Raw genomic sequence first — 233163 nt, 5'->3', positions numbered from 1 at the left:
CCCAAGCAGGGCTGTGTATTTTCATTTTGTGCTGGGCCCCACAAATCATGAGGCCAGCCCTGGTGACAGTAATAGATTGTAATTCACTGAATAAAACAAAAATCTGTGAATCATACTGACATATCATTTCTGCAGTATTCCTGCCAAAAATGTATAACCTGAATCTATCTGATCATATGGGAGCATTAAACAAACCCTAATTAAGGGACATTTTACAAGATGGATTAGTATTTTTTAAAAATGTCAAGGTCATGAATGGCAGTAACTAAGGAACCAGAATAAATGAAATCAAAGAAATGAAAGTGTGATCCTGAGTTAGTACCCAGATAAGGAAAAAATTTTTGTCTTTCTCTAAAGGACATTAGTGGGACTTGGTAGAATTTGGATGAAATCTGAGATAAGATAATAATATATCAATCTTAACTTCCTGATCTTGATTATACTGTAATTATAAATGAGAATATCCTTTTTAGGAATTGCACACTGAAGTATTTTGGGGGTAAAAGGTGATCATGTGGGCAACTTATTCTCAAAGGGTTTAGAAAAACAATAATGTATGTGTGTGTGTGTATATATATATATATATATATATATAAATACATACACATGGAGAAAGAAATTAAAGTCATTTTGGTTTAATGTTAACATTTGTGGAATCTGGATAATAGGTACGTGAAAATTCTTTGCACTCTTTTTGCACCTTTTAAGTTTGAAATTATTTAAAAGTAATAGATTATAGAAACTTTTAAAATGGCTTTGTGATGAAACTGCAGAACCACCACCTGATTATGTTACCTTGGAAGGCCCCGATGATAATCCTTCACTGAGGCACTGATGTGGAGGCTACTGACATCTCTGAAAAGCTCAGTGGTGGTTATCCTTCATGCTGAGACTGATAGAAGATGCTGCTAGAACAGGGTTCCCAAGTATTAATCATAAATAAAAGAATCCCAGGAGTTTCCTGGTGGCTCAGTGGGTTGAAGGTCCAGCGTTGTCACTGCTATGCCTCTGGTTACTGTTGTGTCTCAGGTTTGACCCCTGGCCTGGGAACTTCTACATGTTGCAGTGGAGCCAAAAAAGAAAGGGTTAGGGTTAAAAATTCCCAAATGGTGAAGGACAGATGGCAGGCCGTAACTAGTATGTATAGTGGGAAGACAGGCTGGAGAGCAACGAGGGTGTCTTGACCACAGAGATCTGTGGTGATGGCTAATAGGTCATGGTCCTCTGAAGGAAAAGACACATGGGGTGTTTTTTGTTTGAGGGAAAGAAGGGGTGTTTCTTGACTCACATATCTATTTTTTATTTATTTATTTATTCTGTCTTTTTGCCATTTCTTGGGCCACTCCCGTGGCATATGGAGGTTCCCAGGCTAGGGGTCTAATCGGACCTGTAGCCGCCGGCCTACGCCAGAGCCACAGCAACGTGGGATCCGAGCTGCATCTGCAACCTACACCACAGCTCACGGCAATGCCAGATCCTTAACCCACTGAGCAAGGCCAGGGATCGAACCTGCAACCTCATGGTTCCTAGTCGGATTTGTTAACCACTGCGCCACGACGGGAACTCCACATATCTATTTTTAAAAGGATTCAAGAACCAGTGAACAAAAGGCTATCAGTCTCCACAATGGAAATAATGGTCTCTCATCAGTTTCCTGAAATTTAAGTAATTTCATAGTCTTTGAGCCAATGACTGAAGAAGCTGTATTCACCTGAGGAAGGACTCCTCATCGCCACAGCAACGTATTATAAACTTTCCTCTGCTCTTACCAAGAGACTTAAGGCCTTTAACTGCAATACTTGTGCACTAGGGAAAGAGGAATTCAGACTTTGATGACTGCTGGATGCCTGATCTGAGCTGAGACTGCTACGAGGTTCGAAATACCATCAGTCTTTTAGCTGAGATTGGGGGCTCATGGGGATAAAAAAAATAAATGCAGGTTTGGACCAAATTTACTTTATAGGACCCACTCTGTTCTTCCTCCCCAAGCCCAGATTCGTGGTTAAGATACATATATACTCAGTAGCTGGCAGAGACTTCACAATGACCTTATAGGAAGAGCCCTGCCTTCATCTGCTCAGATTGCTATTAAAAAAATACCAATGGAGCTCCCTTGTGGCTCTGTGGGTTAAGGATCTGGCCTTACTGTTGCAGGGCTCAATCCCTGGCCTGGGAATTTCCACATGCTGGGGGTGCAGCCAAACGAACAAAAAAAAAAAAAAAAATACCATCAAATGAGTGGTTTAAACATCAAATACTTATTTCTCACAGTTCTGAAGGCTGAGGTGTCCAAGATCAAGGTGCTGGTAGGTTCAGTGTGTGACGAGAAGGTCCCCTTCCAGATTTGCAGACAGCCACCTTCTTGCTGAATCCTCACAGGGGCAAAAATGAAATCATCTCTCTTGTACCTTTTCTTATAAGGGCACTAATTCCACTGATAAGGACTTCATCCTCCTGACCTAATGACCTCCCAAAGGATCTACCTCCAAACACCTTCACATTGGGGATTAGGGCTCTAATATATAAACGGGGGGAGGGAGGGGGTATTCAGTCCATACTAAATCCTCATCATAGAAAGGACCAACTGAAAGCCCCTGATTCTGCTTTCCCTGGCTAAAACAGTAAATTAGATGCACTTCATGGGAAGAATTGCAGATATTAATGCCACCTTCAAAGATTTGAAGGGCCTAGGGGTAGTGCATCTCTATACCTCCATTCAATTCAGTTCTTCGGGCCTTGCAAAAATTACTCCTCCAATCCCAGTCCCAAGAAAGGGCTGGGACTAAAAGACTACGGATTAGTAAAGCAGGCTAACTGTAGGCCAGTTGGGCCATTCTAACTGAGACAGTAAATTTGGTTCACTTCATCTATAAACACTACTGTAAACACCATTCTCAGCCATTTTATAAACATAGTCTAGACTGCCAATGTATACGCCACATTCCCAAAAAAATAAGCCTTGACTTGGAAATAAAATATTCCCTAAGACATCCATTTTGGCTTAAAATGAAATTACTAATCTCTCCCGGTGAAAAGACATAAAATGTCAAATAAAAGTACAGTAAACATTAAAACTGACAATGTGAGTTTAAAAAATCATTTTAAAATCATTATGTATGATTTATTTACATTTAAAATTATTTAAGAAACTTTTACTCGATTATAGTCGATATATAATTTCAATGGAACTTTAAACAAGTACACTTCAACTCCACGCAGTATTAATTTTTCTTCTCTTCTGAGTCTTGTGCCAATTTCAACTTTTCTTTTAATTCCTTCTGATCTCTGGAATACTGTTCAAATATTGGTTGATAAATATATATTCCTCCAGCAATTCCAAGGATGCTAGCAAAAAGTAGTTGTGGAAAAGTCAACCTCCCAAACATTTCTTCAACAAACACCACACGGTGCAAAGGAGGTTTGGGGGAAAAAAAAATCACGCCAAATCCAGGAAATCTCTCCGCATCTGTATACAAAGAAAATAGGAAGCAAAACAACAACTTAGCACAGTATCCTTTTAAAAGACTTCATGTCACTTTGCTCCTGCATGAATAGAATTTTTGTCATAATATGTAAATACTGCTTACTGATACAACTAAAATAGGAACATAAATACATAAGGAATGTGAGAAGAGACAGGACGGTGTAAGACAAGCCTAAGTCCTGTTACAAACTTTTTTTTTTCCTGTCTTTTTGTCTTTATAGGCCGGCACCAGAGGCAAATGGAGGTTCCCACACTAGGGGTCTAATCGGAGCTGTAGCCACCAGCCTAGGCCATAGCCACAGCAATGCGAGATCCTCAACCCACTGAGCAAGGCCAGGGATTGAACCCGCAACCTCGTGGTTCCTAGTTGGATTCATTAACCACTAAGCTACAATGGGAACTCCAAGCCTCAATCTTATTATAAAATATTTTCAGAAGTTTTAAATGGATACCTTTTTAAATAGCAAAAATGCGAGGGAGGGGAGAAGCACACTTCTTATCCCTTCAAAGAAATATCCCAACTACTAAAAGAAACAACCCCCCCCCCACCGCCAAAAGTTAAAAGTGATTGCCAATCCGATCTGGAAGTTGGAGAAAGAACTGTTACTTTTCATTATCAGCCCTTCTTTACTATTTCATGGGTTTTGGCAATGTGTATGATTAAAAACACAACTTCAAAAAAAACAAGCCAAAAAACTCTTTATTTCCCTTTGATGCTTTAGTATGTAATGTTGACATCACTTGTAAATCATTTGCCATCCTTTTTTGACAAAAATATAATGAAGAGGAGTTCCCTTTGTGGCTCAGCAGTTAAGGAACCCACTAGGATCCATGAGGATGAGGGTTCAATTCCTGGCCTTGCTCAGTGGACTGGGGATCCGGTCTTGCCATGAGCTGTGGTGTGGGTCGCAGACATGACCCAGATCATGCGGTCCCCAGCGGACCTCAGAGCAGATGCACGATGGAGCGAGAAGACTTGCCTGGTTTTATTTTTAATAACTGAGGAGTTAAGACTCTATACTTCTTGGAAAATTATACTCCTATAATCAACTGATAGTTTCTGAGAAGTTCTATAGTTTCAGGAGACACTAGGTAGATTTTATGAATAAGGAAAGCAAAGAATTTACATTTTTTTCTTTACTATATTTCACAGCCTCACAGCCTTCTAAACCAGCATACACCCCCACCCCCATGAAAATCAAGAGCTGCAGAATTGGTACTAAAAACTAGCCTGCCCTCAATATATCGCTAAAATTGTAATGGGGGGTAGTCTTTTTAGGATCGCACCCCCCATATGGAAGTTCCCAGGCTGGGGTGGAAATGGAGCTGCAACTGCTTGTCTGCAGCTACGGCAACGCCAGATCAGAGCTGCGTTTGCGACCTACGCCACAGCTTGTGGCAACACAGGATCCTTAACCCACTGAGCCAGGCCAGGGATACAACCCTCGTCCTCAAGGATACTAGTCAGGATACTCACCGCTGAGCCACGACGAGAACTCCCTAAAATTATAATTTAACCTGAGAAAGAAATGCCTGCTTTCTCTCCTGGACTCTACATTAACAAGCAGCAACTTGAGTTCCTGCCATGGCACAGTGGATTGAAAATCCAACTGCAAGAGCCAGGGTAGCTGCGTAGATTTGGGTTCGATCCCTGCCCAGTGCAGTCGGTTAAAGAATTCAGCGTAGGTCACAGGCTCCCTGGTCAGGAACTTTCATAAGCCCTAAGCCAAGGTGCCACCATTAAAAAAAACAAAAAACAAAAAACAAACAAAAAAAAAATCCAAAAAACTAATGACACCTTCACCAACATGCTTTCCCCCAAAGGCTGCTAAGTATAAGAAAAGGAGACATTACCAAGTCAGCTCCTAGGAAATAGAGCTGGAAGCGGGAAGGTTTCCTTTCTGTCACTAGTTCGCGAAGTGACCCTGACCAAGCCCTTTAAGCTTTTAGGGCTTCATTTTCCACATCTTTACAAGATGCTTAATTACCCCCACCCTGCCTACATTATTGTGAGATCACCCAAATGGTGCAGTGTTACCCCAACATTTAGGTTTGTGACTTTTACTACTATTATCATTACCAGACACCTCCAATCGTTCCGGTCTGGCTCCGCGCCGCCTCTCGCCTGTCCCTGAAGAGGTGAGATCCGGCTCGTTCCAGCAGTTTCCGGACCTCTGGCGCAGAGATCACGAAGCCAAAGGAGAGCAACAATCCCTCGAGAAGGAAATGCGGAAAGGAAAGCGCAGGGGAGGCCCCGGACAAACCGAACCGTGTAGGTGCACACCAAACCTGCAGCACCAGGCGACGGAGACCCTTCGGGGGTGGGCGTGACGAAGTTGCTTTTTCCCGACTACCTCCGCGGCTGTGAGCGAAGGCTGCTCGCAGAGGCCAAACTTAGTGGGCGGAAGAGCAACGCACACCACTTAAGCCACCCACTGCCGGAGATCGCGACTGCGGGCGGTCCCCAGCGGACCTCTGAGCAGATGCAGGATGGAGCGAGAAGGCGGCCTCTTTTTCCGCGGTTTCCAGAACCGCTCCCACGGGAAGATAAAGCTTCGGAAAAGAAAGTCGACCTTGTACCTCAGCCCCCAGGAACGCACCGGGAGCTGCCGAGGTGAGTGAGGGGGTGTGGACGCCGAGAGGAGTAGCGGTGGCGGGAAATCGCAGACTCTGAGCAAGAAATCTCATTGCTCTCGAGGCAGGAGTCTCGAACCCAGACGCTTGCATGGCATTGCGTTCTGCATTATTTTATGCCATCCTCTCCGCAGCCGCGTGAAGTGAATATGCATGATGCGGCCATCGCCATTTCAAAGAAAAGGGGGGCACCAGGCCCAGAATTACCCAACGTTTTCGTAGTTAGGTGAGGCGGATTCCTGGAGTGGGATCAGGTCTGACCCCTGCCGCACTTCTTCCCACCCCCTACGCCTTCTCTTTGGCCCTGATGTAATGTTGACAGAAGAAAAATTACCCCAGCAAGTCCGATTTTGATCTGTCGGAGAGGGTGTTTAATGTAAAGAAGGACTCCTAATTCATTCAGAATTTATTGAGAGCCTGTTATGTGCCAAGCTCGGTAGAAGCGGTATGAAAAGAGAGCCTGGTTCAACCTCTGAAAACCTGAGACCCTGAAAGTGGAGAATCGCTTCGCTCAATGAAAAAGTGAGGAAGGGAGAGAGAATTGTGATGGGGGGCGGGGGGAGGAGAGGCAACTGGGCCGAAGCTCGCTCCTTTCGTTTCCCTAACACACCCTTTGTTAGAAAGCAACCGTGTCCTGTCAGGGTAGAGGGTAGTAACGACGGTAAGGAACCACCGGTACAGTTGAACTTGTAGGTATCCAAGGTCAGATATTCAAGGGTCAGTTCTGAGTATAGTTTCTTCTGCTTGAGTCTGCAGAGTAAGAGGAAGGAAGGAAAGAACAACAAGCTTTTTTGACAACAGACACAGTCCAATTGGGAAATTTGTTTCTGGAAGATGAAAGTTCAGAAGGGGCGTGTATGTGGTGTTGAGTGTACCAGTTGTCTGGGAAACATTTTAAAGGTGTTCCTGGGGAATAAGGAAGGAGAGTGGCGGGAACCCAGATTGAAAGCAGAGACTCCCAGTGGATCAGAGGCAGGTTGCAAACTCAAGTCTTCAGGAGGCCCAACAGGCAAGTAACTCAAAGCACTCTACATTTCAGGACCAGCCCATTGTTCCCAGTTGAGCTCTGTGTTGCCAGATCTTAAAGACAGGCTGCAATACTGATGTTAATTAAAAATCTGATCTTCAAAGTTTGGCAACTAAATTCACATTTTAGAAAAACTCTGTATTCAGTCCACAGGCTAAGAGCAGGGCTTTGGAGTCGGAACACAGATCTGATTTTGAATCGTGTTTAGTCATTTAAACCTTTTTGACCTGAGAAGGCAGTTTAATTTCTAAGCCTCAATTTTCTCATGTGTAAAAGAGGGCTAATGAAACCTACCCCATAGCATTATTCTGAGGATTAAATAATATAGTGCAAGTAAAGGAATGAACTCAGTGTTTAGCATTTTAAGTATCAGTAAGGCTATTTTTTAAATGTAGAGAGGACCTTTTCACATGCCAGTATATGCACGTATGCAAAGTGTTGCTTCTTTAATAAGTTGTTAACTTTTTTTCATGGGACACACATAGGATAACCTATAAAACAGCCTAAGATCTTAGTTAACCCAATCTCTTTATCTTAATATTCTCTATATTGTAAGTTGCAAGAAAGATCTGTTAAATGAAGGACTGGTAATCACCCAGGGGTGAGACTCTGGCCTTTGTCTGACTTTCCGCCCAGGTCTGCTCTAAGAGTAATGTGGAGGGGCTAGAGTTCATACCTGTGCCTTAACAGAGCTTGAGCAAGGAGCCAACCAGAGCAGCAGATTTTAGTTCCCCAGTGGAACTTGCCTTTGTGTGCTACAATTACCTGGCTTGTTTTTTTCAGATCTTCTTGGCGAAAACATTTATCTGGTCTTGTTTACCATAGCATTACGAATATGTAACTGCTTTTTAGTCCAGACAAGTTTTGTTCCAGATGAATACTGGCAATCTCTTGAAGTTGCACATCACATGGTTTTCAAATATCCTTTATAGTTTCTTTTTTGGACTAGAATGTATTTTCATCTTAGGATTTGTCAGTTCTCTTACATATTTTCAATCAACTTTCCATACTTTCTTCAAATAATTTTAACTTATAATTCTATATAAGTTAATATTTCTTCTGTACCTTTTGACATTAATGTACTTGACTCCACCTGTAAGCATGTATTTCCACAGTGCTCAGTGATGTGGAGGATATGGATGAAGTAAAGAACACATTCCTGCTTTGAAGAAAAAATGCTTTGGCCGACCGCATTTTTTAATTTCAAATATTCAGTGTGAAATGCTATGTTTTTAAGCTTCTTTGTCAAAAAATGAACTGTTTCGTATATGGAAATGAAAAGAGGTTTTTTTGTTTCAATGCTACTTAATATTAGTCCTTAACATTACTAATTATGGCTATTTGACCTGGGAATGGACAGAAAGATTGAGGGGTTACACTTACCCATTAATCTTTGCAAGCATTTACAAGATTCTGCATCTTTTGGGGAAAGATAGTGTTCAGTTGCTGGTAAGTTTAAATGAAAATAATAAAAATAGTTGCTAACAGATTTATTCCAATCCTTTTTTTTTTTAAAGGTGAATGTAAATTATTTAAATGATAATACTGGTATCATGAAGTTTGTTTTTAAGACTGCTGTTGCCAAACTCTGACCATATCTGGGAAGCCCAGGGTTCAGAGACATACGGTGATGTGTAACTGTTCAATATGTGCCTAAAACATAAGACTGGGCATGAAAGTGTTCTGTTGACCAATCCTGTTAAAATATACAGATTTTCAAAATGACTACATTATATATTATTTGTACTTTAGAAGTATATTTCCTTCATAAAAGAGTTATTTAAGAGCAGTGTTATATCTTGTTTTTAACTTGTGAGCATAAGACCATGTTATGTGAGCTTTTGAAGACTAGATACATACAAAACCCACTCAGGACTTAGTGTTGAAATGAAAACTTAGAGAAATTTGACAAAAATTTAATGATATGTACAGTCATTGTGCTATGTAGTAATTAGCCATCAATCTTAGGCAGGGTTGTAATACCTAGATCATGAATTCCTGCAGTCAACTGCCAGGAGAGGATACAAAAAAACTAATAGTGCCAAAGTTTTTCTAACCTCACTTTCAGGATTCTTAAAGCGGTCTTCAAGCTGGACTCAGAAGTTTGGCTTTCCCCATTTTCTGTTAGGGAAGTGGCCCAGAATTCCAAAGGCAGTCCAAATCCTTAGGGGTTTTTTTGAAACATGGAAAGACACTGAGGTTCTAAAAGGTTTTTGGTTTTTTTGTTTGTTTTGTGTTGTACTGTACGTTCCCCTTTGCAGTGATATTTGATTAACCTTTATTGAGAAACAAGGACCATGTCAGTGGAATTGATGCTTCATTTGGGACTATCTTAGGGAGATATTTAGAGCAGTAGCAGGGCTTCTCCCATTTAAACATGCATAAGTTAGCTGTGCATCCTCTTCTCTCAGTGCTACCCACTAGCTTCTAGGTCATGCAGGATTCATAAAGATTGGAAGCATAGGCAAATATATATAATCTCCCAGAAAGTAGCTTGTATTATGAATGAAGAAGTCTTTTAAGATTGAAAAACTTCTTATTCCTCTAAGAACGATCCACTCCACTGCCCTCAACCTGTAGCTGACCCACCTGGCTATTTTGTGATTTAAAGGAAACTTCTTATTCCCATCCTACCCACCCTACTAACCTCCCAAAAAACTATCCTAGCTAGAGCTAGAGCAAAGAGAGAACTATTAGGATGCTGTCAGTCATTCATTCATACTCTTATACTGATTATTTTAAATATAGATTTTATAGTTTTAGAACTAGAAGGGGTCAGAGAAGTGAAGAAAACAGACCAAAGTCACAGCATGTTAAAGGCTAAAACTAGATGCTAGTTCTACCTATTCACAGCCTAGTGCTCTTTCCAGATAACTTCTAGCTAAACTGCATAAAGTGTGTGCACAGATTTAGGGCTGGCTTAGAGGTCTGCTGTCCAATATGGTAGCCACTAGCCACCTGTGACTGGTCCAAATTGAGAAGTGCTATTAGTGTAAAACACATACCAGGTATCAAGAAACTAGTACAAAATAAGAATGTGAAATATTTCTATAACTTTTTATATTAATTAAATATTGAAATGATATTATTTTAGATATAATGAGCACTAAGATTCATTTTACCTGTTTGGGTTTTTTTTTTTAACTTTTTGACTACTATAAAATTTAAAATTAAATATGTGGCTCACATTGTATTTCTGCTGGACAGCGCTGGCTTAGAACATGTGAGAAGAAAGAGGGATAAGAAGGGAGACCTGTGGGGGTACCACAGTGGGGGCTTTGAACAGTCAGAAGACGGCACAAGGGCATTTGGTTCCTGGAGCTTAAGGGAGGAGTCGGGATCTTAAAGAACAGGAGTATAGACTGGTAAGCTGCCAACACAGGCCTCATCTCTAAGGTTTACCCCTGGCATGTTCCTCTCCTCTTTACCCTACTGGACTAAAATAGTTTTTATTTTCCAGAAGCCACATGCAACTGTTTAATTCTTGTCAGATCCTTCCTATAACTTGGAAAGTTATGGTATCTTAAAAGTCTGAGAGACTGCTAATTACTGGGAATTTACAATTCCACTTACTTTTTGCATTGAGCTAATAAAATCTACCTTCTTTTAAATTCAGGACTTCTACGTGACCCTTCAGAAAGTTTTATTTATTCAGGATAAACATCTCCAGTTCTAAACCTTATAATCAGATAATATCCACTAAACATATTGTAACTTATTAATGTCCATCTTAAAATGTAGGTTTTGAAATGGAACACAATATTGAAAGCTAGGGTAACTAACTCAGAATATAGTGGGACCATTAACTTCATAAATACTATATACTTCTTTCTGTACACAAGGATTCCTTTAGAAAGTGGCTACCTTGGAGTTCCCATCGTGGTGCAGTGGTTAATGAATCCGACTAGGAACCATGAGGTTGCAGGTTCGATCCTTGCCCTGGCTCAGTGGGTTAAGGATCCGGCATTGCCGTGAGCTGTGGTGTGGGTCGCAGACGCAGCTTGGATCCCATGTTGCTGTGGCTCTGGCGTAGGCTGGCAGTTCAGCTCCGATTAGACCCCTAGCCTGGGAACCTCCACATGCCTCAGGAGCGGCCCAAGAAATGGCAAAAAGCCAAAAAAAAAAAAAAAAAAAAGAAAAAAGAAAAAGAAAGAAAGTGGCTACCTTGCTCATACTAAGTTTGTAACCAAATTAACTTTTCACATAAAACTTTTCCCATGCCTGGGAAGTGAGGAGGAAGCTTACAGATTTTTAATGCAGGGTGAACAAGAGGTGTGTACATTGGTGCCTTTTACTGTATTTTACAGGGCACAGTTTAAGTGGAATTACGAAGTACAATGTATCTTTAACTAAAGTTTAAACATTTATTTATAGATTACTGATGAAGAGAAAGGACATAAAGCTAAAGTGTTAGAAGCCACTGACAACTGAAAGTAAAGCATCTCTAATTACAGGGTAAAATTAGTGAGTCTGATCCAACAAAAATACAGATTTACGTATAAAGTTTTAGAAACACATCTTTTGAAGAAGCTAAAATTAAGCTGCACTCTACCAGCAAGTGTTAATTTGTTAATGATAGTAATGACATGTTTTAAAAACTCAAAGAGGATTTCCCATCATGGCTCAGTGGAAACAAATCCAACTAGTATCCATGAGGATTCGGTTTGATCGCTGGCCTCACTCAGTGGGTCCATTGCTGTGAGCTGTGGTGTAGGTCACAGACATGGCTCGAGTCCCATGTTGCTGTGGCTGTGGTGTAAGCCCGCAGCTGCAGCTCTGATTCGACCCCATAGCCTGAGAACTTCCATATGCCATGGGTGCAGCCCTAAAAGCAAAAAACAAAACAGACACTCAAAGATACATTAGAATTACTAACTCTAAGTTATATTTATTCTTTAATTTCTTTTACTTTTATTCTTAAATGTCATCTGAATACCATGTTTTTGTAATTGTAGATTACTTGTGCCTAAAAAACTCACTCCTATTATTTCATTATCTATATTGCGGGATAGGGAAGCAATCTAACTTAGTAGTTAGGAGCTCTGGAGTCAGGCAGATTTGAGTCCTAGCCTCCACACTAACTAGCTTTCCGCCTTGGGTAAATTAACCTCTCTGTGCTTTGGTTTCCTCTATAAAGCAGTACCTGTCTCACAGGCCTGTTAGAAGGACTGAATGAACTGATCTAAGTGTTTGATTAAAAAATTACCTCCTGTTATGCTAATGAAAATAACTAAATGTGCTTCTAAAAGAGAACTTCATACAATGAAGTGGTTTTCGGGCTATTTAAAGTTAGTAGTGTTGTAATATAAATATATTACAGAGAGGGAAAATGAGAATGATAAAACTACCTTTTGGTATGTCCATGAAAATGAATGTAATTTTTCTGTAGAAAACCAGGTATTTTTGAAGAAGAATAGAATACATCTATTATTTTTTCTAAGAATGGTTTTCAACTGATAGTTGGATCAGCTTGTTGATTTCTTATGATTTTTCTGTGTGAACCAACATATATTTTTAATACTTTTTTTTTTAAACTAATGAAGATTTGGATTCCTAGACTTTCCCAAGCACTTCTGTCAGCTATAGCAGACTTGAGGCTTTACTCACTAATGAAGCAACTAGAAAATCAGCAAGTGGCAAGATGGGTGGTAAGTCCTAAATACTTTAGAAACTTATGTCAGTTACTTCATTCCTTTGAGCGTGAAGCACATGGAATGTCAACATGATTCCCAGAACAGTTTTCAGAACTTCATACAAATTTGTAGAATTACTTCCATAATAGAGAACAGTAAAATACCAGTGGCACATGCCATCTCTCTCCTTTGAGCCCTAGGCAGCAGAAGCTACTGATGCCCTCCAACCCTCTGAGAAGCTGAACCGTAGATCACAGCCTTGGAAAGCACTTTGACTCAAAACTAGCAGAGTCCTTGCCTCACTTTCCATAAAATTTGGTAGAAATAATTCTAAATCATTGCCTACCACACAAATCACCTCCTCCAGTTGCCTGAGACTTGAGCCTAAGAAATATCTTTTCACTAATGCACTCCTTCACTTTTGGCTAGAATGTTGGAAAGAGCTGGACTCTGTAAGTGAATGTGGTATAGAAGACTGTCTTTTGTCATTTGCCTTATTTCACCAAGGGGAGATAGATTCCTGATCTCCCACTTAAGTATTGAATGGATTGTCCCATTTAAACCATAACCTAAAGAGTTACTGAATTAAGTAAGCTTATATGATCCAGTTTAGAAATCTTAATACTTTTTAAAAATATTTCTATTGGCACATATATTTCGAATTACAAGTAACCAATTTACCATATTTTGAAATGTAATTTGTTAATTTATAAATACTAACAATTTATTAATTATTGAGGACATATTTCTGCAGGTAATAAATTGATTTGCAGTAAAAAGACGGATTGGTTTAGCAGTTGAGTCCTTGCTTAACTGGGTTAAGTCATTCTCTTTAATTTGTGCTTATAAGCACTGCTGAAGGCTGAACCGAAAATGGCAAAGGCATAATGCCTTTGAAATCCTTCCTCCAAAGTAGCAGCACTTGGATTTTCTAATTCTGGAAAAGCCCTTAACGCCACAAAAATTGAGAACATTTTTTAAAGCCTGTATTGGAAGAGACAGGAAACTAGTACCATGTGTTTTAACACTCCTGCACCAACTAAAAAGTTTCTTTTAAGGCATTTGTTTTGTAGACTTAAAACAATGTTTGGGCATGCCTACTTTTAACATAATTTACCTTTTGATGCAATTTTTGCAATATTTAGACTTGCTTGTTATTTTCCTTAGAAGATAATACTAAGCTTTTCCATTTCCCCACTCCATATGTTTGCTTATAATTGTTCTTAGTTTTTTTGCCAGTTATGCTCTTGGTTCACGTGGTATTGCTGTACCAGAACCCTTACAAACACCATGGAAACTGTTCTCACTATAATTGCTCTTTTCTACTATCCTTTGGAAGGGTCAAAGTCTATGAACAGGTGAGATATATTGCTTTTAATAATTAGGTACAAGACTCTAAAGCATGCTTTTGAAAAATCTTAAATTATCAATATATTGCAATGTCCAGTTGTCCCCCTACTGTTCATGAACGTTATTGGAACCACAAATTCTCAGTGGATATTTATCATAACAGGAAACAAATAAACTGGGTAATTAAGGAAGTTTTAATAAAAGGACTGTTTACAAAGGTGTCAACAATGTTTAGAAAAACTAATAAGGGGTACCATGGTACCCATGGGCTAGTCCTGGCTGGAAGTTTCTATTACCCTTTGGCTCCAGGGGGCAAAGACTGGAAACTGTTACTGGAATCCACAGAAACATAACTTTGAGAGGGGCCCCAATAGGAGAAAGCACGACCAGCCTTTAGCCACACCAAGAAGAGACCAGGGTGAATAAAACACCCTGACTCTTCTGCCCTCCAATTAACCAAAGCCAATTTGCAAGACTGATAAGAGTCCATACAGGTCACACTCCCTGCCCACTGAGCAGGTGAAGAGTGGAGAGCAGGTCTGGATGAGCAAATAGCAAATACATGGACCTAGTTTAGGTTTATATAATTCGGGGACCCAAATACCAAGCAAAGGGAATAACATGAGCAAAGGCACAGAGCTGTAAAAGGGCTTTATTGTATTCTGGGTAGGCTGTCCTGAGGAGCTGATGTGTGGCAGGATGCGTGGAGAAGAGAAGAAAGGGATGAAGCTGGAATGGAACCTTACCCTTCTTCAGACTTGGGACTTTATTCTGTAGTTAGTAGGGTACCACTAGAGGCTTCTGAAAAGCATGGCATAATTAATTCTGATATAGAAATAATTCTCTTGTAGTAGTAGTATTTAGGATATACTGAAAGGGAGAAAGCCAGAATATCTGGGAATCTAGTTAAGAAGCCAGTGTCTGTTCTTCCTTATATATAAAGATTGTTGGGAGGATCAAATCAAATAAGAGCATTTCTGCATTAGACTCTTGACTGCAGGAACGAGCAATACTTAAGTTACAGATAGATGAGGATACCTAAGCACTGATTTCTATAAAATGAGAATAATAAAACAGCTCTCGAGAATTAAATGAGGGAGTTTCCATCGAGGCTCAGTGATAATGAATCTGACTAGTATCCATGAGGATGCAGGCTCGATCCCTGACCTCACTCAGTGGGTCAGGGATCCAGCATTACTGTGAGCTGTGCTGTAGGCTGCAGACACGGTTTGGATTCTGCATTGCTGTGGCTGTGGTGGCATAGGCCAGCAGCTGCACTTCCAGTTCGACGCCCTAGCCTGGGAAGATCCATATGCTGCATGTGTGGCCCTAAAAGGCAAAAAAAAAAAAAAAAAGAATTAAATGACAGTCTATGGACAGTGTGTAGCACAAGGCCTGTTACAATGTAACTGTTCAGTCAATGTTGATGATGACAACAATGTTAAGTAAAGGAATATTTCTCGTCAATTAGAAAAAATAAAAGAAGACAGCGATTATGAAGATTCCAAACAAGTGACAGAGTTATTAGGAAAAGACTCAAGTGAGAGGACTTGATGTAAAATGATGGGAGTTGGGAATAGGAAGGAAACAAAGTGGATGTGTAGGATGAGAAGCTGCTATTTAAGGGGACTCCAAAATTTTAAGACTGCAAAACTGCGTGATGCTATTAACTTAAATACTAGACACCAACCAGGCTTGGGAGAAAGTTGTGGGGTGCATTTCACTTTGGACTTTGAATGCCAGTAAGAAATTTATGTAGAAATATTCAGGATGGATTAAGAAATCCAAGTCTGACAATTGGTGAGGTTAGGACTAGGTACATTAATGTGGGCATCCTCTAGGGAGTTTCACTATGGCAGAATTTGCAATTAGGCTGACTGAAAGTTTGACGAAGCCACAAATGTTTTATTTCACCTGCACAGTGTCATTTTGTTTTTGTTTTTGTTTTTTAAACTGCAGTCTTGAATAAACTACTTGGCAGAGTTTTTGTTGTTGTTGTTGCTTTGGCCACACCTATGGCATTCGGAAGTTCCTATGCCCGGTTTGCAAAGTTTTGAAATTGGGAGATCTTACATGAAATCTGGATTTCTGGTTTCTCCTGAAAAAAATGGAGAGCTTAGCAACATTTTGGACCAGGATTCCTTCATGACAGTATCAGAGCCTCCATGCAGCCTATATCATATGTTTTTGAAACTTATCTGGTCTCTGTAAGCATGCGAACTGAAATTCCTGTTCATACATTTTCACCAAGATTGGAAATTTCTTTGTAGTTACTTATTAGTAAACAGGTATATAATGGTACCATAAAGTTGTTTTATTTTGCCACATTATCTGTAGTCTTTGTGAGTAAATTACCAAGTACTTTTCTTAAGCCATTAGTTGAGAGAAGTCCTAATAGTAAAAATCTACATTCCTACCCATGATGATAAAGATTTAGATAGAAAGCTATTTTTTTTAATCAAGGGTGTATGTACATCTTTCAGTTGGACAAAATTACCAGCTACTTTCAAAACAAAATCACATTGTGCCAAAAGCCCATTATTGCCTAAATAATCCCAATGTTTCTTTAAAGGAACTTATTTTTTTCTTGAAGAATGGTACTGTGTGACTGCCTTTTATCTCTTTAGGAGAAACTTGATCTTTTTTTCCACAAGGAAAGCAACAGGCAGAGTTGTACAGTTAAAAGTTCATATACTTCTCAGTAAACAAGACCAACATTAAGACATAGAATAACCTACTTGAAAATACCAGAATTGGAATATTAAAGCTGGAAAAGACTTTAGATATTACGTCTTTATGGATGAGAAAAAAATAAGAGCCAGAAAGTTTAACTTCCCCCAGTTCACACAGCTATTTATACCAAAAGGAAAATGTTCATTAAAAAAAAAAAGTTATACCAGAGTTCCCGTCATGGTGCAGTGGTTAACGAATCCGACTAGGAACCATGAGGTTGCAGGTTCAATCCCTGGCCTTGTTCAGTGGGCCAAGGATCCGGCGTTGCCGCGAGCTGTGGTGTAGGTTGCAGACGTGGCTCAGATCCCGCGTTGCTGTGGCTGTGGCGTAGGCTGGTGGTGACAGCTCCGATTAGACCCCTAGCCTGGGAACCTCCGTGTGCCACGTGAGCGGCCCTAGAAAAGGCAAAAAGACAAAAAAAAAAAAAAGTTATATCAGTGTAAATAGATTAACTTCTAAACTCATTTCCTAGCTATCTTGACAACACATTTTCCCTGTTGATAGTGTCAAGTACTCATCCTTGGTGGCACTTGCCGTCATAATTCGTCCCACGGCTGTTATCCCCTGGATACCTTTGCTGTTCAGACATTTCTGGCAAGAACAGAAAAAACTTGATCTTATTCTACATAAGTTTTTACCTGTAGGGTAAGTATGGCTACAACTCATCTATTAATTTTAATAACCTATAAATTATAGATTATGAACAAGATTTTACATCCTTTAGTATCAGTGAGAATTATCAGACCAAGGAAACATACAGTATTTCCAATTTTCTATTTTCTATTTTGTGATTCTGATTAAGTATTTTAATTTATATAAGTGAGGATCCCTGCAATTTTTGTAAGTTAGAACTTTCCTAGGCTGTATTTCCTAAATATTTTTCAAATACATTTTAGAGATACTTGATTCCTTTATATCTGTTTAGGGCTTTATAATATATAATATGTATTCATATATTAATGATTTTCATAATTCTTGGATCAAGGCAATGTAGGTATTTTTACTTTGTGAAAGAGGAAACAAGAGGGCTTGGTGAAATTATAAAATGAGTTAATGTCACTGGGTTGATGCTGTGACTGAAATGGGATTTCTAACTACATTTTGAGCGCCTAGGATTAGACCTAGTGGAATATCCAAAATAGTTATTTATTGAAGGGATGAATGCATCTGACTCCTAAAGCAGTGATCTTTTTCAATATACCAGGATTCCTTTGTAGAGGTATTTTCTGGAGCTGTTAAAAAGGACAAAATCATATAGTGGCTAAGTTCCCAGTGTTGTAATTTCTCTAACATTGTTTTGAATGTAACACATGCATTCAGCAAATATTTAATCCTAGTATGTGCTAGGTGCTGTTCGAGATACTGGAGATACAGCAGTTTAACAAAACAAAATCCCTTCCTTCATGAAGTTTACACTCTAGTGGAGGGGGAGACAGCTAAAAACATGATTAACGTATATTTCTCAAGTGACAATAAGTGCCATAGGGAAGAATGACAAGAGCCTCCAAATGAAACCGTAGCCCCAGCCAACATCTTGACAAGTTATCAGCCAGAGACACTCAGCTAAGCTGCACCTGGATTCTTGACCCACAGAAACTGTGAGATAATAAATGTTCAGTTTTGAGTTGCCAAGTTTTGGGGCAAGTTTTGCAGCAGTAAATGATACAGTGTTTACCACTTTTTTAAAAGTTTGCTTAAATACAGCTTCTCTTAATGAAATATCTTTTAAAACATGTAAATTCATATTCAGTTGATGAAACTTTTACAGCATTTTAAAAGCGGCTTTTGATGTAAGGCACTTTGTACAACCATATGCCACTACTGGATTTTTCAATAAGTTCTGTTTTATTTTTCAGATTTGTCACTTTGAGTCTGTCTCTGATAATTGATCGTATTTTTTTTGGTCAAGTAAGTAAAAATATATTAAGCTATTTTTTTAAAGCTTATTTTAATGTAATTATTTATTACACTAAAAATTCAACTTTTTTTTTTTTAATTTTATGGCCACACCCACAGCATATGGAAATTCCTGGGCTTTGGACTGAATTCAAGCCACAACTGCTACCTACACTGTAGTTACAGCAACACCAGATCCTTTAACCCATTGCAGGGGTAGAATCCACACCTCCAGTGACCTGAGTTGCTAGAGTAGAGTAGAATTCTTAACCTGCCATAGCGGGAACTTCCAACCTCATGTTTAAATCCATGACTATTTGGGAACATGACTATTGTTCCCATATGACTATTTGGGAACATAGGCAAATCATTTTTTTAATGATACATATTAGGAAAAAAACTACTAGCATATGCCTTTGGTTCAACTTGCTATGCTTTCAGTGTAACAGAACTGTGTATTCTAATTGAAGTTTGAGTCCATTTTAAGGCATTTTTGTCAGGTTTGAACATTTTTGTCAAGGCTTGTAATAAAGATTAATTTTCTTTAATGATTTTAATTGACCCTAATTATTCAGAATTCAGATTAACTAGACTACTCTACTACTCTATTACTTCAAGTATCTGGCTTGGCATTTTAACCTTAAGATTTTTGGTGAATGGCCTCTGGTTGCTTTTAAGTTTACTGTTTTTAAAGACACTTATGGGCTCTGAAATCAGATGCCACCATCTGAAACCTAGTGCCCTCATGATTAGCTGTGTGACCTTGGACAAGTTGTGTATCTTCTTGGCAGTTTCCTTATACGGAAATAACTATGGTACCTGTCTCCTAAGTTTGGTGGATTAAATGAAATAATACATGTAAAATGCTTACAACATTGCTTGGCACAAATGAGCAGTTAACGTTAGCTGCTGTTGCTTTTATAGCACCTGTTTTGTGCTATAATTCATACTGCAGTGTTTTCAAAGCTTTATCTTAATAGGTAATATCTGATACCATAAGGTACTATAGTAAAATTTTTATTATTTTTTTATGTACTAAAATTTTTAATATGGGCACCAAACATATATTCATAAAAATTATTTTTAAGGATTCTCTTTTATCTAACTGTATGTACAACTTGCATTGTCAAAATAGGCAGTTTCTTGACTCAAAAAACTAGTGTTTTAGAAATTAACGAAGAACACATTAATACTTAGAACATAAAAATAAAAAATGATTTCATATGGTCGTTAATCAAAGTTATTCATGTAAACTATTATTTGGTCTTTAGACTTCACTTTGATTTAATGTCAAGATTCTGCCAAGTTCCTTAATGCCAAAGATTCACCCTTCGTACTAATACATTTCTGTTTCTCCCTCCTTCAATGATGCCAGTGGACTCTGGTTCAATATAATTTTCTGAAATTTAACGTGCTACAGAACTTGGGATCATTTTATGGTTCTCATCCATGGCACTGGTACTTCAGTCAAGGATTTCCAGCTGTCCTGGGTACTCACTTACCCTTCTTTATTCATGGCTGCTTTCTAACTCCAAAGAGGTACAGAATATTTTTGGTGACTGTGCTGTGGACACTGCTGGTTTATAGGTAAGATTTTATTTGTTCAAATAATTATTTCAGTTAATGTTACCACAAAATTAACTAAATTCTTCAAAAAGTAAATTGTTTATCTTTTGGAGATGCATTAAATCTTATGGCTTGTTGAGATTATGTAGCAGACAGAAAATGTAATTATTCCGGTGTTCAGATGGACTGAATACTTCTGATACATAAACTTATAGCTGGCTTAACAAAGATTACATTCAATTTTAAGAGGCTGAACAAATTATATTTGCTTTTGAAAAACAGAAACTGCCAAAACTTTATTGAGGGACCAGAGGGGTGTATTTAAACGAAATGTAGCAAAAAAAATGTATGCACCTTTATTCCAAATGAGTAATTTAACTTAGATGGATTGGTAATAGAAATCCCTTTTCTAGACAGTAATTGTACTTTAGAATTTTGCATTGACATCAAACGTTAGGATTATTTTTACCTTTACAACCAAAAAATAATGAGACTGATCCCTGAAGCATGAAATTCAGTCTCAGTAATTACAAAAACAGATGTTAATTATATTGATTTTAAAGACATTAACTTCTCAAACTAACATTTAATATGAGAAAATAATATTTTCTTTTAATATTCTTTATTATAGCATGTTGAGCCACAAAGAATTCAGGTTTATCTATCCGGTTTTACCATTTTGTATGGTGTTCTGTGGTAAGTTTTTTTGTATAGTAGAGAAAAAAAATCCATTATAAAGAAATAGTTGAAAGACAATCAATTCTTATTAAACTTGACTGCATCATTATCTTCTTGCAACTTAAATGTCCTTTTTCCTATAAAGTGAGATAAAGACCTAAGGATCCAGTGCCTATAGTAACTTTTGGTGGTGGTTTTTCTGGCTGTTAGAAATCTTTCGCCAAAAAGTAATATAGTGTGTCTGTTTTAGAAAAGTTAATTTAGGTTTATGTAAACTTAAACTACAAAGTTAAACTACAAAGTTCTTCATTCCACAAATTAAAAATGTGTGTTGAAACTAGTTTTTAATGCTTTTACACACATCTGTCCCTTCAAGACTCACTCTAATGCATGATTCACACCAATGATTTAAGTTTTGATTTTTTTCTCTATTTTTCCACTAGGTCTTTGAAGTAAATTTTTTCCATGTGACTTTTTAAAAGTCTTATGTTACTCAACTCCGGAAAATATGATTTTTTTTTATATTGGTTGGTTTGAAAAATGTATGAATTGAAACTTTATTACCTTCAAGTTTAATTCAGAATAAATGACAGCTTCCTTCAGATATTAGTCACTAAAAAAAAAAAAAAAAATTACTGGACTAAGGAGGGAAGAAATGAGTAATGAGTTGGGCCTGAGGGCTTGGAAAAACTAGGGAGTTAATGGTATCAAACTTTTTACAAAAAAAAAAACAAAAACAGAAAATCCCTTCCTAACAACACACTGAATTAATCAGCTTTCTTTGACCAGTGTAAACATTATCTACAAATCTCAGATGTAGGTACTATCTTCAGTTTACACACAGGTAGGTAGAATATACTTTGAAACATCTAAAGTATTGAAATCAAAGTTAATGTCATACATTGTCTTTATGATCCTATTTCACATACAAATGCAGGCACAAATAAAAATGTAAGCATCTAAGGGCTGTTTAACAAGTCTTAATAGTGGGCCCATTTAGCAGAGCAAATCTGCTCACAAATCACTATTCAAAAAATTGTTTTTCTTTTTTATAATCACTTAAGAGTTATAATTAAGTTTTCTTTCTGCCCAGGTGAGCACTGCCAGACTACTGGAGGACAGATACTTATTTGTGTGTACACGTTTTGTGTGGTTAGTTTAAGAACTTTGTTCCATTCCATTTTTATTTATTTTTTTGCCTTTTAGTGTCGCACCTGTGGCATATGGACGTTCCCAGGCTAGGGTTTGAATCATAGCTGCATTTGCTGGCCTATACCACAGCCACAGCAATTCAGGATCTGAGCTGCACCTGTGACCTACACCACAGCTCATAGCAAGGCCAGGGCTTGAACCCACATCCTCACAGATACTAGTCCGGTTGGTAACCCACTGAGCCACAACACGAACTCCGCGTTTCATTTTTATAATCTGGTTTTTCCAGCATTCTATTTCTCTGCTCTGTGTCTTTACAAAGAGTTTGTCTTTACAAAGTGTTTTAAGGACTGAGTTGCCTAACTCCTCGTTCCCATTCTGGAAGACTGAATCTTTAATCTTTTGGCACGATCCTAGTAACCTCTTCTTCCCAGTCTCAAAAGATTGAGATAAAATGCTGGTGAAGGTTGAAGAGATCCCCTTCCAAAGGACAAGAATCAGCCTTTCTTCATCCTGTATCTACTCAGAGAGATCCCTAAAGGAAAGAGACCTAAAAAAAGCCCTGATCCTCTCACAGGACGTGAGCTTTTCCTGAGTGTGCCAAATGATTCTGATTCCTTGTAGATTTTACTTCCACCAAGAGTTACAATTCTACTGTTAACAACTAGCAGTACAACCAATTAAGTATTGAGCTCCCCTAGACAAAAGTCTTTGGGTATTCATGAATGACTTAAGACAACAGTTCTCACTGGAGTCCTACAAGTTTTAAACGGGCCCTTCGGAGTCTTATGTAACTACCTGAGATCTTGAGTTATATTGTACCTCAAATCTCAGTTTTATTCTATTCTTTTGTGACATATTTTAACCTGATTTTATAAAAACATGACAATTCTGCTGGCAACTGCTGTGTAACAAGCCACTTCAAACCTAGTGTCTTAAGACTTCATGTACTATTACTTACAAAAACGTCCAGCTCAGCTGGGCAGTTCTCCATTGAGCTCACTTACGCAAATGTGATCAGCTACAGATGAGGTAGGCAGCTCTACTGAACTAATAAGCTGGGCTGTCACATTTGGGATTCAGCTGGCTATAGGCCAAGGTACCTCAGCTCTTCTATGTGCTCTCATTGTCCAGCAGGCTACCTGGGGCTGATCAAGCTTGGTGTAGGCAGAGCTCCAAGAGAGGGCAGCCCAAGAAAGGACAGGGGACAGTGTCATTTCTGCTACATTTTTTTTTGTCAAACCAAGTCATAAAGCCAGGCCAGACAAAGAAATGACAAACTTCAGGCTTGTGTTAAACACAGGAAGAAGAATGGATGCAGCCATTTTTTTCAGTCTACAGTAACTTCTCATACCTAATTTGAATTTCCCTTGGTCCTAACTAATATAAGACTTAATTGTAGAAAACATACCTTCCTTGATTGACTTTGATCCTCAGTGAACTGTATAACCTTGTGCCTCATTTTCCTTATGTGTAAAAGTAAAGTGGTATTGGTCTAACAACGCTGAAATTCTTAGATTGAACTTGTGTTATTTATGCTGTTTCCAGCACCTGCTGCCACATTCTGGGTTGGGTGTCTGCTTTAATCTGTTTTTACTATAATGGCCAATGCAGACTTACTTGTCCATGATTAACCAACTTTGTTTTTTCTATATGCTAATCTTTTTTTTTTTTTTTTGGTCTTTTGTCTTTTTAGGGCCATTCCCAGGCTAGGGGTCCAATTGGAGCTGTAGCTGATGGCCTATGTGGCCACAGCAACGCCGGATCCTTAACCCACTGAGCAAGGCCAGGGATCAAACCTGCATCCTCATGGATATTGGTCAGGTTCGTTAACCACTAAGCCACAATGGGAACTCCCATATGCTAATCTTTTAAGCAAAACCGCATATAAATTTTTTTTAAAAGTAGGTTAAGGAGTTTTTAAGAGCTCCTGCCCTCCCTCCCACCACTGTCCTCAAAGGCAATCATTTACACTCTTTTAGGTGGTCACTTTGTTTTTTATCTCCCTCTAAATAAAATGCTAATAATGTTCTTAAAGGTTACTGCTTTGGGCATTTTCTACTGACCTCTCACTATGAAAGATGAAAACATAGATTCCCTTATAAATGATTTCCAACATAAAATCATTCCTGACACCTCCCTCTATCTGTGCCCAGTACTCTTATTATGGTTCTTAGTAATCGAAAGTCTCTCTTCCCCAGGCCCACCTCTTGTTCATTTTCTCATTCTAGAATTAACCCCCCCCTTTTTATTTTCATAAAAACACTGAAATTTAAGTTGAAGTAACAACTTTCCCAAGGAGTATTTAAAAATGAACAGGTTAACTCAGAAATATCTCTGGTAAAACTTGGTAGAGATTTTTTCCTCAACACTGAGTCTTCTAATACTTCTTGCAAAAACCAGGATGTATCCCCTAAGCATTTGATGGGTTCGGTAATGTACAGTCCCTGACTTTCCCATACTCTTTCTAACGGTGAAACTTACCAGTCACTGCTGAAGAACCGTTTGCCAAACTAAACAGCCAAAACTTAAAAAAAATTATTGTCTATCAAGATAAATAATACAGGATCAGGAGATACGGCAAAGTGAAGAAGGAACCAACTCACTAAAGGCCTTCTTATATACTCATTTTTTAAGATTTTATGCTGGGAAGCAGTCAACTGGGACATAATAGATTCAGCATACTTTTTAAGGAATAATCTGATGAGAATGATTTAGTAAGAACCCAGTGAACTTTTTATTTTAAAAAGAATCATGGGAATTCCCATTGTGGCATATCGGAAACAAATCCAACTAGAATCCATGAGGATGCGGGTTTGATCCTTGGCCTTGCTCAATGGGTTCAGGATCTGGTGTTGCTGTAAGCTGTAGTGTAGGTCGAAGACACAGCTCAGATCTCGCGTTGTTGTGGCTGTGGCACAGGCTGGCAGCTGCAGCTCCAATTCAACCTCTAGCCTGGGAACTTCTTTATGCCGCGGGTTCGGCCCCAAAAAGCAAAAAAGAAGAATCGTGGTTAAAAAACAAACACCAACATTAGTATATTCCTGTAATCCTCTAGCCCCAGGCTCTAGAGATGGTAAATATCACTTTCCTATAAATACTTCCAGAAATTTTCTGTATATCTACTTTTAGCTATCTTCTTGTAGGCCCAGATAACAGGAGCAAATTAAATATTCTGAGATGTTTAGCACTGAGTTAGCAAGAGATACCATGTAAAAGGAAAGGGCCTGTATTCTGACAGGTGGTCATCAGGGTTCACAATGAATCATGAGAGAAAGATTTCTGTAAGTGGTTTATGGGACAGATAGAAAACTTGTGTTCCCAGAATTGTGAGTTATGTGGGGGACCAGAGGAATGTATTTCAAGTTACGTAACGCTCATGACTTACATTATTTACATGGTTGTGACTATCGCTTTCTGAAGCTAGCTCACCTTAGGGTAGATTCTTTCAGTGAGAACTGCATCTCCACATTTTTTGTGTATACAGTTAAAAGGACTTACTGAATGAAAGCTACTAGGATCCTGTTAATTATCTCTTTGAAATATTAAAGAAACCATTCTGCTTTCCTGTAAAGAAATCATAGATTCTTCGCTTCTCTTGTGGCTCAGTTTAGCACTGATGCTGTAATATATCTTTCCAGCTATTTAGCAATCCCAGTTTCTGAAATCTTTGGGGGAAACTTTCACTGTCAGATGGTTTGAAAACCCTCAGAGTCTTCAAATTCAAGCCTGCTCAACTATTCCTTCTCCCAGCATTTTAAATAGATTACTTCTCCAAATAACGTGGAGATTTAGTTCTCACTAAAAGGATCCATCCTAAAATGAGCTAGCTAGCTTCAGAAAGTGAAGATCAACATGAAGTTATGTAAGCATTACCTAACTTCAAAGACCCACTTTGGTACTTAAGAAGCCTGGGAATACAAGCATGTTTTCTTACAGCACCATACCCAGATTTTTACAACACTAACCGCCATGTGTTCCAATTTTATATCAGTCACCAATACTGTCATCTCCCTAATGCTGTAGTTTTCTGATAAAAATTTCAATGAACATCTAGTGAGTGAACAAATTGTTAATAAGTCAACCACTTTACAGATTCCTACATTATACTTATTTGAGTATTCCTGAGAGCAGCTTCTCTTTTAGAAGGCTTAGACTTTAATGTAGCTTTTTGTTAAATTTCCCACTGGTTTTAGTTTTTGGCTATCAACCCAAGGAAGCATTTTAAGTTGTACTTGCTGGTTTGCTATAGCCATCTGGAATTACAGACATGGGTATGTCAGAAGTATCAAAACTTCTGAAATTCTATTTCAGTTCTGATAAAAGCGAAGTTCTTCATTTTTATAAATTCAGATTTAAGTTTTAAATAGAGGCTTGGTTTTCTTGATCTGGCTACCTTTTTTTTTTTTTTAATCACACCACTTCTCAGAATGTTTAGTTAATCAGATGCTTTTCACGTAGTACTAGGTGAAATGGATGTATGATATTCCAACTACTGAATGAAATAATTTAAGTAGTATTTAAAATAATCATAGAGGATACTTCGATTAAAAATTAAAGTAAGTTAAATTTCTTAGAGGAATAAAATTGAGCATCCAGGATTCCTGCCCAGATTTGCCTTCAGCTTTCAAGCAGCAGGTATTAGATGTCTTAGAATAGATGAAATTATTTTCAGTCCATTTTATGGTATTCAAGCCTTTTAAAATAAATAAAAGACAATCTTTATATAAAGGCACCACAGCTAATTAAGAAACATTTAAGTATACAAGGAAAAGTATCTTCAGTCTTTCCAAAACTGAACGTTAATACTTTTTCTTCATTTGTAACAAGGATAAATTGGGTGTCTTCAGTTAGTGTCAAGTACTAGATGTGATTCAAGTGAGTCACAGGTCCTGATTTCTTTTGAAACAATCCTTCTAAGGCCAACTTTATACAGTTAAATGGGAACAGTTCAAAATAAATTTTATTCGTGTTTAATCATTTTTAGTGACTAAGCCAAACCAAGATAGCTCACAGCAACTAGATAATGGTCATGAAAAACAGTGCATTGAGCCCAGTGGGAATTAGTGCCTAAGTTTCAGGCAGGCCACAGCTTGAAGCCCCAAATTCCAAAAGATCATCTGTTCCCTGGAGACAGTGCATGTGGAACATGAACAAAATGTCAAGAAGTATACTAATAAGCTTATTCTTTTTCTGGTGGGGAAAGGCCTGTTCTTTTATAGTACTGTTAATAGATCCTAATGTGCTCATTATTAGTGGCTATTGCTGGAGAGTAGGACCATGTGATGGGGACAGGAACTTTTCCTTTTCATTTACCCTCCTGTTTGTTCTACTTGGTTTTTTGCCACATTACTTTTATAGATTAAAAAATAGTTTACCATCTCCAAATTGCCCAACACTATGGTGAAAGAAAAAAGAAAAAATCATAATTACTCTTCTAGGAGACTAACAGCACCACTCATAAGCTGACCACTGAAAATATCCCGGGAGCCCCAGTGGTGTATTTTTCTAAGAGGATATTCTGTTATACTTCCTCCAGAATTACTGAGACTTGTCTGTACCCAGTCCACTGCAAGTGGTTTGGGAGATTAAAGAGATAGGTAAATGGAATAAATACAAGTCCTATTTATTTAGCAACTGCTAGGTACCAGGACAGACACTGGATACACATTTCTTTCTAATACTTGAAAAAAGTACTGTTATCCCATTTGCAAATGGGGAAACTAATGCCAGAGCTACAATTCAGTCTAGATCTGTTGACTTCCTTGCCACATCTTTCTACTATACTTCAATTAGTTTTGCTAGCAAAAAGGTCAAGATGGAGATAATAGACAATGATAGTGAATGGTCAAGAAATTAAAAAGAGGACCTACTGCTTACTTCTTTATTTGTCCATGACAGCATTACAGCTTGTGCTACACTTCCATGAAAGATTAAATATATGTGCAGTTGACATTTGCTTAGCTATAAGATTGCCAGTGTATTAAAATTCAATGTCTGTCTTTACATAGGATACTCACTAAACAGCCTGAAGACATGGAAGAAAGCAGCTCTAAGTTTCCTGTTTTTATCAAATACACTTCTTGCCCTCTATACTGGTTTAGTTCATCAACGAGGTACTCTTGATGTCATGACTAATATTCAAGAACTCTGTTACAACAATCCAAATATATCTAAAGCTTCAGTATTTATGATGATGCCTTGCCACTCTACTCCTTATTATAGGTAAAAAAAAAGTTGTTCACTATATGCTATTATTATGAAAACTACTTTAAAACTCCTTTAGATTCCTAGATTTAAATTAACTGATCAAATGACTGTGTAAGAAACTGGAAACTCCTATTCATACTTATTCACAATGAATTTTAAAAGTCATTTGAACTGTGTCAATGAAAATCATACACCTTTTTTTATTTTTTATTTATTTACTTTTTTAAACACCTTTCCTTTTTTTTTTTTTTTTTTTTTTTTTTTTTGCTATTTCTTGGGCCGCTCCCGTGGCATATGGAGGTTCCCAGGCTAGGGGTTGAATCGGAGCTGTAACCACCGGCCTACGCCAGAGCCACAGCAACGCTGGATCCGAGCCACATCTGCAACCTACACCACAGCTCATGGCAACACCGGATCGTTAACCCACTGAGCAAGGGCAGGGACCGAACCCGCAACCTCATGGTTCCTAGTCGGATTCGTTAACCACTGTGCCATGACGGGAACTCCACCTTTTTTTTTTTTAGCTGCAGCCATGGCATGCTGAAGTTCTCAGGCCAGGACTGAACCCACACACCAAGCAGTGACAACACCAGATCTTTAACCACTAGGCCACCAAGGGACTCCCATATACCACTTTAATAATCTTTTCTCAAAACAAACAACTTACATTTAAATAATCTGACTTAAATGTAGTATAAAATAATGTATAGGTTATTTGATGGTATTCTTAGTAAAAAAAAAATTGTTATCATTGATTTTACTACAGATCTTGGTGATGCATCTTATATTTACATAATTTTGAATTAATCTCAAAACACTGGATCAAGTCCAGATTTACTGGTGTACTGTTGTCCTGGTCTTAAACCAGTCTTTTTAATCTGTACCAGCTGTCTTGTCTACAAAAATCAGGGAATTCCAGGAATTCCTGTCATGGCTCAGCAGAAAACGAATCTGACTAGCATCCATGAGGATGCAGGTTAGATCCCTAGCCTTGCTCAGTGGGTTGAGGATCCAGCATTGCTATGAGCTATGCTGTAGATTGCAGACGTGGCTTGGATCCTGCATTGCTCTGGTTGTGGTGTAGGCCAGTGGCTACAGCTCTAATTCAACCCCCAGCCTGGGAACCTTCATATGCCATAGGTGCAGTCGTAAAAAGACAAAAAAAAATAAATTATGGAATTCAATTAAATGATCTCCTAATGCTTGGATTAAGTGTATCTGGGAGATAACACTAAAACTGCTTTAATTATGTAGGACATTTAAAAAGACATCACTGACCCTATGCTTGTATTTCAGGAAGCTGTTATTACTTTACCAACAGCGCAATAATGATGAAAAGACAAAGTAAACAGCTTTCCTTTAGAAAATCCTGTACCTATTTAATCTGGCTTTAAACAATCTTAAGCTAATTTTCTTTTTCTTTTTTTTTTGTCTTTTTGCTATTTCTTGGGCCACTCCCTCAGCATATGGAGGTCCCAGGCTAGGGGTCGAATTGGAGCTGTAGCTGCCGGCTTATGCCAGAGCCACAGCAACACAGGATCCAAGCCGCGTCTGCAACCTACACCACAGCTCACGGTAACACCGGACCCTTAACCCACTGAGCAAGGCCAGGAATCAAACTCGAAACCTCATGGTTCCTAGTTGGATTCATTAACCACTGAGCCACGATGGGAATTCCGTGAAGCTAATTTTCCATGTTTATAATCAGTCAATTTAATATCAAAGTTGGTATCATTTTAAGGTAATTTAACACTTTTGGAATACCCTAATTAACTGAATCATTAATGTCAGTCATTAATATGCAGTTTGGAGAACTGGGATTGCCTAGCAAAAGCCACAGGTTACTGTGTGTAAAACCCCAGGTATTCCTTTAGCCTGAGGATCGTATACTATATAAAAAGAATAGAGCTCAGAGAAAGACATTCATTCTCCCTCCGTGTTCACAAAAGTGCTAACACCAAAGAGAAAAGGAATTCTAGGAGTACTCAGATGCTTCCCATACATGGTTGTAGTAGTTGATGCCTAAGGCTTTGTGCGGTTCACCTAGTTCTCATCTTAGATTTTTTCTGACATGCACAATGGAACACACACATACGTCTAATACCTACTTTGGAATATGAGGCTGGCAGTTTTTTCTCAGGTGTTTCTACTTTACCCTTGAATCAAGACCTTCATCTTCAAAATTGTAAAAGTCCTGAAGTATTAAGGTCGTGTGCAAATTCACTTTGTATGCATTTCTTAGATAAAAATAAACTTCTGAGACATATTTTATTTAATTTTTCCTAAAGCAAAACTATCCACATGGCTTTTTGTATAGTTCAAGTAATTGGCTTAAAGTTGTTATGTTTCATCAATCCATCATTTTTACACCCACTCTAGTCTTTCTATGCCACAATAAAACCATTATTTATTTGGATGTTAATCAGTGAACCTACATTGCTCAGTATTACTAAATCTTACTCATATAAACATTTAAGAACAACAGCAACAACCAAGGAAAAACTTGTCATAAAGATTCAGAGCAGAAAGGGGAAAATAGGGAGTTCCCGTCATGGCACAGTGGAAACAAATCCAACTAGCATCCATGAGGACACAGGTTCGATCCCTGGCCTTGCTCAGTGGCTTAAGGATCCGGTGTTGCCATGAGCTGTGGTGTATGTTGCAGATGTGGCTCGGATCTGGCGTTGCTGTGGTGTAGGCCAGCGGCTACAGCTCCGAATGGACCCCTAGCCTGGGAACCTCCTTATGCCACGGGTGAGGCTCTAAAAAGATTTTAAAAAGGGGAAAATAATGAAGAATCCTTTCTGGTTCATGGGTAGATGTCTACCTTACCAAGTATTACTGTCTTATTAACAAGTAACCTGGGAGTTCCCGTCGTGGCGCAGTGGTTAACGAATCTGACTAGGAACCATGAGGTTGCGGGTTCGGTCCCTGCCCTTGCTCAGTGGGTTAAGGATCCGGCGTTGCCGTGAGCTGTGGTGTAGGTTGCAGACGCGGCTCGGATCCCGCGTTGCTGTGGCTCTGGCGTAGGCCGGTGGCTACAGCTCCGATTCAACCCCTAGCCTGGGAACCTCCATATGCCACGGGAGCGGCCCAAGAAATAGCAACAACAACAACAACAACAACAAAAAATAAAAAACAAGTAACCTGCATGGTCCTAAAGGCACCATCCATCCTTAGAACAGCATCTAATAGTAGAAAATATTGAGTCCCACAAGCTGCCAACCTACTTCCCACTTCGAAATGGAATTTCACTTGTTAGTCTGGACTTGTAAGTTGTGTTACTGCACAGGTACATGGTGTGGGAATCATGTTCTTCACTTTTGAGAAAACTGCATTCCTCACCTTAACTGGAACCTGTTTTAGTTTCAGATTTCACATTTTGTTATGTCAACATGATTTAGCCTAAGAATAACTTGAAAACCTTCACAATTAGTTTAACCTCTTATAACTATAATGGTAAAACTTTCTTTCCATAGCCATGTCCACTACCCACTTCCAATGAGATTTCTCCAATGTCCCCCAGACCTGACTGGAAAAAGTGATTATCTTGTTGAAGCAGATATATTTTATCTAAATCCCTTAAAGTGGCTGTATAGAGAGTTTCACAATGATTCAACACTGCCTACTCACTTGATCATCTTCAATGTTTTGGAGAAGGTAAGAGAATGTGAAAAAAGTTACAGTATTTTTATCTCACCTCAAGTTTAACAAACACTTGGAAATTAGACAATATCACTTTTATATGGCTCCTTTCAACCTGTATCTTATAATTAATTCGTATTTTCCCTAGTCAAAATCAGCAGTCTATAACTACTGAGGAGTATATGTTACTTACCATGAGTTAATTCTTGTATTAAGAAATTGCATTGTTTTATTAAGAAAAAAAGCTGTATAATAGGTCATTCTTAAATCCTTGAAAGAGTACTCTGCATAATGTAGCCTTTATTTAAACATTTACTTCTAGGAAATAAGTCCTTTCCTAATTTCACACAACTACGAACGAACTGCTGTTTTCTTCCACACTCACTTTCCGGAGCATTGGACTGGAAATCACATATACGTCTACGAACGGAAGTTAAAAGGGAAACTCAACCAAAGATGAAATTCTGGACTGTGTTTAGATCTTTCTCAGAGAAATAAACACTGCTGAGCGGAAATATTCAGATGCTGCTTAACCATGCTAGTAAATACTGGGTAATATCCATGGAACTAGCGAAAAACCACTATAAACTGCTTTACCAAATATCACTACTGAGGAAATGTTTGAAAAAAATCACAAAATATAAAATCATATATTAATACAATGCTAGATATTTTAAATAAAGACCTTTAGTTTTCCTCATGGTGTAGTTTTATTGTTTCTTCCACAATATTCAGATGTTTAAGAAATTTCACAAGAGAACAAGTCAGCAAGCTCATAAGAAGGCAGCAAATTCTTCACAAGTCAACGGGCTCTTGAACCCACAAAAAGACAAGAAGTGAGTGTAAGATTATAAAATGTTAAAGATGAAATTCCATCACAATGTACTTTTTTCAAGCTCTACTGTAAATTTAACACAAATATCAGTGTTAATTACACTTTGTCATGTATGATTTGAGCTTGCTTTAAGCTCATACACTGAAAGGAAGTCTCATTTCATGCACAAAATTTGTTGCATGCTTGGCTTCCTTAATAAAACTACAGTTGAACATTTTCAGTGCCAGAAAAATTCAGCAAAGCTAAACTACAGGAAAATGCAAGTTAGTAAGCTTTTGCTTGATGCTTCTGAGTAATAATATAAAGTCATCAAACTGATACATAGAAATGATAAAAAGACATTGTTATTTTGATAATTTCATCTTAGTTTCAACACCAAACATAGAAAGCATCCAAGTTTCTGTTACAGTTTTCTAATTTAACTTAATTGTGATGGTCAATATTTAGGATCAAAAGGTAATTGCCCCAATTCTATTTCAAGGTTTGCCATATATCTTCCATTAGTGCGACCATATTTATGCCATTTACCTTCCCTTTTATAAGGTTGTGGCTGAGGATGCTTCTGCTCTTGTTTTCGATGCCTGGAGCTTTCAATATTTACCATACGTTGCTTTTTATCTGGTCGACTGAAAGCAGTAAACACATTTTTCATCCATGTTAGAGTTAAATTTATTTAAACAAGAAACAATTTTAATGTTTTTCTCCATTAATCTATTATCTGAGCATTGAAAAAGGATGTTAAATTAATCTGAAGTATAATCCTAGTATAACCATATGAAAAAGATTCAGTGAGTATCACACTTTTATCCTATATAGAAAGAAAAAAGACAAACGTAATTGTGCTGGCAAAGAGGGGGAAACAATAAATAAATATAAATGTGACAATAAAATAATGAGATATGTGTTTCCATTATTTTTTCCTCCTTTTCCATAAAAATTAATCCACCCTCCAAGTGGCTTCATCCTTCACCAGGAATATGTACACATTTCTTATAAACAGTCTCTTTTTCTCTCTCTCTTACAGCTAAGAATTACAGAAAATGTCTACAATTACAGTTCTCAATCTTTATAGTTAGGCTTCTGTCACTACTTCACTGGAACAATCTGTAACCCATCCATTGCCAGCCAATTCCCAGCCAAGACATGCAATCTTTTTTTTTTTTTTTTAAGTGTTTAACACTGAAATATCCCTTTTACTTGAGATGATTTTTGGCTTTTCATGTGCCACTCTCTGGTGGTCTTTCTCAGCTTTCTTTCTCTATAACCTCTAAGATGTCGGTGTTCCCCAGGAGTCCGAAAAACCATCTGGGCTAGAGAGTCATATAACTAAAGCCAACTAATTTCCCCTACTTGTATGTCAATAGATAGCTCCAATACAATTCTCACTTCCAATTCCCCTTACCCAAAACCTTCTGGTACTCCTTAAGCACAATGATATCACTAACTGTTGACTCAATCCAGAAGTCTGGAAGTCATTATTCCTTTCTATTTCTCTTTCACAGAAAATACCATCAATTCTACTTACTAAATATTATTTAGATTTGTCTCCTTTCCACTCCTGCTATGCCCTAATTCACATACTTACTAGCTCATGTCTATATTATGTTAAAGGCCACCTTCTAGCATCTAGCTTCATCCTTTCCAACGAATCTTTCAGGCTGCTGCCAGAGACCCAAAATGCAAGAAATCAAGTCTTTCAGCATAAAATGAAGGTTCATGATCTGAATCTTTTCTTCCATTCCCACCCCAGCACCACCCTGCCTCAAGTAGAATGTCTGCACATCTCTAAATCTGTGCAAAGTTCCCTTTGAGTGGAATGTCCTACCCTCTTCTGCTTGGCAAATTCTCTTTTCTCTTTCAAAAGCTAGTTTTAAAGTAAGTTCAGTTCAAAGGGCATCTCACTCATGAAGCCTTCCCAAATTTCTCCAGACTGAGGCCACCATATACATACGCCTCCATACTTCCACTGAGTTTCTTATACTGACTTAATTCCCCCAAAACTTATGAGTTTCTTTTCAGCAAGAATTTCTCATTTGTTTCCTCCAGGCAGCCTCACAGTGCTTCGCACATTATAGGCACTAGATAATAACTAAAGACACTAGACTCAGTCTCATTATTTTATGGACACATTACATTTATTCAAAAAGACGTATGTGTGTATGTAAAAATATATGTATATATACACACATATATATATAAAACTATCTCAAAGGTAAAAATAAAGCTAACATTTGAAGATTAGATGAGTTTCATGTTACAGAATAGAAAGCAGATAAGCAATGGATACAAAGTTAGTTTTAGAAGTTATATATGAAGCACACACGCATTAGAACTTGTGGCTTGCTAAATCCGCCTCTTTGATCATGCCTCTACCTCTACCAACAATAATTCTGTAATATATTAAATGTCATAATTTTGTTGGCAAATGGAATAGACAAATGAAAATAAGTGGGATATATGAATTGTTATATATGAACCCTTCTGAATTCAAGTGAAATTTGTATTTTTCATCTTAGCTTCTCAAAGTGAGTACATAAATAAAAGATTCAAGGGAAATAATTTCAATTAGGGTGATTATCTTTTTATATAAACTAGAATGACAAGGAACAAAACAGGCTAAAATAAGATTACATATCCTTCCTTATCTGATTTCTTAAGGTAGAAATTAAACCACTGGCTCAAGCCAAATTAATCATATGAAATTTTCAGTATGTAATAATTTCAACTTAAAATTTTATCTTTCACTGTAATTTACCCTAAGTTATCTGCCAACAGAGTATTTTTACAAATAGTACTTTTGTTTACAAAAAGTACTTCACAAATACAGTTGACCCTTGAACAACATGGGTTTGAACTGCATGGGCCTAATCATACATGGATGGATATTTTTCAATAGTAATTACTTCAGTACTACATGGTATGTGGTTGGTTGAATCCCTGCAGATCCAGAGAAACTGCAGATGCAGAGGGCTGACTATAGGTCATATACACATTAACCCCCACATTGTTTAAGGATCAACTGTAATAACATTCTAAGAAACTTATCAAATGATAAAAATGCTATGCAATCTATAAATGTTAAAAACTATTATAATAACATGGTGCTATGTAAACCGACCTGGGTCCATATGGAGGGGAAAAGGTGTGACCAAAGAAGTGTTTATATATATATCCATCCAACTTCTCAAACACTCCATCATTATCTACTTGATATTCCTTCATGTCTTTAAGATAATCTTTAACATCATTAACAAAGTCAGTGAAGAGCTTCTGATCATGTATAAAGACACCATTTAGGAAAAACTTATTGATGAAGTGATCAAGTTCTTTCCAGTGATGAAAACTATCCAGTTGTTCTAATAAATACCTTTCAATTAACTGTCTAAATTCATCTATCCTTACAGGATTCAACATTTTAACATTAAAAAGATTAATGGATTCCTGTTGAGCACATTCAAATACACCAGAACAAGCCTTTCTGAAAGAATTGTAATTTTCACCACAGTCATGCTCAGCACTGCATTTCTGTGAATTTTTAAATTTTCCAAATTCTTCAAAGTGAGGCTTTTCTTTCCTTCCCTCTCTTTGCGTAGTAGGGCCTCTACTATTCTGGTTTTGTGTACGTGCCTTATACTGTGGATGTAAATATTCACTAAAAACCACTGGTTTTTTAGCTACGTTTTCTTTTGGAGCACCAAATCTTTTATTGCCTTTTTCATCAAAGATGTTCTTGGTGGTATCTTTGAAATGCCTGAAAGTGGATTTAACTGAATCTGAGAATTTTTTCAGATTTTCTTTCACAGCTTCTTTAGCCTGTTTAATTTTTTCTTTATGATGCCTCACAAACTCCTTGGTAGAATTCTTCATGGCATCAAATGTTTCCTTAACAGAACCCAAAAATGTTTCCTTTGACTTATTTTTAGCTCTGTGGTTTCCTCTGTTCCCTTTCTTTTTTCCATCAGTTTCTTGTTTTCCATTTTGATCTTTTGCTTCAACATACAGTCTTTCCCACAAATCAGAACGCTGCTGTTCAAAGTTTAGCTTGCGCTCCAGCTCAGTAAGTCTTTCCCGTAACATTTCTATTTCCTTTTTTTCAGCCACTACACTGGGAGAGTCTGGACTGCCGTATGACTGACTTGAGCTTAACTGTTGGAGTTCCACCTTTAAAGCCACGGTTATCAGTCGTTCTCTTTCCAGTTCCCTCCTTAGCATCTTTGCTTCTGCCAACAGAGTCTCCCTTTGATTAAGGAAGCTGTGTGTTTTCAGCTTTTCTTCTTCCAAGTGCTGTTTAAGTTTCTGATTTTCTGTAACTAATTCAGCACTTGTACCTTTATCTTCTAATATCCTAATCTGTTCTCTTAGTTTTCTTAATTCTTCTTGTAATGAAGATAAGGCTTTTTCCTCCTTCTCCAGAGATATTCTTAGATGCTGATTTTCTGTATCAAGGTTCTTTTTCTGGGTTTCAAAGGACATCTTTTCTGCTTCAGTAAGGGTCCAACACCTTGCAAGATTTTCCTTCAATGACTAAAATTTTTTGAAAGACAAGAAAGAAAAAAATGTCAAGTGCTTTAAAAGCTGAATTTAAATCTTTAAGATAGGGAGTTCCTGTTGTGGCTGAGCAGGTTATGAACCTGACTAGTATCCACGAGGATGCGGGTTCCATCCCTGGCCTCACCCAGTGGTTTACAGATCCGGTGTTGCTGTGAGCTGTGGTGTAGGTGACAGACACGGGCTTGGATCTTGCGTTGCTGTGGCATAAGTCAGCAGCTGCAGCTCCCATTCACCCCCTAGCCTGGGAACTTCTGTATGCCACAGGTGCAGCCTAAAAAGAAAAAGCTAAAAAAACCCCAAATCTTTAAAATACAACAAATACTCCATAAATTTTTAGTGTCCATTTTCTGCAGAGACTATCCTTTATGTAGTATTTTCAATAAATGAAAACTGGAAAAAATATGGTTCATATGCACGGCAAAGAGCTATGGCAAAATAAACACATAGAATTAAAGACAACCTTTTATCTTTTGACTACAGGACTCCAATCTTCCTGAGAAGGCTTCTAGAGAGGATTTAGGGAAGACTAAGGGTTATATGAACCTTGGGTTAAGGAAATTATATTTTATATAAAGTAAAATTATAGCTAGAGATAACTTCAGACTTCAAGAAATTCTCTTTATGGAATTCTCCTGTGGTGCAGTAGGTTAAAGATCTGGCATCGTCACTCTAGTGGCTCCAGTCACTGCTGTGGTGCAGGTTTGATCCCTGGCCCAGAAATTTCCACATGCCATAGGCATGGCCAAAAAAAAAAAAAAAAAATACTGTTTTATATTTGCTGCAACCTTAGGAGGAAAAAGTTTTCATTAATTTCAAAATTTTTCATTAATTAACCTTAGGAGGAAAAAGTTTTCATTAAAAAGTTTTCATTAACTTTAATTTTCAGTATTTTCAAAAATACTGTTTATATTTGCTACAACCTTAGGAGGACAAAGTTTTCATTAATTTTTTCATTAAGTTTTCATTAATTAGCTTGGTCCTAAGCAAATTAACACCTCTAAGTTCAGAGAGATAATCAAGTTCTCCTATACTTTTTTTTAATGGCCACACCTGAGGCATATGGAAGTTCCCAGACCAGGGAATGAACCTAAGCTGCAGCTGTGACCTACACTGCAGCTGAGACAATGCCAGATCCTTTCACCCATTGTGGCAGGCCATGGATTGAACCCACACCTCTACAGCAACTGGAGCTGGCTACAGTCAGATTCTTAACCCATCACATTACAGCAGGAACTCCACCCATACTTTTTTTCCTTTGACTAGGACTGTGGCATGTGGAAAACTATAATGAAGCTTAAGTTTGTTTTTTGAAGATAAATAGGCCAGAAAATGAAACATCCATTTCGGACAGTTATTTTTCAGGTGGAAAATACTGTCATTCTCTTAAAGAACATTTTTTTTAAAAACTGTGTATATTAGATATTTTTCTGGTCTGATTCAAAGGTGAGAGCCATGATGTCTGTAGTAAATTAAGCAAAATTGAAGTATCATTGCCTTTTTCATAAAAGCAATGACAATTCCACTCTGCTCTCCTTGCTTAAGAGAAAAAAAAAAGTTCCATATACCCAATGGAAGTGGACTATGGAGAATATTATGCTCAGTGAAGTAAGTCAGAGAAAGACAAACACTGTATGGTATCACTTATATGTGAAATCTAAAAAATAATACAAATAAACTGCATACAGCAAAACAAAGAGACTCACAGATACAGAAAACAAGACAGTGGTTACCAGTGAGGAGAGGGAAGGCAGAGAGGCACAGTAAAGCTACGGGACTGAGAGATAACATGCTACTGGAGTTCCCATCGTGGAGCAGTGGTTAACGAATCCGACTAGGAACCATGAGGTTGCGGGTTTGATCCCTGCCCTTGCTCAGTGGGTTAAGGATCCGGCATTGCCGTGAGCTGTGGTGTAGGTTGCAGACGCGGCTCGGATCCCATGTTCCTGTGGCTCTGGCATAGGCTGGTGGCTACAGCTCCAATTAGACCCCTAGCCTGGGAACCTCCATATGCCACGGGATCGGCCCTAGAAAAGACAAAAAAAAAAAAAAAAAAAAAGAGAGAGAGAGATAACATACTACTATGTTTAAAATAGATAACCAATAAGGATATATTGTATAGCACATGGAACTGTAACAATTATCTAGTAATCCCTTTTAATGGAGTATAATTATAAAAATACTGAATCACTATGCTATAACCTGATACTAATATAATATTGTAAATCAACTATACTTCAATAAAATTTTTTTTTTAAAGTGTACCATGGGAGCTCTCTTGTGGCACAGCGGGTTAAGGATCTTGCTAGCGTTGTCACTGCAGTGGCGTGGGTCATAGCCGTGGTGTGGGTCAATCTCTGGACCTGGAACTTTGACATGCCACAGGCATGGCCAAAAAACAACAACAACAACAACAACAAAAAACCCAAGTGAACTACAGAGTAGAACAGACTGATGTAACATTATCTTTAAATGGCCAAGCACAGTGAATTAAAGAATGGCTTCAGAAGGGTATTGCAGGAGTTCCCGTCATGGCGCAGTGGTTAACAAATCCAACTAGGAACCATGAGGTTGAGGGTTCGATCCCTGCCCTTGTTCAGTGGGTTGAGGATCCGGCTGAGCTGTGGTGTAGGTCGCAGACGCGGCTCGGATGCCGTGTTGCTGTGGCTCTGGCGTAGGCCAGTGGCTACGGCACCAATTAGACCCCTAGCCTTGGAATCTCCATATGCCTCAGGACTAGTCCTAGAAAAGGCAAAAAGACAAAAAGACAAAAAAAAAAGAAGGGTATTATATCCAATAAACTCCATAATCTTGAATTTAATAAGTAAGCAGATCTTAGACAGGTCTTTCATGATGATCTTCAAAATCCAAACCACACTTAAATAGCTGGAAACAAAAGGTCTGTCAGAACTGACTCAGTAAAGATCTATGCAGGACAAGACCCCTAAGAGCCAAAGTCATTCTATGGAGCCAGAAACCAAAGTGATGAAGAAAATGGCTACTCTCTTTACGACATTCTTTGTTTGAGGTAGGGAAAATTACACTATTCACAATTAACTTTAGTAGCCCCTCCCTAAAAGAAGTGATTCAGGTGTTAAGTGGTATTCTGTCTTCCAAAGAAAAACATAACCCTATAAGGAATATATATATATACACATATATATACACACACACACACATATATATACACACATATATATATATATATTTTATGGTTGCACCAGTGACATATGGAAATTCCCTGACTAGGGGTCAAATCGGAGCTGCCACCGTCAGCCCATGCCACAGCCACAGAAACCCGGGATCAAAGCCACATCTGTGACCTATACCACAGCTCCCAGCAATGCTGGACCCTTAACCTACTGAATGAGACCAGGGATCAAACCTGTGTCCTCATGGATATTTGTCAGGTTCATTACCACAATGGGAGCTCCAGGAATACATAAATAAATTAAGTGGGAAGGACATCTAGGCGAATAAAAGGAAAAAGGAACAGTTTATTTCTATCCTGAACTTATCTACAATCCCTACACACTTCCTAGAGAAGAACTAGATAAGGTATCACCTATTTTGCTAGTCCTCATAAATCGAGAAAGTTGCTAGGTAACTGGACAGAATGGACAGCACACTGCTGTTGGAGGTAGGTGAACTGTGCTCAATCAACAATTATTAACAGCATTATTAACTTACTAAACTTCGCTGTGCTTGTATATGAATAGCACAATAATTACTGGCTAACACAATTTATAAAATTTATTAATACTTACCTTATAATCTATAAATGATTCTTGTTCCTGTTGACACTGGGAAAGATAGTCTTTCATATCATTCAACTCATCTTCATGTACCTTTCTGACTAACTGTTGACGCTTCTGAATCTGAATTGTGCCTAAAAATGAAAATTTTTATTAGGGATACATAACATAAATGTTATGATTTCCAATATTTTTGAACATACAATAAAACATTTAATTTGAATATTTAACTACTTAACCCAGATAGGATCGTTTTCTTCAAAGTATCAGCATTTCACAGTTCCATAAAAATTCTGATTATATAAACAAAGAATGAATAAGTAAAATCTTATGGTGTCATTCACCAAATAGTGGTAGATGGATGTTAATACATAAATCAGGCCAAGTAGGTTACTATAATTTTTATTTTATTTGGTATACACCAGGGACATTTAAGCAGTTTACTATCCTTTTGATTAAAACAAGCCAGACCATATCACCCTACCAAACATAACAATTCATGTAACATTTTTGTCTTACTATATTGAAGGCACTCAAGTTTTGCTGTTTTTAAGGGTTCTCTGAGGTATATATAAAGTGCTACACTCCCCACTTCGACAGAGAAAGAAATAAACCATAGAGTCTACTTACAGGTTTTAAGACTAAGGAAAAGTGAAAATGTCTGTTTTTCTCACTACGTTTTGCTTAAATGATATAGCACAAGCCCAAAAAGAAGAGTAAGGAAAGTAAACTGGCTAAACTGTGATGACCCACCATTCTCAAAGCCAGATCTTTTAAGAGCTCCACATTATTTAGGTCTGTAACTGAAGTATCACCATCCCTATCCCAGTGATAAATGAATCATAAATTAACCAAATGCTCTACATTTTCATCCTAAAAATCAAAATGTTAATTTGCCAAAACATGCCATTCACATGCTGCTACATGCTTCATGCACGGGAATAAACAACGCAAAATCAAAAAGAAGGCAAAATGCATTTGGCCACCATAATATTACATCTACTGAGTGGCATACCATTATGTAAAGACATCAGAGAATTTTAAAATAGAAGAATAATTATACTTTGTGACTTCTGAAAAATTAACTTATTTCTTCAGTACATCTTGAAAACCACTAAAGAGAAAACTTTTGCTAAATTATAGACATATGTTACCAGTTAACAGCTACGATATTCTGTTAGAATTCACTTCTTCTTGGAGTTCCCACTGTGGCCCAACAGGATCAGGGGCACCTTGCAGGTTTGATTCCCAGCCCAGCACAGTGGGTTAAAGGATCCAGTGTAGGTCACAACTGCAGCTCAGATCTGATCCCTGGCCCAGGAACTCCATATGCTATGGGGTGGCCAAACATGGGGGGAAAAAAAGAAGAATTCACTTCTTTTCAAACAAGGCAAAAAGAAGTAAATAAAAACAAAAAAAAATCAAAATTTGCACAGTAAATTTGCTTCAATTTACTCAAAATTATCTCATATTTTTTTAAAATACTGAAATAGTAGTTCCTAAGGCAAAAGAAAAACCTCTGACTTTTCAAACTGCTAATAAATGAATTCCTTTGCCCACTGGAAAATAACTTAAAAATACATGTTGAAATCTGAGTTTGCAGAACTATTAATATATAGCATATGTCTGATGATGGTCAAAATGGTCTTAATCAATCTCACTGACTGTTGGGGTGTTTTTTCCTCTCTATCTCCAGCTGCCTAACTCAACAACCCAGGGTGTAAGGTCTGGTTATACCCACAAATCTGCTTACCTTAATCACATCAACCCCCTGTCAGTTTTTGCTATCACTGCTGTAAGCCTTCTCTTCTACAGATAAAGTCCCAATCTCACCAGAGCTTCCAGCCAATACATCCAGCTGCCTGATGGGCACAATTTTGGGGGTGTCTTCATGAACAGTAACAACAACAACAAAATGGAACTTCAGCACTTGCCCTGATTCATTCAAGAAGAAAGCTGGGTAAAAACAAACCAAACTGTGCTCACCATCTACTAACTTTATCATCTAGCAAAACTCTTCCCCTATAACTTTCCCAACTCCAAAATTAAAGCAGCTAACTCACTTCCCAGAATTTAAAGAGTAAATCACCAATATCTTAAGCATCCAGACTGGAAGTTCTGTTTTCCATCAGTATTTCAGTGTCCTTTATTTCACCAACCTTCTCTCCATTCCCACCATCACTCTGTCAAGGCCCTGGATCACCAAATACCTCCTAGTTGAGTGTTCTAATTTATCCCACACTATTTGCACTTTTCCTCTAAAATTACTGCTGTTGGCTCACTATAAATCTAACTCTCCTACCCAGATTCTATGATGTTTTATAATATAATAGTATCCCACAGAGTCCAACCTTATACTCCATTATCTCTACATAATCTGTTTTGCTATAGTCCTGCCAGTCTTTCCAGTGCTCCCAAACCTAGCAAATTTCCTTTCAGGTTATCAGGTTCTCCACTGCTAGTATGGTTCCATTTTCCTTCCACATATCATAAGCCTAAGTCCAGACCCAACTCAAATCTTAACCACCTCTAGGATGACTCAGTAAGTATCACAGTTTGAGCTCAAGAACAGGGCAGCCTATCAGTACTTAAAGCAACTCCATGAGAAACCAAATCAACTGAACTGCACCACTGACTTAGATGGATAATCTACAGGTAAAGAAAGATAGGTACTTCATACATCGCGACTTAAAAAAAAAAAAAAAAACTGTAAGCATTTTCAAGACCTGAAACAGTGCCAAATACCTACAGTATATTTTTTTTACCATCCTCAGTCCTGTTAGTTCTCTCTTCCTTCCAAGATACATCTGACAGTCATGGAGTCAAGGCTGGTTAATATTCTGAGTGATTCACTTAGTATTGTGTCTTCGTTAAATGATTATAAACCAACTGACTGACTTCATGGTGCATGGGAAATTCAAGCTGGCTCTAAAATCAACTTAAAAGAGTTGTTAAAGTATTGACATCAGTACCACAACTAAGAAAAAATGTGATGTCCTTTAAATGTGAACTTGAAAAGCTAGCAATCATTAAAGTTAAGTTTTTGTATTTCATTATTACATAAACCTATTATTATAAAGGCTGTTATTCTTTGGAGAAATGTCTATTCAGGTCTTCTGTCCATTTTTCAATTGGGTTTTTTTTTTTTTTTTTTTGCTGTTGAGTTGTATGAGTTGCTTGTATATTTTGGAGACTAAGTCCTTGTCGGATGCATCATTGGCAACTATTTTTTTCCCCATTCTGTAGGTTGTCTTTTTGGGTTTTTCTTTTTTTTTATGGTTTCATTTGCTGTGCAAAAGCTTTTAAGTTTGATTAGGTCCCCTTGGTTTATTTTTATTTATTTATTTATTTATTTTTGTCTTGTTGCCATTTCTTGGGCCGCTCCCGCGGCATATGGAGGTTCCCAGGCTAGGGGTCGAATCGGAGCTGTAGCTATCAGCCTACACCAGAGCCACAGCAATGCAGGATCCAAGCCATGTCTGCGACCTACACCACAGCTCACGGCAACGCCGGATCCTCAACCCACTGAGAAAGGGCAGGGATCAAACCCGCAACCTCATGGTTCCTAGTCGGATTCGTTAACCACTGCGCCACGACGGGAACTCCTATTTTTATTTTTATTTATATTGCCTTGGGAGAATAACCTAAGAAACATTTGAATGGTTGATGTCAGAGAATGTTTTGCCTATGTTCTCTTCGAGATGTTTTATGGTGTCCTGTCTTCTGTTGAAGTCTTTAAGCCATTTTCAATTTATTTTTGTGCATGGTATGAGAGTGTGTTGTAGTTTCACTGATTTATATGCAGCTGTCCAGTTTTCCCAGCACCACTTACTAAATGACTGTCTTTTTCCCGTTTTATATTCTTGCCTCCTTTGTGAAAGATTAATTGACCATAGGTGTCTTCTAAGAAGACGTATGTATGGCCAATACGCACATGAAAAAAATGCTCAACATCTCTTAAGTATTAGAGAAATGCAAATCAAAACTACAATGAGGTATCACCTCACACCAATCAGAATGTATAGCCACATTAATTAAGTCTACAAATAACAAATGCTGGAGAGGGTGTGAAAAAAGGGGAACCCTCCTGCACTGTTGGTGGGAATGTAAACTGGTACAATCACTATGGAGACCAGTATGGAGGTACCTCAGAAAACTAAATATAGAACTAGCATATTATCTAGCAATACCACTCCCGGGCATATATCTGGACAAAACTTACATTCAAAAAGATACATGCACCTTTATGTTCATTACAGCACTATTCACAATAGCCAAGACTTGGAAATAAGCTAAATGTCCACTGACAGATGAACAGATTAAGAAGATGCAGTACACATACACAATAGAATACTACTTAGCCATAAAAAAGTACAAAATAATGCAATTTGTAGCAACATGGATGGAACTAAAGATTCTCACACTAAGTGAAGTAAGTCAGAAAGAGAAAAAATACCATGTTATATCAGTTATATCTGGCATATAATACATGGCACAAATGAAACTTTCTATAGAAAACAAACTCATCATTTGGAGAACAGACTTGTGGTTGCCAAGGTTGGAGGGGAGGGGAGTGGAATGGACTGGGAGTCTGGGGTTAATAGATGTAAACTATTGCATTTGGAGTGGATAAGCAATGAGATCCTGCTATAGAACACAGAGAACTCTACCCATCACTTGCAATGGAACAGGATAGAGGATAATGCGAGAAAAATAATGTGTGTATATATATATATATGTATGACTTTACTGTACAGTGGAAATTGACAGAACATTGTAAATCAACTATAATAAAAATGTTTTATTAAAAAAAGGCTGTTTTATTAAAAAAAGGCTTCTGAAAGGGTAATTTGACCCACTACAAGAATATACTTTATTAAATATAATTAATAAAGTAAATCTTACAAGTAAGCAAAATTCTAAGTAATGGCAATAATTTCTCAATTTTGAAAGCACTCCTAAATTGATGTTTTTACAAAATACTTAAAAGTCATGCAAACTGGTAGGGTTTAAATGCAATCTGGATTAATATTAAATCACTGCACTTTGTTTTTTTAGTAAGAAAGAAGATTAAAATTAAATAAGACCTTCTCCTTTGTTACCTCCATGTTTACCTGCAGGGAAAAAAACCATGCTCAAAAAAACATATTCACATATCTGATCTAGCTAGATAACAAGTTGAATGTGTATTTAAAGTCAAATCTCCTTACAACAAACTTCAAGGAGGATATAAATTACAGTATCAAACTCAAGCAGGCATCTATTAGGAGTTTACTTTTATTAATATAAAATTAAATACAAGGAGAAACACATTTGACTGACTTTCAACAAGTACTGACTGTCTTCATTACGTTTATTCTAATATTACACTATGTTGAAGAATACATCTTTTCCACAAATCAACAAAGGGTACAAGTAATTCTTCAGTCATAAGGAACATATAGTTGGAAGGAACTAGCAAAACCAAATTGTTCAGAAAGCTAAACTATATATTATATAGGCAAAAATCCTAAAAGTAGTTACTATAAGGCAAACTGAAATTTTTGAAGATCTAAGATATTTGTTTAAAATGCCTATTTTAAAATTCTAATAAGTAAAAAGTATGAATTTTCAGTTCTCAAACATTCTTAATTTGTACATATATACACCTTAAATAAGATTCAAGGAATAGCATGCCAAAAGAAAATAAGAGCACATGGAATCCTTCCTCTTTTCACCCAAGATACCTTTGAAAACTTTGTATTAAGGACATAATTAATCAATGTAAAGAAACACTAACAAGGATAATAGTGAGCAAAGGATAAAATGAATGAATGTTCATGTCGCATGAATCACAGAAGTAGCAACAAAGGTCACAAAATATAAAGCCTGAAGGTAAAAATAATGAGCACCAATTATACTGACATTTCAAATGTAACTATTTCAACTGAAATTTACATAATCTCTTAATAAAGTCACAGTTAAAACTAGTTTAGGAGTCTCTTGTGGTGCACTGGGTTACAGATCCAGCATCATCATCAGAGTTCCCATGTGGCTCTGCAGGTTAAGAACCCGACAAAAGCATCCAGGACAGGAGTTCGATCCAGGGCCTTGCTCAGTGGGTTAAAGATCTGGCGTTGCTGCAAGCTGCAGTGTAAGTGGTCACAGAGGCAGCTCTGATCTGATATTGTTGTGGCTGTGGAGGAGGCCTACAGCTGCAGCTCTGATTTGACCCCTAGCCTGGGAACTTCCATAGGTGTGGCCCTAAAATGAAAATTTCTTTTAAAAAGGATCCAGTATCATTATTGAAGCCGCTTCAGTCATTGCTGTGGTGCAAGTTCAATCCCTGGCCTGGAAACTTCCACATGCTGGGAGTTCAGCCAAAAACAAACAACAAAAAAATAGTTTGTGATTCTAAATTAAAATGATTTAACTTGTAGGCATTTCAGATTTTTAATCTTTTTAATACATATGTGCTAACAATCTTTAAATTTCTTAAATACTACTGAATTTAAGTGCAAACATCTTTGTGAGATAGGCAACACTATCCCTATTATCCAAATAAAAAAGTCTAAGGCTCAAATAGGTACAAGCTTTCCAAGGTCATATATTTCAAGGATGACAATGAAAAAAAATCCCTGGAGGCACTCTTCATAAGTGCCTCCTCTACACTATGCAATCAGTTTATGTATAACAAATTCTCAATACTTACTTACCATAGAAATGTCCAAATCCCATGCTGATTGCAACCACCAAAGCAAGTATAACACATTTATTGAGACCACTACTGAACTGACGTTTACACAGATCCTTAGAGGGTTCAGTTTCTTGTTCAGCAAGTAGCCTTTCTTCAGACTCTGAACTAGAAACAGTCTTCTTCCTAGCACGGCGTCGTCTAAAGGCTGGACTGGGCTGATGACTGGTTTCATCACTACTTGACTCATCATTGCTAGGCTGAGATGAAAATACTATTTTAAAAAGAAAAATGTAGATAAATATTAAATATTTTATAAATGCTTTCCCAGTAAATAGAATTTAGAATAATCAATGCCATCCCTACATGCCGTTTTACATACAACAGCCAAGAACAAAAACAGCACGACATAAACAAAAACTCAAGTTTTCAAGTTTATCAACATAAAGCCAAAGATTTCAATGGTAATACATAAGAATCTTTTAACTATATTTGGGGTCTCTGAAGGTCTGGTTTTTTGTGTTTGGGGTTTTTTAAACTTTCTAGTTCACGTCATTAGAACAATCATTCTCATAGCCTGTTAAATTTTATTGCTATTAGAGCCACAAATACCATTTCTAGAAGGGTAAAAAAAACCTCTATCTCTTCATTCAATTTCAAATGGAGGTAATTTAATCTCAATTGGTAAAGGAACACAGGAAAGTATATAATCAGTTCCTGTGACTTAAAAGGACAATAACTACCAAAAGGTTCCTTGAGTATATCTAGTCCCTAGTTTCATTTCCATCCTATGAGCCTAATATCAAGGTTCAAAGCACTATAGTTTAACACAGGTTTCCAGAAGTCAGATGAGCCCTTCCCTTCGACTGCCACTCTTACTAGAAGGTTGTTAACTTTACCCTCTAGTAAATATGTCAGCATGAGGAAGTGACACAACAGCTATCTCCGATATTAAGGACTAGTCTGGTGCTGCACCTTCATGAAAAGAATAATAAAGAAAAACAAATTGAAAAAAAACTCTAAAAGTACTGGAAATCTCAAGTACTAGAAACACAGCCATTGAGAAAAACATCTTCAACTTCTTCAAATGTATAATTTCTTAACATTGTTCCATATATCAATAAACTATATGCTGGCAAGGAAGATTAGATGACTCAGTATAGTTTCCTTAGGCCAGGCAAAGAAAAAAAAAAAAAGCACTAAAAGTAAAGATAAAATGTGAACTTGAATTTGATACAAAGAGCTCCAAAACAACAAACATTCATGCTTCTAAAAAGCAAAACAGTTCTTCAGAAGACAAGGTATCTATGCCACAGGAAAGCTGGTGACTAAGGTTAGGTAATACTTTTAAAAGATGGATCCTGGAGAATTCAGTTAACTTTTACACTTACAACAACAAACACAAAGACAGAAGGCACTACTGAATGAATGAATATTCCTAATATTTAGTGATAAAGATGCCACTGAGAGATCTTTTGGCTATAACCCTTATGCCCATCATGTTTATCTGGTTATTCTTGATCACTAGTTTTTCCAAGATGTCGTCGCCTCAGCTGTGAGGTTACATTTCTTGGACAAAGAGAAAGAAAGGAAGACTTTAACAAAGCATTACATAATACAAAGGCATTCACGATCATAATTGGAGTATTTAAGTCAGATTTTCTGACATTATTAAGGTGGGTAAATATAAAAATAAATCATTTGTCAAATTCTCTTAAATTTTCAGTTCTATATTAACTATATTGCCTTCCATTATATACTCTAAGTAAATAAACAAGCCTAACCCATATTAATAATATTATCTAATGCTTCCATCTTTTTTAACCCATACAGATGATAGCTGGAATATTTTGATTTTTAAACTTCTTTCAAAGCTTAATTTGGCCCACAGTCCAAGATGCAAGCAATGCAAAGGCATGCAATAAGCTTAGCCAGCTTTAATACAAGATCAATTCTGAACACCTGTTCAGAGTATCAAAGATTACAATAGGTATCTTTAAAGCACTAAGTAAATAGTAAATGTGACTAGGCACACTCAGCTCTAGAAAAGCTGATCAGATTTAGTCACACCACCTTGGAAAGCGAGTTGGCTAGGAACATGGTGTTTCAGCTGATCATCCCAGCCCCTTATGCATTCAGGAATCTTCCACAGCTTCTCCCACCACCTTTCTTTTGTGAATAAACAGGAAAAAAGATGTATAAAGCTTTATTATAAAGAATATAAAGGAAAATGAGAATTGAAAATACTTATTTCAATTATCACTTAACATTATCACTTGTACTCCATTAAAATCTAACAGTCATACCTTTTTAAAAAACACATATACAATACAAACTTTTCTACACCTACCAACTTTGCTTCCTAAGGAGAGGACAGTGTCACATGGAGTGGGTGGGAAATGTTCTTAAATCAACAAAAAGATTATTGCCACAAGAATGAAATTCATAAGAAGAAAAAAAAATGAAGCTAAAATCCTATAGAGGGTGGAGAAGAAAGGGAAAGGAAAAAAACAAAACTAAGCAAAGTTAGCAAGAAATTAACCAACCAAGAAAAATATGGGCTAAGGAAACAGAATAAAAACTCTTGATAACTGACTTATATATATTTTCAACATAGTCAAAATGTCATTTTTTATTACTTTTTAACATTTTCTTTATTGAAATAAGTAATTCCCTTGGGAAGGATAGCAATGGATAAAAATATATCTAAAAAATATTCTGCTTAACTGAATCAAGAAATCCAAATTCAGAAAGAAGATTAAAAACTAGAATTTGAAACTAGTGCTTTGAAGCATCAAAGTTCCTGGGGAAAAAAATTCAACAGCGTGTAGCATCACTTCTTAAGTGTCTGCATGGACTCTTATGCAATGCTCCTGGCTTCAATCTGACTACATATTCTGGCTCACAAATATTCTCAAATTAAACAGCATCTGGTTTAACCTCTATTTAAATTTTATTAGCTTAAATTGGAATAACAGAAGAAATTCCATTGTCTGATTTGGGCAAATGTAACGAAGAATGGTAAAATCTAAGAAAATGATCTGACATAAACACTACACATTCCTATTTTTGCATCAAATTACAAAATTCTTGTTATCACTAGCAATGTTCCCAGATGTCTCTTCTATAATCAGCCATAAATTATAACTGGGGGTTAGTAACCATGGGTTAATTACAGATTTGCTTCTTAGAGGTTCCAGTAACTTTGTGTCTAAATATTATATTACCTTAACAAATGCTACATACGTATCCCTAAAACCCAGCCAAAGAACTGTAGAAGGGAATTAGCTCAGTAACTCACATTTTACCTCCAAATGATTTTGACTGAACAATAAACATTAACTAACTGCATTAAGAATGAGATTTACAATACGCACATTTTCATAACTCAATCTAAAAGAAAGATCCAAAGCTCAGGGGCCTTAGGATGCTGCTGTTTTGCCAGTTCCTTAAACGCTATGTGGCACATGGCAGCACCCTATAAATGTTTGTTGAATGACTAATAACTAAATAGATCTGGAAGGCTTCAATAAAAACTTTCTTTCATTATTTCTACAATATAAAATTTGTACCACTGTAACTAACAATCTTAATATTCTCCTGTTTTTTAGGTATAATAGCTCAATCTCCTACTCCTAAAGCCCTAAAAACTGTCAAACACATTTTGGAGCATTTAAGACATGAATAAATCTCCCTGAAGCCATTTTTTTCTTTGTCTTTTACTTAATGATAAAAGATGGTATTTACTGGACTACTGTGCTCTAGGCTGTAGGTCTAGGCAATACTAGATTTTACAAAAAGTCTTGAGTTTTACCCAAATATATTCAAAACTTGAGATTCAGGGTCAGAAAACAAGCTATTATATAAAATGTGGTCACAGGAATCCTAAGTCTCCCATCAGTGTATTCATTATGTAGTTCTTACCAGTTTCTGGCTGACAAAACGTATACTGGCTGCTAGAGGAAGAACCCATATTAAAGTCTTCTGGACTCTCTTCTTCTTTAACAATTATTGCTTCTTCTTGATTTCCAACTTCTTCTACCTTAGGTGGCTCAAGGGTAACAATATCAGAATCATCACTGACAGTTCCAAAATAGAGGTTGTCCTCAAGTAACTTTTCTTCCTCTCCCTGAAGAATCATAATTTTAGAGACAAATTCAACAATTATGCCAGGCCTTATATTTTCTAGATGGTTCAAAGTATGTAACGGTACTTAAGCAGCACAGTAACAGGATTTAAAATAAAAGATATTTGGAAGTTCCCCTACAGCACAACGAGTTAAGGGTCCAGCGTTGCCACAGCTGTGGCACAAGTCACAAATGCTGTGCAGGTTCAATCCCTAGCCTGGGAACTTTCACATGCTATAGGTGTGGCCAAAATAAAATGAAATAAAATAAAAATCCTTCCCAGGAGGCTCATCTTATAGTCTGAAAACACATCAAATTTGGCAATTCTCTCTCAGAATTAAATTGAACTGCTGTCTATCATCATGGGCTGCAGAAGCTGAGAAACCCACCGTCCACAGAAAGGAGAGAATTAATTTCTCACTAGTTTTTTTGGGTTTTTCTAGCATTCACTCTGTAGTTAAGGAACCCATAAAAAACTGATTAAATTCAAAACTTACATTGAAAAAGATAAATGCACCCATATATTCACTGCAGTGCTATTCACAAAAGCCAAGACATAGAAACAACCTAACTGTCCATCGACAGTTGAATGGCTTAAGAAGATGTGGTATTTAGGAGTTCCTGTTGTGGCGCAGTGGTTAACGAAGCTGACTAGGAACCATGAGGTTGCAGGTTCGGTCCCTGCCCTTGCTCAGTGGGTTAACGATCCGGCGTTGCCGTGAGCTGTGGTGTAGGTTGCAGACGCGGCTCGGATCCCGCGTTGCTGTGGCTCTGGCATAGGCCGGTGGCTACAGCTCCGATTCGACCCCTAGCCTGGGAACCTCCATATGCCGCGGGAGCGGCCCAAGAAATAGCAACAACAACAACAACAAAGACAAAAAGACCAAAAAAAAAAAAAGAAGATGTATTTATACACAGTGGAGTATTACTCAGCTATAAAAAAGAACAAAATAATGCCATTTGCAGCAACATGGATGGAACTAGAGACTCTCGTACTAAGTGAAATAAGTCAGAAAGAGAAAGGTAAGTATCATACGATATCACTCATATCTGGAATCTAATATATGGCACAAATGAACCTTTCTACAGAAAGAAACTCACAGACTTGAAGAACAGACTTGTGGTTGCCAAAGGGGAGGGAGAGGGGGTGGGAGTGGGATGGACTGGGAGTATGGGGTTAATAGATGCAAACCACTGCATTTGAAGTAGATAAGCAATGAGATCCTGCTGTATAACACTGGGAACTATATTTAGTCACTTGTGATGGAACATGATGGAGAATAATGTGAGAAAAAAGAATATATATATATATAAAAATATATAAAACTGGGTCAATTTGCTATATGGTAGAAACTGACAAAACACTGTAAATCAACTACAATGGAAAAAAATTAAAATCATATAAATGTAAAAAAAAAAAAGAATCCCTATAGTCATCCTGATACAAGAAATACTATGCAGAAGATATTTTTATTGAATGAACTATGCATATTTTCTTTTATTTTATGATCCTATTTTCTACTATATAGTTAAAGAAACTTGGGTTCCGGCGTTGCCATGAGCTGTGGAGTAGTTTTGCAGATGGGGCTTGTATCTGGTGTTGCTGTGGCTCTGGTGTAGGCCGGCAGCTACAGCTCTGGTTAAACTCCTAGCCTGGGAACCTCCATATGCCACAGGTGTGGCCCTAAGAAAAAAAGAAAAAAAAAAAAGAAAGAAACTTGGTTAAATCCCAAGACTTTCTGCATCAGTTTTTATATACACAAAACATTTTGTGGTATTTATTAGCTGAAAATAAAGGCAAAAATTACTGTAAAGAAAATTTTTTTTCTGATAAACTTCAACAGCTACGCCATATAAGGACAAGATCTAGTTTGTTCTCAACTTTTTTTTTTCTTTTTAGGGTTGCACCTGGAAGTTCCTGGGCTAAAGGTTGATCAGAGCTGCAGCTGCCAGCCTATACCACAGCCACAGCAGCACCAGATACGAGCCTCATCTGCAAAATTACTCTACAGCTCATGGCAACACCAGATCCTTAACCCACTGAGTGGGGCAGGGGATTGGACCTGAGCCCTCATGGATACTAGCTGGGTTCATTACCACTGAGCCACAATGGGAACTCCCTGTTCTCAAATTTTAAAACTAATCTCCATTTTAGATATGAACCTTTAATTTCTCAATATAATTCAAGAAGGCAACATATTTCCAAAGAAATGTTAGAGGTTAAATGAATAGGTCTTTAACATGGTACCAAGAAATTGCTTTTCTAAATTAAAAGACAGCTCACTTTATTAGGAATTAAAATAGAAAGTAACTTTCATCTTTAAACTGACCAGTCTGTGGCATCTTACATTTTTCAACAAAAATTATTTATAATTCAAATACAAATACAATGCACAACTAGAAATAGAAGCCTTAATTAGTATTCTCTAAGAAACACTATTAATCATGTCCACAGAGTAAAACACAAGTTTACCTCAAGTGCTGACGTCATTTCCTCCAAAGCCGGGTAAGCAGATGCTCCCAATAATACTGTGCCATTCTGGCTGCTCTCTGATGTAAAACAAAGATCAATTTAATTACATTTCATCAATTTTTTGTAGTCTGAATATATTACAATGTGGGTAGATAAACTCTATTTCTAATTTTTTAAGCATATTTAATGAAATGCCAGATGTAATTAAAATAGTCACTTTACTGTTGCTAAAAAGACCTCTGTATTTCAAATATAACTATTTGAAATTATCAGAAGATAATTTTAGCTACTGAATTCATTTCACAATCTATTAAAAAGTACAATCTCTAAATAAACAATCTCTGAATTACAATTCCAAGGTACTCAATCCAAGGCATTTGTGAAATGCCTCAGATAACTGATGCTACATTTCCTGAATTCTTATACTCAAAATTCTTAAAGGTATCACTATTCTAAAGGCTGTCAATACAAGGCAATCATTATACTGATAACACAAGAATCAAAATTACAGCTTAAAATTACAAACTCTTTACAATAAAAAATAGACTATAAAAAACAAGGACTCAACACAGAAAAATAAGATAATGTTACTACAGCAAATATAGTTTATAAGAAACTTCTCAAAAAAGTGATCAGAGTTCATGTCATATTTTTTAATGAAAAAGGGTATAAAATGTTAACAGAAGCTAAAAATAATAAAATAGTATATAATAAACATCAGGTTTTATGCACAGCAAACACCAAATGTTACCAGAAATTATCTCCAGATAAAAAGAATTATAGATGGATTTGAATTTTTTTGCTCATCATTTTTCTATCATAATTTAACCCCTCCTAAATAATAATAATAAAGCACATTTTGTGTGTGTTATATAGCCTCTAAGAGAATATAAATTTGGAGATAACTCCTCAACAAAGGTGGACTTGGGTACAAGGACTCCTGAGGAAGTATGATAATTTTTTTACAAACGTAAATATATGCATTTCTTGAAAATAACCATCCATAGCTTTCAGATTCTCAAGAGATCTCTGACCCATGAATGATGAGGAGAGTCACTGTTCAAATAAGAAAAGCATCGACAAACATGTTGAAAACATAATTAACATATAATCTTTTTTATTTCTGGCCTTGATATATCTGCTTTATTCTCCTGTGGGAGAAATGCTTCATTTACATTTTAATTCAGGGTTTTTTTTTAAAGGAAGTTTAAGAAGTAATTTAAATATGAAGATGAATACACAGTAATTATCTGGGTTTCTTAATTCTCTATGTCTAATTAATGTGGGCATAAAATCACACAGAAGTATACATAACAGCAATGCAATACAGCAGTTAAAGACCACCATTTACCACCTATAACCAAAGGTACTCTGAAGTGTGATAATTGGAGAAGTGTTTAGTACATCATTTGTGATGAATAAAAAATTTTGTATATCCCTAGTCTTAATCAAGATTAATAATACTTTGTTACTGGTTACACTAGCAGTACGAAAGAGTTATATGGCGGCCTCAGTATGTACTATAGTTGCAAATAAACTCCTGGGCAGGTTGATGTCACTGAGTTCTTAAACTTGCTTGCCTCATCTACACTGAAATTCTAGTCTTTTAGTGACCTAATCATTTAGACTAGCCAGAAAGGCTGCCCACCTAGAAAGAAAGCAAGATTGGTAATGTCACACACATATCCTATTAAAAAAAAAATCAGACTTTAACATCTTACCTCCCTGCTCTAACTGCAATACTTGCAGCTCCTCTTGCGATAAAGATGAACATTCTGGGGTGAGCAAACAGCTGTCACTGGCCGTACCAGGCTCAGAATTTACCATCTCTATATCAGACCCCTAGAGAAGAAGCAGTAATCAATTATCTGTCTATCGACTACACAAAGCTAGATTTGAAATATGTGTACATGCTTCCATTATTATATGCTTCAGTTGCTGCTATATTCCAAAGGGAACATTATCTATTATACCTTTGTTCAACTTAATCCAGAAAAACCTATGGCAGGGAAATAGCAGGAGAAGCCACAGGTTTAGATTCTAGAAGTCAGCCAAAAGCTAAACACTCTATGCTATAAGCCCAAGTAATAAATATGAATCCCGGATGATAACTTTCTAAACTTACCTATTTCTATTACTTTGCTCTACTCAACACTTACGGAACTACAACAGGCAAGGCATTTTGCCAGGTGCCACGGGGTATAAAAATTGAAATCTACAGATTTGGAGTTCTTGCTGTGGCGCAATGGGATCAGTGGCATCTTGGGAATGCGGGAATGCAGGTTCACTCCCTGGCCTGGAACAGTGGGTTAACAATCCAGTGTTGCTACAACTGCGGCTTATGTCACAACTGCGGTTCAGATCTGATCCCTGGCTGGGGAGTTCCATGTGCTGAGGGGCGGCCAAAAAAGAAAAGGGGAAAAAAAAAATGTATAGCCTATTCAGAGAAACAGCCACAAGCAAATAACTACTTATTACTACAACAAGAAGCTAAAAGAGGTTAAGGGCAAGGATTAAAATTAACCTATTAGATTAACAGAGTAAACTTTCCTTATAAAATTTTAGACTCTTTTTATTCTTCCAAGGTTGTCCTTCGTACTTTGAAGATAAGACTATCTTTTCTGTAATAAAAGTGGATCTTAATGGATTTTTTTCTCAACTAGCAAAGTAAAGTTATCCACTAATGATTCTGCCTTTCTCCATGTTCCTCCCTCCATTTTTCCTATAATCTACTAATCCACGAAATCAAAAAGTCTAAATTCTTCTGACACACAGAAGTTACAAGAGCAAAAACTGAGATTTCATTAAAGGAGTGGGTTTGAGTTGAGTCCTAAAGAAACTTCTGAATATAAGGCTTTGGGATTGCCTAAAGTGGCAGGTGAACACAAGGTTCAGGTTGAATTATGAGTCACTGGGGAAACCAGTTCTGGCCTATATCAGAATAGTAGCAATGACAAAGGGAAAGGAAATACACATAATAGACACTAGTAAGAAAGAGCAGAACCTGTTAACAAGATATAGAGGGTGAGGGGAAAATGTATAAATATGATCAACTCTGTGGCAAGGCATCCCTAATACAGAATACCCAAATGACACACATCGTTTAAGTGTTAGAAAGGTTTGCTGTCTTGCTTCACACTGCAGGTGCCCACCACTGTGCTGCTCCTACACTGTTCACTATCCTTGAAGGAGAAGTTGTTCTCTGAGAGTTGATCAAGCTTTGGAGAATACAGATTAAAAATAGAAGTCATTTATTTAAAAAAAAGAAAAAAAGAAAACCACACCAAATTCAACTGGTACAGCTGCTATTAATTTTAAAACTTTCTTACAGAAAAGGCAATCTTTTTTTTGGCCACCCAAGGCATATGGTGTTTCTGGGACAGGAATTAGATCCTATGCTGCAGCTACGGCGATGCTAGATCCTTAACCCAATGTGCTGGCCTGGGATGGAACCTGTGTCCCAGCATGGGAGAGACACCACTGATCCCCTTGCATCACAGCAGGAACACCTAATGTTGTTTTCTGCAGGACATGACTAACCAGCTGTCTAAACCTTAAATTATCAAAGCAACTGTGAAAAATGCCATTCAAAACTTTTATTGATGAAGGAAAGCTGGTGAGACTTAAAAAGATGCTAAAAACAAACAGGAAAACTATATTTAAATCCATTAAAACTTTAAACAGATAGTTTTATCTTATTGCTGCTATTCATCAGTATTTTATGATTTTTTTTTTCTGTAATCAACAAATATTACCAGAGTTCCCGTCGTGACACATTGGAAACAAAACTGACCAGGAACCTTGAGTTTTCGGGTTTGATCCCTGACCTTGCCATGAACTATGGTGTAGGTCACAGATGCAGCTTGGATCTGGCGCTGCTGTGGCTGTGGTGTAGGCTGGCAGCTGTAGCATCAATTCGATCCCTAACCTGGGAACCTCCATGTGCTGTGTGCGCGGTCAGAAAAAGAGAAAAAAAAAATACACACACACACACACACACAACCCATGTGAGAAAATGTTAAGTATAATATATAACATCATACTTTTATAATAAAATTCATTTTTGTGACAGAGTCATAGCCATAGTCCTTTTCCTGCCAAGTTCTGCAATAACATAATTTAATGTAATACAACTATAGGTGAAACACATGTTGTCCACACTCCTTTTTGGTCTATTTAATGTAGACTCTGGTGTTTTCTAGTTATATAATTTTGGCCAAATTACTTAACCTCTCTAAATTTAAGACTTGATTTTCGCAACTATGAAATGAGAATGAAAGTAATCCCATAACACAAAGGGTTGTTTAAAATTATAGGAGAATGTAAGTAAAGCACAGGGACTAACCCTCAATAAATTATCTGCCTAATGTCTCAAAGCTGAGGAAAGCAATGTACAATAATGTTGAAGATGCTGGCTCATGAAGAGTTTTCAGCAGTGAAGCATAACGTGTGTGGGAAAATGCCCCAGCTATAGACAATTCAACCTTAAGTTTAAATATAAAAAATACTGGCCTTCAAAAAACCAAGAGTTTATATCACTGTTAACACATGATATTACAAACTTCCTTATAAAAAGTATTAAATAGCATATACCTCATGATTGATGACAGTCCAACCACAAGATGAATCACTGTCACTGGAATTTTCAGACATTTTTCAGGTCTACAAATACAAAAACATATTGACATGTGGGACATACTTTTTAAATTCTATAGGAAGCACTATATGTGACCCCAGCACAAAAAGTGGCTTACTGTCTTCCAGATGAAGCTGAGACAACCCACCCACAGGTTTATCATACAGGACAGGCTTGCAGACCTGTATGAACAAATACAATTCTTTTAAGACAGAGATCCTCCTTAGCTAGAATGGTCTAGGTGGTCATACTGCGAAAAGAACCAGCATGTTGGGCCTGAAAGAAAATGGACTATTTGGACAGACAGAATCAAAGGGAAAAAAAACAATTTTACTGGGAGGAAGTCAACTGCTGAGAGAATAACAAATGAGGAAGAGTCAACAAGAGTAAAAGCCTATGTTTTAAATGAGCAGTACAGTGTGAAAATCATGGCTGAAGAAACCAGGTGGGGGAAATGGAAGAGTTTCAAGGCCAAGCAAAATGAACTCTACTGTGTTTTGAAGCAACTAACGTCTTCAAGAAGGGAAGGAATGGTTTTTAGGAAAATAACCATGTAATACTTCAGTTGGATTAAAACAGGGGAAGAAAAAGACCAGGAGTTGGTTAGAAATCTGGTCATTAGCAATAACCTAGATAGACTGAGGCCCTAAACCAGCAACAGTGGTTATTCTACCTGATTTGTTCTACCTTTTTTCTCTGAAGTGACCATTTAAATTTCAAAATCAAGCTCCTTAAAGTAAATGATATCTTACTGACTTTGTTTTATATGTATAAGTCTTACAAATGCTTCTATTATTGCTTTTTATTGCATATATACGGAGAACCCATTTATATCTAAGTTGATGGTTAGTGTTCTAAGGGAACTCTACTCTAAACAATTTAATATGGAACCAGGAGTTCCCATCATGGCTCAGCAGAAATGAATCTGACTAGCATTCATGAGGACGCAGGTTCAATCCCTGGCCTCGCTCAGCAGGTTAAGGATCTGGCATTACCTTGAGCTGTGGTGTATGTAGTTCACAGACATGGCTTGGCTCTGGCATTGCTGTGGCAGGCCGGCAACTGTGGAGATTTGATCCCTAGCTTAGGAAATTCCATATGCCACAGGTGCGGCCCTAAAAAGCAAAAAAAAAAAAAAAAAAAAAAAGAGAACTATAGTAGGTCTTTGAGATTAAGAAAATTGGCTGAAGCCTAAAAAAAAGCATTCATTCTTCAGGTGAAAGATTCTCTCCTTGCCTTTGCAAATCCCCACCTCCTAAAGTCCCCTAATAGCCCATATCCTCACTGCTTCTCCATCTCACTTCTTTATTTTCATAAAGACCTCCCAAAACTGCTGGTTAAAAGATTAAGGCTATTTAATGTGTATATGTCTCCTACCCTTATCAAGGTAATTTCTGAAATTTCCAATTAAACTGTTCTTTTAAACAGATAGTCCTTAGCTTTTGTTTTCTAGCAAAAACAAACTCCTAATTGCTCTGGAGATGAGATTAACAAAGAAAACATTTCAAAAAAAAAAGTTAAACTGGGACTTTAACAAATTTGTACTTCCCAAATCAAGGAGCCCTCTTTAATCAGATCCCAGTTTACTTCTGTTTACTTGTCTCAGAGGCAGAACAAGTTTGACATCAAGCCCAAATGAAGGAAAAAAAATTCCCTTACTGGCTACAACACCAGAGTAACAGTCTGAATAAGCAAAATTCACAGCCCTACTAAAGAACCCTCTTAATTCAGCTGTTTTCAAAAAGTTGGGTGCACAAAAAGTAAATTTCTGAACCCCACCCAAGACACACCAACTCGGAAAGTTATACTGTGTTTGAACCTCCCCATTATAGCCAGTTATCATTCTAAAATAGCAATATTTTGCCATTCCTTAAAAATGCTATGATTTTCAAAATTCTCGTTGTGGCTCAGCAGGTTAAGAACCCAAAAGAGTGTCTGAGAAGACGTGGGTTCAATCCTTTGCCTCACTCAATGGGGTTAAGGATACAGCATTGCCACAAGCTGCAGTGTAAGTCAAAGATGCGGCTGAGATCCAGCACTGCTATGCTTGTGCAGACTACAGTTGCAGCTCTGACTCCTAGCCTGGGAACTTCCAGGTGCCCCAGATGTTAAAACTTTCCTACTGCCTTCAGGGTAATGCCCACAGGCCTTGAATATCAAGCGTTTTTTTCTCTAGTATCTCAACCTCTCCTTCCTTTCCCTCCCTCTTCCCCCAACCTTCTCAATTTTCCTAAAAAGCTTAGCTTTCTCTTAACTCACGGGCTTTGAGTTACTTTCAATAGTTTCTCACCCTCTCTCTTACCTCCACCCAAACTCCCTGCCCACTCTTCCCATCTCAACTAAGGCATGACTGTGAACCATTCCCTGACCATATCGCCAAAGACTAGTATTTTCCCTAATTTACCACTTAAAATAGAATATTGTGCTGTAATTGCTTGTTTACTTGTCTGTTAACGCATATTAGGCACTCAATAAAGAGAAAAGATAAACACACATCTGGGTGATGATGCAGTTAGTGACACACTTCTAACATGAGAAACCATGAAATAAATTTATGTCCTAACGTGATTAGTATGCTCTATATTCTTTATAGAGCTCAATGGTAATGAACCTGACTAGTATTCCACGAGGACAAGGGTTTGATCCCTGGCCCCGTTTGCCATGACCTGCAATGTAGGCTGCAGACCCGGCTCGGATCCTGCGTGGCTATGGCACAGGCTGGCAGCTACAGCTCCAATTCGACTCGTAGTTTGAGAACTTCCATATGCGACGTGTGGCCCTTAAAAAAAAAAAAAAAAAAAAAAAAAAAGCAGAGTTCCCATCGTGGTTAGGGAACCCGACTAGCAATCATGAGGATACAGGTTCCATCCCTGGCCTCGCTCAGTGGGTTAAGGATCTGGCGTTGCCGTGAGCTGTGGTGTAGGTCGCAGATGTGGCTCAGATCCCGCGTTGCTGTGGCTGTGGCATAGGACAGTGGCTACAGCTCAGACTGACCCCTAGCCGGGTACCCTCCATACGCCACCAGCACATCCCTAAAAAGACACACACAAAAAAAAGCTAAATTGTTCCTCAAGGAACTCAAAATTCTGGAGGAAACCATGAGGTCCTTCTCCTCATTACTCTGACCCACAGCTGAACACAAAAATCCATCCCATTTAGAGGGCTTTACTAATAATAACTTAGAAATAAGCAGCAGAGTTTATACGAAATTTACAAAGGTGTAAAAAATCATACAGAGTTATAAAGCTAAAGGTACTAATGAAAACAATAAACTGGAAATCCTTTCCTAGACGCAGGCTTCCTTTCACTCATTAGGGTAGTTTCTTTACCCAAATCTCCAGACATGTATTTCCCCACTGCTTTTTGGATGACCACTCATAGGCTTCTCAGCCATTTCAAATACACCACCTACAAAACTCAAGATCATTTTCCTACTGTTATCTCAGAAAAAAGCATTAGCTAAAAATAATCCAGCTGCAAGCAGGAGCCACCAAACATCAGGTCAAAAATTTAGGATTTAGGATAACTGCATTTGGAATAACTAAAACTCTTACCTTGGGCCAGAAAAAAGCCCATCAAGCCTAAATCTTTATCTACTTCCTAACCCTAGTTCATCATTTCCCACTTCAATTACAATGACAGTGTCTTCAGTTTCAATTTCCACCCCCCAACCACTCCTTACCAAGGCTGCCCTACTTCGTTTATTCTAAAACATAAATCTGATCACTTAATCACTCTATCACTTAAAATTAGCCTCCAGTGCCTTCAAGATAAAATCCAAACTCCAATAATAAGAGCCTCCAGAAGAGAAACAAGTCATTTACATTGACTCTCACTTCATAAATCCTAGGAACATTTCTTCACATCTAAGATTTTGTAGAACTCTATGGAAGAGCACTTGACACTAAGTACTACGCACATATGGTTTCGATAAATATAGAGCATACTAATCACGTTAGGACATAAATTTATTTCATGGTTTCTCATATCTCATTTACAAAGCTACTAAAGGTAGAAGTACTATACTGCACTAGTATAATCACACTCTCCAGCACATAGGGGGCCTACAGTTAATACTATTTTAAAGTCACTCCTTTATCTACCTGTTCATTCACTATTTACTGAGTTCTTAGCGCATGGGAGAATCTAAAAATATACCAATCTACAAAATACGTAAGAGTGTCTTGGAGTTCCCGTTGTGGCTCAGTGGGTTAAGAACCTGACTAGTATCCAGGAGAATGTAGGTTCAATATCTGGCCTCACTCAATGGGTTAAGGATCCGGTGTTGCTGGCAAGTTGTGGCACAGGTCTCAGATGCAGCTCGGATCTGTCTGTTGCTGTGGCTGTGGCCGAGGCCAGGGGCCACTGCTCCAATTTGACCCCTAGCCTGGGAACTTACATACCATACGCTATGGGTGCAGCCCTATAAAAGACAGAAAAAAAAAAAAAAAAGTCTTGCCTTCCTGAGGCTAAATTCTATTAGTAATTGACTATGTTTAACTTTATCTGCTCTAAGCTTCAGGAAAGCAAGGAAGGTTGAGAAATTTACCCATCCTGTTTTGTGTTCTGACAAATGGCTAACTGCAAAGGACCAATCTGCCCTCACAAAATCCCAGGTAAGGTTCACTTCCACCCATCTTAAGTCCCTTGTTTGCTTGCCTCTTATTAAAATTCCTTGGTTCATGAGTCTCTTCAGGGAGATGGGATTAAGATGGCAGAATTGAAGGAGTGGAGCACCTTCTCTCATAAAAACAACAAAATTACAATCAAATGCTGAACGACCTTCAAACAAATGGACTGGAAACTTTCAAAAAGTTATCCTACTTTAGAAGACAAAGAGGAGGCCGCATCAAGATGGTTTTAAATCCATTATAAAACCATTCAACATTTTATGAAATAAAATGTTCACGTTAGGTATAACATACCCCAATAAAATGAGTGCAAAAAACAAAATTCCTTGGTTCATTAATGAGATATTCCTCATTAATGAACCTTCTCCCTATTGCAATAGTCTGAATTAAAATCATCTCAACTGGCCTATGCATCTCATCTTTCACATTGGAGTCATCTAATAAACAACATAAAATAGGAAGAGTGTTTTGTGTGTTTGATGGTGTATTTCCTACTACGGAGAAAACATGAAAAAAGAGAATAGAAAATTATGGTTTGGAGAGGCTTAATTTCACAAAAGATAGTCAGGGAAAGCCCTCTTGAGAAAGTATATTTGAGCAAAGACTTGAATGAGTGAGTGAATTATCACGTAGTTAACTGGAGGAGGAGTGTTTCAGACCAAAGGAACAGTAGGTACAAAGTTAAAACCAAGCCTCTATCTCTGAGAAAGAGCAAGGAGGCCTATCTGGTTGAAGAAGAGTGGCCTAATAGGAAAGCAGGAAGAGATGAGGGCAGAAATAACAGAGTGGGAGACAATGATGGAGGGCCTTACAGATCTTAAGACTTTTTACTCTCAATGAAACAAAGTCACAGAAGAATTTTCAGAAAAGGAATAGAAAAACCACACTGGCTACCCTATTGAGACAGAATTGTGAGGGGGCAAAGGCAGAAACAGGAATACCATTTGCAAAAAGCTACTACAATAAACCAGATGAGATGGTGGTGGTTTGGACCAGGTGGTAGCAAAGACAGTAAGAAGTGGGCAAATTATACATGTATTTTGAAGGTTTGGCTAAGAGGACTTCCTGAATATGAGGTATGAGGGATGACCTTTGTTCTAAACATATACAAGAATGGAATGGCCCGAGATAGGAAGCAGGTTATGAAAGGAAAATTGGTACACTGGTTGGAGATATATTAAATTTCAGAAAGCTAATATCACATCCAAGTGGAAAAGTCAAATAGGCAGCTGGTTACTGAATTTAGGGGAGAGATATGGACTAACAATATAATTTTAAGACATTTTAGGTGGCAGTTGTCAAAACTAGTAAACACAGCAACAATATTAATTTTAACTCATAAAGTACGGAGTGAATATTACCTGATATGATGTTACCCTTCATAATTCCTGAGCAGCTACATTTTACTGTGGAAAAGGTATGGTTTCCATTACTGTATCTTATAGAATTAGACATGATGGAGAAGAATGGGGGCATTATTCTCCCACATGTCTATAATTCCGATGTAAGCCAACCAATGGGCTGTGAGTAAAGGTCTCAAAAGTGCTTCTGGACTGTACATGTAATCAAAGATGAGTCAGTCAGTCTGGACAGTTTTCAAGAATCCATTTTGGAGTTCCCGTAGTGGCTCAGCGGAAACAAATCTGACTAGCATTCATGAGGATGCACGTTCTCTCCTTGGCCTCATTCAGCAGGTTAAAGGATCCAGTGTTGCCATGAGCTGTCGTGTAGGCCACAGAGCGGCTCGGATCTGACATTGCTGTGGCTGTGGCGCAGGCCAGTGGCTACAGCTCTGATTCAACCCCTAGCCTGGGAACCTCCATATGCCATGGGTGTGGTCCTAAAAAGACAAAAAAATACAAAAATAAAATAAGATAAAATGCCACTCTTTGTCACGTAGAGTCCCACCAAAACAATGCTGAAATAGATTTATTAAGATGGGACACTTGTTGGAGTTCCCATCATGGCGCAGTGGTTAACGAATCCGACTAGGAACCATGAGGTTGAGGGTTCGATCCCTGCCCTTGCTCAGTGGGTTAAGGACCCGGTGTTGCAGTGAGCTGTGGTGTAGGTTGCAGACACGACTTGGATCCCGTGTTGCTGTGGCTCTGGTGTAGGCTGGCAGCTACAGCTCTGATTAGACCCCTAGCCTGGGAACCTCCATATGCCACAGGAAGCAGCCCTAGAAAAGGCAAAAAGACCAAAAAAATAAATAAATAAGATAGGTCACTTGTGAGAGATGCAACTGGGCAGGCGCGAGGAGGCTCATCACTTTCTACTGTGCCATTTTTCAACTCTTTCCTTGGTCCCTCCCAAAATACACACAACTACCCTAAACACTTACATACAGATAACAATGAAATCGACTGCAAGTTACATACAACACTTATTCCAAAGTCTCCCCAGAACCTTGAGAGTAAGTATCCTATACAATAAGGTCAAACTCCTTAGGGTGAAATTCAAATGCTTTCACTATCTGACTTTAGCCTAGTTTGCAATCAATTAGTTTTTTCCTAAAGAACTATCTCACCTGGTCAAAGTAATCTACTTGCTACAAGTGGAAAAGGACAGCCCTAACTCCATGTCTTCACTTACTTAAGTCATACTTCCTGGCATGGTTTCCTCCTTTGTTTTAATTTCTACCTTTAAGGCTGAGTCCTCCTCTATGAAGTTCTCCTTCATGTTTCTGACACACTGATCTCTCCTTCTCCTCCATGTACAGTATTTACGTCTTACTTCTTAGCATAACTTGCTCAACAGCAGCTTCTATTATTACTTTTATCCATGAGTTACCTTACTAATTAGCATTAAGTTCAAAGCTTTGATAAGGAGTTCCAATTTTACTTTTGATGTCTTTATAACAGAATAAAAATTTTAACTGCCCTCTTCTAGTCGTAAAATTCACACATAATAACTGCTCGTTTTTTGTTTTTGTTTTTTTTGTCTTTGTAGAGCCACACCCGCAGCATATGGAGGTTCCCCAGGCCAGGGGTTGAATTGGAGCTGTAGCCTCCAGCCTACGCCAGGGTCACAGCAATGAGGGATCCTAGCTGCATCTGTGACCTACACCACAGTTCATGGCAATGCCAGATCCTTAACCCAGTGAGCAAGGCCAGGGATCAAACCTGAGTCCTCATGGATGCCTGTCAAATTCGTTTCCACTGAGCCACAAGAGGAACTCCTAACCTCTCATCTTTAATCCTTAATATCCTATTTTTATCTACAGAAAAGGACATATAAGCATTTATTCATATCAGAAATAGTAATGAGGAGTTCCCGTCGTGGCGCAGTGGTTAATGAATCCGACTAGGAACCATGAGGTTGCGGGTTCGGTCCCTGCCCTTGCTCAGTGGGTTAACGATCCGGCGTTGCCGTGAGCTGTGGTGTAGGTTCCAGACGCGGCTCGGATCCCGCGTTGCTGTGGCTCTGGCATAGGCCGGTGGCTACAGCTCCGATTCAACCCCTAGCCTGGGAACCTCCATATGCCGTGGGAGCGGCCCAAGAAATAGCAACAACAACAACAAAAGACAAAAGACAAAAAGACAAAAAAAAAAAAAAAAAGAAATAGTAATGAGATAGAGTCTAATTTCAGGTCTAGCTCCACCCTTAAGCTTGCCTCTCTGTTAAACATACCGGATGATGAATGCTTTTAGTTCTGGGTGGGGCAGGTGGTTTGGCCATGCCTGTGGCATGGAGAAGTTCCTGGGCCAATGATCAAACCCATGCCACAACAGTGAAAATGCCAGATCCTTAACCCACTAGGCTACCAGCAACTCCCTAAGTGTTTTTTATTTCTGCCTATTTTCAAAAGGGATCTAGGGCCACCAAACTCACTGACCACCACAATGAAGGAGTTGAAACAGAAAAGCTTAAGAAATCCACTATTATCTAACAATTTTGCCCACAGCTAGGTGTGGAGAGAACATGCCCACTTTAGCTTCCTATTAAAAAGTCTCCAGTTCACAACCTAGAATAGATTTACAAGGAGATCCCGCTGAATAGCATTGAGAACTATGTCTAGATACTCATGTTGCAACAGAAGAAATGGTGGGGGAAAAACTGTAATTGTAATGTATACATGTAAGGATAACCTGACCCCCTTGCTGTACAGTGGGAAAATAAAATTTAAAAAAAAAAAAAAAAAAAAAAAGTCTCCAGTAGCAAGGAAGGAAAATGTGATGATGCCCAATGCCATATTACCCCAGTGGTTTGGCCCGTTACTATACTCCTCAGCTCTAAAAAGACGTCTTACTAAAACCTAATAATCCGTTAGGCAAAAAGATGAAAGTTTCCAACTGGAGCCAGCCTACGTATACTTCGTCTCACCTTCAGCAGTCAGATGGTTATATGAGACCAATCTTTCTGATACAATACTGAAGATGATCTTAACATAGCATTAAGACAGTGAAGTTTAGTTCGGATTATCCAAAGGCATTTTACTCTTCAATCCTGTAACACAGACAGCCCCCATAAAAGTACCAGGCCTCAATCTCACCCTCGACCTAAACTCTGTTGTAATACCACTAGGGGTTGGGGGGAAGCCCTACTGGACTCATTTTCTTGTTCCTAAAACTGTTAGTAAGCACAGAGTTGACTATATTTTCAAGCATCTTCTTTATAAAAATCATCAGTAAAAACCTCTTTCTGATTTTAGTGTTAGAATAACTGAATTTATCCTGAGCAGCTGGATTAGGTAATTAAAAAGTTTAGGCTCTCATAGTATGTAATTTGTGTAGAATAATATATTCATTCTTGGTTCCATTTTATAATTCCTACCTCTGTGTTCCCTTCACTTCATTTTTTCTTGTACTTTTGTTACCCTGCTGCATTTTATCTATCTCTATAAGTTGCTTCAATTCTGACAAGAGAAACTCATCCATTCATTGACATTCATTCAACAAGTATTTACTGAACACCAATTACATAACAATGTTCTAAATCCACTTATTTAATGACTAACCTTTAGAGCTCAAAATAGATTTTGAAGATTACAGCAACAAGTAAGATGAGTACAAACAAATAAAATATGCAGATTAAGAGTGAAGAGGGTGGAGTTTCCTTGTGACTTAAAGGTTCAATCCCTTCTAGGTTCTGTGAGGATATGGGTTCGACCCCTGGCTTCCCTCAGTGAGTTAAGGATGCTGCAAGCTGTGGCGTAGGTCGAAGAAGCGGCTCAGTTCCAGTGTTGATGTGGCCGTGGCATAGGCCTTAGCTGCAGCTCCAATTCGACTCCTGGTCTGGAGTCAAACTTTCATATGCTGCAGGTGCAGCCCTATTAAAAAGAAAAAATACAAGAGTGGAGAAGGCACTTCAGGTAAAATGAAGGGCATGTACAAAGGCAAGAAAAAGCATGGGCAAAAAAAGTCCTCAATAGCATAAGGACTACACTCTTATGTTTATTGCCAATTTGATTTAAATACATCTAGGACATACACTTCCAATATATAAGCAGGATATAAGCATTGGGAACAAGTTTCCTAACTTTTTCCATTCTGCTATTTAGAAATGTTTTTAATATTTTAAAAATTATTCAAAAATGACTTTAATGACTACATAATAGGTAGATTTATTACAATTCATTCCCCTATTAATGGATGTTTATTTACAGTTTTTATCACAATAAGAAATAGTGATGCAGAAAAAAGTCATCTAAGATTTATTAATATAAAGCTTCAAAAAACCTTAAGACCACTTGGCAAAAATATAGCTCAAAGATTTAAATATACAAAATAAAACCACAAAAAAATTAAAAATGAGCTACAGAATAGTGCATGCAAAAAATAAAATAAACCACACACAAAAAAGACTCAAACTGAAAAGTTTTACAATCCTGGGATAAAGATAGGACCTTTTTCTAAGCTTTACATAGAACCTAGAAGTCATAAAGAAAAAGCTTTTCATTATACAAAAATCATAAACTTGTTTGTAAAAAGTCATATATATAAGCATGATATACTGAAAATACCTGTAACATATATAATAGAGCTTTGAAAACATTTAAAGTACACCAATAAATGAATAAGAAAAAAGATTAAAAAACTGAATAGAAAACTCAGCAGAAACATGAGTAAGCAATTTATAGAAAATATTAAAATGCCTTATGAGGTAAAAAATGCTCAACCTTACTACCAAAGATACACAAAAAGAAACAAGATTATTTTAATGCCTAAACAGAGAGTAACAAAGATTAAACAGGTCAATAGGTTAGATACAGAAAAATGGGCACTGTAAACCCTGAAAATGTATATTGTCATTAAAATCTAAGAGGTAGATACCCTGTCACCTATTATGTCCTATCCATTAATTTCATTTCCTATCCAATTCGTTTCTAGAAATTTATCTGATAGAAATACCCACCTGAGTATGAAAATATATACACCTGAAATGCGAAAGGTCTACCATGAGTGAGTTCATTTAATTTAAAATTTATAGGAGTTCTCACTGTGGCTCAGTGGAAACGAAACCAACTAGTATCAATGAGGACTCAGGTTCCTTCCCTGGCCTTGCTCAGTGGGTTATGGATCTGGTATTGCTGTAAGCTGTGGTGTAGGTTGAAGAAGCAGCTCAGTCCCGCATTACTGTGGCTGTGGTGCAGGCCTGCAGCTGCAGCTCTGATTCAACCCCTAGCCTGGGAACCTTCATGTGCCATGGGTGTGGCTCTAAAAAAACAAATAAATAAATATCTGTGCTTAAGGTCTTTCAAATCTGAAAAACTAAAATTACACATAATATGTTTGCTAAATTTCAATGACCTATTTATTATCTTTATAATCAGCAGGAAATAAACTTTTTTAAATGAAAAGACAAACCCATCTTTAAGTAAATAAATGACACAAATCCAATCATCTTCAGGATGACCAATCCCTTCAAGAAGTTAAAGGACTTAAGAGAAGTTTACTGTGGAAAACTGATGCTCCAGGGCTTTGAAGAGTTCACAGTGCAGCAATTACGGCAACAAGAGTCCAATTGGTGTCCTGTCTCTTGGTTATATTCATCTTGTAAGTGGATGTAAAGATAACCTCTCTGCAGCAAGCTGGCTTTCCTAATTCTAATGGAGTGAAATTCCTTTTAATGACTGAAACTTATCGCAAAAGATAGGTATCTGGAAAAATAATCCCCAGTGGGAGTAGTAATTTCACTTTATCCAGAAAGAGGCACAATAGTGTTACATACAGTAGATTAAACTTCTGATCTAGAAAACAAATTCTGCAAGAAGTGAGTCAATAGACAATTTCATCACAAGTTTTCTTCTATGATGTAACATCCCTCAAATTGGGAAACAAAAGCAACTACTACCATATTTGAAGATAAAAGTATCCCTTTTCGCCTTCATCAAAAAAAGCCACACCTCTAATAAAAATTTTAAAATAAAGTGAGTAAACAATATGAATTCAAAGGAAATTAATATACCTGTTAGGAAATACCCTTTTCATCAGCTATTCTCATTCTAAGAAGAACACTGACTTTCCAGGATTGTCAGATCTTAATTTTTTTTTAAATTTTTATTTATTTTATTTTATTTTTTGTCTTTTTGTCTTTTTTTTTAGGGTTGCACCTGCGGCATATGGAGGTTCCCAGGCTAGGGGTAGAATCAGAGCGGTAGCTGCCAGCCTACGCCACAGTCACAGCCACAGCCACACCAGATCCGAGTCTGCAACCTACACCAACAGTTCAGGGCAATGCCCGATCCTTAACCCACTGAGTGAGGCCAGGGATCGAACCCTCAACCTCATAGCTCCTAATTGGATTCGTGTCCACTGCGCCAGGACAGGAACTCCTAGATCTTAATTTTGTAAAAAGCTTGAAAGAGCCCATAAATCCAAAAGCCTGACTAGACTCCATACTGCCCTCACTTGGGCAGTATTAGCCCTTGGTGGCTCATTTTCCCCTTTCAGGGATAAATAAGTAAAACTACTTGGATCTGGTTCGATGTTTTCTTCTACTCTCAAATTTTTAAAAACTATTTTTACTTTTTAAAATATATGTATTCATCAGAGGCCTATATTTTTTATTTTAAACATACTTTCCACTAAAGGCTAATTTGCCCTAATTTTTGTTCACAACTCTTTTCTACTTTTCATGTGGAAAAAAAGCCAGAAAGATAGAAAACAAAGGGATTTTACATATTTTTTATTTTGTTCTCCATTTTTTAAAGTACAGAATAGATAACTGCACATCCACTGTGACTTTCTAGTAGTAACATTAGATAAAATGTTAGTAAAGATGTTATTTATCAATGAATCATATATATAAGCAGACTAAACTATGATACACTACACATTTCTTTGCCTTTTACTTTCACTTATATTTGCCCTCTTAAGGTCCTCAGAATTGATTTACAAGTTTCTGAAAGACCTTTTTACTTGAATGTCGTACAGGTTGACCCAATGTGAAGTTACACTCAAAAGGTCAGATGCTGGAGTTCCCGTCGTGGCGCAGTGGTTAACGAATCCGACTAGGAACTATGAGGTTGCCGGTTCGGTCCCTGCCCTTGCTCAGTGGGTTAACGATCCGGCGTTGCCGTGAGCTGTGATGTGGGTTGCAGACGTGGCTCGGATCCTGCGTTGCTGTGGCTCTGGCGTAGGCCGGTGGCTATAGCTCCGATTCGACCCCTAGCCTGGGAACCTCCACATGCCGCGGGAGCGGCCCAAGAAATAGCAACAACAACAACAAAAAGACAAAAAGACCAAAACGGTCAGATGTTGTATATAATATAGTCAAGGTTGACATTGCCAGAAGGAGGTGTCTAAGCTCTAAACTGCCTCTTTCTCTGAATGACAAATGCTTGCACATGCAATGTATCTCTGGTAGGATCTGGGATTTCACATTCAGTGTAGGCTCACTGTTCATGAAGTCCACTTAGAGAACTGTTTTAGAACATTAACAACCCCACCCACTTCCTACTGCTAAGTTACTATAACAACCTTCCTTAAACTTTAGATGTGTAATTAAAACAAATCAAAACCAAAATTAAAGGCCCAACCTTAAAAAGCACACTACAGTTTCAGGACCTTTAATGCAGCAGACTGCAAAGTCACAGTCAGGAAAGGAGCCAGGTTTCCTTCAACTTCGTAAAAGGCAAAAAGCTCTACCAAAGAAATCAAATTAAGACCCCATTTGACTTTTTTCCATCAAACTTTCCAGTCCTTAAGTATATATCGCATTAAGTTATCACACCCCAAATGTATAACCTGCTTTATGTAAATGTTATTTACGCAGGCCAATACTTTTACATAGGTAGATTACTGCCATTTATAAAGTGATATCACTTTCATATCAGATTTTGATCTTCACAAATACCCCCACAAGTATGGCAATGATTTACAGTGTACAAATGGAAACAACAGAGGCTCACAAGTTAAATCATTTGTCAGCATCATTAAATATCCTGACTCCCAATCCAATTCTCTTTTTTATATTTCATAATGCTAGCAACATGAACCAGAAGAAAGGTTTTGGAATAGGGCTTTACAGACAAATACTGAAGAAAAATCAGATTTCTGACTTCTGGTAATACAAATACTTCCTTCAGGAAACCCTACAGGCCCTTAGGCAGGTTTCCACATGTTAAATACCCTTTTCAAAAAAAACTTCTCTATCAGAAGGCTGTGATCCTCCCCATATTATAGGGCTAAATTTCACCTTAGAACTCAAACTGAGATTTTTTTTTTTCAGGTTTATCTGATGCAACACATCAAACATGAACTCTGAAACCAACTCATTTTTTTCTAACAGTTTTAATTTAGTCAAAACTGCCAGAGAAAGATAAATATGGTATGATATCGCTTATACGTGGAATATAAACAATATACAACTAACCAATCAATATAACCAAAACAGCAGACTCACAGATAAAGAGGGCAAATTAGTGGTTACCAGCAGGGAGTAAGGAAAGGGCAATATAGGGGTGTAAGAGTAGGAGGTACAAGCTATCCAGTGTAAGAAAGGCTCAAGGATATACTGTACAACACAGGGAATATAAAATATTTTATAACAGATGTAAATGAAAAGTAGCCTTTAAAAATTGTATTGAAAAACTTTAACTAATTAAAAAAAAAAAACAAAAACAAAAACTGTGGAACTCCTAGGAAGAAAATTCTTGAAAAAGTAGTTACCACTTACAATATGGCAACTTCCTCATCCTAACCACACACAAGCACAAAAACAATTTAGCTTCTAGTAGTTCTGCATTGTTAGATGAGTCTGCATTTTCTGTTTTAAAATACCCTGGACTTAACAGGCCTTGCACTATGTCCATACTCTTTATACGTCAAAAGCTACTACTTCTAAGAAATCAGTCCAAACCCACCTAATTTTTTAAAATATTTAACTTGGATAAGAATACAATTGTACAAACTAAACAACAATATTGTGGAACCAGTTAATAAATCAGACATTTTAATCAATTATGAATGTTTCTTATACCTTGTAAATGAACCCAAGTATCTGGTAAGATACTGAATCAACAAAGGACACAAAACATACAAAATTAAACAACAGAAAGTATTGAAAAGAAATTGAAATTTGGGGAGAGAAACAAAGCTCCGAAGAAAACAACCTAAGAAAACAAAGCATGACTTCTACAGTCTAAAAAACTAAAATGCTTTAGAATGGATATTTTTCTAAGAGTTAATGGACACTTGGAGTTGAGGTAAACCCGAATTTTTCAAGACTGATAACTTCAAAAATACATAAAGTATTCCTATCAAAGAACAACGAACGTGTCCTTTCTTTATGACAGAGAGCAAAATGTGAACTAAATATGCTATTTACCCAACCATATCCAACGTGTCCATAATAGAAAACAAAAACATAGTTTTCAAAATGATTCAATGAAAACAAGCTAAAATTTTCTCATTTTATAATAGTTTAACTTCTTTACTCCTACTAGCAAGTGATTACAAATAAATAAAAAATCCTTCTACATTCAGATCCTTTCAGATTAAATGCCCATGTGCCACCTTGAATCATAGGAATAATCAAGCTTCCACTGCCTTAACTGAAGAAAGCAATTTTGTCTTTTACTGTACAAATTGAAAACAGATCAAAATAAGAAGAAAAGCACAAACACTAAGAATTACTGTCACTGGGGTTTTTCCCCTTTCTAGTCCAATACATTTGTCACTTTTCCATATGTAATTTACATTTAAACGTGTTCTTCTTAGAGTTTGTGGATGCAGTAAAGGGGCTCCACCTATGTTGTCTGTCGTTATTTGCTTTTTAAAATTAATGTTTATGTAGACTAACTGGAATTGCTGCACCTGTGCCCCTTTTTAATTTTTTAATTTTTTTTGTTTTTTAGACCACACTGGCAGCATATGGAAGTTCCTGAGCTAGAGATTAAACCCTCACCACAACAGTGACAATGCCAGATCTTTAACCACTAGGCCACCAGGGAAGGAACTCCCCTGTGTTCCTTTTTTTAAATTAAGTTTTTTTTTTCTATAGAAATTGTGAAAATACCAGAAAATACAAAGAAAAAAAAATCTGTAGTTTCACTATCCAATCACTTTTACAACTCGATTATCTTTTTGATTCTAATTTCCAATAGGCATAGAATCACTTCTAGTTCTGTAGTTTAGTTAACAAAATGAGAATTATACTTTCTAACCTATTTTCACTTAAAAACTAGTAGTTCCTACCCCCTTAAATATTATTTCAGAACAATTCCTAATAGCTTCCTTAGCTTTGGTAAAAGATTAAAAATTATTTACTAAAATAATACCCTGGATTTCCTTTACCTTCCCCCTTACGACTGTAGCTCAGGGAATAATAAACCATTCACACCAGCTTCCAAAGTGTGATAAATATCCCCCTGAGAAATGTGAGGCTTAATAAGATTCAAACCTTAAGCCAAAGATATGATGCGCTAATATGACGTTTCCAGTACTATCCAGTAGATGTGACCTTACTGGAGGAGACAAATCTAAAATTCGCAGTACTAAAATAACTACCTATTCTAGCTGCAAGAAAGCTCCACTGTCTTTTTTTTTTTTTTTTAAATAAAGCTACAATTAAGTAGTGCAAATTTCACTCATTCAACAAAGTACCTAATTGGCCGAGTTCGTTAAAACTGGCGCTCCCAATGGCAAAAAGTTGGGTTCCTTAAACAAAGATAAAAATGTAATTCGTACAAAGCACTGTGCGGACTACTGTTACGGAGGACTTAACGATTAGGAAGGTCCACACTAAAAGTGATCCGTGGGGGGGAAATAGGATAGGCAGAGGTATTTGACCATTATTAGCCTGGCGCACAAACAGAAATCTCAAATACATTATTTAATCTTTCTGTATCCTGGTATCACGGGACTCAAACGTCACCAAAAAAGATGGGCCGGTTGAAAAGCCGGCAGGGTGACGCACATAACATCTCACCATATGGACTCTCATCAATCAGGACCAAGAAGCGCCTTAAGCCAGCCCAGGGACGGAAGGCGGGTGCATCCCCCGGCCGTCAGCTCCCCCACACCCCCGCGCACTGCTCGCGTCTGCACGGAGAGATTCAAGGCTGCAGGACCACCGCAACAGACGCCTCGGGGATCAGCTCTGCCGCGGAGGCTGCAGACTCGCGTGCGAAAGAGGCCACCCCGGCAGCCGCAAACGCTAAACACCTAGGGTCAAGAACTTGCCTCAGCGAGACCCCACGACTGCCTCCGCCAGGCGGATGAACCACGGGTGCTGGCCAAGACCCCGACAGTCGGCCCGACTCCCCTCCCGGTGTCCAAACCCGCCCAGGGCCGTACCTGAAGGAGCAGCGCCACCCCCCGCGGGACGGCGCTGGTTGTCGTGGTGGCGGCAGTCACAGCTCCCAGAGCAGTGACGCCTCTCATAAAAACAACAACCTGCTCCCAAGCGTCCGCAGCCAGGAGGCGGTGGCTGGCGGGGCGCCGTGGCGCATGCCGGGACTCGTAGTCCCTCCCGAACCTCATAACGGTAGGTGGCGGAGGAAAGAACTACGACTCCCGAAGGGAAGCGCAGCCGGCCGCGGCGAGGCTGCAGGAAGCTGGGCCCCGAGGTAGTGATCCTCACAACATCCGGGCCCCGGCACTGGAGAGGAGCAGTGGCCGGTCACTATGGAGACGGGCTTCTACAACCACACGAAAGGATTCCACCCAGGAGGACAGGTCCCGGGATTAAGAGGATTCGTTTTCACGTATTGGTCCAGCCGACGGCTCGCCTTCTCTTTGCTGCTTTAATTGGGCGTAGTGGAAGGGCCGCGTGCCCTCTGCGCTCGCTGGCTTTCTCGCCATCTGCTGCAGGAAAAGACTGCGTTTGCCGAGAAAATAAAGAAGATACCAAGAATGACCGAGTGCGACTGGGTGGGTTGGGGCCGAGGGCTGGATGTTTTTGACTGTTGTCGTTACTATAAATTTGGGGCACCCTGCACTCCCACCCACCTCTACCCCCAGAAAAGCCACCTTTCTAGGCAACCACTGGGCCACACAGATACATTGCATTAAGCCAGAATTGCCTCTGAAAGTACAAAGATTGGAGATGGTATGCGATTTGTACCCGTTCGCGAACTGGAGATGGTTTTGAACAAGAAAAATACAGTGTTTTAAAACTTACATTTATTTACATTGTGCCTTGTTCAAAACTTATACTCAATGTTGCTGGAAACAGTAAGTTAAGGCAGTAAATTCTCTGTCCCCTATTTGTGGCCAAAAAAAGATTAAGAAAAACATTAACAAGGAGGATGGTGGGCTTGAGGAGAAACAAAAGGGTGCCTCAAAATTATACTCTTAGGGGGTTTTTTGCTTTTCGAGTCACTATAGTTGACATCACCTGTGACAACACCGGATTTTATAATTACAGTTTCTGTAATGGGCATTTGTATTTCAGTGGCTTGCTTTTATCTATATACAAAAGACTGAAAGATCAAAGTATATTTTCATTCTTTTCAAGGCACTTTCATGGTCTAATTTTAAGACTTAATTTTAAAAGATTCATTTATAATTTTAAGTAACCTTCTTATCCTTAAGTAATAGTTGCCGACCTAATATGTAGGCTAGCAGAGAATTTAATTTTTTAGTTTTTATTTATTTTGTCTTTTTGCCATTTCTTGGGCCGTTCCCACAGCATATGAAGGTTCCCAGGCTAGGGGTCGAATCGGAGCTGTAGCTGCCAGCCTACGCCAGCAATGCGGGATCCGAGCCGCGTCTGCAACCTACACCACAGCTCACGGCAACGCCGGATCGTTAACCCACTGAACAAGGGCAGGGATCGAACCCTCAACCTCATGGTTCCTAGTCAGATTCGTTAACCACTGCGCCACGACGGGAACTCCAAGAATTTAAAATAATCTTTTTATTATTCTGTGCATTAGACTGTTTTGCTTTTAACTGTATCTGTTTTGAATACATTTTAAGAATAAGAGATTTGAAGAGAGTGAAACCCAAGTAAGAAAGCTGAAGTGAGGACCTAAATGTAAAGGGAATGAGTAGTTTGTTTCTAAGTCTGTAAACATTTGTGAGTTATCCTGGAGATCTAAAAGATTTAGTAGGCACTAACTTTTACAGATTGTGTGGTACAAATTATGCCAACAAAAATTTTCAGCCAATTTGTGCTCTATTTTGTCAAGATTCTGTTTTATGTCTTAAATTTTGAGTCAAAGTTGATCAGAATATTAGAGCCAGTTGTAAAAGGTGATTTGAAAGTCACAACGTCTGTGACTGGGGTTGCCCTGGGCCACTTGACTGGGTGTCCATAAAGTAAATTATTGTTGCTTTTTCCTTTTTTTCCAACAAGTCACAGGGTAGCACCTTTCACCTAAGCAGCCTTCCTTGTGCTGAGGAAACCTAGGAGGCATTTCAAAAAAAGCTGACCTGTTGCAATGCCACAGGATTCAGGTGACTTCTTATTCTATAATGTCTGTGCTCTTGATATTTAAAACAAATTATTAAACAGTGTCAAAAAAGAATAAATAATGAAACCATGCCATTTGCAACAAAAGGATGGACCTATAGATTATCATACCAAGTGAAGTCAGAAAGAGAAAGACAAATACTATATGATATCACTTACATGTGGGATCTAAAATGTGACATAAATCAACATATCTATCAAACAAAACAACTCACAGTGTTGTGGTTGCCAAGGGGGAAGGGATGTTAAGGGAGGAAAGCATTGGGAGTTTGGGATTAGCAGACACCAATTATTATATACAGGTGGATAAACAACAAGGTCCTACTGTATAGCTCAGGGAACTATGTTCAATATCCTGTGATAAACCATAATGGAAAAGAATATGAAAAAGAATATATGTATATATATGTGTGTGTGTATATATATATATATAGTGGTATACATCAGAAATTAACATTGGAGATCAACTATATATTTCAATAAATAAATTTTTTTTAAAAATAAATAGCAAAATCTGATGAATTCTACTTCCAGCTTTGGCAGCTTCCCACAAGGTTATGAGTATTAGTAAACTGTAGCATACTGCAAAGTATTATTAACTGTAAATTTCAGAACTGAACTCTGAAAAATCATGCATATGCATTGAGGTATACTTGCAAAAAAGAAAATGATAAAAAAACTGGCTCCATTTATATAGCACTTAGCATTTACATCCGATATTCTCTCATTTTATCTCCACAACCGCAGGAACTATGGCAGATTTTTTTTTTTTTTTACCAATTTTACAAACAATATAAAAACAAGGTGCAGTAATGATAAAGGACTGGAATTTAGGTCATACAGTTCTTGCCTTGTGCAACTTCAACACACTATTAATACTCATTCAAATCTGAACAAAAGAAAAGAAAGTGGAGTAAATACTTCACATTTGCAGATATAAACTCAAGATTTCACAGCAAATAGGTTTCTAATAATGAGGAACTTAACTTTGCTGAGACATTAAGTAGAATAACCCAGGAATTCAGAGTGAGCTGGATTATTCTAACAAGGAACCCAACTAATCTGATACAAATTTGATCCTCACTTCAGACAGACACTACAACTTGGTCAGTACTCTTGCCTCCAATTTAGAATTGGAGAAACTGAGATTATATGCTTGCTAGTTTTAAGGATTTAGAATTCCTAAAGGGCCTCAGCTTTATAAATCACAAGAATCTACTACAGAGTCTTCAAAGAATTTTTTTCTTTTTTCTTTTTTTGGGTCATACCCATGGTATGTGGAAGTTCCTGAACTAGGTAATCAAACCCAGGCCACAGAAATAACCCGAGCTACAGCACTAACAATGCTGGATCTTTAACTGCTAGGACACCAGGGAACTCCAGAAAAAGAATTTTAATGCATATAAACAAACTTCTATTTAATTCAACCTTAAAAAGGCAGGGAATTCCCATGTGATTCAGTGGGTTAAGGATCTGGTATTGTCACTGCTTTGGGTTGGGTTCCTCCTTTGGCATAGGTTCAATCCCTGGCACAGAAACTTATGCATGCTGTGGGTGCAGCCAAAAAAAAAAAAAAAGGTTTAGGTACCCTCCCATCCTCTATGAGATTATATATAATTTATAATATAGAAGAATTTAGAATTTAGGTATTCCAGAAATTGCCAAATTTGGAGGTTTTTTAAAACTAACAAAAGTTTTTTGCCTCCATGGACACCACAGGATGCATTTTTAAGGACCTTATCACAAGTAAGAATATACTTTCTTTCATGTTTTTCAAATAACTGAAAATCACTTTCTGGGAGTTCCTGTTGTGGCTCAGTGGGTTAACAAACCCAACTAGCATCCATGAGGACATGGGTTCAATCCTTGGCCTCGCTCAGTGGGCTAAGGATCTGGCGTTGCCATGAGCTGTGGTATACGAGGAGGACTTGGCTCGGATCCCACATTGCTGTGGCTCTCTTGTAGGCCGGAGGCTACAGCTCCGTTTGGACCCTTAGTCTGGGAACCTCCATATGCCACAGGTATGGCCCTAAAAAAAAAAAAAAAAAATCACTTTTCTCTTCCTACATTTGGAGAGCTGTGATATCCTCAGAGGAGGAAACAAAACTATTCAATTCATCTCCTTTATTTTTACAGACAAGGAATTTTTTTGAATCCTTGCAAAAATAATTTTCATCAGAGTCACACAGCTATTACCACTGGCAATATCAGAACCCAGAAATGATAACAACCAGTTTATGTGGTTTAGATAACTCTTGCAGCTGGAGGTACACAAATATAAGTTTCTCAGATAGTCTCTACATATCCCCACACTCCTTAGCCTGCCTCTCCAAGGCATTTTTTTTTTAATTGAAGTATAGTTGATGTATAATATATAAGTTACAGGTATATAAAATAGTGATTCACAATTAGGTTATACTCCATTTATAGTTATTATAAAATATTGGCTACATTCTCTGTATTGTGCAACATATCCTTATAGCTTACATTATATATAATAGTTTGTACCTCTTAATCCCCTACCCCTATCTTGTCCCTTCCCCCTCCGCTCTACCAACTGGTAACCTCTAGTTTGTTATCTATATCTGTGAATCTGTTTCTTTTTTATATTCACTAGTTTGTTGTATTTTATAGATTCCACATATAGGTGATATCATACAGTAATTGTCTTTGATTTATTTCAATTAGCATAATACCCTCCAGATCCATCCATGTTGCAAATAGTAAAATTTCATTCTTTTTTATGGCTGAGTAGTAGTATTGCATTATATATATATATACATATATCACATATTCTTTATCCATTCATCCAAAGACCTTTTTAACTCCTGACTACAGTTTAGTTACATCTTTCACAAGTGTTTAACCTACCACCCACAATGTAATCCGGGGATCAGCAGCATCACTTAGGATTTTCTTAGAAATGCAGAATTTTGGCCCCGCCCAAGATCTGGGTCAGAAATCTGTATTTTAATCAGATTTTAAGTATTACATTTGCACATAAAAGTATGAGAAACAATGCACTGGGGAACCACCCTAGTGGTTCCGACTAGGAACCTGTAAACTCTCAGTGTTATCAGAGAAAGGACTACTAGTTTCAGATAATATGTGTGTGTGTGTGTGTTATCAGTAAGAGGTAAGATTTTTCTTGATTAGTAATGTCATGGAGGAGTTCCCGTGGTGGTTCAGTAGTTAACAAATCCGACTAGGAACCATGAGGTCACCGGTTGGATCCCTGGCCTTGCTCAGTGGGTTAAGGATCCAGCATTGCCGTGAGCTGTGGTGTAGGTCTCTGATGCAACTTGGATCCAGCATGGCTGTGGCTGTGGCATAGGCCGGCGGCTACAGCTCCGATTAGACCCCTAGCCTGGGGACCTCCATATGCTGCAGATGTGGCTCTAAAAAGGAAAAAAAAAAAATTAATTTTAAGGAAATGAAGAAGCCTTAAAGGTGGCTGGGTCAGTGATAGCTGGAGTTTCTAATAAGATAGATATTCATAAAATAATAGTCTTATATCCAAGAACTGACCAATGAGAGATCAGCTGCCTTTCTTTTTTTTTTTTTTTTCTTTCTTTCTTTCTTCCTTCCTTCCGTCCTTTCTCTCTCTCTTTTTGCTTTTTAGGGCCCCAGCAGCAGCATCTGGAAGTTCCCAGGCTAGAGTCGAATCAGAGCTGCAGCTGCTCGCCTATGCAACAGCCATAGCAATGCCAGATCCGAGCCACATCTGCAACCTACACCACACAACTCACCACAATGCTGGAGCCTTAACCTGCTGAGTGAGGCCAGGAATCCAACCCGAAACCTGATGGGTACTAGTTAGGTTTGTTACTGATAAGCCATGATGGGAACTCCCCAGTCAGTTTTCAGAAGCAAAAGATTAAAGGCTCTCAGTCCAAGATACCAAGACAATAGAACAATAACTAGACACTCAAACCTCTGTGAATTATGTCAGCTTTTAAAGAAATGGACAGCTACCTGGAGAGCAGCAGGGGGATAAAAAAAGACCAGCTGGAGTTCCCGTTGTGGCGTAGCAGAAACAAATCTGACTAGTATCCATGAGGTTGCGGATATGATCCCTGGCCTCGCTTAGTAGGTCAAGGAATTGGCGTTGCCATGAGCTGTGGTGTAGCTTGCAGATGCAGCTCAGATCCTGTGTTGCTGTGGCTGTGGTGTAGGCCAGCAGGAGTAGCTCCAATTAGACCCCTAGCTTGGAAACCTACATATGCCTCGGGTGTGGCCCTAAAAAGCAAAAAATATAAAAATAAAAAAATTTTAAAAAGATCAGCAATTTCATTTCTAACACCTGTGTTTATAAATGGGGGGAAAAAGCTTTTACTCCTTATGGAAAGCATGCAGCAAAATAAGTATTCTTGGATTGGATTTTCAGAAAGCTGTCAAGTGTTCCAAAAGATTTATCAAAGTCATTTAAAGAAACCCTATGAAAAGTTTATAACTGTCACTAAAATAAGGCAAAATATGATCATATAGAACATATACTATGATACTATCTACATAGAACATATACTATGATACTATCTACTTTTAAGTATACTGCATAAGTTTAGAAACTTTATAAAATCTATGTAAGAAATGGAGTAAGTAGATCTTGAGGGGACAAATAATCCAGACTCCCCTGTTTTACAAACAGAAAACTAGGGCACGGAGAATCTGATTTACCCAATCTAGGACTAGAAACTGGGTCTCCAAGCTCTTTTCACTATACTTGATTCATTCTTTTGAAGTCCTTATTCAGAGAGTACTTTCAAAATGTTTATTAATGTAATTGTTCAAGTAGAACATTAATAGCTGACTGAAGATGTGACTGAATATGCTTTGATAGTACTTTTAAATAAAATGCTAGAACAACTCAATTAAAAATAGGCAGAAGAGGAGTTCCCATCGTGGTGCAGCAGAAATGAATCCGACTAGGAACCATGAGGTTGCAGGTTCGATCCCTGGCCTCGCTCAGTGGGTTGGGGATCTGGCGTCACCGTGACCTGTAGTGTAGGTTGCAGATGTGGCTCGGATCTGGCATTGCTGTGGCTCTGGCGTAGGCTGGCGGCTATGGCTCCGATTGGACCTCTAGCCTGGGAACTTCCTTATGCCATGGGTGAGGCCCTCAAAAGACCTAAAAAAAAAAAAAAAAAAAAAAAGGCAGAAGACCTGAATAGACATTTTCCCAAAGAAGACATATACTGATGGCCAATAGGCACATAAAAAGATGCTAATCCTCAGAGAAATGCAAATCAAAACCACAATGAGATATCACCTCACACCTGTTAGAATGGTATCATCAAAAAGTCCACAAAAAAAAAAAAAAAGGAGTTCCCATTGTGGCTTGGCAATAACAAACCTTACTAGTATCCATTGAGGATGTGGGTTCCATTTGACCTCTTTCAGTGGGTTAAGGATCTGGCATTGCGGTGTAGGTCACAGACATAGCTCAGATCTGGCAGTGGCTGTGGCGTAGGCTGGCAGCTATAGCTCTGATTCAACCCCTAGCCTGGGAACTTCCATGTGTTGCAGGAGTGGCCCTAAAAAGAAAAAAAAATCCACAAAGAAAATTTTGATGATGGTGTAAAGAAAAAGGAACCCTCTGACACTGTCGTTGGGAATATAAATTGGTGCAACCACTGTGTAAAACAGTATTGAGTTTCCTCAAAAAACTAAAACAGAACTACCATATGATCCAACAAATCCGCTCTTGAATTTGTATATAGCTGAAGAAAACAAAAATATTAATTCAAAAAGATATATATGCACCCCCAGGTTCACAGCAGCACTATTTACAATAGCCAATACATGGAAGCAACCTAAGTGTCCATTAACAGATATATATATATATATACACACACACACACACATATATATATATATATCTTTTTTGTTGTTTTTTTTTTTGCTAAGCATGGAGTTTATTGGTATCATCTGGAACAACTTTAGTCCTACCTTTCCCAATCCCATGCATGTTAACAGTCTTCTAAAAATCATGCTACATTACTTTGGAGGACAATACTTCTTAACTTTTTTTTTTTTTTTCATGGAGGTTCCCAGGCTAGGGGTCTAATCAGAGCTATAGCTTCTGGCCACAGCCACAGCCACAGAAATGCCAGATCTGAGCCACATCTGTGACCTACTCCACAGCTCACGGTAACACTGGATCCTTAACCCACTGAGCGAGGCCAGGGATGGAACCCACAACCTCATGGTTCCTAGTCGGATTCATTTCCGCTGCGCCATGACGGGAACTTCTGGAGGAAAATACTTCTGTCTTAACATCTTTAAAGAAATACTATAAAATTTTATTCCTATCAATTTTTTTTTTTTTCTGCTTCAGTTACCTGATTTCTGACACAGTAAATGTCAATCTGATGTGCCTGTAAATCCACACCCACCAGGTACTGGCTTCTTAAATCAATTGCTTTGCAGATACCAAATGACACAGTCCTGGGCTGTGCACAGAGAGGCCAAAAAGAAGTTGACATGTTCCAGATTTTATATACACATACACACACAAAATTGAATATTTCTCAGCTATAAAGAGGAATGAAATGTTGCCATTTGCAACAACATGGATGGATCTGGAGGGTATTATGTTTAGTGAAGTAAGTTAGACAAAGACAAATACTGTATGGTATCACTTAATATGTGGAATTTAAAAAAAAACAGTGAATATAACAAAAAAGGAAGATTTACATATATAAAGAACTACTAGTTATCAGTGGGGAAAAAGGGAAGAGGGAAGGGTCAAGATAGACATAGGAAATTAAGATGTATAAACTATTATGTATAAAATAAATAAGCTACAAGGATACATAGTACAGCATAGGAAACAAAGCCAATACTTTATAATAACTAAATGGAGTATAACCTTGAGAAATTGTGAACCACTGTGTTGTACATCTGAAATTCATAATGCTATAATTCAACTGTACCTCAATAATGTAAATAAATAAAGCTAGCCTTTAAGAATTGATAGGGAAAACACTTTATTTTTTTATTTTTTAAAATTTTCTTTTTGCTTTTTAAGGCCACATGTGCAGCATATGGAGGTTCCCAGGCTAGCCGTCGAATCTGAACCATAGCTGCTGGCCTTCACCACAGCCACAGCAACACAGGATTGGAGCAGAGTCTGTGACCTACACCATTGCTCACAGCAATGCCAGATACTTAACCCACTAAGCAAGGCCAGGTATCGAACTCACATCCTCATGGATACCAGTCAAATTTGTTACCGCTGGGCCACAACAGGAATTGCTGGGAAAACATTTTAGCTCACAATCAACACATAGCACCTTTTTATTTTTTAAGATTATAACCAGACACAAGTGCATTTAAAACACAAGCAGATATAAGACAATATATGGATAAAGGTTCTTATTTACATTTATATTTATGATTTTCCCAACTAGAAATACCAACAAAATTAGCTTATAAGAACTTCCAAGTCTTTCAGAAAAAAAAAATTGAGCAATATAATACAATCTCAAGGTGGGTGAAGTTTGCTAAACAAAAAGTCTATTTATAGTAACAGAACTTGGAGTTCCCGGTCGTGGCTCAGTGGTTAACGAATCTGACTAGGAACCATGAGGTCGCGGGTTCGATCCCTGGCCTTGCTCAGTGGGTTAAGAATCCGGCATTGCTGTGAGCTTTGGTGTAGGTCGCAGATGGGGCTTGGATCTGGCATTGCTGTGGCTGTGGTGTAGGCCAGTGGCTACAGCTCCAATTAGACCCCTAGTCTGGGAACCTCCATATGCCACAGGTGTGGCCCTAGAAAAGGCAAACAGACAACAACAACAAAAATATATATACAGTAACAGAACTTTAGGGACCCCCCCTAAATCCAGTTGTAAAAGTATTCTGAGATCATTAAGTCAGGGCTAGGTTAATACTTGTCTTCACCAATGGAAGGTAGAGGAAGAAACTTATTTAAGAAAAGAAACTCTTCAATAACATTGCATTGCTTTATGGTAAAAAGATTCAAACTTTTAACATGGTGAAAAAAACAGGCAGGATCGGACTCCTGCCCCTCTAATCTCATCTCAAGCCCCTTTCTACTCTAACTTACTTGACTTTGGCCACACTTTTTCTTTGTTCCCTCCTCTACATTTTCCTTCCTTGTCTTCCAGTCTTAGATTCAATGACACTTCACCAGAATGGCCTTCCTACTTCCTAGGCCACCACACTAGGTTAGAACCCCCATGCTCCATAAATATCTTGAATTTTTTTCTTCATAGCACTTACCACAACTGTAATTTAGTTTGTAATAATTTGCTTAATGGATATCCCCCACAAGGTTAAGATACCTGAATGTTTATTTCATTGCCTTCTCTAAAATTCAGCTGTACACATCCTCCTCTATGACCTATTACAGATTTACTCTCTAATTTACAAATTTTTTTATCAATTCTCAAAGCTCTAGAACAGGATTTTTTTTTTTTTTTTTTGGCTTTTAGTACCGAACCCACAGCATATGGAAGTTCCCAGGCTAGAGGTCGAATCAGAGCTATAGCTGCCAGCCTATACCACACCACAGCAATGCAGAATCCTAGTCGCATCTGAGACCTACACCACAGCTCACGGCAATGCTGGATCCCTGACCCACTGAATGAGGCCAGGTATCAAGCCCACATCCTCATGGATACTAGTCAGATTTGTTTCTGCTGCACCACAACAGGAACTCCCTAGAATAGGACTTTTAAAAGTTATCTTGTACATATAATTCACTGGGTACTCTTTATTGTCCTCAAGAGAAAAGGATTTCTCAAAGGAGCAGAGTAGATGGGGATAAATTTGTTTCCTTCTGTTTTGTTTTCCAGCTTTATTGAGATATAATTGACATATAACATTGTGTAAGGTGTACAACATGATGCTTTGATATACATATGTATAATGAAATGATTAGCACAATAAAATTAGTTAATACAACTATAACCTCACATAATTACAAATTTGTGTGTGTGGGTATGGTGAGAACATCTATTCTTTCAGCAACTTTCAAATATATAATATGGTATAGTTAACTATAGTCATAATACTGTACATTAGATTCCCAGAACTTACTCTTCTTATCACTGGAAGCTTGTATCCTTTGATCAACATCTCTCCATTCCCCCCAACTCCCCAGCCCCTGGGAACTACCATTCTGCTGTATCTATGAGTTTGACTTTCTTTTTAATTCCACATATATGTAAGATCACACATTATTTCTCTCTGACTTCTCTTAGCATAATGCCCTCAAGTTTCATCCACGTTGTTGCAAATGGCAGGATTCCCTCCTTTTTATGGCTGAGTACTACTCCAATGTGTATATATAATAAAATTTATTCATCTATTCATCTGCTAATGAACACTTAAGCTACTTCTGTGTCTTAGCTATTGTAAATAATGCTGCCGTGAACATCGGAGTACAGATATCTCTTTGACATAGCGATTTGATTTCCTTTGGATATATACCCAGAAGTAGAATTGTTGTATCATATGGTAGTTCTATGTTTAATTTTTTGAGGAACCTGTATGCTGTTTTCCACAGTGGCTGTGCTAATTTGGATCCCTACACCAACAGTGCATGAAGGGCTCCCTTTTTTCCACATCCTCACTCACTCTTATTCTATCAACTTTTTGGTAATAGCCTCTCTTCAGGTATGAAGAGATACCTCATTGTGGTTTTAGATTTGCATTTCCCTGATGATTAGGAATGTTGAGCATCTTTTCATGTACCTGTTGGCCATCTGTATGTCTTTGGAGAAATGTCTATTCAGATCGTCTACCCATTATTTATTTATATTGTTTGGTTTAGGGTGTTTTTTTTTTTTTTTCTTCTTCTTCTTTTTAGGGCCACACCTGCAGCATATGGAAGTTCCCAGGCTAGGCTGGGGTGAAATTGGAGCTGCATCTGCAACCTGTGCTCAGCCACAGCAACACTGGACCCTTAACCCACTGAGCAAGGCCAAGTATCAAACCCACATTCTCAAAGAGATAGCGTCAGATTCTTAACGCACTGAGCCATAACAGGAACTCCTATTGTTTGGTTTTTTTTACTATTGAATTGACTGAGTTCTTCACATATTTTGGATATTAACACCTTATCTAACAAACAGTTTCCAAATATTTTCTCCCATTCCAAGCTGCCTCTTCGTTCCACTGTCCTTATGCTGTGCAACAGCTTTTTGTTTGATGTATTCACTTCTTTCTGTTCTTGTGGCTTATACTTTTCTTGTCACATCCAAAAAAATAAAAAAATCATTACCAAGACCAACTCCTGGGAACTTTTCCTCTAAATGTACTTCGAGGATTTTTTTTTTTTTTTCTGCTTTTTAGGGCTATACCCTCAGCATATGGAAGTTCCTAGGCTAGGGGTTTAATCAGAGCCGCAGCTGCCCGCCTATGCCATAGTCACAGCAAGAGGGGATCCAAGACATGTCTGCAGCCTTCCACAGCTCATGGCAATGCCAAATCCCTGCCTGAGGCCAGGGATCAAATCCCCATCCTATAGGATATTAGTAGGATTCCTTTCCGCTGTATCACAACTCTCTGTTCTTCTAAGAATTTTATAGTGTCAGATCTTACATTTAAATCTTTGATCCCTTTCAAGCCACTTTTTAAAAAAAATTTATGGCTACACCCAGGTCATATGGAAATTCCCAGGGCAGGAACTGAATCCCAGCCACAGCTGGAACCTATGTCGCTGCTGCTGCAGCAACGCCAAGTCCTTTAACCCACCATGCCAGGGGATCAAGCCGCTGCAGTTGGATTCTTAACCCACTGCACCACAGCAGGAACTCCTTATGCCATTTCCTCTTAGTGGTGGAAGATAGGGTTGGGGCTCAGTTAAAATAATTATTTTTTTCAGAATTTTATAATTGAGAATTATTACATGTGTTTATCTTTTAGGATAAGAAAAGTACTTCAGCTTCAAATTCAGATACAGAAATGAAACCTGAACAACGGCCTTCTTGTGTGAACCCTGGCAATCCTGTGTTTTCGTGTATGTTGGACCCAAGGTCACTCCATACAGCTACCTCACTATCAAAACCTAAGATGATTATGTATAAAACCAATTCAAGTAATTACGGTGAATTTTTACCTATGCCACAGTTTTTCCCCTGTTATTATACTCCAAAGGAGCAAGTATTTTCAGGCCATATCAGAGCTACTGGTTTTTATCAAAATAACACTCTAAATACTACACCTGACAGAACAAGAACACTTGATTTTCCTAATTTTCAACACACTCTATGAAAATATATTACTCAAATAAAGAGAAAATATACTCAGGAAAAATGAGGTGTTTTTGTCTTTGTTTTTTAGGACCACACCCATGGCATATGGAGGTTCCCAGGCTAGGGGTCCAATCGGAGCTACAGCTGCCAGCCTCCGCCACAGCCACAGCAACACTAGACCCTTAACCCACTGAGTGAGGCCAGGGATCGAACCTGCAACCTCATGGTTTCTAGTTGGATTTGTTTCTGCTGTGCCATGGCGGGAACTCCTGAGTTTTTTAATTATTTATTTAGCTTTTTAGGGCCACACCCGCCGCACATGGAAGTCGGCAGGCTAGGGGTCGAATTGGAGCTGTAGCCACCAGCCTATGCCAGAGCCACAGCATAGGATCCAAGCCATGTCTGTGACCTACACCACAGCTCACCGCAATGCTGGATCCTTAACCCACTGAGCAAGGCCAGGGATCGAATCCACATCCTCATGGATTCTAGTTGGGTTTGTTAACCACTGTGCCACAAAGTGAACTCCAAGAAAAATGAGTTTTATATCTAAGGCTAGGATACCTGATTTGAAATATAAAAATATTTGAATTAATTTTAAAAAATACCTTTAAGAAATAAAGCATTTCAATTGATAACTGAATGACAATGACTTTTTTTTTTTATGGCTGCACCCATGGCAGATGGAAGTTCCCAGGCTAAAGGCTGAATCGGAGCTGCAGCTGTTGGTATATGCCACAACTATAGCAATGTGCAATCCAAGCCACATCTGGATCCTACACCACATCTCACAGATATTCAGGATCCCTAACCCACCGAGTGAGGCCATCTCATGGATACTAATTGGTTTTGTTACCACTGAGCCACGATGAGAACTCCCCAAAGATTACTTCTTAAAGACAGGATTCTTCTTTTTCTTCTTTTTAGGGTTGCATCTGTGGCATGTGGAAGTTCCCAGGCTAGGGGTTGAATTGGAACTGCAGCTGAAGCTTACACCACAGCCACAGCAATGCCAATCCAAACCACAGTTATGACCTACACCTCAGCTTGCAGCAATGCCAGATCCTTAATCCACTGAGCAAGGCCAGGGATCAAACCTGCATCCTCATGGACACTATGTTGGGTTCTTAAACCTGCTGAGCCACAACAGGAACTCCTAAAGACAGGATTCTAATATAGCATATTTGTATTTTTGATCGAACCACATTTTGAGAACAAATGACCCATGATAATTATTAATTATATACAAAAAATGTAGCTGAAGATGACTGGAGAGTAATATTTCTTTCTTTTTTTTTTTTTTGTCTTTTTGCCTTTTCTTGAGCTGCTCCTGCGGCATATGGAGGTTCCCAGGCTAGGGGTCTAATTGGAGCTGTAGCCACCAGCCTACGCTGGAGCTACAGCAACGGGGGATCCAAGCCACATCTGCGACCTACACCCCAGTTCACGGCAATTCTGGATCCTTAACCCACTGAGCAAGGCCAGGGATCGAACCCGCAACCTCATGGTTCCTAGTCGGATTCGTTAACCACTGCGCCACAACGGGAACTCCAAATTTTCTTTTATATAGACTAAAAAAAGCTAAAGTGTATAAAATCAAAGGCTTGTATAGGGTGAACACAGAATTATTCACCAATTTATAGTATATTTAGAACTAAGAACCACCTAAAAGAAGCATTAGAGCATGGACTATAAAGTTGATTTAACTGCTATATAAGATACACAATGCAGTAAACTTGGAATATTGCTATCCTAAAATATAAAAAAATAAACATACTCTGTAATTTTTCCAAAAAGAAAGACTTTTCAGCTAACAGTTTGAACAATTAATTCTAGAAAATATTTAAAGCACATTAATGTAAAAATTCACATACTTTAGGCAAATTTTCCTACCTTTACACAACTATCAGAATGTTTAAAGCTTTACTTCCATTTCTTGCCTCATCATTTCTGGAAATACAGCATGAACTCTCAACTTCCAATGAAACTGAAGGTTTAATCTTCCCAAAGGAACATTTTACCAGTTTGTTCAGGTCTGTTTCCTCTTTCAGCTATAAGCTAAAAGACTGTCATGGGAGTTCCCACTGTGGCTCAGCAGATTAAGAACCTGACTAGTATCCATGAGAATATGGATTCAATCCCTGGCATCGCTCAGTGGATTAATGGCCCAATGTTGCCGTGAGCTGTAGTGTAGGTCACAGACACAGCTCAGATGTGGCATGGCTGTGCCTGTGGTATAGGCTGACAACTGCAGCTCCAATTTGACCCCTAGCCCCAGAACTTCCATATGCTACAGGTGCAGCCCTACAAAAAAGACTATCATAAATATAGTTTACTCCATTGAGAATACAATTAATATATTTCACCAAATAATGTTGGTTTTTACTATCTATAATAGCTCAAAACTATCTTTGTACTCTAGTAAGCAATTTGTTTACTAAACCAAACCCATGTTTATTTAGGTCATAAAAAAGGCTAAAATGAAGTACAAGTACTGTCAAAAGTAGTTCCTAGAAGAAAATGTCTTAAGAGAGAGATGGTGTTAGGGTCATATGCCTTTAAAGCATTTTAGAAGGGGGAATCACATTTCAAAGAGAAGATGTTGGTGACCTGTTTTATTGTTAGTACATGAGAGTAAGTTACAGTGAGGTATGCTCTAAGGCTTGTAAACAAAGGGAATTATCCCAAACTTTGAAGGAGAGAGGAAGCCTGTTAAGTAGAATCGGATACATGATGCCATGAAACAATCCATTCAGCAAACTAATTCTCCTTGTTCTGAGTTGATGTTTGCCAAGTGACTTTATGATGTACCATATACATAATATGCTCATAAAGAGAAATGAATTATCATATAACCTACTGTGACCATGAACATCTTCAGTTTCCGATTATGAATTAATAATAAGTAGGCAATCTGTTTTGTTCAGTCTCCTGAGCTTGGTTAATATGACTCTGATCCTCAGAGATGGGTTAGCTCTTAAGGGTGCTCTTGGGTCTTTGTCTGAGAGGAGATTGAGCCAGATCAATTCAATAAGGTAATGAAATGTACCCCTGTTGTCAAGCTTACTGGGAGATGACCTACTAACCTTTTCCCAAGATAGCATATGCAGAAAATTGTTTGCCTTATTCTCCACATAGACAAGGTTTGTTGAAAAGCACTTGGCTTGCCAGTAATAAGTGCTCTCTCCTTGGCCAAACAGGCTTCTCTGAGCCACTTTTTCAACTTGGCCTCATCCTTCTGTAAAGCAGATAGGATAGGGAGACCCTGGAGAAAAAGAACCAGAACAGCTTCTTGACATAAGAGATGCCATTTTAAGCCTAAGCCATTTTGGGATCTAAGTCTGGTTACAAAGCTTACCCCTGAATTGGTCTCAGTAATAATGATCTTAAGGTAACAAAGACTCTTATCAGGCAAGAGAAGTAACTATAAGGAAAGATAATAAAGACTCCTAGTTCTTTTGCATTGCCTGAAGCATTTTCTTGAGCTGTTTTGTAGAATTTAAACCCCCTCCAAGGCTCAACCACTAGATCGATTGGAACCTAAGAAAAGATGATGAAGATCTTTTCTGACCTTCAAGACTTCAATCAACTTCAATCAGCTTGGACTCTGTTGACCTTTGTCCCAATTCTACACTGATTGTTTGCTTAAATCCTTTCATGAAGATGCATGTATCCTTAACTTTAAAACTATAGTTTTCTGTTTTGGGAGTCATTGACACTGCTTTGGGAAAGATCTCTGGTGTTCTTACTTTCTGCACATCTATGTACAGTAATCACATAGTAGTGGATTAAAGATTAATCCACTGGAGATTAAAGATCTCTCCAGTTCACTTTTTTCTTTCCTTTTTTTTTTTTTTTTTTTTTGTCTTTTAGGGCTGCACCCTCAGCATATGGAAGTTCCAAGACTAGGGGCTGAATAGGAGCTACATCTGCCCGCCTAAGACACAGCCACAGCAAAGCTGTGGGATCCAAGCCAAGTCTGCGACCCACACCACAGCTCACAGCAACCCTGGATCCCTGACCCACTAAGCGAGGCCAGGGATTGAATCTGCATCCTCATGGATACTAGCTGGATTCGTTTCCACAATGGGAACTCCTGAAACTAATTTTAATCAAATGATTGGTATTATGAAAAAAAATCAAAGGACAACCATAACAATGTTTTCTTTTGATAATCTTTTATTCATAGGCTTTAACGATAACACTATTATTTGGGAAGCATGTTTCATCATAAAGGAAATGGGTATGTCTGTATATATTTTAATTCTGTCACTACTTCAGCCTAAGACAAAAGTCCCTTACAAACCAATAGAAGATTGCTCAAAAGAGGTAAAGTGTTTCATGAATAAAAATGAGTGTCTGAGGATATGGTCAAAAGTAGTAACTACTTAAGGCTACCTTCCACAACCTTCTTCAAAAACTTTGGAAGTTGCCAGTGTAGCGCACTGGGCTAAGAACCCCACTGCAGTGGCTTGGGTTGCTGTGCAGGTTCGTTCCCTGGTGCTACAGTGGATTAAAGGTTTCATTTTGGATTTGATCCCTGGCCTAGGAACTTCCATATGCCATGGATGCAGCCAAAAAAAAAAAAAAAAAACGAAGAAAGAAAATGCAATACTGCCTCATCAGAAGGTCTGATAACTGGGCAGGACTGCTACAGAAGTTATCAAAAGTTATTTGCTTTATAGAAATAAAAGTTTCAAGGTTGCTGAACTAGGGTACTCTTACATATTCAAATAAGTACTGCATTAAAAAGAAAAAAGACGGCTGTATTATGATCCATTTGAATGATATCAGATGACCAAATACTATAAAAATTTAATCTTATAACTTTTCATTTTCCTAAAAATATTCTAAATATAATCATAGAATTTGATGACTATTATATGCAAAAGAGAAGCTATAATGGTTTTGCTTAATGCTTGAATCATCACAGTGATACAACACAAATGGTGGTGCAATCCAGTGCCAGTATCATAATATCCTTAAGTTAATATTTTCACCACTGCTGGGTTTTTTTTTGGGGTTTTTTTTTTTTTTTTTGTATACTTGAAGGTACTAGAAAACAATCTCATTAGAAAAATTATAACCAGATAGTTTTATGAAATATGATCAAAACTCTGGTGAACACTGCCTGAAATTAAAGCTGAAGATAAGGTTTTCCAAATAGCTGTTTTACTAGGGTAAACTGATCCAGCCTCAAACAATAGGTGGTGGAACAGTATTAAAAAAAAAAAAAAAAAAAGGTTCTGTGCATTTGGAAACTAAGTGAAAACATGAGTATTGTTTATACGAAGGCCAGCTTTGGTAGAATCAGACAACTTTGGCCATTAAATAGTGTATTTAATACAAACAAAAATACTTTATAAACACAATTTTTTTGGCCTGTGGCATGTTGAAGTTCCTTGGGCCAGAGATCAAACCTGTGCCACAGCAGCTACCCAAGCTGCCGCAGTGACAACTCCAGGTCCCTGACCCAATGTGCCACAAGAGAATTCCACAATTTTTTATTTTCTATGTATACCTCGTACAAATGAATCAGTTAGTGTCCTGGTAATCACACCAAGAAATTTTTGTTAGCTATATGGGCAAGCTGAATTCAGTAACAAAAAATGTATACTTAAATTATGTAGCAGTATGAAGTAAAGAAGTGAAATAGATTATTCTTACTTTGATTTACTAATTCAGAAGCTACTCAAATCAAACATTTTCTTTTCTACAGATTATAATATTTTGCCCTCTACAGAACTAAAGAGAAAGTGATTCCACACAATCAACCATAATTCGCACAGATTCCTAATGCCTCCAGTTATTTGGTAAAACCGGAACAATACCTAGTACAGTGCTTCTTGTAGTTATTAAGATTTTAATTCTGTTCCTTGAATTATATTCCGAATCTTCTCAGCATCATTTTGTATAATTTTGTTGGATGGATCAATCTTAAGGGCAGCTTCATAATCCTGTAGGCCTATATTTACATAGCAATTATGATCAATAAAATAAAAATCTTATAAATTCTTGTGTTATCTAGACAATATTTTTTAAAAATAAAAAGAATCACTAAGTTCATGATTCAAGACAAGCACCAGTCTTTATTTTATTTTATTTTATTTTTTGTCTTTTTTAGGGCCACACCCATGGCATATGGAAGTTCCCAGGCTAGGGGTTGAATCGGAACTGCAGCTGCAGGCCAGCACCACAGCCACAGCAACACAGGATCCAAGCCACATCTGTAACCTACACCACAGCTCATGGCAATGCCAAATCCTTAACCCACTCAGAGAGGCCAGGGATTGAACCTTCATCCTCATGGATTCTAGTCTGATTTGTTACCACTGAGCCACAACGGGAACTCCAAGTACCAGGTTTTAAATTAGATTCCCATCTTCATGTACACAGTAGTATCTCTAAAAGACTGCAAAATTTTTTCAGTAATTTCAGGAATAATCATAATGATTTCATTCAGGATTCAGTAAGAAGCAGTTATTTTAAATTTAAGTACAAATAAGCTAACATCTTAAATTCATTAAAGCATGAACAGAGTCAAAATTCATACATCAAAAAGACATTTCTATCACCTCAATGAAGTAATAAATGTTATCTTATTTCAAAATTCTACATTAAAAAAAATTTTGGTAAACTCAATCCATACTTCATATAATTCATAGACTATAGTTCGTGAGGGTTTTTTTGTTTTGTTTTGTTTTTTGTAGTTATCCTAGCTACAGAACTTCTTTGAGGAAAATTAGTTAAAAAGGAAAGCATTATGGACTGGTTATTAAAAATATATAACTGAGTCTCAGAGTTGCCATTGTGGCTCAGTGGATTAAGAACACAACTAGTATCCATGAGGATGCAGGTTCAATGCCTGGCCTTGCTCAGTGGATTAAGGATCTGATGTTGCCACAAGCTGCAGTGTAGGTTGCAGATACAGCTTGGATCTGACGTGGTTATGGCTGTGGCACAGGCCAGCAGGTGCAACTTCAATTCAGCCCCTAGCCTGGGAACTTCCATATAATATGTTATTAATTTCTGAAGAGTGCTTACAATATTTCACTCCTGTCTGGATAATTTTTTTTTTTTTTTTGGTCTTTTTGCCATTTCTTGGGCTGCTCCTGCGGCACATGGAGATTCCCAGGCTAGGGGTCCAATCGGAGCTGTAGCCACCGGCCTACACCACAGCCACAGCAACCCGAGATCCAAGCCACGTCTGCAACCTACACCACAGCTCATGGCAACACCGGATCCATAACCCACTGAGCAAGGACAGGGACCAAACCCTCAACCTCATGGTTCCTAGTTGGAGTCATTAACCACTGAGCCATGACGGGAACTCCTGGATAATTTTTTTATCTTTTTCTTCTTAGGGCTGCACTTTCAGCATATGGAGGTTCCCTGGCTAGGGGTCCAATCAGAGCAGCAGCTGTCGTCCTATGCCACAGCCACACCACTGCTGGATCCACGCTACATCTGTGACCTGCACTGCAGCTTGCAACAATACCAGATCCTTAACCCACTAAGTGAGGCCAGGGATGAAACCCACATCCTCATGGATACTAGTTGGGTTCTTAACCCACTGAGCCACAATGGGAACTCCCAGTCTTGATAATTTTTATCCTCATGAGGCTGGATAAGACTCTAAAAAAAGAGAGTCTTATGGGCATATAAACCTAATTTGGATGCTTTGGTTAGAAAAATCTAAAAATGGCAGAAAAAAGTTTACAAACAAGTCAGAAATAATAAAACTATAAGCTAGAGCCCATTCCCCAGCAAGAGGTCATTGGGAATAGGTTTTTAGGCTTGAATGAAGGGTAGCTGAATGAGGCATATGGGTAGGGAGATATGGGAAGATGAGCAGTGAAAGATAAAACTCTGGGGCAACATGAGTAACTGCAAAAAGTCCTTAAACACATTAAAGATGAAATTAAATATATGCTATGGCTTCTATACACAAGGGGCCAATTACAAACCTTAGCGCAAACTCATAAAAAAAAAAGCAATTGATCATACACTGTGGCAGATGAGTTATTTCTGAGCTTTTGTATATATGTACATATGCAGTGTCTCTGTGTATGAACAAAGAAGTTCATTTTAAAATTTTCATTACAAAAAAGAAAAAAAAAGGAGTTCCCGTGGTGGCACAGTGGTTAACGAATCCAACTAGGAACCATGAGGTTGCGGGTTCGATCCCTGGCCTTGCTCAGTGGGTTAAGGATCTGGCATTGCCATGAGCTGTGGTGTAGGTTGCAGACGTGGCTCGGATCCCATGTTGCTGTGGCTCTGGCGTAGGCTGGCGGCTATAGCTCCAATTAGACCCCTAGCCTGTGAACCTCCATATGCCGCGGGAGCAGCCCTAGAAATGGCAAAAAGACAAAAAATAAAATAAAATAAAATAAAATTTTCATTATATCTTAAGTGACTCATTTATATCTTCTATCACACATCTTTCCATGAAAAAGTTGTCTGATAAGACTCATTTCCCTAGACATAAACTTGTTCACATCTTGTTTAATTCTCTTCTACAATGATTTTTAAAAAATATTTCAATTTTTGTTTTATCAGAGGAAATACAAAGAATAAATTAAGTGCCAAAAATATAAAATAATGGAGTCACCTTGAATAATCCCAGTAACATTTTCTTCAGAGTATAACTTGGAACTTAAAACATTTCTATCAACTTCTTACCTTCTACATACAATTCTAGTTGACAGAATGCTGTTCCACGTCGTACATGTGCCTTCATTCTTGCATTAGCATTGTCTGCAACAGGTGGTGTTAATAATTCTAATGCCTTACAAGAAAAATCAATAAGGGAAAGATAAAATTTCCTAATTCAAACTTAAACAAAAATAAAACTCAACTTAGAAGAAAAAAAAGGCCTCAAGCTCTCACCCACCAAAATTTTTGGCTTAGCTAGGATAGGAATTTATCAAACATACACATTTATGTTGAACAATTTTAGAAATTGTTCAGTTGTATCTACATGAGATTCATACCCTCATCCCCAAAATTATGATTTGGTTTATCATTTGAAGCATCGACAGCTTTACCTTTATTAGCATGGATTAATGAATAGCATCTGTGGTCTTTTATATTCAAATTGGGTGGTTCAGTTTATTCATTCACTCAAAATGAATAAATGAAATTGTGCTAGCAAAAGGAAAACTGGGTCATAAAAATATTGTCAGATATTCGACAGCTTTAATGAGATCAAAGTATGAAGACTTGATTGTTTCCTCCATATCCTCAATATCAAGGAGCCATATAAGAGGTTTGCATGGGATTTCCCTTAAAGCAAGTTTTTCTGATATAAAAAAAGAAAAAGCCAAAAGTTTAAGATAATGACATGATATGAGTAATGGAAATTTGGATATACTAAGTTATTTTGAAAATGGGAAAACTATTATGGAGATATCCTTTTACTGTGCAAACGAAAGTGACATAAAGCATTCTTTCTACCTTGTATTAAGTCTGTAAAACTTTAATGAGAAAAAAGTGAGCACAAACTGACAACCATTTACTAATTTCCTTCTGAACTTCAGCTGATACAGCAAGACAATACATAAAAATGGAGAGGGGACTTCTAACAAACTCTCAATAAATACTAGTTCCTTCGGCAACAAAAAAAATTCCTTTTTTTTTTTCAGTAAAAAGACGCAATAAGCAAGACGATTCTTAAAATTGTTTCATCTCAATTATTTAAATTTAACTGACAAAAGAGCACCATTTATTTATTTATATATTTATTTCTTTTTGTCTTTTTAGAGCCATGCCAGTGGCATATGGAAGTTCCCAGGCTAGGTGTCGAATTGGAGCAGTAGCCGCCAGCCTATGCCACAGCCACAGCAATGCCAGAGCTGAGCCATATCTGTGACCTACACCATGGCTCATGGCAACGTCAGATCCTTAACCCACTGAGCAAGGCCAGGGATCAAACCTGGTCCTCATGGATACTACTCAGATTCATCTCTGCTGAGCCACAATGGGAACTCCAAGAGCATCATTTAAACCAATAAATAGGAGCATAACAATTTTAAAGCACCATATATAAATAAATACACATACCTTAGAAGAATCTTCAATGGCTTTGTGTAGGTTTTTCAGTTTTAGGTGGCAAGCAGCCCGATTCAAATACAACAGTGGAATCTTATTATTTAGTCTTATGGCTAAGTTGTATGCATTAATAGCTGCCAAATAGTTTTCTGTTGCAAACAACTTGCTAAAGAGACAAAAAGAGAAGAGAAAAATATGACATTGAAACAGAAACAGAAAAATAATATCTACTGATATTTGGCAAAGGGGATGGATGACACCTCCTTTTCTATTCCTTATACATTGGGCATCACTGCAGCACTAACTCCACCCATCCTCTGTACATCAGCATGTAATCTGATGGCACTGAACTCATCTCCACCTCCAAGGGTAGCCAATCAGTACCTCAAGCCAGTAAGCATATTTCCATCCTACAATGACTGACACAATGATGGATTTATGATTCAAACTGGTCTATTCAGAATGAAGCCTGTAATGTTCTTACCAAAGCTGGAGAAAAAAAACTGGGAAAACTCCCCCTGCTGGATACAAATGAAGAAAGCACACAGGCTCAAACTGTTTTGTTTTTGTCTTTTTAGGGCCCCACCTGCATCACATGGAGGTTCCCAGGCTAGAGGTCAAATTGGAAATATAGCCGCCAGCCTATGCCAGAGCCATGGCAACGTCTGCAACCTACACCACAGCTCACAGCAATGCCAGATCCTTAACCCACTAAGCCAGGCCAGAGACTGAACCTGCGTCCTCATGGATACCAGTCAGTTCGTTTCCTCTAAGCGACGATGGGAACTTCTGTTAATGACTATTTTTAATACCATGGAGGAACTAGCACTAAAATAAAGCTGATACTATGGAATTTTGAAAATAATAAGAAATGCTCAACATCGCAGATTATAAGAGAAATGCAAATCAAAACTACCATGAGATACCACCTCACACCAGTCAGAATGGCCATCATTAATAAATCCACAAATAACAAGTGCTGGAGGGGCTGTGGAGAAAAGGGAACCCTCCTGCACTGCTGGTGGGAATGTAAACTGGTACAGCCACTATGGAGAACAGTTTGGAGATACCTTAGAAATCTATACATAGAACTTCCATATGACCCCGCAATCCCACTCTTGGGCATCTATCCGGACAAAACTCTACTTAAAAGAGACATATGCACCTGCATGTTCATTGCAGCACTATTCACAAGAGCCAGGACATGGAAACAACCCAAATGTCCATCAACAGAGGATTGGATTAGGAAGATGTGGTATATATACACAATGGAATACTATTCAGCCATAAAAAAGAACGACATAATGCCATTTGCAGCAACATGGATGGAACTAGAGAATCTCATCCTGAGTGAAATGAGCCAGAAAGACAAAGACAAATACCATATGATATCACTTATAACTGGAATCTAATATCCAGCACAAATGAACATCTCCTCAGAAAAGAAAATCATGGACTTGGAGAAAAGACTTGTGGCTGCCTGATGGGGGGAGGGAGGGAGTGGGAGGGATCAGGAGCTTGGGCTTATCAGACACAACTTAGAATAGATTTACAAGGAGATCCTGCTGAATAGCATTGAGAACTTTGTCTAGATACTCATGTTGCAACAGAACAAAGGGTGGGGAAAAAAATGCAATGTATACATGTAAGGATAACTTGATCCCCTTGCTGTACAGTGGGAAAATTTAAAAAAATTTAAAAAAATAATAAAAAATAAAAAAAATAAAAATAAAAGAAAATAATAAAAAGGCAGAAGGAAACTTGAGTCCTTGCTGATACAGTTAAGCTGCTGGATCAAGTTTTACCCGAAATGTAATACACCTTTAGCTTTTTAGTTACGTAAGCCAATTAATTCCTTTAAATATTAAGGCATTTGAAACAGGGTTTTTCCATTACTAGCAAACAAAAGCATCCTAACATACTCTTTCAGTTAAAATCTTCCAAAATTTCCTTCAAATAAAGAGATGGACATAATTAAAGGATTTATTTAAAATGTAAAGTTTCTTTTTTTATTTTTCAAGTACAATTCCTGATAATTTTAAAAATGCATAAATATAAGAAAAACAGAAAATACTTTGCCAAATATAAAAGTGCTATATAAAAAACTCTTTTTAGGAGTTCCCGTCATGGTGCAGTGGTTTAACGAATTCGACTAGGAACCATGAGGTTGTGGGTTTAATCCCTGTCCTTGTTCAGTGGGTTAAGGATCCGGTGTTGCCGTGAGCTGTGGTGTAGGTCGCAGATGCAGCTTGGATCCCACATTGCTGTGGCTGTGGCATAGGCAGGCGGCTACAGCTCCGATTGGACCCCTAGCCTGGGAACCTCCATATGCCACAGGAGTGGCCCAAGAAATGACAAAAAGACCAAAAAAAAAAAAAAAAAGCTCTTTTTATTCATTTCCAATCAACTACACTATATACTTTACAGTTCTATAATACTAAACATGATGACATTAGTAGACCCATAAAAGCAGCCAACACATCATGAATAAAAGGTAAAATGACACCACTATGACATCTAACCTAAGTCTGTCTGAAGTTCAAAATAACTTGCACAAACTAGAAAAGCTAATTCTGTCAGAACAGTTTAGGTTTCTGAAATGCTTCCTATCAGTTAGGATGTTTCTGACCACAAGTAACAGAATTTTAATTCAAACTGATTTAAACAAGGAAGGAAATAGAACACCTTGCATTAAAAAAGTTCAACAGGAAAAGCTCCCTGCCTAATATAATCAGAAGCTCAAGGATATTATCAAGGCCTCAGCTTCCTTCCATTTTTCCTTTTTTTTTTTTTTTTTTTGTCTTTTTGCCTTTTCTTGGGCCACTCCCACAGCATATGGAGGTTCCTAGGCTAGGGGTCCAATCGGAGCTGTAGCTGCCGGCCTACACCACAGCCACAGCAATGCAGGATCTAAGCCACGTCTGCGACCCACACCACAGCTCATGGCAACACCGGATCCTTAACCCACTGAGCAAGGCCAGAGATTGAACCCGCAACCTCATGGTTCCTAGTTGGATTTGTTAACCACTGCGCCATGATGGGAACTCCCCATTTTTCCATTCTACTGGACTCAGCAGCTACTTCATTCTGGGGCTGGTTTTCTTCACACATAGTTCAAGGTGCCACATTCAGGCACAACATGCATTAGGAGAAAATGGGAGAGTATCTTCTGGCACAGGCTCCCTAAGAGCAAGAAAACCTTGCCCAGAAATCTTCCAGTCCTCCTTTCCCACTTCAATACCAAAAATATATACGCTTTAAAAATATTTTGCCCTAAAAAATCTGCTCAGGTTCGTTTCTGCTGAGCCACAATGGGAACTCCCATTTTAACCATTTTTAAATGTACAGTTTACTGGCATTAAGTACATACTCATTTTTGTACAACCACCACTACCTATCTAGAACTTTTTCATCTTCCCAAACTGAAACTCTGTACCTATGGAACAATATATCCCCATTCCCTCCTATGTTTCACAACCACCGTCCTATTTTATGTTTCTAAGACTTTAACTACTCTAGGTACCTCATATAAGTGGAGTCATACAGTATTTGTCCTTTCGTAACTAGCTTATTTTACTTACCACCTCCTTTTCAAGGCTGGTTAGACTAATGTCATAAAGAACGTTGTTTTCCTCTGAGTATTTCATAGATTTAACTCTTATGTTTAGGTGATTGATTCATTTTGAGTTAATTTGGGGAGGGGCATGCCCACTGCACATGGAAGTTCCCTGGCCAGGGATCAAACCTGTGCCACGGCAGCAACCCAAGCTGCTGCAATGACAACGCCAGATAACCTGCTGTGCTACGAAAGAACTCCTTGAATTAATTTTTGTATATGCTGTTAGATGAGTGTTCAACTTCATCCTTTTGCATGAGAATATCCAGTTTTTCCAATACCATTTGGTGAAAAGTAACGTCCTTTCTCCACTGAAGAGCTTTTAGCACCTTTGCTAAAAATCATTTGACCATATCATTTTCATCTGTAAGGGTTATTTCTGGGTTATCTATTCCATTAAAAGGTCTATATCTATATAAATCTCATATTAATATATAATTTGGAGTTCCATTTTTCACCTTTCACATAAGCTGACAGGTTGTTTTTTGTTTCTATATTTCTTTGCTTTGGTTGTAGGGTGCAGTGGCTTGATGTGGGATCTCCGCTCCCAGATTAGGGATTGAATCCAAGCCACAGTGGTAAAAGCACCAAATCTAATAAACCACTAGACCACCAGGGAACCCCCAAGTTAAAGGCTTTATAATGCAAGAGTTCTTTATTTTTATTTTTGGCTACATCCATGGCATACAGAAGTTCTGGTCCAGAGATCAAACCTGCACCACAGCAGTGACCTGAGCCACTCTAGTGATAATGCCAGATCCTTAATCTGCTGAGCCACCAGGGAACTCCACAACAGTTTAATCAGAAAAATTCTCTCATGTTCTAAGGGAAGAAGAGCTTACAATGAGCAGTATTAAAAGAACCCCTGTGGGAGGCGTATTAGAAATAAATATGAAGTATTAAAATTTTTTTTTTTTTTTAGTTTTTTAGGGCCATACCCATGGCATGTAGAAGTTCCTAGGCTAGGGGTTAAATTGGAGCTACTGCTGCCAGCCTACACCACAGCCACAGCAACGTGGGATCAGAGACATGTCTGCACCTACAGCTCATGGCAACACCAGATACCCAACTCACTGAGAGAGGCCAGGGATTGAACCTACATCTTCATGGACACCAGTCCAGTTCGTTTCCCACTGTACCACAATGGAAACTCCCTGTATTAAAGGTTTTTAATGTTTACATGTATATTAAAATATAAATCCAAATGAACATTACATTCTTTAAAGTTCAATACCAGTACAAACATCCAATAAAGCATAATGTGCTTTATGGCTTTCAGAACAGTTCTGAACTCAGAAACAGCTGAATTTCAAAAGGAAAAGGAAAAAATTTAAACTTCTGTTCAAACGACAGTAGCCTTTGAATATCAAATTTAAACAGAAAAGCTAATAGCCAGTAAGTGTCCCCTCTGACGGCTCCAAATAAAGCAATGCCAGTGAAAAAATTATGCAAAAAATTCATGTAAATAACTCATGCAATACACAGTGAGTGCTCACTGTACTGACTGCATAGAAAGACCAATAGAGACATGGACAACTCAAACACTCCTGTCATTTTATTTTTATGATGACTGGTTGGAGGTTCCCAGGCTAGGGGTTGAATCGGAGCTGTACGGTCGGCCTATGCCAAAGCCACAGCAATGTGGGATCCAAGCCGCGTCTGTGACCTACACCACAGCTCATGGCAATGCTGAATCCTTAACCCACTGAGCAAGGCCAGGGATTGCACCCACAACCTCATGGTTCCTAGTTGGGTTCATTAACCACTGAGCCATGATGGGAACTCCAGAAAGAAACATTCTGATTAGCAATGGTCAGAGGGCCAAACATCAGCAAGAGTTGAGTATGGGAGAAGCTACAAGAGGCAGGAGTGATAAGAAAGAAAGAGGGAGTTCCTATTGTGGCTCAGTGGTTAACGAATCTGACTAGGAACGATGAGGTTGTGGGTTTTATCCCTGGCCTCGCTCAGTGGGTTGAGGATCCAGCATTGCCGTAAGCTGTGGTGTAGGTCAGGTCACAGACACGGCTTGGATCCCGAGTTGCTGTGGCATAGGCCAGCAGCTACAGCTCCAGTTAGACCCCTAGCCTGGGAATCTCCATATGCCACAGGTGCGGCCCTAGAAAAGGCAAAAAGACAAAAAAAAAAGTGAAGTAAAGAAGGGGGCAGAAAAGACTTATGAGAGGAGTTCCCATGGTGGCTGAGTGGTTAATGAACCCAACTAGTATCCATGAGGACATGGGTTCGATCCCTGGCCCTGTGTTAAGGATCCAGCGTTGCCTTGAACTGTGGTGTAGGTGGCAGACTCAGCTCAGATCTGGTTTTGCTGTGGCTGTAGCGTAGGCCAGAGGCTGCAGCTCCAATTAGACCCCTAGCCTGGGAATCTCCATATGCCACAGGTGCATCCCTAAAAACACAAAAGACAAAAGATAAAATTAAAAAAAAAAGACTTATGGGAAATCAAAAGTAGTGGGGATTAGAAACAGCAGTGAGGGCAGGGAGTAACACATTCTAACAGAAGACAGAGCAGCTCTGTTTTGTCAGCAATAGGAACTGTAACAGATACCTGCTCCTCAAAGGACTTTCAAGGTTCTTGTTTCTTTCAGTATCTTATGTGGATAGAAAACATTTTGGGTATCTCAAAGTTTCCGAAACTGAGTATTAGTGCACCTTAGTGAAGGAGCATCAACTAGTACAATTTAGCACTCAGGATGCAAAGAGGAAAAGGATACTGCCTACAAAATAAAATGACAAGTTAGGCCATGATAGGGACTGTACTGCAACAGAATATTATACGCTGTAAAATGCAATCGATCAATGAACAGAATTATAATTATGTCAAAGAAGTTATCTTAGAATATGGATTCTAAACTTTTTTTTTTTTGGCCATACTCAGAGCATATGGAAGTTCCCAGGTCAGGGACTGAATCTGAGATGCAACTGTGACCTACACCATAGCTGCAGCGGTGCCAAATCCATAATCCACTGTGCACAGCAGGAACTCCTGGATTCTAAACTTCTCTAGGTCAGGCAAAAGGTAGCAACATAAGAACATTGTCTTACCTCAATAAACAAAGCTGTAAAAAAAAATGCAGAAGAACAAGGCATATTTGGCAGATCTGTTCTAAAAATAGGCAGGTACCAGAGGATATTGAGAGACAATTCTCCATGGATCTTTCATGTTCCTGCATGTCTAATGTCAGAGGCTCTCACAGCTTTTGTTTGGGACTATCCTTTCAAAGATGTTTGTATAATGCATAGCCTTAGAAGACAGACACAGTGTCTCTCTCTAGGGCAAAGAGCACATTTGTTTGCTGCTCAGTATGATAAATATATTACCACCTTGTGAGGAAATGGTTGGACAGATTTGCCTATGGTCCTACTACAAAAAGTTGTGTTCCATAAGCTTGGCCTTCTCAGCTATGCTACAAACCTAGTGTATGTGCAGCGTCCACCTGGGCCCACTTCTGCATTGGCCCTGTGGGACTTGAAGGGCAAAGGAAGCCAGCATGAAGATCATGCTGTTTGATATGCCTTAAATAATAAAGTCCCTTTTCTCTAACTCATGAGTCTCCCAACTTTGCCAGCATCTGTGAAAATTTATAGCCTGACTCTTCATAGTTCTTGCCAAGGTGTGGATCCAAACCTAAGTATTAGAAAGAAATTCAATTTGGCAAGGAGAATTGTATGCTGTGTTGGGAGAAGATGGTAAGAGGTGGTCAACAGTCAGCATCAAAAAGTCCAACATGAAGTAAAACGACATCCAGACAGGCAGATAGAATCCAGCTACAGAAAACTCACAAACGGCAAGCAAATAGAAATTCAGACTGGAACAAGTTGGCACTAGGGTAGTCATTCAGCAAACAGCAAGCTCCTACATACAAAGCTAGTGTTCAGAAGTAGAATTAACATGGGTAATAAGGGAAAATGTAAAAGCAAAGCATAGCCTCAATCTTAAAAGGACTACAAAATCAGTACTTAGGCCAAGAGGAAAAAAAGAAAATTCAGACACTAGAACTAGGGTAGGTGATTTTATGTAACAATAGTAACATGTGCTGGGTGTCAGGGTGTAGAACTATATATCATTCATTTCCTCCTATCTAACATTAGAATTTCCTGTATATGGAGAGTGAGGTATGCAGATGGGAATCAAGTGGTCCTAGTGTGGGAAAATAAGCAACTTTCATTCTGGGATTAAGACAGGATCCAAAAACACTTAAGCTGGAGTTTCCAAGTTGGTTCAGTGGTAACAAATCCAACTAGTATACATGAGGATGTGGGTTCAATCCCTGGCCTCTCTCAGTGGGTTAAGGAGCCAGTGTTGCCATGAGCTGTGGTATAGGTTGCAGACGTAGCTCCAATCCCGAGTTGCTGTGGCTGTGGTGTAGGCAGGCAGCTGCAACTCCAATTCGACCCCTAGCCTGAGAGATTTCATATGCCTCAGGTGCAGCCCTAAAAAGACAAAACAAAAACACTTAGGCTAAAAATCAAGCACAGAGTAACATCAGTGGGACAGAACAAATCATCTACCTTACATGATTACAAGTGTCTGGATGGATAGCTATTACAAATATTTACAGATTCTGAGTCACGTAAGGCTGTTAACATCCTACCATGTGAATATCTAAATTCGAGCACCTAGACTCTGTTTTATGTGACATGGTCTCAGTAAAAAGCTATCTGCTACAATGTTAATTGTAAAAGGTAAAATGCTTTCCTGAATAAATAAAATTACCTAAGCTTACATATTTTCCTGAAAGGTACATCTAGCATTTAAAATTAAGACTTCACAGTAGAAGGCTAGGTAAAGAAAAATGAAAACATTCGGTGGCTTTTTTAAGGGTATCTTTTGAATAGACATGACCCTGTAAACAGTTTTCTCAAGCTATTGCCCTTTTGGAAGGCTTGTCCACTTCTACCCTCTATTAAACAAATGTCCTGTGGGTTAAAGGATAGCTGGACTGTTTTTTCCTGGGTAAATATAGAAGGCTATCATGAAACAAAGCCTCTGAAGATGAAAGTATTTCATTCTTTGGCTTAAATTCAACCCTGAATGGGTTCTATTATGTCTGTTTCTATCTTTTATATTGCATTGCATTGCTAGAAAGGATACATTTCTAATAATTCAAAATTTTCCTTTTATCTGTTTGGGCCTGTCACTATGATTAACTGTACTTTGCTTCTCTAAGTGTCATTGGAACTGAGGAGAACCTTGCAGGCCACCATCCCCCAGGTACAAAGGCCCCTCCAAGTCTCCTGCCTCCTGTTTATAGAGAAGCTGATGTCTCCAAGACCTCCCTGAGTCACAAAAGAGCACCTCAAGCAGTTAAGGATTAGGACAATAGAGTCACAGACTCAGTGTCTGCTGCACATTCCCCAGTTGTTTTAAAGATACCATAACTGCCATCAGAGGGGAAAAGCTCACTACATGATGATCAGACTGTAGCCATGACATCAACTGCTCCATCTTGAGCAATACTGAATCTATGACTAGAGAGAACAGACCTTAAGAAAATGGGACTGACACTATTGCTCGTAATATTCTATATCTTTGGGGGCATCAAAATAACTGTAGCTTGTTTTAACTGTATGTGTAAACAGGCAAGTACAACTGTCAGCAAAGAGATGCTACAGGACTATGTCAATGTCTTCCACTTTAAGAATACAGGGTCCTATGTCAGCATGAAGAGGTTACAGAGGACAAACCTTCATCCATGATCCCATAGAAATGGAAGGATGTCCTGACAAGCAGGGATTTGTAAGCAGCTTTTGGCAGGAAAAAGCTCTTTGCAGGAAAGAGCTCTCTGCAGGAGACACCCTTTTGTCTTAACCAGGCACCCCTATTTCTGGCCCATGCATACCTTTCAAATCTTTTAATCATATAATACTTTGCCTAACATGTTGGTTCTTTCCGTAGATCAAAGAAGTAGAAATGAAGAATAAGCAATTAACAAATGACCAGATCTCTTCCCTAGGTTCCTCTCCAGTAATCTCATGAGCAAACTGTGTGAAGAAGATAGCATTAAAAAAAAATATATCATCAAGAGTGGATGAGTCTTTTTTTTTTTTTTTTTGTCTTTTTGCTATTTCCTTGGGCTGCTCCCACGGCATATGGAGGTTCCCAGGCTAGGGGTCTAATCGGAGCTGTAGCCACTAGTCTACGCCAGAGCCACAGCAACGTGGGATCCGAGCCGCGTCTGCGACCTACACCACAGCTCACGGCAACGCCGGATCGTTAACCCACTGAGCAAGGGCAGGGACCGAACCCGCAACCTCATGGTTCCTAGTCGGATTTGTTAACCACTGCGCCACGACGGGAACTCCCAAGAGTGGATGAGTCTTACAAAGAAAAAATATATATATATTGTTAGGGGTTCCTGTCGTCGCACAGCAGAAACGAATCTGACTAGTAACCATGATGTTGCAGGTTCTATCGCTGGCCTCACTCAGTGGGTTAAGGATCCAGTGTTGCCCTGAGCTGTGGTATAGGTCGAAGATGTGGCTCGGTTCCTGAGTTGCTGTGGCTGTGGTATAGGCCGGCAGCTGTAGCTCCAACTTGATCCTTAGCCTGGGAACCTCCTTATGCCAAGGGTGTGGCCCTAAACAGTCAAAAAAAAAAAAAAAAAAAAAAGTGGACAAATCCACACACAGTGGGGGATGGTGATGACTCTGAACCCGTATCTCAGTGATTAAGTGAGATGACTTCCTGTTTCCCTTTAAAAGGTTTCATGGCTGAGCAGAATCTTTGGAGGTGGTTTTGGGGGATGCTTGAGTCCACCATTTCCCCAGATGGCTGGCATTCTGATTAAAGGCAGCTTTTAATTCTACCAACATTTGTGAGTATTGATTTTATAAGTTGCAAGCAGTGAGAAGTGATTTGATAACATCACTAGTTTTCTTCCACCTCTCCTCATTTTTAACTCTCTTCCTCTCCTCTTTCTGCTTCTCTTTCTTTTTCTACCCAATTGGAGGCAATAAGGTAAAATGGTACAGAAACAACAGCAATTAAAATGATTACACTCTACCAGTCACACGTGTCTGCAACAAAGTACACTTTTGCAGCAGGCTGATGCCAACTCATTGCTTTTGCCAGCAGCTACACACACACACACACACACACACACACACACACACACGTGCATGCACACATGCACACATATACCAGTTTTTTGTTTTGTTTTTGTTTTTTTGTCTTTTTGCCATTTCTTGGGCCGCTTCTGCAGCATATGGAGGTTCCCAGGCTAGGGGTCGAATCAGAGCTGTAGCTGCCAACCTACACCACAGCCATAGCAACACAGGATCCAAGCCAAGTCTGCGACCTACACCACAGTTCATGGCAACGCCAGATCCTTAACCCACTGAACAAGGCCAGGGATTGAACCCACAACCTCACGGTTCCTAGTCAGATTCATTAACCATTGAGCCACAACGGGAACTCCAGTCTTTTGCTATTTTTGACACTCAAAATTCCAACCCTAGCTCAACGATCTTATCTGCCCTTTCCACTCAAATTAAAATCATGTCCTTAGTATATCAGAAATAAGACCAGACCAAACAGTGCCTAGGATGTTTAGCCAGCCCCAGCACCATTACATCTTGTGCCTAAGGACTTTCGAACCATGGGGGCAGTACTATCCTACCACCCTCTCTGATGAGCCCCCTACTCTCCACATGAGGGGAGGGGCTAGGACCATAGGAATTGGCATTCTCTAAACTAACTTATACTAGTTCTAAGCTGTAATTCTCCCTTTATGTAAAAATCACCCTTTCATTTGACTCATGACATATTTACCCTATAGCCTTTAAGTCATTGTAATCTAACTGGCTTTTTTTCTCCTTCTTTTCAGTTTCACCTGTAGCATATGGAAGTTCCCAGGTGAGGGGTCGAATCTGAGCTGCAGCTGCCAACCTATACCACAGCCATGGCAATGCCATATTCTTAACCCACTGAGTGAGGCCAGGAATGCAACCTGTATCGTCAGAGAAACTATGTCAGGTTCTTAACCCAGCAAGCCACAAGGGAAACTCCCTAACTGGTTTTTTATATATAAATTTTATTGGAGTATAGTTGACTCACAAATTTGTGTTAGTTTTAGGTATACAGCATAGTAAATCAGCTATACATGTACATATATTCATTCCTTTTCATATCCTTTTCCCATTTAGGTTATCACACAGTATTGAGTAGATTACCCTGTGCTATACAGTAGGTCCCTGTTAACCGTCTATTATATACAGTAGTATGTATATGTCAACCTCAACCCCCTAATTTATCCCTCACCCCACATTTCCCCTTTGGTAGCCATAAATTTGGTTTGAAAATCTTTGAGTCTGTTTCTGTTTTCTAAGTTCCTTTGTATCATTTTTATTAGATTCCACGTATTAGTGATCTCATATAATATTTGTCTTTCTCTTTCTGACTTACTCACTTAGTATGATAATTTCCATCCATGCTGCTGCAAATGGCATTATTTCATTCTCTTATGACTGAGTAATATTTCATAGTATATATGTACCACATCTTCTTTATCCAAACCTCACTTCACACCAGTCAGAATAGCCATCATCAAAACATCCAAAAACAATAAATGCTGGAAAGGATATGCAGAAAAGGGAAACCCTACTACACTGCTGGTGGGAATGTAGATTGGTGCAACCACTATGGAGAACAGTTATGGAGGCTCCTTAAAAAACTAAATATAGGAGTTCCCATTGTGGCTCAGTGGGTTAAGAACCTTACATAGGGGATGTGGATTCAACCCCTGGCCTTACTCTGTGGGTTAAGGATCTGGCATTGCCCTAAGCTGTGGTGTAGGCTTGCAGCTGCTACTCTGGTTTGACCCCTTGCACGAGAACTTCCATACGTCCCAGATGCAGCAATAAAAAAGAAAAAAAATACTAAATATAGAGCTACTATATGATCCATCAATCCCACTCCTGGGCGTATATCTAGAGAAAACCAAAATTCCAAAAGATATTTGTACCCCAATGTTCACCGCAGCACTATTTACAATAATCAAGACATGTTCATCTAGTTAGCTTTTAAAAATCATTCTTGTCATTCATTAAGGGCTTTGAAACCTGGCTCCCAGTATCTGCCTCTATCCCAACTTATGCCATAATTCCAGAAGATTCTAAGATTTATACCCATTCATCAATTTAGCCTTGAAATAACTGAGACTCCTTAACTCAAATTACCTTCCCTTCAACTCCGCTTTTGCTACCCATTCCCAGGGCCACATCTTGGACATTGCTGTCACCTGAACTGCACTACTTCAGCAATAACAAACTCTGGAATCCCAACCACTGACTAGAAATTTCTATTCTGCCAACTTTTCTTTTATACTCAATCTTCAACCTTATAGGGGCCTCTAATTTCCTACTTGCTCCATTTTCTCTTAACCCACTGGGCCCCTCATGGCATCTTGTCCTTTCTAACCTAGCCTAGATTTCATGGCTAAATATCTGAGCTATTGTTCCGTAAGTAATCTGGTTCTTGCACTACTAGTCTTTTGCTATACTTGTCAATCAAAATCTTGGTAGGTTTAATCTTAAATCCAAAAGACTAAACACTACAAAAGATAAATCAGGAGTTCCTGTCGTGGTGCAGTGGTTAACGAATCCGACTAGGAACCATGAGGTTGTGGGTTCGGTCCCTGCCCTTGCTCAGTGGGTTAAGGATCCAGAATTGCCGTGAACTGGGGTGTAGGCTGCAGATGCAGCTCGGATCCCGCGTTGCTGTGGCTCTGGTGTAGGCTGGCAGCTACAGCTCTGATTCGACCCCTAGCCTGAGAACTTCCATATGCCGCGGGAGCGGCCCAAGAAATGGCAAAAAGACAAAAAAAAAAAAAAAAAAGAAGAAGAAAGAAGATAAATCACACAGCTGAACTGCCTAGCAGCTAAAGAATTCACACTCTCTAATCTACAGAGCTCTCAACAGTACTCAGCAAGCAATTTTTGTTAGAAACTTATCCGGTTTCACACATGTCTTGTCTTTCTTTCTTTCCATCTCAGAAAATAAAGCACCTCTGTCTATTCCAACTTAATTTTCCAATGTTTTCTAGATCAAAGTAACCAATCCAACAGGACAGCACATTCAGCTATGCACACTTCAGCACTTTCAGGCTGTAGGAGCAATTCACAGCTGCACTACTTGGGCTGCCTTCACTAAGGCCAATCATTGAAACAAAAGGACAGGAAGAAGATTTTATTCATCTATGAGAGGTATGCAGCAGTATTTGAAACACAAGCTTCATGATCATATTGACCTGGGATTGAATCTTGGTTCTACTTACTAACCACCACCTTAGCCAAGTTTCTTAACCTTTCTAGCTCTATTTCTACATTTAATAATAATACCAAATTAGGTAAATTGTTAAAGGAATTAACAGTTATTTTAGCTTCTCAATACACTTTTTGTGTGTGTGTGTGTCTTTTTATAGCTGCACCTGCAGCATATGGACGTTCCCAGGCAAGATGTCAAATAGGAGCTGCAGCTGCCGGCCTATACCACAGGCACAGAAACTTGGGATCTGAGCCACATCTGTGACCTACATCAAAGTTTGCAGAAATGTCAGATTCTTTTTTTTTTTGTTGTTGTTGTTGTTGTTGTTGTTGCTATTTCTTGGGCCGCTCCCGCGGCATATGGAGGTTCCCAGGCTAGGGGTTGAATCGGAGCTTAGCCACCGGCCTACGCCAGAGCCACAGCAACGCGGGATCCGAGCCGCGTCTGCGACCTACACCACAGCTCACGGCAACACTGGATCGTTAACCCACTGAGCAAGGGCAGGAACCGAACCTCATGGTTCCTAGTCGGATTCGTTAACCACTGCGCCACGACGGGAACTCCGAAATGTCAGATTCTTAACCCACTGAGTGGGGGTCAGGAATCCTCATGGATCCCATCCAAGTCCTCATCGATTCTTGTAGGGTTCGTAACCTGCTGAGCCACAGTGGGAATTCCCCACAACTTTTTTTTTTTAATGCAACTTTTAACAAGAGGAAAAACAAAAATAAAATCAAGATAATCCACTAACCCTAGGTCTTGACCCAACTTTTTCCACTCTTACTGAGGCCATTTCAATCACCTCTCTGTCTCATCTGTACATCTATTCACACATTTTCTATTCTTAAAGAAGAATGAAACAAAAGAAAAGGTCTTTCCTTTAGGTTTCTATTTCCCCTGGCTTCTAGGAGTATTTCTGTGTACTCTTTTCTTTTACCAGACCTTCAAATGTTGGTAAGTTACAGGGTTTTATCCTCAGGCCACGATTCCCCTGGCCTACATGCTCTTTTTGCACATCTTACCTACTCTTATAAATCAACTGCTACATAAATGCTGATAATCTCCAAATCTATATCTATAGTGCTGGCTCTCCCCTGAATTTCATACTTGCTGGACATTGTCAGCCAGACTGACCAAGGCACATCTCCAACTCAACATATTTAAAGCTGAACTTATGTGCAGTTCCCTCCTAACTGGCCCTTCTAAGTGTTCTCTGATTCAGCTGGGGCATCATACAATCAGTAATTCAAACTAGAAACTCAGGAGTTCCCTGGTCTCAGCAGGTTAAGGATCTGGCACTGTCACTGCTGCGGCTCTGGTTACTGCTGTGGCGCATATTGCATTCCTGACCCAGGAACTTCTGCATGCTGCAGGTGAAGCCAAAACAAACAAACAAGCAAACTAGAAGCTCAGAAGTCACTCAACTGTTCCTCTCTCATTCCCCAACAATCACTCAAGGAGTTCTCCCTATTTGCCTCCTGAATATTTCTCAAACTGCCCTCATCTCCACCCCTACAATAATGTCAGAGTGCAAGACCTCTGCCTTGGTTTCTGCAACCCATTTTCCCCACCTTACAGAATAAAATATAAGAATCAAGCTCACAAGGCTCCTGCCTATTTTTTTATGTTCATTTGGTATTACTTCCAACCTCAAATTTTATGTTTTAGCATAAAATTAACTACTCATAGGTCCTGACCTATATAACACACTATTCTTATCTCTGAGCTTTTGCTTAGACTGTCTCCTCTGTCTAAAACGAATACCTTTTTCTCCCTTCCTCCAGAAACTCCCACTTATCATTAAGGATGCTCAGGGGCTACGTTTTCTAAACTCTTTCTGAGATTCCCTCCATCCTTTAAGGTTAGGTGCCCTCTTCTGTATTCTCATCTTCTGTAATTTCATTTTTCCATGTTCTATGTACTGACCTGCCAGACAGTGTTATGAATATTTGTATATCTCTCTCCTCTACTGATCTCTGTAGCTCAGAGTCTAGCCTTTAGTCTGGCAAATAGCAAGCAATCAGTAGATGTTTATTTCATGGTTTGATAAATGGAGAGAAAGAGAAGGAGGAAGAAAGGAAGAGAAGAGGAAGGGAGAAAAGAAGAGGAAGGATCATGTAGGATTTTACTATTGGAAGTTAAAAGGAACAAACCTGTCAGCCCCAGGTTTCTGAACTTCAGAAAAATTGCCAACTCCAGCTCAACTTCACAGATCAATTTCTGGAATTTTATCAGGCAAAAAGACCAACAAAGAACAGAAAGAAGATGAGAAAAGAAAAATACAGACTTGGTTGTCAGAGAGATAATTTCCCTCTCCATAGATGTCCACATCCTAATCTCCCAAACCTGTGAATATATTAAGTAAAGTGATTAGTTAGAAAGGCCTTTGCAGAGTTCCCTTTGTGGCTCAGTGGTAATGAACCTGACTGGTATCCATGAGGATGCAGGTTCCATCCTTGGCCCGGCTCAGTAGATTAAGGATCCAGTGGGTTAAGGTTGTGGAGAGCTGTGGTGTTAGACACAGGTCGGATCTAGCATTGCTGTAGCTGTGGCTGTGGCGTAGGCCAAAAGATGTAGCTGCTATTTGACCCCTACCCTGGGAACTTCCATATGCTGTGGGTACAGCACCCCAACACCCACCCTGAAAAAAAAGAAAGGCCCTTCTGTGTGTGATTAAATTAATGATCTTGAGATAGGAGATTATCCTGGATTATACAAGTGAGACTAATGTAATTATGAGGGTGCTTATAAAAGAAAGAGGGAGCAGGAGAGCCAGAGTCAGAAAAGGAGATGTGACATGGAAGCAGAGCCCAGACTGAAGAAACTGCTGTTCAGAGGCATAAGCCAAGGAATGTAGGCAGCCTCAAATCTGGAAAATTTAGGGAAATAGATTCTCCCCTAGAGCCTCCAGAAGGATCATAACTCATACCTTGATTTTATCCCGGTCAAACCCAATTTGGACTTCAGAGCTATAAGATAGTACATTTGTATTATTTTAAGGCAATAAGTTTGTAAAAGGCAACAATAGAAAAATAATACAAAAGTGTAATAGTGTACACAAAGTGTAAATAATGAGATATCATATTTACATTGCCTCAAAATATGAACTCACACTGCCATAGAATTACAGAATTCATTGTTTTTGATAACTGCATAATATTCACACACAAAGCCACATATAAATAATTAAGAAGACTGGATATAAAATGATAATTTATAAGATAATTTGGTAGAGTTCCCATTTTGTGGCTCAGTGGTACAAACCCAACTAGTATCCATGAGGACTCGGGTTCAATCCCTGGCCCCGCTTAGTGGGTTGAGAATCCAGCATTGCCTTGAGCTGCAGTACAGGTCCCCAACATGGCCAGATCCCAAGTTGCTATGGTTGTGGTGTAGGCTGGCAGCTACAGCTCCAATTCGATCCCTAGCCTAGGAACTTCCATATGCCTCGGGTGCAGCCCTAAAAAGACAAAAAAAGAACACAATTTGGTAATCTTTTTTTTTTCCCATTTAAAAAAATTTTATTGAATTATAGTTGATTTACAAGTTGTGATAACTTCTGCTATACAACAAAGTTACACATATACACATATCCATTCTTTCCCATATAGATTACCACAGAATATTGATTGGTTAGAGTTCCCTGTGCTGTACAGCAGGTCCCCATTGGCCAGTCATTCAATAAACCATAGTGTGCATGTGCCAATATCAAATCCCAGTTCACCCCTCCCCTCACCCCACCTGTCTCCTTTGGTAACCATGTTTGTTTACAAAGTCTATGAGTCTGTTTCTGCTCTGCAATAAATTCATTTGCATCTTTTTTTAAGATTCCACATATAAGTGATATCATATGATGTTTGTTTTTCACTGCCTAACTTCACTTAGTATAATTTCTATGTTCCATCCATGTTGCTGCAAATGTTATTATTTTATTCCTTTTTATGGCTGAGTAGTATTCCATTGTGTGTGTGTGTGTGTGTGTGTGTCACTCAAGGAGTGTGCATGTGTGTGTGTGTGTATATATCCTCCTCCTATGTATGTGTATATATATATATGTCTACACACATACACCCATCTTCTTTTTTTTTTTTTTTTTTTTTTTCGTCTTTTCAGGGCCGCACCAGCAGCATATGGAGGTTCCCAGGATAGGGGTCTAATTGGAGCTGTAGCCACCAGCCTATGGCCACAGCCACAGCAACTTGGGGCCCAAGCCATGTATTCAGCCTACACCATAGCTCATGGCAATGCTGGATCCTTAACCCATTGAGCAAGGCCAGGGATTGAACCCATAACCTCATGGTTCCTAGTCAGATTCGTTTCTGCTGTGCCATGACAGGAACTCCAACACCACATTTTCTTTATACAACATATTGATATATGGGTCTTGTTTTTGTATCCATTTAGCCAGTTGATATCTTTTGGTTGGAGCATTTGGTCCATTTACATTTAAGGTAATTATTGATATGTATGTTCTTATTGCCCTTTTGTTAAATTGTTTTGGATTTGTTTTTGTTGATTTTCTCTGGCCCTTTATCTCTTTATTTTACTTATTTATTTATTTATTGTCTTTTTGCCATTTCTTTGGGCCGCTCCCGAGGCATATGGAGGTTCCCAGGCTAGGGGTCAAATCAGAGCTGTAGCCACCGGCCTACACCAGAGCCACAGCAACTCGGGATCCGAGCTGCGTCTGCAACCTACACCACAGCTCACGGCAACACCAAATCGTTAACCCACTGAGCAAGGGCAGGGACCAGAACCCGCAACCTCATGGTTCCTAGTCGGATTCGTTAACCACTGCGCCACGACAGAAGCTCCTGGCCCTTTATCTCTTGTCCTTTTTTCTTTCCTTTTCTTCTCTTCTCTTGTGGCTTGATGACTATCTTTAGTGGTTGTGTTTGAATTGCACCTATTGTAGATTTTTGGTTTGTGTAACCATGAGGTTTTGCTATAGGAGTCTATATATACACACAAGATTGCTTTAAGTTGCTGGTCTCTTAATTGCAAATGCATTTCCAGGATCCTGCATTTGTACCCTCCTCTACTCACAATTGCTGGTTTTGGTGGCATATTTGCATGTGGATGATTTCCTACCTTTACTAATATTTGCCTTTACTGGTGAGCTGCCTCATTTCTACTTTTCTTCTTTCTAGTTGTGGCCTTTTCTTTCTGCCTAGAGAAGTTCCTTTAGTATTTGTTGTAAAGCTGGGTTGGTGGCACTGAATTCTCTTAGCTTTTGCTTGTCTATAAAGGTTTTGATTTCTCCTTCAAATCTGAATGAAAGCCTTGCTGGGTAGAGTATCCTTGGTTGCAGGTTTTTTCCTTTCATCACTTTAAGTATATTATGCCACTCCCTCTGGCTTGCAGAGTTTCTGCTGAAAAATTAGCTGATAACCTTATTGGGGTTACCTTGTATGTTATTTGCTGCTTTTCCCTAGCAGCTTTCAATATTTGCTCTTTGACTATAATGTTCGATTTTTTCTTCTTTGCCTTCTGTCCTTTTTAGGGCTGCACCTGTGGCATATGGAGGTTCCCAGGCTAGGGGCCACAGCAATGCGAGGTCTGAGCAGTGTCTGCGATCCACACCACAGCTCACAGCAACACCGGATCCTTAACCCACTGAGCAAGGCCAGGGATCGAACCTACAACCTCATGGTTCCTAGTTGGATTCATTTCTGCTGCACCATGACGGGAACTCCCTAATGTTGGTCAATTTGATTAATATGTGTCTTGGAGTGTACCTCCTTGGGTTTATTCCTAACGGTATTGTGCTTCCCGGATTTGAGTGATTCCTTTCCCATGTTAGGGAAGTTTTTGGCTATTATCTCTTCAAATATTTTCTCTCGCCCTTTATCTCTCTCTTCTCCTTCTGCCCCTATAATGCGAATGTTGGTACATTTAAAGTTGTCTCAGAGTTCTTTTAGATTGTCCTCAATTCTTTTCATTCTTTTTTCTTTATTCCATTCCACATCAGTGATTTCCACCAATCTGTCTTCCACCTCGTTTTTTTGTTCTTCTGCCTCCTGTATTATGCTATTGTTTCCTTCTAGTGAATTTTTTATTTCAGCTATTGTGTTGATCATCTCTGCTTGTTGAATCTTTAAACCTTCTAGTCCTTTGTTAAACGTTTCTTCTAATTCATCGATCTTTGCCTCTTTTTTTTTTTTTTTTCCGAAATTTTAGATCATCCTTACTAGCATTACTCTAAAGTCTTTTTCAGACAGGTTACCTATCTCCACTGTATGCAGCTGTTCTTCTGGGGTTTTGTCTTGTTCCGTCATCTGACTCATGTTTGACTTTTCATTTTGTAGAGCTTTTTGTGTGGTCTCCTTTCTGCAGGCTAGAGGATTGTAGCCTCTCTTTCTTTTGGTGTCTGCCTCTTTGTGGGTGAAATTGAGATACAGGGGCTTGTTATAGGCTTCTTATCCTTCTGGTGGGTGGGGCTTTGTCTCTGGGTGTGATGAGAGGCAGCCTATTTGCTGACGTGTGGAGCTGTGTTCCCACTTTGTTTGTCATCTGGCCTGGGGCTTCTCAGCCCTGATAGGTGGGACCAAATTTTTCCAAAATGACAGCCTCAGGGGAGGTCACACTGATGATTATTCCGGGGACCTCCACCTCCAATGTCCTGCCCCCACAGTGAGCTCTCCCAGGAGACCCTCCAAGACCTCCTGATGGGCTTGTTCTAGATTTTTTTTTTTGTCTTTTCTGTCCTTTTAGGGCTGCACCCATGGCATATGGAGGTTCCCAGGCTAGGGATTGAATCAGAGATGTAGCCTCCAGCCTACACCAGAGCCATAGCAACACGGGATCTGAGCCGCATCTGTGACCTACACCACAGCTCACAGCAATGCTGGATCCTTAACCCACTAAGCGAGGCCAAGGATCAAACCCGAAACCTCATGGTTCCTAGTCGGATTCATTTCTGCTGCGCCACGAAGGGAACTCCAGTTCTAGATTCTTATAGAATCCCTGCTTTGCCCTCTGATCCAGTGCATATGAAACCCTGCGTGCCCTCTTAGAGTGAAGTCTCTGTCTCCCCAAATCCTGTGGAGCTCCTGCACTTAAGCCTCACTGGCCTTCAATGCCAAATGCTCCAGGGGCTCCTCCTCCCAATGCCAGACCCCCAGGCATGGAACCTGACGTGGAGCTCCAAACGCTCACTTCTGCAGGAGAGCCTCTACAATATAGTTATTTTCCAGTCTGTGGGTCACCCACCAGGCAGTTATGGGATTGCTTATATCATGAAAGCACCCCTCCTACCATCATGATGTGACTACTTCTTTGTCTTTGGGTATGAGATAGCTTTTCTGATAGCTTCCAGTCTATTTTGTTGATGGTTGTTCAACGGTTAGTTGCAGTTTTGGTGTTTTTGTAAGAGGAGGTGATCTTGAGTCCTTCTACTCAAGAATCTTGTCTCTGTTTGTTGTCCTCTGTGCTGAGTCTAATCTCACTGGCTCATGGGCACCTGGTGGAGAAGTCATGCACCCAGTCCTTCAGACTGAGTTCCTAGACCTGGAAAGCTAATAATCTTTTAAAGATGGATATGACTAGTCAAAGTAGCTCTAGTTTTAAAGACCCATGATTTTAAGGGGAGTATTAGGAAGGACTTATGTTAAGTGATTTAAAAAGGGATTTTAATAAGTAATCCTAAAAACATGATATTTTTCATTTCCGTGACATTTAAATACGAAAGCAAACGAGAACCTTATTTCTTATAAGATCTGATTCTTTTAAAATACAGAGGCCCTTGGAGTTGCTGTCGTGGTGCAGTGGTTAACAAATCCGAGTAGGAACCATGAGGTTGCAAGTTCGATCCCTGGCCTTGCTCAGTGGTTTAAGGATCCGGTGTTGTCGTGAGCTGTGGTGTAGGTCTCAGACATGGCTTGGATCCCGTGTTGCTGTGGCTCTGGCATAGGCTGGTGGCTACAGCTCCGATTAGACCCCTAGCCTGGGAACCTCCATATGCCGTGGGAAGCGGCCCTAGAAAAGGCAAAAAGACAAAAAAATAAAAATTAAAATAAAATAAAATACAAAGGCCCTGCTTACCTACTTGACTTATTTGCATTATTTCTCCCCAACGGTCACATACAAATACATATGTCCAAGATATCTAGAAAATGTGTTAAGTATTAATATCTACAGAAACTTATTATAAATCCCTTGGCCAGAGTTCAAATAACTCACTTTCCTTTGTCCTTCAACCATTCTGGGTTCTTTTCCTCTTCTTTTAAATCACTAAACTCAGGAATTTCAGTATTCATTGCCCTTCGTGCCTCTGCTTGTTTGTGTAGCCACTGAAATGAGAATAAAGTCTAATGAAGGACACAAAGGACTTATTTCTTATTTTTTTTAACAGTTACTTTTAGATATTCCATATTCCAACAAAAGATGGAAATAATTTGTTATAGAATGAATGTGTCCTCCAAAATTCATATGTTGAAGCCTTAACCACCAAAGTGATGGTATTTGGAAATGGGGCCTTTGGGAGGTAATTAAGTTTAGGTGAGGTCATGAGGGTAAGGCCCCCATTATAGTATTAGTGTCCTTTAAGAAGAAGAACTGACCAGAGCCCATCATCTTCCCCCCAACCTCCAACCCCCACTCCCCCACTCCCACCCCCACCCCCACCCCAGCACCCTGACCTTGGGCTTCCCAACCTTCAGAACTATGAGAAATAAATGTCTGTTTTTTAAGCTACCCAGTGTGTGGTATTTTGTTATAGCAGTCTGCCCAGACTGATAAATTATTTGATGATGGTGATTTTAAACTTCCAGTTTTTACACCTCTCTAAGCTTTTTAAAAAATTTCACTAGTTGTAGAAATTAACAGAACACTGTAAACCAACTACAAAGGAAAAATTAAAAATCATAAAATAAAAATAGATTAAAGACCTAAAAAATATTTCACTAGCTGATTAATACCACATGCATAAAAATTTCTAGTCCAAATTTCATCCAAATTCCTGGGATTTCATGTAAGTATTAGTTTACTTTTCTCTTTTTTTGTTTTTTTGCTACGCCAGTGGCATGTAGAAGTTTTCTGGGCTAGGGATCAAACTCATACCACAGCAGTGACCAGAACTGCTGCAGTGACAATGCCAGATTCCTAACCTGCTGTGCCACAAGGGAACTCCTATTTCATTTTTCTTGTTTAAAAGACATATATATATTTACATTCTTAAAAAATATTTTAAATATTATAATTTTATAGTTGCAGCAATACTTTTATAAATAATAAAATATAAAAATATATTGTTACTAATAAGAGAAAGTTAATATTTATAAGGTGCTATTATATCTTAAGGGGCTTTCTACAACTTTTCAGTTGGGAGAGTTATCAGTTCATGCACAGTAAAAATTTCAGTTCTTAGGTTTTTTTTGTTGTTGTTTTTTCAGGGCCGCACCCATGGCATATGGAGGTTCCCAGGCTAGGGGCTGAATCGGAGCTGTGGCCACTGGCCTATGCCACAGCCACAGCAACGCCAGATCCTTGACCCACTGAGTAGGGCCAGGGATTGAACCTGCATCCTCATGGATGCTAGTCAGATTCATTTCCACTGAGTCACGACGGGAACCCCTCAGTTCTTAGTTTTATACAACTGAAGAGGCAATATTCAAAATCGCAGAACTCAGGAATTTAGAAATGAATGAGAGATATTAATGCCAAGTGCCACAGCATTAGAAATATTTGATGTTAATAATTAATGTTATAGTCATAATAAATTTCCAAATCTGTTCTTATCACAACACACATTGATCCAAAGTTTATTATGGAAACTGATGTTATTGATCAAATAAACAGAACATGAAACAGTTTATTTCCGGAAATAATCAATGATACTCTATATTAAATCAGTGTTTTCTCATAAGCATTCTGGGAACCCCCCCAAAAAAAACCCTGCAAAATATAGTTTTCCCATAATGAAATATTACATTTTTTTCATGAAGTGATATCTTTAGTATAATGAATAACTTTAAAAATTCACACCCAGTAACAGTTTCATTAGAGGAAATAAAAAATAAAGTATTTTGGAGAATTCCCATTGTGGTGCAGCAGAAATGAATCTGACTAGTATCCATGAGGATTTGGGATTGATCCCTGGCCTTGCTAAGTGGGTTGGGAATCTGGCGTTGCCATGAGCTGTCACGTAGGTCACAGATGTTGCTCAGATTCTGCATTGACGTGGCTGTGATGCAGGCCGGCTGCTATAGCTCCAATTTGACCCCTAGCCTGGGAACTTTCATATGCCACAGGTGCTGCCCTAAAAAGAAGGAAAAAAGAATATTTTCACCAAAAAAAAAAAGGAGTTCCGTTGTGGCTCAGCTGTATCAAATCCGACTAGTATCCATGAGGATGTGGGTTCAATCCCTAGCCCCAGTCAGTGGTAAAGGATCCAGCATTGGCGTGAGCTGCAGTGTAGGCTACAGATGTGGCTCAGATCCCATGTTGCTGTGGTGTAGGTTGGCAGCTGCATCTCTAATTCCACCCTAGCCTGGGAACTTCCATATGCTTCAAGCGTGACCCTTAAAAAAAAAAAAGTATTTTCATTTGTGGTCACTGTAACAGCAAGTTTACCCACCTCCTCTTCTTCCGCTACTTGTGATTCCCGGAGGGCGGTTGGGAATACTCGAGGGGTAAAGTTGATTTTAATATTGCCAACAGAGCGAGGAGCAGGGATACTGTCTTCCTTTAACTTCTCAAAAAATATATTTTCTGAATTTCTCCCTTTAAAAACAATATTAGCAAAAAAGTTATTTATCTCTCACTTCCTAGTTATCAAACTGACTTTGAAGGTAATTATACATTAAAGCTACTTCTAAAAGTTAGCTTATTGTATAGGTACAAACAACCCAAAAATATTTTCTGCAAAAAGAAATTTAAAATCCCTCATTGAAAATAAAGTGGCTAATTATTTCTTTAATCGATGACCTTCAGCTACTTTTCCAGGGTTCTCTTAAATCTGCAGTGATTAGGAATCCGACTACAGTGGCTCAGGTCACTGAGGAGGTGTTTTCTATCCCTGGCCAGCCTCAGTGGGTTAAAGGATCCATCGTTGCTGCAGCAATGCTCGGATTCAATCCATGGGCTGGGAACTACAAAAAAAAAAAAAAAAAAAAAAGAATATGGAGTTCCCATCGTGACGCAGCAAAAACGAATCCGACTAGGAACCATGAGGTTGCAGGTTCGATCCCTGGGCTTGCTCAGTGGGTTAAGAATCCAGCGTTGCTGTGGCTGTGGTATAGGCCGGCGGCTACAGCTCCGATTCGACCCCTAGCCTGGGAATCTCCATATGCCGCAGGAGTGGCCCAAGAGATGGTAAGAAGACAAAAAACAAAACAAACAAACAAAAAAAACCTTTCAAACTCTTAAGTAAAATGAGACAAATAGCAAAAGATAGAATTAGCTTTCTGTTCACAGCAGTCTATACTGCTTCCACAATTTTACAAAAAGACAAAATGCTATCTATGAAATATAAAATGCTTGATTAAAAAATATAATAAACAAAGTCTTCAAGTATAAAGTTCAGTTCAAAATGTATGCTGTGGCACAGTTGGTTAAGAATCCAACTGCAGCAACTCTGGTTGCTATAGAGGTACAGGTTTGATTTCCAGCCCTGCACATAGGTTAAAGGATTTGGTTTTGCCACAGATGTGACGTAGGTCACAGCTGTGGCTCAGATTCAATCCTTGGCCTGGGAACTTCCCAAAAAAAAAAAAAAAAAGTATGCAAAGTCAGGATAATCTCAAAAGCACCAAAAAGCTACTTGGAAAGATTTCAGATACAGATACAGATATCTAGATATCTATGCCTATGAAGGTATCTACATATATATCCATCTAGATGTTCATAACTATACCTGAGATTCTATAAATGTATAATTATATATTAAGTATATTTATAGAGAGACGTTATATATAAATGCTAGAAACTTAATACTGAAATAGGTACACAGGTGAGAGCTAAAAATGCAATTACAGCCTTAGAAGAGCTACAGTCTCAGTGAAACATACATATAAAATCTCTGTCCACAAGTCCAGGAAAGTGGAGCATGTTTCTTCCTAGCGCTCTGAATGAGAGGAGAAAAAAATGTCTCCTGTGAGAAATCTAAACTTCAGGTATTACTTGCAAGTAATTCTTATTTCTGCAAACCAGAAACATGAAATCTCCTTATATGCATACATAAAAATAATCCTTGCTGGAGATGAGCATACAAACAAAAAATACAAATCACATGAGGATATAATGTATCTTTCTTCTATACAGTAATGAAGAACAGTCAGCAGACACAACAAACAGGAGGACTGGCCTACTAAGAGTTTGAAATCATAGAACTATCTGAAAGAGACTCTAATCATTTAAAACATGCTACTTAAAGATCTAAGATGGTCTAGGAGTTCTCATTGTGGCTCATCAGATTAAGAACCTGACATAGTGTCCATGACGATGTGGGTTCAATTCCTGGCCTCGCTCAGAGGGTTAAGGATGCAGCATTGCCACAAGCTGTGGCAAAGTTCACAGATGCGGCTTGGATCCAGTGTTGCTGTGGCTGTGGCACAGGCTGGCAGCTGCAGCTCCAATTTGACCCTTAGCCTGCAGGTGCAACTGTTAAAAAAAAAAAAAAAGAACTAAAACAAGTTAAAAAACATGATTAAAAACTAAGAACCTTAATGAAAAAAGAAGAAATAGGTATGAAAGAAGAAAATAAAACTTGCAAAATGAAAATATTGTCCTTGAAATTGAAAACCTCTACAACAAGTATAACAGCACATTAGGCATATTTGAAGAAAATTTGCAAACTAGAAGAGATATGGTATTACACAGAATGTAGCCAAAGATGATAAAGGCAATTTCAAAACAATTTGCTAGTTGAAAACAATAGCTTGTAACTTCCTAGAACTGAGGTAAGACACAATTTCTCTGAGTGAAACTATACTCCAAGTTCTGTTATGAGAGAAATATAAAACTGCACTTAGAATAATAAAATTAAAGTATACCAAAGTGAAGAATCGTAAAGCAAACCAGAGACAAAAGATAGATTACCTTACATAGGATCAAACTAAATCAAGAGCAGATTTCTCAGCAGCAACATTAGAAGGTAGAGGCAATAAAAACTTACCTTCAAATTACTGATGGAGGAGTTCCTGTTGTGGCATAGCAGAAACAAATCCTACTAGGAACCACAAGGTTGCAGGTTTGATCCCTAGCCTTGCTCAGTGGGTTAAGGATCTGGCGCTGACTTAAGCTGTGCTGTAGGTCGCAGGAGCATCTCAGACCCCAAATTGCTGTAGCTGTGGTGTGGGCTGGCAGCTGTAGCTCTGATTCGACCCCTAGCCTGGGAGCCTCCATATGCCATGTGTGCAGTCCTAAAAACAAACATACCCCAAAACAACAACAAAAAACCCCAAATTACTAATGGAAAATAACTTTCAGCTTTGAATTCTACAACCAGCTGGGAAGAGAATATTTGTGGAAGTACATTTAGTTTCTTTAACACATGCTGGTTATTCAGATTTTCTGGTTTTTTCAAGTCAATTTTGGTCATTTGTTTTCTGGGAAATTGCGCACATTTTCTTTCTTTTCAAATTTATTAGCCTAAAGATTCTTTTTTTTAATCTCTACTCTATCTATAATTATATAATGTATTTATTTCTAACACTATTTTTTCCTTGATCAACTATTGCAACATTTTGCAAATTTTAATTATCTGTTCAAAAAATCAATTTTTGGTTTTATTGATCCCTTTATTATTTCTTTGTTTCCTATTCCATTAATTCCTATGTTTATTTTTATTTTTCTTCTCCTTGTTTGGATTTTTCTGTGTTCTTTATACAATTTGTTTTCATTAATTTTTGAATCTTTTTTTTTTTTTTTGGTTCCTGGGCTAGGGGTCAAATGGGAGCTGCAGCTGCTGGCCCTCACCACAACCACTGCAACACCAGATCCAAGCCGCATGTGTGACATATGCCACAACTTGTGGCGACACTGGATCCTTAACCCACTGAGCAAAGCCAGGGATCAAACTTGCATCCTCATGGATGCTAGTCAGATTCGTTTCTGCTGAGCCACAATGGGAACTCCTTGTTTTCTTTTTACTAGTTTAAAATTACTTTGTAAAAGTGAGTCAATATGCTTTGATCTTTAGCTTATTTTTTCATTTTACAATAAAATATTTCAAATATATACAAAAGTAGACAGAAAAGAATAATTACCATCATGCATTCATGTCTCGACTTCAGTTATCAACACACAGACAGAATCACTTCATCTTTTTTTTTTTTTTTTTTTTTTTGCTTTTTAGGGCCACATGTGCTGCATATGGAAGTTCCCAGGCTAGGAGTTGAATTGTAGCTGCAGCTGCCGGCCTACACCATAGCCATAGCAACTCCAAATCCAAGCTGCATCTGCAACGTATGCCACAGCTTATAGCAACACTGGATCCATAACTTGCTGCTCAAGGTCAGGGATCAAACCCACAGCAGCCTCGTGGATACTAGTCAGATTCGTTTCTACTGCACCACAACAAGAACTCCCATCATTTCATTTTTACCTCTATTCACTTTCACATATCATATTACTTTGAAGTAAATCTCAGTCATATTTTTTCATCCACAAATATATCAATAGCCATCTCTGTAAGATGAGAATTTCATAAACCTAACTATAATACCATTCTCACATCTAAAGAAAAAATGTAATTAGTCCTTAATTTTTCAAATATCCAATCAAAACTTAAACTTCCAAGACATAAGTTTTTAACTGGATACATTTCTTCTGTCCCCCCTCCTCAAATCATGATTCTGTTGTATGAAAGAAAAGGAATCTTAGCTCATTTTATTATGAAAACCTCACTACTTCCTAGAAGAAGAAAGAAGTTTTTCACCTTAGTCTTTTTGTTTAGTTTCGTTTTTTCATGGCTGCACCTATGGCAAATGGCAGTTCCCAAGTGAGGGACTGAATCCAAGCTGTAGCTCCAATCTATGCCATAGCTGTGGCAATGCCAGATCCTTTAACCCACTGTGCCAGGCTAGGGATCAAACCCACTCCTCTGCAGTGACTGGGACCACTACAGTTGGATTCTTAATCCACTGCATCACAGTGGGAACTTGACCTTGGTCTTTATATTGCAGTAGTTCATATACCCAAATAATAACCAAATATTGTGGATACACACACACACACACACACACACACACACACACACACACACGGTGATGTATACACTTCTCTAACAGAACTCACTTTCCCAGAAAATGCCAAAGTAATAATTGTACCATTTGTGTCAAGATATCTAGATGCTGAATTTCTAGTAAGGCTTTTACGCTTTAATTTTTTTCTCTCTTCTTCAATTTGCTTTCCTTGTTGATGTAATTTTTCTTTTATCTCAATTCTTCTTTGTTCTTCAGCTTTTCTTTGGTGTTCTTTCCAGGCTTCCAATTCTTTAGTTGCTTTTATTCGTTCATTTTCTTTCATACCTTCTATTTTTTTCCTCTCTTCTTCTTCAATCTATAAGAATTATAATTATAAATCATTTTGGGGGGTGTGGGGATGCTCTCAGGTTGTGGGATGGAAATCCTATAAAATTGGATTGTGATGATCATTGTACAACTACAAATGTAATAAATTCTCTGAGTAATAAAAAAGAATAAAAAAATTATAAATCATTTAAAACATAAACAGCAACTTTTTTTTTTTCTTTTTATGCCCACACTTGCAGCATGTGGAAGTTCCCAGGCCAGGGATCAAACCCACATCCTCATAGAGAAAATGTCAGGTCCTTAACCCATTAAGCCACAACAGGAATTCCTTAACATTTTAAAAATAAGAATTTCATTATAATAATAAGTTATTTTTACCTCTAAACTTTTGTCATTAAATCTACAGCAATAGAAGTAAATAAAGAATTAAAATGGGAATGGCAAATCATTTAGTAGAATATTCCATGATTTGGGTGTCAATGAACACAGGATTTAGTTCCAGACTTAGCATTAACTACTGATACATTCTTGGGCAATCACTATCTCTAGCCTCAGTTTACTCATATGTAAAATGTGGGTAGGTATTCAATTAGATAATCTAAGGATTTGGTTTAAAAAATAAGAACTTATTCCGAAAGTTAAATCACTTTTCTCAAAACCTGTATACACACACACAAATACATATATGCAAACATTTGCCTTTCTACTTATGCCAGTCTTACCTTGTCTTAGGACTGAAGTTGTGCCACCCTTTAACTGAGGAATGAGGGAATAATAAGACAGGAAAGAGGAAGAAGAAATTAAGGAGTCTGGCTCTGGTGGGTGGAAATGTTTGACTATGAATCCTGCTGCCAACTATGTTTGCAATATAAGTTATTTAAAACTTCCACATGGAAAGCTAAATATCAAATGAATTTGAAAGCAATACACTGACTTCATGTAACTAACTTGTCTATGGTAACAAAAACTTCTCACTTCTATCCTCTATGGAAGCAGCATCTAACAGAACTTTTATCAATGGTAGTAATGTTCTGTACTATCTATAAGCCACTAGCTACATGTGGCTGATGGAGCACTTAAAATGTGGCTAGTGTGATTGAGGAAATGAATTTTAAATTTTATTTAAATTTCATTAATGTAAACTTAAGCTAATTTACATTTTTTTTTTTTTTGGTCTTTTTGCCATTTCTTGGGCTGCTCCCACGGCATATGGAGTTTCCCAGGCTAGAGGTCGAATCGGAGCCAAAGCTGCCGGCCAACGCCAGAGTCACAGCAACGCCGGATCCTTAACCTACTGAGTAAGGCCAGGGATCGGACCAATTTGTCAACCACTGAGCCATGAAGGCAACTCCCCAATTTACATTTAAATAGGACATCTGGGAGTTCCCATCGTGGTGCAGTGGTTAACGAATCCGACTAGGAACCATGAGGTTGCAGGTTCGATCCCTGCCCTTGCTCAGTGGGTTAACGATCCGGCGTTGCCGTGAGCTGTGGTGTAGGTTGCAGACGTAGCTCAGATGCCGCGTTGCTGTGGCTCTGGCCTAGGCCGACAGCTACAGCTCCGATTAGACCCCTACCCTGGGAACCTCCATATGCCGTGGGAGCGGCCTAAGAAATGGCAAAAAAAAAAAAAAAAAGACATCTGAAAAAATTTATTAAAGGTTGTATTATTTTAGGATATAGAATTAACATTATAGGTATGGAAGTTCCCCCTGTGGAGCAGTGGGTTAAGAGGTGTGGGTTTGATCCCTGGTCTGGCGCAGTGGGTCAAAGGATCCAGTGTTGCTATGGCTATAGTGTAGGTTGCAGATGAGGCTCAGATTCAATCCCTGGCCCAGGAACTTCCATATGCTGTGGATGTGGCCACAAAAGAAACAAAGAAAAAACATGATAAGAATAAAAACCAGCCACTGAAGAAGTACTCTATGATATTTGCATGAGTTAACACCCTTTTCTGTAAGACTGTTTATTTTCCTATTGAACTGTGAAACACAGACTTTAAAACAAGTTTCACAGATTACTGGAATTTCATGCAATCCCAGAATTGCACTTAAGACCTAAACTAAGCACAAAATAATTACTACATGTCCTAAGTTCAGAGAGCTGCAAAGAGCGGCCAGCAGGATGGGTCAGAAAGAACCTGCACATGGCAATGAGCTAGCATTTAAATGCCTGACAACAAGCCATGATGAACAGTCAGTGTTAACCAGAGGCAGTCAAAACCTAAAAGAAGATGACAGGAGTTCCCGTCGTGGCGCAGTGGTTAACGAATCCGACTAGGAACCATAAGGTTGCGGGTTCGGTCCCTGCCCTTGCTCAGTGGGTTAAGGATCCGGCATTGCTGTGAGCTGTGGTGTAGGTTGCAGACGTGGCTCGGATCCCGCATTGCTGTGGCTCTGGCCTAGGCCGGTGGCTACAGCTCCGATTCAACCCCTAGCCTGGGAACCTCCATATGCCACAGGAGCGGCCCAAGAAATAGCAACAACAACAAAGACAAAAGACAAAAAAAAAAAAAAAAAGATGACAACTTCCCTTAGTTAATGTTTCCCTTTTCTCCTTCCTATCTGTCCCAACACATGGAAGGAGGAAAATGTATGTCACAAATTTAAGAGTCACAACATCTTCAGCCTTCATAATGAGTGTGGGTGGAGTGAATTTTTTTTTTAATTTTTAAATGCATAAGACTAAGTCTTTTTTTAAAAACTGAAGAATAGCAGATGGGATTAAGATGGCAGAATAGAAGGACTGGAGCTCAACATCTCTCCTAAAAACAACAAAATTCACAACTAAAGGCTGAGCAATATTCAACCAAATAGACTGGAAACCTTTAAAAAGATATCCTACCCCAGAAGAAAAGGAGGAGGCCACATCAAGAGGTAGAAGGGGTGATTACGCGATATAAGCAAATCCATACTTCCTGGGTGGGAAGCCCCACAGACTGGAAACTAACTGGTTCACATAGACTCACCTACAGGAGTGAAAGTTCTGAGCTCCATATCAAACTCACGTGTGGGGATCTGGCACTGCAAGAAAGAGCCCCTGGAGCATCTGGCATTGAAGGCCAGTGGGGCTTGTGTGCAAGAGCTCCATGGGACTGGAGGAAACGGAGACCCCATTCTGAAAAGGCACACACAGACATTCACGTGCACTGGGTCCCAGGGCAAAGCAAAGTCTCCATAGGAATCTGGGTCAAACATGACTGCAGTTCTTGGAGGACATCCTGGAAAAACAGGGGTGAATGTGGCTTGTTTTGAGGGAAGGACAATGGAAGCAAAGCTTTTGGGAATATCCAGCAGCATGCCTTTCTTCTGGAGGTGGCCAATTTGGGAAAATCTGGCTCCACCCATCAGTCAGTGCTGAGAAGCCCCAGGGCAAACAACAATCCAGGTGGGATCACAGCTCCACCCCTCAGTAAACAGTCTACCTAAAGACCCCTCAGGCACACAGCCCTCTAATCCCATCCAGAGACAAAGCCCCACCCACCAGAGGGATAGGAATCAGCTCCACCTACCAGTGGGCAGGCATCAGTCTCTCCCAGCAGGAAGCCTACAGCAAGCCCACATACCAACTTCAGCCACAAGGGGGGCAGACACCAGAAGTAAGAGAGGCTTGGAGTTCCCGTCATGGCTCAGTGGTCAATGAATCCGACTAGGAACCATGTGGCGTAGGCAGGCGGCTACAGCTCCAAATAGACCCCTAGCCTGGGAACCTCCATATGCCGCATGAGTGGCCCAAGAAATGGCAAAAAGACAAAAAATTAAAAAATTAAAAAAAAACCAACAACTGAAGAATAGTTGATTTACAATGTGTTGGTTTCAGGTTGCAACAAAGTGATTCATTTACACACATAACCATCTTTTTCATATTTTTTCTCTTATACATTATTACAAAATACTCAGTGTATTTCCCTGTGCTATACATTCATCTTTATTTTATATCTATTTTATACATAAAACTAAGTCTTTAATACTAAAAACAAAACTGTTCTTGTAACCAAAAGGAACAATAAAATTCTTTTATTACACCAAGATGTAGTCAAGGGAAATATGTGTGTTTGCGTGCATGTGCACACATATGCATATGTAATTTATTAATATGCCATATTAGAGACACAAAAAATAATACTCAGGGATTAATAAGGAAGAGGAAGAATTACAAAAGGCTTCACAGAGCAGGTGACAGAAGGAACCAGAATGAAGAGAAAAACATGAAGAAGGTAGTATCACAAAGCTTATGAAACAGACAACAAATAGAGAGACAGACAAAAGTTAAATAATCCTCGAAGGTCTTTTATTTTTAAAAAAATGTAATAAGGGAATATATTACTTAAAGGAAGAATAGGTGTTAACAGAAAACCCAGAAGGGTAGCAAAACAATCACCACACAAAAAGAACTGGATTTTAAGTGCTTTGTATTGTTCAGCTGTCAGATAATATGAATTATTGGTTTGGTACAGAAAGCAAAGCTAAGTAATGAGAGAATAATGCTCTGCACTTAAACCAAATTCCTGAAGATGAAGAAATCTACAAATCTTTTAATTTAGAATGAGTCTCTGGTTCATCAAGACATTTTTCTTTATAAGCCAAATCTCAATTATGAATTACATGCAAAAAATAATAAATAAAACACTAAAAAACTCAATCAAGGAAAATATTAATATTATAATACATCTTAATCAGAGGGTGTTTCTTATTTATGATATTAGAAAATTAAAAGAGAAAAACAGTGTGATCTCAGTACCTAACAAAATATTAGTTGATACTAAGAATTTTAAAAATTAGATCAATAAAAAGGACCTATAAAATATCATACTTCAAGGTGAAGCATTAAAAATATTTCTAGTAAAGTCCCTAAGAACAATATGCCTACAGTTTTACTATTTTTCTAGAAGGCATAAACTATACAATAGAATTTTTTGCCTTTTTTTAGGGCCACACCTGTAGCATATGGAGGTTCCCAGGCTAGGGGTCGAATCGGAGCTACAGCTGCCAGCCTACACCAGAGCTACAGCAATGCCAGATCCAAGCCATGTCTGCCACCCACACCACAGCTCACGGCAGCGCCGGATCCTTAACTCACTGAGTGATGCCAGGGATCGAACCTACAATCTCATGGTTCCTAGTTGGATTCGTTTCCACCACGCCACAATGGGAACTCCTATAATAGACTTTTTTTTTTTAGCCTGCCCACAGCACATAGAAATTCCTGGGCCAGGGACTGAACCTGTGCCACTGCAATGACAATGCTGGATCCTTAGCCACTAGGATACCAGGGAACTCCTAGAATTTTAGTTAAAATATATACTTTTTAAAAATTAAAAATATTTAGGATTTCCCGTCTTGGCTCAGTGGTTAACGAATCTGACTAGGAACCATGAGGTTTCGGATTCAGTCCCTAGCTTTGCTCAGTGGGTTAAGGATCTGGCGTTGCCATGAGCTGTGGTGTAGGTTGCAGATGTGGCTTGGAATTGGCATTGCTGTGGCTGTGGTATAGGCCGGCAGCCACAGCTCCGATTAGACCCCTAGCCTGGTAACCTCCATATGCCGCAAGAGTGGCCCAGGAAATGGCAAAAATACAAAAAAAAAAAAAAAAAAATTAAAGAAATACAAATACAGCTTATACAGAGATAAAACCATCATTATTTGCAAATAATATGGTAGACCATCTAAAAGAAAAAAATAGGACTTCCCATTGTGGCACAGTGGAAACAAATCTGACTAGGAACCATCAGGTTACAGGTTCAATCCTTGGCATCGCTCAGTGGGTTAAGGATCCGGTGTTGCTGTGAGCTGTGGTGTGGGTCGAAGGAATGGCTCGGATCTGGCTTGCTGTGGCTCTGGCGTAGGCCAGCAGCTATAACTCCAATTAGACCCCTAGCCTGGGAATCTCCATATGCTGTGGGTGCGGCCCTAAAAAGACAAAAAAAAAAAAAAAAAAAAAAGACCAAAAAATAAAAATAAAAAAAGAACAAAAATGTAAAAAAATAAAAGAACAAAAATAATAAACTGAAAAGCTATTAGGATGAAGAGCTCAGTTCAGCAAAGCAATCACATTAAGATCAACTTACATAAACTCATAAAAACTAATTTTGCTATAAACTGGCAATAAAGAATTAGAAAAGACAACAGAAAAAGTCATTAGTAATGGTCAGGAAAGCATTTAAAATGCTACAAATAATCTTAAAATACGAGCCAGTTGTATATGTAAAATTTTGCTGAGGTATAAAAAATAAGTCAGAATAAATGGATGTGGGGAGTCTCCACTGTGGTTCAGCCGTAACAAACCTGATAGTATCCTTGAGGACGAAGGTTCGATCCCAGGCCCTGCTTAGGGGGTTAAGGATCTGGCGTTGCCATGAACTGTGGTGTAGGTCACAGATGTGGCTGTGATGTAGGCCAGCAGCTGCATCGCCGATTTGACCCCTAGTCTGGGAACTTCCATATACTGCAGATCCTCCCTCCCCCCGCCAAAAAAAAGAATAAATGAAGGTAAACGTCACATTCCTGGAAGAAAAATCTCCATAATTTATTTCATTAACATTTATTTTATTTTTCTTTTTGTTAATTTATATTTTATATTGGAGTATAGTTGATTTATAATGCTGTGTTCATTTCATATGTATAGCAAAGTGATTCAGTTATATACACATATATATCCATTCTTTTTCAGATTTTTTTCCCATATAGTATTATTACTGAATACTGAGTAAAGTTCCCTGTGCTATACTTGTTTATTATTTTATATATGGTAGTGTGTATGTTTCTCCCAAACTCTTTTAACTACCGCCCCCACCTTTTCCCATTGCTGTCCATAAGTTTATTTTCTAAGTCTGTTTCTGTTTTGTAAATGAGTTCATTTGCATAATTTTTCAGATTGATATGCGATAATGGTATTTGATTTTCTCTGACTTACTTCACTTAGTATGATAATCTCTAGGTCCATCCCTGTTCGAATGGCATTATTAAATTCTTTTTATGGCTGAGTAATATTCCACTGTATACATGTACAATATGTTCTTTATTCATTCCCTTTAGTGGACTTGGGTTGCTTCATTTTTTAGCTATTGTAAATAATGCTGCAATGAAAACTGGGGTGCAAGTAACCTTTCAAATTAGATTTTCTCTATATATGCCCAGGAATGGGATTGCCAGATCATATGGTAGCTCTATTTTTAGTTTTTTAAGCAAGCTCCATTCTGTTTTCCATAGTGTCTGCATCAATTTACATTCCTACCAACAGTGTAGAAGGGTTCTTTCTTCTTCACACCCTCTCCAGTATTTACTTTTTTTTTGTAGACAATGATGATGGCTGTTCTGACTGGTATGAGGTAATAATTCACATAAGTTTTGATTTATATTTCTCTAATAATTATTGATGGTAAGCACCTTTCAAGTGTTCTTTGGCCATCTATCTGTCTTCTCTGGAGAAATGTCTATTTAGATCTTTTGCCCAGCTTCTGATTGGGTTGGGGTTTTTTTTTGTTTTTTTTGGGGGGTGGGTGGGTTTTTTTTGTATTTTTGCCTTTTTTAGGGCCTCTCCCGCGGCATATGGAGGTTCCCAGGCTAGGGGTCGAATTGGAGTTGTAGCCATTGGCCTACACCACAGCCACAGCAATGTGGGATCCGAGCTGCATCTGTGACCTACACCACAGCTCACAGCAACCCCGGACCCTTAACCCACTGGGCAACGCCAGAGATCGAACCTACAACCTCAAAGTTCCTAGTCAGATTCACTAACCACTGAGCCATGACTGGAACTCCTGGGTTGTTTTTTTGATAATGAGCTGTATGGGCTTTTTGTATATTTCAGAGAAAAATCCCTTCTTGGTCACATCATTTGCAGGTATCTTCTCCCATTCTGTGTGTTGCTTTTTTCATTTTGTCTATGGTTTCCTTTGCTGTGCAAAAGCTTTTACATTTAATTAGGTCTTGTTTGCTTATTTTGCTTTTATTTCCATTATTCCAAGAGACAGAGTCAGAAAGACACTGCTGCAATTTATGTCAAACAGTGTTCTGCCTATGTTTTCATCTAGGAGTTTTACAGTATCTGGTTGTATATTTAAGTTTTTATTCCATTTTGAGTTTATTTATTTATTTATTTGTTTTTTTGCCATTTCTTGGGCCACTCCCGCAGCATATGGAGGCTCCCAGGCTAGGGGTCCAATCAGAGCTGTAGCCGCTGGCCTACGCCAGAGCTACAGCAACGTGGGATCCGAGCCGCATCTGCAACCTACACCACAGCTCAGGGCAATGTCAGATCCTTAACCCACTGAGCAAGGCCAGGGATCGAACCCGCGACCTCATGGTTCTTAGTCGGATTCATTAACCACTGCACCACGACAGGAACTCCATGAGTTTATTTTTGTATACAGTGTTAGAGAATGTTCTAATTTCATTCTATACATGTACCTGACCAATTTCACAGCACCAATTATTGAAGAGACTGTCTTTTCTCCATTGTGTATTCCTGCTTCCTTTGTCGTACATTAATTGACCATCAGCATATGTGTCTGCTTCTGTAATTTTTTTTAACGACTGCACATGCTGCACATGGAAGTTCCCAGGCCAGTGACTGAATCCGAGCCACACAGCAACCTATGCCACAGCTGCAGCAAAGCTAGACCCTCAACCCACTCTGCCAGGCCATGGATCAAACCTGTACCTCTGAAACAACCCAAACCACTATAGTTGGATACTTAACCCACCACACTACAGCAGAAAATCCTACTTCTGGGCTTTCTATCCTGTTCCATTGATCTATATTTCTATTTTTGCGCTAGTACCATATTGGGTTTTTTATTTTTTATTAAAGTATAGTTGATTTACAGTGTTCCCTCAATTTCTGCTCTACAGCAAAGTGACCCAGTCACACATATGTATACATTATTTTTTTTCATACTATCTTCCATCATGTTCTAACCCAAGAGATTGGACATAGATCCCTGTGCTGTACACACCTATACCACAGCCACAGCAAGTCGGGATCCAAGCCACGTCTGCAACCTACACCACAGCTCACGGAAACCCCAGATCCTTAACCCACTGAGCAAGGCCAGGGATCGAACCCGCAACCTCATGGTTCCTAGTCAGATTCGCTAATCACTGAGCCACAACGGGAACTCCTATGCTGGATCCTATGGTAGTTCTATATTTAGTTTTCTGAGGAATCTCCATACTGTTTTCCTATTTACACTCCCACCAATTTACACTCCCATCAACAGCGAAGGAGGGTTCCCTTTTCTCCACACCCTTTCGAGCAGAACACACTCTGACATAAATCACAGCAACATCTTATTTGATCTACCTCCTAGAATAATGACAATAAAGACAAAAGTAAACCAATAAGACCTATGCCACAGCCACAGCAACACTATATCTGAGCCACATCTGTGACCTACTTTGCAGCTCATGGCAGTGCTAGATCCTTAACCCACTGAGCAAGGCCAGGGGTTGAACCCGAGTGCTCATGGTTATTGGTCGGGTTTGTTACTTGAACCACAATGGGAACTCCTCAATATTTTAAATATATTGATATTATGAAATTAATTTGTAATTCACTGTAAATCTAATCAAAATACCAAGATAACTCTTAGGGAGCTTAATAAGCAAAAGTAAAATTCATCCACAACAGAAACTATGTAGGTTTTACAGTGGCATGAGGAAGTTGGCAATTCTCATACACAAAGATTAAGTTTAAAACTGGACAAATTTATCAAAGACAATCAGTTCAGGGCAGTGGGAATTAACCAAAGGAAGCCTGCAAATTGCTAAGTGTTTATTCCAGAAAAACTGAAGTTATAGGCAAGTACAGGTAGGAACAGTAAGAGGCTCCTCCCTTCTGCCTAAGGTTACTCCCAACTACCCACCTCCAGCCAGGATGAAGAATGGTATTTTTACCCACATGTGAATCTAGCAAAAGAACCCAGCAATTTTGTTGGCAAAAATGGTGTCCTTGGGCCTTCTCTAGTCATCTAGTGGTTAGGATTTGGGGCTTTCATTGCTGTGGCCCAGGTTCAATCCCTGGTCTGGGAACTGAAATGCCTTATCAAGCCTTCCCATGCTGTGGCAAAAAAACCCAAATAAAACCAACAACAACAACAAAAAAAAACATGGTAGATTCATTTCAGGGTGGAGCAGTGAAAATGTGGCTTTGGTGGAGAAAAGTGTAAATTTAGTTGGAAATAAAGAGGAAATTTGCATTTGAGGTCTGAGGTAGAAGTCATGGTTAGGGTAAGTGCCTGACTAGTCAGAAAATTAACAAGCAATCATGTAAATAAGAGAGCCACAGAAGGTCTGTGATAATCGCACTATACAGCCCTGGCTAAATAGAAAGCAATGCGTTTCTGGGGGATACCTAAGGAAGGTTGGCATAAAATGAAGCCAAGGGAGTCTTGAGAACTTGCTTTAACTTTGAATGTATTTCCAAACCCACACAAATTAACTAGCAAAGGAGTAGAAGTCTTTCAGGGTGAAGATATTTACTACCTATGCGTAAATCATTAGCTCACAAGTGAGTTATACAGACGAAGGGAAGACCCTTAAGGAAGACACTCTAAAATATAAGAATTAAAAAATTCAGCTGAGACAACAGTAGCTGTAAAACACAAGGGAAACTAGACTGATTCCACAGTTAAAGTCCAGGCTAGTTAGTAAAAAACAAACAACCACCAATAAATAAATAAACAAATAAAACTGAACCCAGAATTACTATATCATTAACTAAATTTTCAACCAAAAATACATCAAGAAATACTCAGTAAAAACGTCTCAAATCTGGAGTCGCCACTGTGGCTCAGTGGGGGAAGAAAGCCGCATAGTGTCCATGAGGACGTGGGTTCAATCCCTGGCCTCATTCAGTGAATTCAGGATCTGGCATTGTTGCAAGCTGCGGCATAGGTTGCAGATGTGCCTCAGATCCGGTGCTGCCATGGCTGTGGCATAGGCTTCAGATGCTCTGATCTGACCCCTAGCCCAGGAACTTCCATATGCAGCATGTGTGGCCATAAAAAGAAAAAAAAAAAAAAAAAAAAAAAAAACTTCTCAAATTTGATGAAAAATTACATACCTCCAAGAATTTCAACCCCAAATAAAATAAATATACAGAGATACAGCTAGATACAACTGAGTCAAATTGCTTAGTTAATACAAAAGCCAAACAAAAATGGGAAAATCTTGAAAGTAAAACAAACAAACAAAAAAAAGCAGAAAAAAAAAGACTCATTTACAGGGGAACAATAATAAAATTAAAGGCTGATTCTCCATTAGAAATAATTAGTACAGAAGGCAGTGAAAATGACACTGTCAAAGCAATGATAGAAAAAAACCTTAAACCACAAATTCTATAGCTAGCAAAACCATTCTTCATAAATGAAGATGAAATATATGAAAACTGAGAGATTCTGTTGCTAGAATAACTGCCCTATAAGATATACTAAAGAAAACTCTTCAAGCAGAAAGGAAATGTGACCAAACATTAACTCAGAACTGTAAGCAGGAGTGAGGAATATGAGAACTGGTAAATACGTAGATAAGTATATAAGACAATAGAAACAGAGAAACATAAACAAAGTATCATACATACATAATAACAATACTTTTTTTTTTTTTTTGTCTTCTCTAGGGCCACACCCAGGGCATGTGGAGGTTGCCAGGCTAGGGGTCCAATCCAAGCTGCAGCCGCCGGCCCACACCACAGCCACAGCAACTCAGGATCTGAGCAGCGTCTCGAACTACACCACAGCTCATGGCAATGCCGGATCCCCAACCCACTGAGTGACGCCAGGGATCGAACCCACAACCTCATGGTTCCCAGTTGCACTCATTAAACACTGAGCCATGACAGGAACTCCATAATAACAGTACATTCTTTAGCCTTAAAAAGGAAGAAAATTCTAGAGTTCCATTCATGGTTCAGCGTTAATGAACCTGATTAGTACCCAGAAGGATGCAAGCTTGGTCCCTGGCCTCGCTCAGTGGGTTGAGAATCCAGTGTTGCCCTGAACTGTAGTGCAGGTGGCAGACAAGGCTCAGATCCTGAGTTGCTGTGGCTGGCAGCTACAGCTCCAATATGACCCCTAGCCTGGGAACTTCCATATGCCCCTGTGGGTGCAGGCCTAAAAAGCAAATTAAAAAAAAATTTTTTTAAAGAAAATTCTGATATATACTAAAAATGTGGATGCACCCTGAAGACATTATGCTAGGTGAAATAAGCCAGGCACAAACAGACAAATATAGTATGATTCCATTTACATGAGATACCTAGAAGAATCAAATTCATAGAAAATAAAATGGTGTTTGGCAGGGGCTTAGGGAAATGGGGCATGGAGAGTTATTTAATGGGGAGTTTCAGTGTGGGAAGACGAAAATATTCTGGAAATGGATGGTGGTAATGACTGCACAGCAACGTGAATGTACTTAATGCCACTGAATGATACACTTAAAAATGCTAAAATGGTAAATTTTACGTTATTTATACCTTAACCAATTAAAAAATAAATTTAAAATGGAATACATATTTCATTATTATTTTCTCTTAATTTCTTTAAAAACAAGATTTTGAAAAAAGCAATACTTTTTAAAGCAAAATTATAACATATATCGTTGACTTTATAACACATATTCATACATACACATGAATGGTAATAATAGCCCCAAAAGTAAAGAGAGAAAGTGGAATTGTATAAAATAAAGTCACTATATTTTACCGGAAATGAATCAGTGTTAACTGGAAGTAGCTTATAGAGTGGGGTAAGTTAAAGATACATATGCAACCACTAAAAAAATTACAAATACCTAAAATATATATACATACTTTAAATTATGTTTATCTATATTAGATTATATTTATGCATATATACACAAACATATACATTCACATAAATATATAGCTAAAAAGTCAACATAGGAGGAGTTCCCGCTGGGGTGCAGTGGGTTAAGAACCTGACTGCGGTTGGAGGACAAGATGGCGGAGGAGTAGGGGGACACGCTCGCCCTCTCCCACAAACACAACAAAAAAAGCACATCTACAGAATAAATGACTCGCACAGAACAGCAACCAATCGCTGGCAGAGGAACCTAAACTCCAATAACGGCAAGAAGTTCGTGACATTATTGGGCAGAACGGGAGAAAAGAGGAGAGTGAAAGAAGGTGAATCCGTGCGGGACGGACGCTCCCGAAAGGGAACTGCAGAGGAGAAAGGGATTCCGCACCCTGGAAAGTCACCTACCGGGGGAAAGATCAAACGAACTGGAGGAATCCCCAGATGCAGAGAAGAATGTAGCAGTAAGTCAGAGTACGGAAAAACTGATCAAGAACCCAACGGACCATCTGAACTACGGGCACAGTCACCAAAAATTGAGACGCCTGGGTGGGGGCTGGGCACCGAATCCTCGGCTCCAGAGGTTAGTCCCCAGGAAAGGGCCGGGGGACGCCTGGGCACCGAGACCTCGCCTCTGAAGGTTAATCCCTGAGAAAGGGCCGGGGGATGCCTGGCGGGGGGGGCTGGGCACCGAGACCTCGGGCTCCAGAGATTAGTCCCTGGGCTAGGGGGGCGGGGCAGAGTGGAAACTGCTTCGGAGGTCTCTAAACCATTTGACGGGGCAGAGACTGCCTGGGAGACTAGAAAACAAAGCTGTCCCAGAGGAAGGGAACAATACTCTAGGGACGGGGAAGTGGAAAGCCACCTCAGAGGGAACCTGGGAGAAGAGCCTGGTCTGCACCAGTGCTGGGGAGGGGAGAGAAGAAGGGGTGGGTCCCCATAGAATATCCCCCACGCCACAGCAAGCTTACAGGCCCACTAGCTAGCAGAAAGCTGTGCTTCCCAGTGCATTCCCTCCCCCACCCCCGCCACCCCCTACGCTCTCACCGAACCTGGGGCTGCCTGCCATCCAGGAGGGCTGGCCTCAACAATTGCCTGAAGCCTACCACCACAGGGGCTGTCCCTGCACAGGCCTGCTTGCCCTTTGGAGGGGCTACGCTTCCGCAGAGCAGCACCAAACACCACCAGCCCCTAGAAAAGGCCTGCAGCCCAGAAAAGCTAGAACAAGCCTAGCCAGGCCGTGAATAGATCGGCCTAATTCTCCGACGGTTTTTCTGAGTCGGGCTGCCCTGGGGAGGAGCCTCTTGGGTCTCCAAGGGACCTGCTTACCCGCCCAAGCCCCCAGGGGATGCTGAGACCTAGTGGACCAGCTGCATAGGACTGCCAGCTCCAGGCAGGACCCCCTGCAGCCCAGAAAAGCTGCAACAAGCCTGGCCGAGTCCGGAAAAGATCTCAGACGGTTTTTCTGAGTTGGGCTGCCCTGGGGAGGAGCCTCTTGGGTCTCCAAGGGCCCTGCTACCCGCCCAAGCTCCCAGGGGGTGCCCCACTCCCGTGAAATAACTGCTCAGCACCACCAGCCCCCTGGAAGAGCCCCTGCAGCCCAGAAAAGCTGCAACAAGCTCGGCCAGACTGTGAAAAGATCTGCCTACATTCTCAGGCTGTCCTTCTGAGTTGGGCTGCCCTAGGGAAGAGCCTCGTAGGTTCTCAGTGACCCAGATTGCTGCTCCAGCCCCCAGGGGGTGATGCACCCCTGAAGAGCAGCTGCCCAACACCGCCAACCCCCTGCAAGAACCCCACAGCCTAAAAACACCAGAGCAAGCTCTGCATGACCAAGTGAAATCTGCTACCATCGTGGGGTGGACCTCCCAGTCCTGTCTGCCCTCAGGAAGTCCTCCTTTGCTTCAAAGAAACACTGTTAGCCCCATCAACACTCCAGAAAAGCCACACTGCCTCAAAAAAGATTGACCAACAACACCAGCCCTCAGGAAATATTCCACGGCAGTGACAAGGCAAACACTACTCGATCACGGAGAGTACAACTCCCTCAGGAGAAAGAAAACAACAAGCAAGATGAAGAAGCTGAGAAACCACCCCCAGTCAAACCAACAGGAGAACTCACCTAAAACAGTCAGCAATGAAACAGATCTCTGCAGTCAGACAGACCTGGAGTTCAAAAGAGAAATAGTGAAAATACTGAAGGAATTAAGAGAAGATATGAACAGTAATGCAGATACCCTCAGAAAGGAACTAGAAAATATAAGGAGGAGCCAAGAAAAACTAGAACATTCATTTGCAGAGATGCAAACTGAACTAGGGGCAGTAAAAACCAGAATGAATAATGCAGAAGAACGAATCAGTGATATGGAAGATAGAATAATGGAAATCACTCAATCTGGTCAACAGACAGAAAACCGAATCAAAAAGCTGGAAAGCAATATAAGAGACCTATGGGATAATACAAAGCGGGCCAATCTACGCATAATAGGAATTCCAGAAGGAGTAGAAAAAGATAAGGGAATGGAAAATATATTTGAAGAAATTATCGCTGGAAACTTCCCAAATCTAAAGGATACTGGATTCAAGATACAAGAAGCACAGAGGGCCCCAAACAAACTGAACCAAGACCCACACCAAGACACATCATAATAAAAATGGCAAAAGTTAGTGATAAAGAGAGGATCCTAAAGGCAGCAAGAGAAAAACAGAATGTTACCTACAAGGGAACCCCCATAAGAATATCAGCTGATTTCGCTACAGAAACACTACAGGCCAGGAGGGAATGGCAAGAGATATTTAAAGTGCTCAAAGGAAAAAATATGCAACCTAGAATACTCTATCCAGCAAGAATATCATTTAAAATAGAAGGGGAAATAAAAATTTTTCCCAACAAACAAAAACTTAAAGAATACAGCAACACAAAACCCAGGTTAAAGGAAATATTGAAAGGGCTTCTCTAAACCAAAAAGAAAGGAAGGAAAGGGAAGAAAAAAGAAAAGAAAAGAAAAAAAAAAAGAAGAAGAAGAAGAAGAGGAAGAACTAGGACTGAGGAAATCGCAATCAGAGAGCAGTCACTCAAATAAGCCAGCATACAGATTTAATCATGAACATGCTTCAAACAAAATAAAATTAAAAAGAAAAAAATAAAAGAGTCATCAAAACTATAAAAAGTGGGCAAGGGATGTTAGGAGGTAAATAACCCTTTTTGTTTGTATGTATGTCTCTCTTCTTAATTTTAATATAGTAATGAAGTGTTTGAACTTACAGGACCATCAGGCTAAAACACACAATTATGGGAAGGGGTTAGCATACTTAAAAAACAGGGCAACCACAAGCCAAAACCAAATATTGCATTTGCAAAAAATGAAAAAAATACACTCAAGCAGATAATAACAGGAGACCATCCAACCAAAAAAAAAAAAAAAAAAAAAAGAAAGGAAGAATGGAGAACCATAGGATCAACTGGAACACGAGGTTCAAATGGCAATAAATAATCATCTATCAATTATCACCTTAAATGTCAATGGACTGAATGCCCCAATCAAAGACACAGGGTGGCTGAGTGGATAAAAAGGCAAAAACCTTCAATATGCTGCCTACAAGAAACTCACCTTAGGACAAAAGATACATATAGATTGAAAGTGAAAGGGTGGGGAAAAATATTTCATGCCAATAGACAAGACAGAAAAGCAGGAGTCGCAACACTCATATCAGACAAAATAGACTTTAAAACAAAAGACATAAAGAAAGACAAGGAAGGACACTACTTAATGATTAAGGGATCCATCCAAGGAGAGGATGTTACTATCGTCAACATATATGTCCCAAATACAGGAGCACCGAGATACATACAACAAATATTAACAGACATAAAGGGAGATATTGATGAGAATACAATCATAGTAGGAGACCTAAACACCCCCTTCACATCAATGGACAGATCCTCTAGACAGAAAACCAATAAAGCAACAGAGATCCTAAAGGAAACAATAGAAAAGTTAGACTTAATTGATATCTTCAGGACACTACATCCAAAAAAATCAGAATACACATTCTTCTCAAATGCTCATGGAACATTCTCAAGAATCGACCACATATTGGGACATAAAGCGAATCTCAATAAATTTAGGAGCATAGACATTATCTCAAGTATCTTCTCTGACCACAATGCCATGAAATTAGAAATCAACCATGGGAAAAGCAAAGAGAAAAAACCTACTACATGGAGACTAAACAACATGCTACTAAAAAACCAATGGGTCAATGAGGAAATCAAGAAGGAAATTAAAAACTACCTTGAAACAAATGATAATGAAGACACAACCTCTCAAAATCTATGGGATGCTGCGAAAGCAGTGCTCAGAGGGAAATTTATAGCAATCCAGGCCTTTCTTAAAAAAGAAGAAAGATCCCAAATTGACAACTTAACCCTCCACCTAAACGAATTAGAAAAAGAAGAACAAAAAAGTCCTAAAGTCAGCAGAAGGAAGGAAATTATAAAGATCAAAGAAGAAATCAATAAAATAGAGACTCAAAAAACAATAGAGAAAATTAATAAAACCAAGAGCTGGTTCTTTGAAAAGGTGAACAAAATTGATAAACCCCTGGCCAGACTCACTAAAAAGAGGAGACAAAGAACCCAAATCACCAAAATTATAAATGAAAAAGGAGAAATCACAACGGATACAGCAGAAATACAAAAAACCATAAGAGAATACTATGAACAACTGTATGGCAACAAGTTGGACAATCTGGAAGAAATGGACAATTTTCTAGAATCTTACAGCCTGCCAAAACTGAATCAAGTAGAAACAGACCAACTGAACAGACCGATCACTAGAAATGAAATTGAAGAGGTCATAAAATCACTCCCTACAAATAAAAGTCCAGGACCAGATGGCTTCACAGGTGAATTCTATCAAACATATAAAGAGGAATTGGTGCCCATCCTCCTTAAACTCTTTCAAAAGGTTGAAGAAGAAGGAATACTCCCAAAGACATTCTATGATGCCACCATCACCCTCATTCCAAAACCAGGCAGAGATACCACCAAAAAAGAAAACTATCGCCCAATATCATTGATGAATATAGATGCAAAAATTCTCAACAAAATCTTAGCTAACCGAATCCAACAACATATCAAAAAAATTATACACCATGACCAGGTTGGGTTCATCCCAGGTTCACAAGGATGGTTCAACATACGCAAATCAATCAGCATCATACACCACATTAACAAAAAAAAAAGTCAGAAATCACATGATCATCTCAATAGACGCAGAAAAAGCATTTGACAAAGTTCAACATCCATTCATGATCAAGACCCTCGCCAAAGTGGGTATAGAGGGAACATTCCTGAATATAATCAAAGCCATTTATGATAAACCCACAGCAAATATCATACTCAATGGGGAAAAACTGAAAGCCTTCTCACTCAAATCTGGAACAAGACAGGGATGCCCACTCTCACCACTGCTCTTCAACATCGTTTTGGAAGTCTTAGCCACAGCAATTAGACAAACAAAAGAAATCAAAGGCATCCATATAGGAAGAGAAGAGATCAAACTGTCACTGCATGCAGATGACATGATTCTATACCTAGAAAACCCTAAGGACTCAACCCCAAAACTACTTGAACTGATTAATAAATTCAGCAAAGTGGCAGGATATAAGATTAACATTCAGAAGTCAGTTGCATTTCTGTATACCAGCAATGAAACATTAGAAAAGGAATACAAAAATACGATACCTTTTAAACTTGTACCACACAAAATCAAATACCTCGGAATACACCTGACCAAAGAGGTAAAGGACCTATATGCCGAGAACTATAAAACTTTAATCAAAGAAATCAAAGAAGATGTAAAGAAATGGAAAGATATTCCATGTTCCTGGATTGGAAAAATCAATATTGTGAAAATGGCCATCCTACCCAAAGCAATCTACACATTCAATGCAATCCCTATCAAATTACCCAGGACATTTTTCACAGAACTAGAACAAACAATCCAAACATTTATATGGAACAACAAAAGATCCAGAATCACCAAAGCAATCCTGAGAAACAAAAACCAAGCAGGAGGCATAACTCTCCCAGACTTCAAGCAGTATTACAAAGCCACAGTCATCAAAACAGTGTGGTACTGGTATCAAAACAGACAGACAGACCAATGGAACAGAAGAGAGAACCCGGAAATAAACCCTGACACCTATGGTCAATTAATCTTTGACAAGGGAGGTAAGAACATAAAATGGGAAAAAGAAGGTCTATTCAGCAAGCATTGCTGGGAAACCTGGACAGCTGCATGCAAAGCAATGAAACTAGAACACACCCTCACACCATGCACAAAAATAAACTCCAAATGGCTGAAAGACTTAAATAGACGACAGGACACCATCAAACTCCTAGAAGAAAACATAGGCAAAACACTCTCTGACATCAACATCATGAATATTTTCTCAGGTCAGTCTCCCAAAGCAATAGAAATTAGAGCAAAAATAAACCCATGGGACCTCATCAAACTGAAAAGCTTTTGCACAGCAAAGGAAACCCAAAAGAAAACAAAAAGACAACTTACAGAATGGGAGAAAATAGTTTCAAATGATGCAACTGACAAGGGCTTAATCTCTAGAATATATAAGCAACTTATACAACTCAACAGCAAAAAAACCAATCAATCAATGGAAAAATGGGCAAAAGACCTGAATAGACATTTCTCCAAAAAAGATATACAGATGGCCAGCAAACACATGAAAAAATGCTCAACATCGCTGATTATAAGAGAAATGCAAATCAAAACTACCATGAGATATCACCTCACACCAGTCAGAATGGCCATCATTAATAAATCCACAAATAACAAGTGCTGGAGGGGCTGTGGAGAAAAGGGAACCCTCCTGAACTGCTGGTGGGAATGTAAACTGGTACAGCCACCATGGAGAACAGTTTGGAGATACCTTAGAAATCTATACATAGAACTTCCATATGACCCCGCAATCCCACTCTTGGGCATCTATCCGGACAAAACTCTACTTAAAAGAGACACGTGCACCCGCATGTTCACTGCAGCACTATTCACAAGAGCCAGGACATGGAAACAACCCAAATGTCCATCGACAGAGGATTGGATTCGGAAGATGTGGTATATATACACAATGGAATACTACTCAGCCATAAAAAAGAATGACATAATGCCATTTGCAGCAACGTGGATGGAACTAGAGACTCTCATACTGAGTGAAATGAGCCAGAAAGACAAAGACAAATACCATAGGATATCACTTATAACTGGAATCTAATATCCAGCACAAATGAACATCTCCTCAGAAAAGAAAATCATGGACTTGGAGAAAAGACTTGTGGCTGCCTGATGGGAGGGGGAGGGAGTGGGAGGGATCGGGAGCTTGGGCTTATCAGACACAACTTAGAATAGATTTACAAGGAGATCCCGTTGAATAGCATTGAGAACTATGTCTAGATACTCATGTTGCAACAGAACAAAGGGAGGGGGAAAAAATGTAATTGTAATGTATACATGTAAGGATAACCTGACCCCCTTGCTGTACAGTGGGAAAATAAAAAAAAAAAGAAAAGAAAAAAGTTAACTACTTACATCTTTAAAGTTTGAATTTAAATATATATATAAACATATATTAAAAAAAAAAAAAAAAAAAAAAAGAACCTGACTGCAACACCTTGCGTCGCTGTGGAGATGCGAGTTTGACCCCAGGCTCTGTGCAATGGGTTAAAGGATCTGGCATTACTGGCATTACCACAGCTATGGCATAGGTCACAGCACAGGCTCAAATTCAATCTCTGGCCCGGGAACTTCCATATGCCATGGGTGTGGCCATTAAAAAACAACAAAGGAGCTCCAATTTCACTCTGACATGTAAAGAAGTTGTTACTCCTAGCTTTATAACAAACAAACAAACAAACAAAGACAGACACACTGAAAAACAAGTTTTCTTTCTTGGACCTATCACAGCAGTGTGTCACTGGGAAAACTGCTATCCTGAAACCTGGAAAGACAAGCGTATCCAGAAAGACACAAAGACCTACTTGTCTACAGCACAAGAAACTAGAGCCATAAACAGACAGGAACACTTAAACAGTAATTCTGACAAAATGCTGGGGTCTGAGTGTGGTCTAGCATGGCAGTGAAAAACTGGGGAGTCACAGTCTCGAAGGCTGATCCCATATTTTTGTGAGCTTCACCTTCCGAAACCTCATGATGAAGATCTGAATAAGACAACCTTATGTCTCTGGCAGAGGGGAAGGAAGAATAATCTCTATGAAATACATAAATACCCAGAGTGTTCTTCATAATGAAGATCTACTATCCAGAAGAAAGGACCTTTCAGAGCTCAAGTTCCTTTTCCATACTAGGGGAAGAGAATTCCTCCTACTCTAGTCATCCCTAGCCTTTCTGTCCCACCTAAAGGGGAAAGACTGCAGCCAGGGCAGGGAATAGGAGCCAGGAGAGAAAATGTGTATCACTGGAGGTACACTGGTGAAGATCCGAGCCCCAAGATACAGGCCCATGAAAAGACTGAGATGTAACTGAAAGATTAAAGGTTGCTTCCATTCCCTACGATTTACTACCATACCAACAGGGTCCAGGATAACGACAGTGGATTATAGAAGAAAGCTGTATGACAAAGACTCTGAGGATGAGTAGGATGAGTAAATAAAGAAGTCTAAAAGCTCAAAATCAAAAGGGGAGAGCCTAACTAGCCAGGATTTTATCAGCGCTTAACGAACTAGAGGGATATTTATAGCATTAAATGCATATATTAAAGAAAATTCTAAAAATCATCTAAGCATTTACCTGAAGCAGCTAGAAAAAGCAAATTAAATCCAAAGTAAGCATTAAAATGACTCAGGAGTTCCCGTTGTGGCTCTGCAGACTATGAAGCTGACTAGTATCCATGAGAATTCGGGTTTGATCCCTGGCCTCATTAAGTGGGTTAAGGATCTGGTGTGGCCATGAGCTGTGGTTAGGTCGCAGATACAGCTCAGATCTGGCGTTGCTATGATTGTGGCATAGGCCATCAGCTTCAGCTTCAATCTTACCCCTAGCTTGGGAACTTCCGTATACTGCAGGTATGGCCCTAAAAAGTGAAAAAAAAGAGGGGGGAACACTAGAGGAATTTGAAGCCTCCAGTACATATGTCTACAGCTAACATAAAACATAGCCCCAAATCCAGTCAGATTAAATAAATATACTCACTAAAGGCCTATTAACCGCAGTTTCTATTCTGATAAAATGTACCTATATCAGTATTCAATAAAAAATTGCAAAGCATGTCATAAGGCAAGAAAAAAACACACAATAAAGAGACAAAGCCATCATGAGACACAGACTCAGATATAACACAGAAGTAAGAATTATTAGTCATGGAATTTAAAATAACTGTTTAATATGTTAAAGGCTCTAATGGGAAAAGAAAACAACATGCAAAAATGTCCGGTAAGGAAATCTTAAAAGTTTTATCTTTATTACAAAGAATGTTGTCTAATTCCAGTAAAGAAAGACTATTGCCTGTCACTCTGATAAACAATCAATGTTACCCACCATCAAGCCATCAGCCACTGCAGCTGTCCCAGTGGTTCCCTGAAGGGAAATCAGGAGAGGGAAAAACAGGATACTGGCTCTAGACAGTTAAGATGCATTTCAAAGAAATATTTTCAATAATCCTAGATTCCTGTATCTTCTCATATATAGAAAAGTACTAAAATCATTAACTTGAGAAGTCTGTTTTTTGTATTAGCAATAATCTTTTGATGTTCAACTACCCATTGGATATTTTTTTCCAGCAAAAACTCCTATATATTATGACTCCTTCCTTCCTTCTTTTGGAACAGTTCCTCAGAGCTATCTGAGAGGCTGTTTCTTAGGATATAGTCCTCAATAAGATCCTCAAATAAAACATAAGTCAATTTTTAGGTTGTGGGTTATTTTTTCACTCAATATTTTCCACATGCAGCTATATATTATTCTAACAATGAGCTCCCTTAAGCTAAGAAAATTATAAAGTATTAACATATTCTGAAATTTAATTAAATACAGAGTTAAAATTCCTCTTGGAAAGCTATTAACTTCTGAAATTTAAGCATTTAGTTGTTTATATTCTGTAGAATGATAATCTGGTGTTTAGAATGATACAGGTATATGTTCAGCCAAAGTTAAAATGTAGCAAAACTTATTTTCAATTCCCTTCTCTTCATGAAATGAATGAACTGAATCATGAATCAGAACTGAATCATATTCCCCAAAATTCATATGTTGAAGTCCTAACCTTCAATGTGACAATATTTGGAGATAAGGCTTACCAGGAGGTAATTAATGTCAAATGAGGTCACATAGGTGGGACCTTGATACAATAGGATTATTGTCCTTATAATAAGCAACACCAGAGAGTTTCTGTCTCTCTATGTCCATGATATGAGGATATATACAGCTTCAATTTTTCTCAGCTACAAGTTTTCAAAACTGTGAGAAAAAAAAATTGTTGCTCAAGTCACACAGTCAGTATTGTTTTGTTTGTCCAAGCAGAGTAGAATTTTTTTTTTTCCCTTTGGCAGATTTTCAAATAGGTGAAAGGTGGTCCAAAGATACCAATGATCTCTGTAAGGAGAGTCAATGGATTCACAAATGAGGAAAATGGGACAAGAGAGCAGAGCAGAAGGACAAAAGCTCACCTTCTCTCAAGAAAACACCAAAATTACAACTAACTGCTGAACAACCATCAATAAAATAGACTGGAAATTATCAAAAAATATATCCTACACTCAAAGACAAAGAAGAAGCCATATCAAGATGGTAGGAGGGGCACTTTCACGATATAAGCAATCCCATACCCACCAGGTGGGCAACCAGCAGACTAAAAAATAACTATATTACAGATGCTCTCGCACAGGAGTGAGAGTTCCAAAGCCCATGTCAGGTTCCCTAGCATTGGGGGGAGGAGCCCCCAGGGCATTTGGCATTGAAGGCAAGCAGGGCATGTGTGCAGGAGCACCACAGAACTGGCGGAAACAGAGACTCCACTCTTGGAGGACACACATAGGATTCCATGTAAACTGGGTCCCAGGGCAAAGCAGGGACTCCTTAAGAATCTGTCAGACCTTCCTACAGGTCTTGGAGGGTATCCTGGGAAAGAAGAGGGTGGCTATGGCTTGCTATTGGGGCATGACATTGGAGGCAGAGGGCCTGGGAATATTCATCAGCGTGAACTACCCTAGAGGCTGCCATTTTAGAAAAACCTAGCAACACCCATCAGGGCTGAGAAGCCCCAGGCCAAACAACATACAGAGTGGGAACATACCCCACCCATCAGCAAACAGATGGCCTAGAGTCCTCCTAAGCACACAGTTGCTGCTAATCACACCCAGAGTCAAAGTCCCACCCACCAGAGGGACAAGACTCAGTTCCACCTACCAGTAGGCAGGCACCAGTCCCTCCCATTGGGAATCCTGTAACAAGCCCCTGTATCAACTTCCCCCAAAAGGGGACAGATGTCAGAAGCAACAGAGGCTACAATCATCTAGCCTGCAAAAAAGGAGACCAGATGAAAAGCTATACAAAATGAAAAGGCAAAGAAATTAAGCCAGATAAGGGAACTAGACAAAACCCCAGAAAAAAAGTTAAGTGAATTGGAGGTTAGCAGCCTTCATGAAAAAAGCTTTAGAACAATGACAGTAAAGATGATCCAAGATCTTGGAAAAAAAAAAAAACTGGAGGCAAGGATTGATAAATTAGAAGACACTTTAAACAAAGAAATAGAAAATTTAAAGATTAAAAAACCAAAGATCCAAAATTCAATAAGTGAAATAAAAAATTCACAAGAAGGAACCAACAGCAGATTATAGGCAGCAGAAGAACAAATAAGCGAGATGGAAGACAGACTGTGGAAATCACTGGTGCAGAAAAGAATAAAGAAAAATGAATGAAAAGAAATGAGGAGAGTCTAAGAGAACTCTGGGACAACCTTAAATTCACCAACATTCTCATTATAGGGATATCAGAAGGAGAAGATAGACAGAAAGGGCCAGAGAAAATATTTAAAGAGATAATAGCCAAAAACTTCCCTAACATGGAAAAGGAATCACCCACTCAAATCCAGGAAGCACATAAAGTAAACCCAAGGAGGAACAACCCAAGACACATATTAATCAAACTGACCAAAATTAAAGACAAAGAGAAAATATGAAAAGCAGCCAGGGAAAAGCAACAAATAACATATAAAGGAACCCCAATAACATTGTCAGCTGATTTTTCAGCAGAAACCCTGCAGGCCAGAAGGGAGTGGTATGATATACTTAAAGTGACAAAAGAAAAAAATCTGAACCAAAAATACTACCCAGCAAGGCTCTCATTCAGATTTGAAGGAGCAAACAAAAGCTTTACAGGAGTTCCCATTATGGCTCAGTGGTAACAAACCCGACTAGTATCCATGAGTACATGGGTTTAATCCCTGGCCTCACTCAGTGGGTTAAAGATCTGGTGTTGCCATAAGCTGTAGTGTAGGTCGCAGATGTGGCTCAGATCTTGCTTTGCTGTGGCTGTGGCATAGGCCAGAAGCTACAGTGTCAATTCAACCCCAGGCCTGGGAACCCACATATGCTACATGTATGGCCCTAAAAAAGACAAAAAAAAATTAAAAAAAAAAGAACAGCTTTAGAGACAAGCAAAAGCTAAGAGAAGTTGGCACCACTAAACCAGCTTTACAGAAAGTACTAAGGGAAATTCTCTAAATGGAAAAGAAAAGTCCACAACCAGAAGAAAGAAAATCACAAATGAGAAGGCTCACCAGTAAAGGCAAACATATAGTAAAGGCAGGAAATCATCCACACATAAATATGATATCAAAACCAGGATTTATGAGAAGAGGTGGGTACAAATGCATAATAATGAAGATACATTTGCAATTAAGATACCAATGATTAAAACAATATTGTCTATATATATACATATATATATATACACACACACATATATGTATATATATATGCTCCTATATCAAAACCTCATGGTAACCACAAACAAAAAAGCTGCAATAGATACACAGGCGGATAAGAAAAAGCAATACAGGAGTTCCTGTTGTGGATCAGTGTAACGAACCCAAATGGCATCCATGAGAGAACAGAGGTTCAATCCCTGGCCTTGTTCAGTGGGTTAAGGATCTGGCAATGCCATGAGCTGTGGTTTAGGTCACAGACACAGCTCAGATCCCATGTTGCTGTGGCGTAGGCCAGCAGCTGCAGGTCTGATCCCACCCCAAGCCTGGGAACTTTTATATGCTATGGCTGCAGCCCTAAAAAAATTTTAAAAAGAAAAAGCAATCCTTACACAACTCTAAAGATGGTCATCAAACCTTAAAAAAAAAAAACACAAAAACAGAACAAGAGAAGGGAAGAAAAAAAAGACTAACAAAAACAAATCTAAAACAATTATCAAAACAGAAATAAGACTTACATATCAATAATAACCTTAAATGTAAATAGACTAAATGCTCCAACCAAAAGACAAAGACTGGCTGAATGGATAAAAAAAAAAGACCCATATATGTGCTGGCTACAAGAGACCCACTTCAACTCTAAGGACACATACAAACTGAAAGTGAGAGGATGGAAGAAAATATTTCAGGAAAATGGAAATAATAAGAAAGTCAGAATAGCAATATTCATATCAGACAAAATAGACCTTAAAATAAAGGATGTTACAGAGACAAAGAAGGTCATTACATAATGATCAAAGGATCAATCCAAGAAGATATAGCAATTGTTATATATATGTATGCACCCAACATAGGAGCACCTCAATATAGAAGCTGAATGATAACAGTCTTAAAAGGAGAAATCAACAATAACACAATAATAGGGGATTTTAACACCCTACTTACAGCAATGGACATATCATCCAGAAAGAAAATCAACAAGGAAACACAGGCCTTAAATGATGCATTAGATCAGGTGGACATAATAGAGATTTATAGAATCTTCTATCCAAAAGCAGCAAAATACACATTCTTCTCAAGTGCGCATGGGACAATCTCTATAATACATCACATTCCGGCTACAAATAACCCTCAGAAAATTTTTTGTCTTTTTAGGGCCCCACTTGTGGCATATGAAAGTTCCTGGGCTAGGGGTTGAATCAGAGCTGCAGGTGCTGGCCTACACCACAGCTCATGGCAACGCAGTATCCTTGACCCACTGAGTCAGGCTAGGGATTGAACCCATGTCCTCATGGATACTATTCAGATTTGTTACCACTGATTGATGACAGAATTCCAAGTCTCAGAAAATTTTAAAAAGTTGAAATCATATCAAACATCTTTTCTGACCACAATGCTATAAGAATAGAAATCAACAATAAAAATTGAAAAAAAAAAAAAAAAACCAAACGCATTGAGACTAAACAATATGCTACCAAACAACCAATGGATCACTGAAGAAATCAAATAGGAAATAAAAAAATACCTAGAAGCAAAGAACAACAAAGACACAACAATCCAAAACTTATGGGACGCAACAAAAGCAGTTCCAAGAGGAAAGTTTATAGCAATACAAGCCTACCTCAGGAAACAAGAAAAATCTCAAAAAAACAACCTAACTTTATACCTAAAGCAACTACAGAAAGAAGAACAAAATCCAAAGTTAGCAGAAGGAAAGAAATCATAAAGATGAGAGTAGAAATAAATGGAATAGAAATGAAGAAAACAATAGAAAAGATCAGTGAAATTAAAAGTTGGTTTTTTGAATAGATCAACAAAACTATAAACCCTTAGCCAGATTCATCAGGAAAAAAGAAAGAGGAATCAAATCAATAAAATTAGAAATGAAAAAGGAGACGTTGTAATGGATATCACAGAAATACAAAGGATCATAAGAGACAATTACGAGCAACTATATGCCAATAAAATGGACAACCTCAAAGAAATGGACAAATTCTTAAAAAGGTACAGTCTTTCAAAACTGAACAGGAAGAAATAGAAAAGATAAATGGAACAATCACAAGTACTGAAACTGAAATTGTGATTTATTTATTTATTATTATTTTTTTTAGGGCCATATCCACCACATATGGAAGTTCCCAGGCTATGGGTTGAATCAAAGCTGCAGTTGTCAGCCTATGCTACAGCCACAACAATTCCAGATTTGAGCTGCATCTGCAACCTACACCTTAGTTCATGGCAAAGTTGAATCCTTAACCCACTGCACAAGGACAGGGATCGAACCTCCAACCTCAAGGATACTAGCTGGGTTTGTTACCACTGAGTCACAATAGGAATTCCTAAAACTGTGATTTAGAAACTTCCAACAAACAGGAGTTCCTGTTGTGGTGCAGCAGAAACGAATCTGACTAGGAACCATGAGGCTGCAGGTTCGATCCCTGGCCTTGCTCAGTGGGTTAAGGATCCAGCGTTGCCATGAGCTGTGGTGTAGGATACAGACGCAGCTCAGATCTGATGTTGCTGTGGCTGTGGTGTAGGCCAGCACCTGTAGCTCCGATTGGACCCCTAGCCTGGGAACCTCCATATGCCATGGGTGCAGCCCTAAAAGGACAAAAGATTAAAAAAAAATGGAAAATAACAAGTGTTGACAAGAATATAAGAAATTGGAATCATCGTATATTGCTGGAGGGAATATAAAATAGTACTCCCATTATGAAAAATTGTTTGATGGCTCCTCAAAAATTAAACATAGAATTACAAATGATCCAGCAATTCTTCTCTTAGGTTTATGCATAAAAGAATTGAAAACAGGTATTCAAACAAGCCCTTATAATTGAAATGTTAAGAGCTGTACTATTCACAATAGCCAAAAGATAAAAAGAACCAAAATTTCTACCAACTGATGAATGAATAAACAACTTGTGATATACCCATACAATGGAATATTGTTCAGCCATAAAAAGGAATGAAAGTCTCAGACATGCTACAACATGGATAAATCCTAAAAACATTATACTTAGTGAAATAAAGATGACATCAAAGGACTCATGTTTTATGCAAAATGTCCAAAACAGGAAAATCTGTAGAGACAGAAAGTAGATTAGGAATATTTAGGGACTAAGGGGAAGTAAGAGTGTGGAATGACTGCTAGTGGGCATGGGGTTCCTTTATGTGGTGATGAAAATGTTCCAGAATTAAGATATTCATGATGGTTGTTTAACTTGTGAATAAACTAAAAGACAGAGTATTGTATACTTTAAAATAATAACCTTTATGATACATGAATTATATTTCAAGAAAGTAGTTATTTCAAAAGAGGAAAAGTTAGGGGAGTTTCCATCATGGCTCAGTGGTTAATGAATCTGACTAGGAACCATGAGGTTGCAGGTTTCATCCTGGCCTTGCTCAGTGGGTTAAGAATCCGGCGTTGCCGTGACCTGTGGTGTAGGTCACAAACGTGGCTCGAGTCCCATGTTGCTGTGGCTCTGGCATAGGCTGGCAGCAACAGCTCTGATGAGACCCCTAGCCTGTGAACCTCCAAAAGCTGCATGAGCGGCCCTAGAAAAGGCAAAAAGACAAAAAACAAAAAAACAAAAGAGAAAAAATTAGGCCAAATGATGAGAGAATAGAGGAAAACATCAAGCAAAAATAGTAGTTCTTTAAAAAGATAACAGAATTATCATTACAATATAATCCAGCAATTCGACCTCTGGGTACATATATACCCAAAATAACTGAAAGCAAGGACCGGAAGAGATATTTGTACAATCATGTTCATAGCAGCATCATTTACAATAGCCAAAAGGTAGAAGAAACCCAAACATCCATTAATAGTCGTCCTGGTAAACAAAATGTGATATACACATACAATGGTATATTATCCAGCCTTAAAAAAGATAAAAATTATGAAACATGCTTCAATATGGATAAACCTGGAGAACATTGTATCATGTGAAATAAACCAGTCAAAAAAGGATAAATATTGTATGATACCACTTATATGAGGTACCTAGAGTAGTCAAAGTCACAGAGACAGAAAATATAGTGTTAGCTGCTAGAGCAACAGGGAGTTACTGTTTAATGGATACAGAGTTTCAATATATGACAATGAAAAAGTTCTGGAAAGGGAACATTCTGGTAATGGTTGTAAAACAATATTAATGCTAATGCCACTTAAAAACAGTTAAGATGGTAAATTTTCCGTCTTGTGTACGGCACATTTTTTTTTAATTTTTTTATTTTTTGTCTTTTTGCCGTTTCTTGGGCCGCTCCAGCGGGATATGGAGGTTCCCAGGCTAGGGGTCTAATTGGAGCTACAGCCGCCAGCCTACACCAGAGCCACAGCAACACGGGATCCGAGCTGCGTCTGTGACCTACACCACAGCTCATGGCAACGCCGGATCCTTAACCCACTGAACAAGGCCAGGGATCGAACCTGCAACCTCATGGTTCCTAGTCGGATTCGTTAATCACTGAGCCAGGACGGGAACTCTGGCACCACATTTTTAAAATGTCATTGAGTAGTAAAACAAAGGAAAAATCCTTCCTTTGAAGCTGTTTAAAACACAAAAAATATTACATAGAGAAAAGAAATGATGTGAAGTGTGATCCATGCATATCAAAATTGTTGAAAAATGCCTAACAGTGCAGAAGGGTTCTGATTTTTCCATATCCTTACAATTGTTTATTTTTTCTTTGACACATGTCAGATGGCCTCAGTATCAGGATCTGTAAGATTCTGGAATTCAAATTTTGAATTTATGTAAAATAGCATAAGGAAGAATGATCATTAAAATAAATAAGAATCATGTTTTTAAAAACACAAAAAATGCTAATAAAGATCCCTTATTAAATACTAAATTTTATAGGAATATTTTTGCAAAGACAAGAAAAACAACAGAAAGTAGCATATATACAAAATAGGGTAAACTGAAAATTTAAAGGCAGAATATGATGGCTAAAAAAATCATTTAAATAAATTAAAAATATGCCCAGCCCTCTGTGAGTAGGTTTTACTCCAGAAATTTTTGAACATACTGTTTTATTTGAGCTTTACAACCCTACTTCAATCTCCCTCTCTTTCCTTTTCTTTTATCCTAAAATAAGGCTTGGCATAAATAAACACAAATACCTCAAACTTCTATAAACTGAGTGTTTTTATTTCAGTGTTTATAGATGAGATAAACTAAGGGAGATGTTTAAGTAATTGTTCTGGGTCACAAAATAGCAGATTTCATACATTCCAAAGCCTGCCATTTCATACGTCAATACAGTTTCTACTTGTGTAAGACCTATTTATTATCTTGAGAAGAAGAAAATATTTAAGAGATATGAAGTTAAAAGCTGCAGAAATTTATTTGAAAAAATAAATAATAAATAATCGGCATTCCAATAATTAATAGCTTGATACATTAAAAACAAAGTGTCAAAGAGAGTGAACAAATTGGTTCAAAGAGTCACAAAACAATTCTTCAAAAGTTTAAGAATGCTGGAGTTACCATTTTGGCTCAGCAGTAATGAACCCAACTAGTATCCAAGAGGATATGGGTGAGATCCCTGGCCCTGCTCAGTGGGTTAAGAATCCAGTGGTGTCATGAGCTGCAGTGTAGGTTGCAGACACAGCTCAGACATTGGCATTGCTGTGGCTGTGGTATAGGCCAGCAGGTGTAGCTCCAATTTGACCCCTAGCTTGGGAAATTGCACATGCTGCAAGTGCAGCCCTGAAAAGCAAAAAAAGTTTATGAATACTGAAATCATATCAAGCATTTTTTTCCAACTACAATGGCATGAAACTAGAAACAGATAATGAAGAAAATTCACAGATATGTGGAGATTAAATAGCATGCTCTTAATAAACAATGGGTGAAAAAAGAAATCAAAAGAGAAGTCAAAAATTATCCTGTGACAAATGAAAATGGAAACACAACATACCAAAACTTATGGGATGCAGCAAAAGCAATTCTAAGAGGGATGTTTATACTGCTAAACTCCTACATTAAGAGAAAAGAGAGAAAAGTTCCTACAGTGGCTCAGCAGATTAAGAATCCCGTGTTGTCTCTGTTAGAATACACGTTCAACCCTTGGCCTTGATCAGTGGATGAGGATCAGGTGTGACACAAGCTGCAGTGTAGGTTGCATATGTGGCTTAGAAATTGTGTTACCGTGGCTCTGGCAATTCAAACCCTTGGCTGGGAACTTCCATGTGCCACAGGTATGCCATAAAAAGAAAAAAAAAAGACTTCAAATAAACAACCCAGTTCCTCAAGGAACTAGTAAAAGTAAAACTAAGCCCAAAGTTAGTAGAAGGAATAAAACAACAAAGATCACAGCAGAAATAAATGAAATAGAGACTAGAATTATGATAGAAAGGATCTATGAAAATAAGAGGGTATTTTTTTAAAGATAAGTAAAATTGACAAATCTTTGGCCAGAGTAAAGAAAAAGGAAGAAATTCAAATAAGTAAAATCACAGTGGAAAGGAATCCAACTAGTAACCATGAGGATGCGGGTTCTATCCCTGGCCTCACCCAGAGGATTGGGGATCTGGCATTGCCATGAGCTCTGATATAGGTTGCAGACACTGTTCAGATCCCACATTGCTGTGTCTATGGCCAAGGCTGGCAGCTGTAGCTGAAACCTTGACCCACTAGCCTGGGAACTTCCATATGCTATAGGTATGGCCCTAAAAAGGAAAAAAAAAAAGAAAAAAAAAAGTAAACTAAAATAAGTAAAATAAAATTTAGTAAAATAAAATCAGAAGTGAAAGAGGAAATACTACAATTGGTAACATAGAAATACTAGATAAGAAACTACTATGAATAGTATACTCCAACAAATTGCACAACCTAGAACAAAAGGATAAATTCCTAGAAATATAGAGCCTATAGAGACTTAATAATGAAGAAATAGAAAATCTAAACAAACTATTATAAGAAGGAGACTGAGTCAGTAATCCAAAGCCTCCCAAGAAAGAAAAGTCGAAAACCAGTTTGCTTCACTGGTGAATTTTACCAAATATTTAAAGAAGAATTAATACCAGTCATTTAAAATTCTTCCAAAACAATTGAAGAGACGAATACTGCCAAACTCATTTGATAAAGTCAGCAATACTCTTGTATCAAAGCCAAATAAGGACATCAGAAAAAAAAAGAACGTAACAAGATATGCCACCAGTGAATACAGATGCAAAATGTCAACAAAGTATTAGTAAACCAAATTCAACAGTACATTAAAAGATCATGCACCATGATCAAATGGGATTTATTCCTGGGATTCAGAATGGTTTAATATACACAAGTCAATCAATGTCCTAGACCACCCTGACAAAATGAAGGATAAAAATCATATGATCACCTCAATGCATACAGAAGAACCACTTGACAAAAATTCAACATTCTTCCATGATCAAAAGGCTTAACAAACAGGTATAGACTGCACATATCTCAACATAATTAAGGCCATATATGACAATCCCACAGCTTATACCATACTCAAGAGTGAAAAGCTGAAAGCTTTACCTCTAAGTTCAAGAACAAGACAAGGATGTCCAATCTCACCATTTCTATTCAACATAGTGCTGGAAGTCCTAGTCAGAGAAATTAGGTAATAAAAAGAAATAACGGCATCCAAATTAGAAAGAGAAACATAAAACTGTCTCTGGTTTCAGATGACATTATACGTAGAAAACCCTAAAGATTACACCAAAAGACTGTTAGAATTAATAAATTTGGTGAAGTTGCAGGGTACAAAATAAACAGCATTTCTACACCAACAAAAAACTCAAAAAAAAGAAATTAGGACAAAAATTCCATTTACAACAGCATCAAAAAGAATAAAATACTTAGGAATAAATTTAACAAAGGAGATGAAAGATCTGTACACTGAAAGCTGTAAGACACTGATGAAAGGAAGTGAAAAAGACAAATAAGCAAAAAGAGGGAGTTTCTGCTGTGGCACAGTGGGTTAAGAATCCAATTGGAGAAGCTTGGGTCCCTGTGGAGGTGCAGGTTCAATCACCAGCCCATTGCAGTAGATTAAAGGATATGGCATTGCTGTAGCTGTGGCATAGCTCACAGTTGCAGCTTGGATTCAGTCCCTGCCAGGAACTCCCATAGGCCATGGGTGACGCCATTAAAAAAACAACAACAAATAAGCAAAAAGACATTTCATATTCATCGACTTGAAAAATTAATGTTAAAATGTTCATACTACTCAAAGCAATCTACAGATCAAGCAATCCCTATCAAAATTCCAATGGCATTAGCATTTTTCACAGAAATAAAACAACCTTAAAATTTGTCTGAAACAAAAAACGACCTTAAATAGTTAAAGCAAACTTGAGCAAGAAGAGCAAAGCTGGAGGTATCACATATCTCAACTTCTAACTATAATACAAAGCAAGGGTATTCAAACAGCACAGTTTTGGCATAAAAACAAACACATAAATCAATGGAACAGAATAGAAAGTCCAGGAATAAACCTATGCAATGTACAGCCAATTTTCAGCACAGGTCCTAAGAATATACAATGGGAAAGGACAGTTTCTTTAATAAATAGTTTTGGGAAAATTGGATAGCCATATGCAAAAGAATGAAACAGTACCTCTACTTTATTTATTTATTTGTTTGTTTGCTTGCTTGCTTTTTAGGGCTGCACCCAAGGCATATGGAAGTTCCCAGGCTAGGGGTCTAATCGGAGCTACAGCCACAGCCACAACCACAGCAATGCCAGATGCAAGCCATGTCTGTGACCTACACCACAGCTCATGGCAACACCAGATCCTATAAGCCACTGAATGAGGCCAGGGATTGAACCTGCAACCTCATGGTTCCTAGAGGAATTTGTTTCCATGCCACAACAAGAACTCCCTGTACCTCTACTTTATACTGTATACAAAAATCAACTGTGAAAAAGAGAGGACCATTATATACCGTTGGTGAGAATGTAAAATGTTGCAGCCAATATGAAAAATGGTAGAGAGGTTCCTCAAGAAATTCAAAGTAGAATTACCAAGTGACCCAGAAACTCCACTTCTGGTTATATATTCAAAGGAAAGGAGTTCCCGTCATGGTTCAGTGAAAATGAATCTGACTAGCATCCATGAGTATGCAGGTTTGATTCCCTGACTTTGCTCAGTGGGCTAAGGATCCAGCACTGCTGTGAGCTGTGGTGTAGGTCACAGACGAAGCTTGGATCTGGTGATGCTATGGCTGTGGCATAGGCCAACGGCTACAACTCTAATTCGACCCGTAGCCTGGGAACCTCCATGTTCCATGGATGCAGCCCTAAAAAGACGAAAAAAAAAAAAAAAAAAAAAAGGAAAGATCACTATCTCAATGAGGTATTTGTTCTCCCATGTTTACTGTAGCTAAGCTACAGAAATAACTTAAGTGTCCATCAGTAAATGAATGAAAAATGAAAATGTGGGAAGGAGTAACCTCCTCAGAGCCCAGCACAGGAGTTGGTAAGGAAATTGCCAACTTTGTTTGCTTGCTTTGTAGGGCTGCACCCAAGGCATATGGAAGTTCCCAGGCTAGGGGTCTAAGACCACATGCCGAAAAGAACACCTAGAGCAAAAAAGACAAATAGTTAAGGGGTAAAAAAGTGTCTATTAGACTAAAACCAAGGAGCAAAAGGAACAAAGAGAACAAAAGTTACTTCGTGAGGCTGGAGAAAGGAAAACACTGGCTGAGTGGATGGCTGAGACGACTCCTGAGGTTTGGCAATGATAGCCCTGACATCTAAGAAATGGTTGATCTTCAAGGTTGTTCTTCCTAATACTGTGAGTCTCTGAAGGTCTATGCAAAATCCAGGCCAGTTTTTCAAGAAGCCTTAACCCTGAATGCTACAGCAACAAGGAATATTGTTCAGGTCACAACCTAGAAATAGGAAGAGGGAGTTCTTCCGGTGGAACTGGAATCACTAACTTTCCCAGTAGTGAAAATTGTACCATAATCTGAAGAATTATCCTAAGAAGACAGGTTGCAATATCTGTACAGACCAAATGAACAGGAGAGGTCTGGTTTCCTTTAGGAGAAGAGGACAAGATGGCAGACTAGAAGGACCTTGAGCTCACCTCCTCTTCTGAGAACACCAAAATCACAACTAATTGCTGAACAACTGTCAGTGAAAAAGACTAGAACCAGACTTCCACCATGGCCTTGCAGTTAAGTACTTGGCATTGTTGCAGGATCAGGTTACTGCTATAGCTCAGGTTTGATCTCTGGTTCAGGAAGTTCTGAATGTCACACTTGTGTCCCCCCTCCCAAAAAAGACTAGAAACTACCAGAAAAGATATTCTACATCCAAAGACATAAATAAGAAACACAAGAGAGTTCTCTGGGGGCCTAGTGTTAAAGATTTGGTGTTGTCATGGTTGTGGTGTGCATTCGATCCCAGGCCCATGAATTTCTGAATGCTACAGGCATGGCTGAAAAAAAATAAGAAACCCAACAAGACAGAAGGAGAGGCACACATGTGATATACTAAAATTCATACCCCCAGGTGGGCAACCCACAAACTGAGTAACAACTATATCACAGAAGTTCTCCAAGAGTGAGAGTTCTGAGCCCCACTTCAGGCTCCTTAGCCTGGGGGACTGGGATGAGAAGGAGCCTCCAGAATATCTGGCTTTGAAGGCCAATGGGGCTTAATCATAGGGTCTCAACAGTACTGGGCAAAACAGAGGCTCAATTCTGGGAGGGTGCATATAAGGCCTTGTGTACAGTGAGATCCAGGGAAAAAGCAGTGACTTCTTATGACCTGGGCCAGACCTACGTGCTGGTCTTGGAGGGACACCTGGGGAGGTGGAATGCAGCTGTGGCTCACTGTGGGGATGAGGATACTCAGGGCAGTACCACAGAGTATTCATCAGCATGAACTATCTGGAAAGCCCCCATGTGGGGGTTCAAGACCTGGACCCACATAATAACCTGTGTGCTCCAGTGCTGAGATGCCTCAGGCCAAACAACCAAGAGAGTGGAAGACAGACACCCCCCATCAGCAGAAAGGCTGCATAAAGACTTTCTGAGACAACAGACACCTCTAGATGCACCCCTTTACAGAGCCCTGCCCACCAGAAAGCCAAGATACAGCTCTACACACCAATGGGCAGGCACTGGCCCCTCCTACCAGGAAACCTGCACAGGCCACAAGACCAGCCCCCACACCTGAGGAGGCAGATACCAGAAGCAAGAAAACTAAGATCTGGCAGGCTGCAGAACTGAATGCACAAACACAGATAAGACACTACCTTGGCACCTGGCCCTTGAGTGATGAGAGGAGAGTGTACTGCTGGGACACATAGGTCATCTGCTACAGAGGGCTACTTCTCCAAGGTTGAAAAACATAACTAACCTTCCACATACATAAAAATATTGAGAAAAAAATGATATAGCAGAGGAATATGTTTCAGCCAAAGGAACAAGACAAAACCCAGAAGAACAACTAAGTGAAATGGAGATAGGCAATCTACCTGAGCAAGAGTTCAGAATTATGTCATAAAGATGATCCAAGAACTCAGGAAAAGAATGGATGCACAGAGCAAGAAGCTATAAGAAGGGGTGTTTTTGTTTGTTTGTTTTTTGATCTTTTTGTCTTTTGAGGGCCACACCCATGCATATGGAGGTTCCCAGGCTAGAGACTGAATCAGAGCTGTAGCTGCTGCCTACACCACAGCCACAGCAACATGGGATCCAAGCTGCATCTGCAGCCTAAACCACAGCCCTCGGCAAAGATGGATCCTTAAACCAATGAGTAAGGCCAGGGATCAAATCCGTGTCTTCATTGATGCTAGGTGGGTTCGTTAACTGCTAAGCCACAACAGGAACTCCCTTCAAGAAGTTTTTAATGAAGAGTTAGAAAATATAAAGAACAAGCAATGAGTAGAAAAATACAATAACTGAAATGAAAAACACACTAAAAAAAAACAATAGCAGAATAAATGAGGCAGAAAAACAGATAAATTAGTCGGAACAGAGTAGTAGTAGTCACTGCCACATAACAGAATAAAGAAAAAAGAATGAAAAGAAATGAAGACAATTTAAGAATCCTCTGGGAAATATCAAAAGCACCAACATTTGCATTATCTTCCCCCAGGGGAAGAGTGAAAGGGCTTGAAAAAAATATGTGAAGAGATAATAGTTGAAAACTTCCCTAAAACAGGAAAGGAAATGTAGGAAGTCCCATACAGGTTAACCCAAGGAGGAACAAACTGAGACACATAGTAATCAAATTGACAAAAATTAAAGACAAACAGAAAATATTAAGAACAAGAGGGAAAAGCAACAAATAGTATACAAAAGAATCCTCATAAGATTATCAGTTGATTTTCAGCAGAAACTCTGGAGGCAAGGAGTTGCATGATATATGTAAAGTGAAGAAAGGGAAAAACCTACAACCAAGAATACTCTACCCAAGTTGTTGGTAAGATTCAACAGAGAAATCAAAAGCTTTACAGACAAGCAAAAACGGAAAGAATTCAGCAGCTCCAAATCAGTGTGACAACAAATGCTAAAGGAACTTCTCTAGGTGGCAAAGAAAAGGCCACAATTAGAAACAGGAAAATTATGAAGTGGGAAAGCTTACTGGTAAAGGCAAACATATAGTAAAGATGGGAAATCACCAACACACAAATATGCTATCTAAAGAGTAATCCTGAATGGAGAAGAGTGCAAATACAGGATATTTGAAATACATTTCAAATTATCAGCAACTTAAAGCAACCATACACACACAGACACACAGACACACACACAGACACACACACACTGCACTATCAAAACCATAAGGTAATCACAAAGCAAAATTCTACAGTAGATATACACACAAAAAGAATAAGGAATGCAAACATAACACAAAAGACAGTCATCAAATCACAAGAGAACAAAAGAGGAAAGGAAGAAAAATCACCAAAAAAAAAAAAATCTAAAAAAATTAGTAAAATGGGGAATTCCCATCATGGCTCAGCAGAAATGACTCTGACTAAGATCCATAAGGACACATGTTTGATCCCTGGCCTCACACAGTGGGTTAAGGATCTGGCCTTGCTGTGAGCTGCGGTGTAGGTCACAGACATAATTTGTATCTGGCATTGCTGTGGCTGTGGTGTAGGCTGGCAGCTATAGCTCTGATTAGACCCCTAGCCTGGGAACCTCCATATGCCATGGGTACAGCCTATAAAGACAATAAACAAACAAACAAACAAACAAAATGGCAGTGAGAATATATATATCAATTATTACCTTAAATATAAGTGGATTAAATGCTCCAACCAAAAGACATAGACTGGCTGAATAGACACCAAAACAAGATCTGTGTATATGCTGTCTTCAAAAGACAAACTTAGAATCTATGGACACATATAGACTGAAAGTGAGGGGATGGAAAAATGTATTCTATGTGAATTGAAATCAAGAGATGACTGGAGTAGCAATATTCATATCAGATAAACTTTAAAATAAAGACTATTAAAAAAGACAAATAAGGGAGTTCCCGTCGTGGCGCAGTGGTTAACGAATCTGACTAAGAACCATGAGGTTGCGGGTTTGGTCCCTGCCCTTGCTCAGTGGGTTAACGATCCGGCGTTGCCGTGAGCTGTGGTTTGGGTTGCAGACGCGGCTCGGATCCCGCGTTGCTGTGGCTCTGGCGTAGGCCGGTGGCTACAGCTCCAATTCAACCCCTGGCCTGGGAACCTCCATATGCCGCGGGAGCGGCCCAAGAAATAGCAACAACAACAACAACAACAACAAAAAAGACAAAAGACAAAAGACAAAAAAAAAAAAAAAGACAAATAAGGTAATTACTTAATGATCAAGGGATCAATCCAAGAAGATATAACAACTGTAAATATATATGCACCCAATGTAGGAGCACCTCCCTATACAAGGCAAAGTTAACAGACATAAAGGGAGATATCGACAATAACATAGTAATAGTGGGGGACTTTAACAATCTGCTTACATCAATGGACAGATCATCCAGACAAAAAAGTAATAACAAAACACAGGCATTAAATGACACATTAGACCAGATGGACTTAATTGCTATTTCTAGATAGAGCATACTGTCCAAAAGCAGCAGAATACATATTCTCTTCAAGTACACAGGGATCACTCTCCAAGATAGATCACATGCTGGGCCACAAAGCAAGTTTTGGTAGATTTAAGAAAACTGAAATCGTATCAAACTTGTTTTCTGACCACAATGTGATGAGATTAGAAATTAACTACAAGAAAACAATTATAAAAAAACACAAACACATGGAGGCTGAACAATATGCTACTAAACAACCAATGGATCACTGAAGAAATCAAAGAGGAAATAAAAAAATACCTAGAGACAAATTAAAACAAAAAAAGATGATCCAAAACCTATGGGAGGCAGCAAAAGGAGTTCTAAGAGGGAAGATTATAGTGATATAAGCTTACCCCAGGAAATAAGAAAAAAATCTCAAATAAACAACCAAACCTTACTCCTAAAGAAGCTATAGAAAGAAAATTTTAAAACCCCAAAGATATATAGAAGGAAAAGAAATAAAAAAGTTCAAAGCAAAAATAAATTTAATAGAGACAAAAAAAAAAACCCAGAAAAGATCAGTGAAACTAAAACCTGGTTCATTAAAAAGATAAACAAAATTGATAAACTTTAGCTATACTCTTTAAGAACAAAAAAGGAGGAGTTCCCTTTGTGGCTCAGCATATTAAGTACCAGACAGAGTGTCCATGAGGATACAGGTTCAACACCTGCCATCCTCACTCAGTGGATTAAGGATCCAGCATTATGGCAACCTGCAGTGTAGACCTGCAGCTGCAGCTTTGATTTGACCACTAGCCCCGGAACTTCTATAGTTGAGGCCATTAAAAAAATGTGGGGAGAGGGTACAAAACAATAAAATCAGAAATGAAAAAGGAGAAGTCACAACCACCACTATAGAAATACAAAGGATCATCAGAGACTACCACAAGCAACTACATTCCAATAAAATGGACAACCTGGAAGAAATGGACAAATTCATAGAAAGGTACAATATCCCAAGACTAAACCAGGAAAAAACTGAAAATATGAACAGACCAATCACAAGTGCTAAAATTGAACATGTCATAAAAAAAATTTCCCACAAACAATAGTCCAGGACCAGAAGGCTTCATGGGCAAATTCCACCAAACATTTATAGAAGAGTCAACACCTATCCTGAAACTATTTCAAATAACTGCAGAGGAAGGAAAATTTCCAAACTCATTCTATGAGGCCACAATAATCCTGATACCAAAACCAGGCAAGGGAATTACAAAAAAAAAAAAAAGAAAGAAAGAAAATTATAGACCAACATCACTGATGAACACAGATGCCAAAATCCTCAACAAAGTGCTAGCAAACCTAACTCAACCATAGATTAAAAGGATCATACATGATGATTAAGTGGGACTGATCCCAGGCATGTAAGGATTTTTCAATAGTTGTAAATCAAACAGTGTGATACACCACATCAACAAATTGAAGAATAAAACCACACGATAATCTCAACAGGTGCAAAACACAGACAGACAAAAACAACAAAAAAACCTTTTGACAAAATTCAGCATCCATTTATGATAAAAACTCTCCAGAAAGTGGGCATAGAGGGAATCTACCTCAACATAATAAAGGTTATATATGACAGACCCACAATTAACAGCAAAAAGCTGAAAGCATCTCCTCAAAGATCTAGAAATATGACAAGTTTCTCTACTCTTGCTATTTTTATGCAACATACTTCTGGAAGTCCCAGACATAGCAATCATATTAAAAAAGAAATAAAAGGAATCCAAATTGGAAAAGAAGTAAAACTGTCACTGTTTGCAGAAGACATGATACTACATAGAAGATCCTAAAGAGGCTAACGGAAAACTGCTAGAGATGAATGAATTTGTAAACTGGCAGGATACAAAGTTAATACACAAAATCTCTTGGAGTTCTCAGTATGGCACAGCAGGTTAAGATCTGGTGTTGCCTCTGTGGCAGTGCCAGTTTGATCCCCAATTTGGTGCAGTGTGTTAACAATAATGCTGAAGAGAGGGTGGAGAAAAAAGAACCCGCCTATACTGTTGGTGGGAATGTAAATTGGTACAGCCACTATGGAGAAGAGTATGGAGGTTCCTTAAAAAACTGAAAGTAGAACTAGCATATGATCCTGCAATCCCATTCCCGGGCATATATCCAATGAAAACCATAATTTGAAAAGATTCATACAACCCCAATATTCATAGCAGCACTATTTATAATAGCCAAGACACAGAAACAACCTAAATGTCTTTCGACAGATGAAAAGATAAAGAAGATATGGTATATTCATACACTGTAATATTACTCAGCCATAAAAAGAATGAAATAATATCATTTGCCTCAATATAGATGGACCTAGAGATTACTATACTATATGAGGTAACCCAGAGAGAGGTAAATAACATATAATATCATTATATGTGGAATCTAAAAAAAAAGAGAGAAATGAACTTATATATTTAAAACAGAAATAGATCCACACACTTGGGAGGCAACAATTTTGTTCCAGATTAACATATATACACCACTATATATAAAATACATAACCAAAAGGACAGTATATGGCAAATGGAAGTATATTCACTATTTTGTAATAACCTATAAGGGAAAAGAATCTGAAAAAAAATATACATTATATGTATGTATTATTGGATCACTTTGCTGTACTCCTGAATCTACACAGCACCGTAAATAGACTATATTTCAGTTAAACATCTGTTTAAATTATACAAAATAAAGTTTCCTTTAAAGGTTAGAAAAAAAAAGAAAATGTGGACATATATATAAATACATACACACACACTATAGAATATTACACAGTGAAAAAAAAAGGAAATTCTCCCATGTTCAGTAACATGGATGAACCCACAGGGCAGTAGGCTAAGCAAAATAAGCCACACAAAGACAAATACTGCATGGAACCATACATATGTTGAATCTTAAAAAATATAAAGGTTAGAATCACAAAAATTGAAAGTTGCATGGTCGTGCCAGGGTCTGGAACATCAGGAAAATAAGAACGGTTGGTAAAATGGTACAAAATTTCAACTATAAGATGAATCAATGCTGAGGATCTAATGTACAGCATGGTAACTAGAGCTGATAAAACTGTACTGTATAATTGAAAGTTGTTAAGAGAGTTAGATCTTATGTATTCGCTTTAAAAAAAGTGAAAAAAAAAAGGGTAGCTATCTGAAGTCATAGATGTACTAGTGAACTTGACTTTGGGATTCCTTTCACTACGTAAAGTCGTATCAAATCTTCACACTGTACACTTTAAATATATTACAATTTTATATGTCAATTATACCTTGATAAAACTTGAAAAAAAATAGCTTAAAAATAAAATAAAACTCACCATGGCAGCAGCTTAAAACAGAAAGAGGAGTTCCTGCAACCTCATGGTTCCTAGTTGGATTCGTTAACCACTGAGCCATGACGGGAACTCCAGGACACAGGTTTGATCCCTGGCCTCGCTCAGTGGGTTAAGGATCCAGTGTTGCCATGAGCTGTGATGTAGGTTGCAGACTTGGATCTGGCGTTGCTGTGGCTGTGGCACAGACCAGCGGCTACAGCTCCAATTCGACCCCTAGCCTGGGAACTTCCAAATGCCATGGGTGTGGCCCTAAAAAGACAGGAAAAAAAAAAAAAAAAAAGAAAACAAGCAAAGGAACAAAAAGCCAAATGGCATTTGGTCTGTGGAACTTCTCATAAGCAATATCAAAGAAAGGTGAAAAACAGGAATTCCTGTCGTGGCTCAGTGGTTAACAAACCCAAATAGCATCCATGAGGATGCAAGTTCGATATCTGGCCTCACTCAGTGGGTTAAGGATCTGGCACTGCCATGAGCTATGACGTCGGCCACAGATGTGGCTCAGATCCTGCATTGCTGTGGCTCTTGCATAGGCTGGCAGCTACAGGTCCAATTGGATCCCTAGCCTGGGAGCCTCCATATGCCACAGGTACAGTCCTAAAGAGATAAAAAGACAAAAGAAAAGAAAAAAGAAAGGTGAAAAATAAAAGTTAAAAGCAACAGTGATACGGAAGTAGCCAAAACAGCAAAGGAGAAAAACCCTGAGCTCAGCTCCTCTAACAGACACACCCAAATTATAACTATTTACAGAGCAACTACTGATGAGTACAGACCAGAAGACTAACAGATTTTCCACACACAAATATATAAAGGGACCACAAGACAGGAAGAAGGAATGGAGATGTGTGGTCAAGACCCACACCCTTGGAGTTCCCGTCGTGGCGCAGTGGTTAGTGAATCCGACTAGGAACCATGAGGTTGCGGGTTCTGTCCCTGCCCTTGCTCAGTGGGTTAATGATCCGGCGTTGCTGTGAGCTGTGGTGTAGGTTGCAGACGCGGCTCGGATCCCGCGTTGCTGTGGCTCTGGCGTAGGCCAGTGGCTACAGCTCCGATTAGACCCCTAGCCTGGGAACCTCCATATGCCACGGGAGCGGCCCAAAGAAATAGCAAAAAAGACAAAAAAAAAAAAAAAAAAAAAAAAAAGACCCACACCCTTGGTAGTGCCCACAAACAGAAGGATAATGTTCTCCCCAAGGAGAGAAGAGTCCAAATCCACATCAGGTTCTCGAGCCCAGGGGTCCTGACTATGAAGACAAGCTACCAGAACATGATGCTTTGATCCAGTGGAGATTGTGGGGATTGTGTGCAGGAGAGCCCGAGAGCTGTAGGAAACAGACTCTGCACTTAAAGGGAGCATGCAAAACTCCATACACTCCAAGATCCAGCACAGAGGAAATAATCTGAAAGGCACTTGGGTCAGACCCATAGCCTCCTGGAAATGCAGGAAGTAACTTGGACTCCTCCTGGAAATACAGGTCCTGGCAGCAGCTATTTTGGGAAGATTGCTCTACTGCAAGAACATGGGCGCTGGTAAGCAACATTTGGAGTCCTCCCTCTAGCTTAGTACTCTGGGGATCTTACCTGCTCACCAGCCCATGAGTGCCAGCACCAGAACACTTAAAGCCAAGCAGCCAACTGCACAGGAGACCTAGCTTTTCCCACCAGTAGGCAGGTATCAGCCTTGGCTCCACAGCCTCCCACTAAGCCACCTCAGGATCTGGCCTCACCCACCAGTGGGATGACACAAGCCCTGAGATCTCCCAGGATTCACCCCACCTTCTAGCAGGTGGCACTAACCAAGACCCCTAGGCCTGTTGCCAGCTGCCACGGGATCCACCCTGTTCATGGGTAGCCTTGCTGGGACCTAGCCCTGTATACCAGTTGTGTAACACTAGCCCCAGGATAACCCAAGCCATGGAATCAATGTGCCAAAATCCAGTTCTCCCCATCACTGGATGACTGCTCCCCATGAGGAAAGGCTTACCAGTCAACATAGACAGGAGCCAACCCTGTCTACCAGCACACCCACAGCAGTTGGCCCTGCCACAAGAGAAGGGCCCACTTAGCCACAAAGGGGAACCTCTAGATCATATATCTCTGGTGACCTGAGAGGAGTATGTTCCTAAGCCCCATAACACATCTTTTATCTCCACGATCAGGAAACATAACCAACTAACTTAATACATTCGAATAAACACAAAGAATTAGGCAAATTGAGGCAAGAAAGGAATATCTTCCAAATGAAGGAACAAGATAAAACTCCAGAAGTAGAACTAATCGAAATAATCTACTTGATAAAGAGTTTAAGGTAATGTTCATAAAGATGCTCAATGAACTTGGGAGAACAAGGAATGAACACAATGAGAAGTTTAACAAAGAGCTAGAAAATATAATGAAGAATCAAACACACCTGATGTATACAATACCTGAAATTAAAAATTCACTAGAGGAGGAGGTCTAAGATGGAGGAGTAGCAGAATGTAAGGGTTCATCTATTCCCACAAATACACTGAAGATATAACTATGTGTGGAACTATGCACACAGAAAATTTGTGAAAAACTGACAAAAGACCTCAAGATTAAGATAGAACAAGAAAAACATTACAAAACCAGATAGGACATAAGAAAGAAGAAAGAAGAAGAGAAAAAGAAGTGAAAGTAAACGAGATGGGCTCTGCCCTCCCAGGAGGGAGATGGAAAGAGGAATAGCTCCTATATCCTGGGAAGTTCCTCACCAGTGATGAGATCAGCCAATAACAGAGAAGGAACTCTAGACAAATGGTCTGAAGCAGTTAAAAATGAGATAGTCCTCTACAAACAGCGCTATGGGCAACGGGCAACCAGAGGCAGGAACCAGCAGATGTTGGGAACTAAAACTGTGACCTTAGAAATCAGACCCAAAGAGGGAGCTGAGGTCAGCTATGTGGGGAAAAAAACAGGGTTGGCTGTGCAGAAGCAGCTGGAGAGACTAAAGCATAGGGCAATCGCAATGGAGAGCACCTAAGCAGAGGCAACCCAGTTGGGCTTAGAAACTAGACACCATTCTTTGGGGGTGATGGAAAGAAGGGGCGGGATCCACCACTACAGCCGTGTTCCCTATGCATGTTTTCTCAAGCTGTAGGACACTGCCTGCCTCAGCTAAGGAACCTTGGTGTAGAAGCTGCCTAGCAATGGCTAGGAAGCAGCCTTGCCCTTAGGTCTACGGACCTCTTCAAGCAGGTGGAGTAACTGCCTGGGGGAATAACACAAGTTTCCAGTTCCTGCCAGTGTGGGCCCCACGATAGTGGAGCCCAACCTGTGCCAGAAGAGATGCTGGCAGTGTTAGTGCTCATCCCCTGAGAGATCAGGGAAAACACAGGTGCTTTGACTCCACCCAGAGAATCTGCAGGATCTCTGACCAGCAGGGCAGCACCAGAAGAGCTGCTGGTGGCAGCACCCAATTCCTGCAAAAGCAACCAGCTGCCTCAGCAGGGAAAACACAGGCCTCTCACCTCCGCCCAGAGAGGCAAAGGTCATTCTTGGGAGAGGGCCACCAGTGCCTACTCCCTGCCAATCAGGGAAAATGCAGGCACCTTGGCTCCACCCAGAGAATTTACAGATGCTCAAGACAACAAAGCAGTGGCAGAAAAACTGTTGGTGGCAGCGCCCACTTCCAGCAAAAGCAGTGACCTGATTGAGCAGGGAAAACACAGCAAACAAAGGTGTCTCAGCTCCACCCGGAAAATCTGAAGAGGTTCGTTCCAGCAAAGCAGCACCCATGCCTTTGAGAGGGCTGCTGGTGCCTGCTCCTTGTCAATCAGGGAAAACACAGGAGCCTTGGCTCTGGCCAGAGAATCTGAAGAAGCTTGTGCCATCAAAGCAGCACCAGAAAAACTGCTGGCAGCAGTGCCCATTCCCATGAGAGGGCTGCCGGTACCCATCTCTGATGGAGCTGTGGGCTGCTCCCCGCCCCTGAGCCTTTAGAGAAAGATCCCTAGAGTGGCCAAGCAAGGAGAGTGCCAGCAGAACAGCAACATCTGCTCCTAAATCTACAGAAAGCAGTCCCTAGAGCCTACCCAACAAAGAGGTACACGTGAACCACCACCACCCCTGAGAACTACATACCAACTGTCAAGAAGACCATAAACAGAAAGGTAGACACTATAAGACGATAAAGAAGCAGCTTTCAGACAAAGGAACAAGACAAAAACATACAAAAACTGGATTTCTGGTCGTGGCTCAGTGGTTAAAGAATCCTACTAGTATTCATGAGGATGCACGTTTGATCCCTGGCCTTGCTCAGTGGGTTAAGGATCCAGCATTGACGTGAGCTGTGGTGCAGGTCACAGATGCAGCTCGGATCCTGAGTTGCTGTGGCTGTGGCGTAGCTCTGATTCGAAGCCTAGCCTGGGAACCTCCATGTGCTGCAAGTGTGGTCCTAAAAAGACAAAAAGACCAAAAAAAAAAACCCACAAAAAACAAAAAAACACTAAATGATGAGGAGATAGGCAATTTACCTGAAAAAGGATTCAGAGTGATGACAGTAAAGATGATCCAAGATCTTGGAAAAAGAATGGAACCTCCACATGCCACAGGAGTGGCCCTAGAAAAGGCAAAAAGACAAAAATAAATAAATAAGAAAGAAAGAGAGAGAGAGAGAGAGATTTGATGGAGAGACCAAAAGCTTCACAGACAAGCAAAAACGAAGAGAATTCAGCACCTCCAAATCAGCTTTACATCAACTACTAAAGGAACTTCTCAAAGCAGAAAAGGAAAATCCACAATTAGAAACAAGAATATTAAAAATGAAGAAGTGTACTGGTAAGGCAAAGATAATTTAAAAGTAGGAAATCACCCATTGACATATATTGACAAATATGATATCTAAACTAGCAAGCATGAAAAGTCGAGAGGACAAATGCAGAACTTTGAAAATGCATTTGAAATTAAGGAGACCAGCAAGATGAAACAATTCTACACACATATAGATGGATATAGAAAAATATAAGGGGAACCACTAGTCAAATAACTATAATGGTCACACACATAAAAAAAGAAAAACCAAGCCAAACATAACAATAAACATGGTCAGCAAATGGCAAGAAAAGACAACAAAAAGAGGAAGGGAAGAAAAAAGACCCAAAATAGCAATCCCCCAAAAAATTAGTAAATGATAATACATATTTATCCATAATTACACTGAATGTAAATGAATTAAATGCTCCAACTAAAAGAAAAAGACTAGTTGAATGGATTCAAAATCAAGACCCATATATATGCTGACTATAGGAGATCCACCTCAGATCTAAGGACACACACAGACTTAAAGTGAGGGGATGGAATAAAATTCTACATACAAACAGAAATTATAGAAAAGCAGGAGTAGCAATATTCATATCAGACAAAACAGATTTTAAAATAAAAAGCATCACAAGAGAAAAAGATGGACATTACATAATGATCAAAGGATCCATACAAGAAGAAGAAATAACAATTTTAAATACATATGTGCCCAACATAGGAGCAGCACAATATATAAGGTAACTACTAATAGCCATAAAAGGGGAATATGACAGTAACACAATGATAGTAGAGGACTTTAACACCCCACTTACAGCAATGGACAGATCATCCAGACAGAAAATCAGCAAGGAAACACAGGCCTTAAATGATACAACAGACCAAACAGACCTAACCGATATCTACAGAACTTTCACCCCAAAGCAGCAGAATATGCTTTCTTCTCAAATGCACATGGAACACTCTCCAGGATAGATCGCACTTGGGCCACAGATCAAGCCTTGATAAATTTTAAAAAATTGAGAAGACCAATGAAATCAAAAGTTGGTTCTTGAAAAAATCAACAAAAATGATAAACCATTAGCCAGACCATCAAGAAAAAGAAAGAGGGTTCAAATCAATAAAATTACAAATGAAAAAGAAGTTACAACTGACACTGCAGAAATACAAAGGATCATGAGTGACTACTAAGAGCAAGTCTATGCCAATAAAATGGACAACCTAGAAGAAATGGACAGATTCTTACAAAGGTACAACCTACAAAGAATGAACCAGGAATAAACAGAAAATATGAATAGACCAATCACAAATACTGAAATTGAAAATGTGATTTAAAAACTCCCCAAAAACAGAAGTCCAGGATCTGAAGGCTTCACAGCTGAGTTCTACCAAACATTCAGAGAAGAGTTAACATCTCTTGTTCTGAAATGAAAATTGCAGAGTAAGGAACGTTCCCAAACTCATTCTATGAAGTCACCATTACCCTGATATCAAAACCAAAGATACCACCAAAAAAAGAAAATTACAGGCCAATATCACTGATGAACACAGATGCAAAAATCCTCAACAAAATTTAGCAAAGTACATACGAATATACATTAAAACGATCACACACCATGATCAAGTAGGATTTATGCCAGGGATGCAAGGATTCTTCAATACCTGCAAATCTATCGATGTGATACACCACATCAACAAACCAAAAATAAAAACCATATTATCATCTCAAGAGATGCAGAAAAAGCTTTTGACAAAATTCACACCCATTCCTGATAAAAACTCTCCAGAGAGTGGGCATAGAGGGGAACTACCTCAATATAATAAAAGCCATTTAGGACAAACCCACAGCTAACTTCACTCTCAATGGTGAAAAACTGAAAACATTTCCACAAAGATCATGAACAGACAAGGACAAAGTTATTCAACACAGTCTTGGAAGTTCTAGCCATGGCAATTAGAGAAAAAAAGAAATAAAAGCAATCTAAATTAGAAAAGAAGAAGTGAAACTGTCACTGCAGATGAAATGATTTTATACCTAGAAAATCCTCAAGACACTACCACAAAACTATTAGAGCTCATCAATTAATTTGAAAGTTGCAGGATACAAAATTAATACAGAGAAACTGATTTCATTTTTATATACTAACAATGAAAGATCAGAAAGAGAAATTAGGGAAACAATCCCATTTACCACTGCATCAAAAGGAATAAAATACCTAGGAATAAGCCTACCTAAAGAGACAGAAGACCTGTACTGTGAAAACTATAAGACACTGATGAAAAAAATCAAAGGAGACACAAACAGATGGAAAAATATACCATGCTCTTGGATTGGAAGAATCAACATAGTCAAAATGACAATACTACCTAATGCAATCTACAGATTGAATGCATTCCCTATCAAATTACCAATGACATTCTTTACAGAACTAGAACAAAATATTTTAAAATTTGTATGGAAACACAAAAGACCTTGAGTAGTCAAAGCAATATTGAAAAGAAAAATGGAGGTGGAGGAATCAGGCTTCCTGACTTCAGACTCTGCTACAAAGCTACAGTCATCAAGACAGTATGGTACTGTCTTGAAAATGTGATTTTAAAACTCCCAAAAAGCAGAAGTCCAGGATCTGATGAAAAACATAAATACAGAACAGGATAGAAAGCCCAGAAATAAACCCAAACACCTATGGTCAACTAATCTATGACAAAGGAGGCAAGAAAGTGGCAGAAAGACTGTCTCTTCAATAAATGGTGCTAGGGAAACTGGACAACTTCATGAAAGAAAATGAAATTAGAACACTGTCTAACACCATACACAAAACAAACTCACCATGGATTAAAGACCTAAGTGTAAGACCAGACACTTATAAAACTCCTAGAGGAAAATATAGGCAGAATGCTCTTTGACATAAATCACAGTAACATCTTGTTTGATCCACCTCCTAGAATAAAGACACAATAAAGACACAAATAAATCAATGGGACATAGTTAAACTCAAAAGCTTCTCCACAGCAAAGGAAACCATTAAAAAAACAAAAAGACAAGCCACAGAATGGAAGAAAATTTTTGCAAATGACTCAATTGACAAAGGTTTAATCTCCACAATATACAACAACTCATACAATTCAACAACAAAAAAACAAACAACCTAATTGAAAAATAGGCAAAAGACCTAAATAGACATTTAACCAAAAAAGACATACAGATGACCAACAGGCACATGAAGAAATACTCAACATCACTAATTATTAAAGAAATGCAAATCTAAATTACAATGAGGTACCACCTCACATCAGTTAGAGTAGCCATCATTAACAAGTCAAGAAATAACAAATGCTGGAAAGGATGTGGAGAAAAGGGAACCCTTCTACACTGTTGGTGGGAATGTAAATTGGTACAACCACTATGGAAAACAGTAAGGAAATACCTCAAAAAACTAAATATAGAACTACCATATGACCTAGTAATCCCACTCCTGGGCATATACCCAGATAAAAACTTCAGTGGAAAAGATACATGCACCCATATGCTCATTGCAGCACTATTCACAAGAGCAAGACATGGAAACAACCTAAAAGCCCATTGATGATCAACCTAAATGATCCATTCCTGATATGGTAGATATACACAATGGAATACTATTCAGCTGTAAAAAAGGATGAAACAATGCCATGTGTAGCAATACAGATGGAACTAGAGACTCTCATACTAAGTGAAGTAAATCAGAAAAAGAAAGACACCATATGATATCCCTTATATGTGGAGACTATAATATGGCACAAATGATCTATCTACAAAACAGAAAAGATCATGGACATGTAGGATGGATTGGGAGTCTGGTGTTAGTAGATGAAAACTCTTGCATTTGGAGTGGACAAGCAATGAGATCCTGCTCTATACCACAGAGAACTATATATCTAATCACTTCTAATGGAACATGATGGAGGATAATGTGAGAAAAAGTATGTATGACTAGGTCACTTTGCTGAACAGCACAAATTGACAGAACATTGTAAATCAATCATAATAAAAAATTAAAAATAATAAAACATAATTATTCCCTAAGTGTTCATTCAGAATCTTTTGCCCCATTCCAAGTTGTCCTGTTCACTGACCTTCAGTAAACCTAAGTACAATAAAAAACCTAAGTACAGTAAAAAACCTAAGTATAATAAAAGCACTATACTTGAAAAAAAAAAAAAACACTAAAAAAACTAACAGTAGATTAGATGATATAGAGGAACAGATCAGTGATTTGGAAGACAGAGTAGTGGAAATTACCCAAGCTGAACAGAAAAAAGAAAAAAAAAATGTTTAAATGACAGTTGAAAGGACAGCTAGAACAACATCAAGTATACAAACAATTGCATTATGGGGGGTTCCTACAGAAAGAGAGAGAAGGGGAGAAGAAAGAGATAAGGGAGAAGAGAACTTATGTGAAGTGATAATAGCTAAAAATTTCTCACTTTTGAGAAAGGAAATAGGTATCTAGGTCTCAGCATCACAGAGTTCCAAATAACATCAACCCAAAGAGGTCCATACCAAGACACACTGCAATTAAATGACAAAAAAAAAAGATAAAATTTAAAGGCATCACAGGAAAAACATCTAATTATATACAAGGGAACTCCCATAAGATTATCAGATGACTTTTCAGCAGAAACTTTGCAGGCTGGAAGGGAGTGGCATAATACATTTAAAGTGATGAAAGGAAAAAAAAAAAAAAAACAAAAAACCTATACCCAAGAACACCTGGCAAGGCTGCTTTTCAAACTTGAAAGAAAGATAAAGAGTTTTACAGACAAGCAAAAGTTAAGAGTTCAATACCACTAATCCAGTTTTACGAGAAACATTAAAAGGATTTTTCTAAGCAAAAAAAGACCATAACTAGAAATATGAAAATTATGAAAGAAAAAACACAATCATAAAGGCAAACACACAGTAAAGGTAGTATAATGCTAGTAGGAAGGTTAAAAGGCCAAAGAAGTAAAATTATTGATATCCTCAATAAGTGGTCATGGTATATACAAAACAAAATGATGTAAAATATAATGTCAATAAATTAAATATGGAGAGAGGGAGCATAAAAATGCAAGGTTATTAGAATGCATTCGAACCTAAGAGATCATGAACTTCAAACAATCAGCTATATAGGTTATTACATATAACCTCTTGGTAATCACAAACTGAAAATCTTTAATAGATATGCACACAAAAAAGAGAAAGGAATTCAACTATGACACTAAAGACAGACACAAATCACAAGAGCGAAAGAATATAGGGAAAAAAAAGAACTAAAAGAACAACAACTAAAAGAAAATGGTAGTAAGTACATACTTATCAGTAATTAAATGTAAATAAACTAAATGGTTCAATCTAAAGACAGAGTGGCTGAATATACACAAAAACAAGACCCATCTCTATGCTGCCAATGAGATACTCCCTTTAGATCTAAAGACACACACATACTGAAAGTTACGGGATGAAAAAAGTTATTTCATGCAAATGGAAATGGAAATAAAGCTGGGTACTAATACTTATATTAGACAAAATTTTAAAAAGACTATAATGAGATGAAGGACATTACATATTGATGATCAATCCAACAAGATGATATAATAATCCCTGTAAATATATATACACCCAACAGAGGAGAACCTAAATATAGAAAACAAATAAGAACAAATATAAAGAGAAAAATTGACATTAACATAGTAATAGTAACAGACTTCAACACTCCACTTAAATCAATGGATAAATCATTCAGATAAAAAATCAATAAGGAAACACTGATTTAAATAACACATTAGGAGTTTCCATTGTGGTTCAGCAGGTTGAGAATTCAACATAGTGTCCAAGAGAGGCAGGTTCGATCCCTGGCCTTGTTTGGTGGGTTAAGGATCCAGCATTACCACAAGCTGTGGTGTAGGTTGCAGATGTGGCTCAGATTCAACCTCTGGCCAGGGAACTTCCATATGCCACATATGGCACCATAAAAAATTTAAAAAATAAATAGCACATTAGATCAGATGGACTTACTAGATATATAGAGAACATTTCATCCAACAACATTCTTTTCAAGAGCACATGGAACATTTTCTAGGATAGATCACATGCTAGATCACAAAACAGGTCTGAATAAATTTAAGAAGACTGAAACAATACCAAGTATTTTTTCTGATCACACCATGAGGCTAGAAATTAACTGTAAGAAATAAACTGCAAGAAATACAAATAGGTGGAGGCTAAATAATACACTACTAAGCCACCAATGGGTCATGGAAGATATCAAAGAAGAAATAAAAAAGTACCTATAGGCAAAACAATGATCTGAAATCTATGGCATTCAGCAAAAGCAGCTCAAAGAGGGAAGTTTACAGCCATTCTTGTGGTCTTTCTATATCTCAGTTATACATGCCTCTAATAAAAAGGGCATGAGGCTTCACAGATAAGGACTTTCTGAAGGCTCTACAGTATAACCTAGACAATTCCAGAAAGCAACACATACCTCATCTGCATGAGTTGCATCTCATCAGTCAAAGCCAGTTCACAGTTTAAAGTTTCTGGGTTCTAATTTTTAGGAAAACAATAACAGAACAAAGCACTTCAAATTTGACCTATGTAGGTTAAAAATAAGTGAGTAAAGCGGTCCCCCCGAGGTAGAAAACAAAATAAAAACAAAAAATACAAAATATAAAAAGAAAAATCACAAGGAAGATATGAAAGTAGGAAACAGCAGTCCAAAATAAAAAAGGAAAAGTGTATTTCAAATTGGTCTGGTGTCAATATTCCAAGCTTGCATTAATCATCTCAAACCCCCACAATTCCAACTCAATTTCTCATGCTCTGGATAGATGACCTGGCCTCCTTCACCAGGAAAACAAACGATGACTTTAACTATCTGTGCCTAAGAATTATCCAAATCCCTAGTTATTCCTTATTTCTGCCCTCTGGTATCGAAAGAGAATAACACCCCCTATTGCCTAAAATTTAATTTTTCACCTGTTCCAAATTTTATCCCACCCCAAGACAACTGCTTCATCACCAATCCTCCCTCTTTACTGGTTTCTTTCTTCTACATAGAAATATGTCCAAAATCATTTCATCCAAAGAATACAAAAGCTCTGCCTTCACCCTGCAACCTCTTCAAACTCATTAGCCAGAATGAGCTTTCCAAAATACAAAGCCAATTAACTTGGTATTCTTGCTGAAAATTCCTAAAGGGTTCCCTATTATCTTCTGGAGATTTTTCAAAACAGCAGGATTTTATTTCTGACCAAGCAAATGTTCTCTCACTGTGCCATATTCTGTTAGGCACTTGTCAAAGCTGACTGAAATATCATTTTCCCATTTATTCCCAGGTAACTGTGACTCATTCTTCAGTATTAAACACAAATAAGACTGCCTCATATTTCCTGACCATCTTCTGAGATTGAGATACCAATCTTTGGTCAGTGTTTTCTCTTTATCCACCCATGACCTCTTATGCATACTACGGTGTAATTTTTACTTTTTTTTCTTCTCCATCACCCTCTCTATGAGTAAATATAAAGCAAAGATTGACTTGTTCAGCTCTCTCTCACCATATTATTCAATAAATGTTTGCTAAATGAAAGAATGATAGATCTACAGCAAAGATACTGGGAAGCTGATACAGTAAACCAAGTTTGAAGCAACAGATTTGAAGTTAAGGTTTCTCTGAACATGTGTAAAACTGATTTCCATTTGAAATATCATTCTACAATACCTAAAGCAATTGTTTTATGGCGCTTAAAATGGAGCCAGTGGTGCTCATCTGTTCCCACCCCGCCACCCATCCTGGACCAGTGCCATCATGCCCAAGTGCCCCAAGTGCAACAAGGAGATGTACTTTGCTGCGTGGGTGACCTCCCTGGGGAAGGACTGGCACTGGCCTTGCCTGAAGTGTGAGAAATGTGGAAAGACACCGACCTCAGGGGGCCATGCTGAGCATAAGGGCAAGGCCTACTGCAACCACCCCTGCTATGCTGCCATGTTCAGACCTAAATGCTTTGGACATGGTGGAGCTGAGAGTCACACCCTCAAGTAAACCCAGGTTTTGGAGACCTCATCCCTGGCTGCCCACCAGGCCACTGCCTGTCTAGGCTGATGGCAGGCCTTCTCCACAGGCACCTGTAGACATGGTGCCCTCAATAACAGAACGCTGGGGGGGGGTGGGAATGGGGGCGGAAGGAACCAGCAGAATAGCCTTGGCTCCTGCTCATGTAGATGTGGATCTTCTCTCTAACAGTCTAAAGATGAAGCTGACATATAAGAAAAGGCAATGCAAAGGATGCTGCAGAGAAATGAAGTCAGAACCTGGATTTAACTGAATCTTATCACTGCTCTTTCTCTGAACTTTTCCTGCTAGATGAGTTAAATTCTCTTTATTATTTAAACCTAATCTTTTCAATTAAAATTGAGGAAGGTGAATTGTAAAATAGCCACAAGTTCCTCCCATAACTAGATGCATGCCCCTCTGCAGTGTGACTTAATCATTCTTTCCCAGAAAATGTGCAGTGTATTTCTCCAACCCCTAATCTGGGCTTGGCTATATGAGACATAGTAATTCAAGTTTTAAGCTAATTTACAGTTTGAGCTAATAACATGTTGCCTTTTGTTGCTATATATCTTCATTGCACTTACTGGACCATCAAAGTTCTTTTTGTGAATGGTGTCTAATATTGGACAGAGTAAAAATAGCTTCACCTATCCACCAAAATAAAAGTTCACTACAGTTAACAGGGTACTAGAACAATGCGTTCACATTAATTCATTCAAATATCTGAATGCCTACTATTTACTTGGCTATGATAAGGATGAAAGGAAACATAGTCTCAACACTATTCAGGGAAAGAGACAGACAAAATGAATAGTTTGTAGTATAGGGTACAGACTTCCATAGGTTCTATCACTCCAGTTTAATCTATAGCTTCATATTTTACACATTAATGCCCATAAGTCACCTTTCCAAATACCAAAGTCGTGGTCTCATATATCAGTAGATTAATAACTTCAAGTTATAGCATGGTGGTACTACCTGCCAATTATTTTTCAGTTTTGTTATATTTACTAATACAGCAATATGTGCATTAATAATCTAGTTTATTAGTTTATTAGTTTTTATATCTATTTTATTAGTTTAGTACATATTTATCTGTCAAAAATTTTATATTATTTTCCTTTTATTTTATAAAATTCAGAAAAATGATAAAATCAAAAGTCTGATAGCAGTGATAATACGGTCGAGAAAAGGTGGAACTCCTCAAGTTTAATGAAAGTAGACATCTTTGGACGGCTGGCCATGTGTTCAATTATTAAGTAAAAAACAAAGTACACAACTATTGGCTATATGTAAAAGTAATAAAAAGCAGAGAAAATCTTTGGAATGATGAATTTTTTATTATAAAAGCAATACCAGTGATCCAAATGCAAAAGAACAGTCATGGGTCCATAGAGCCCTTGATGAGACACTTATTATAGATTCCTTAATCATTTCGAAATGTCAAAATCAGAATTTGAGATAAGAAATTATTTGTAGGAGTTCCTGTAGTGGCGAAGCAGCAATGGATCCGATTAGGAACCATGAGTTTGCAGGTTCAATCCCTGGCCTCGATCAGTGGATTAAGGATCCGGTGTTGCCATGAGCTGTGGCATGGGTCACAGACGTGGCTCGGATCTGGCATTGCTTTGGCTGTGGTGTAGGCCGGCAGCTGTAGCTCTGACTGGACCCCTAGCCTGGGAACCTCCATATGCCACGGGTGTGGCCCTGAAAGGACAAGAGACAAAAAAAAGAATGTATATATACTAAAACACAATGAATTGTAAGTTTTAACTGGGTAAACTGTATGGCATGTAAATTATATCTCAAGAAATATACTGTTGATTAAAGCTTTAACTTGGAAACTTCAACAGTTTAAAAGATATTAATTTGTCAGTATTTAGTGTTTAATCTATGCTTTTGTTTGTTTTAAATAATCATGTCCATTAATCCCAAGATCAAAAAAAGAAGTAAAAAACACCATAAAACATTATACTTTTTAATTTTATTTTTTTATTTTTTGTCTTTTTGCCTTTTGAGGGCTGCTCCCACAGCATATGGAGGTTCCCAGGCTAGGGGTCTAATCACAGCTGTAGCCACTGGCCTACGCAGAGCCACAGCAACTCAGGATCTGAGCCACTTCTGCGACCAACACTACAGCTCATGGCAACGCTGGATCCTTAACCCACTGAGCAAGGCCAAGGGATCGAACCCACAACCTCATGGTTCCTAGTCGGATTTTTTAACCACTGAGCCACAACAGGAACTCCAACATTATACTTTTTTTATTCCCCTAGAGGTAGAACATTTTCCCTGGAAAAAGTAAACCTATTGCTCAATCCTCATACTCTCAACTTGCATACAGGTTTTCAGAAATACACATCGGTTGGACAGCCTACATAACAGAGTAAGTCCTATAACCAAAGTATGAACAAAAAGGTGAGGAAACACAGTAGTTAGAATAAATGATCACTGAATAGTTTACTACTATCTCTTTAATTAAAGGGCTCTCCTATCAATCTGCAACTTACCTTCATCATGACGTTTAGTGTGTATTTTTGATCTTCCCTCCTTGCTGCAACTTTTGCTTCCACTGCTTCTTTTGCTTTTTCTTGTGCTTGTAGGATAGATTTCTCCCTTATTCTCTGCATCATTTCTTTATCAACTAAAACATAAGGAATATCACTAAATTAAGATCTTGATGAATTTGTTTTATGTAGGAGAAACTGCTTACATACTGATCTGGGAAAAGCAAAAACAGTTATCGATACCAAAGTGGTCAAGAAGCTACTATTAAAAAGTAACCAAGTAACTCTTAAAACTGTAATAGTAAAGAATTAGTAAAGAATGCAAGCCTTTGTGCACTACAAGAGACAGAAGACAGAGACAGGATATGAATGAGAGAAAAAGAACAATGGAGGGGAAAATAAGTGAGAGACTGAGGATGGGGAAAGAGGAGGGAGAGAAGGAGAAGAGGGACACAAGAAGGAATGAAAGGATAGTGGGGGAGGGGCAAGATGCAGGGGAGCAAGGGAGAGAACAGATTATCCTCCTCCATCTCTGTTGAGAAACTAGGGCTCTTTGCTTTTATTTATTTTTTATTTTTTGTCTTTTTGCCTTTTCTAGGGCCGCTCCCATGGCATATGGAGGTTCCCAGGTTAGGGATCTAATAGGAGCTTAACCCACTGAGCAAGGCCAAGCATCAAACCCGCAACCTCATGGTTCCTAGTCGGATTCATTAACCACTGAGCCACAACGGGAACTCCAGGGCTCTTTGCTTTTAAACAGGACCACTATGGTGTCTCCTAGAAGAGAAGATGGGTGGAGACCATGTGACCCTGTCAATCACTCTCAAAAATACAAATGGTGAGTTATACATATGAAGAGTATATCCAGCCTTAGGAAAAATTACACAATAACATGACATGTTATATATAGAATTTTACCATTCACAAAGATTTGTATTCAGTGACTCAGTGTTTTAGAAACTGCAGGCTGTGACCCATTGGGGGTAAATTATCTTAAGGGAAGAAGGATAGGGAAATGATCTAGAATTTTAGGGGGGAGAAAAAAGAAGGGAGAGGAAACTTAGGAGGAAAGGGTGGAGTAGGGGACAGAAAAAAGCGGCAGGAGTGGAGGGATGAATAGAAAAGCCTTATACACCCATTCACGTTGTTTTAAAATGTATGGAAAAATACACAAAGAAAACCAATTATGTTAAAACAAAATATTCAAAAATAAATATGTGATATATATATTTGCTGCTGCCTTTTTTTTTTTTTTTTTACTTTTTAGGGCTGCACTCATGTCATATGGAAATTCCCAGGCTAGGGATCGAGTTGCAGCTGTAGCCGCTGGCCTACACTATAGCCACAGCAATGCCGGATCCAAGTCATGACTGCAACCTACACCACAGCTCACGGCAATGCCGGATCCTTAACCCACTGAGCCGGCCAGGGATCAAACCCTCATCCTCATGGATACTAGTTGGATTTGTTTCCACTGGGCCACAACGGGAACTCCTAGATATTTGCTTCTTTATTAACACATTAAATAACATACAGCAGAATGTCTAATAAATACTATAGTTTCAAAGTAGTACATATAAAAGATAGCAGTACCTGTGATATGAACATTTTTTTTATTTTTATTGATACTATTGTCGTCTGTGGCTTACATTCATAACTGAAAGGCATATTACATTTCAGTAAAAAAGTAAGTGAAGACTAAGGAATTTTTACCCATCCAAGATCTTGTTTAGGAATTAGGTCTGAAGCCTCTTCCCAACGTTCTCCTGTTTAGTAACAGGGTGGCAGAAAGTTGGACCAGCTTCAGAGGCATAAATAACTTAAAAAACATCAGATTTCCAAATGAAATGCTCCACGTCTAAAAGACATGAAAAATGGATCAACAAAGAACTTTAGGAAAAAGACGGAGCAAGGATGTTTTGAATAATGAGGGAGGCAGGCTTGGAGTATAGAGTTCCACAACACTATCTGCGGAATAAAAAAAAAAAAGATTGTTAAACGTTTTGACTGAATTGCGAGTTCTAAAAGAATCTCAAACTTGGTTTCTGAAGTAAAAATCAATATTCATTACTCATTATATGGGTTAATTTTAAGATTGTTTTGACTAATCTAACTGGCAAATTACAGTCATACCCAACCTGTTACTTGTTTTCCTACAACACACAGGCTAAGGATAATTTTTACAGTTTAAAGAGTTGAAAAAAATCAAAAGATAGTAATATTTTATGACTTACAAAAATTGGAATAAATTGAAATTTCACAGACAATAAATACATATTGTCTTTTCCTGCTTTTGCGTTACAATGACAGAACTGAGTAATTGTGATAGAGACCACATGGCTCACAAAATCCAATAGGTTACCTAGTCCTCTACAGAAAAAGCCTGCCAAACCTTGGTTTAAATGGTTAAAATCTGGCATGGCTGACCATATAATCATGAAAGAGAAGAATTAAGCAGCAGTGCAATGAAAAGAGATGTGTAAATCAGAGAAAAAGGTCATGATTAGAAAAGAAAATTCCCTTCCCATTCCTGGAGAAGGTGGCCAACCAGGTTAAGAAAGGGATTTGACATAGAAGAAAGTGTTTCATGTCAGAAACAGGGGACAGTAACAGGCTTACTGATCTTTCTTTATATCCTAAAAAGCTGGTGGACAAAACGTTACCTGGGGAAATCTGTTGACCAATAGGAAAGATTCAAACACAAAAACGTTTAAGTCAGTGGTTCTCAAACCTGGCCAGTCATCAGAATCACCTGGGCAGTTCCCAACCCCCAATCTGTTTATTTTAAAATAAGCCATCATAATAGAAAATGGCGCTGGTCCCATCTAATTACGATTATCAACAGCAGCTGAAAAAACTGAAAGTGTTTACATTTAGTCTTAGGTAAGTCAAAACACCCTAGGTGTGTTTCATGGCATATTCCCATCTCTGACTTAACAAGTCAAAAAGGCAGGCAGGAATAGGAGCACAGGAATCTGGTTTTTAAAAACTCCTCAGCTAGTCTAGGACTCAATAAGGAACTCAAGTAACCTGGCTATGGCAACCTACTTAACTGTATTTTCTGAGCTGAATCCCAGATTTTAGGGAAAAGTTCTCCCTGGTCCTGGGGACTAAAAAATTAAATTCCACTGCAAGATACCAAGAAAATACTATTATAAAGAATGACTGCAATTTCCCATTCTCAATAGTCCTGACTTAAGGCTTAATGCCAAAGACCTAAGCAAGATTTCAGGTGATAGATAGAAAACACAAGAAAACATGACTACTAGATCAGGAAAGAGGGTAAGAGAGCTAAAGCAGTAGAGGCCAATTACTGACCCACCAAGCTGATCCTGGCAGAAGAACAGAGGACTGACTGATTAAGAGTACAGAGAACAGGGGATCTCAACTTGGACTGTACATTATTATCCTTAAAAAGCGCTTTTAAGACTACCAATACCTAGGTCTTTCTCCCAGAAATGATTTGATTGGTCTAGAGTGAACTTCAGCAGACATCTGTGTTATGTAAAACTTCTGTAGGTAATTCAAATATATAGCCAGCATTGATAAACACTGCTTTAGAGTCAAAGTGCTAAGTAAGGCTCCAGTTCCAGCATGCCACTTATTAGCTGTGTTATCTTTGGCAATTACTGAACCCTTCTGTGCCTTAGTAGCCTCACCTTTTAAAAAAAAAGCTGGTGGGGGGAGAGTAGGGGGTTACCTAAGTGATAGATTGCTGTGAGGATTCACAGATTAACTAATGCCTAATACAAAATGAGTGCTCAATAAAGGCCATATTGGTAAACTTTATTCCCTAAAGATAGGAGCCCATATCTTTTAAGAGCTATTATTAATGTCTTCAATTTTTAAATAATTCAATATTTAGGTGATTTGTTGGAGACCATGGAACAGCTGAACTCTGCAGAAGGCAAATATCTATGGATGCAGACTTCTAAAGTATAGAGTCTCCTTCGAAGACAAGATAAAGGACTTGTGCATTAACCATGTTATTCTATAGACAGCTGCAATAAGTCCTAAGGATACCCCCTTTGATATCACTAAGATAACCTCATTATTGCCTATGCCAGTTCCTGCCCACTAATCTTGTCATCTTCCTTAATCCCATTAGTAATAATCTCATCACCTTCCTTAATAAAAGTCATGTGGGCTAAAGCCTAGGCATCTTTGTTCTTCCGAACAGAGTGCCTCCTGGTCCCCCACTTTCTAAATGTAAGAGTCTTGTGTGTTTTGCTATACCTCGCAGTCCCTCTTCCAGGATTCCCAGTTCCCTGCAGCGCTTGAATTGGCAGTGATCAACTGATTGCCACTCTGGCAGCATGCAGAAGTTCCCCAGCCAGGGATGGAACCCAAGCCACAGCAGCAACCCAAGCCAGATCCTTAAACCGCTGCTATGCCACCCGGGAATTCCTGGATTATTTATTTTAAGTGGCAGCTAGAGCACTAACTCATTTAAATCATGATCACATGCCTATTTTTTTTCCCTAGAAGCGCAGCATATTATTTCAAAAAACAATGTTTAAATGGTATAAAATATAAAAATCGCAACCAGCTGAACATTTTTTAATAACAAACTTACCACCTGACAGAGAAAGGGTCTCCCACATGGCCGCTTCTTTTTTGTGTAAGGTGAAAAGAATAGTATCATTTCCAATCTTGGCTTTACTGCTCTCATCGTCTATGGGAGCATAGAGAAACACCTCAAATAAAAATGGAGGACAGTTGACCTATTCAGGAGGGGGAAAACGGAAGTTAATTTAGTTACACAAATTAAGACGCATCCATTAAGAATAAGTGACAGACCAAAATCATTTTCTTAAATTCCTGCTATTAATTTACCCCAGGTCTCGAAAAATTACCAACCCATATGAGGAAGTCCTGGATAAAATAATCTCTGATTTGATGACATTTATCTACAGATACGGTGTATTGGAGTATTGGATTCCGTGGTTTGTTTTATTTTTAATAGGACTAAAGTTTTAGGATGCTTATCTGCAACGCCGAGCCTAAGGCGTGTCCACAGCCGCGCCCTCGCAAACGCTTCGGACCACACCCCCGGTCACCCGGCAGGCATGACTCGCATTCCTACCTTCAGATAGTTTTCCGTGCAGAACACGTCCGCGTCTCTGACGCTGACGCCTCGGAGGGGCACAGAGATGAAGACCGCAGTCTCCGTTTGCTGCCAGGTGTAATCGTTAACCTGCAAAGGCATCCCGGGAGGCTTCGGGACAGGCTGGGGAGTACTCTTGCTGGCTCGGTTGCTAGGGAAGCTGGGGTTACCACGCGCCAGCTCTTCCGGGTCATGCCGGGCTGCGGCGCCCCGCGTTCCCAGCGTGCTCCGGGCGCGCCCCTGCTGCCGCCTCTGATGACTTTCTGACCCCCTAGTTGGGGGTCTATTACCTCTTGAGGACTTAGCCCATGCCTGCAGTCTGAGCGTAGAAATAGGCCTGCCTCGGTTTAAGCAAGAAAAGAACTTTGCGCCTGAGAATGCAGAAAAGGGATGTGGGAAAGCGTGACTCTCGAGAAGCAGGGGCGACACCCACATGGTCTTTGCAGCGCTGGCCTTTTATTCGTTGTGATAGAGACAGAAGTTAGCACTATTTGGTATTCCTATTTTGGAAATCTGCTTATATAGACGTTCTGGCCTGGGAGCTTGCCTGTACAGTTGTAGTCTTTCAAATCCTGTCAACTGTAAAACTCAACACAAGCTGTAGGTAGCGTTTATTCCTAGGTTTGAGGACTGGGAGAACCGACCATATGACTCACCTGACGAATACTGGACTGCAACGCAGCTGTAGAATAAGTTGAATTTACACCGATATGTTTTACGACTGCGTAAGGAGACTTGTAATTTTAGCGCTGGAAGGAAACTCGAAGATCATGTATTCATCCCACATATAGGATTTAAGGAATCTGATATCCATACACTCAACCCCATTGCCACATAGATTAATAGTAGAACTGTGATTCAGATCCTGATTCCGTAACTCACATGCCAGTGTTCTTTCCTTAGGATGCTTTCTGGAGACGTAGTTTATAAATTACTGGAATTTGATTTTTTTAAGACATGAAAATTAAGCACCTACAAACTATTTTCCACCTAGAGATGGGGATTTTTTTTTTTAATTTTAATTTTTTTTTTTTTTTTAGCATTTTATCTTTGGACGTCATTAATACAAATTTAAAAGCTCCTGAAAAAGTCCTTGAGGAAAGTTTAGGTGCAGAAGACTTGGGAGAAAAAAAAAATCATCTTTTACTCCCTTAACAGGCCACTCTTCACCACTTTACCCAACTGTGTCAGCGGTTCATCATCTCAAGGTTCCATAACTTTGAATACTGGGACCATATTAGACTTCTTTTCCCTTGTCCTCCTAAGTGGAGAAACCTAAGAATAAGTTCTATGGATTCTTTTTCATGTTGCTTTTGGCTTTTTCCTTCCTGTGTTCTATTGCTACTTTTCCATTTTGTTTCAAACTCCCCTGTGTCTTCAAAAGAAAGGGTTTATGCCTTCCTTTTAGATAAAATTTTAAAGTGTAGGTTCTGCTGCTATTCAAAAACACAAGCAGGGAGTTCCCATCGTGGCTCAGAGGTAACAAACCTGACTAGTATCTATGAGGTTGAGGATTTGATCCCTGGCCTTGCTCAGTGGATTAAGTTTCCAGCATTGCCATGAACCATGGTGTAGTTTGCAGACATAGCCCAGATCTGGTGTTGCTGCGGCTGTGGTGAAGGCCAGCAGCTACAGCTCCTACTCTACCCCTAGCCTGGGAACTTCCATATGCCCTGGTGTGGCCTAAAAAAAAAAAAAAAAAAAAAAAACCCGCAAGCAATATATGTGTATGAAAAATAATTTGTTTTAAAAAAGATACTTTATCCTATTTGAGAGTTTCCGGAAAATTCATTAGCAATCACTTTGTTAAGCAATTACACTCTCTGCAGTAAAATGGTTCTCCTGACTGCCACAGTCTTATGAAAAGTTTTATACTCTGAATGAATTATATCTTTTAAAAAACTTGATCAGTTTTATTACTGAATCATTACATCAACTGACACCAATTTAAAATACCATTAATTTTTGTTTCAAGACTTAATTATCTAAAATGTATTTCACAAGCCTTGACTCTAATTCAATCTTAAAAGTCTTAATCTGTGTTTCTTATAAGAGTTAATAACCCAGGGATAGAAATTTGATATATGGCAAAGATGGTTGTGCACAAAAATGGGGGGAAATCAAAGAAAGGAATAACTATTGAATACACTAGTGCTAGGAGAAATGGTTACCATATGGGGAAAAAATGAGATTGGGTCTCTCCATGCATATGGTGTCACACACGAAAATGAATTTCAGATGAACTAAAGACATAAAAATTTACAACTTAAAAATATGTATGATTTTAGCATAAGAAAAGATTTAAGTATGACATCAAAAATACAAAAATACTGTAGAGGAAAAAGAGTGAAAACTTGAACTAAAATTAAGAATTCTTGTTCACCAAAAGGAACAATAAAAAATGTTAAGATACTGGAGTTCCCACTGTGGCACAGTGGATTATGATCTGGCTTGTCTCTGTGGTGGTGGTGGGTTTGATCCCCAGCACAGTGCTGTAGGTTAAGTATTTTAGCATTGCCACAGCTGTTGTGTAGGTCACACCTGCAGCTAGGATTCAAACCCTGGCCTGGAAACTTCCATATGCTGTGAGAGTGGCAAAAAAAAAAAAAAAAAAAAAAAAAAGAATGGTAGATATTCATATATATACATATATACATACATATTCATATAGATGTTAAGCTATATTTTTTCAAAGTCCTTCAGCCAAAGATCTGAGGGACACCTGTAGTTGAACAAATTGAATTTATTTACTCATTGAGCAAAAGAGGACACACATCCCATTGGGTAGCTCGGTAAGAGGGTGTCAGATTTGGGGGGAAGGTTTCAAAGGAAGGAAGTTTTCCTCTATGTTGGGTTCTTTCATAGAGGGTAATTCTATGATTGGATAAAGAAATAGCTTACTAGCAGCTTCCTAGCAAAAACCTGAAAGCAAGTCAAATGTCTATCAATTGGTATATTCATACAAAAAATACCATACAGAAGTAAAAATGAATTCTAGCTATACCCTGGATGAGTGTGTGTGTGTGTGGGGGAAGCAATTGATTTAAGACCCCTAAGGAGTAATGTCATTTTTGTAAAACTTTAAAAATAATGAAAACCAAATCTGTTGGTTAAGGATTCCTACATATGTGGTAAAATTATAAAGGAAAGTGTGAGAAAGGAAAATGGTAACTCCTAGGTGAAAGTCCTGCAAGTGACACCTTTTGTAGTAGCCAGAAAAGTTGATTTCTATACTTACACACTGCATGAATTAAGTCACAGTTTCTCAAAGTGTGGTCCCCTGGCAACAATATCAGCATCTTGGGAATTTGCATTTCCAGCAAATTCCCAGACTCCATTCCAGATCAAATGAACCAGAAATTCTGGAACTGTGGCCCAGCAGTTTGTTTTAACAACCTCATCTAATAATTCTGATATATACCAAAGCCTGTGAACCATTAGGTTAAAGGGCAGTTTTATTGGGAGAAAAGAAAAACTTTTTTACAAAGCCAACCCCCTCCCCCCACAGTTTCCCCCATTCTTCCATCATCCCAAGGAGAAGCCCACTGAGACCACAGCACTATGCTGAATCTGCGGTGTAGCTTTGCATATTACAGGAGAGGAATCACATCCTCTTGCTGTTCTCCCTTCTTATAGGGCAAAGGTGAAAGGAACTTTTTCAGTAAGGGAGCTATTGGGAGCCAGGTCTTGGTTTAGGTGCAAACATTTTACAAGACTTACCAGAGAAAGTCAGCTACCCAATATCAAGAGACCTTGATTCACATGGAAAGATTTAGCTGGAATAAAAAAATACTACTACCCTGGCAAGTTAAGTTCAGGTGTAGCCTCTCCCACTGGAAGACAGAGAGTCCAGGTTCTATTGGTCAGTTCCCTAGAAAAATTGAAAGAACACTCCAAATTATTTTTGATTTTGTTCATTATATCAAAGGATGCCATTAGAGAGCATCAAAAAAGCTGCCACGTTCTAATTTTGGGGATAGATTTGCTATATGCTTTTGATTCATAACTTACACCTAAAATATCTATAATTTTGTATGTAACAAATATTACAAAATTAAAGTAAAAATTTAAAAAACAAGCTCTAGGTGTTCCCATGGTGGCTCACCAGGTAAAGGACCCGATGTTATCTCTGTGAGGATGCAGGGTCGACCCCTGGCCTCACTTAGTCGGCTAAGGATCGGGCGTTGCTGCAAGTTGCAGTGTAAGTCAAAGAGATGTGGATTGGATCCAGTGTTGCTGTGGCTGTGGTGTAGTTTGGCAGCTGCAGCTCTGATTCAGACCCTAGCCTGGGAACTTACATATGCCATGGGTGCAGCCATAAAAATAAAATAAAAGAAATGAAATTTGAGGTGTTTCTAGTTTCTGACCTGGCATGTATGTAACTCTGAAGTCACCCTCCATCCCAACAAGTAAAAAGCTGAACAACTGAAAAATCAACAGCTCTCTTTAGTTCTGCAAGAAAAGTGAGGTCACACAACAAACCACTGCCCTCCAAATTGGAGAGATTGTATTTATAGAGAATCACAACACTTCAGAGCAGAAACCTCCATGGGAATTAGTGCCAAGATAGGAAAACTTGAATGTAGCTGACAAATTGCTGGTGGCTCACTGTGGGTAAGTCTGAGATAAAAACTCACAGGGACCAAGTCATCAGAGTGCCCCCAAAGCTTTTGCAAGTTTTACTTCCTGAAGCTCTACCAGGGTCTCATAGTGAATATTGAACAAAAATATCCTCAATGATCACAGTAGGGGGTTGGGAAAAGGAACCATTTTGAAATATGCCAGAGCATCTGTCTTTAGAAAAATCTGACCATGGAAGAAACTAACCAGAGCCTAACTATCCAGGATTTTATCAGAGTTTAACTGACTAGAGGGATATTTATAGCATTAAATGCATATATTAGAGAAAGTTCTAAAAACCATCTAAGTGTATAACTTAGGCAACTATTAAAAGAAAAGCAAATTAAATCCAAAGTCAGCATTAAGAAGAAGTAGGAGTTCCCATTGTGGCTCAGCAGGTTAGGAACCCAACTAGTATCCATGAGGATCAGGTTCCATCCCTGGCCTCGCTCAGTGGCTTAAGGATCTTGCGTTGCTGTGAGCTGCGGTATAGGTTGCAGACACAGCTCAGATCCTGATCCCAAGTTGCTGTGGCTGTGGTGTGCTCTGGCAGCTGAAGCTCCAATTGGACTTGTAGCCTGGCAACTTCCACATGCTGCAGGTGCAGCCCTAAAAAGAAAAAAAAAAAAAAAAATTCTTTTTAAGAAGTACTTTAAAATTAGAGCATAAATCAATGAAATTAAAAAAAGGAAATCAGGAGTTCCCGTCGTGGCGCAGTGGTTAACGAATCCGACTAGGAACCACGAGGTTGCGGGTTCGGTCCCTGCCCTTGCTCAGTGGGTTAACGATCTGGCGTTGCCGTGAGCTGTGGTGTAGGTTGCAGACGCGGCTCGGATCCTGAGTTGCTGTGGCTTTGGCGTAGGCCGGTGGCTACAGCTCCGATTCAACCCCTAGCCTGGAAACCTCCATATGCCGCGGGAGCGGCCCAAGAAATAGCAACAACAACAACAACAAAACAACAACAACAAAAAAAAAAGACAAAAAGACAAAAAAAAAAAAAAAAGGAAATCAAGGAATTCCCTGATGGCCTAGCAGTTAAGGATCCAGCATTGCCACTGCTGTGGCTCTGGTTCAATTCCTGGCCTGGGAACTTCTGTATCTTCGGGTGTGCCCAAAAAGAGAGTGAGAGGGAGAGAGAGGTTATGTTCACATTTACTTGAGGAAAACTCAGGACTCAGTGCTATATATAAACTTCACAGGAAAAAAAGTATATAAGAAGTCCTGTCCAAAAATACTGGTTTGCTCCACAGTATAAAACTAAATTACTGGTAAATTGTAATCTATTGCCTTGCTTAATATTTCCTGGGATATCTTCTAACCAAAGCCAGGATTGTTACATCTACTTGTCTTGATGAAAGCCAAGCACTTAAAAACCAGTTATTTTTCTCTTTAAAAACTAGCTTTATTTAAAAGAATTTGAAGCATAACACTAATAGGAAACAAACTTACAATACATATTGTTGAAGAAAGCCTGCCATACAGAATTTCTACTAAGTCTATATACTGATAAATAACATTCTTTATACAATGCACACATGACATTCAGCATGATCCCTGAAAAGAATGTCCAACAATAACATAGACTGTTTTGATAGAACCTCTACTTGTCTTAACTACTTATCTATAGAATAAAAAACTAAAATGTGGAAGATAGCCAATTTTAAATTCTACCATGATGTTTAAGGAAAAAGGAAAAATAGTAATGAGGAAACTATAAGGGTTAAAAATCTTAAAAATAACCATAAGAACTGGCTTACCATTATTTAATTATTAAAAAGTATTTCAGAATTGAGAATCATTTGGTTTAATATTTGGAAGCCCTTATACATTCAAACTGCACTATATCTAGTATATTCAATCAGTTACCAAGCCAATTTTATTTCTCTGAAAAATGTAACTATACATTAACTACATAAAGAAAACGAACAATTTGAGGGTAACCTAGTGACTTCATACTTTATTCAAAACTTTCCACAAAGCAATTCATGAATCAGTTAATACTAATACTTCTTGAAAACTTTTATGATTCAAACAGACCCAGTTCTAAAAGACTGCATATGAAAATACCAGAAAAAAATCCCTAACGTGTAAAACTAAATTCTTAATACAAAAAAGAAACCCATAAAAATGTTGGGCATTCAAGTAAAATATAATGGTAATATGACACAGTAAAAATCTGGTATTTTTAAAAAATATTAAGAACAGAATTAGATTTATTGCTATGTTAATTCTATCAATAGCTGACAATCAAACATACAAAATATACCACAACAACCATGCCAAAAATGATGCAATGTGGAGAGATCATTAGCATAACATCGGTAGACATTTACCTTGTAATATACATCACTGATAAGAGTAAAACCTTGTTAATTCAGGATAGTTTAAATGGATAAAAGCCTAAAATTTTGAGTATTTTAAAAAGATATACTGTTTAAGCACTCACAAGCATTCTTTTTTTTTCTGTTAAGCATGTAACTTCAAATATATAAATGTGCAAGTAACTATTACAGTTCTTTGGGGGTAATTGGTTGAATGACAAAAGAATGCTTTTAAACTAGTATTCTGAAATTAATGCCTCCAAAAAGCTTAAAAATTTTCCAAGGTTACACATTTTTCTTTAAAATCTCACGATTTTTCCAATAAATCTTTTCATCAGATCATACACAGTAAACACCATTCAAGTCCTTGAATCAATAGTTACAAATTCTAAGTAAATTGGAGGAGTTTTATGGAATTTTAATAGTTTCTTAATGGATTAATTTTTACTACTTATTTTGGTTAAGAGAGTAAATGATATCTTTTTTGATTGGAAGATATCAGAATATGTTCAAAGTCTAGTATGTAATTTTAATGGTACAAGCTGAAAAATCCTAATATGCACTGTCAATTAAGGTAATTTCATAGTAAATAATAACTGTAAGAGGAAGATCAATTTTTTAAGAAGTATTTATTGTATTACGAGTACTATGAATTGCTAATACCAAATTTTACCCCTCTCTCCCATTTCAAAGACATCAGGCCATCTACTAATCCATAAATATTGATGTCTCACATACTTCATAGAGTAGCTTAAACATACCAGCATAAGAAATAATTAGTATTACATAGTAATTTCCTTTGCCATAGGAATAAATGTTGGACAAAGTCTGGAAACATTTTATTTTCCAATTTGAATTACAGTAATTTTGCCACAGACCACAGCACTAGTGCATGTGTTACTTTAGACATGCTCTAAGAACAAAACAAAAATTTACTGCAAAAATACATGTCACCAATGTGGAACACATTCAGATTTGTATAAAAGTACTGAACTAATATCCCAAAAAGAGGTATATGTAAGCAGTACATAAAGAAGAAATAGTTTTAATATGAAACAGTCATTTAAGTCACATACATCATGATTAGAAGCAGGACTTTCTTTTATAAAAGATATTTTAACTAACAAGCAACATCATCTACATCATCTACAGAACAAGAAAAGTATAGGTATTTAGAATACATTTTAATATAATTACAAGTAATGTATTTTGACAGTTTATGACAAAGATGAAGCTTATCCATTGGGTTTCATGAAAAGTTTTCAATGAAAACTTTCTTCCCTTCATTTGCCCTAGACAACTTGTCTTGGGAGACACTAATGCCATCCCTAGCCTCTTTACTCCAGGGGTGCCTCTAAACTCCTGTGTAAGAGTGCCAAGAGCTGGAAAAATGCAGAAGAGGCTTCTATGCTGCTTTACTGGGTAAATGGAATAGAGGAAAAGGGGAAGTTACTAAAATTTGAAAATGAGAAGGCGTTCCCGTCATGGCTCAGTGGTTAGCAAACCCAACTAGTATCCATGAGGACACGGATTTGATCCCTGGCCTCTCTCAGTGGGTTAAAGATCCGGTGTTGCGGTGAGCTTTGGTGTAGTTCGCAGATCAAAGCTCGGAACCTGCATGCTGTGGCTGTGACATAGGCTGGCACCTGTAGCTCCGATTGGACCCCTAGCCTGGGAATTTCCATATACCTTAGCCTGGGAATCTCCATATGCCTTGGGTGCGGCCCTAAAAAGCCGAAAAGAAAGAAAACGAAAAAAGAAAATGAGAAAACCTCTGAGTTCAGAAGCAGAGGAAATGAAATTTTGAAAAGGCTCAACAATTTAAAGGAAATTGGGGAAGTACTCCCAAGAAAGCATCAGTCAATTTGATAGCCACTCCTTCCTATGGTGCCTGAAATGTAGTCATATTGTCTTAAATCTTAGCTATTAGACTTTTAAATTCTTTAAAATAAAAAAAGAAATTTAATCCCACTTTATTATCTTTGTTCACACCTTGCTGGAAAACACTCTTCCCTTAAAGTCTGGCCAACTACAGCCAACAAAGAAACAGGAAATCTGACTAGAGGAAAGATATGAAATTTTGAAGTATAGAACATCTAGGAAGGGAAAAGCGAAGTTGGTCTATATAGCATTCCACTGGAGAGTTAAGGATGGTAAGAGGTAACCAGGGAACACTCATACCAAAGAACTTAACCTTCCTGAAGCAAATCAGGAAAAAGGAGACCTCTGCTTTCTTCTGCTTCCTACATTGATTGGTTCCGTTAAAGAAAACTAAGCACTGAGCATACTAATGGTTAACTATACAATGGTTTTAAAAAGCCTTTATGAGCTTCCTTAAGAATCTAGTCATCTTCTACAGAGTTCTAAACCACTATTTACAAGTGACCTTTGGGAATGTGGATGCTTTTATTTAAACAAACTTAAATAGCACAAATTTTCATGCAGATGAAACCTCTATATAATGCAAAAAAAGAAAAAACTCTCTCAAGCTCCCTTTAAAAATCACTGCTTATATTATTTTTTACTATTAAATACAATTACTATAGAATGTTGGACAATAAGTACAAGCATTCAGTTTATTCAAGACAAACAAATTTGAAAGAATATTAGAAGACTCCTGACACTCATTTTATCTGGATTATTAAAGTCAGCAGATTTCATGGTGACCTACTATTAGCATTTTTTTTCCTACCACTAGGCAAAGTTGGGAGTCTAAAACACACACACAACACACACACACACAATGGATTTCTTTATATTGTGTTCACCTATGAACCATAAGTACTAGTACAAGAGAGACTTCAGTTTTATGTACATAAGCTTCTAATTTGGATGACAAGTATCATAATAGCAGTACTCCTAAAGAATTTCACACAAAAGAAAAAAACATGGATCGCAAAAATCTAATTCTAAGCACTCTATCTGAAGAGTAATTTTTCTTTTACAAACTAAACTGTTCCACAACTAGTGAGTCCAGTAGCATCTAAAGACAAGTGGACCAGGAATTCTCTAGTGAAATGAACTAAGCAAGTTCTGAGAAAGGAACTGATGCTTTAAAATGTTCTATCAGTAACCTAGTCTCAGTGAGAGAACCTAACTGGTTGAACTTGGCAAAACTTGAAAATGTAGGAGAAACTTCAAGATTTCCTGTTCAACTGCATGTATGTTTGTCTTTGTGTATATGTGTGCATGTGAGATGACACCGTTCAATGAAGGAAAAGGATCACACCAAAAAAGATGCAATACTACTGGAAAATTATTTCACCCGTGTGCATTTCTTTCCCTGACGGAGTATTTTTTTTAATGTTTAGGGCAGCTCGCCACTTGTCTTAAGAAAGCCTTATCAGTTTGTATAATAGCCTTTCAGTCAAATTAGGCAAATTAATATATAGCCATTCTTTTTTTTTTCTCTTTTTTTTTTTTTTTTTTTTTTGGCAGCACCTATGGCATATGGAAGTTCCCAGGCCAGGGACCAACAGCACGGCTGCAGCAATGCTGAATCCTTAACCCACGGCACCAGCCTGGGGATTGAACCGGCACCACCACATAGAAGAGCTGGATCACTAACCCATAGAGCCACAGTGGGAACTCCTCTGGCCATTCTTAGAGTTCATCACTTTCCCTACCAAAAAGCATCAAGATAACTTCTGACTTCATGTTATGTAGAGACAAGTGTGATACCAGTAAGAATATTAATTTGAATACATGAAAGCATTCATCAGCTATGACTATAGCTTGCCTATGATTCATAGTCAGAATCAACCATGGGCTTTTCTTTTGAATAATTCACTTGTAAGTTTTTAAAAACAACTACTTGGAAATGAAAATGAAAGAATCACGTTATAAACCAAGTTTAGACTAACTTGGGAGAAGTTATTTCACTTTCACAAAGCTAGCTACTAAAACTGTAAGCAGGAGAGGGCTTAAGAAACAGCATAATCAGTTTTAGCAAAGAGCACAACTCATGTAAATACATGTAAAGTGTTAATCCTGAGGACACTGCAAGGTTCTACTCAGTATTTAACCGCATTCAGTCACTTAAAAAACAAAAACAAAAAAAACACTATCTGATGCTAGGACTGAGCATACGGCATGGGGTGCATTTCTTAAAAATCAGTACTCCCTAGGATTTCAAAAACAACATAACATTTAGAAAATTATGTGTCTCTAACAAAAGCTACAGTGTAAGCAAATTGTGATCTCTCAGTATGCTACTGAACACATCAAATGTCAAGAGTCATTTTAACTGGTTTTAACTGGCAAAGATTTCAAAGGAGTACCTAGTATTAGAATTTATATCATTTCATTTCCTAAAACTATAAAGACATATATCTTAGACTTATATTTAAAATATTTTGTACTCACCTCTAACTAGTTACAGTTAAATGGAGAAAACATTACCTTGTACCATATGAAATTGCTGTTTTTGTTTGTAGGTCAAAATCAAAACACTGTATTTAAAAAAATAAGTTTTATTCAATCAAAATATGCATAATGAGTATTAATAATTTTTTCTACTAGGATATTAAATATTGCATTTTTATAAAACTCATCATTTGTTAGGTTCTATAAATTGTTCAAACCCTCCAATTACTGTTTCTCAATTGAAGAATATGTTGTTTCTTAGAAAGTTTCAAATGATGAAAAAAGATGCCAGTTCACTGAATAAAGTTCTGGTGACTACAATGAACACAACAAAATTTAACAGCTCAATTCAATTAACTTTGCTTTAGTGCCTTGTGACATAAGAGGCCAAGTGTTACCATGTAAAAGTGTGGGTTCATGTTTCCTAACGAAAGGACATTTAATCGACATTTTCATGCATAATTTTAACTTCTTGGCACTATTGCTGTTGCTGTCATTTCAAGGTTTAAATGGTAGTAACTATCCCTTTTGTAGATCACCATATGGTCTTCAGAACTTTTTTGGCCACAATGACAAAGATGGTTCAAGTTTGGAAGCTTCACCAGCAGCCAACCACTGTACAAACTTCTATCAACTGTCATATAGTATCCTTTGGGGGTCGGGGGAGATCACAGGTTATGATCCACTCCAAAAATGAATTTCTGTTGTTTTGAATCTTAATGAACCTCCAATTGCCTCCATTTTTGTTCGTCTCTCAAGAGGATACTCTCAGGTCCATTTTTACACTTTTCCCAGTCACAGTAGAAACTCCTGTTTGTTGCAGGGCCTTGAATTGTTGGGAGTTAGCTCTCATCTTGGCTTTTAATTGCTCTTTGCTTAAAATGGATTTTGAACTCCTGAGGCTCATTTTTGAATTCAGATCCCCAGAATAAGATTTTTCAAATCACCACTGCGTAGTTCTTTTGCTGACAGAGCCCTCTAAGGCCAAATTGATATTTCTACCTATTTCATTTGCAGTATGTCCCAATTTGAAATGATATTAAGAAAAGTATTCACAGTTCTTCTGAAGATACTGTATTATCTATTTTTCTGGAAAACAATAACAACTCAATAAGCAAAGAAAACTGAAGCTTGAAGAACATAATACTGTTACATTTCTAAACAGCACAACTAAAAACATACTTTATATCAACTCTACTAATTGCAATCAATTTTCAGCTGATCTAATGTTAGCAATTTCATGTGGTACAATCCACAAGTAGACCAACAAATACTTATTGAATATCTACTATATGCTAACATCTGTCTCATATCTGTACTCTATCCTGGAAACAGATATCCTGGAAAGATTGACTTGAAAATACAAAAGTCACTCATTTCAAGGACTCTAGAAAGGAAGGAATCTGGTGTCACACTTTACTATTTTTAAAAACATCCCTTAAAACATATGCTTTCTTCCATGTTTTAGCTACATATCTTCTTTCTGCAAACATTTTAAATAGATCCTTGAAAAAATTTTTGAACTGTCCAATACTGCCAAAGTTCAGCACTGCAATAGAGCTGACCCTTGAACAACGTAGGGTTAGGGGTGCTGACCCCCTCTCAGTCAAAAGTGAGCATATAACTTTACAGTCAGCTTTCCAAATCCATGGTTCCCCATCCTTGTATTTAACCAACCACGAATCATGTAGTACTATAGTACGTTTACCGAAAAAAAATCCACATTATCAGTGGACCTATGCAGTTCAAACTTGTGTTGTTCAAGGGTCAACAGATACATTTCTCAATGATTCTAACTTTTAAAAGTTAAAACTTGCCTACATTTTCTATATATTATTTTGAAGCTTCAAGAGGCTTTTATGCTTAACAACAAAAACTAACATGTCTTTGTATAGTACTTCCTAATGCACCCCTATATACATTATTCTTATTTAAGATAGCAAACAAGACAATACAAAGTTTGCCCTAGTAATGAAGTGGAATATTAATAAAAACTAAAAGGTAAATAATCTTTGTGTGTGTGCATTTAAAAAAATAATATAAAACATTAAAATCTTGTGTCACTGAACCTCTGTAACATACTTGGGGGGAAAAACCACTGTGGTTAATGCTTGTGATTAAGTATCACTGCCCACTGCAGGTGCACCAAAAGTTTCTCTAGTGCGCATTAACTGGACATCTTTGTCAGCCATGCAGGTATCACAGCCCCACACTGCTGATGCTTCTGCTGTTAGGAGGCCATAGGCTGTTTCAGTCATTCCAGTGCAGATCCGATGAAACCATTTCTGACAAGAAGCTTCACATAAGATGGCATCCTGATCATCATTCACTTCATTTGTACAAATTCCACAAGGATACACTGGATCAGAAGAAGAATGGCCATGACGGCTTGGGTGGAGAGAGGATTTATTGCTTTTTTCAGTGGTGCATGTATCTGTGGCACCTCTAGGTTGTCGTGGCTTATTCTGTGTCCCATTTGCATGGCTGTTGTTTGTAGCTTCAGTGCTATTGGAACGGCTATTCTCTTGATTTACTACATTATTTCGATTAACATTTTTTAATTCAATATTACTCTGATTCACTGTGTCATCCATATTTAAGTGAGGTGGGTGAGCAGAAGAATTTTGATTAGTGTTTTTGGTTGCTCCTTGACTAAAGTCTTGCTTTTGGGGTGGTGGTTTTGCTTGACCAAAAGTGTTTGGGGGAGGAATAAAAGAATGATTAGGTTCTAGTGGAGAAGTGAAATTGGAATTATTCCCAGGGACAAAGTTAGATGCCAAGTCAGGGTTAGATACTTGGCTAGCATTCTGTGGAGGAATCTGATTGAAGTTTTCGGCAGGATTTTGTCTAAAATGTTGATTAGGCATGTTAACATTCTGACTTAGTGCATTATTATAAGATGGATTTCCAAAACTTGAATTATCATGTGGCCCAAAGTTAAAAGCATGAGGTCGATTAAAACCCATGCCCAAAGGATTCTGAGGAAATGGGTGTGGCTGATTCCTGAGTGAGTAAGGACCACAATATGGGGAAGACATTCTTGGAGGAACGTGAGGTGGCATTCTGAATGTGCTATAGCCTCCAAAGCCAGGATAACCAGGACCAAGATATGGATTTGATGAAGGCAGTGGTTTATAGGAAATAGTATTGTAGTTGTCATCAAATGGATTAGCAGCCACTAGATGGTCAGAGTTTGGATTCGGTGGTGGAGCATACTCAGACAATGGAGGAAAAGAAGGCCCCTGAAATGAGAATGTAAAGTAAAATACATGCTTTTGATCAAAGAAGTCATTAAAATTGTCCTGTTAACATTTATGAACTTAGTTTTAGTTAAATTTCTCTTGAGGTGTTACAAAAACTTAATTTTTCACTTGACTTTTCAATTTCAAACAATGTTTATATATTTAATTACATTTAATAATAAAAATGTATAGGTGTCTTTCATTTAGGAAAGGAAATAAGGTATGCTTTGGGGGCTCAAATGATTATGACAAACTCTAAAAGTATTCAACCTTCAAAAGAAGCTTCATTACCATAATTTTCATTTAATATCTTGCCTATAATTCTAGACTCTTTCACTTAAAATTGTAAATAAAAATACCTTTTACACCTCCAAATAGCCATAAAATTATAAGCAGGATCTAAGTTTCTGTCCTAGTTTAACTTCAGGGAGTAGCTATTTAAATATTACTAAAGTGCTCAGCTTTAGGCCTCAGAATGGAAAAATAAACTGCCAATTTTAGTCAAACTGCAATTTTAACACATGGTGGCCAAAATGGAAAAAAGTAATCTGCACACACTTCATACTTATTTGCAATCTTTATAATAAATAAAGTGCTTCAAATTTATAGAGGAGAAAACCAAGAAAGCCTGTGTTTATAACTTTATTACAACTACAAGTTGTAATAAACAGTTAAAACAGACAAAAGATGCCTCTACCATGACTGCTTCATGATATGCACAAACTACTGATTTAATATAATAGTTGAACATTACTCCACGTTAAATTTATGTCCATGTGTTTTGAAATCTTTTAATTAAACTACAGGCATCTATCTCCTTTAAATTAAAGAATAAGCATTTTCTTTCCTTTTCTTTTTTTTTTTTTTCTTCTTAGGGCCACACCTGCAGCATACGGAGGTTCCCAGGCTAGGGGTCCAATCAGAGCTGTAGCTGCTGGCCTATGCCACAGCCGCAACAATGTGGGATCTGAGCCACATCTGCAGCCTACACCACAGCTCATGGCAACGCCAGATCCTTAACCCAGTGAGTAAGGCCAGGGATCAAACCCATGTCCTCATGGATGCTAGCTGAGTTTGTTAACCACTAAGCCATGACAGGAACTCCAGAATAAGCATTTTCATTTGTCTGTCTGCACTTCTTTCTTACAATGTTCACTCTAGGCCTACAGTCCAGTAATACCCACTAGTTAGGCAAAAAAAAAAAAAAAAAAAAAAAATCAGTGCGGAATTCAATGCTAGGTTATAAATGAGGATAGGAAACAAAACCCATGACCAAAGTTAAATTTACCTCACAACCTGATCATATCAGTGAAGAAAAGTTGTTATTAAAGAAAGTGCCAATTTACCTGTGTATTTGTCTTGCGTTTTTTCTTGTCTGGGCTTCCTAGTTGTACACCTGGTCCTCCTAACCCATCCAGTCCACTGTCACCACCTAAAAACAAATAAATAAATCCAGACAAAAGCTCTACTTGTAAGTGAAATTTTATATATCGCATAGCAATATCTATTTTAGATTTATAATATCTACCTGTTAATGTTTTCTATTTTTGTTAGATAAAAGCAATACTAAGCTCTAAGAATCTTTGTTTTTCAAAAAGTCTTCCCCATAATCTCAGCCAGAAACAGTTATTCACCTAGCGTTTTCAATTATTCTCCTAGTGAAAAGTAAGCCTCTATTCCCACCTCAAACCTTCGATCATCTGGTTCCCTGTCCTTGAAGCAACCCCTGTTGCCAATTTCTGGTCTATCTTTCTAAGATAATCTAGATAAAATTCCAGTATATTTTGGTAGTATAAAAATGATGGCATGTGTACTAAGCACAAAGATCTATACCCTACTTTCTGACTTGGAAATCATTCCATGTCATTACATACAGAACTGCTCTATTCTCTAATAACTTGGTAGTATTTTATAGTATGATTATACCATAATTCATTAAACTAGTCCTCTCCCTAATGGATATTCTGGTTGTTTCCAAACCTTTGCTGTTCTGCAATGAAAATCCATATATATATACACATATATGTATGTGTATATATATATATATATATACATTTTTTTTTAATTTTATGGCTGCACCTGCTGCATATGGAAGATCCCGGGCCAAGGACTGAATCTGAGCCACAACTGCAACCTACACTGTAGTTGTGGTAATGCCAGATCCTTTAACCCACTGCACCAGCTGGGATAGAATCCCACCTCAGCAGTGACCCCAGTCGCTGCAGTCGGATTCTTAACCCAATGCACCACAGTGGGAACTGTGATGTGTAGACAGACATCTTTACATTCATGTTCAGATCATTCCTAGGACAGGAATTATGGCATCAGAGGCATTTTTATTCTTAAAATTCTTGTTAAAATACAACAATGTGTATGAGTATGATTTTCTCAGTGAATGATGAAGCAAAAGCAAAAGCTTGACTGTGAATCTAAGAAGTAAAAAAAAGTTGTGAGTTTCCGTCATGGCTCAGTGGTTAATGAATCTGACTAGGAACCATGAGGTTTCAGGTTAGATCCCTGGTCTTGCTCATATGGGTTAAGGATCTGGCATTGCCATGAGCTGTGGTGTAGGTTGCAGACGCAGCTGGGATCCCGAGTTGCTGTGGCTCTGGTGTAGGCTGGTAGCTACAGCTCTGATTAGACCCCTAGCCTGGAACTCCCATATACTGTGGGAGGGTTCTAGAAAAGGCAAAAATAGACCAAAAAAAAAGGAAGTAAAAAAGTTTATTAAAGGCATTTTTTTCCATTAAAACATATTTTTGTTATGGAGAATTCTGAATACATACAAGTAGACATCAGAATACAACTATGTATACATATAAGTAGACAAACACTTGTAATATCATATAGCACACATTTGTTAAAGACAAAAAATCCAATGAGTTAGTTGACAGAAAATTATAGGACACTCACCCATATACACGAATTCGGAAAAAGAGATATTTAAACTGATACCTAAAAGATGATAACAAATCTCTCACGTGAAGAGCAGAACAAAGAACCTCTAGGCAGAGAGATTGTTAGAGAAAGGAACTTGACTGTGTTTGAGACATTCAAAAGATGCCAGTGTGGAGTTCTCACTGTGGCACAGTGCGTTAAGGACCTGGGGTTGCTACAGCTGTGGCATAGGTCACAACTACAGGTAGATTAGATCTCTGGCCTGGGAATTTCCACATGCCACAGGTGTGGCCAATAAATAAATAAATAAAGTCAGCATGTTATGGAACTCTTAGAGAGTGCCTTTAGAAAAAGTTGAAGAAAAAGGCGGGGACCGTATCATTTTAAGTGTTTGGACTGAATGCTTGGGTCCCCCCACAATTCATATTTGAAGTCCTAACCTTTAATGTGATAGTATGTGGAGGTGCGGTGTAGGAGAAACTGTCCCCACAAAAGGTCAAAAGGAGACAGACACCCCAGCCATGATGACTAAGCGAATATAGCCAAACTGCCCCTAACCACCCCTCCCCCACACATCTGCTTCTCTAAAACTTGTTCCCGCATCTATCACTTTGCCAGTTCTCACTCTGGTCCACCAAGCACAGACCCAGAAGAACTAGCCCATAAAAGCCTTGTGAAACCCCTCTTCAGGGCTCAGACTCCGGAGAGCCATCTCCTCTGAGCCTGCCGGCCCGTAATAAATCTGAGTTCTCCAACTCTCCGAGTGCTCGCTTGGTTTCTCGCCTGGTAAAAGAGCTGCTGGAGCTGGTACACTGCGGCCATAGAGCTGCTGGAGCTGGTACATTGGCCATAGGGCTGCCACCAGAGCTGATACACTCTGACCTTGGGCTGCTGACAGCCACGCAACAGCAGGACTTGGGAAGTAGCTAGGGTTACCTCCATGAGGGTGGGTCCCTTATGATGGGATTAGTAGTCTTATAAGGAGAGACAGTGATCTGAGGAAAGGTCATGTGAGGACAGAGCAAGACGCATCTATGGCATCTATCTTTGATAAGCCTCATCAGGAAATAACAAATTGGCTGGCACCTTAATCTGGGACTTCTCAGCACCAGACTGTGAGAAAATAAATTTAGGTTGTTTAAGCCACTCAGTCAATGGAATTTTGTTATGGCAGCCCATCCAATGGACACATAAAGTCTTGTAGTTCACGGTAAAGAATTTGGATTTTATTTGAAGTACAGCAGACGATCATTTACGGATTCTGAGCAGGGAAGTGACATGATTTATGAGTTATATTTTTAAAAGATTGCATTAGCAGCTCTGGTGAGAATAATTTGGCGATAGGAATGGGGTAGAAGCAGGGAGACCAGTAATATCTTTACCACAGTACTTGAGTAAAAGAAATGCAAAACAAGGGCAATAAAGAGAATCACTGTGCTGATCAAAGTCCAACACATAACAAAATGCAAAGCAGATTTCTGCAAGAGCTATTTAGAAGTTTAAATATTGTGGAGGTAAAAACTATGGCAAATAATAACAAAATTTTAGAAACGATTAAGTGCATATGGAGGTTCCCAGGCTAGGGGTCAAATCAGAGCTGTAGCTGCCGCCTACGACACAGCCACAGCAACGAAGGATCCAAGCCGTGCCTGCAACCTACACCACAGCTCAAGGCAAGCCAGATCCTTAACCCACTGAGCAAGGCCAGGGATTGTGCCTGCGTCCTCATGGATGCTAGTCAGATTCGTTAACCACTAAACCACTATGGGAACTCCTAAGTTAATAACATTTAAACATCAAAAGCTTTCGTATATACAAACTACAACTACTTAAAAGATAAAGTAGAAGAAAAGCTTTCATTTCAGGAAGAAAACTAAATTAAAATAGCTAGCAATAAGTTTAAGAAATGCCCAAAGTCAGTATGAAGACAAACTTTTTAAAAGCCCTATTGGGGGACAAATGGCAAGACTTCTAATAAGGTATTCCTGGTTCTGGCTAGCTATCTAGAACAAAATAATATTGTTTTTATTTACTTTGCTTATTATCCCAGGCAGCCTTGTTGTGCCCTCTTCAGAGACATAAGCACCAGGTATCTGAGCCCCAGGCCCTTAGGGCCCATCCTCTAACCCCACAGGCATTAATACTAGCACAAGCAGCACCCCCCTTCTCAGAGACCTGAGTTTTAACTCTGTAGGGCTCCTCCTGTGAGTTTATATTTTAATAATTCCAACTTCTTTCCTATGTCCCACAGCCTTAAGAATGGCAGCTGCTTCCCACAGGTGATACCTCTGTAAACACTTTAGTATCCTATTTTGCTAGTTTAGTATCTGTTGACAATGTTTAATATTAAATTCTTTCTGTCAGAAATAACAAGTGTGGTTTTTGCCTCCTGATTAGACCTTGACTGATACACATCTCAAACCGACTAGCCAGAAGCTATCATTACTACTAAGTTAACATCATTCCAGACATCTAGCTTACTATCTACCTACCTTTTTCTTCTGTGTATAAAAAGTGATAGTAACATAAAAAGGAAGAACAAATTTGACTCCATATTGGTTCTGTTTCTTTTACTTTAAGCTTTGTATTCTATTCTTTTTGCTACAAGTTAAAAATATTGCCTATAGCCTGCAATATATAGGATAGCCAATTCTGGAGGATCTGACCTTTAAAGGTATAACACTTTTCTTTTAATACAGAGATAAAAAACTGCAGAACACAGAATAACATTTATCCTGAAGGTGGTTTACAGGAACATCCTGCCCTGATCTATATGGACAGCTGTAAGAGCAAAGGATTCTGGCACCAAGAATTTTGCAAGAACCGGAGTTCCCCTTGTGGCTCAGCAGTAACGAACCCAGCTAGTATCCACGAGGATGCGGGTTTTATGCCTTGCTCAATGGATTAAGGATCTGGCATTGCCATAAGGTGTGGTGTAGGTCGCAGATGCAGCTCGGATCTGGCACTGCTATGGCTGTGGTGCAGGCCATCAGCTGCAGCTCTGACTTGAACCCTAGCCTGGGAAATTCCGTATGCTGCAGGTGTGACCATAAAAAAAAAAAAAAGTTTGCAACAACCAACCACAGCCCCTTCCCCTTTAGTATAAAAGAAGCCTAAATTCTAATTTGGGGAAGATGGCTCTTTGAGACACCAGGCCACCATCTTCTTGGTCTGCAAGTTTTCAGAATTAAGTTGCTATTTCTTACCTCAACAACTCATCCCTCAATTTACTGGCCTCTCCTATGGCAAGCAGTATCATTAAGAGAAATACCTTTACAAAAATGGGTATTTCTATTTAAAAAATAGATACTATTTAAAAAACAAAAGCATTAAATATTAACTTTATTAGAATTTAATAATGGGCAAAGAAGTTACAATGAATATGCTAAGTGTCTGCATGTTTGTTAGTTCGTTAGTTTGCTATAGAGTGTTTGCACAGTTATCATGCTTTTATCTTGTAACACTGCCCAGTCTTTGTAATCTCTGATTTAACATGGGTCGCTTTGACTTGCTTCTATTCACGTCTAAGACTGTTTGCTTGGCTTAGATGATATGCTACATCTATTGAGATAAATATATAATGTTTTTCCTTTACCTTATTTTAATATTGAACCCAGCATGACACTATTGGAATAAATTCTACTAATTTGTATATGGCTGGATGTGATAATATTCTCTCTATTGCCTATTAACCTGTGTGTTTTCTTGAAACATCCAGCTCTTAATTCTGAGCTTCTGTTAAATGCACATCTACCTAGTTGGGAAGTACAGTAACCCATTCACGTGGGGGGAATTCCCTGGTGTTCTCTGATTCAGTTTGTATCCCTTAAGGCTGCTTTTCTGTCAAAGAAAGTCTTTTTTTTTTTTTTTTTTTTTTTTTTTTTTTTTTTTTTTGTCTTTTTTTTGCCTTTTCTTGGGCCGCTCCCGCGGCATATGGAGGTTCCCAGGCTAGGGGTCAGATCCGAGCTGTAGCCACCGGCCTACACCACAGCCACAGCAACACCAGATTCGAGCCGCGTCTGCAAACTACACCACAGCTCATGGCAAAGCCGGATCCTTAACCCACTGAGCAAGGCCAGGGATCGAACCCACAACCTCATGGTTCCTAGTCAGATTCGTTAACCACTGAGCCACGACGGGAACTCCCAAAGAAAGTCTTTTAAAAACAACAAAAACCAAAAAAACTTTCTCTGTTTTCACTCATTTTTTTTCTTACTCAAAGTAGTGGGAAGATAAGAATACTCATTTAATTTGCTTTTATCCAGATTTGGGGTTAGGGAGAATTCTCAAAATTTTGTAAATCACCAACAACTTCCAAGGAGAAGGAACTGTTTTAGAAGCCTAAGACAGTGATCCAGATTTCACCCTGTTCCAGATTTATATTACAGGACTGTGCTGCTTCCCTTGTTTGTTGCTAAATATTTTTTCTGTTTTTAAAAACTGTTTTGGTTCATTCCACTTGAAATTTAAAAAGAGACTCTAAGAAAAAGAATGTATATATGTATGTGTGACTGGGTCATCTTGCTGTACAGTAGAAAATACAACACCGTAAACCAGCTATAACGGAAAAAATAAAAATCATTATAATTAAAAAAAGAGAGACTCTGTAAAGTAGGTTTTACCATCTTCTCTTAGAAGTCTCCATCTAACTACATCTATGTTTTCTCACTCAATTTTCATAACAAAGCTATGAAGGAGAAAAATCAAACATGCTTTTTTTAAAAAAGAAAGAGAATTGTAAAGGGGTCATTCTCCTGATCAAAAGCAGCACTGAAACCTAAAACCAGGTAATGACCTGTTAATCTAATCAATGACGTGGTAGCAGTCATTCCCTAGTTCCTCAGTCCCTGGCAACTGGTAATCCACTTTCTACCTACATGAATTTGCTTATTCTAGGTATTTCATATAAATGGAATCATATAATATGTGGTTCCATGTCTGGCTTTTTTCATTAAGCATAACATTTTCAAGGTTCATCTGTGTCACTGTATACATTAGCATTTCATTCTTTCTTATGGCTGAACAATAGTCCACATTATGTTTATCCATTCATCAGGTGGTGAACATTTGGGTTGTTTCTATTGCAGGGGACTATGAATAATGCATTTATGTACAAGTTTTTTATTTTGTTATTATTATTTTTGGCCACACCTATAGAATGTGGAAGTTCCCTGGCCAGGGATCAAACCTGTGCCACAGCAGCGACCCAAGGCACAGCAGTGGCAATGCCAGATCCTTAACCCACTGGGCCACCAGGGAATTCCCGCACAAGTTTTTAAATGGACATGTTTTTAATTCTCTTGGGTATGTCTCTAGGAGAGGAAGCGCTGAGTCGCACAGTATCTCTCTGTTAAACATTTTGGGGAACTACCCAACTTTTTCCACAGTGGCTGCACCATTTATGTTCTCACCTCTAAAATCTGAGGGTTCTAATTTCTCCTCCCCAATACTTATTTTGTTTTTTAAAAAAAATTTTTATTACGTTTTATGGCCGCACTCACAGCATATGGATGTTCCTGGGCCAGGGACTGAATCCAAGTCACAGCTGTGACCTATGCAGTAGCTGCAGCCAACACTGGATCCTTTTACCCATTGTGCCAGGCCAGGAATGGAACCCTCCACAGTGACCTAAGCCACTGCAGTCCAATTCTTAACCCACTGCCCCACAGCAGGAACTCTGTTCTTTAATGATAGCCACCCTAGGTAGTATGAAGTGGTATCTCCTTGTGCTTTTATTTTCACTTCCATAATTACTAATGATGTTGAGCATCTTTTCATGTATTTATTGCCAATTTATATATCTTCTTTGAAGAAATACCTATTTTCTAGTTAGTTTTTTGCCTTTTTTGTTAAGTTTTAAGAATTCTTTACATATATATTAAGGATACTATAATCTTAACAGATAAATTATTTGCAAATGTCCTTTAACATACATAAGTTTTTAATCTTGATGAAGTCCAATTTATCTCTCCTTCATTGCTTGAGTAAATCTAAGTTTACCTACTTATAAGATACTAGTTTGCCTCCCTAAAATTTTATGCATATAATGTCTTAGTGGTCCACAAAAGGCAAAAATAGAAACTTCTGGTTCAAATTAGGGGAACTCCTATCTTAGTATAATCTATAAAGATACTGAATCACTGTGTTGTATACCTGACACTAGTATCTTATATCAATTTTGTACTACCATTTAAAAAACTATGAATAGGGAAAGATTTACAGTCATAAAATTAAAATATACTTAAGACCAATGAATTTTTTTTTCAATCTTTTTAGGGCCACATATGGAAGTTCCCAAGCTAGGGGTCAAATCAGAGATGTAGCTACCAGCATACGCCACAGTCAGAGTAACACCAGATCTGAGGCATGTCTGTGACCTACACCATAACTCAAGGCAACACGAGATCCTTAACCCACTGAGCAAGGCCAGGGATCAAACCCGTGTCCTATGGATACTGGTTGGGTTCATTACTGCTGAGCCACGATTGGAACGTCCCTAGAAAATTTTTTTCAATAAAAAAATAATAAAGGAACTCTTTTATTATCTTTTAATTCTAATTTGAGGTGGTAATCCCATTTGAATAGATAGTAAAGAACTAGTAGAGAGATCCAATCCATCCCTTAAGTTAATTTATCCAAAGCTGAATAGTTCAGGGAGTTCCCATTGGGGTTCAGTGGGTTACAAACACAACCAGTTTCCATGAAGAGGCAGGTTTGATCCCTGGCTTCACTTGGTGGGTTAAGAATCTGGCATTGCCATATGCTGTGGTATAGTCACAGATACAGCCAGGATCTGGCATTGCTGTGGCTGTGGCATAGGCCAGCAGCTGCAGCTCCAATTCAACCCCTAGCCTGGAACTTCCATGTGCCACAGGTGCGGGCCTAATAAAAAAAGAAAAACAAAAACAAAAACAAAAAACCAGTAACAAAAACAAAAAAATGAATAGTTTCGGAATGACTAAACCTATTATCAATTTATAACTAAGCCTATAAAAAAGGAACTGATGAGTCAATATTAACTTTTTTTTTTTTTTTTTTTTTTTTTTTTTGTCTTTTTGCCATTTCTTGGGCCGCTCCTACAGCATACGGAGGTTCCCAGACTAGGGGTCGAATCAGAGTTGTAGCCACCGGCCTATACCACAGCCATAGCAACGTGGGATCCGAGGATCCGAGCCGCGTCTGCGACCCACACCACAGCTCATGGCAACGCCAGATCCTTAAACCACTGAGCAAGGCCAGGGATCGAACCCGCAACCTCATGGTTCCTAGTTGGATTCGTTAACCACGAGCCACGACGGGAACTCCCAATATTAACTATTTTTATGCTGTCTACCATGACAGTATATACTGACATACTGAACAGAGAAATGTGTTGTTCTTGAACCTAAATACCTAGAAATTCTGATGAGTCTGGTATGAAAAAGTATTAGCAATGGTCTCAAGGTCAAATAATAAAGTGGTTATATAAATAAACAAAGGGGACAAACATCAAAGTCCTGTCTTTCCTAACATCTGTGCTGAGTATTTCATTAAAAGTATATATAGAAAAAGGTAATTCTTAAAAATAAAAAGTTATTAGTCCCTAATCTCTAATCTAGAATATGTATATTAACATTCACAGCATTACTAAGAATACTGAATAACTATAATTTTACAATTAAAATGCTGCAATTTGCAGAAACACAAATAACCATAAAAAAATACTATGAACAATTATATGCCAACAAATTTGACAACTTAGAAGAAATGGACAACTTTCTAGAAACTTACAGCCTGCCAAAACCTGAATCAAGAAGAAATAGATAAAGTGAACAGACCAATCACTAGAAATGAAATTGAATATGTAACAAAAACACTCCCTACAAACAAAAGTCCAGGACCAGATGGCTTCACAAGCAAATTCTACCAAACATACAAAGAGGAACTTATACCCATCCTTCTTAAACTTTTCCAAAAGGTTGAAGAAGGAACACTCACAAAGACATTCCATGAAGCCACCATCACCCTAACACCAAAACCAGACAAAGATACTACCAAAAAATAAAATTATAGGCCAATATCTTTGATGAATATATACACAAAAATTCTCAAAAAAAATTTTGGCTCACTGAATCCAACAACATATAAAAAAGATCACACACCACAACAAATGGAACTCATTCCAGGTTCACAAGGATGGTTCAACATATGCAAATCAATGTGATACACCACATTAACAAAAGAAAGTCAAAAACCACATGATCATCTCAATAGATGCAGAAAAAACATTTGAAAAAGTCCAAAATCCATTCAGGATAAAAACTCTTAACCAAAGTGGGTGTAGAGGAAACATACCTTAACATAATAAAAGCCACTTAATGACAAACTCACAGCAAACATAATACTCAATGAAGAAAAGGTGCAAGCCTTCCCACTAAAATCTGGAATAAGACAGGGATTCCCACTTTCACCACTTTTATTCAATATAGTATTGGAAGTCTTAGCCACAGCAATCAGACAAACAAAAGAAATAAAAGGTATCCAAATTGGAAGAGAAGAGGTAAAATTGTCACTCTATGCAGATGACATTATACTATATATACGAAGCCCTGAGGACTCGACTCAAAAACTACTCTGATCTCTTCCACACAAAAACTTATCAACGCATTCAGCAAAGTAGCAGGATACAAGATTAACATTCATAAATCAGCTGCATTTCTGTATACTAACAGTGAAGTATTAGAAAAGGAATATGAAAATCCAATACCTTTTAAAATCGCACCCCAAAAAATTAAATACCTAGAAATAAATATGACCAAGGAGGTGAAAGACTTATATGCTGAGAACTATAAAACATTAATCAAGGAAATTAAAGAGCACTCAATGAAATGGAAAGATATTCCATGCTCCTAGGTTGGAAAAATTAATATTGTAAAAACGGCCCAAGGCAATCTACAGATTCAATGCAATCCCTATCAAACTACTCATGACATTTTTCACAGAACTTAGAACAAAAAATCCAAAAATTTATATGGAACCACAAAGACCCAGAATTGCCAAAGCAATCCTGAGGAACAAAAACCAATCAGGAGGCATAACTCTCCCAGACTTCAGGCAATATTACAGAGCCACAGTCATCAAGACAGTGTGGTACTGGTACCAAGACAGACATAAAGACCAATGGAACAGAATAGAGATCCCAGAAATAAACCCAGATACCTATGGTCAATTAATCTTCAAGAAGGAGGCAAGAATATAAAATGGGAAAAAAGACTATCTTTTCAGTAAGTGGTGCTAGGAAAACTGGACAGCCATATGTAAATCAATGAAACACTGGAACACACCCCACACCATGCACAGAAATAAAATCAAATGGCTTAAAGACTTTTGTCGTAAGACAAAATGGCTTAAAGACTCTTGTCGTAAGACAAGACCCCATAAAATTACTAGAAGAGAACACAGACAAAACATTCTCTGACATCAACCTTACAAATGTTTCACAGGTCAGTCTCCCAAGGCAAAAGAAATAAAAGCAAAAATAAACCAATGGGACCTAATCAAACTGACAAGCTTTTGCACAGCAGAGGAAACCATAAAAAAAAGACAACCTACAGAATGGGAGAAAATAGTTTCAAAGGATGCAACTAACAAGTGCTTAATCTCTAAAATACAGAAATTTATACAATTCAACAGCAAAAGAAAACCAACAACACAATTGAAACATGGGCAAAAAATCTGAATAAACATTTCTCCAAAGAATATATATAGATGGCCAACAAGCACATGAAAAATGCTCAACATCACTGATTATCAGAGAACTACAAATTGAACCTACAATGAGGTACCACCTCACACCTGTCAGAATGGCCATCATTAATAAGTCCACAAATAACAAATGCTGGTGTAGAGAAAAGGGAACCCTCCTGCACTGTTGGTCCAAATGTAGATTGGTGCAACTGCTATGGAGAACAGTATGGAAGTACCTCAGAAAACTAAATATAGAATTGCCTACCATATGACCTAGCAATCCCACTCTTGGACATATATCCAGACAAAACTTTCCTTGAAAAAGACACATGCACCTGTATGTTCACTGCAGCACTATTCACAATAGCCAAGACATGGAAACAACCTAAATGTCCATTGACAGATGATTGGATTAGGAAGATGTGATATATATACACGATGGAATACTACTCAGCCATAAAAAAGAACAAAATAATGCCATTTGCAGCAACATGGATGGAACTAGAGAATCTCATGCTAAGTGAAGTAAGTCAGAAAGAGAAAGACAAATACCATATGATATCACTTATATCTGAAATCTAATATATGGCACAAATGAACCTTTCCACAGAAAGGAAACTCATGGACATGGAGAACAGACTTATGGTTCCCACGAGCAAGGGGGAAGGATTGGGATGGACTGGGAATTTGGGGGTAATAGATGCAAACTATTGCCTTTGGAATGGATAAGCAATGAGATCCTGCTGTATAACACTGGGAACTATATCTAGTCACTTGTGATGGAGCATGATGGAGGATAATGTGAGAAAAAGAATGTATATATATGTATGTGTGACTAGGTCACTTTGCTGTACAGTAGAAAATTGACAGAACACTGTAAACCAACTAAAATGGAAAAAATAAAAATCATTATAAAAAATAAAAATAAAATGCTGTAATTTAAAGATGTACAAAATGAGAGTTCCCGTCGTGGCTCAGCAAAAATGAATCTGACTAGTATCCATGAGGATGCAGGTTCAATCCCTGGCCTTGCTCGATGGATTAAGGATCCCACATGCCGTGACCTACAGTGTAGCTTGCAGAACCAACTCAGATCTTGCATTGCTGTGGCTGTGATGTAGGCCAGTGGCTATAGTTCTGATTCAACCCTGAGCCTGAGAACCTCCATATGCCAAAGAAGCTGCCCTAAAAAGACCAAAAGAAAAAAAGAAAATTGAGTTTTCTGATATTGACTTTTGATTTAAGAGTCTAATATTTCCCTCCATAAAACAAATCTTCAAGTTCCCACTGGTCTCAGTTGCCCCATTTGCTGTTCATCTAAAGAGTTAACTATATAACTTTTCAATGGCTCTGACTCTTGTCTTTACTTAGGTTCTTCCTGCTGCTATATGAAATACTGGTGGTTCTGTTACCTCCATGATGTAACAGTAATGTCAGATCATATTCATGGTTACCCAGGCTAATTAGAATGTGAGCTACCAAGAATTTCTATAATTCTCACTCTTTAAAAGTTAAGTGGAAGGTCAGAATCCAGGGGAGAGGGAAGTAGTTACAGAGCTACTTATTAAGGTTACCTCAGTAACTTCTGATACCAAAGCTTCTATATGCTCTACATACCTGCTGCAGCTGGTATACCCAAAGTATTCAGCCATTCAGCCAGAAATTCAGTTGTGGGGCACAGAACCAAGAAGAGGGAAACTTCCAAAACTTACTTTAACAATGGCCACTCTGATCCTTTTGTTAATACTCGAATTTCATCTCATTTCTTCACTCTCACCTGCCCAGTCCCTCTAAATGCATAAGGGGAAGAGAAGTGGGAAGGGAGAATGTCCACGATGGAACAAGAAGCTCCTCTCAGCTTAAGAAAGCTAAGGGATTTTATCTATGTATTATCATGCTTCTTTATGCCACTCAATCTCAATTAAGCAAAATAATACTCTTATCTCTCCTTTCACCCTTTAACTTTTATCCAGAGCTGGAAGTTGAAGTTGTTTCTTTCCTTACAGTATTACAGGAAAGTCCAACCTATCAAGTGAAGCAAATTTTTTCCCATCCGAAGACTCTACGAATTAATGATTTTTTGATACAAAATCCATGTGTAAGTATAAAATTATTTTTTCAATTTATAAATACTTTTTATTTTGTAAAGAGTAGATTATTTACTGTGGCCTTTTTTTTTTTTAGGGGTACACCCAAGGTATATGGATGTTCCCAGGGTAGGGGTCAAATCAGAGCTATAGCTGCCAACCTATGCCACAGCCACAGCAATGCTGGATCCCTGACACATTGAGCAAAGCCAGGGATCGAACCTTCATCCTCATGGGTACTAGTCAGCTTCGTTTCCAATGTGCCACAAGAAGAACTTCCTACTTTAGGCTTTTTATGTTTTTTTTTTTAATTTCTAATTATAGCTTCTTTACTCCTTCTATAAAAACTCGATCTATTTTTGTCCAAGTCCTTAAAAAGGAGTGAGGGCATTATTCTGTACACTAGGTAACACTGTGTGTTTTATGTATTTAAAATTTTCCTTTTTAAAATTCACCTTATTTACACTAATGGTTTGGTTTGTGATAGTGACAGTTCTCATAAGTAATGTAACTGCATTATTTAATAACATTTCATAATTAATATTTCCTTTAAACAGACTTGCTTCATCATAATTTGAAATAAGTATACATTCTAATACATGTATTGTATATACTGGTACAAGTATGTATTCAGTGCCAATTACACGACACAAACCAGGTTAGCTTCCCCCCCCCATTTTCATTTATTGAAATCCTAACCTCCAGTGTGATGGTATTAGGAGGTGGGACCTTTGGTAGGTGATTAGGTCATGAAAGCAGAGCCCTCATTAATGGAATTAGTGCCCTTATAAAACAGACCTGGGAGAGCTCCCTTGCCCCTACTTCATGTTAGGGCACAGTGAGATGACTGGTGTCTATGAACCATGAAGTGGGTCTTCAGACACTTAATGTGCTGGCAACTTGATCCTAGACTTTCCAGCCTCTAGAATTCTAAGAAATATAATGTCTGTTGTTTATAAGCCACCCAGTTTATGGTACTCTTGTTGTAGCAGCCTGAACAGACTGCCTGGCACATAGAGGCCACTCAAATACTAGTTCTCATTTTGCTTTCTTTCAGATTAAACTACATCATTAGTGCACTTAAGTTTCTATATATTTAACATCCTATCAAAATATCTAATATTGATTGTTAACACAATAAGTGGACACTCAAATAGCAGTTTTTCACAACAGCACTGAAGTCTGGGATACAGTATCAGTTTATTCTATCTTCTACTAAGGATGTGAACACCTTAGTTAACAGCTTTGTCTTTACCCGAAACACACAATTCTGTAATATTGGTCTCTACTATGGAATAGAAATACCATGAATTAATGTGTGAATATAGTACTGCATGAATTCCATCAAGCCTTTGGTAAAATGACCTTCTCTGACTGAAATCAAAGAGCCATTATTTCATTTTAGAATACAAGGCAGAAAGTGTCCACTATGTGATGCCCCAAACCTAGATCTGTCTGGGCATGCAATAAATATTAAATTCAGAAAGCTCTCAACATCAGTGATTTAGGGTTTCAAATATTTGTGGTTCCTGTGCCAGCTGTTCTCCCCAAACTAATGATCTCTGCATTACTGAGGTGCATGAGGTTTAAGATTGCTCACAAAGATAAAGCTTAGGAAGATGGGTGAATGGTGTCAATGTGTGAAGCTGATTCTATACCTTAATACCTCTATTAATAAACTTATTTTACTAGCAGTCAAACTTTTAAACAAAATACTTCAGAAATCATAGAGAAGATAGCTGCAGGTATTTACAAAAAAATCATGTAATAACTCATATTTATCTTTTTCAGCAAAACTGTGAGATCTGATCAACGTCTGCTTTTATAGTTGTTGTTATTGTTCACTGCTTTCTTCCTAGAGGAAAAGAACCTTCATTTATGTTCACTTCATACCCATTCTCAACCAAAACAAGAAAGAATATGCTGTAGGTTATTTATTTATAAAGTAATTGCTTACATATATCTAAAAGTGAATGTTGATCACATTATTTACTATATTTTAGAATGTATATTTTATTTTATTTTATTTTGTCTTTTTGCCACTTCTAGGGCTGCTCCCACGGCATATGGAGGTTCCCAGGCTAGGGGTCCAATCGGAGCTGTAGCCCCCGGCCTACACCCGAGCTACAGCCAACGTGGGATCAGAGCCGCGTCTGCAACCTACACCACAGCTCATGGCAATGCCGGATCGTCAACCCACTGAGCAAGGCCAGGGATCAAACCTGCAACCTCATGGTTCCTAGTCAGATTCGTCAACCACTGTGCCACAACGGGAACTCCTAGAATGTATATTTTAGACCTTCTACTTCTTTTTTTTCTTTTTGTCTTCTTAGGACTGCATCCACAGCATATGGAGATTCCCAGGCTAGGGGTCAAAGTGGAGCTGTAGCTGCTGGCCTACACCACAGCTCTCAGCAACGTCGGATCCTTAACCCACTAAGTGAGGCCAGGGATAGAACCTGCAACCTCATGGATGCTAGTCAGATTCGTTTCTGCTAAGCCACGACAGGAACTCCTTAGACATTCTATTTCTGATTTTAAAAGTAAACACAGATTACTTATACTGTACCAGGAACCATTTTAGGTGCTTTATATATATATCAACCCATGTTTATATAATCCCCAAAAATAAGTCCCATTATTATTTTCATTTCATAGTCAAGAAAGCTGATGTATGAGAGACTAAGTAACTTGCCCCAAACCACACAGTTAGTAAATAGCAGAGGTAGGGTAAAAACACTGGCCGTCAGGCTTCAGAGTCAAAATACTGTACTACTTCTCGATACTGCTATTAGCATGTTTAGAGAGATTGGAAATAGAAAAGGAAACCTGGTATCACTCATAACCATACCTTACAGCTAACCTCTAAGGTAAAGATGATATACACCTCCTGAGTTGCCTGGAATAAGTGTTGGAAGAGAGAACTGTTTAATTTTCCCAAGAGATTAACTCCTCCCCACCTCTGGGGAAAGCAAACTATGAAGACCTGAAGTTACCTGAAGTTACTGAAACCTCTTTGTTACCATTCAACAAATTATATTTTAGAAACACTTGTTAAGCTTCCACAAGTACAGACATAAAAGCAATAATTCCTCTCTGTAAGGATTCCATAAATCTAGAGGAAAACAATTTTTTTCTCTTTTTTGGAAACAAATTTAATGTGATAAATAACTGTGATAGAGATGACCACAAGATGTTGAGGAAACATAAGGAACTCCCATCTACTCTTGACCGAGGAGGCCTGGCAGGAAAGACAGCTGATGCTTTGAGGATGAGTATGCCTAGCAGAAGGAACGGAATGTGCAAAGAAATTTAAAGGCAAGAGCAATCATGGCAACAGCTAGAGAGGAAATGTGAATATTTCAGATCTGGAGCACAGGAGACCAAGGCGAGCATTTCATGGAATATGAAGGAGGGAGGACGAAGTGGTAGGCCTGGGCCAAATAAAATAAGAAGGTTGGACTTTATGCTAAATGCAGTGAGGAACCAATGAGGAATTTCATAAAAAAGAGCGACATGACTAAATTTTGTTTGGGGAGCACTATGGCAATGGAACATAGTAGCTAAGATTTGACTTAGAATTAAGTGGCTCCAGATTTAAAGTTCCAGCTTTGTCACTTACTAGTTGGGTAAACTAGAATATGTTACTTAACCACATATTACTTAACCTCTTTGAACATCAATTCCTCAACTATAAACACAGAAGAATAATAACATCTAATATATAGGGTTATTGAGAGGATTAGGCAAGATGATCCATTTAAACTATTCAGCAAACTGCTTGGTAAGTATTCAATAAATGGTAGTTCTTTATCCCCAGCAGTAAGGAGCAATGTGAAAAATGGGTTAATAAAGACAAAATGGAGCCACTGAAACTAGTGATAGGGCTATTATAATAATCAAAAGGATAAGCAAAATCTGAACAAAAGAAGTGGGTGTGGAAAGGTTGAAGAGATGATGGGGTTCCAAACATACTAAGGAGGAGTTCCCTGGTGGCTCAGCAGGTGAAGGATCTGGCCTGTTGTCAATGGTGTGGCTTAGGTTGCTGCTGTGGTGTAGGTTTGATCCCTAGCCCGGGAACTTCTACATACTGTGAGCATGGCCTCCCCTCAAGCCCCCAAACAAACAAAAACATACTAAGGAGACAGATAATCAAGGACTTTGGGATAGTGTTGAGTTGCAATGGGGAATGGGCTTGGATCACCAGATAAATGATGTCCACCAAGCTAGGTATTGTGGAGAGAGAACATGTTGGAGGTCTCACAGATAGATACCTTTCATTCAACTTGTTAAAAACACAATTTTCCCCTCATAAATTTACTCCTCCTTTTAAATATCTGGGCTATCATCCTCACGTCTTTCTCCTCTACCTCTCTGGCTACTCCTTCATATTTTGTTTTTCAGGTCCTCTTTTCCTTTTTATCTCCTAAATACTAGTGTTCCCAAAGTTGCTTTTCTTAATACTCTCTCTTCTTACTTCTCACTCTCCTGGGTGAGCTCAGCTACTCCCAAGGCATCAATTAATGTTCGTATGTTTACTGATAACTGCCAGATCTCTATTTCTGGCTTATAGACCACCCGCCTCAGTTCCAAACCAAGTATATCCATCGCATACACCAGAATATCCCTGGGGGATATTCATTCAGCGTGCTGAAAACCAAACTCACTTTCCTGACAATCTGCCTAGCCCTTACGTGTGCCAATTAAAAACAAAACCAAAAACCTCAAACCTTTTCCTTTAGACTTTTCCTCATCTGTTCTTCCACTCAATTCCGTGACTACATAAATTATGCTTCCTCTTCAATCTTAATCCAAATATTCCATACACTCCTCTGATTGAGGGATGGTCTATATTTTTCAGTAAAGTCTGCTTTCTACTTTTAGTACTTCTGTGTTATGATCCTGTTGTAAAACACATCCTTACTTCTCCAATGCCATTTCTAATTCTGGTTAAAAGCATTTTAACTGAGCATGTACAATCTTTTACAAGCAGACAGCTAATCACTTTTGCCTCATGATTTGTGGAATTTCTGCTTCTGTGAAAAAACTATCATTTGTTCACACTCTCGATGGAATTATATTGATACTATACAGTGCTCAGCATAGGTTTTTTGTTTGTTTGTTTGTCTTTTTAGAGCCACACCATTAGCATGTGGAGGTTCCCAGCTAGGGTTCAAATTGGAGCTATAGCTGCTGGCCTACATCATAGCCACATGAGATTTGAGCCACGTCTGTGACCTACACCACAACTCACAGCAACATCACAGCTCATGAACTATATCAGGCCTCATGATCTCATGGATGCTAGTCAGATTCGTTTCTGCTGAGACATGAGGGGAACTCCTCAGTATAGTTTTGAGAGTAGTCATAAAATTTGCTGTCTTAATTTCTTCAGGCAAAATTAGTAATAAATCAGACATAACTATATTTCAAAAATAAATGTGGCATTTATGTTAAAGCACTTCAGCTGAAATGAATGCTTCAACTTCCCTTTTCATCTCCAAATGTGTTTTTCTTCCTTCATTCTATCTTTTTTTCTCCAAGACTAAACTCTTCATTTGCATCTTTAATGCTATTCCTTCACTCATATGCAGAAACCAGATTTATCAGAATAGGAGCCTTGTCTGTCTCATACCCAGCTTCCGGAACAGTGAGTGCCTAGCACATAGTAGCACATATTGAATGATTTATTAATAAATTATCCTCTCTTTTGATTGCTTTTTCAGTTTCTTCCCACTCCGAGACAGGTTCTTTGGTATATCTGCTAATATGCCTGTTGCTTTTTAAGGGAGAAAAAGTAAATAAAGAGAATGCACACAAATTTTCTCTTGACTCTATCTTTCCAAACTACTGGCTATATCTTTCTATCACCAAGCTTCTTTTATTTATTTATTTATTTATTTTTTGGTCTTTTTGCTATTTCTTTGGGCCGCTTCTGCGGCATATGGAGGTTCCCAAGCTTCTTTTAAATCACATCCTTACCACCTAATATTCACTACTTAGAGATGTAGTTTTCTTCCCAAAGTGTCTTCTCAAAAATCACCATTGACTTCCTAGACCTTTTTCTCATCCCTCATCCTCCGTGCTGCTCTTTCTACTCATTTAAACAAAGAAACACTCACTGCTTCTTAGAACTCTCCTCCAGGAGGTCTTCCTTGATCCCCTTAAAGATAGGTTATATGTTTCTTTATTTCCTGAAGATAGTCACAGCACTTAACAGGCTGTTTGTAACCGATTACTTATTTGTCAGTACCCTAGACTAGACTGTTTTTGAAGACAGATGTTATGTCTTTCCACTGTCTGGCACTATGACTACCCAACAAACATTTGTTGAATAAACAAATGAATATTGTTACCAGATCAACACCTAAGAGTTCTAAGAATACTGGATGATGGGAGTGTTGGTCAAAATAAGGATGACAGGTAAAATTCTAAGGGAAAGGGGCAAGTAAAAGCAGTGTGTGGGGCTCTAGACAATCCAAAAGCAACATAAAGATACAAATGAGTTCCTTCATGTATTCACATCATTTGGTATTTGCTGTGAGTAAAGCAATTAAGGAAGATACAGAAAGATAATCAAGATATGGCACCTATCCTCATGGGTGTGTCTTATAATTAAGGGCTGAGGGTCTGGGGGTGGTAAGGAAATAGGAGTAAGTAACTTTGCCACTAAATAGCAATTATGAATCTAATATTGGCATATTAGGACATATCTGGAAAACCACAAACCAGCTTCCTCTAGTCCACTTACCTCTGCAATCTAGGTCTACCGCAGTAGTTCTTAAACTTTAACGTACTTAACGAACACCCTGGGAGCCTGTTAAATGCAGAGAGATCGCCCAGAAATCCTAATTCTGTGGGTCCAGGAAGCTATATTTTTAATAAACATCCCAGGGGAATATGATGCTTTTGGTCTACAGAGTATACTGAAGTCCTTAGTCATTCATGCTGTCATAATTTTGCTATATCAGAGTTACACCTGTAATTTTACTTTCTAATAATTACTTTAAATTGAAAAATAGAGATCTCTATAGCCATATCTATGTATATCTATTTCTTAGCCTTATCCTAAGAGGCTTGATGACATATTTTTTATAATGCACATGATATAAATACATAACCATTAAAAAGTATGCCTGTATACATCAGTGGATGAAAAATAGTTCAGAAGCACTGTTTGAGAGTATATGCTTTTCAAACCCCATGTATGCAGTCTGATGCTATAAATTATAACTAAAAGCTCCCAGGCAATGAAGTTCAGCAAAACTGTGCTTCAGAAGAGCTCATGTAGATATTCTGGTACCTTTTATGGAATATAAAAATTATTAAATTTTTAAAAATTAATGTTCTAATTAGTGCAAAATGACATTTTAAAAACCCCCTCCTTGGAGTTCCCGTCGTGGCGCAGTGGTTAACGAATCCGACTAGGAACCATGAGGTTGCGGGTTCGGTCCCTGCCCTTGCTCAGTGGGTTAACGATCCGGCGTTGCGGTGAGCTGTGGTGTAGGTTGCAGACGCGGCTCGGATCCCGCGTTGCTGTGGCTCTGGTGTAGGCCGGTGGCTACAGCTCCGATTGGACCCCTAGCCTGGGAACCTCCATATGCCGCGGGAGCAGCCCAAGAAATAGCAACAACAACAACAAAAAGACAAAAAGACAAAAAAAAAAAAAAAAAAAACTCCTCATATTGAATTTTTATCTTAAAAAGTGCTCTGTCTTTTATTCTGATACTTAACTCTCAGAATATTCTTGAGCTGACACCTGAGCCAACTCCCAACAGCTAAAGCATCAAACTTAAAAGCAGCATTTGTAATAAAATGTAGATCTGTGCTCTTGACCCACAATAAAATACTCATCAATTTTATGTAAAATTACATTTGATTAAAACTGATAATTGAATTCAAAGGTACAAAGTTGGTAACACTTTCTTTTCCTTCAACTAGGCAAAATAATTTATAATACTAGACAAAATAACATGGCAAACATACAAAGGGGAATACCTGTCTCGGAAAGGTCTACTCCTTAAAGTCTTTGGCAACTCATAACCACTAACAGAAAAGAGAGTTGAAGTAGAAGACCTTCACCAAATGAAAGTTCGTGCTGATATTAAGCCTGTAAAAATAGTATTCTGCACTAAATTATATTTTTGGTTAAATGGCTAAGAACACCTCTTATCTAAATACTCGAGTGATGTTATTTGGATACCATCCAATTGTCACTGTGTCACAAGCCAGTTCTATAGGTTTAATCTCTAATCACAAGGAACAAAAACATAGATGAATGGCTGTGGTCCCTGTCTACATCACTTAAGTCAACTGGAAATTTACCTTACTACTTAGTGATTTATAAAGCACTTTAACCTGTTTGGATGAAAAGATTATTACAAAAGCCTCCTAACTAACCTCCTCCCTGCTTTAGCCCTTGTTCTCTACCATCTATTCTCTACACAGAAGCCAGTTACAAATATGTCAGATCAGCCACTCTTCTGCAAAAAACCATCCAGTCTCTATCTCAAAGTTAACATCTTTTGAATGTCTCACAAGGTCCCTACTACACAATCACCGTATCTTACAGCTCAGTTCACGTTCTTCTTCTTTTGATCACTCCAACCAGGTACAATAGCTTCTCTGCCATTGCCTGAATACACTAGGCTAATTCCAGACCCAGGGCCTTTGCACTTGCTGCTCCTTTTACCAAGACCACTCTTCTCACACATATCCATTTGGCTCTGCTCTATCACTTCCTTTGGGTCTTTGCTCAAACATCACCTTCCAGGTGAGACCTCTTACACATATAAAATGGCTACCTCCCCACCCCCAAACATATTTTCAAACCAGTCTCTCTGCTGTGATTTCCTCCATAGCACTTACCACTTGACATTCTATACCTTTTATTTGTTCATCATTTGTTTGCCCCACAAGGGTGTGCACTCCTGCTAGGTGAAGGTGGTTTTTTTGCTTTGTTCACTGTGGTATCCCAGTGCCAAGAACAGTGCCTAGCACACAGCAGATGCTCAATAAATATTTGCTTAATGAACAAATAGTACTACTTCAACTTCGGGACTTTCAGCCTTAACCCTATTAAAAGCTGGAATTAAGATCTAGAGGCTATTCCCCAAATCTCCAGAGAGCACCTGGTGTCTATGAACTTACAGGCATTATCTTTTGTCTGGTACATCGTTCCCTCTGATTCTTCTTAGATAGTAAGACAGCAGGAAATTCCTAACTAGTATGCAAAGAAGAAGCAAACCGTTCGCGTGTAAAACTGATTTGGGGTGATTTGATTCTTATCCATAAACCAACAGAGAAAAGCCTTTTGAAGGAATATAGTTTCTCCTCTTAAGCCTAAAGAAAATAAACTGTTATGTTTGTTGCTTTCTGGAAGGTGAGAAGGGGGGCCGGGATGGCGGGAAGGCCCCCTACACCTTCTGCAAGAGCATCAACTCTAGTGCGGTCCAACTTACTTTTGGGGGGGGTGGGCATCGTTTGTGATCTCTGCCAGGGGGTGTTTCTTTCTCACCCTCTGAGCTGCCTATTGTGCTGTGTCTTGCTAACGAGGTGAGGTGGGCGAGGATCGGGGTGGGAAGGGATGCTGAGTGCGGCTTCAACTGCCTCCTGACACAAAGTCGGGGCGGCAAGGATTCGGCGCGGGGGTCTCGGGGGCGGGCGGGCGCCTCCGACCGCAGCCTCGGCCCCGGGGCGCCGGCGGGACGCGGGCAGCGCGGAGTTAGGCCCGGATAGAGCCCAGTGGCCTCCCGGCGGCCAGGCACGCGGCCCCCGCGCGCCCCGCTCACCCCGCTCCCCTCAACCCGGCGCCTTTCTCGGTTACCTCGAACTCTCTTCAGCGAAATGGGATCCTTCTCCTGTTCTGCTGACATTACAGACCGCAAAGCATGACTCCCCCCCAGGCCGCGGGAATTCGGTCTCTTTGATGCTGCGGCGGCGGCTCCTCCTCCTCCTCGCGGGGCCGCTGCGGCTGCGAGGCGAGCCTCCGAGCCGAGGCGCGGCCGAGGACGGCGGGGACGCCGGCCGACTTTGCAAAGTTTGGGAGGAGGACGAGGCCTCGGGGCGCCCGGGCGGCGTGCGGGGTCCGGCCGGGCTCAGCGGCGGCGGCGGGAGCGCGGCCTGGGGGCGGCCCCCCACCCGGGGCCGGCGTGTGCGGAGGACGAGTGCGCCGCCGCCGCCTCCTCCCACTCCTTCTTCTCCGCCGCCGCCGCCGCCTCAGGAGCCGCTGACAGGGGAGGCGGGAGGCGGGCGGCCCGGCCCTGGCGGCGCACTCACAGCGCCCTCTGAGGAGGAGGTCTGCGCTCTCGTTGCTCCCGAGTCGCAGACACAAAAGCCCCCAGTCTGGAGCCGCCTGCAAAACACGCTCTGGGGCGGGCGAGGGACGTGGCGCGGCCCCGCGGCTTCCCCGCCCCGAGCTCCCCAGCCTCGCGCGGGGACGGACTTCGGGGGGCGGGGGCCGCCGCCTCGTCCCGCGGCACCTCCCGCCGCCGCCGCCGCCGCCGCCGCCGTCGGCTCGCGCTCCGCCTCGGCCCAGCCCCCACGGCCCGCGCGCACCTCTACCTCCGCGCGGGGCTAGCGGGCCCGCGGCCCTGGCAGCCCAGGCGGGCAGTTCGCGCCGAGGGGCCGCCCCGCCCCGCCCAGCGTCCGGCGCTCCCCAGCCGCCGCGGGGCGGGAGGACGCCTGGCTCAGCTGCAGACGCACCCTGGCCGGGCTTCTGCGAGGAAATGGCATCTCCGAACTTCGTCGGAGGCCGCAGCAGGCATCTTGGCCTCGCGACCAGGAATCTCAAAGAGGAACGTACGATCCGAACAAACTTTGTAAGCGGGAGCTGGAGAGTTCTTGGCGGGCGTGTGGAGACCCAGCTTTCCCGACTCAGTCCATGTCCCGGGTCTGGACACCTGTTTGTGGAATGCCCTAGATGCAAATCTTAACGACTTGACTCAAAGCAAGAGTGGTGCGGGATTAATATCAGAAAAGGGGTGGGTGGAAGGGGTGAGGCACATGGACTTGCTATAGACGTTACATTTTAGGCGGACACCCCCA

General features: G+C 38.7%; 6 protein-coding genes, 1 non-coding gene and 1 pseudogene across 24 annotated transcripts; 3 read left to right on the top strand and 5 right to left on the bottom strand.

Annotated features, from left to right (window-relative positions):
- On the bottom strand, positions 3097–5778 carry PIGBOS1 (PIGB opposite strand 1). Of its 2 annotated transcripts, none has more exons than XM_021094994.1 (2): positions 5565–5778; positions 3097–3466 (listed from the first exon to the last, which is right to left on the bottom strand). In XM_021094994.1, the coding sequence occupies exon 2, from the start codon at positions 3384–3386 to the stop codon at positions 3222–3224; it is 165 nt and encodes a 54-aa protein (XP_020950653.1). In that variant the 5' UTR covers positions 3387–3466; positions 5565–5778; the 3' UTR covers positions 3097–3221. The 2 variants fall into 2 exon arrangements, with proteins under 2 accessions (XP_020950653.1, XP_020950657.1); XM_021094998.1 differs by having other exon boundaries at positions 5572–5699.
- PIGB (phosphatidylinositol glycan anchor biosynthesis class B) lies at positions 5939–32702 on the top strand. 3 transcript variants are annotated; one of them, XM_013992970.2, is made up of 12 exons: positions 5939–6098; positions 7929–8064; positions 8477–8594; positions 12689–12793; positions 14006–14136; positions 17366–17506; positions 18718–18769; positions 20133–20344; positions 20955–21019; positions 28165–28378; positions 31843–32023; positions 32331–32702. In XM_013992970.2, exons 1-12 carry the CDS (start codon positions 5975–5977, stop codon positions 32466–32468), a joined length of 1617 nt encoding a protein of 538 aa, XP_013848424.1. In that variant the 5' UTR covers positions 5939–5974; the 3' UTR covers positions 32469–32702. The 3 variants fall into 3 exon arrangements, with proteins under 3 accessions (XP_013848424.1, XP_020950601.1, XP_013848425.1); XM_021094942.1 differs by having other exon boundaries at positions 5961–6098; positions 6875–8064; XM_013992971.2 differs by lacking the exon at positions 5939–6098 and adding an exon at positions 6105–6640.
- On the bottom strand, positions 32695–78441 carry CCPG1 (cell cycle progression 1). 11 transcript variants are annotated; one of them, XM_021099736.1, is made up of 12 exons: positions 76430–78441; positions 68647–68958; positions 59013–59081; positions 56141–56261; positions 54420–54496; positions 51744–51948; positions 49893–49988; positions 47842–48093; positions 46249–46260; positions 41159–41280; positions 35962–37367; positions 32700–33469 (listed from the first exon to the last, which is right to left on the bottom strand). In XM_021099736.1, the coding sequence occupies exons 3-12, from the start codon at positions 59070–59072 to the stop codon at positions 33280–33282; spliced, it is 2541 nt and encodes an 846-aa protein (XP_020955395.1). In that variant the 5' UTR covers positions 59073–59081; positions 68647–68958; positions 76430–78441; the 3' UTR covers positions 32700–33279.
- MIR628 (microRNA 628) lies at positions 48674–48753 on the bottom strand. The gene has a single exon (NR_035402.1). It is a non-coding gene; the product is annotated as a microRNA 628 (primary transcript).
- C1H15orf65 (chromosome 1 C15orf65 homolog) lies at positions 76725–89887 on the top strand. 2 transcript variants are annotated; one of them, XR_001302177.2, is made up of 3 exons: positions 76725–77005; positions 78435–78535; positions 89445–89827. XR_001302177.2 is itself a non-coding variant. In XM_013985445.2 (2 exons), exons 1-2 carry the CDS (start codon positions 76988–76990, stop codon positions 89790–89792), a joined length of 366 nt encoding a protein of 121 aa, XP_013840899.1. In that variant the 5' UTR covers positions 76931–76987; the 3' UTR covers positions 89793–89887. The 2 variants fall into 2 exon arrangements, 1 of the variants encoding a protein (XP_013840899.1); XM_013985445.2 differs by lacking the exon at positions 78435–78535 and having other exon boundaries at positions 76931–77005; positions 89445–89887.
- Positions 93939–194395, bottom strand: DNAAF4 (dynein axonemal assembly factor 4). Of its 4 annotated transcripts, XR_002344798.1 has the most exons (10): positions 192838–194394; positions 192328–192475; positions 187755–187888; positions 128991–129222; positions 124298–124443; positions 121903–122012; positions 116651–116690; positions 115875–115941; positions 99836–99989; positions 98456–98561 (listed from the first exon to the last, which is right to left on the bottom strand). XR_002344798.1 is itself a non-coding variant. In XM_021094959.1 (9 exons), the coding sequence occupies exons 1-9, from the start codon at positions 193291–193293 to the stop codon at positions 95629–95631; spliced, it is 1593 nt and encodes a 530-aa protein (XP_020950618.1). In that variant the 5' UTR covers positions 193294–194395; the 3' UTR covers positions 93939–95628. The 4 variants fall into 4 exon arrangements, 3 of the variants coding, with proteins under 3 accessions (XP_020950618.1, XP_020950611.1, XP_020950631.1); XM_021094959.1 differs by lacking the exons at positions 115875–115941; positions 116651–116690 and adding an exon at positions 93939–95738 and having other exon boundaries at positions 192331–192475; positions 192838–194395; XM_021094952.1 differs by lacking the exons at positions 115875–115941; positions 116651–116690 and adding an exon at positions 93939–95738.
- On the top strand, positions 183987–186782 carry LOC102160403 (annotated as a pseudogene).
- Positions 198859–232251, bottom strand: PYGO1 (pygopus family PHD finger 1). The gene is made up of 3 exons (XM_005654441.3): positions 231944–232251; positions 208753–208838; positions 198859–207406 (listed from the first exon to the last, which is right to left on the bottom strand). The coding sequence occupies exons 1-3, from the start codon at positions 231990–231992 to the stop codon at positions 206282–206284; spliced, it is 1260 nt and encodes a 419-aa protein (XP_005654498.1). The 5' UTR covers positions 231993–232251; the 3' UTR covers positions 198859–206281.

The sequence above is a fragment of the Sus scrofa genome, chromosome 1 (genome assembly GCF_000003025.6).
Source record: "Sus scrofa isolate TJ Tabasco breed Duroc chromosome 1, Sscrofa11.1, whole genome shotgun sequence".
Classification (NCBI taxonomy): domain Eukaryota; kingdom Metazoa; phylum Chordata; class Mammalia; order Artiodactyla; family Suidae; genus Sus; species Sus scrofa.
Note: the sequence above shows the minus strand (reverse complement) of the source record. Positions and strands in the feature narration are given on the sequence as shown.

What these genes read in the sequence shown, in the direction of transcription:
- PIGBOS1 (XM_021094994.1), bottom strand. Translation starts at nt 3,386, where the DNA reads ATGTTTGGGAGGTTGACTTTTCCACAACTACTTTTTGCTAGCATCCTT.
- PIGB (XM_013992970.2), top strand. Translation starts at nt 5,975, where the DNA reads ATGGAGCGAGAAGGCGGCCTCTTTTTCCGCGGTTTCCAGAACCGCTCC. An exon ending in ATCGTATTTTTTTTGGTCAA is followed by an intron (nt 18,770 to 20,132) that starts GTAAGTAAAAAT and finishes CAATGATGCCAG; the next exon opens with TGGACTCTGGTTCAATATAA. An exon ending in ATTTTGTATGGTGTTCTGTG is followed by an intron (nt 21,020 to 28,164) that starts GTAAGTTTTTTT and finishes GTCTTTACATAG; the next exon opens with GATACTCACTAAACAGCCTG.
- CCPG1 (XM_021099673.1), bottom strand. Translation starts at nt 59,072, where the DNA reads ATGTCTGAAAATTCCAGTGACAGTGATTCATCTTGTGGTTGGACTGTC. An exon ending in ATTGCAGTTAGAGCAGGGAG is followed by an intron (nt 54,497 to 56,140) that starts GTAAGATGTTAA and finishes GTTTTACATCAG; the next exon opens with AGAGCAGCCAGAATGGCACA. An exon ending in AATCATTTATAGATTATAAG is followed by an intron (nt 37,368 to 41,158) that starts GTAAGTATTAAT and finishes AAAAAATTTTAG; the next exon opens with TCATTGAAGGAAAATCTTGC.
- DNAAF4 (XM_021094952.1), bottom strand. Translation starts at nt 193,293, where the DNA reads ATGTGGGTGTCGCCCCTGCTTCTCGAGAGTCACGCTTTCCCACATCCC. An exon ending in GACCCTTTCTCTGTCAGGTG is followed by an intron (nt 187,889 to 192,327) that starts GTAAGTTTGTTA and finishes CTTATGTTTTAG; the next exon opens with TTGATAAAGAAATGATGCAG. An exon ending in ACTAGAATTGTATGTAGAAG is followed by an intron (nt 95,739 to 98,455) that starts GTAAGAAGTTGA and finishes ATGTAAATATAG; the next exon opens with GCCTACAGGATTATGAAGCT.
- PYGO1 (XM_005654441.3), bottom strand. Translation starts at nt 231,992, where the DNA reads ATGTCAGCAGAACAGGAGAAGGATCCCATTTCGCTGAAGAGAGTTCGA. An exon ending in TTCGCTGAAGAGAGTTCGAG is followed by an intron (nt 208,839 to 231,943) that starts GTAACCGAGAAA and finishes ATTTGTTTTTAG; the next exon opens with GTGGTGACAGTGGACTGGAT. An exon ending in AACGCAAGACAAATACACAG is followed by an intron (nt 207,407 to 208,752) that starts GTAAATTGGCAC and finishes TTCTCATTTCAG; the next exon opens with GGGCCTTCTTTTCCTCCATT.